We start from the raw sequence: 288358 nt of genomic DNA, 5'->3' as shown, positions 1-288358 counted from the left end.
TCTTTGGAGATGTTGGCAGAATGTATTATTTTGCAGTGATATTTGCTGTATCTGACCATATCTGAAAGACAACCACATTTTTCTGGACTTTTTTTTTCTGGACCTGTGAACAGATTTCCACTTTTTCCCAAGCCTAAATATGCTGCCCTGCACGCGGATTCTGAAACATTGTCTAGTCAGAAAAAAATTAAAACTACAGCAGGCCTACTTACAGTGGTAGCCTACGCACTTCAATGGAAAAGATCAACTTGTCTGTTCACCTGTTCAATTCTTCTGTATGTTGTAAACCGCGCTCCCTGTCAGATTCATAGAGAAAAAACTATAAATTATAATAGCCTATCTAATAGGCCCAACTAAGTGAGAGATGCACACGGTAATTTGTTTTGTTTGGTTACTTCGAGAATACGAACTCAACTCTCTCAACATGTACCGAAAAAGGGAGAAATGTATTCTGCAATGGTTATGCTATACAGTAAGCTGCAAAAGTATTTGTCTCTGTACTCTAGCACTTTAGATTTGAAAGGGTACAATGCCTATGAGGTTAAAGGGCAGACTGTCAGCTTTAATTTGATGGTGTTTTCATCCATGTTGGATGAATCGTTTAGAAATTACAGAAATGTTCTTACATGGTCCCCCCATTTTCTGGGACCAAAAGTATTGGGACAAATTACCTTATACAGTGGGGCAAAAAAGTATTTAGTCAGCCACCAATTGTGCAAGTTCTCCCACTTAAAAAGATGAGAGAGGCCTGTAATTTTCATCATAGGTACACTTCAACTATGACAGTCAAAATGAGAAAAAAATATCCAGAAAATCACATTGTAGGGTTTTTAATGAATTTATTTACAAATTATGGTGGAAAATACGTGTTTGGTCACCTACAAACAAGCAAGATTTCTGGCTCTCACAGACCTGTAACTTCTTCTTTAAGAGGCTCCTCTGTCCTCCACTCGTTACCTGTATTAATGGCACCTGTTTGAACTTGTTATCAGTATAAAAGACACCTGTCCACAACCTCAAACAGTCACACTCCAAACTCCACTATGGCCAAGACCAAAGAGCTGTCAAAGGACACCAGAAACAAAATTGTAGACCTGCACCAGGCTTGGAAGACTGAATCTGCAATAGGTAAGCAGCTTGGTTTGAAGAAATCAACTGTGGGTGCAATTATTAGGAAATGGAAGACATACAAGACCACTGATAATCTTCCTCGATCTGGGGCTCCACGCAAGAGCTCACCCCGTGGGGTCAAAATGATGACAAGAACGGTGAGCAAAAATCCCAGAACCACACGGGGGGACCTAGTGAATGACCTGCAGAGAGCTGGGACCAACGTAACAAAGCCTACCATCAGTAACACACTACGCCGCAAGGATCTCAAATCCTGCAGTGCCAGACGTGTCCCCCTGCTTAAGCCAGCACATGTCCAGGCCCGTCTGAAGTTTGCTAGAGAGCATTTGGATGATCCAGAAGAAGATTGGTAGAATGTCATATGGTCAGATGAAACCAAATATAACTTTTTGGTAAAACTCAACTCGTCGTGTTTGGAGGACAAAGAATGCTGAGTTGCATCCAAAGATCACCATACCTACTGTGAAGCATGGGGGTGGAAACATCATGGTTTGGGGCTGTTTTCTGCAAAGGGACCAGGATGACTGATCCGTGTAAAGGAAAGAATGATTGGGGCCATGTATCGTGAGATTTTGAGTGAAAACCTCCTTCCATCAGCAAGGGCATTGAAGATGAAACGTGGCTGGGTCTTTCAGCATGACAATGATCCCAAACACACCGCCTGGGCAATGAAGGAGTGGCTTCGTAAGAAGCATTTCAAGGTCCTGGAGTGGCCTTGCCAGTCTCCAGATCTCAACCCCATAGAAAATCTTTGGATGGAGTTGAAAGTCCATGTTGCCCAGCAACAGCCCCAAAACATCACTGCTCTAGAGGAGATCTGCATGGAGGAATGGGCCAAAATACCAGCAACAGTGTGTGAAAACCTTGTGAAGACTTACAGGAAACATTTGACCTCTGTCATTGCCAACAAAGGGTATATAACAAAGTATTGAGATAAACTTTTGTTATTGACCAAATATTTATTTTCCACCATACTTTGCAAATAAATTCATAAAAAATCCTACAATGTGATTTTCTGGATTTTTTTTCTCTCATTTTGTCTGTCATAGGTACACTTTAACTATGATGAACATTACAGGCCTCTCTCATCTTTTTAAGTGGGAAAACTTGCACAATTGGTGACTGACTAAATACTTTTTTGCCCCACTGTATGTTTATTAAAGGAGTCCACATTTGAGTAATGGTCCCATATTCTTAGCATGCAATGATACTCTCAAATTAAACCTCAGTCATTGTATCATTTCAAAACAACAAAACAATGCGTCATTGTCAAAATACTTCTGGAGCTCACTGTATGTATTATGTTTATAAATGAAATATTGTCTGCATGAGAAATTTGACATTACAGTATTCAGACTACAAATATCAATGAAAAAGGTGTACCGTCTTTTCTACTGTTAAACTGCGCTTCGGATTAGATCGCATAGAAAAAAATACTTGAAATAGCTTGTCTATTTAGTACTGTGACATGGGTCCAATTACATGTAAATGAGAAATGGGACAAATGGTACAGTAGCCTATACTAATTTGTTGTAGGTCTATAGGCTATTTTGTGACAAGAGTAGCCTATGAAACCATGTCAGCGCTCCCTGTCCTCGGGCACATAGCTCGATAAGCTACCCTATTCATAGTCATTTGAATAACAGCTCAAAGGCCTGGCATTTTGAATGCATATTCATTTCGAAATAACTGCAGCTAGCCTGCCTGATCTGGCAACCATTTGGATCACTTATGGGTCTTTTCTTGTCAATTTAGCCTACAAGGTCCAGGAACATTAGCAGGCCAGTAATATGGTGTGTTTTGTAAGGATGTATCGTTCAATAGAAACATGCTAAAGCAGGGATTTCTAGTGGCGCGCCTATGAATTATGATAATGCAGAAGCGCGGAGGAAGTTGTATCCACAGTTTCCCCGTTTGGCTTCCGCGTTTTAAAAACCTACGAAAACGAGGTGGACAGTGCCAAAACTCAAAAACCTTTTACCATTCCCAGTCTTCTTTTATTTGTTTTCCAAGTGCCTATGTAGAATGGATAAAGTGCACTCAGAGTGAAGGAGGAGCGCTCCCATAGGGGATGTTTCATGCTGCTTTATGTGGAGGTGGTTGATCTCTGAAAATTATAGCTTCCAGGGGACACAGAAAATACCAGCTAATTTCAATCCAAGCCACATGCGGACAAGAGAAAGCCAGCGTAAATGGTCAATTTATAGCTTTTTAATGGCTGTGTTGTATGATTCCGTCGAGGGGGTGGGTTTGGCAGATGATGCTGAGAGATGATGCTGAGGAGAGGGGTATTCAAGTCAGTACTGTGTCTCGTGAACAAATTACAATACAGGACATATATTCTTCACAATATTAGGCATACACTACATGTACACAGTAATACATAATCAAGGATGATTGACACCACCCAAAGCCAAGTTATTGACTCAATCGGTTGGGGGAAACACTGAGGAATAACATGACTAGACCATGCGGGATCAATTCTGAGAGTCATTCCAATGTTAATTTCGAAAATCTCAAACCTGAACGTGAAAGTGGCCTCTTTGAAGAGACGTGACTTTAAGAGTCATCTGACAGCATGGGATTGCTATTTGGGTAAGATGTTAGCCTTAGGCCATAGGGCGTTTGAATTTGCCAGACCACATGTGTTTACTGGTCCTATAATGTATGTAGTGAATACTGTATAAAAAAGGGAGTGCCAAGGCTTTATTTGGTAGACTATAACAGCAGAGCCACAATGATTTTGAACATTTTGGAGGAAGCATTTATTTAGAAAACAAGGAGAAACCCTGATGTACTGTAGACGAACCAGTATTGCCGTAATTCTGCTTCCATTGAATTGTACTAAGGAGGCCATAATAATCCCTAATCAACGAATCAACTAGCTTGTACTCTAAAAATGCATTTCCCCCATGGATTAAGGACTGTTAAAAGGTTAAACTGGACTCAGATACCCAGACGTCCTACTTCAATGGAATTGCTTCTTAGTTGCTCATAAAAAAATATTGACTGGGGTCATTCGTTTCTAACACGGATGAGCAACAGGATAACTCAAAGGGGTGAAGGTAATGATGTGCCAGAGACGAAGGAGGTTGGTGGCACCTTAATTGGGGAGAATGGGCTCCTGGTAATGACTGGAGAGGAATCAGTGGAATGGTATCAAATACATCAAACACATTGTTTCCAGCTGTTTGATGCCATTCCATTGGCTCCGTTCCGGCCATTATTATGAGCCAATCTCCCCTCAGCAGCCTCCTGTGGCCAGAGATACCACTTCTTATTCCTAGCTGCAGTTGGAAACAGGGAATCTTGGTGTCCACGGCTTGTTTTGAAAAAAGTGTCTCGGCTCCATTTCGGTACAGTGTCCGGCTTCCTTCCTCTCTGTGACCCTAGAGGTGAAGCCAGCATAATGAATTTCTCACTATTGCCCACTGCTCGGCTTGCAAGGCTCGTGTACTCTATAATAGCGGCTCCTCAAAGTCCTTCTGCTGCAGTTGATTTATTGTGACCTCAGCAAGATTTCCTGTCACTCTATTCAGTTTCCCAATAGCAGAGAGCAGATGTTCCGATGCTGAAAATATGTTTCTGACAGTGACTTATAGCAAGGGGAAATAGAAACGACTCCTACCCAAAGACACCCCCATGATTAGGATCAAAACAAACAGGCAAACTTGCCTTCAGCAGCTGCATCCCAGCCTCCCTGCAAAACAGCCATATATCAAAGTCTTCGTGTTAACACGTATCAAAATAATATTTGTTGTCTTGCGGTGGATGGCCTATACCCCAAGCCCGTTAGCAGTTCTACAATGTGTCTCATAATATTTTAATGATCATATTTTCTCTGAGAATGAATGAGTTTCCAGTGCGATGGGAGAACCTCATTAGCGTCTCCCAGAAAGAAAAAAACTTTTGAAAACTTAATGTGGACTGTAATGGGATGAAACCATCTCAGTGTTTACTGTTGATACAAGTAGTCTGCAGGTCTTTGTTATTGTTTTCAAGCGAGCCATTTTTAATTTACTAGAGGATACACTTTAATTGAGAAGAGGAAACCCCACTGGGCACACACTGGTTGAATCAACAACGTTTCCAAGTCATTTCAATATAATTACGTTGAACCAACATGGAAAAGATGTTGAATTGACGTCTTTGCCCAGTGGTACCGTGCTTTAAGAAACCCCCCCACCATGTGGGTAATAATAATACAAAAAATTTATATCCCTCTTTTCAATATAAGCAAATATCAGTTTCCACCAATTTGTGTGGAATATAGTGGTGCAGTACTAGCGGCACAGTACTGCAAAAAGTGTTGTTGAAAGTATGTACGGCTGAGAACTCCATACCTAACAACAGTATGAAAACAATCAGAACACAATCATATAGAGGGATGGAACCTGGAAGACTAACGTCTTCCCTAGCACTGCCTGATGTATCTCTGGAATGTATCCATCCTACTGTGCTGAGGATCTCTATTGTAAACACTACTCCATCAATAGGCAGCCCTTCTTCAGCAGACCCACTCGCTGCTATAGAGCCCCCGTTCTCTGCTAGAGACTTTATTGGCAGTATATAAAAGTTCTGGCTAAAAGCTTGACAAATCACAGGCATCCAGTTCAGGTTTGGGCCAGGTTGTGGAGTGGAGCTATAGCCTGCTGTTTGGCTGCAGTAGGCATTGTACATTATAGATCAGAGAGAGCTTTAGCTTGCTGTGGATAATGAGGGAGTGGAATGTGATCAGTTGATGGTCAGCGCATTTCACAATTTGACACAGCTGAGGTTAAACAACTGAAACGTTGGAGGAATTATAGATGCCAAAATATTACATGCTCTCTGTCTGCGCTGTGTACGTCATCAATACGCTTGACTGGAACAGACAAGTCAGGGCCAGCAACAGCAAGCATCCTGATAATGAGGAGAAAATGAGACAGGAGGAAGTCGTGAATGGAAATATCCTTTCCCAATGCCCCCTACCATATTCCCACCTCAACACCAGGCTGAGGCTCTCCACGGAGAAGCGGGAAGCTGGAGAGAGAGAAGCAAAGAACCACGTCTCCACACCAAGGCAGGCAGTAAGAGCTGTCTGCCCATGAGAGGGGCGGCAGTGGACACATTCCCAGTCCCAGAGACCATAGACTGACAGCCCGTGTTCAAGACACCCAGGGGAAATTATAGGGTCTGAAGAACCTGAGGGCACAACTCGAAAACAAGCATACAGGGGACAAGCATGAAAATACACATTGTGCTCCACAGGGAAGTCATTAGGCAAATCGTCCTCTGGCAGACAGAGTCTGGGAAATATTTAGAGGGGTGACATGTCCTTTCTGGAGTAGATAGGCCACAACTCACAGGACTTTAAAGGAACTATTGTTTTGTCATTAATCAATGCATCTTTAGCTTACCCCCTTGAATATCTTGTCATCAGTGATTTAGAATTCCTACTGCCGTTGTGGCATATAGTTCTTCTTGATTACATCCTTGGGTGCAGCCTAATTCTCAGATCCAAGCTTTTGCTTCTTTCTCAAATACATGTTTGGCTATCTAAAATACATGCTTGGGTAGTGAGACTTTCTCAAATACATGTTTTTATGAACATGCAACTTGAAATACCTATGTGGGGTAGACTGGTTGTCTGAGGCTTTTCTTCTTACAGTTCAATCAACAACAATGTGTTGCATTATATACAGTAATAATGAATGAGTCTGTAGAGAAACTTCAAAACTACTTGGCCAATAAAGTAAATAATAGATTGCAGAAATGTTACATGTTGCAAAAACAGCTTATTTCTCTCAAATGTTGTGCACACATTTGTTTACATCTTTGTTAGTGAGCAATTTATCCTTCCACCTGACAGGTGTGGCATACCAAGAAGCTGATTAAACAGCATGATCATTACACAGATGCACCTTGTGCTGGGGGACAATAAAAGGCCACTCTAAAATGTGCAGTTTTGTCACATAACACAAAGCCATCGATGTCTCAAATTCTGAGGATTTTTTTCTGTCTGTAATAAAGCCCTTTTGTGGGGAAAAACTGATTAGCTGGGTCTGCCTCCCCAGTGGGTGGGCCTGTGCCCTCCCAGGCTCACCCATGGCTCCGCCCCTGCACAGTCATGTGAAGTCCATAGATTAGGGCCTAATGAATGTATTTCAATTGACTGATTTCCTTATATGAACTGTAACTCAGTAAAATCTTTTAAATTGTTGCATGTTGCGTTTATATTTTTGTTCAGTATATATTTACCTTCCCCCTGGCTAATTTGGGCATTATTCCTCTCTTTGCTACCACTGTATGCAAGAACATGGCAGAGGAGGTTTCCAAATTCTTGTTAGCGTACCATTTTCGTCAGTTGCAAACCGCAGATATTTCCATTTTGCAAGGAGGTCGCCTCTTTTAGCTTGAATTTACAGCAATCCATATACCAGTTTGATCTTAAAATTATATACTTGTGTGTTAGCTCTCTGGTATTTTGTTACAGATTTGTATTGGAGAACCTAGGATTTGTCACGTTTTATTTCCTAATTTAAATTGTTAGCTATTGTGTGTGCATTAACATGAAAGTGTAGTGATTTACTGTGAAGAAGTGTCATTATAGGCTCCAAGACAGGCAGCCAAATGAAGGAGACTATGGTTGAGTGGGTTTTATGTAATTGAAGACATACATTTCAGTTGCGTTCTTGTGGTTGAGACAGGGCTTGTTTTCAAGAGTTTTCTCTCCCTTTTTGTCCAGCTGCATGACAGAACTGAGTTAGTATCCAAAATAAGATTAACCCTCTTCTATTCTCACCCATGAGCCCCCTTAAGATATTCTTTACCATATCAGCCCTGTGGAATGTCTAAAGCATTAACAAGATGCTGAGAAATTGTTTTGAAGGGCCTTGGAGAGTCCTTTTTTGTGTTTTCACTGAAACATGTTTTTGATTTGAGTTACAACCATCAAAGGTTGTTTCAAAAGTGAACATTAACAAACATACGTAAGTGGACTCAAGTGTCCACATTACACAGTTATTATGCATAGGCCTATTTCTGTCTGTTTTTGTTCAGTGTGTGTCCACATTTGCCTTTCCTTGTCACTAGTCTATCAGTAATCTTATTTTTGATGATAGATTATTTTAATGTTGTTAGAGAAATGATTGCTGCTCACCCAAGGGGCCCTGTTAACCGGAGGGTAACAATCCCTTTTGACTGGACACTATTTATGAGACACCAAAGATTAAGGCTGGGAGTTCATGGGCCTGACTTGTGTTATTAAAGAGATATGAAAGACATTTGTCTTAATCTACTGAATTTATGTTCGAATCGAGTCAAAGAACAATATGTGTAGGCTACTTTGTGCGATGTGAAAGGTAGAGTGCAATGACAGACGCGCATGAGGGGGTATACAGAGCACAAAGTCAGTGAAATATCTTTCAGAAAACAAACGTGTATTCCAAAATGCCACCCACAACCCAGACAGTCAACACAGTACCAAAAATAAAGCTTTATTAATACACTGTACTTCACAATTTGTTATAATGTTTGTGTAAAATGAATATATAGCACGTACAGTAACAAGCCTAAGCCATATTATCTAGGACCGTGATTACTAAGTTTAGATAGCTGGCTGCTAAACTAGTTTACCAATCTAAAAAAATGTTAGTTGATATGGACTAATTGAGTTACTGTCTGTGACAGACTTTAACAAGAGAAAAAACTGCTGATGCACAAACAGATTTCAAAAATGCACCTTGTGTATTCTACTATTCTAAAATATATATTTTGTTTTTGTTTTGTGAAATGAATCCTAGGGCCTTTAAAAGTTGCCCATTCCTGCCTTAAATTGTGAGACCCCTCTACTCTGATATGGCTACAACTACACTAGGCCTCTGATGGTATGTGCAATGAACTCATGGTACTTTTTCAGAATCAGTGGCAGCCCAGACTCATTGTGTCCATGGCAAGGTTACCGACACTGAGGGTTACGGTATAATATGTCTGTTCAGTAAAACCTGGGATTAGGCCTTTGGATATGGCCTTATCCAACGCAGTGACTGGCTGCTCTTAATGTGATACAATCCCTGTCTTAGGGCATGACTTTGCATGACAAGGTAAGGCCACGTGGAGAATGTAGAACCCACAGGATCATATTAACGATCCATTATAACATTGCCTGGAGCATATTACAAAAATTCCTAGAAAGAATTTCAAGAATGAGTTTGGTAAACAACTCATAAATCCACCTATGAGTGTTACCAAATAAAAACCGTATGTAAAATAGTACAATACAATATTGGTCTTTATGGTGATTGAATGGAAAACATGACTTCCTTGATGCAATGGGCCGAACTGTACTTCAGCTACATGTAAGAAGCGGCTTCCAAATTGACTGTAGGTTTTAGTCACAGATAAAATGACTATTTGCCCATGAACTGTAAACACAGCGTGACCCCCATGGCAAGTACTTAAGATATTATCTTTGTGCTCTTTAGTTTCACTGCAAGAGACATGTACTGCGTTTGCACTCTGGCTACTGTACATGTTTTATTGCTAGTGACCTAGCATATAAATATACAGGCAGAAATCTTTTGGTGTAATAGCAGTGTTTTAGTGAGCAGCCGTAAAGTGTGGAGTGAGCTACCATTATCACAGAGGCCCCAAACTAACCGTCTGGATAAAATAGGACTTTTGTTTTCTTCATTTTATTTTACTTTTTATAGAGTCAAAAAAATCTTAAGTTATGAGTGCAAACATATTTGGCAACATGTAAATTGACCGGAATAATTATGTCATGAAATGTCATGACCTTAGAACTGGGGTGTAACCATTACACAGATCGTTGCAAAACGTTTAGTCTGTAGCAAAACATTTAGCAACTATATGAGTTTACGTCAAACAGAAAACGCAAACGAGAATTTCTATTGGACAAATTTAGATCCTCCCTGTTTTGTTCTGTTTGCTTCAGTTTGGTTCTTAAATGGTAAACGGTTTCTGTAATGAATACACTCATTTTCTGTGTTGACTCTGTTGGCTGTAGGTCGGACATACTGTACTGTATATATAGATATACTATAGGTATACTATATATACTATACAGATATATATATATATAGTATAGGTATATATATATATAGTATACCTATATACCTATAGTATACCTATATATACCGTACAGTACAGTACAGTACAGCCAACAGAGAGCCAACAGAGAGAGAGACAACGCAGAAAATGTGTGTATTCATTACAGAAACCGTTTACCGTTGTCTCTTTTGGCTGTAGGTCGGACGTACTGTACTGTATTGTATATATAGGTATACTATACTAGGAGCATAGGAAGTTTAAAGGGTGTGTTGGTGTGTGTCTCAGTCACCAGATTCCAACCCAATTGAACAATTATGGGAGATTCTGAAGCAGTGCCTGAGACTTCTTTTTCCACCACCATCAACAAAACACCAAATTATGACATTTATTTTGGAAGAATAGTGTCACATCCCTCCAACAGAGTTGCAGACGCTTGTAAAATGTATGCCAAGATGCATTGAAGCGGTTCTGGTGGTTTGTGGTGGTCCAACGCCCTATTAAGACATTTTATGTTGGTGTTTCCTTTATTTTGGCAGTATTTTATCAGTTACCTGAATCATTTTCATAAACTGAGTGGTTTGAACCCAGAATGCTGATTGGCTGACAGCCGTGGTATGTCAGACCGTACTGTATACCAGTGGTATGACAAAACATTTATTTTCACTCTTCTCATTATCTTCGAAACAAGTTTATAATAGCAATAAGGCCCCTCAGGGGTTTGTGGTATATGGCCAATATACCATGGCTAAGGGCTGTATCCAGGCACTCCGAGCTGTGTTGTGCATAAGAACAGCCCTTAGCTGTGGTATATTGGACATATACCACACCCCCCCCGGGCCTTATTGTTTAATTTTACCACAGCATTGTTGAATACTCTGTTGGTCACAGATACCTTATAAAAAGGTAGGGCGTGGATCATGAAACCAGTGTGTACCATTTACCTCATGCAGTGCAACACATCTACTTTGCATAGAGTTGATCAGGCTGTTGATTGTGGCCTGTGGAATGTTGTCCCACTCCTCTTCAATGGCTGTGGGAAGTTGCTGGATATTGACGGGAACTGGAACACACTGTCGTACATGTCAAACCAGAGCATCCCAAACATGGTTGGCATGTCTGGTGAGTATGCAGGCCATGGAAGAACTGGGACATTTTCCACTTCAAGGAATTGTATGCAAATACTTGCGACATTGGGCCGTGCATTATCATGCTGAAACATGAGGTGATGGCGGCGGATGAATGGCACGACAATGGTCCTCAGCATCTTGTCACAGAATCTCTGTGCATTCAAATTGCTTATGCCTGCCCATACCATAACCCCACCACCACCATGGGGTACTCTGTTCACAATGTTGACATCTACTAACCGCTAGCCCACACGACGCCATATACGCTGTCTGCCCGGTACAGTTGAAACCGGGATAAATCTGTGAAGAGCACTCATCTCCAGCGTGCCAGTGGCCATCGAAGGTGCAAACCCACAGTTTCATCAGATGTCATCAGATGTTCATCAGGTGGCTGGTCTTAGACGATGCCGCAGGTAAGGAAGACAGGTGTGGAGGTCCTAGGCTGGCGTGGTTACAAGTGGTCTGCGGTCGTGAGGCTTGTTGGACGTACAGCCAAATTCTCTAAAATTACATTGGAGGCAGTTTATGGTAGAGAAATGAACATTCAATTCTCTGGCAACAGCTCTGGTGGACATTTCTGCAGTCAGCTTGCCAATTCCACGCTCCCTCAAAACTTGAAACATCTGTGGTATTGTGTTGTGTGACAAAACTGCACATTTAAGAGTGTCCTTTTATTGTCCCCCAGCATAAGGTGCACCTGTGTAACAATCTTGCTGTTTTATCAGTTTCTTGATATGCCACACCTGTCAGGATTATCTTGGCAAAAGATAAATGCTCACTAACAAGGATGTAAACAAATTTGGGACAAAAATTTGAGAGAAAAAGCTTTTTGTGCATATGGAACATTTCTGGGATCTTTTTTATTTCAATCAAATTTTAATCACATTTATTTAGAGAGAAATAAAGAGAGAAAGAGAGAGAATTAGAGAGAGCATACTTAAATTCACACAGGACACCGGATAAGACAGGATAAATACCCCAGATATAACAGACTGACCCTAGCCCCCAGACACATAAACTACTGCAGCATAAATACTGGAGGCTTAGACACTGTGGCCCAGTTCGACGATACCCCCGGACAGGGCCAAACAGGCAGGACATAACCCCACCCACTTTACCAAAGCACAACCCCCACACCACTAGAGAGATATCTTCAACCACCAACTTACCATCCTGAGACAATGCCGAGTATAGCCCACAAAGATCTCTGCCACAGCACAACCCAAGGGGGGGGAGGGTTGGGGGGGGGGCGCCAACCCGGACAGGAAGATCACGTCAGTGACTCAACCCACTCAAGTGACACACCCCTCCTAGGGTCTGCATGGAAGAGCACCAGTAAGCCAGTGACTCAGCCCCTGTAATAGGGTTAGAGGCAGAGAATCCCAGGGGAGAAAGGGGAACTGGCCAGGCAGAGACAGCAAGGGTGGTACATTGCTCCAATGCCTTTCCATTCATCTTCACATTCCTGGGCCAGACTACACTCAATCATTGGACCTACTGATGAGATGAGTCTTCAATAAAAACATAAAGATTGAGACCGAGTCTGCATCTCTCACATGGATAAGCAGACCATTCCATAAAAATGTAGCTCTATAGGAGAAAGCCCTGCATCCAGCTGTCTGCTTAGAAATTCTAGGGACAGTAATAAGGCCTGCCTCTTGTGACCGTAGCGTATGTGTAGGTATGTACGGCAGGACCAAATTGGAAAGATAGGTAGGAGCAAGCCCATGTAATGCTTTGTAGGTTCAACAGTAAAACCATGAAATCAACCATTGCCTTAACAGGAAGCCAGTGTAGAGAGGCTAGCACTAGTAATATGATATATTTTTTGGGTTCTAGTCAAGATTCTAGCAGCCTTGTTTAGCACTATCTGAAGTTTATTTAGTGCTTTATCCGGGTAGCCGGAAAGTAGAGCATTGCAGTCGTCTAATCTAGAAGTGAAAAAAGCATGGATACATTTTTCTGCATCATGAAACATGGGATTAACATTTTACATGTTGCATTTATATTTTTATTCCGTTTAATTACCAAAGCCTCAATCACACGACAGCACACGACAGCATCATCTGGATATGTGTGCAATAAAGTTTCAACATTCAACTTCTGCTACCATTTCTGTCAAGCTGTCTACTCATACAGTTTGATCCACCACACAGGACGCACTGCAACTGCCTCTGCAATGCAATGCCGCAAGGCAAATACAGTGTTCCATTCAAAATAAATCTAATTCTGGTGTACCAAAACGCAATGACGCTAACGGTGTGATCAGCACGTAAGTGTTACACATGATTTACATAGTTTCAAAAAAGTGTATATTGAGGGGTACTTACTTGTAATTATAGTGTACCTATAAAGTACATTGCCCATCCTGATTTTCTAATCGTCAGCTTCTGAAAGTGCCAGCGATGTGCTAAATAAACACATTATTACACCACAGAATACAAGTAATTTCTGCATAAGTACAATGCAATTGCTAGGTGTTACACAGGATTTAGCTAGTTAAAATGAAGTATTGCGCAGTGGTTAAGGGCGCTGTACTACCAGAGACTCTGGGTTCGCGCCCAGGCTCTGTCGTAACCGGCCGCGACCGGGAGGTCCATGGGGCGACGCACAATTGGCCTAGCGTAGTCCGGGTTAGGGAGGGCTTGGTTGGTAGGGATGTCCTTCTCTCATCGCGCACCAGTGACTCCTGTGGCGGGCCGGGCGCAGTGCGCACTAACCAAGGTTGCCAGGTGCACGGTGTTTCCTCCGACACACTCTGTTTCCTTCCTGCGGCTGGCTTCCGGGTTGGATGCGCGCTGTGTTAAGAAGCAGTGGGGCTAGGTTGGGTTGTGACTTTCAACCTTCATCTCTCCCAAGCCTGTACGGGAGTTGTAGCGATGAGACAAGATAGTAGCTACTACAACAATTGGACACCACGAAATTGGGGAGAAAAAAGGGTAAAAAAAAAAAAAAAAAGATTAGACAAAACTATAGCTGGCCGCGACCGGTTAAAATAGTTGTTTTTATGGGGCTCTATCCTCAGATAATCGCATCGTAAATCCTTTTTTAAATCTGACAACGCAGTTGGATTAGCAAGATTCTAGGCTTTCGATCCAAGTGAGACACTTGTATTTTCATGAATGTTTAATATGACTATGACGACCGTATGTTGTGGAATTTAATCCCGCTAACGGGTTCGGTGCGCAGAGAGGTTAAGGAATTATTTGAACCAAATACAATGCTCTTAGTTTTAGAGATGTTCAGGCCCAGTTTATTACTGGCCACCCATTCCAAAACAGACTGCAACTCTTTGTTAAGAGTTTCAGTGACATCATTAGCTGTGGTTGCTGATGCATATACGGTTGAATCATTAGCGTACATGGACACACATGCTTTGTTTAATGCCCGTGGCAGGTAATTGGTAAAAATAAAAAAGAGTAGAGGGCCTAGAGAGCTGCGCTGCGGTACACCACACGTTTACATGTTTGACATTAGAGAAGCTTCCATTAAAGAAAATCCCTTGAGTTCTATTAGATAGATAGCTCTGAACCCACGATATGGCAGAGGTTGAAAAGCCATAACACATATGTTTTTTCAGCAACAGGTTATGGTCAATAATATTAAAGGCTGCACTGAAATCTGACAGTACCGCTCCCACAAACTTCTTATTATCAATTTATTTCAACCAATCATCAGTCATTTGTATCAGTGCAGTACATATTGAGTGCCCTTCTCTATAAACTGCTGAAAGTCTGTTGTGGATTTGTTTACAGAGAAATAGCATTGTATTTGGTCAAACACCAACAGTTTGGTAAGAGCTGGCAGTAAGCTTTTAGGTTTGCTGTTAGAACCAGTAAAAGCCACTTTATTACTCTTGGGTAGCAGAGTTACTTTTGCTTCCCTCCAGGCCTGAGGACAAAAACTTTCCTCTAGGCTCAGATATAAAAATATGACAGATAAGAGTGACTATACCGTCAGCTACCATCCTCAGTAGCTTTCCATCTGTTGTCAATGCCAGGAGGTATGTCATTATTGATCGATAAAATCCACCTCTCCCACACTAACGTTACAAAATATTTTTATATTTTTATGCATGATTAAAATTGTTCACTGTTAATTGTTGGCATTTCCTGCCTAATTTTGCCCACTTTGCCAATGAAGTAATCATTAAAATAATTGGCAACATCAAATGGTTGGTGATGAATAAGTCATCTGATTCGATGAAAGATGGAGTTGAATTTATCTTTCTGCCCATAATTTCATTTAAAGTACGCCAAAGTTTTTCCATCCATCATCACTTTATATCATTGATCTTGACTTCAACTTTTTGTTGAGTTAGTCACATCATTTCTCAATTTGTTGTAAGTCAGCCAGTCAGATGTGCAGCCACTTATTAGCCACTCCTTTTTCCCCATCTCCTTCAACCATACAGTTTTTCAATTCCTCATCAATGCATGGAGCCTTAACAGTCAGTTTCTTAACAGGTGCATGATTATCAATAACTTGAAGAAGCAATTTCATAAATACATCCAGTGCAGTGTCTGGATGCTCCTCATTAATCACATCAGACCAACAAATATTTTAAACATCATCCACATAAGAGTCACAGCAAAATCTTTTGTATGTTCTCTTATATACTATTTTAGGCCCAGCTGTTGAAACTTTGCCTTTCCACTATAAATGTAAGGAATTCGAATGATTTATACTTAAACTTTTGATAGTTAAGAATATTTAAAATCAAGTACTTTTAGACTTTTACTCAAGTAGTATTTTACTGGGTGACTTTCACTTTTACTTGAGTCATTTTCAATTAAAGTATCTTTACATTCATTCAAGTATGACAATTGGGTACTTTTTCCACCACTGACTATCGGTACACTATAATTACAAGTAAGTACCCCTCAAGATACAGTGCCTTGCGAAAGTATTCGGCCCCCTTGAACTTTGCGACCTTTTGCCACATTTCAGGCTTCAAACAAAGATATAAAACTGTATTTTTTTGTGAAGAATCAACAACAAGTGGGACACAATCATGAAGTGGAACGACATTTATTGGATATTTCAAACTTTTTTAACAAATCAAAAACTGAAAAATTGGGCGTGCAAAATTATTCAGCCCCTTTACTATCAGTGCAGCAAACTCTCTCCAGAAGTTCAGTGAGGATCTCTGAATGATCCAATGTTGACCTAAATGACTAATGATGATAAATACAATCCACCTGTGTGTAATCAAGTCTCCGTATAAATGCACCTGCACTGTGATAGTCTCAGAGGTCTGTTAAAAGCGCAGAGAGCATCATGAAGAACAAGGAACACACCAGGCAGGTCCGAGATACTGTTGTGAAGAAGTTTAAAGCCGGATTTGGATACAAAAAGATTTCCCAAGCTTTAAACATCCCAAGGAGCACTGTGCAAGCGATAATATTGAAATGGAAGGAGTATCAGACCACTGCAAATCTACCAAGACCTGGCCGTCCCTCTAAACTTTCAGCTCATACAAGGAGAAGACTGATCAGAGATGCAGCCAAGAGGCCCATGATCACTCTGGATGAACTGCAGAGATCTACAGCTGAGGTGGGAGACTCTGTCCATAGGACAACAATCAGTCGTATATTGCACAAATCTGGCCTTTATGGAAGAGTGGCAAGAAGAAAGCCATTTCTTAAAGATATCCATAAAAAGTGTCGTTTAAAGTTTTCCACAAGGCACCTGGGAGACACACCAAACATGTGGAAGAAGGTGCTCTGGTCAGATGAAACCAAAATTGAACTTTTTGGCAACAATGCAAAACGTTATGTTTGGCGTAAAAGCAACACCCTGAACACACACCATCCCCACTGTCAAACATGGTGGTGGCAGCATCATGGTTTGGGCCTGCTTTTCTTCAGCAGGGACAGGGAAGATGGTTAAAATTGATGGGAAGAAGGATGGAGCCAAATACAGGACCATTCTGGAAGAAAACCTGATGGAGTCTGCAAAAGACCTGAGACTGGGACGGAGATTTGTCTTCCAACAAGACAATGATCCAAAACATAAAGCAAAATCTACAATGGAATGGTTCAAAAATAAACATATCCAGGTGTTAGAATGGCCAAGTCAAAGTCCAGACCTGAATCCAATCGAGAATCTGTGGAAAGAACTGAAAACTGCTGTTCACAAATGCTCTCCATCCAACCTCACTGAGCTCGAGCTGTTTTGCAAGGAGGAATGGGAAAAAATTTCAGTCTCTCGATGTGCAAAACTGATAGAGACATACCCCAAGCGACTTACAGCTGTAATCGCAGCAAAAGGTGGCGCTACAAAGTATTAACTTAAGGGGGCTGAATAATTTTGCACGCCCAATTTTTCAGTTTTTGATTTGTTAAAAAAGTTTTAAATATCCAATAAATGTCGTTCCACTTCATGATTGTGTCCCACTTGTTGTTGATTCTTCACAAAACAATACAGTTTTATATCTTTATGTTTGAAGCCTGAAATGTGGCAAAAGGTCGCAAAGTTCAAGGGGGCCGAATACTTTCGCAAGGCACTGTACACTTCATTTTAACTAGGCAAATCCTGTGTAACACCTAGTAATTACATTGTACTCATGCAGATATTACATGCACTCTGGTGTACTAGTGCATGTATTCTCTCACTTGGATCGCACTTACAGAAGCTTGAAAATGAGGTAATGTACTGTAATGTACTGTACTGTATCAAAATCAAATCAAATTGTATTTGTCACATGCGCCAAATACAACAGGTGTAGGTAGACCTTACCGTGAAATGTTTGGGGGAGTCAATGTAAATAGTCCGGGAGCCATTTGAACCTCTTTGGGCTGCAATCCCATTAACGGGATGATGTGACAACAGCCAGTGAAAGTGCAGGGCGCCAAATTCAAAACAACAGAAATCTCATAATTACAATTCCTCAAACATACATGTATCTTATACCGTTTTAAAGGTACTCTTGTTGTTAATCCCACCACAGTGTCCGATTTCAAATATGCTTTTCAGGGAAAGCACCACAAACGATTATGTTAGGTCACCACCAAACGACAATAAAAACAGCCATTTTTCCAGCCAAAGAGAGGAGTCACAAAAAGCACAAATAGAGATAAAATGAATCACTAACCTTTGATGATCTTCATCAGATGACACTCATAGGAATTCATGTTACACAATACATGTATGTTTTGTTTGATAAAGTTCATATTTATATAAAAAAATCTGAGTTTACTTTGGCGCGTTATGTTCACTAGTTCCAAAAACATCCAGTGATTTTGCATAGCCACATCGATTCAACAGAAATACTCATCATAAATGTAGATAATAATACAAGTTATACACATGGAATTATAGATATACCTCTCCTTAATGCAACCGCTGTGTCAGATTTCAAAAAAACTTTACTGAAAAAGCAAACCATGCAATAATCTTAGACGGCGCCCAGAAATATAATACATTTAGCTGCCATTTTGGAGTAAACATAAACCAGAAATTACATGCTAAATATTCCCTTACCTTTGATTATCTTCATCAGAATGCACTCCCAGGAATCCCAGGTCCACAATAAATGCTTGATTTGTTCGATAATGTCCATTATTTATGTCCAATTAGCTACTTTTGTTTGCACGTTTGGTACACCTATCCAAACGCTGGTGCTGGTTGACCATTTTTTCGGACAAAAAGTTATATAAAAGGTTGAAGAAACATTTCAAACTAAGCACAGAATCAATCAATCATTAGGATGTTTTTATCATAAATCTTCAATAAAGTTCCAACTGGAGAATTCCTTTGTGTCTTGAGGAGGAACGGAATGCAGGAAGATATCATGACCGGGAACTGGCTCACTGCCAGTAGTCTGATTCATTCCCCTCTTGGTCAGTCCCACAACACAGTATATGCCTCATTCAAATTTCTATAGACGGTTGACATCTAGTGGAAGCCCTAGGAAGTGAATCGTCATTCATATCGCAATGGGATTTCAATAGGGAATGGTTTGAAAATGTATCAACCTCAGATTTCTCACTTCCTGTTTGGATTTCTTCTCAGGTTCTTGCCTGCCATATGAGTTTTGTTATACCCACAGACATCATTCAAACAGTTTCAGAAACTTCAGAGTGTTTTCTATCCAATACTATTAATAATATGCATATATTAGCAACTGAGACTGAGGAGCAGGCCGATTACTCTGGGCACCTCTGGGCACCTTTCATCCAAGCTACTCAAAAGTGCCCCTGCAGCCATAAGAAGTTAATTGTTCAGCAGTCTTATAGCTTGGGGGTAGAAGCTGTTAAGGAGCCTTTTGGACCTAGACTTGATGTTCCAGTACCCCTTGCCGTGCGGTAGCAGAGAGAACAGTCAATGACTTGGGTGACTGGAGTCGTTGACAATTGTTTGGGCCTTCCTCTGACACGACCTGGTATATATGTCCTGGATGACAGTGTATTGGGCCATACGAACTACCCTCTGTCGGCCTGGGTCCAGAATGTCCCTGGCGGGGACCCTGCACCTCTCCCAGGGCCATAACCCTCCCAGTAAACCAGGTACTGGAACCCCCTGCCCCAAGGTCGAACCTTCAGGAGACGCATCACCGTGTATTCCGGTTGGCCATCGATGAGACGAGGGAGAGGTGGGGCCTGGAAACAGGAGACAAAGGGCTGAGAAATGAGTTTAACTCTGGACACATGAAAGGTAGGATGTATATGAAGGGTACAGGGAAACAGAAGACGAACAGCAGAGAGGCTAATGATTTTGTAGATTGGATTCCACTCAGAGGGATTCCACTCAGAGGGGCAGATCCCGGGTGGACAGCCATACCTCCTGCCTGAGACCGAGGGTCCGATTGCGATCCGCTTGTCGTCGATACCTGGAGGTGGTCTTGAGGAGGGCCGACCGGGCTCTCCTCCAGGTACGTCGACAGCGGCATGCTGACCTCTTCCTCTTGCTCAGGGAAGAGCAGGGGCGGATAGGAACACTCAAAAGGAGATAACAGGCGAGAGCCCTCCCGGACATCAGCATGAGGAGGTACGCCATTTTAGAGCGGTCCGAGGGGTCTCGCTCAGTGATGAGGGCACACTGAGCGAGAAACGCCTGACAGGTGCCCGGCTCTCCATTGAAGAGTTCGGGGGAAGGTAAGCAGGGTTCCGGAGTCGCCTCTTCACTGTTGACATTGAGACTGGGGTTTTGCGGGTACTATTTAATGAAGCTGGCAGTTGAGGACTTGGGAGGTGTCTGTTTCTCAATCTAGACACTCTAAAGTACTTGTCCTCTTGCTCAGTTGTGCACCGGGGCCTCCCACTCCTCTTTCTATTCTGGTTAGAGCCAGTTTGCACTGTTCTGTGAAGGGAGTAGTACACAGCATTGTAAGAGATCTTCAGTTTCTGGCCATTTTGAGCCTGTAATCGAACCCACAAATGCTGATGCTCCAGATACACAACTAGTCTAAAGAAGGCCAGTTTTATTGCTTCTTTAATCAGAACAACAGTTTTCAGCTGTACTAACATAATTGCAAAGGGGTTTTCTAAGGATCAATTAGCCTTTTAAAATGCTAAACTTGGATTAGCTAACACAACGTGCCATTGGAACACAGGAGTGATGATTGCTTATAATGGTCCTCTGTAGATATTCCATTAAAAATCAGCCTTTTCCAGCTACAATAGTCATTTACAACATTAACAATGTCTACACTGTATTTCTTATCAATTTTATGTTATTTTAATGGACAAAAAAATAGCTTTTCTTTCAAAAACAAGGACATTTCTAAGTGACCCCAAACGTTTGAACAGTAGTGTAAGTATTCAGACCCTTTACTCAGTACTTTGTTGAAGCACCTTTGGCAGCGATTACAGCCTTGAGTCTTCTTGGGTATGATGCTGCAAACCTGGCACACCTGTATTTGGGGAGTTCCCCCCATTCTTCTCTGCAGATCCTCTCAAGCTCTGTCAGGTTGGATGGGGAGCATTGCTGCACAACTATTCCATCTGGCCTGATTGGTGAAGTGTTATACCTTCCTGTAAGGACACCATACATGAAGGTATTACATTTGCACATTGTTATGTTAGTGCTTCTGCAGCATTATGTGAAGTATGGTGTATTCTACATGGAATTGTTACACTTGAAAGTTGTCAAAACACTTTGTTGACAATATATACATAAGTTCAGCTAATGCACTATTATTACTCTGTAGGCTACTGACCAATGCAAAGCTTCCTCCTTCCTAACTCACGTGGCCAAGAGGAAGGAAACCACTCAGGAATTTCACCATGAGGTCAAGGGTGACTTCAAAAGCAATTACAGAGTTTAATGGCAACGACAGGAGAAAATTGAGGATGGATCAACAACATTGTAGTTACTCCACAATACTAGCTTAATTGACAGTGTGAAAAAAGGAAGCCTGTACAGATTAACAATATTCCAACACATGCATCCTGTTTGCAACAAGGCACTAAAGTAATATTGTAAAAAATGTGGCAATGCAAATACTTTTTTGTCCTGAATACAGTGTTATGTTTGGAACAAATCCAATACAACACATTACTGAATACCACTCTTCATATTTTCAAGGATAGTGGTGGCTGCATTATGTTATGGATATGCTTGTAATCATTTAGGACCGGGAAATTTTTCAGGAGAAAAAAAATACGGAATGGAGCTAACCACAAGCAAAAACCTGGTTCACTTTGCTTTCCACCAGACACTGAGAGATTAATTTACCTGTCAGCAGGACAATAACTTAAAATACAAGGCAAAATGTACACTGGAGATGCTGGAGTTGCTTACCATGAAGACAGTGAATGTTACCCAAGTGGCCAAGTTTTGACATAAATCTACTTGAAAATCTATATGGCATGACCTGAAAATGATCAACAACTAATTTGACAGAGCTAGAAGAATTTTGCAAAGAATAATGGGCAAATTAAGTACAATCCAGGTGTGGAAAGCTCTTAGAGACTTATCCAGAAAGACTCACAGATGTCATGTCATGGCTGCCAAAAGTGCTTCTACAAAGTATTGTCTCAGGTGTGAAGACTGATGTACACTAAATCAGACATTTATTTTTCAATAAATTTGCAAAAAATGTTGACAGGTTTTCATTTTGACATTATGGGCTATTGTGTGTAGATGGGTGAGGATCTATTTTTATCCATTAATTTCAGGCTGTAACAACAAAATGTGGAAAAAGTCAAGGGTGTATGAATACTTTCTGTAAAAAAAGTATATATTATTCGCTCAAGCTGGGTGAAGTTTTTGCAATGACCACATGCAGCTTACACCTGTTGGAATATTAGGAGTTCTGGGATTTGTCCCCTGGGATAGATCTAACACCAGACATTTTTTATTTTACTAGGCAAGTCAGTTAAGAACAAATTCTTATTTTCAATGATGGCCTAGGAAGTGGGTTGGGAACTGCCTTGTTCAGGGGGTAGAAAGAAAGAGATATACATTGTCAGGTCAGGGATTTGATCTTGCAACCATTTTGGTTACTAGTCCAACACGCTAACCACTAGGCTACCTGCTGCCCCATAAGGAGAGACAAGAGACGAGACAAAACTAGCCAGTTATAGAATATTGTGTTGTAGGACAGCTGAACTGACCCAAAACTAGGCATTAAAATTGCAGTTGATACCATCACCACAATAAAATGTTTTTACATTAAATTAAACTTTGAAACAAACAGCATGCAAAGTGTAGAAGCACGGTGGCTAGGAAAAACTCCCTAGAAAGGCCAAAACCTAGGAAGGAACCTAGAGAGGAACCAGGCTATGAGGGGTGGCCAGTCCTCTTCTGGCTGTGCCGGGTGGAGATTATAACAGAACATGGCCAAGATGTTCAAATGTTCATAAATGACCAGCAGGGTCAAATAATAATAATAATCACAGTAGTTGTCGAGGGTGCAGCAAGTCAGCACCTCAGGAGTAAATGTCAGTTGGCTTTTCATAGCCGATCATTAAGAGTATCTCTACCACTCCTGCTGTCTCTAGAGAGTTGAAAACAGCAGGTCTGGGACAAGTAGCATGTCCGGTGAACAGGTCAGGGTTCCATAGCCGCAGGCAGAACAGTTGAAACTGGAGCAGCAGCACGAGGTGGACTGGGGACAGCAAGGAGTCATCAGGCCAGGTAGTCCTGAGGCATGGTCCTAGGGCTCAGGTCCTCCAAGAGAGAGAAAGAAAGAGAGAAAGAGAATTAGAGAGAGCATACTTAAATTCACACATGGGATAAGACAGGAGAAGTACTCCAGATATAACAAACTAACCCTAGCCCCCCGACACATAAACTACTGAAGGCTGAGACAGGAGGGGTCAGGAGACACTGTCCCTGATGATGAAGCGTCACTCCAGAGAACACATTTCCACTGCTCCAGAGTCCAATGGCGACGAGCTTTACACCACTCCAGCCGATGCTTGGTATTGCGTAGGGTGATCATAGGCTTGTGTGCGGCTGCTCAGCCATGGAAACCCATTTCATGAAGCTCCAGACGAACAGTTATTGTGCTGACGTTGCTTCCAGAGGCAGTTAGGAACTCGGTAGTGAGTGTTGCAACCGAGGACAGACAATTTTTAAAAGCTATGTGCTTCAGCACTTGGCGGTCCCGTTTTGTGAACTTGTGTGGCCTACCACTACGCGGCTGAGCCATTGTTGCTCCTAGTCATTTCCACTACACAATAACAGCAATTACAGTTGACCGGGGAAGCTCTAGCTCTGCAAGAAATTTGACGAACTGACTTGTTGAAAAGGCGGTATCCTATGATGGTGCCACGTTGAAAGTCACTGAGCTCTTCAGTATGGGCCATTCTACTGCCAGTGTTTGTCTATGGAGATTGCATGGATGTGTGCTCGATTTGATGCTGAAATAGCCGAATTCACTGATACTTTAGGCCATGTAGCTGACCACCTTGAGATGGCGAATAAGTCAGGAGGGAAAAAGTCCTTAACTCCAAAACATTGTTCTCTCCATAACAAAGCTACCTTAGCTTACCTCGCTGTACTCACTAATGCCCTTATTCGTTGTGACTGAATGGCGAAGACACACCCAAGAAACACCCACAACAAACCACACTCCCAAGACAACTCTTGTTTGGCTTCAGTCATGGCCGCTAACATTACTTAATGTCCGAGCTTCAAAACAAGGCTTAATCAGGAAGTTCAGACGCTCTTTCAAGAGAGACTGCCCCTAAAAATATATATTCTCCTTTTGAAAATGGCCTACATGGCATCTTTAGAAACATTTATTTTCGTGTCAAAATTGACTGCAAAGTGTAAATAGGATAATTTGGGTCATAAAGTCCAAAAAGGAGATTTGCAAGATGACAGGAAAAAAATGATGTCACGGATTGAAGGATACCATAACAGTTTCCTATGGGTTGGGTTTATTGTTTTTCTGCCCACATGCCCACAGCACCCAAGTAATCAGCAATTCGGAGTGCAGCTGCTGCACATGACTCAATCGTAACGCCCATTGGCAACTTGGTTTGACATTAGACATCCCTATGGGGATAGTTAGGGACCATCAGTAAATTACACAATTTACATGGGACAATATTTTTAAAAGTCCATAGCTCCAAATTTCAATGACTTAAAAACCTCAAACCAACTATAAATTGTAGAAATTCATATACAAATATTGAAAACTAAAATATGTGCAACATGAAAATATTGTCCTATTTACAATGTGTAATTTACTACTTGTCTAACTCTACCTACCTGCAAACACACACGAGAGACACCCACATCGAGGAAGATTGGTGTCGAGGAAGATTGGTGTCAAGTTCAAAAAGAGTGAGCCGGACGACAGTTCAAGTTCTGGTGAAATGGAAAGGGTAGAAGGTGATGGACATGGTTATGATAGAGATAAGTTGGGTCCAGTAGGAGTGACATTTTTGGAGAAAGTGGATCCTTGACCTTTTGGAGGATCCGTTTGTGGTTTCAGGGTCGGTGGGAAAGGAGTTGGGTGCAGTTGAATCAGTGAAGGTAACCTGTAGTGGACTTGTGATATTTGTTTGTGTTTCTTCTGACTAGAGGGAGCGGGCGCTCTGTGTCACACAACTTGGGTCAAGATCTGTTTTGCTTTGCTCTTAGGAACAAAAATGGTCACCCCAGCGTGAGGTTTTTTAATGTGCGTGATGTCAGAATGCACTCATTGTTCCAAAATGTGATTGTTACACAACAGGACAGTGAACCCGTGTTGCCCTCAAACCAAGGCACGCTGCCTCGTAATTATCTTTAGGCTATGTTTCAACTTGTCAATTTAAAATTATTTTCTAAATAGTTTTATTTTCTAACAACAGTTTGAATTGAGGTGTGTTCCACCTATTTATGTTTGAGGCTTTACTGAGCCGAACAAACTTCTCTCTTCAACGAGAGCCCAAACACTTCCCCAGTGTGTCCCCAGATCACATATGAAGACATTGCGCATCTCTAGTCAGAACAGGCCTTGCTCAAACTTTTTCCCCCTGCCACATTTTCTGCATTACCTTCATTATTGGTTTCCTTATAAATAATAACTTTGGACATGAGTGCGTTCTTCTCAAAGTAAGTGCCTTATTTTCTGTATATCGTGTTGTTTCTACTGTAGCATACTGTATGTGTGAAAGGAGCTTAACATATTTACTGTTTTATTCAGGTTTTCAAGTAGTGGTGACAAATCACACCTTCCGATTCTTACATAGATTTCAATGGACACATATGATGTGTGCAAAATACTTTGTTGAAGGTTGTACTGATTATAATGAGCTAATGCTAAACTATTTTCCAGCTACGTGTGGAGCCATGTTTGTTGACATCATAAAATGCATTCTGGTTGTCATGTAAGCGTCTGTCAGACCTAATATGTTATAACAAGGTATAGTTCACTCGACTGACTTATAGTGCTTTCAAATAACTGGGAACTTGAGGTCAAATGACGTCAGTGATCTTCAGGTCGGAAGGTCGGAGCTCTAGAAAGAGGCCCGAGTTTCAGAGTTGGAATTCTGAGTTGGATGACTGTTTAAAACGATTTTCCCCAGTCGGAGCTCGTTTTTTCCCGAGTTCCCAGTCTTTTTTTTAACGTGCCATCAGATTGCAACTATGGGTTGCCAGCTCAGACTCCCTTCTCCAGGGTTTTTATTTTTATTTTGCGTATAAACTCCTGTGTTTGCCCTCAATTTATTGATAAATCCCCCATTTATTGATAAATCCCCATAACTACCCCCCATGGACTTAAAAAAAACACAAATGAAATGAACCCCCCACAAACCCCCCTTAAATGGTTTCATCCCTATTTAGCTTTCACGCTACAGTTAGGCTAGGCTTGTAGTTGGGGTGATTATCTGTGAGGTGATAACATTTTATTTGCTTTGTGATTTGTCAAAAACGGTAAATGACTTGTCCGGTTCTTGACAGTACACTGTAACAAGTACATCAAAGATTTGTAATATGCTGAAAAGTGGCCAAACAAACTATTTTTCAGGCAATGGGTGCCGCCATCTTTGACTTTGTATCTTATAGTGAATGGCATTCTGGGATTAGTGAGTTTTTGGTTGAGTTTTGAGTCAGTCTTCACCCAACAAGGTCATGTTAGGCTATATCATTTATCCATCTAGAGCTTTTGTGGCAAATCCACTGTGCTGTTTCAGGTGCAACTTTTATGGTCAGGGGGAGATTCCAAGATGTGGGAAGTGTATGGGATAGAGGATTGTGCAGTTTCAGTGAATAAAGTTGTGTGTATCAACTGTAGGGGTGCTGATGTTGCTGGGGATCGGAAGTGTCCGGAGCGAGTGAGGCAGGTTGAGGTGGCTTGAGTCAGAGGTGTCCTAAGAAAGTCGAGGAGGGTGGGATTTTTTTTAACCTTTATTTAACTAGTCATAGATTTAGCCAGTGGTAACTTGTAGAATAGACACCGGCTGGAATGCGGTTTTAACCAATCCGTTAACAAATGCCATTATGGTATGGAAGCAGGATAAAGGGTCTTACATATCTGCTGTGTTAGATGTGTAATGAATGTGTAATGTCAAGACTAAATGAGTGTTACTTGATGAAGTCTGGAAGGTCCAGCAGCTTTATGATTAGTGTGACCATATGAGATTAATGGTATTTTAGAGCATGTTCTGGGGTTGGACTGGGACCATACATGTTGGGGGGACCTGACATTTTTTAATTGAGACAGCTGGTTTAGATCCTTCATGAGAAAGGAAGACTTCTCCAGTTATGCCTGTATTAGAATAGAGACCTCAGCACCAGCAACAAATACAGTTCCATTTCCAATATGAGAGAGAGGGGCTGTGCTGTACTGTGCTGTACGTACTGGTCTACTTGAACTACATGGCAGCTCTCTCTATTAGCTACAAACGTATTCATGGGTGATTTAGGGAACATCCAGTTCAGATGTTTGTGGCATGGTCTATGTTAGCTCTGGGAGAGGGTCATTCACTACATTTTATAGAATTAATAAGCAAAGTAGCTTTAAAGTCCAGGACCTACCCATGTAAGGTATGTATACAGTAGTGTCTACTCAGTCAGTATTAGAAATGCTTGGGTCCTGTCGTTCCCGTCCCCCCAGGTTTGGTCTGTTTGTATCCCTGCCATGTAAATGTGGCAGTAAGGGGCCAGATTCATGGAGTTCATGTGGCCCACAGCTGCAGAGAGGAGTGGCCACCGAGGAATAATTATGGGGCCGAGAACGTCAGAAGCAGCTTCCCATCAGGCCATGCAGTGTAGACATCAAACAGTTCAATTAGGGTGCTTGTGAAAGTGAAGATTCATGTGATGTTTAACTCTGTGAGTAATATGTCTGCTTTTTCCTTGTCATGTTTCTTTTTCTCCTCTATTTCCCAGGGCAAAACTTCAGAGAATATCCCTGGGACCTGTGCTCCCAGTACAGTAAAGTAAGTTCGAATGACTAATGAGCCAGACATGACAACACAGGTGGTTTACTTCACCTATTTCCACCCAGCCATTATTCCATCCATCCAGCCATTATTCCATCCATCCAGCCATTATTCCATCCATCCATCCAGCCATCCAGCCATTCATTAATTTAATTTGATCCACCCACTGCTCTCCATCCACAATCCCCAGCATCTTTCTGACCAACTTCCTTCTCTCTCCGAAGCAGAGCTGAGCGTGCCAGTCATGCAAGAATGCCCTGTGCTTTGGTTATTGTCCTAGCTGCTACTGATTTCCTCTGGCCGGAATCTGCCAGCCTCACATCCCAGTAACCCAATGGCATCCTCCTGGCTCATGGATCAGTGTCATATGGTGTGCAGTTGGCACGGAGCTGTACAGTCTAATCCACTTCAGTCACACATATTCACAGATATTTATACATGTCCAAATATAAAAAATACTCAGTATTTTACTGTCTCATGTCACTCCTCACGGGGCAGGTTGTATATGATACACTAAACACAGAAGCTGGGGTGTTGTGCGTGTTGAAAAGCTCATTAATCATGTAACTAGAGGAGGCCTTGTAAAGTCGTACGAAGGAGTGTGCGGTGAGGATGGCCCGTGGGTGACGAGGAGCAACCAGAGGAGGCAACTGGAGAAGAGATTGACACACTTACTGAAATACATGACACCTAGGAGAAGAGGGAAGAAAGTCAGAGACAGGTTGAACCCTTTCTGCCCCTTGTGGATGTTTGACAGCCGTTGGCACAGTGTGACTCTGCAGAAACCAGGGCATAGCAGTATGAGGAGTCTGCGGCGGACGGCCATATTGAGACAGATGGTGATGATTCTGTTAACATATGTCAGGCTACCCCTGCTGTAAAATAGAGTCCCCTCCCAGCTCTGAAGGATGGCATTTTGTTCAGGATCATTATGATGCAACATAGTCACGGTGTCTGGAAATGCCATTAGAACCGCCTCAGGACATAAAGAGTGGAAAGCTGTACGGCACAGGTGTGTGTGGGCCTTCATCACTTGTCAGCTACCGCAGGTTTTTGAACCTCATAACAGTACTTTATTTTACAGGGAGCAACCACAAGGTGCAAATACTAAAAATGGTGCCCTTCCTCTTCCTTATGGATGCAGTCCAAAAGAGCTGAGAACATTTTCCTCTTTAAAGAAACCTCCACTGAAGTCTTAATACAAAACCACATACAGGGTATGTAGTAGCTTGACTGGCCGTGGTATGATTCAAATTGTTATGTTACACTAATGGGGATTGAAAGAGCTGAGTACCCATATTCCACAGAGGTTTGCCTTTCATTTGTAAAAAATAATGCTGAGTTTAGCAGGACCCACACGGACAGAGCCCAACCCCTTCCTCCACCTCTTGCTGCCCGGGCAACTAAGGCTCTTTTGTACGTGTGCAGGAAAAGCCTGCTACCTGTCACCCTCAGCTCAGACTGTAAAAGTGTTTCGTATACAACCTCAAACCTTCTCATACAGCCGACGGAGAGGTGAGATGGTGTTTGCACCCTGTCCCGACGGGGCGGTGGAAAGGGCCTTTTTGCGAGCTGTCCTCTGACACGCCGCACGCCACCCACACAGTCCTAAGCAGGGTGTTATGGGTAACCATAAATCACACAGACCCCAGTAAATCCCACATCAGACACTTTACTGCCGTTTCTCATCCGCAACGTTCCCTTCGTCTTTATTCAATGGAAGATTTGAATGTCCCGTAATAAGACGACACCCAGGTAGACATTTGTTGTGGGAGACACCATGGCGGAACTGTAATGGTTATAATTTATGTAGAGGGGCATGGGCTGCTGGTATTGCAGTGGATACAATATTATAACTCATGGGATATAAGAGGATCTGAGGAAAGACACAGACCTGATTCTTGATTATTAACAGTCTTAGGTATGGCACTGCATGATGGCCGACTCCCATACCCTGATTAAGCATCAATGCAGAACAAAGAGACCTTCACAGAACAGTTAATACACGTTCCTTGATCAAGTGTGATACAATAGCCTCTTTGAATAACTGCTGCTCAGTACAATAGTGGAGCTAAACCCACAGTCCAACCTAAAACACTATCTTCTCCATCAATGCAGTTCATCCAATAGTCTTTATTAGATGAATAAATAAATATACTTTATTTCTGTTCTTTGTTATTTTCTAATTGTTTAAATGTTAACACGATGTTCAAAAAAAGTCTCCAATTAATTGATCTATTTCAGGACAAAGAATGTGTCTAATGTTTGTAAAATATTAGAACTGCCACATGAAAACTAATGTCCTTGCATTTGTATGTTTTCCCCCTGACCCCTTAGTTTATGGTTACACCTCTGGTTAGTTCCTGAGCCTGATGACATGACGGCCGAAAGCTCTGTTCCCAGAGAGCCTGTGGAAACCCTCATCACAGGATTATAATACAGTAATTATCCTTTCAACCTGGTTCAGTGTGGTTAAATGTGAAGCCAAAACAGACCTGGAGAAAAGGCTCTCTCTCAACAAAACAGTGACCAAAACCCACCAGATTTCCCTGAGGAATTAATTGGAGTTGACCTTTGCCTCATCTGTCAATCAATGAACCACAACTGAAAAAAATAAACCCTGTGTCAGAATGTATTACTCAAACAGGACTCTAATCTAAAGGTCAGTCAGTGTTGGTCTTTCCACTAAAGCTGCCCCTGAAATACAAACGAAGTGGTCAAATTTAAGTTGAAGTTGTACTGGGATTTTAAAAAAATGTACATTAACTACAGTTACAAGACAAATACATTGGCCAGAGTGTTTCTGAATGGAAGGAACATCATTTCAGTAGCAGGGAAACGTTACTGATTGTACTCCAGCTGGTAAATAAGGAATCGCAGCCAGTGTTTCCAACAAGCCCCAGGAAGGCAGTATCTGTACACACGAGATGATGACTTGAACTCGCAAAAAAAATGTAGGACTCAATAGTTTTAGCTTTAGAATATACTGTATATGTGGAGGAGGGCAAGGGCTTGTAGTGTTATGAAACAACTGGTTAACCCTGTCACATTAAAAGGGCAATAATCAACTGAGAAGATACTGACAAGATTCTGTGAGTTTTTTTGTGTGTTTGGTATGATGCACTTCATGCTGTTGGGTCGACAAATGATCTGCCGTGAAAACGATCTTCATTGAGTTTAGTAGGAGGTGACCCGTGCTGTGCCCTGTGTAGAGGAGGTACCACTGGACAATGCTTAGAGGAAATGACTGCAGGAGGGGAATTAGCTCATGTTATGTTCAGGTCAGGTTTTCCAACTATAATGAATATAACAGGCAGGCTGTTCCTGAGTGTTAGCTTCTTGTTTCAGTCACTAGATACCTTGTATTGGGCACATAGAATAATATGTAAAGAAAATGAACGAATATACGAATATAAAGAAACACTATGTCTAGGAGGAGAAATGTAAAAAATGTAGAGGATCGAGGGAAATTATCCAAATTTTTAGCAACCCCCATTTACATTTCTAATGGCATATTATCAAGTCATCACACAAAACTACCTGCTTCTAATCATTGTATTATAATGGATTTGTATAAAATATATTTAATTTGTTTAATTTTTAAAACAAAGTCATTATAACCAGTATCAGGAATGATATTTGTCACTGACTATTACCAATGTGCCATTGAAATGACTTGACCAGACCTGAAATGACTCAGCCAGTGTGTGCCCAGTGGGGTGTTCCTCTTCTCAATTAACCTTTTTCATGAGTTCCAAATATCTCAAAACGTTGCCACTGCGTGAGTTTTTTCAAACACGTGACGTCAGAATGCTCTTACTTTTCCAAAATGTGATTGTTACGCAACACGACAGTTACCCGCGCTGCCCTCAAACCAAGGCACGCTGCCTGCTAATTATCTATAGGTGTCACGCCTGCTCCCGCTCTTTCCCCCTAAAGCTTGAGGGGGCCAGGCTCCCCAGCATTGCACACTCCTGTCACCATCATTACGCACACCTGCCTTTCACCCCGTCACGTGCATCCGCAATTATTGGACTCACCTGGACTCTATCACCTCTGTTATTACCTTCCCTATATATGTCTGGTTCCCCGCTCCGTTCCCTGCTTCAGCATTGATTGTCGTATGTCCTTGTTAACCCGTGTGCCAAAGCTGTGCTTGTCTTGTAACCTGTTTGTTCCTGATTAAATGTTGACTCCACGTACCTGCTTCTCATATCCGGCGTCAGTCCTTACGGAGTGCTGAAGCCACCATATGAAGCATCTGGGAGTGCTGGCATTCATTCGGGTTGGTGTTGAAGTCAGGTCCGGGAGCTGACACCGATGGATCTGGGGGTGCCTAAGCCAGCTCGTCGGGCTGTCACGCCCTAGCTGTCTCCAGAGGTTCTTGCCCCCATTGGCTCGGAAGGCGCCCATCCCACGTTGGGCCTCAGTCGGATCGTCAGGTTTTTATGCCCAGCCAGCTCGTCAGGCTGCTACTTCATTGCCGGATCATCGGGCTCCCACGCAGGCGTCGGTCCTTACAATAGGCTATGTTTCAACTTGTCAATTTCAAATTATTTTCTAACAAGTTGTATTTTTTAACAACAGTTTGAATTGAGGTGTTTTCCACCTCCACGTTAATTCACAAATAGTAGCCTATTTCAATGCTGCTGACAATTTATGTTTGAGGCTTTACTGAGCCGGACAAACTTCTCTCTTCAAGGAGTGCCCAAGCACTTCGCTGGTGTTTCCTCAGATCAAGTATGATGACATTGCACATTGCACTGTTCTAGTTAGAACAACACACACGTTTTCCGCCCGCAACATTTTCTGGCTGGCGCCACAATGCCTTCATGGTTGTTTTCCTTACAAATTGGACTTTGGACGTGTGAGTTCCTATCAAAGTAAGTGGCTTATTTTTTGTACATCGTGTGGTATATACTGGTGACAAAACGTGCATTCCGATTCTTGCATAGATTGTAAAATACTTTTTGGAATGTTGTACTGAGCTTATTTGATATCATTTTTATAATTAATTGGGTGACACATTAACTTTAGCTATACAGAATATCTCACCACCATATGTTTCCATCTCCTCCACTCTCTCCTTTATTCCTTTCTCGAGCGGGCAAATAGGTTGTCAACAGTTTAGTGAAATATCGATGTTACTATCGATGTTCCCGAACACATTTCACTTGGTTTCCCAAATTAAGCTCTGGGTAGCTGCAAGAACAAAGATGCAGAGCCCATGGCATCAAGTTTGGGCGGGATATCACCTATCCGGCAGCAAGAGCATGCTCTTCAAACAGTGGTTGATGCCTGGATCGAAATAAGTGTTCTTATACATATTTCTCATCTGCTCAAATTATTATTAAGAACCTGCTCCGTCATAATATTGACGTAGCCTTCAACTGTCTCCTAGAGATTAATGTACTTTGGTGCGAAAAGTGCAAATCAATTCCAGAGCAACAGCAAAGGATCTTGTGAAGATGCTGGAGGAAACGGGTACAAAGTATCTATATCCACAGTAAAATGAGTCCTATATCAACATAACCTGAAAGGCTGCTTAGCAAGGAAGAAGCCACTGTTCCAAAACCGGCATAAAAAAGCAAGACTACGGTTTGCAACTGCACATGGGGACAAAGAACGTACTTTTTGGAGAAATGTCCTCTGGTCTGATAAGAAAAAAAATAGAACTGTTTGGCCATAATGACCATCGTTATGTTTGGCGGAAAATGGGGGAGACTTGCAAGCCGAAGAACACCATCCCAACCTTGAAGCACGGGGATGGCAGCATCATGTTGTGGGGGTGCTTTGCTGCAGGAGGGACTGGTGCACTTCACAAAATAGATGGCATCACGAGGAAGTAAAACTATGTGGATATATTGAAGCAACATCTCAAGACCTCAGTCAGGAAGTTAAATCTTGGTCGCAAATGGGTCTTCCAAATGGACAATGACCCCAAGCATACTTCCAAAGTTGTGGCAAAATGGCTTAAGGACAACAAAGTCAAGGTATTGGAGTGGCCATCACAAAGCCCTGACCTCAATCCTATAGAAAATGTGGGCAGAACTGAAAAAAACTTGTGTGAGCAAGGAGGCCTACAAACCTGACTCTGTTACACCATATCTGTCAGGAAGAATGGGCCAAAATTCACCCAGCTTATTGTGGGAAACTTTTTGAAGAATTAAACAATTTAAAGTCAATGCTACCAAATACTAATTGAGTGTATGAAAGAAAGAAAAGAAAAAGAAAAGAAAAATAAATAAATAAAAGCTGAAATAAATCATTCTCATTACTATTATTCTGACATTTCACATTCTTAAAATAAAGTGGTGATCCTAACTGACCTAAGACAGGGAATCTTTAAATGTCAGGAATTGTGAAAAACTGAGTTTAAATGTATTTGGCTAAGGTGTATGTAAAACGTCCGACTTCAACTGTATATAAAATAGTATAAAAATACACATTTGAAGCAATTTTCTTTTTTTGAGACTTGTTAGTGTCTTTTGAATTCAACTGCTTGTTCATTGATTAATTAGTGACAGAAAAAGTTGGCTTGACAAATGCCCATCCCTATTTCACTGCAAATAGACTATTATGCAGGTTGGGTGTAATTTGGCTAACGTGCACATTTTACATGATCTTTTAATTAGCCTAGTTAGCCAAGTTAGTCACTGACTAGGATTATTGTTATTCATGTTTTTGTTGTTATTGCATTTCAGGTGGAGAAGGAGTAACATCACCAGAAAGCAGCAAGCTGCCAGACCACCAAAGGACCCTAGAGGTATTACAGTCAATACTTATGAACTGGATATTGTATTTGAATCAATCAATCAAATGTATTTATAAAGCCCTTTTTTACATCAGCTGATGTCACAAAGTGCTATTCAGAAATCCAGCCTAAAACCCCAAACAGCAAGCAATGCAGATGTAGAAGAATTGTCCATTTATATCAATGACACTAGCAAAATGGTTGGATTGTTCAGAACCTGCAGTAAATGCTAACACGGCTTTGGTGATGAAAGGTACATCATGTATTTATTGTAATCTCATTATCAAGCCACTGCATGCTGTGACAAGGGCCTGGATGGTGATACATCTGTTTCAAGCTGCCTGCCTGAATACTGAGGCCTTCAGCGATAACTTCCCTTTGATTACAGAAAGAATATCTTAACCTCTGTCTCATAGCCATTTAATATGTAATGTATGTAACCACTCAAATTCAGAGAAACATCTACAAACACAAGAACTGACTTATATTCACTTGTCCCTGGCTGCGTTTGGACAGGCAGGGATCTTTTCACATCAGCTATTTTTCAGTGCTGATGTGATTGGTCAAAAGACCAATTTGTGGGAAAAACTCAGACTTGGGCTGTCTATTTTTATTTTATTTTTCCTATTCTTCAGTCTTGTCTGGGATAAATATTTTACACAGGCACACATGTGTGATGTCCTTCATACATTAATAAACATTTATTCACCCTGGATATGAGACTTGCATTGATTTTGACCTTTTTGAATCACAAGCTCTAAGTGTTGTCTTGAAGGATAAAGTCTGCATGTTGTCAGATGTTTAAGTTACCATAGTAATGAGCAAAAACATGAGAACAGGGTAAGAAACACTTATTGTTTTGTAATCAATTCAAAAATGACACATAGGTTTTACAAAACGTTATTGCATTTGGTGGTCATCCCCCAAATTTGACAATTTTAAAGCCTTGGTAGTTGCGTCCTTCCTCAGGGAAATGTTGATAGCCGACAACAGGGTGGCAGGTTTTTTGATGTGCTGCTCTAGAGTTCCATAGCCCAGCAGACTCACCTGGGAATAGAGGGGTGGACACGTTTGTTTTTATAGAAGTCTGGGAGACTTTTAGTGGGGGGAGAGCGCATGAGTTTTTGGAAGTGAGTACAGTAAATCCAATCCAACCAGTGGCCCTGGATAATATGCTATATGTCATCAAACAGACAGCCACAGTGAAGGAGGCTTACATAGCGCATAAAGTATATTACCACCAGCGGAGCTTACTTCTCTGTGCTCTGGCGAGATCGCAGGTACAGTAGTTGGTCAGAGGGCTCTGGAGGTCCTTGGACCAGTCTATCGAGAGATGGATAGAGGTACTGAATGCTCTTGAGAGAGCAAGCTATTCAAGCTTGCTATTCAAACCAACATGAAGGTAGCCTTATTCTGTGGTTCAAGTTGTATCTTCATGTCTAAATTCACTCTCATTCCCTCTGACCCCTAAGCCCTCACCCCTGACCTCCAATTGGCCCAGGGCCTCCGGTAAAAGCCTCTAATCAGTCACTCTGACAGGGAGTTCCTCCAGGAGTGGACAGGTTTATGATGCATAGGGCTTCAACAGTCTACATGTGAGTTGGGTATTAGCTAAATACAGTACATTTCTACATTTTGTTACGTTACAGCCTCATTCTAAAATTGATTAAACCCCTCATCAACCTACACACTACCCAATAATGACAAAGCAAAAACAGGTTTTTAGAAATATTTGCAATTTCATTTTTTTATGAAATACTCAGTACTGTGTTGAACCACCTTTGGCAGCGATTACAGACTCGAGTCTTCTCGGGTATGACGCTACAAGCTTGGCACAAGCTTCTTCTCTGCAGATCCTCAAGCTCTGTCAGGTTGGATGGGGCGCGTTGCTGCATAGCTATTTTCAGGTCTCTCCAGAGATGTTCAATCTTTTTCAAGTCTGGGCTCTGGCTGGGCCACTCAAGGACATTCAGAGACTTGTCCCAAAGCCACTCCTGTGTTGTCTTGGCTGTGTGCTTAGGGTCATTGTCCTGTTGGAAGGTGAACCTTCACCCCAGCCTGAGGTCCTGAGCGCTCTGGAGCATGTTTTCATCAAGGATCTCTCTGTACTTTGCTCCATTCATCTTTGCCTCGATCCTGACTAGACTTCCAGTCCCTACTGCTGAAAAACATCCCCACAGAATGACACTGCCACCACCATGGTGCAGGATGGTGACAGGTTTCCTTTAGACATGACGTTTGGTATTCAGGCCAAAGAGTTCAAAATTGGTTTCATCAGACAATACAATCTTGTTTCTCATGGTCTGAGAGTATTTGGCTACCTTTTGGCAAAGTGGGCTGTCATGTGCCTTTTACTGAGGAGGGTCTTACATCTGGCCACTCTACCATAAAGGCCTGATTGGTGTAGTGCTGCAGAGATGGTTGTCCTTCTGGACAATCTCCACAGAGGAACTCTAGAGCTCTGTAAGAGTGACCATCGGGTTCTTGATCACCTCATTGACCAAGGCCCTTCTCCCTGATTGCTCAGTTTGGCCGGGCAGCCAGCTCTAGGAAGAGTCTTGGTGGTTCCAAACTTCTTCCATTTAAGAATGATGGAGGCCACTGTGTTCTTGGAGACCTTCAATGATGCAGAAATGTTTTGGTACCCTTCCCCAGAGCTGTGCCTGGACACAATCCTGTCTCTGAGCTCTACAGACAATTCCTTCGACCTCATGGCTTGGTTTTTGCTCTGACAGGCACTGTCAACTGTAGGACCTTATATAGACAGGTGTGTGCCTTTCCAAATAATGTCCAATCAATTGAATTTACCACATGTGGACTCCAATCAAGTTGTAGAAACATCTCAAGGATGATTCATGGAAACAGGATGCACCTGAGCTCATAGCAAAGGGTAGCAAAGGGTCTGAATACTTATGTAAATAAGATATTTCTGTTTCTTATTTTTAATACATTTGGAAACATTTCTAAAAACCTGTTTTTGCATTTTCATTCTGGGGAATTGTGTGTAGAATGCTGAGGAAAATGTTTTATTTACTCCATTTTAGAATAAGGTTGTAATTTAACAAAATGTGGAAAAAGTCAAGGGGTCTGATTATTTTCCGAAGGCACTGTATATTGAACAAAAATATAAATTCAGCATGGTCCCATGTTTCATGAAATAAAATAAACGATCCCGGAAATGTTCAATACTCACAAAAAGTTGATTTCTCCCCCCAAAAATTGCACAAATTTGTTTACATCCCTGTTAGTGAGTATTTCTCCTTTGTCAAGATAATCCATACACTTGACAGGTGTGGCATATCAGGAAGCTGATTATACAGCATGATCATTACACAGGTGCACCTTGTGTCAGGGACAGTAAAACGCCACTCTAAAATGTGCCGTTTTGTCACATAACACAATGCCACAGAGCATGCAATTGGCATACTGACTGCAGGAATGTCCACCAGAGCTGTTGCCAGAGCATTGAATGTTAATTTGTCTACCATAAGCCGCCTCCAACATACGTCCAACCGGCCTCACAACCACAGACCACGTGTAACAATGCCAGCCATGGACCTCCACCATCCAGCTTCACCTGCGGGATCATCTGTAAACCAATCACCCGGACAAGACCAGTCACCCGGACAGCTGATGAAACCGAGGAGTATTTATGTCGTAATAAAGCCCTTTTGTGGGGAAAAACTAATTCTGATTGGCTGGGTCAGGCTCAAATTTCAATTGACTGATTTCGTTATATGAACTGTAACTCAGTAAAATCTTTGAAAGTGTTGCATGTTGCGTTAATATTTTTGTTCAGTATAAGAAATAAAATATTATCTGATGGAATTGGCATAAAACAATAATTACATCATAAAAATAATTACATTCCACTCTGATGATTATGCTCTAGAGATGCTCCAGACTGTACTTGTATTCATTCAGAATAAGGGAAGACTAACTAGAGCAAAATATTGCAATAGCTGAAGGCCAAATACTCAATTGTTTTTGCAATATGATTAATTTAAAAGCAGTTTCGACTTTGAGCAATACAGTTTAATTTCATCAATATGGTATCTATCTACATATCATGAAATCTTCTGAAAACCAGTGCTATTTCATTCAGAATATATGTATAAACTTAGAAGAGCAGTATTTTAACTTCCTACATTAGTATAGCATACAATATAACTGTGACCGAAGCATATAATGCTAACACAGGCATTGTGAGTGTTTCAATGGGCCCCGAGCTTGGTTCTTTTGTAAATTCAGAAGAAAATCCCTCTCCACCTCCAGCTTGCATCCCTGTCACCATGGCAGAGACAAGCGATGGGAAGAGGATGCTCTGTGCTCAGTGACTTGGCTGGTTGGGAGTGCTGCTTTCTCTCTGCAGTCATCTGGAAGGTGACTGACAAGACCAAACTTTGAGCCAGCCCTTGTTTCAGAGAGAAATCTCCCGGGAACCGTCAGACGAATTTCCCCTCAGTTCACAACCCTCACACATACAGGCGGAATTATCTAGTAGTAGTTATTCATTTCCCCCGATGGCAGACTTTCTGGCTCTGGGTAGCCGTTGTTGGGCCTCTATAGGATATAGTTCCTAGTACATGCCTTTAGATGCACAGCTCACTGATATTGATTGTCAGAGGTGGACTGGGCTATAGCAATGTAGCAGCCAGAGAAGTGTAATGAATGAAATATGTCTCGACAGTATCCAATGGTATCCCTCCACAGCGTTGACATTTCCAGCTATATATTATGTATGCTCTCAAACCAATAATACATTCAATGAGAGAAATGTAGCCCAGCTAGCACATAACGTTCTGAGAACCATGTAGAGATTTGTGAGAGCGTGGTTGTCCTATGGTTATTTTGCATATAACTTTACCATAAAGTTCTGGGAATGGTGCAGGATACCCAGCTAGCAGAACCATATGTTTCTTATGTGGGAATTTCAGTACTTCAGCATAACGTTTCGTACAGGTTTCTTCATGGTTCCATTTAAAGTAATGTTCTCAAATTGTTCTGAGAATGTTAAGAAACAACGTTCTCTGTGGGAATGTTAGTATTTCAAATAACATTTTCTAAAGGTTTCCTCATAGATCTATTTAAAGTCAGGTTCTCACAACGTTAAGAAAATGTTTCATAAAAACTACAAGGAAACATTAGTAACGTTCAAAGAACGTTCTAAGAATGTTATTTAAAAAAATATACATTTCGTTCTCAGTGACAACAAAACCTATATCCTCTATCTTGTTAAGTGTGTTCAGGTGTGTTGGCCGCGCCCCCTAATTGGCCACACCTGATTTTAATGAGTGCTTGTTTCCTTTGAAAGGAGGTTTGTTTGAAGAGACTAAAAACAGCTTTGTATGAAGAAAAAAAATGGCATGTCATCCTGGTGGCGTAGTAGACTAATACTATGAATAAATGACAGAAGATCATAAGTTCAAATCTCACTGACACTGCCTCAATAAAAAAGCCATGTGTTTGCATGATTAATACCTAAGCAAACACATTTCCATGTGTCCTGTCTGTGCTTGGAGTTCAAAACAGTTAACCCAAACTAAGCTAGCAGTGATACTGTTGTTCTCAGAACATTATTTAATTACCTTAAAGTAGCCGTTTTCAGAACGTTTATAAAACCTCCCAAGAAAACTTTCAGGGAACCATAGTAAAACATTCTCAGAACTTACCTCCAATATAAAAATGAACATTCCCAGAACAGGCTAAATGTTCACTTCCTTTCACAGAACGTTTAAAAAACATTAAGTTACCGATCAGGAAACGTATGGCTTCATCCCCAAAACCAATGGGAAACCAAAGACATACGTTCCCACAACTTACAAAGAACCAAATATGCTAGCTGGGAGGTTGGATGGAACAGTACAGAATATTCCCAATATTCTTTATCATGCTTTTCAATATTCAAGTGTAAAACATGTGATCATCATTACTTTCACTCAGGGGTGCCTGAGGATATTATAGCAGTAACATTACATTAAATCAGTTCATGCCCTGGAACCCCTGTCTAAGTAATTACAGAGACACACAGGTGTAATTTTGCCAGTAATTGATGCTCCTATTTTAATTAAAACCAAAGCACTCCAGAGCATCTATGAATTTATGCATATTTATTATTTACGCATGTTTACTTCCGGCGCCGACAGAGATGGCCGCCTCGCTTAGTTTTCCTCGGAAACTATGCAGTATTTTGTTTTTTTTACGTGTTATTTCTTACATTGGTACCCCAGGTAATCTTAGGTTTCATTACACACAGTCGGGAGGAACTACTGAATATAAGAGCAACGTCAACTCACCATCATTACGACCAGGAATATGACTCTCCCGAAGCGGATCCTGTGTTTTGCCTTCCACCCAGTACTAAGATCGGATCGCAGACGGCGACCCAAAACAAGAACGCCGTAAAAGGGGCAAACGAAGCGGTCTTCTGGTCAGGCTCCGGAGACGGGCTAATCGCGCACCACTCCCTAGCATACTACTCGCCAATGTCCAGTCTCTTGACAACAAGGTCGATGAAATCTGAGTTATCTACCAAGAGACTTGTCTTCGATTATAATCACAGGCGTATATATTCCCCCCCAAGCAGACACATCGATGGCCCTGAACAAACTTTATTTGACTCTATGTAAACTGCAAACCACATATCCTGAGGCTGCATTCATTGTAGCTGGATATTTTAACAAGGCTAATCTGAAAACAAGATTCCCTAAATTCTATCAGCATATCGATTGTGCTACCAGGGCTGGTAAACCCCTGGATCAATGTTATTCTAACTTCCGAAGCTGACCACGACTCTATTTTGTTGCTTCCAGCCTACAGACTGAAACTAAAACAAGAAGCTCCTACGCTCAGGTCTGTTCAACGCTGGTCCGACCAATCTGATTCCACGCTTCAAGACTGCTTCGATCACGTGGATTGGGATATGTTCCGCATTGCGTCCAACAACATTGACGAATACGCTGCTTCAGTGAGCGAGTTCATTAGAAAGTGCATCGGCGATGTTACCCCCACAGCAACAATTAAAACATTCCCAAACCAGAAACTGTGGATTGATGGCAGAATTCGCGCAAAACTGAAAGCGCAAACCACTGCTTTTAACCAGGGTAAGGTGACCGGAAACATGACCGAATACAAACAGTGTAGCTATTTCCTCTGCAAGGCAATCAAACAAGCCTAGTGTCAGTATAGAGACAAAGTAGAGTCGCAATTCAACGGCTCAGACACAAGAGGTACAGTGCCTTGCGAAAGTATTTGGCCCCCTTGAACTTTGCTACCTTTTGCCACATTTCATGCTTCAAACATAAAGATATAAAACTGTATTTTTTTGTGAAGAATCAACAACATGTGGGACACAATCATGAAGTGGAACGACATTTATTGGATATTTCAAACTTTTTCAACAAATCAAAAACTGAAAAATTGGGCGTGGATTACAGACCTCTGCCTGCCTTTGACCTGTATTTTGCCTGCCCCCTGTTTGGGTCAATAAACATATGTGACTCAGCATCTGGGTCTTATCCTGAGTTCTGATAGTAAAAACTGGCCATGACTGACCCAGCAGACTCAGACCAGCTCCACAATTCTGTCTCCCTGCAAGGAGCCACCATTGGAAGACACGAGGAGTTACTGCAATGTCTTATGGAGGGACACCACACTCTGGCAGAATGCAGAGACCAGGCGTTCGATACATTGCTAGGGCAATTCTGCGGATTCCCTACTGGGTAGTGGGTTACACTAGTAATCTCCCAGCCTACCTCAGTATCCCGAGAACCTCGCTTACCTCCTCTGGAGCGCTACGATGCAGATTTTGGAACCTGCCGAGCTTTTCTCTCCCAGTGCTCCTTCATTCTCGAGCTGCAGCCTTTTTTGTTCTCCTCAGACCGCTTGAGGATAGCGAACATCATAACGCTGATGTGGGAGCAACAGTCCTCCATCTGCCTAAGTCTGGAGGAGTTTGAGGTGGAATTTCCAAAGGTGTTTGGTACTCCGTTGTCCGAGAAAGAGGCTGCTTGTAACCTGCTCCAGCTACATGTAGTGTGGCAGACTACGAGGATGATTTATGCACGTTGGCGACTGAGAGTGCCTGGAACTCGGAAGCATTGTTCGACATGTTCCTTCACGGATTATCGGAGCTCATCAAATATGATCCTGATTGATAGGCGGCTTTGAGGCCGTAGGAGGTATAGGGAATCTGTGCCCTATCGCCTTCGTTCGCCCTTGATTCCCACCTCGCCTCCGAAGAATTCCGGAGACCACCGAAGTCTACATGTCCGAGTGAACCCAACGTCACCCAAGTTCTCTCGGGAATCACAGAGGGTTGCCGACTCGCCTCCTTCAGAGTCCATGCACACCTGGGCAGAGCTAGATTGACTCCGGCAGAGCGTTTACGCCGACTCCACACACAGAGCTGTCTATATTGTGGAGCTATGGAACATTTCGTAACTACTTGCCCATTAAAAACCCAGGCTCATCAAGAAGGGGCAAGTACTCTGGTGGGTCATACTATGAACTATTCCTCTCCCCTTACTCGCACCCTTTTCTTTGCCATCTTGCTGTGGGGGAACCATTCAAAATCCCTCCACGTACTCATCAACTCTTGGGCCGATGAGAGTTTTATTGGATTCTACCTTCTGTCCGAGCTGGGCATCCTCACTTAGCCCCTCTCTATTCTCAAGGACGTTAGAGAGCTGGATGGGCCGGGTCACTCATAATACCACTCAACCTACGAGTGTCACGGAACCACAGCGAGGCAATCCAATTTATGCTGATTAAGTCTCCTCAGGTTCCTGTGGTATTGGGATTCTCTTGGCTCCAGTGAAACAATGCCCTCAGAGACTGGACTGCTGGTGCCATTATGGGATGGAGCCCGTTCTGTCACGCCCACTGCCTGAAGTCAGCGCAGTCTGCCCTGGGACGTCTTCCTGTGGGCTCGGAAATTGCCCCGGACCTCTCTGCCATTCCCGCGGTGTACCCGCAGAGTACCGTGACCCGGGCAACTTCACTTACTCCACACCGACCCCATGACTATGGGATCGACCGTTTTCCATACACCACACTGCCCCGGGGATGACTGTATTCTCTGTAGGGTCCGGAGGCCAAGGCTATGGAGACCTACACTACCATTCAAAAGTTTGGGGTCACTTAGAAATGTCCTTGTTTTTGAAAGGAAAGCACATTTTGGTCCATTAAAATAACATCAAATTGATCAGAAATACAGTGTAAACAAGTTAATGGTGTAAATGACTATCGTAGCTGGAAACAGCAGATTTTTTAATGGAATATCTACATTTATCAGCAACCATCTTTCCTATGTTCCAGTGGCACGTTTTGCTAGCTAATCCAAGTTTATAATTTCAAAAAGGCTAATTGATCATTAGAAAACCCTTCTGAAATGATGTTAGCTTAGCTGAAAACTGCTGTGCTGATTTAAAGAAGCAATAAAACTGGCCTTCTTTAGACTATTTGAGTCTCTGCAGCATTGTGGGTTCGATTACAGTTTCTCTTCTGAAACTCGTCAGTCTCTTCTTGTTCTGAGAAATGAAGTCTATTCCATACAAGAAATTGTCAAGAAACTGAAGATCTCGTACAATGCTGTGTACTACACCCTTCACAGAACAGTGCAAATTGGCTCTAACCAGAATAAAAAGAGGAGTGGGAGGCCCCTGTGCACAACTGAGCACAGGGGCCTCCAGGAAACTGGGTGTATGTCGCACGTCACTACTTCACAGGAGCGCCATCCGAATGTAAACTTCAAATTCAAAATGCGTTGAAACTCGTTAAATATGGCCGGTGCCAGTAAATGCTGGAAAGAAAGCGTAATTAAATTGTTGCCAGCAGCACAGTTGCAGTCACCAATGCTCTGGATAACATAAAAACAGCCTAACCAGCTCTGCTAGGGCAAGGAAAATGGTCAGAGTGAGCTGTTCTCTCATTTGTGTCTGAAAGTAGCTAGCAGGCTTGGATCAACCGGACAATCTGACAACTCTGAGTTTATGAATGCCCAGAGCACACTCAGGCACTCCAGGTTAAATGTACAAACACACCTGAAGTATAAACCAGCCTTTAGTCTTGAAATCTTTGGTTGTTTTGTACATAGCCTCACATTTGAATCCTTAAAGAGATGGGAGGGGCTAAAGCTTAAGATGGCGTGAACGATGCTAAATAGGTGTAGACAAAGAAGAGCTCTCCAGTAGGTACCAAAACATTTAAGGTCATTCACCGGACTTTCTCAAAAGTGAGGGTACAAGTTTATCAACTTTCAAATCAGAATTACTTTCCCATTGTCCCATGTTTGATATACCATTTTCTAGCTCTGAGTCTCTGCTTTTATCCAATGTAAAAAAATTTAAAAAAAATGTTTTTGCTGCATAAGACTTAATAGAGCCGGTAGGTCACATATGTGTTTGAAATTCACTGCTCGACTGAGGGACCGTACAGATAATTATTTGTGTGGGGTACAGATACCAAGTAGGCATTCAACAATCATGTTAAACACTATTATTGCACACAGAGTGAGTCCATGCAACTTATTATGTGACTTGTTAAGCACATGTTTTAACTCCTGAAATATTTAGTCTTGCCATAACTGGCTCAAGACATTTCAGCTTTTCAATTTTAATGAATTAAATTAAACATAATTCCAATTTGATATTATGAGGTGTTGTGTGTAGGCCAGTAACAAAAAAATCTGAATTTAATACATTTTCAATTCAGGCTGTAACACAACAAAATGTGGAAAAAGTCAAGGGGTACTTGTTTATTTTTTTTACTTTTGGGGGGGGGGGGCAGCCCATCCACTGCTCCCCTTCTTCGGATGACAAAAATAAACATTGTTTTTACAGGGGTGTGAATACTTTCTGAAAGCACTGAATACCAGTTTCATTTCAGGACCTAGATGTTGACAGCTGCACCATACAGATTGCAAAATAGCTGGTAAGAGATGTTTTATGTACCGATTCCATGGCATTGGGTGTATGAGCTGATATACAAAATGATACAAGATTCAACACTTCGTGCTTTTCAGCTGAAATTGTTGTACAGAATTCTTGCCATACAACACTCCTTCCGTGACCTCCAACTGCTCTTAAACGCTAGTAAAACCAAATGCATGCTTTTCAACCATTCGCTGCCCGCACCCGCCCGCCTGACAAGCATCACTACCCTGGACGGTTCTGACATAGAATATGTGGACAACTACAAATACAGAGGTGTCTGGCTAGACTGTAAACTCTCCTTCCAGACTCATATTAAACATTTCCAATCCAAAATCAAATCTAGAATCAGCTTTCTATTTCACAACAAAGCCTCCTTCACTCACGCCGCCAAACTTACCCTAGTAAAACTGACTATCCTACCGATCCTCGACTTCGGCCATGTCATCTACAAAATAGCTTCCAATACTCTACTCATCAAACTGGATTCAGTCTATCACAGTGCCATCCGTTTTGTTACCAAAGCCCCTTATACCACCCACCACTGCGACCTGTATGCTCTAGTCGGCTGGCCCTCGCTACATATTCGTCGCCACTGGCTCCAGGTCATCTATAAGTCTATGCTAGGTAAAGCTCTGCCTTATCTTAGCTCACGGGTCACGATAATAACACCCACCCGTAGCACGCGCTCCAGCAGGTATATCTCACTGGTCATCCCCAAAGCCAACACCTCCTTTGGCCGCCTTTCCTTCCAGTTCTCTGCTGCCAGTGACTGGAACGAATTGCAAAAATTGCTGAAGCTCGAGACTTAAATTTCCCTCACTAACTTTAAATATCAGCTATCTGAGCAGCTAACCGTTCGCTGCAGGTGTACATAGGTCATTTGTAAATAGCCCACCCAATCTACCTACCTCATCCCCATATTGTTTTTATTTACTTTTCTGCTCTTTTGCACACCAGTATCTCTACTTGCACATCATCATCTGCCCATTTATCACTCCAGTGTTAATGTGCTAAATTGTAATTACTTCGCTACTAGGGCCTATTTATTGCCTACCTCCTCATGCCATTTGCACACACTGTATAGAGACTTTCTTTTTTTCTATTGTGTTATTGACTGTACGCTTGTTTATTCCATGTGTAACTCTGTGTTGTTGTTTCTGTCGCACTGCTTTGCTTTATCTTGGCCAGGTCGCAGTTGTAAATGAGAACTTGTTCTCAGCTAGCTTACCTGGTTAAATAAAGGTGAAATAAATTGTTTTTTTAAATAAAAAATGTTTGGAGCATACAACCATCGTCGATACTGAATCAATCAAATGACAGTCAAAAATAAACCAAAATAAACCAAAAAATTTGGTATTTTTATTGTCCTTGATGTCTTTTGTTTAACATTTTTCATTTGTTGTTGTTTTCCTTTTGTTCTTATCTCTTTTTCTTTTTTATTGGTCGTTGTTTGGTTGGCTTGGACACGGATGGTGGAGATGGGGGGGTTTGGGGAGGGGGGGTGGGGGAAGTTTTCTAGGGGGGTCTTGGATAGTTGAGCAGCTTCACTGCAGGTGGATTGTGTTTATAAATTCAATAAATATATTTTTTATTTATAATATATTAATTTTTTTGAGTGTGTCCAAACTTGTCCAAACCACTGAAACATGAGTGACAAGGTAATGGAACTGCACAGATCACTAGGTGCCCTGCAAAATAGTCAGTACAATGTACTGTGTGAACGTGGCCCAGTTGGTACGACTGTGGTGTTGACTAGGCAAAGGCGGTGGGTTCAATTCCTGTAAGGATTACATAATGTAAACATGCTAAAAATTAATGCATTCACTTTACTGAAAGTCGCTTTGGATGCCAGCATCTGTTGTTTGACAGACTAACATACGACATACTGTACATGTAATGGAATTGATACATGAGCATGTTGGTAGGTTTGTTTCATCACCACCTCTGTGACACTCTTCAGCATACTGTATACTAGATGTATTGTGTACCGAGTAGTGGGCCATATGGAGTCTATTCATTGCTGAGGCATACACTGTCTTTCAGCATTAGATTTAAGTCATTAAACTCACAAGTTATGGTAAGTTGAGTGATGAAAAGGGGAATTGTGTGGGTTCCCAGACAACTTGTCTTCCAAAACCTTTTCCTCCCCTTGAGATTCTTCTTAGCTCCTCCAGATTTGCACATTCCCTCTCAGGCCCAGATGAATGCTCGTTCCGAGGTCAAATTGGCCATCCTTTCACTTGTATACATTCCTCAATGGGACTAATACTTTGGAGGAGTGGATGAGAGCAACCAGCTCGGCAATACGATTAGCATAATTGCGTAATTAATTGTGGATTTCTTTCATTTTGAAAAATAGCAGCTGGTATGGGATGTGGCCTCCCGTCATGAGAATGGCAGCCACCCATAACACTTCAGAGCTGGCCAAAGACATGCACCCAGTCTCATTAAGGGGACTCCGACAAGCCTGCTGCTCTGAATGAGGAGACTGCTGATGCCTGTGAATGACTGGCTCCGCTGTCTTCCAGAGTGGGTGCATTCAGGTAATAATTATGATGCTTCTCTTCCCACACTCGGGAGCTGCATAAATCGGTCTAGTATTTTACCCACTTGGAGGCTTCGGTCTATTGTATCTTTGTGAGTAGCAACCAAACTTCAGTGTGTGGACAGTACAGCTGCCCACAACAACTGCAGCATTTTCCTGTATTTAGAGTGTTCTGACAAATGAACATGCGTATCTGATTTACACTTGTGCGTAAAGTACATAGAAATATCACAATGTTCGTAATATGGCAGAAAAATAGAAACACTGAAGGTGCTGTCCTGTTTTGTACACTGGGTACGTGCATATCACATTCCCAAAAGTTCAACCCAGACAAGCTCTTAGAGCATTCCAATGGAGAATTGTGAAAATAAAGTGTCAGCGAGTGTGTGAAGTGAGATGAATGAATGCGTAATCAGGGGAGTAGTACTGTTCCTGATTTAGCCCAGGAATGACAAGGGAGACCAGAGCCTCTCTGGGGATTCATATTTTGTGCCAAAGAGGGTGAATGAGTCATCATGGGCTGGGTCGATTGCATCCACAAAAGAACATAGGGTATCTTCATTTCATGGATGCCTGCTTAAGAAACTTCACTTTTTACTTTAAAAGTATAATGTCCCTGCTAAATTGTACTGTGCTCGTGATTCAGGGAAGGTCTGATTCTTGTGGTATTTTGATTGAACCTTTTAAGGTTTGCGTAAAGAGAATAATGCTCTTCTCTCTTGACATTTATTTGTGAAAGGCAAATCTTTTTTTGCCTAAAATCAGTGGAGGCAAGACTATATAGTTTAGAGAGAACATCTGGGAACAGTATGATAAGGGTTATATGCATTAAGCTGAAGCAGCATTCATCAAATTTATGAGTAATTCGCACCATGCGAGAAGTTCAAGTATCCACTGTTGTTGCATTGGGCGGTAGAAAAACACTGAGACAAGGGGAAAGAAAATAGTGAGTGGCTATTTGTCATCATGGTCAGGCTAAAGCTAAAATGGATGATCACTCCCAGATGAAAACATGCCACCAGTATTCATTTGTCTACATGTTAAATAGTGGTCTTTCATGGAATTGTAACTAGTTATTTGTTTTTTTTTCAGAGCAATTGCTGGTTGCACTTCTTGATCATGGCTTAAATTCTGATTTTACAGAAATGTAATATCATAACATATGGTATAATGTTGTTGATTGAGCAACTTCTCCTCAAAGTGCATTCACCCAAATCAGAAGGATACAATGCAAGATATTCAGCTCAGGAGAAAAATGATGTAAGAGCTGGGGGTTAAAGAGGTAAAGGGATTTTTAGAAAAATAACATTCTCAATTGACGGTATGGGTTGAAAACACTTTCAAGTTACCAATACTTTCAAGTTACCATTGGGTTGAACTACTGTAAGTGTTGCTTGTACGGTTCAGCTAGTGTTAGTTGAGATAAGGATGACAGCAAATACAGCCTGTAAAACAATAACTGCACATTTGCTCCAAGTTTGAGTGGTAAACATCGAAATCCTACCTCAAACCATCACTATTAGAAGCCAAAGAAAACTCATGTATTCCAACACTCATCTCTTCAAGGATTCCGATTCAGAATGATTAATTAAGGCTAATCTATGTATTTCTGACAATATTATTTATTGTGTGGATTATAGTTCCTGTCCAGATTCTCCTAGGCAAATTAGATTTGTTCAAAGACCCATTTATGGAAATCAAATCATTTTTGTTAAATCACATTTCATGATTTATGAGAAAGCCAAAATGTTTGTGTTCCTGTATTTTATGGGAAAGATATCAGTTGCAGAAATATCAATCATATTTAATGGAACCACATATTACTGTCCTAAAATGAACGCTTGACAAAACATTTAGAACGTACTGTAGTAGTAGTATTCAACAGGTGGAGAACAGTTTCATAACCAGACTCATGCCCTCAAACATGCATTGCAAGTATTGAATAACATACTGTACAGTAACTTAAAGCTAGAATTCTTAGTTGTTACATCCATTTTTGGACTTACACATTGATTATATATACCCATTGATTCTTAAAGAATATAACTTGTAAATGCCTCATGAGCTTAGTTCTACTGTCTTACCCCATCAGAACCCAACATATAAGCTTGTTCTTCACTAATGTTTGTAAACAAAGCAAACATAAGCAAACAAAGTAAAGCCACAAAACATGGTTAAAACTATAATTGTCCTATCATGAGTGGTCAGTCCTTGCATTCGTGGCTCTGTCTATGAATTTGAGAGTGGTTACAGCGCCATCCCTCAGCTTTAAAAAAAATCTAAACAGAGGTGGGGTGCCTGCTTTGTTATTATTTCAATGAAGGACTCTAGCTTTAACTTGGTGGTACTCAATGGGTCAAATGTGAAAGCAGTTTAGCAGAGCCTTATTCTAACGATGATATGTCACCTTGATAAAGCTCTTATACTCAAACTGTTGAAGGCCGAATAGGAATTAGATTCTCTCGCTAAAACCTTTCACCCTGACTTCTGCACAGTCTCACACAACAGAACCAAACGAGTTCCTGCTTTAAGTGCACAACACCATTTATAATGAAACAAAGTCGTCTCAAAGTTACAGAAAACCAAACACACTAAAAGCTCTTGGTTGTGCTTATGTTGGACTGTAGACTCTCTGATGTATGTGCCATGTGAATTATGATTTTTCCTGGTACGTAAACCACCCAGGTGTGGACTAGGAGACGTGTCTCTAAATTCTCCTCTACTGAAATCCTATGATGTTTTTTAAAATCTTTGCTGAACTTTTAGATCTTATTGAGCAATCATACATTTCTTGGCAATATTGTGAGTGGCACTTTGTTTTGGTCCAAGTAGTCAAGTGCAATACAGTACTCTCAGAGAAAGACCAATGTTCTTTCAATGTTAGCTTACAAAACACCAGCCCCTTAGATTAAGTTACATTATTATAATTGGATGTTCTTCCTTGTCTTCCTGGCTTGTTATCACTAAATAAATTGTTGTTGTGACAGTGTGGCTTGTTGGTTTTCTTTTGTGTTAGAACTAGCTGCCAAGTCCCATTTTCTAATAACGAAAGTGTTAATGGGTCAGGGCCACTTGGGAAACATTGTACAGTGTCAATTACCTCACCACAGCAAACTGGGATAGCAGAGCCAATGGCCGCATCTATAAACTTTTATATTGCAGAGAATGTTGCCAAGATACTGTACTTTGACGGTCACTTTTTTTTTTTTACAGTAATTTACAGTAAATATTTAAATAAATTACAAATAAAAACTTCAATAATAAGTAGGGTCAAATCCTAGTGTGACCTGACTAGTAAAATATGTGTGAGCCTGGTTATTGCACATTAATAGCCTACTTGGAGACACTCAAGTTTTTTTAATCATGTATCTCTTGACACATTCACAAAATAGTCATGGCCTCTAAACCTTCCAGCTGCCTACTGGACCTATTCCAACTAAACCATTGAAAGAGCTACTTCCTGTGCTTGGCTCTAATATGTTGAACTTAATAAACGGCTCCCTATCCTCTGGATGTGTACCAAACTTACTAAAAGTGGCAGTAATGAAGACTCTCTTGAAAAAGCCAAACCTTGACCTGGAAAATATACAAAATGATAGGCCTATATCAAATCTCCCATTCTTACAAAAAAAAAAAAAAAGATTTTACTCAGCAACTCACTGCCTTCCCGAAGACAAATAATGTATACAAAACACTCCAGTCTGGTATTAGACCCCGTCATGGTACTGAGACCAAAATCGTGAATGTGGTAAATTACTTTTAATGGCGTCAGTCCAAGGCTCTGCATCTGTCCTTGTGCTCGTAGACCTTAGTGCTGCTTACGACACAGTCAATCACCACATTCTTTTGGAGAGATTGGAAACCCAAATTTGTCTATGCAAACAAGATCTTGCCTGGTTTAGATCTTATCTGTCGGAAAGATATCAGATCCTCCCTGGTTATGGTTTGTCCTCTGACAAATATATGGTAAGCTACCATATATGCTACCTCTTGGTGATATCATATGGAAACACAATGTCAACTTTCACTGCTATGCAGGTGACACACAGCTATACATTTTGATGACACATGGTGAAGCCCCAAAATTGCCTAAACTGGAAGCCTGGGTTTCAGACATAAGTAAGTGGATGGCATAATTCTTTCAAAACAGAGATGCTAGTTCTAAGTCCCAAGAAACAAAGAGATCTCCTGTTTGATCTGACACTTCCACTTGATGGTTATCGTCATCTCAAATAAAACTAAAAGACCTCTGCGTTACTCTGGACCCAGATCTTTCTTTTGACAAACATATCAAAATATTACAAGAGCAGTTTTGTACCATTACAAAAATCTGATCATTTTTGTCTCAAAATAATGCAGAAAAGCTAATCCATGCTTTTGTCACTTCTAGATTAGACTACTGCAATGCTCTACTCTCCGGATACCTGGATAAAGCACTAAATCAGCTAATGCTAAATACGGCTGCTAGAATCTTGACTACAACCCCAAAGTTATATAATATCACTCTAGTTCTAGCCTCTGGCTTCTTGTTAAGGCCTGGGCTGATTTCAAGGTTTTACTTGTAACCTACAAAACATTACATGGACTTGCTCCTACCTATTGCTCCGATTTGGTCCTGCCGTACATACCTACATATATTCTACGGTTTCAAGACTCAGGTCTCCTTATTGTTCATAGAATTTCTAAGCAAACAGCTGTAGGCAGGTCTTTCTCCTATAGAGCTCAACTTTTATGGAATGGTCTGCTCATCCATGTGAGAGACGCAGACTCTGTCTCAACCTTTAAGTCTTTACTGAAGACTCTTCTCTTCAGTAGGTCCTATGATTGAGTGTAGTCTGGCCCAGGGGTGCAAAGGGGAACGGCAAGGCACTGGAGTGCCGAAATACCTTTGCTGTCTCTGCCTGGCCGGCTCTCCACTGTGATTCTCTGCCTCTGACCTTATTACGAGGGTTGAGTCACTGGTTTGCAAGTGCTCTCTCATAGGAGGGGTTCATCAAGTCTTGCCAGGATTTTTCCGCTATACTCGACTTGAGTGCATTGAGTCACTTATGTTAACTTCTTGTCCGGTGTTACACACCCTCGGGCTCGTGTGGTGGCAGAAATATTTGTGGGCTTTAAATCAGCCTTGTCTCATGATAGTAAGTTGGTGGTCTGTTGATATCACTCTGGTGGTGTACAGTAGGGCCTGTGTTTTGGTAAAGTGGGTGGGGTTATATCCTGCCTGGTTGGCCTTGTCCAGGGGTATCGTCGGACGAGGCCACAGTGTCCCCCGACCCTCGCTGTCTCAATCCCCAGTATCTATGCTGCAAAAGTCTATGTGCCGGGGGGCTAGGGTCAGTCTGTCCTATCTGGTGTATTTCTCCTGCCTTATCTGATGACCTGTGTGATCTTAAGTATGCTCTCTCTCTCCCCCCTCCCAGAGGACCTGAACCCTAGGACCATGCCTCAGGATGGTCTGATGACTCCTGGCAGTCCTTGTCCCCATCCCCAGTCCACCTGGTCGTGCTGCTGATCCAGTTTCTGTTGTTCTGCCTGAGGCTATGAAACCCTGACCTTTTCACTGGACCTGCTAATATATCCCGGACCGGCTGTTTCTTCTCTCTCTCTCCTTACCTCTCTACCTCTGAATGCTCGGTTATGAAAAGCTAACTGACATTTATTCCTGAGGTGCTGACCTGTTGCACCCTCTATAACCACTGTGATTATTATTTGACACTGCTGGTCATCTTTGAACGCTTGAACATCTTGAAGAACGATCTGGCCTTAATGGCCATGCACTCTTATAATCTCCACCGGCACAGACAGAAGTGGACTGGCCACCCCTCAGAGCCTGGTTCCTCTTTCGGTTTCTTCCTAGGTTCCTGCCTTTTTAGGGAGATTTTAGGCTGGGTTTCTGTATAAGCACTTTGTGATATCAGCTGATGTAAAAAGGGCTTTATAAATACATGTGGTTGATACTTATAACTCTTATAGGCCAGCAGTGAATAAGTAAAAGTTAAACAATGTTCATCACACCAGACTACAACGTTCTAGTCTAGTTCAAATGTACATGTCACTTTTTGACCGTGGCTAAGGTCCAAGCTATTTACTTCAATGAATAAGTGTCGGACACATCAAAATGTTTGGATTGGCTGTGAATTTGTGGGACCCTGGGGACTGGGGTCTCCATGGTGGACTCTTCAGACTAGTCTGACTACAGTCACAGTCCTCTCTCCAGTCCATTCCATTCCAGCCAGCTCATATCCTCATCAGCTGCATCTCTGATGGAGGACAAGAGTTCTATATGGGATTATAAATCTTATGATTAGGGCAAGGAGCTTTTCCTGCATGAGCTTGTGAACTAGGACCCGGGGCCTCATTTATCAATATGGCATAGAAACTATTCTAAAATACTACTTATGGATGGAATTTAGAATGTTTGTACGCATAGAAAAGGTGTTATTTATCAAACAATCCTATGAGCATGACATGCACACTGGTAGGAGAACCATTGATAAAATACCAATTGCTCTCAGCCTCAGTGCTCTTGCAGGAACTTGGCTATTTGCATTTTGAAACGCGCCTAATTAAGCATATATGGTCAAAAATCATCCCTTTAAAACCCGTGGGGAACCTTCAACGTCATACCATGAAATACAAAGGTGCAAACAAAAAAAGATAAGGAAGAAAAACTTTTCAGAGACTGAAATAGAGGTTCTAGTCAGTGGAGGCTGCTGAGGGGAGGATGGCTCATTATAATGTCTGTAATGGAGTCAATGGAATGGTATCAACCATATGGAAACCATGTTTGATGTGTTCGATGCCATGAAATTGACTCCATTCCAGCCATCATTAAGAGCCGTCCTCCCCTCCCCTCCCATTGATTGAGTACAACCAAAATGTTTTATTTGGATCGCTTTGTTGTGGTTTGACCAGTACAAACAAAAACATAGCTACAAAGAGAGGAACATTAGGACAATTAGGACAAGTTGCTTTAGCAATGGCAAATATACTTCAAACTCACCCATAAGCCATCCATCCTCAAGAGCTCCCTCCTGTAGGCATATACAGTGCCTTGCGAAAGTATTCGGCCCCCTTGAACTTTGCGCCCTTTTGCCACATTTCAGGCTTCAAACATAAAGCAATAAAACTGTATTTTTTTGTGAAGAATCAACAACAAGTGGGACACAATCATGAAGTGGAATGACATTTATTGGATTTTTCAAACTTTTTTAACAAATCAAAAACTGAAAAATTGGGCGTGCAAAATTATTCAGCCCCTTTACTTTCAGTGCAGCAAACTCTCTCCAGAAGTTCAGTGAGGATCTCTGAATGATCCAATGTTGACCTAAATGACTAATGATGATAAATACAATCCACCTGTGTGTAATCAAGTCTCCGTATATATGCACCTGCACTGTGATAGTCTCAGAGGTCCGTTAAAAGCACAGAGAGCATCATGAAGAACAAGGAACACACCAGGCAGGTCCGAGATACTGTTGTGAAGAAGTTTAAAGCCGGATTTGGATACAAAAAGATTTCCCAAGCTTTAAACATCCCAAGGAGCACTGTGCAAGCGATAATATTGAAATGGAAGGAGTATCAGACCACTGCAAATCTACCAAGACCTGGCCGTCCCTCTAAACTTTCAGCTCATACAAGGAGAAGACTGATCAGAGATGCAGCCAAGAGGCCCATGATCACTCTGGATGAACTGCAGAGATCTACAGCTGAGGTGGGAGACTCTGTCCATAGGACAACAATCAGTCGTATATTGCACAAATCTGGCCTTTATGGAAGAGTGGCAAGAAGAAAGCCATTTCTTAAAGATATCCATAAAAAGTGTCGTTTAAAGTTTTCCACAAGGCACCTGGGAGACACACCAAACATGTGGAAGAAGGTGCTCTGGTCAGATGAAACCAAAATTGAACTTTTTGGCAACAATGCAAAACGTTATGTTTGGTGTAAAAGCAACACAGCTCATCACCCTGAACACACCATCCCCACTGTCAAACATGGTGGTGGCAGCATCATGGTTTGGGCCTGCTTTTCTTCAACAGGGACAGGGAAGATGGTTAAAATTGATGGGAAGATGGATGGAGCCAAATACAGGACCATTCTGGAAGAAAACCTCATGGAGTCTGCAAAAGACCTGAGACTGGGACGGAGATTTGTCTTCCAACAAGACAATGATCCAAAACATAAAGCAAAATCTACAATGGAATGGTTCAATAATAAACATATCCAGGTGTTAGAATGGCCAAGTCAAAGTCCAGACCTGAATCCAATCGAGAATCTGTGGAAAGAACTGAAAACTGCTGTTCACAAATGCTCTCCATCCAACCTCACTGAGCTCGAGCTGTTTTGCAAGGAGGAATGGGAAAAAATTTCAGTCTCTCGATGTGCAAAACTGATAGAGACATACCCCAAGCGACTTACAGCTGTAATCGCAGCAAAAGGTGGCGCTACAAAGTAATAACTTAAGGGGGCTGAATAATTTTGCACGCCCAACTTTTCAGTTTTTGATTTGTTCAAAAAGTTTGAAATATCCAATAAATGTCGTTCCACTTCATGATTGTGTCCCACTTGTTGTTGATTCTTCACAAAAAAATACAGTTTTATATCTTTATGTTTGAAGCCTGAAATGTGGCAAAAGGTTGCAAAGTTCAAGGGGGCCGAATACTTTCGCAAGGCACCAACATTGTTGTTCTGCAGAATGAACTAGTTGTGTGTTCCACCTGGCCACCTTGCACCCACATTCAGCAGCGTTTTCTAAGCATACATAACCTTTCTAAGCATACATAACCTATCACCTAGCACATTAAGTGTGGAAGCCTTTTCTGTTCACATAGTTCAACTTGTTTTGGGATGGTGCTTTTATGGTGATGTGGGTGCCGTCTATTGCTCCGTTCGTATTTCAGAACCCATTGATGGCAAAGAAACCCCTCTTGACTTCAACCTGTTGTGCGATGATGTATGGAAATGGAATGTTAAGAGTTTGTTTGGCTGATGATTGCATCCAAAACACTGGCTTGTCGAGGGATGTACGATGCCAATCGGCAAGCTCCCACTGAAAAGTGCCCTTGGCCAAAAACACAAGAGTGGATAGCGCATTAGTGTACACCACAATGGCATGTGTTTGCCTTTCAAAGTAGGTTTTAAATATTTAAATATATTTAATATTTAAATATTTCATGCCGTATGTATTGAATTCAAAGTCAAATAAATCGTGAAAAATAAAGTTGAGAAAGTAAACATTATATTTTCGAGGATGAGTGAAATAATGGATGTTGAAATCACAAACCCAACAATTGAAAGCAAAATGTATAGAATTGTAAACAAAAAGAAGACATCAAAAGCAAAAGCAAAAAATATATTTCAAAACGAATGCAAAAATAGTTTCTGCTTAAACTTTCCCAGCAACCAATCCTACTGAATAGATTTTGCCTACGCTCTTGGCTGCATGTACAACATTTTGGTTACGGTACTCGTAATTTTGCTTTCATTGCCAGTCTTTTCGATTGTTGAGTTTTGGCATTATTGTCCATGAAGGGCGGGTTTAGAGGGAGGCATAGACAATGAGTCTCCATTGGTCTGCTAGTTTTGGAGTGACGGTTCGTCTTAACCCAATCAATGAACATGATAGACAGGCTTTTTTTCTATTGCGTTACTTAAGTAGACGGTCTGACGTCACCTGGTTTTAGGGGTTTAGTTAACGTACTTCAAAATTCTCAGTCACGAGTCAATAATGTACGGATATTAGAAGCATTTCTATCTAATACATTTAATGACAAACCATCTAACTACTTAGGTAAACATATTAAATACCTGTTTCACAACGTTCGGCGCAGGTGTATGGCGAACTGGTTACCAACACCTGCACTGAACATAGTGCGTCAGGTAATTCATATATTTACCTAAGTAGTTAGATGTTTTGTCAGACCGTCTAGTTAAGTAGGCAATAGAAAAAAAACCTGTCTATCATGTTCATCGATTGGGTTAAGACGAACCGTCACTCCAAAACTAGCGGACCTGTGGAGACTCATTGACTACGCCTCCCTGTAAACCCCACCCTTCACAAAAAAATAATGTCAAAACTCGCAATCAAAAAGACTGGCAGTGAAAGCAAAGAAATAGACATTGAAAGCAAAAAAAAGGTACGAGTAGCGTAACCAAAAGGTAGTACAGTACATGTAGGCAAGATCGTAGGCAAATTGTATTCAATAGGATTGGTTGCTGGGAAAGTTTAACCAAAAACAATTTTTGTTCTTTTTCATAGAGTTTTGCTCCCACTTAAAAATTATTTACTTACAAGTATTTGGGGTTAGCTTTTGATGTCTTATTTTTGTTTACAATTCTATACATTTTGCTTTAAATTGTTGGGTTTTTGATTTCCACATCCATTATTTCACCCATCCTCGGAAATATAATATTTACATTCTCAACTTTTTTTTTCATGTTCACGATTTATTTTATTTTGAATTCAATACATGTGGCTCAGTATTTTAATCCTTGCAAAGATCCGATAAAAGTGTCTTTATAGTATTTCAACAATGGTTTCACTTTCACAAGTGCCTCTAATTTAACAAATGTACTTTATATGGATTATTATCTTAACAAATGCATTGTGGTTGAATTATACATAGCCTGTCAAGACATGTTGCATGAATTCACAATTGAAAACTTAATTATTAATTATTACTCTCACAATTTCACACATTTTCAACATATATTTTCCACATTCTATGCTTGACAAGCAGTTCCCTTATTCCACCACTTTGCACTGTTTGATAAATCTCACCCTTTGCATGGAAATGATCCCACGCATGGTTTATGCACAGATTTGTGCCAACTCATGATTGATAAATGAGGCCCCTGGAGTTTATGCCTGTCAGATTGATCCTAGCCCTAATCATGAACACTTCTTGTTGACCAATGTGCTTTCAGTTCTGTAAACGTCTACCCTTGTGTGCATCATACCTTTAATCGTGATCTAGCTCAAATACAGGGAGATATTGGTGTTTGTGTGGTCTTGATATAACTTTAGCTAACTTGAATTCATGTTTCAGATTCAGCATAAATAACACACAAATAACACATGCCTCAGAATGTATTCTTTCTTCAGGCGTACACTTTCAACCCTACTTGGCAAGTGCTGAAGTCATGGAATAAAAATATCCATCATGTCCACTCAGATGGCCAGTGCTGTCTCTCAGCAATACCATGGCCTGATGAATGTCTGTTCCTATGCCATGAGACTCCTTCCAGCTATTTCATGTTTATAAGAACTGGAGCTTCCATACCACTGGGGGCCTTTAAAGTGATAAGCTGCATTTATTTCCTAAACTCTGGGCGTGTTCTGTCTATGCCCTAGACCTCTGTTAAACTTGATGGTTAAACCAGAACCTGCCTCCAGATTTTTTATCGAAAAAATTATGACTCGTGAAAGGAACTATCCAGGGAAAAGATGGGAGATGATGATAAAAAACACAGATGCACCATGTTCTCCCTTTTTTTTGATGAGGTCAGGAACTAAAATACATCTCTTGGCATCTTGCTATGAGAAAACGCATAACGTTTGATTCATGTATTATATAGCAGGCAGTAGATCACACACTGAATAAGTGTCAGGTTTAAATCATGTTTGTCTATCTGGGAAGGTGGAAACCCACGTGATTAACTAATCAGGCAATAATATTCCACATATCTTCTTAGATAATGGTTCAGAAAATTCCCAGGTGATGTAACAGCTCATCTCTCAAACATCCCAAACTAATATACTAACTAATATACTAATATAATAACAAAAATATAAACGCAACATGTAAAGTGTTGGTCCCATGTTTCATGAGCTGAAATAAAGATCCCAGAAATCTTTATAAAAAGCTTATTTCTCTCAAATTTTGTGCACAAATTTGTTTACATCCCTTTTAGTGAGGGTTTCTCCTTTGCCAAGATAATCCATCCACCTGACAGGTGTGGGATATCAATAATATGATCAAAGAGCATGATCCTTACACAGGTGCACCTTGTACTGGAGATAATAAAAGACCACCCTAAAATGTGCACTTTTGTCACCCAACACAATACCACAGATGTCTAAAATTTTGAGATGTGCAATTGGCATGCTGACTGCAGGAATCTCCACCAGAGCTGTTGCGAAATCATTTAATGTTAATTTCTCTACCGTAAGCCACCTCCAATGTCATTTTAGAGAATTTAGCAATAAATTCAACCGGCCTCACAAGCGCAGACCTCGTGTAACCACGTCGGCCCAGGACCTCCACATCTTCGTCACCTGCGGGATCGTCTGAGACCAGCCACCCGGACAGCTGATGAAACTGAGGAGTATTTCTGTCTGTAACGAAGACCTTTTGTGTAGAAAAAGTAATTCTGATTGGCTAGGCTTGGCTCCCCAGTGGGTGGGCCTATGCCCTCCCAGGCCCACCCATGGCTGCGCCCCTGCCCAGTCGTGAAAACCATAGATTCAGGCCTAATGAATCTATTTCAATTGACTGATTTCCTCATATGAACTGTAACTCAGTAAAATAGTTGAAATTGCTGCATGTTGTGTTTATATTTTTGTTCAGTATATTATTTGTCCAATACTATTTATCCTGCCTATTTCACATACTGTATGCCAAGCAGGGAGGCAGCTATAGCTGCGATTGGTTATGTTTACCCTGGTGATTTACAGTATCATTTATTCAGTATAATGGGAGGCTTTGGAATTGGATAGGGATCAGAACACGTTTCAGATCTACGTATGCTTCAGTCACACAAGTGCCAATGTAGCGTATAGATTACTTTTCATTAAAATGTTTTGTCTCCACATAATCCAATGATTATGAAAGTCCACACATACCTGAATAGATTTAACAATCCCAGCTCAGCTTTTTTATCTGCTATCCATATGGCTTCTTTCTTGTCATTCATGAATCACATAGGTACCTTTCCTTCCACATGTGTGCTCCAGCTCGTGAGCCTAATAGAGAAGTATATTCGCTATGGTACACAGATGTTTATTCTAAGGGTCATTTTTGTTGACGTCGTATTAACTCATATGTTTTAGCTAACTGACCCAACAATGATTTACGATCTCTGGGGACTTCCAGGAAGTGTGGGGCGTACATAATTACGAGGAGCATTTTTCCCACTCTTTCATCACTGATACTCACTGGACATTGTTTCTTAGGTCAGAGGTCAAGCAACTGGTATAGCACTTAAATCCCCACGCATCACTGATCCTCTGCTACAAGTTTGATCTACAACACCGGTGGGGACAAACACAAAGTCAATTGAATCATGGGAATGTTAGAATGGCCAAAACTGCAGTGGATGTGCATGTTTAGAGTATGTGAGCATGTGGGGTATGGCTGTGAATGGTGAATGGGTCTTTCACATGCATTGTTTAGGTAGAACCTGAGTAATTGGCTGTGGTTACGCATATGTGTAGAGAAACAGAGGGAGAACAGAAGCCTTTGATCTAAACAGACCAGGCCAGCCATGCTTCTGCTGCACCTCCACACTTTTCTCTGTTTCTTTCGTCCAGGTGTGGGTGTAAAGGACAAAGGCATGGTCTGTGTAAATAGCACGTTCTACCTGGGGTCATTAAAAAACATCACTCAAACAAAACACTCTTTGATGCGCTCAGTGCGATAACAAAGAACATGTTTTTCACCTCTATAAATTTGTAAATGTTTCACCTTGTAAAATTCTCTGCTTGTAACTTTTGGGGATTGATACAGTTTTTACAATGCCATTAGCTAAATTGTGTTTTGAGGTACCTATGGCTGCTGTTATTTGAAAGTTGGCAAGAATGGTCTAATGAGAGACTACTATGTATTCTAGACTTCCTAAATGTACTATCGAAATTGAATAATAGCCAGCAGCACTCTTTCTTCTGGACAAAAATGTAATAAATTCTCAGAGCAGTGATTGGGACATTGCCCTGTGTAGGGTGCTGTCTTTCGGATGGGATGTTAAACGAGTGTCCTGACTCTCTGTGGTCACTAAAGATCCCATGGCACTTATTGTAAGAGTAGGGGTGTTAACCCCGGTGTCCTGGCTAAATTCCCAATTTGGCCACCTAATCTTCCCCAGTTTCCAATTAGCTAATTGGCAAAACTAGAGTTGTGTATATTGGTAACACTTTCTTTGGATAGTCCAGATCATCCATTTGTAAATGCGCTACAGATGGCCATACTATCAACAAACTATCTGGTGATAAGCTACGGTTAAGGTTAGGTTTAGAATAAGGGTTAGTAGATAGTTGGTTGAAATGTTACTGATAGTCTATAGATAATCTAGAGATAGACTATCCAAATAAAGAGTTACCAACATGATTTACTCTTATCAAACATCCAATAGAAAGTCTGGAATCTAGAAGCAGCTGCATGAAGTGGATAGTATAGCTAGCCCATATGTAACGGCTGTTGGTGGAAGAAGGTGAGGACCAAGGTGCAGCGTGGTACGTGTTCATCTTTTATTATTGGAACTGAACACTGATTAACCAAAATAACAAAGAGAATGAACAAAAACCGAAACAGTTCTGTCTGGTGCAGAAAGACACAAAACAGAAAATGAATGCCCACCCTAGTCACACCCTGGCCTAACCAAAATAGAGAATAAAAGCCTCTCTATGGCCAGGGCGTGACACCATATCTGAAGGCAAAACACAGCTGTTTCAAAATTAGATTAAATGTAACTGTAACATAGTAATTGCTGTTATACCTCCACAGCACATCCTAGAAGTCTCTTAAATTCTGCTTTTTGTTTTAGGTTTGAAAATGTACAGTTGACATGATAAATCAGCAGGAGGGGCTCTCCTAACATTACCATACTATATTTCAGTAGATACAGTATCCACAATTTGATTTGATTCCTTATATTATCATTGATCAATTCAAACATAATTGTTATCTTCACCGGATCTTTAGTCTTTACCAGCAAAGTCATGATGTGTTTGGCCTCGTGTGCTCTTCTCCCCCTAAGGAACATGCAGGTTTTCTGGTTATTTTGCATATCTACAGGAAATCCCCTTCCATGTATCTAACCGGTAATGATTTGGTGAACCACTCCCATGGGATCCCTGACACCAAACGCCTCAATCCTTTCATTATAGATTTAATTACCAGACCGTTAATTCAATTTCCCTGACCTTACCAATTACTGTATCTGTTGTTACACATGAAGTTAAGAATGTCCACGTAACCGGCTGCATTAGAGTCTAGGCGACACTCAAATCTTTTGAATGTGGTACTCTGGCCCTATTTCCTTCTCTCACTTATCAATCATAATTATGTTCTTGAAAGGTATTACTCTGTTAAAAGTGTTACCCTGAATACTAAAAGGCAACCACCATAGCGAACTAAATAGTTGGTTCAAACTTATCCAAAAGTAAATGTGACCAATAGGACTGCATGGAATGCTTTTTAAAAAGTTATTTTATGCAGAGAAATGATTTATATCTGCTCTAATACATTCAGCACCTTAAGTGTAAAAATGTGCATCAGATTGTGTGTCGGTTTGGCAAGCTGTGTTTGTGGCCTATTCCAGAGGATGGGGAGAAGTGGAGGGATCCATTTCAATTACAATCTCAATACTATTGGTAAAATGTCAAGCCTCGGGATGTTGGAGTAAGTGGTTAGACAGAACGCCTGGAGCATCAGCTCAGATACAAACTGCATCATGAATGCACTACACAAACGAAGCAATTCAAACCTCAACAAACTCCATGAGTCCAGTTAAAAAGTGAAAAAGTCTGGAACGAGTGCAGAGGAGGGGTCCTGTAATTAAGATGTAACGTCATGGTTAGTGTGCCCCACAATCCCACGAGTAACAGAGGAATGATTCACATCACGCAAGAAGAAGAAAAGAAATACACCAAAAGCCTGATATTTTCAAGGAGGCCATTAAGCATTCACAAAGAGAAGCTGGTGGTGTATACAGGACACAGTCATTAAGGCCTGGTCTCTCATGGTGGTTAAAAGGTCTCTAAGCCCTGTAAAGCACTCTGGGTTTCTCAAGCTAATGAAGAAATATTGCCGGTTTTACACTGACAGCTTAATGGCTGGGTTAGTAAGGAGTTAACCGCCTGTTCTTATTCAGCGCCACAATGCCGTTTTAAACAGAGAGAAAAGTGAAAAATATTTTGGCAAATATGATTGCTTCCAGATCTGCTCCTTGCTCTCTCTCTAGAAAATGGAATGATACAATTAACCAGTTCAATTATCTTCTATGATGAATGGAATACACTACAGTACCTCTGATCAGTGGAGGCTCCTCAGAGGAGGAAGGGGAGGACAATAATAAAATAGGTTATCCTTTTTAGATAAAACTACACTAAATATATTCACGTCATCAAATATCAGATTAAAACACACTGTTTTGTAATGAATGTCTACAGCAGCCTCAGCAGCACTCTGTAGGGTAGTACCATGGTGTAGCCGGAGGAAAGGTATTTTCCAACCTCCTTTAGGTAAATTGACTTCAATACAAAACCTAGGAGGCTCATGGTTCTCACCCCCTTCCATAGACTTACACAGTAATTATGAAGAGTTCTGGAGGACGTCCTGCAACCTATCAGAGCTCTTGCAGTATGAACCGACATGCTGCCCATCCAATCAAAGGATCAGAGAATGAATCTAGTACTGAAAGCATAAGCTACAGCTAGATAGCACTGCAGTGCATAAAGTGTGGTGAGTAGTTGATTCAAAGAGAGACAAACAATAGTTGAAGAATTTTAAAGAAATTCATTTCTTAAAATATTAAGGAGAAGCAGTAGAGAGAGCGAGAGAGTTGGCTATATTTTATTGTAAAATGTTTCTTCTTAATTTACCTTTCACTTAGCTAATGCAGCTAATTTAGATGACTCAATAACCTGACTCAAACAATATTAGCTAGCTGGCATTTGATTGTGGGTTTGTTCTAGTTTGTTGACTATAACGTTAATATGGTGACAACTATTGTATGTAGGCTCTGTAGAGCTTAGCCGTTATGGCATGAAAGTTTGGCTTGAAGAAATGTATGCGCCTGGTCACAGAAAGCTAGCCACAAGTGAAGAAAAAAGGTGAGCGGGGGGAGAGCATGTATTTATACAATGAGCAAAGTGATGATGCTGTATGCGGCTGCTATGAAAGTGAACTGTGCGTGAGGGTGATCAGGGGTGTATTCAGTCTGCCAATTTTGTTGCAAAATGTTTGTCCAATAGAAACTCTAGTTTCAGTAGCAAAAGGGAACGTTTTAATGATTACACCCCAGATCAGCTATATGCAGGCAAGTGTGCAAAGCTGTATTGAATGTGTCACATTGTCTGTCACCCAATCCCCTCCTCCCTTATCCAGAATAGAGGTGTGGCGACATGGTCATGTTCGTATTCGTATCCGTAATATCAGTTGATAGTCGTCTCGGGTGATACTCATGATATGAAAAACCAAGTGTTTTAATATGCCTAAATAGATGTTGGCAAAATAACTCTCTGCACGTTCTCACTGCAAAAAAAGCTGCAGATTAGGAGCCGTGCGCAGAGGGGTGGGTGAGTGTGTGTCTGTGTCCTCAACTTGCAGAGGGCAGCCAAGTTTGCTGTCACTCAGTCAGAATGTGCATTAGCGTTTCTTCTTTTTTTCCCTACCCTTGCCCCACTAGATATTGTACACATTGATAGCAAACGTCCTCGCCATGTGATTATTCATAGTAGCAGGCAACAGCAATCTAAATGATCAGACCAAAAACATGTGAGGAAAGGTGATCGGATGAAATTATGAAGTGAGTGGATGGAGAAATACAGGTTCACTCTATCCAATCAGAGCAGCAGGATATTTACAGCCAGGCAAACTAGCCAATTTTGTTATTTAGACAAGCCTTTCTCAAACCCCTGTCCGGTCCACACGTGGAGGAATGCTAGACGGTCCATAGAATATTTGTCTTGAATATGTTTTTTTGCATTTGGGTCCACACAATATTTGACTTGAATAAATACATGCCGTAGGCCTACTTGCTCAATGTGCTGAACTATGCATGCTGCAGTAAAGAAATTGTGTTGCCATGATGAAGTACAGCTACACCAAACACACATGCACAAGCACACACAAACTAGCCCTGCTGCGCAACCTGCATGCTGTCTCTCCCTGTTAACTAACCAAACGACCTATAGCCATGGCCTGCTCTAAACAAAAACGACTAGATAAAAAACGTTATGCGAAAGAAGTGGACCCAACAAACTAACCTGAAGCAAAAAAGTATCATCCATTCCCTCGTAAGTACGATCCATGCTACATCAAGTTTGGATTTGTTTCAAATGACAGCTGCCAGCAAAAATCGGTCTGTGTGATATGTCAGACAAGCCTTCACAGAGATGCTATGACGCCATCAAAATTTAGAAACAAAACATCCACATCTCAAGGATAAACCAGATTTGTTTTTTATGAAAAAAATATTTGATGACCGACCAAACAAAAATGCTGCACAATAATTTCCAAGACAACGAGAGTTTACTGAAGGCTTCATACTTACTCTCACATAACATTTCCATGTACCAGGCTCCTTTCACTATAGGTGAGAAGCTGGTCATCCCCTCAGTCGTGGACGGTTGCCGAGAGGTTTTAGGCCCAACTGCTGCTACAAAGATCAGTGAAATCCCACTTTCCAATGACACTGTCATATGGCAGATGATATTGAATCACATGTTTTAGACAGACCCCGCATCAAATTGGTTTGCAATCCAATAAAGGAATAAAGGAACATGGATTACAATGGGACCATTGTTTTGGGATTTGTACCGATGGGGCTGCTGCCATGATGTCTCCCTTTGCACAGGCATGGCACTGTGTCATTCACTGCGACGTGCTGGCATCAAAGCGCTTATCTCCTGAACTCAACGAGGTCCTTAATAATGTTGTTAAGATGGTCAACTTCATAAAGGCAAACGCTACCAACTCTCACATTTTTGCTGCGAGGAAATGGGGGCTGATCACTGTCACCTGCTTTTACGTGCTGGCTCGCAAGGGGGAGAGGGATCAGGAGGGTTAATGAACTGATTTCACACCCAAAATAAATCAGATCTAGCTCTGCACCTTCAAGACAATTAATGATTTACTAAACTTGCATACCTCTCTGATATACAGTACTTGACCATTTCAACCAACTGAATTTATCCATACAGGGATGTCCAAGTGACATTTTCCAGGCAAACTATAAAATTGCCGCTTTCAAGAAATAGCAGAGTGTCTGCAGAGACCGACTGTATAGAGGAATTTTCAATATGTTCCCCCTATCTTCAACTCTGGCTGACGAGGGTGATGTGGACATAGATCACATGCTTAAATTGATGGGGTCACATCTGAGCCAAATCTGCTCAAATTCGAGGATTACTTCCCCTCACAATCTGACCCACGCCCGGAAAGCAGTGGATGCATAATCCATTCACCAGCACTGAAGAGACTCACATATTCTCACCGGTTCTTCAGGATAAACTATTGGAGATGTCCTGTGACCAAGGTCTGCACAGTCGTTTTATTGAGATGCGCCTTTCCATGTTCTGGCTGTTCAGCAGCGGAGAATACCCGCAACTCAGTGAGATGGCAGTGAAGTTGTTAATCCCCTTTCATTCTACCTACTTATATGAGACCAGCTACTCCTCTCTTGCTGCAAAAAAAATGTAAATATTGCAGCAGACTGGCTGTTGAAAACACTTTGAGACTGTCCCTCTACTCCTTCCCTCCAAGGTTTGACCTGTTGGTGTCTAAGAGACAGGCACATCCATCTCATTGATTGAGTCATCTTGTACTATTGATTTAAAAAAAATAAAAAAATGTACACTGAACAAAAATATCAACGCAACATGTAAAGTGATGGTCCCATGTTTCATGAGCTGAAATAAAATACTTCAGAAATGTTCCATATACACAAAAAGCTCATTTCTCTCACATGTTGTGCACAAATGTGTTTACATCCCTGTTAGTGAGCATTTCAATATACTCTATCCACCGGACAGGTGTGGCATATCAATAAACTGATTAAACAGAATAAGCATTACAGAGGTGCACTTTGTGCTGGGGAAAATAAAAGGCCACTCTAAAATGTGCAGTTTTGTCACACAACACAATGCCACAGATGTCTCAAGTTTTGAGGGAGCATAATTGGTATGCTGACTGCAGGAATGGCCACTAGAGCTATTGCCAGATAATTGAATGTTCATTTCCTATCATAAGCCATCTCCAATGTAATTTTAGAGAATTTGGTAGTATGTGCAACTGGCCTCACAACTGCAGACCACGTGTAACCATGCTAGCCCAGGACCTCCACACCTCCACGCTTCTTCCCCAGTGGGATCGTCTGAGACCAGTCACATTTCAGTAGATAATTGATTCATCTGGTTTAGTTGTCTCTATGAGCCAAGCTCATCGTCCTCACCGGGGTCTTGACCTGAACACAGTTCGGCGTCGTAACCGACTTCAGTGGGCAAATGCTCAGCTTCGATGGCCACTGGCACACAGGAGAAGTGTGCTCTTCACGGATGAATCTCAGTTTAAACGCTATAAACGTGTATGGCGTCATGTGGGCGAACGGTTTGTTGATGTCAGCATTGTGAAGAGAGTGCCCCATGGTGGCGGTTGCGTTATGTTATGAGCAGACATAAGCTAAGGACAATGAACTCAATTACATTTTATCGATGGCAATTTGACGGCACATAAATACCATGACGAGATGCTGAGGCCCGTTATCCGCCGCCTTCACTTCATGCTTCATTCAGCATGATAATGCACGGCCCCATGTTGCAAGGATCTGGATCTGTACACAATTCCTGGAGACTGAAAATGTCCCAGTTCTTCCATGGCCTGCATACTCAGCAGACATGTCACCAATTGAGCATGTTTGGGATGCTCTGGATTGACGTGTACAACAGCATGTTCCAGTTCCCGCCAATATCCAGAAACGTTGCAGAGCCATTGAAGAGGAGTGGGACAACATTCTACAGGCCACAATCAACTCTATGAGAAGGAGATGTGTCGTGCCGCATGAGGCAAACGGTGGTCACACCAGACAGTGACTGGTTTTCTAATCCACGCCATTACCTTTTATTTTTAAGGTATCTGTGACCAAAATATGTATATCTGTATTCCCAGACATGTGAAATCCATGGATTATCGCCTAATCAATGGTAATCACTGAATGCCATTAGGCATACTTTTTGGGTTTTTTGTAAACAGATGTCTATTTCCATTCATCAAATCACACAAGTGTACATGCATTGCGCTAGCTACTGTAGGTTTCCATCCAATTGGTGACAGATTTTCATGCAAATAAAAACAATATGCGCATTTTCCCACCAAATTGACCAGTTGCAGATCAAAGGCTGTGCGTGACGAGGTAGTGCACATAAACAATTTTGCGGTTAAATGTACTGAATAAAAAATACAAGTTAAATGGGTTTCCATCACATGTTCAACTCTACTGATGGTTTTCTAAAAAAAAAATGTTTATGGTGAGAGTGCCCACTCTGGTATTGGCATGTGCACTCTAGATAGTATCTGCTCGCTGTTGGCTATAGAGCACACATAGTCTACATGATGAGATCATTATGGACAAAAGAGGTAGATTTATCTTTATTTGTCAAACGGCAGCCAAGCGTTGATGATCATTTCACCAGAAGAAGCCCCTCGATATTTATTGGAAAGAAGTGCAAACTCATCACCTTGCACTTTCACCACCCTGTGAATCGTAATTGATGTCATCTGTAGCCTAACAGACTGGATGCATTCCCGGCTAGTCGCAGTGGGAGGACCACACGTCATTGCACAGCTCCAAATTTACTTCGATATGATGGTTACTATATCAATATTTGAGCATAAAATCATTTCCACTGACCTTTCTCGCATAATTAATTGTACCAACACAAAAATATCCCACATTGTCTAGCATATTTAGTTTTGAGGAAATGTTTTCTGTTTCCATCAGACCTGTCATGACATGTTTTATCCGACATGTACAGTATAGACTTAAAGCATAAAAAAGTTGGATGGAAACCTGGTTACTTTGGATTGTTTCCCATGGATTATGTTTTCAGTGAAAAGGTGGGAACATTGATATACAATTTCGTCAATAATATTTTCCTTTTCAGTCTGCAGCTCTTCTGCCTCAAATCAACAGCTTTTCATTTGTCTCTTTTTGCAGTAGGAGAGTTTTAACCTTTGGTGTCAGTAGAGACAGGTCTTTTCCCCTTCATGCTCCTTGATGAAGAGCAGCAGAACTAGGTTACCATCATTCCAAGTGGCGCCCTATTCCCTATATAGTTTACTGCTTCTGATTAGGGCCATTTGAGGTGCTGCCTTGTGTTTTGTTTGGTACGTTTACTCATATGAGGAAGCATCTTAGCTCCATACTGTATGGATATGCTGCTGATATCAACGCTTGATATAATCAAAAGCTCCAAAGTGATTGATTACAATCAGGCGTGTGGGGAAACTATCAGGACTGTTTGAAATTGAAATTACTTGGAAATACCGCCTCTCAGTACTTTAGCTGGAGAAAATGATTTGAGGAAAGACACGTTTGGGTGATTCGTGCAAAGACTGCAAATGTTTGTTAATATTTCGGTAACTTTTATGTTTCTTAGACAATTGGAAAATATGGCAATACTTGTCAGGAAATAAAAACAACGCTCACATGTGACTCGCCGATTAATAGTTTTTAACAGTTCCGAATCTATTTCATCCAAATAACTGCTACATCACTGTCACACAGCAAATCTGAGGGAGCTCTGCACTTCCTCAGCCAGGCTCTTGTTTTGAAGGCAAAATGGTTTGCACATGCTCTGATCTCAATAGAAACGCAGCCCCAAGCCCTATCCAGGGTTTAATATATGAGCGGTTGCCAACTGAAGCAATGTTGAGATGGTTATAGTAGAACATGAAAGAGAATAGTTGATTTCAGTTGCAATAGGCAATTTCCCACAGACCGAGTCACAGTAAAGGTTGTGAAGCGTATCATATCTTGGACAGGCACTTGGAGAGGCACTTTGAGTTAAGTCATGTCATCAAGATGGCTGTTCTTCGCACATACACTCTTCAATCCCAATTATTTGTATATATCAGCAGAAGTGGATTCTCTGACATGCTAAATATGAGAAAAACACACTGTTTATATCAGTCCAGAACTATCCCCGGAATTTCAAGTCAACTGGTCCATTTTCATATCACAACTCTAAAGGGTTTTCCATTGGAATTCATTTCAGAACTGTCAAGGGCCTCTGAAACACTGGCGCTCGACATTCTGAAGCCTATTTGCAAATTACCTCCTTCACCAGAGATGAAGATAGAATAACATAGCCTGCTCTCTATTCAAGAAGTACCTGGGTTAGCTACTGCACAGGGCAGAGGTGGGGAGCCAAGCCGGGGAATGTCAAAGCTGGGTAATAGAATCCTCACTGATTTGGGGCCTGTTGCACCTTCCCACACAGCCACCCACCAGCTGGTTTTCCATTTCCTTATTTGTGTTTTTCTATCCTGGTGTCCAGAGTTATTAGCAACACTTTGTGCTCGCTCCTGATACACTGGTGTAATAAAGCAGACTCTGGTGTACTTGCGCACGGTGTCCATGTTCCAGATTTGCATGATGAATCAGAGTGGTGTCTGGCTGCGGCAGGTCGTCTGTTCTAATGGGTCTCTGAGGAGCACAATCAGCCATTTCCACTGCACTCCGGATAAATAACTAGTGGGAGGGTTCGGCTCTGGGGGTACGGCAGGGACTGGGAGGGAAAGCACCCTGAAAAAATGCCTAAAATACCAGCTCCCTCTCAACAAGATAATAAGCCTAATGGTGAGTGAATGCATAGAACCAGAGACACACACTACCTAAAATTCATCCATATTTCCAAAATCAAGGCCTATATGTCAATTTGTGTGCATTCACAACGTTTCTAAACCCATGATGAAGGGTAGCGTAAGGTGTGCTGGCTCCCAGTCAAATCGCATATCAGAGCCCTTTGCCCTGCTCTGTGATTTTAACCCCACTGTAATGTTTATGTTCACTGGAAGCTCAAGAGGTGTTAAGTATTACACTGACAAGCGCTCTTAATAAAAATCTATTTAGGGCACAAAATCTATGTTCTATGACAAACACACATTGAGTGGCGCAGTGGTCTAAGGCTCTGCATCTCAGTGCAAGAGGCATCACTGTAGTCCCTGGTTTGAATCCAGGCTGCATCACATCTGGCTGTGAGTCCCATAGGGCGGCGCACAATTAGCCCAGCATCGTCCAGGTTTGGCTGGGGTTAGGTCGTCATTGTAAATAAGAATTTGTTCTTAACTGACTTGCCTAGTTAAATAAAGGTTAAAAACAATTTGAACATTTGAAAATTAAACTATATTATAGCAGTGCATAAAAGTGCATACAAATTATAGATAAACAATAAATACCCCAAAAAGCTAAGATTCAGAGCTTTCTAACAATAAGGCATTACTAGAAAACGATAATAAGATTCAGAGCTTTCTAACAGTATAAGGCATTACTAGATAACGATAATAAGATTCAGAGCTTTCTAACAGTATAAGGCATTACTAGATAACGATAATAAGATTCAGAGCTTTCTAACAGTATAAGGCATTACTAGATAACGATAATAAGATTCAGAGCGTTCTAACAGTATAAGGCATTACTAGATAACGATACTAAGATTCAGAGCTTTCTAACAGTATAAGGCATTACTAGATAACGATAATAAGATTCAGAGCTTTCTAACAGTACAAGGCATTACTAGATAACGTTTTTTGACTCAACTGGACGACCTTTCAATTTTCCGTATGAATCGAACGGCGGTTTGTGGTAACAGTAGGGGGAGGTGTATGCTTCCTCATCGAGCGTTTGTGGTAACAGTAGGGGGAGGTGTATGCTTCCTCATCAACAACTCCTGGTGGACCGAAGTTGAAAACATCTGTTCATCCGACCTGGAGTTGTTGATGCTAAAATGTGTGTTATTATCACAGCTGTGGACATACCACCACAAGCAAACAAGCAAAACCTAGCGAACTGTACAAGAACATTAGTCAGCAAGAATCCTCTTACCCAGATGCAGTCTTTATTGTCGCAGGGGATTTTAACAAAGTACGTTTTAAAACAAATTCTTCCAAAATATCCCCAACATGTATCATGCCCAACGAGAGGAAACAACGTGTTGTTTTCATATTCGCTATGACAGTCATTAGTGTATAGTATGTACAGGAGAGGAGAGAGCACACAACCTTGTGGAGATCCAGAGGAAGAGCAGAGCTGCTTTGACATGACGCCATTTACTTGCACTTGGCACTTTGCCCAAGGAAGCGACGGTAACCTGCCTAAATGACTACCGCCCTGTACAACTCATGTCGGTAGCCGTGGAGTGCTTTGAAAGGCTGGTCATGCCTCACATCAACACCATCATCCCGGAAACACTAGACCAACTCCAAATCGCATACAGCCCCAACAGATCCACAGATGACGCAATCTCAATCGCACTCCACACTGTCCTTTCCCACCTGGACAAAAGGAACACCTACAGTATGTGAGAATGCTGTTCATTGTCAACAGCTCTGCGTTCAAAATCATAGTGCCCACAAAGCCCATCACTATGCTAAGGACCTTGGGACTAAACACCTCCCTCTGCAACTGGATCCTAGACTTCCTGATGGGCCGTCCCCAGGTGGTAATAGTCGGCAACAACACATCTGCCACGCAGATCCTCAACACTGGGGCCCCTCAGGGGTACGTGCCTAGTCCCCTCCTGTAATTCCTGTTCACCCACGACTGCATGGCCAAGTACGACGCCAACACCATCATTATGTTTTCTGATAACACATCTGTGGTAAGCCTGGTCACCGACAACAACGAGACAGCCAATAGGGAGGAGGTCAGAGACCAGGACAATAACCTCTCCCTCAATGTGAGCAAGACAAAGGAGCTTATCGTGGACTACAGGAAAAGGAAGGCCGAACAGGCCCCCATTAACATTGACAGGGCTGTAGTGGAGCGGGTCGAGAGTTTCAAGTTCATTGGTGTCCACATCACCAACAAACTATCATGGTCCAAACAGACAGTTGTGAAGTGGGCACGACAACATCTTTCCCCCCTCAGGAGACTGAAAAGATTTGGCATGGGTCCCCAGATCCTCAAAAAGGTCTACAGCTGTACCGGTTGTACCACTGCCTGGTATGGTAACTGCTCTGCATCTGACCGTAAGGCGCTGCAGAGGGAAGTGCGTACGGCCCAGTACATCACTGGGACCAAGCTTCCTGCAATCGAGGACCTATATACTAGGCGGTGTTAGAGGAAGGCCCAAAAAAATTGTCAAAGACTCCAGTCACCCAAGTCATCGACTGTTCTCTCTGCTTCCGCATGGCAAGCGTTACCGGAGTGCCAAGTTTAGGACCAAAACGCACCGTAACAGATTAGACAGTTAATCAACTGTTCAGCACTCCGCTCCATATCCTGTTGTTCTTTCCCACCCTAGCATTGAAGTCACCCAGCAGAAAGATCCTGTCTTTCCTGGGGATGCGGTGAAGGGCGTCATCTAGTGACTTGTAGCCCCATTTTTAGATGGTAACATTGGTGGGTATGCACTGAGAAGAGTAGCATAACGCATCTTGGCTAGGGGGATATGGAGAGACATGAGTCTTTCACTTATGCTGACAGGTGTTTCGGTGAGGCTGGGTAGAAGGCTGTTCTTAATTGCCAGTCCCACACCGTGCTTCAGGTGAAGGTGTAACCTTCTCCCTCCCCTGTCAGGGAACCTTCATCCAGAAACCTGGTCTCACTCAGGGCAGCAATGTCAATGTTGAGCACCTGGTACAAACATTATTGGGCACAGACAACACTAATCCTTAGTTCTGCAGAAATCAAAGCTGTTCTCCGATGGGGTCTATAGCTACTATCATCAGTGTCCAACGAGTTCTGATGTTCCATGTCGCCAGTATCAGGGGAATTATTTTCTTTAGTATTTTTTGAGCGCTGAGTGGAACTCCCAATAGGAGATGTAACCTATCCAAGATGGAGAGAGTGGGCAATTTTTAGGCCACCTTTTCTAGGCCTCTCACCAGCTGCGGTGAGCAGTGTGGCTCCTAAATAGGGCTGCTCAGTCACACAGGGGTCTGTCGAGAGCAGCTGTCACTCAAGTCCCAGCTGCTGGCAACCATAATAGCCCTGTACCGCTGGCGTGCAGGGGTCTGATTAAGGGCTACTGGTGCATTCACTACTGCCTCTGTCAATAGACACCCCAACGCCGCCAGACTTTAGTCCAGTTTCCGGTTGATGGCTTCACAGAGGTCAGAAGTAGATACCTGGCAAAGGACGTTATTTAAAGTGCCGCTGAGGGTGCACAATCCCCAACAGCCCTACTTCACTGTAGGAAGGTGAAATTCCAGTGACAAGGGGGGGGAAACCAGGACGACTAGTATCTTCCACAGCTGCAGGAGGCTGCCGGAACACCAGTCTGTCGGCGTCCACCTACTGCGCACCGCCAGCTTTGTCGTATCAGACCAACCCACAAGGCAGTGGGGCAGTGGTTGGTGGCTGTCAGGGCGTGTTCACATAGAGGTGGGCCTGTATAGACGCACCTCTGGGGCCCACTGCTGCTCCGAGATCCCTGCCGGTTAGCCTGGAGTTTCAAGACAACCAGTTAATTAACGTGTGTCGCCGCGAGGAGGTCCGACAGGAGTCTTAGTCATGGAGAGGCTTTGTACCGAATTGGGGAGCAGCATCACGCACAAGGGCTAGCCGGCGGCAGCGAACTGTAAGTGAGAGTAAGCAAGCACGTGGTAAGTGGGCATGCAAATAACCTCTACCTGTGCACTACTGCACTAGACGAGTCACATGTACCCTGCGGTTGTCTGTCGACACACACCTTAGCACACATGCACTCACACACACACACACACACCCCCACTCAGATATACACTTATCCACACACATACCACATGACGATATGTTTTATACGGCCATCCGCTAAACATTAACGTTCAACAGGTGGCTAACTCAGCTTGGAGAAATAGAGGGGGCAGCTAATCACCATGTTCAAAACTTTGGTCACACAATATTTATTTATTTATTTTTAACCTTTATATAGTATGTAGACAAGTCAGGTAAAAACAAATTCTTATTTACAATGACGGCCTACCAAAAGGCAAAAGGCCTCCTGCGGGGACGGGGGCTGGGATTAAAAAAAGATATATAGGACAAAACACACATCATGACAAGAGAGACACGACAACACTACATAAAGAGAGACCTAAGACAGTAACATAGCATGGCAGCAACACAACATGACAACAACATGGTAGGAACACAACATGGCAGCAGCACAACATGGTAGCAGCACAAAACATGGTACAAACATTATTGGGCACAGACAACAGCACAAAGGGCAAGAAGGTAGAGACAACAATACAATCACGCGAAGCAGCCACAACTGTCAGTAAGAGTGTCCATGATTGAGACTTTGAATGAAGAGATGGAGATAAAGCTGTCCAGTTTGAGTGTTATTTGCAGCTCGTTCCAGTCGCTAGCTGCAGCAAACTGGAAAGTGGAGCGACCTAGGGATCTTTGTGCTTTGGGGACCTTTAAGAGAATGTGACTGGCGGAATGTTGTATGTGGAGGTTGAGGGCTGCAGTTGGTATCTCAGATAGGGGGGAGTGAGGCCTAAGAGGGTTATATAAATTAGCATCAATCAGTGGGTCTTGATACGGTTATACAGAGATGACCAACAAGATGGCGCCGATAGAGATGGCAGCTTCACTTCCAGTCCTTAGGAAACCATGCAGTATTTTCTTTTAATGTATTATTCTTACATTGTTAGCCCAGAAAACCTTAAGTGTTATTACATACAGCCGGGAAGAACTATTGGATATCAGAGAGATGTCAACTTACCAGCATAACCAGCACTACGACCAGGAATATGACTTTCCCAAAGAGGATCCTTTGTCTGCACCTACCATCATAGCACTGAGACTGCACTCGTGAAAGTGGTAAATTACCTTTAAATGGCATCAGATCAAGGCTCTGCATCTGTCCTCGTGTCCTAGACCTTAGTGCTGCTTTTGATTCCATTGATCACCACATTAGTTTAGAGGGATTGGAAACACACATTGGTCTACACGGACAAGTTCTGGCCTGGTTTAGATCTTATCTGTCGGAAAGATATCAGTTTGTCTCTGTGGATGGTTCCGTTTTAGGACCACTATTGTTTTCACTATATATTTTACCTCTTGGTGATGTCATTTGATACACAGCTGTACATTTCAATGAAACATGGTGAAGCCCCAACATTGCCCTCCCTGGAAGCCTATGTTTCAGACATAAGTAAGTGGATGGCGGCAAATGTTTTACTTTTAAACTCGGACAAAACAGAGATGCTAGTTCTAGGTCCCAAAAAACAAAGATATCTTCTGTTGGATCTGACAATTCATCTTGATGGTTGTACAGTCATCTCAAATAAAACTATGAAGGACCTTGGTGTTACTCTGGACCCTGATCTCTCTTTTGACGAACATATCAATAATATTTCAAGGACACCTTTTTACCATCTTCATAACATTGCAGAAATCAGAAACTTTCTGTCAAAATATGATGAAGAAAAATGTGTCCATACTTTTGTCACTTCTAGATTAGACTACTGCAATGCTCTACTTTCCGGCTACCCAGGTAAAAGCACTAAATAAACTTCAGTGAGTGCTAAACACGGCTGCTACAATCTTGACTAGAACCCAAAAATGTGATCACATTACTCCAGTGCTAGCCTCTCTACACTGGCTTCCTGTTAAGGTAAGGGCTGATTTCAAGGTTTTACTGCTAACCTACAAAGCATGACATGGGCTTGCTCCTACCTATCTTTCCAATTTGGTCCTGCCGTACATACCTACACGTACACTACGGTCACAAGACGCAGGCCTCCTTAGTGTCCCTAGAATTTCTAAGCAAACAGCTGGAGGCTTTCTCCTATAGAGCTCCATTTTTTATGGAATGGTCTGCCTATCCATGTGAGAGACGCAGACTCGGTCTCGACCTTCAAGTCTTTATTGAAGACTCATCTCTTCAATAGGTCCAATGATTGAGTGTGTCTGGCCCAGGCGTGTGAAGGTGAACAGAAAGGCACTGGAGCGACGAACTGCCCTTGCTCTCTCTGCCTGGACGGGTCCCCTCTCTCCACTGTGATTCTCTGCCTCTAACCCTATTACGGGAGCTGAGTCACTGGCTTACTGGTGCTCTTCCATGCTGTCCCAAGGAGGGGTGCATCACTTGAGTGGGTTGAGTCACTGACGTGATCTTCCTGTCCGGGTTGGCGCCCCCCTCGGGTTTGTGCCGTGGGGGAGATCTTTGTGGGCTATACTCAAATCAAATGTATTTATATAGCCCTTCGTACATCAGCTGATATCTCAAAGCGCTGTACAGAAACCCAGCCTAAAACCCCAAACAGCAAGCAATGCAGGTGTAGAAGCACGGTGGCTAGGAAAAACTCCCTAGAAAGGCCAAAACCTAGGAAGAAACCTAGAGAGGAACCAGGCTATGTGGGGTGGCCAGTCCTCTTCTGGCTGTGCCAGGTGGAGATTATAACAGAACATGGCCAAGATGTTCAAATGTTCATAAATGACCAGCATGGTCCAATAATAATAAGGCAGAACAGTTGAAACTGGAGCAGCAGCACGGCCAGGTGGACTGGGTACAGCATGTCAGGTAGTCATCATGTCAGGTAGTCCTGAGGCATGGTCCTAGGGCTCAGGTCCTCCGAGAGAGAGAAAGAGAGAGAGAAAGAGAGAATTAGAGAGAGCACACTTAAATTCACACCGAATAGGACAGGAGAAGTACTCCAGAAATAACAAACTGACCCTAGCCCCCCGACACATAAACTACTGCAGCATAAATACTGGAGGCTGAGACAGGAGGGGTCAGGAGACACTGTGGCCCCATCCGAGGACACCCCCAGACAGGGTCAAACAGGAAGGATATAACCCCACCCACTTTGCCAAAGCACAGCCCCCACACCACTAGAGGGATATCTTCAACCACCAACTTACCATCCTGAGACAAGGCTGAGTATAGCCCACAAAGATCTCCGCCACGGCACAACCCAAGGGGAAGGCGCCAACCCAGACAGGATGACCGCAGCAGTGAATCAACCCACTCAGTTGACGCACCCCCTCCAGGGACGGTATGAGAGAGCTCCAGTAAGCCAGTGAATCAGCCCCTGTAATAGGGTTAGAGGCAGAGAATCCCAGTGGAAAGAGGGGAACTGGCCAGGCAGAGACAGCAAGGGCGGTTCGTTGCTCCAGAGCCTTTCCGTTCACCTTCCCACTCCTGGGCCAGACTACACTCAATCATATGACCCACTGAATATATGAGTCTTCAGTAAGGACTTCTCAGCCTTGTCTCAGGGTAGTAGGTTGGTGGTTGGCAAAGTGGGTGGGGTTATATACTGCCTGTTTGGCCCTGTCCGGGGATATCGTCGGACAGGGCCACAGTGTCTCCCTGACCCCTCCTGTCTCAGCCTCCAGTATTTATTCTGCAATAGTTTGTGTCGACGGTCTAGGGTTAGTCTGTTATATCTGGAGTATTTCTCCTGTCTTATCCGGTGTCCTGTGTGAATTTAAGTATGTTCCCACTAATTTTCTCTCTCTCTTTATTTCTCGTTCTCCCTCTCTCTCTGATGACTCCTTGCTGTCCCCAGTCCACCTGGTCATGCTGCTGCTCCAGTTTCAACTGTTCTGTCTGCAGCTATGGAACCCTGACATGTTCATTGGACGTGCTACCTTGTCCCAGGCCTGCTGTTTTGGACTCTCTCTCTACCGCACCTGCTATCTCTAACTCTGAATGATCGGGTATGAAAAGCAAACTCTGGCTTTACTCAAAGTTAAAATTGAAAAAGCAAGGGGCCTGAACAGCCACCCTGGGGAATTCCTCATTCTAACTGAATTATATTTGATAGGCTTCCATTAAAGTACACCCTCTGTGTTCTGTTAGACAAGTAACTCTTTATCCACATTTTCTTATTTTTTTAATTTCACCTTTATTTAACAAGGTAGGCCAGTTGAGAACAAGTTCTCATTTAAACTGCAACCTGGCCAAAATAAAGTAAAGCAGTGTGACAAAAACAACAGTGTTACACACGGGATAAACAATCGTACAGTCAATAACACAATAGAAAAATCTGTGTACAGTGTGTGCAAATGAAGTAAGCAGGTAAGGCAATAAATAGGCCAATAATGGTGAGTAATTACAATTTAGCAATTTACACTGGAGTGATATGTGTGCAGGTGAGGATATGCAAGTAGAAATACTGGTGTGAAAAAGAGCAGAAAAAAATCCAACAGCCTTGGTGCATTCAACACCTCTCATAAATACCTCTCATAAATTATAGCAGGGGGTGTAAAGCCATCATAAAACATGTTTTTCCAGCAGCAGACTATGATCAATAATGTCAAAAGCTGCACTGAAGTCTAACAATCATTTTATCATAAATTTGTCTCAGCCAATCATCAGTCATTTGTGTAAGTGCTGTGCTTGTTGAGTGTCCTTCCCTATAAGCATGCTGAAATTCTGTCAATTTGTTTACTATAAAATAGCATTGTATCTGTTGAAACACATTTTTTCCAGAAGTTTACTAAGGGTTGGTAATAGGCTGATTGGTCGGCTATTTGAGCCAGTATAGGGGGCTTTACTATTCTTGGGTAGCGGAATGACTTTAGCTTCCCTCCAGGCCTATCTAGTAGGCTTAAATAGAAGATGTGGCAAATAAGAGTGGCAATATCTTATGCTATTATCCTCAGTAATTTTCCATCTAGATTGTCAGACCCTGGTGGCTTGTCATTGTTGATAGACAACAATACTTTTTCACCTCTTCCACACTGACTTTATGGAATTCAAAAGTACAATCTTTGTCTTTCATAATTTGGTCCGATATACTTGGATGTGTAGTGTCAGCATTTGTTGCTGGCATGTCATCCCTAAGTTTGCTTATCTTGTCAATGAAAAAGTAATTAAAGTAGTTTGCAATATCAGTGGGCTTTGTGATGAATGAGCCATCTGATTCAATGAATGAAGGAGCTGAGTTGGCTTTTTTCCCGAAAATTTCATTTATGCTGCCCCAAAGCTTTTTACTATCATTCTTTATATAATTTATCTTAGTTTCATAGTGTAGTTTCTTTATATTTTGATTTAGTTTAGTCACATGATTTCTTAATTTGCAGTACATTTGCCAATCACTTGGGCGTATTATCTCCCATGAGAATTCTCCTCGGTTATCGTCACAGCCGTGTATATCCCTCCCACAAGCGGATACCAAGACGGACATCTAGGAACTTGACTGGACTTTATGCAAACTGAAAACCATATATCCTGAGGCTCCATTTATTGTAGCTGGGGATTTCAACAAAGCTAATTTGAGAACAAGGCTACATAAATTCTGTCAGCATATCGATTACGATAAACTAAAGGGAGAGATCCTGACTAGACTGGGAGTGACTGATACCGTGAGGGCACACCGCTTCCACCAGTGGTCCTACCGACCGGGACAACCCCCACGAACACAGATGTTCGACTTGATTCACCTGGCACGGAAATGGTTGCGACCAGAGACCCGGTCATCCGCCGAGATCGTCGAGACCATCGTACTCAACCAGTTTCGGCGAGGTCAAGGATAGCAGGGTTCGGTACACGAATCGGGTTCTCGGTAGGTCCAGGTCCAAACGCCAACAGGTAAGTCCAAAACAATCCAGCTCATACACGGTAAATCCAGCCAATCTCTATTGTCTCTTTCTCTATTGTTCATAGATCCTTCCAGCACTCTCTCTTCCTCTTCCTGGTTTTTCTTGACCCTTTATCTGTGGGTCGGCTCCACCTTCTGAGGGTTCCCCTTGCTTCTGGGACTTGTAGTTTTGGCGGTCGGCCATTTTGTGATCTGTAGTTCTGACAGGGGTGGCCATTTTAGTGATCGGGCAGAGCCCGTTTATTAGTTCTGCTCTCACATATCTGCCATTTATCACTCGACCCCCTTCTTTGCCACAATATATTAAATTAAACAGGTTCGTTGGCTTAATCCAATCAAATGACTAATTAATACAGTAGGCACAGTATAATTCCCTGAGAGGTGTTCTGTTGTAGGCAAGCTGCTTTCTTGTTCTGAAGTTGAAGCTTGGATCAAGGTCTAAAAAAACGAAGAGTTGTCAGGCAATATCCGGGGTTCCATTGGAATGTGAAACTGTAGCTCTATCCTGAACAGAGTTTGGGTTGTCTCTGAATAATCTTGAGGTAAAGAAAGGGCCTCTTGAGTTTCCCAACGAAAGTGGTGCTGTGAATAACAGTGCTTTGAGTTGTTTTGTGGTGCTTTGTGAATCTGATGTGCTGTGTCACACTCAAGCTGTATTTAGGATGTCAGATGAGCAACCAGGAGGCACTTAACACTGTGCAATTACATCACATAAACAGTAATTATTCTCTATTTAAACTTTGTATCGGATATAATTATCATTCTCTTTGCACTTTTTTTTAATTCAGTTTAGGCTAGTTGCTATCTGTGATGGGTAGTCAAGTGTTTTATTTTTGGCAGTCATGCAACTGTGCAAAGTAACATTATCGATCTGGTTACCGGAAAGACAACAGATAGCTTGCAATACCTTTTCTGTAATACAGCTCTCCATAATATACAACATTTGATCATTTTGTATATTGTATGTGTTTGATATATTTATGCAGGGCTCATCTGTAAAAGAGACCCTAGTCTCAGTATGACTTCCCTGTCAAAATAAAGGTTGAATATGTCGTGTTCATGCTCTATTTCTGTCATCACAGACATGCTCCATAGCCATTGATGTTCTTCTCTAATCCACCTGAGTAGGAGTGGATAGACGTCCACTCCAATCCCAATGACCACAGTCACCCCTGAGAGAAGGACAGACAAGTGGGAAACCTGCCCAGATGCAGCCCAGATGCTTAATAGCCCACTATTATTGTATGTGGAACGTATGTCTCCTGCTGGGCAATAACAAGTGCTGTCCCTCGGATAGCTCCCTCCTCCCATATTCCCTGGTCCATCTTCCCTGTTCTTGAATGGAACTCCAGCTGTCTAGGAATCTGGAGAAGTGCCTTGTTTTGATATACGCTGCTGGATCCTCCACATCTGTCTCTCTCCCTGGAACGAATCAATCCTGACGCCTCGCTGCGGCCGCACCTGCTGCTCTCACATTATACAGTAATGCACAGACTGCATAAACAGACTCAACGTAGGCTGGGAACAACTATGGGAATGGCTACCCAGTGTTGAGGAGTGAGGACAGACGGAAGACAAACTGTGTTCTGTCCTCACCGAGAGAGAGAGAAAGGGTGTCATTTCCTCAGCGAAGGACTCAGATGCTGCCAAATGATAGGGAGTTTATGAGGCTCCTGGGCCTCGGCTGTAACAGTGCTCTGTAAATCCTCCCAGGCTGCCATTTTGACATGACAGGATTCTGGGTTCCATCACTGGCTCCTCTTTTCACACATGCTGTGTGTGATTACACCCTGTAAAGGCATGGCAGGCTGGGCCCAGGGCACTAGGAGGTGAAGCGCTGGAGGTGATCTGAGGCCAGGCTCAAGAGGGGTTACCCTGAGGTTGAATATGGTGGTGTCTGTACAACGTGGCAGTATGGTTCAGAAGTTTAACATTATTTTTTTTCTCTTTTTTTTCTTTTACTCTCTCTCAGTATGATCTCTCTTCTCTCTCAGGAGCTAGAGTTTTGTAAGTTAGCTAAATGGATACTGCTGATATTCAGCTTCCTATTGTTTTGTTGTCATATAGCAAAATGTCTTAGTAGTACATGTATGAACTATGAATGGCGGCAGCTTGTTCAATGCTGCCGTGAGTGTCCCAAGCTAAAATTGGAACACACCAGGGTTGATACAGTACAAGAAGATAAGGCCATGAGGACATGCAGAGGAAACTTTACACCATGGATGATGGAGGACCACCCAATTTAATTACATTACCTGGGCAGTATCAGTGACACACACCCACACCTACAGTACACACACATACAACATTACTATTATCACACAGTCACATCAGTGGGGCATTTTTACACCGCCGCTTGTCTACATGGTGCAACATAAATTAATAAGGCAACAGTAAACATGTCATCCCCCACGAATGATGCAGCGCCCAAACTTATGTTGCGTCAATTAGAGAGAGAGAAAGAGAGCGAGAATGAGAACGAGAGAGAGAGAGAGAGTATGAGAGAGAGAGAGATAGAGTGTATGAGAGAGAGAGAGAGTGTATGAGAGAGAGAGAGAGAGAGAGAGAGAGAGAGAGAGAGTGAGAAAACATGGAAAATATTATGGGTCAGGCTTATAGGTCCTTGTGGTAAAAACTTGTTGCTCATGAGGAGATACATATATGTACAACATGTCATGACTGTAGTTAAAATGGGACAGGAGATATGTTTGTTCAATGTCTGGAATTTCAGTTGATTACTACAGCTCCCGCCCTGGGCCAATCAGTGTAATTTTGTAAATGCTGGATCACTATGGCAAGACGCATCATTCAACCAAGTTTGGTGAAAATTGGGCCAGTTGGTGTTTGAGATATTTCCTGTGACTAACTAACGTGTGCACGTACGAATGTATGGAGACAGATCCATAGTCCCCCCCTCGATTTCATTGTGGGGGACAGTTACTGAAGGAATATCCATGTGCCACATTGATGAATGTATTGTCTTTTGAGTGGGCTCTACCTCTCCTACATACTGTATAGGAGTCATGACTGGGGAGGATGAGGAATATTTACTCTTTATGGCTCTCTAAAGCTGTCTCGTTAGAGTTATGAAGTGATAAAAGGATGCTGGCAGAGAGGAGATGAGTGTAATATTTCTCCATGATAACAGTGCCAGTTGTGTTTGCTTTTTGAAATAGAAATGTAACATTTGCAGTTAATAGTATCTGAAATTGCGGTCTTTTATTGTAACTATGAAGCACATTTCCTCTGCAACAATGATGAATCGCTAAGATTGCTTTGGTTTAATGGAATCAAAAATGCCCAATCTCTTCTTTCCGACAACTTAGTGTAGACATCTCTCTCGTTATTAATGAGGTTTGAACACAGAAAAAAAAATGTTATGACAGTACAACACTTCCCATAAATATGAATGGAATTTGTTTAAAATGTTCTTTGCACAATGTTGTAGATTCATCTTTAGAAATGAGTATGCTGGTTGCTATTAGATTGCATCTGGTATTTTCAATTTCCACTGTTATGAAAATATCAATCACCTTGAAATTGTGAATATCAGAAAGTTAGGTTGGAATTTTGCAATGATACAACTGTTTACACGTTTTACTTGTGTTATGATGAAATAAATGCCACGTATCGCACGACTATGTGAAAAATGGATCTGAATATTTTCACAATTGATGAATCTTTTAATTGCCATGACTGGTATAATTAATGTGTTCAATCTGATTACAGTAATATATTGGGTTCCTAAATTACACAGAAAACATTAACATTCATTGTTCTCTTTGATGATACTAGATCTTCCTCTATTCAGGAGCTTCATCTTGTACAATGACTATTGTTGAAATGTGTGACTCAACGGGATCCATTTTTACATTTCTTCATAGAAGACTAAGTTCAGAATGAATTTTAGTCATATAACATTGTCTGTTTATGCATGTCAGCAGGTGACAAATCAGCAAATATTCTGTTTGATTCACTGTCACTCACACCCTCCTGTTGTGAACTAACAATGCCTCTTGTTAACACGGTGCCACAATGACAAGAGAGCTGTTTTCTATGCAGGATTCAGGTTCAGGCTAGGCCTACTCTGGCTTTTATATGCAAGCCAATTTGCCATCTAAAGCTCTGTGTCTCATTATCAAGCAGACAGGAGGCCTAGTGGTCTGGTCAAAAAGCTCCCCATAATATTTTTGTTTCATAGATGTTATAAAGAGTTTGTATTAGCTGTTATTCCAGCTAATTGAAGAGGTGAATTGTTATTTTTGTTGTTGTTGCTGTGCTCGGCTGTCAAACAGAGCTCTTCTTCATTGGGGTTTATTGGCAAGCTTTCTTCACCTTCCTTGAGATGACAAACAGATCTCTCAAGAACATATTTTCATCTAAAAAAACACATTCCAACCCGAAACAAGGCATTAACAGACCTAGACTTGTCTTCCACTAAAATGTTAGACATTTTTGTATAATTGTTTGGACTGCATTCTCTACAACTTCATTTGACACACCTTCAGCTTCATAGCCTACTAAACTTCCGTTGCCTCCATCTTCCACTGTCGTCAATCGAGCCGTTAAACAGAGGTGCATTCAGGAGCGCCAAACATCCTGTGGTTTTGGATAATGCAATGTTGCCAATTCCCAAGGAGGCTATTTTAATGCTTTAGGTATGGGTCTGCACTTATTATTGAATTGTGTATTGATGGTAATTATATGTTTGTATTACCTGATTGTGTTTATGTGCATTTCATGCCTTTATTTCATGACATTGATATTTGATGGTTGTAAAATACAAAGTGAGGCCTTGATGAAAGTGTATTTAAATTCTTGTCATTCCTGTCAGGACCAGACATAGAACAGGTTTATGGGTGAATGGCAGGAACCGTGTTGGTTTCAAGTTTTAATGTCACATGGATTTTTGCATGGTGTTGATGATGGTGTTGGAGTCGTGCATGGCCACGCAGTCGTGGATAGTCATTGTGTCATTAAGCCTAAGAGTTCTTGGGGACAGGAATGATGGTGTTCATCTTAAAACATGTGAGGATAACAGACTGGGACAAGGACCGAAAATGACTGTGAATATGCTCTGAGAATGTGCCATGCAGTACTGTCGGGCCCCGCAGCCTTGCGGGTGTTGACCTGATTGAACATCTTTTTCACGTCAGAGAGCAAGATCACCCAATCCTCTGGGTCGGTGATGGCCCTCACACCTGGCACAATGTTGTTGTTATCAAAGCTTGCATAAAATTTTAAATTCATTGAGTTTGTCCGGTACAGAGGAATCGTTGGGCAGATCACAGTTGGATCGTCCTTTGTAATCTGTAATGGACTGTAGCCCCTGCCACATGCGGCGGGCGTCGGAGCCTGTATAGTAGGATTCAACCTTATTCCTATATTATCCGTTTGCTCGATTGATTACTCTGAGGAGGTCATATAGAGACTTCTTGTACTTATTCCTGTCCTCGGATGTAGCCTCAGGTTTGTCTACGATAGCTCTGTGTGTGGTGGCCCTGTCCTTTAGTTTAGCTCCAACCTCGGTGTTAATCCAGGGCTTTTGATCCAGGGGAAGCAGCGAACCCACACCGAGGGGACAACGTCGCTGATAAATGTTCTAATGAAGCCGGTGACGGAGGTGGTTATCTCTTCATGTTATTTGCGTTCCAATCAGCGCTAGCAAAGCAGTCCTGTAGCACAATCTCTGATTCTTATATCTTAACGGAGCGAGTCATGGGTACATCCTGTTTGAGTTTCTGCTTGTAAATAGGAAGAAATTAGCCCAGATTTCCCCCAAAACACACTGTCAAGAAATCTGTCAATTATAAGAAATGATTTCTATGAACAGCGTGACGTGAAATGGAACTGTTAAATGATATGCAATGTCTAAATCTGTCTTCTTCGGCCTTCTCTGCTCTGCTATCTGCATGCTGAATAACACTCAGGGTGCATTACCGTAGCTTTCCGTATTTACTTACACAAAGTCGCCATAAATTCGAAGCGAACGCATTGTTTATGCGAAAACTGCAGATGCGTCACTGAAAGGTAGTTAACGCGGTAATTAAAATGGCTGCTACTGTTGGGCCAACCTGCTTCCAACCCACTGGGAACACCACGTCATTTCAATGTGGATAATTGGGTAATATTTGGTTGAGACGCTGATCAATGAGATTACAACTTGTATTCACCCATTCAAAAAAACAGGCAAAAGTTAGTTGAATATGCTTTCAACCATTCTAAAAGCACAACCAAATTCCAATGGAAAAACAATGGCGGAGTTTTGGGCTTAGCTTTCACCTAAATGTCTTTCACCGCCCTTTCAACCATTTAATAGCACAGCAATGTTCAAATGGGAATACAGCGTCAGCTAACAGATGAACGTGTTATCACTGTCCTAATAGCAGAACCAAATGACCTGGATTGCAGTTGAAATTCCATTAAAAGCACATGGCGCAAGAGATCAAAGCCGTTCTCCGTTCGAGATTCTGCGCAGATTATTATATCAATTGTGAAGATTTCTGGAGACCTGCGATGACCTATGCATGCTATCTTGAACAAGCAAGCTTTATATCATTACATAAGAAGACATTAATATTTACAGTAACCTCCAAATGTGGCCATGGATGTCTTACACATTTTAAGGTTGAATGTTACATTAGTTTGCAGGATAAACTTTACTTTAGGATATTTACTGTACTACAAAGGTAATATTGAATTGTGTTTAGTTGACAATGCAACCAAATATCAACATATCAACATTTAAAGGAGATGTATCTACTGCTTGGACAGTTCCGTCTGAGCCACTGACTTAAATTTAAAGTCTGGCTTTGATTCCAGTTGGTTTACAAATGAGTTAATAATTGATATGTTGAATACATCTCAACCAGAAATATAAATCAAATAATAGGACTAAATCAAATCAAACGTTTAATCAACTTTAAATTAACTTTGATATGATTGAGTCCTATTCTTTCACTTAGATTTTTGGTTGAGATGTGAATCCAACTATTTAACTTTATTTAACATTTATTTAACTATTTAATTAATTTATAGATACACTGGATATCAGTAAATATCAGTATATATAATTGGAGATCAAATCCAATGAATTTTCCACCTCGAGTCCATGTCACAATACGTTGAGACAACGTTGATTCAACCACTTTGTGCCCAGTGGGAAATAATAATCACTTGGACATATCACAACTGGTGGGAGGATGTGCCGAGAAAGAGAAGAGCAGATTAGCCGACAAGTTCCAGGCCATGGTGAGGAAAGACATCCGTTTCTCACTAACCATAAATGAGTACACCTCCAGCCAGAAGAAAACGATTGATGAATATAAATATACATACCTTCCAAGAGTACTGGTCCCCGGGGATGGTTAAACTCCCAGGTAGCCTGCCAGGTCAAAGGGTGAAGGAGATGTTGGTTGCGCAATTGGCCTCATACAACCTCACAATGCAAGACCACATTGTGTGCAACACTACAGATGGTGCATCAGTTAAGGTGAAGTATGGGAAACTTGTTGTTCCAGAGCTACAGCTGTGCTACTGTGACAGACTGTAATATACTGCCCTCAAGCTCAACCCCTGGCCCCAAGTAACAGTGATGATAAGAATGATGCTGATTATGAAGAGGAAGATGGGGAGTGTAAGGAACATACGAGCTCAGAGGGGAGCTGCCCAGCACAGTGGAGAAAGTTAGGAGGATTGCACGTCACTTTCGCAAATAAGGGGGTTAGCGATGACAAGCTACAGGGGAACGTGAAGGAAGAAATCGAGAAAAGAGCCAAAAAAATTCAACTGGATTGCCGGAACAGTCCGGCAGATATGGTGGAGATGTATGTGAGGTGGCACAGGGCTGTGAACAAGCCCTGACCGACGCACAACTGAAGCTGCTGATCGAACTCTGTACTTGCCTTAAACTGGTGAAGATGGGTGTGGAGTCACTGTGCCAGCTGGACTGCACCATCATCAAAGGTGCCATCGAGGCCAGGTTCGTGGAGAGGAAGCAGAAGAACTTAATGTCCTTCTTTAGGTATGCTGACATACTATTTCTCTTTTATTATAAGGTATGCCTATTAGGCTAATGAAATAAATGAAATTGTCTTTTATGTTTTTTTGCAAAATGGGTTAAGCTACGTGGCTGTTTTTGAAACATTTTATTAATTTATCTTTTCATTTTCATACCCATAGGTACTGTACCTCCTGAATCCCGGAGCGCTGAGGCGAGGGAGAGAACAAAAAAGGAAACCGATTTGCTGAAGATCTTGTCTAAGGAATTCTCCCTGCTCGAAGCAAACCATCAACAGGTCAAAATACATCCAGCTCCTGTTTGAGAGAATCACTACAACCCAGGTCACCTCTGTGGAGGCCGTGAGAATTAAGGCTCACGTTATTCTACATTTGTTTGTTTTTATTTGTGGTCTTGAGAATCAGTCAGCTACAGTTACATTTAATTTGATTACGTTGTGTAGCCAGAAGGCTTATGTTACATTTATTTTATGCTATTATGATGTGGTTCTCTTGGCGGTGGAGGTTTCAGTGAGGAGGCAGCAAGATGGTGACTGTGCAATGCCCAAGGTGAGATGTTTATTTACAGTGAAGTAGGGAAATAAGTCATAGCAAAACAATAAACAAGACAATGGACAGACCGGAACATAGACAAGATACCTCTCTCATCGTTGTATCTGTAAAGACCTGCAGTGCCACTTTTAGTTTCTGGTCCAAGCTACGAGATCGACCGCCCAAGTTCAAATACAGTATACCCTGCCAGATGATTCTGCAGGCCCTATTAAGGAAAGACTTAGTCCTCCTCTACTCTCAGCTAAGATGATTCATTTTACATAAGGGAAGTATTGTACAGAAGTTATTAAGCAGATGGTGGCCTGTGAAATGTCAAAAGTAGGCTGCATTTAGCTATAGGTACAGAAAGCTACTCTGAAAATATAGTTGACCAAGCTACCAATTACTTCACACTGGAAGAAGTTAACCTACACTACAGCTACCCTTAAGAAAGTTACTTTGAAAAGTAGTTCACTACATTCACACTACTTTTTGATAAATGATCATATCTAAATCTGAAATGACATAGACTTCAAATTGTAAGTCAGATGTTAATTTATCCTATTAAACCAAAACAATGTTTTAAGTGAGAATTACACAGGTCTGATACTGAAAAAGAAAGGAAAATATTGCCTACTTCACCAGTAATTTAATTTAGCAAAAAACTAGCGTGTAATTCCAATAGTTAGCTACACTGCTACATGGCAAAGAGGTAATTAACTACTGAAAACACTACCAAGATTTGAATTTGGTTAAACTACCACCAAGCTACTGCAAAACGCTGTTAAATTACTAGTTGAACAATACTGTTACAGGTATAACTGCACAGATTCATGTGACTTCAGCAAAGACTATATTCACATGCATTTAAGACAATAACTACTATTTATGTTAATAGCCAATTGTTCAAAACGTGTCTTTCTTTCAGTTGGTTTCCTTGTACTTTGCTGGTTCTGACAAAGCAGAGGAAGAAAGGGCCACACTATCCTCCCATCATTCCAGCACCTTTCATCCGCAGGGCCTGACTTTTTTGTTGTTGTTGATCTGTGGTACAGATAGCATTGAGAGAAGCATTCAATTGAAATGCAAAAGAAATGCAATTTCCTGAAGCTAAAAAAGCCCCTTCAATAATATGAAGCAGTGAAGCAGTGTCTTGGAGATGCACATTACTGTTAAGGCAAGCATTTCGTGCCTAATCCTCGTTCTAATGCTTCTTCTGTCAAGCAATTACAATGGCTGTTGAGTACAAAGGGAAAGACTTCCCTGCGTCACGCACAGCGATCCGCTCTGAAGACAGCGAATGTTCACTCCGAGTGCCTGGCCCACACCACTCAGATCAAAGCCCCGATAGGTCGCTGGCACATTCTGGAAAATATTTGCTTGATAAAAGCTGGCAGATTTGCCATATAACAACATAATAAGAAAAATACCCACATAAGGACGTGGTAAGACCCTCTCTTCCAGCTCGGACTCCTCTGGATGCAAAAGGCAATATCGTAACATGATGAAGTAGGTCATGAAAATGGAAGACAGATGTGATATATTTCCTTGAGTCCTGGACACAGGGAATCCACGACTTAATGTTTAATGCCATGATAAAAATGTGCATTTATTGATCTAGAAGCAGGAAATCAGATCGCATGAGATGTGCTCTTCGGTGATGGAAGTTCAGACCTTTTTTATTTGAAAGTTTAAAGTGTCGTTGTGGTCCTCTTGCATGGCTAGAATTGAAGGCTAACATATTGGTATGCATACAAAAGGTCCCGTTTGGCAGCAGCGAACAGTCAATTTATTCTTAAAAATGTCTAAAGAGAATCAGTACCTGTTGAGCACTCATAGTAAGTGGCTTATACTGTATTTACTCTTATTGGCTATTGACCATAACATCCTTATGTCATTACCGAATGCAATCTGTCATCCTCTGTCCTCAACTTGTAATGCTTTGCTAATAATCCCTGGATTAATAATGGAGTTATCAGTGGTACATAAACACCTGTTGTAACGATTCTCGTCGTAGGTGGAAGAAGGAGAGGACCAAAGCGCAGCGGGGTTAGTGTTCATCTTATTTAATAATAATCAAAACTGAACAAAAACACAACCGAAACAGTTCTGTCTGGTGCAGCCACACAAAGACTGAAAATAACCACCCACAAAACACAATAGAAAACAGGCTAACTAAATATGGTTCTCAATCAGGGACAATGATTGACAGCTGCCTGAAATAGAAAATCATAGAAAAACTAACATAGACAACCCACCCAACTCACACCCTGACCATACTAAAACAAAAGACATAACAAAGGAACTAAGGTCAGAACGTGACACCTGTAGTGTAGTTAGGTAGGCTATGGAGGCAATGAGGACATATTATGATGTGGAGATATTGTGTGTGAATACCTTTTTCATGTGTGCCTGTTCCTCTCATCTCAGAACTATTACCTCACTTTTTGGCAGCGAGGAAATGGATTAACATGGTTGAATTCATTTAGAGCATTAGCTACAATAGAACTGGCATAGCGCAGCGTAGGCTTCCACTCCAACTGCAGTCACCACACATGCACATAATGTATTTTAACTGCCTGTGCATTTATAGAATGGTGTCGAAGTCAACCAGATCATATGGTTAGCATCGCAAAGGGGCAGGAACAACCATGCTTGTTAAACCAAATGGTAAGAAATAAGAGCACTTCATTGAGTTGGTGCGTGCTTCCACGGCCCAGCTATCTGACATGTTTGATCATGATTTGCCAAGATAAGAGAAGCACACCTGTGTTGGTAGAATATGATCCAAAATGGAATGGACAATGGCAATGGGCTTCGCACATCACATTCTGAATCAATAAGGAACCCTGGACACCATGGGGTGTTCACATCATGGGAGCGGACCAGACGCACATGTGTGGGAAACATCACAAGGGTTACTGGGTAGGGCCTTCTGCTTGTCAGGTCAGAGGTATGGGGAGGGGGAGGAGCGTGCGAGACATGCAGGCCAGATGTAGACACTGTGTTACCCTTCCCTTCCATATGGGAATATTTACATCCCCTTTGTGTTGTACATAGATGAAAGCAGGAGGTCCATTTGAGTAGATTTTATGACACATTTTCAGCAAATTTGCAGCGGAACTTTAAATGCCTTGTAAAACCCGTTCCATAGTCTGCAAGACCACCCCATTAAGTCTGATACCCTTTGTGAATGAGGCAAATATGAGTATGGACTGTATATACTGTATCAGTATATTCAGTAGAAGGAAGTCATGGGATATGTGTTTCTGAGGCTAAGTATTACATGCTAAAGTAAATGTAAAATAAACCCTTCAAAACGGCCCCCCCAAAACACTCAGGCAGATGATGAAAGCAGAACACCATTATTTTATTGTGGAAAAAAAGAAACATTGGGAAAGTCTATTCTGGCACGTTTTTTTTTTATATTACAAAAAAAGCAAAGGCTACAAATCTTGATAATTTATACAAATACAACTTTCCAAAAATATAACTTTAGAAACTCTGAGTGCTCTGTGAGCATGAGTCTGCAATACAACCCACCGCTTGAAATCCCTGAGCAGAGACACAGAATGAAACACTTATTTCCATCTTCAGACACACACTCTCGTTTGCTCATCAACACTTTATACACAAGACAAATTAGCACAACTTGTGATGGGGGATGGTGGTGTTGGGGAGAAGGTGTGAGGGTAGAATACTTCATGGTGATTACCGAGCTCAACACTTCATTATATCAGACAGATAGACATGGTGATCATAGCAAAATACACCACAGTGTTGATGCAGTCGAGACAAACACAACCGTTACGACAGTAAGAACCAGTAGAGCTATCGAGCTCCAGCCGGACAGACAGACTGCCGTGCTGTGCTTTCAAAAGACTGACAGACAGACATGAGAACAGAGGTTACGTACAGAGTGGAACAGGGCTCATACATGCATAATGTTCAAAAAGAACAAGGCAACTATCATACTACTAACTCCATAAAGCACTGGATATGACCTCTGAGGATGGGGTCACTGTGTAGGGAAGTGGACAGCACAAGAAAATGCTATGTTTAAATACTTTTGGCGTTTTGCTAGTCATTTCAATTATCATGAACTTTGTTTTCTTTGTGTCAAGTGCAATATTTGAGCGAAATTAAGTTACTTCTGTTCGAAATTTGGAGTCAAATGGTTGTATTTTTTCAGCCAGAATCGCAAGGAAAAGTCTTCTAGACAAACGTGTACAGGTATATCACATTTCATAAAGTGAAATGGATCAATACTTATCTTACTTATCTTATCTTCAACATACACTTGGAAATGTAACACAGTGCCAGCTGGTTTATATGCCAAGATAACACAAAGAAATAACTTACAAATATTAAACCGCCCGGTGGCTGTGGGCTTCTTTACAATAAACATAAATGTCATAGCGGGATTATCTGTTTCTCCAAAATAAAGTTTATTCCAAGTTGGAGATACAGTCAATAAACGGTGGTAAAAATATTTTTATGACAACAACCAAGTAGATGTAAATTACACAGAATATATACAATATTGACATTTAAGACTGAAAAGAGTGAGAGAACATGATGTTTTGATGCTAGGAAAAATGATTCATATCTTACAGATACTGAACTTGCTGGGTGGGCACTGACCTTCCCTTGCAAGTCAGACTATTGTCTATTATACTGTATGTAGGTTTTTACTGTATATATTCAAATCCATATATACATACAAGTAAAAGAAAAGGAACATTTTCAAACAAAGCAATATTGCATTAAAAGATTCCCTCAGACAAACTATGGCTGTGCATTGTTACGTAATGGAGTGCATCGGTTTGACGGCTACTTGGTTATAAGATTTCAGACATCAACGATGACTTCCAACTGTCCTCTTATCATGTCTTGTATTGCGAAGGGAGGGGAAGCCTTCAGTTCTCTGCTGCTGTCCAAACCTCCAACTAGCATGTCAGCTGATGGGGGGGCTAATGTTAGTACCATGGGAAGGTCATTTTCCATTTCCTTTCAAAACACATTAGCTACCTTCCTCAAAGTAAATTATCCAAGGAGACATGAGTAGCCTACACCAGAGCCATATATTCATCTTAAGATATGGCTCTGACCTACACAGGAGCCATGTTATGTCACTCTATGAAACAACAAGCCTAGAGAAGCAATTTGAAATTCACTGCTACATTTACATGGAATAGTTTTGCTCCTTCAGATAGTAAGGCATAATAGAGTTAGCAAATAATGACAAACTCCAGCTCAAATTCATTTCACCTTTCCTTCAAACTATCTTATTGGTATTTTCTTTCACAACTAACACTGTGTCTTTTGGCAAATTATATTCTATGGATTCATATGTTTCAGGGTGGGAAACCCTGAGGGCACATGTTCCATTTATACGGTATCTGTTTTCTCTTGTGGAGGTGTTTTTAAAAAAAACAATCTTTAACTTTTTGAATCACTCAACGATGCTCAACAATCTGCTACATCTCTTTGCAGGAGCTGTAGGTCTCAATGTCCAACAACATGTTAAATCAGTGAAATCTCATAAACAATCGCAATGAATGATTCGTCAGTCCTGGCCACCACTAGTTGTGTTCAATTTGAGAATGTATTGTTAAAGCTGTTATCTCCTATATCATGCCATGAGTTTCACTGATGTGCACAGAAGCCAATGAACACAACTTTCATTAGACCAGAAACTTAATTCCACGGTGAGAAAAAAACGTAACTTCTACTGCAGTGTTCCTGCTTCGGAGGGCAGCGCCTTGGGACTCTGCCCCAGGACAAACGTTGTCCTACATGATCCTATAAGCATCTATAACTAATTCAATTCCTAATTAATCACAAGACTTCAAGTATGAACCTATGGCCCACTTCAAATTAAGTGCTCTGGTAGAGATTCACCGACCCTGGGAGAGCACACATTTTGGACAAAGTTCCAGGAAGACATTATTCAAAGGTAGTGCTCCTCACAACGGACAGCCTCCCAGGGAAGCTACTCCTGGCCTGAGGAGTAGTGAAGAGTCACAAGGAGCGTTCTGCAGTCTTGTGGCTTTTTCTGCTGTCCTCCTCCATCCTCACTACCCCAGTTTCTCCTCCAAGGGAGCAGCGGGCCACTTCTTCCCCAGGCCTGCTGCACAGATGGCTGACTGGCTGGTGAGTTAACTCACGGCCCCATTGTCCTCAGGCCCTGTTTCTCCATTATGTTCCACAGTTTACGCAGATTAGACTGGGTGATGGTGTCGTCTGGCTTCAGCTGCAACGCTCGCAGGTAGTTGGTCTCCGCCTCCTGCAGCTTCCCGTTGAGATGGAGAATGGCCCCCAGGTTCATCAGGGCTGCTGGATACTGGAACACAAGAGCAGGACAGAACAGTTCAGTCATTCTCAGAAGCACGTCTCACAGAAGGCTACACTGCTAAAAAAGTATGGTGCCTTTTGGTTCTTTACAGCACCATTTCATCTAGCAGTATAGCAAAATCATTGGTTAGACATCACTCTGAATGGTCTCTTCAGTAATAGCAGACACTGTAACAGTCAGAGATGGATATGCAAGAGAATGAATGGAGAGTGGAGTAGAGTGTCGAGAGCAGAGTCAGGCCTAGTGAGACAGTAGCAGAAGAGGCAGGAGAGTAACCGTCTCATACAGTACCACTCAGTCAGAGTGCCAGAGCTGTTAGCACATTAAAACACTTATGTCCTCTGGTTAGACTGAGGAATAAATTGCAAAGCACAGCTAGAACATTACGTCATCCCGAGGCTGAGAACCATAAAAAGAATAATACAAAAATAAAATTAGACAAGTTATGTCATTCTCTACACTGAACAAAAACGCAACATGCAACAATTTCTAAGATTATACTGAGTTACAGTTCATATAAGGAAATCAGTCCATTTAAATAAATAAATTAGGCCTCAGTCTACAGATTTCACGACTGGGATTAAAGATATGCATCTGTTGGTCACAGATACCTTAAAAAAAGGTGGATCAGAAAACCAGTCAGTGTCTGGTGTGACAATCATTTGACTCATGCAGCGCGACAGATATCCTTCACATAGAGTTGATCAGGCTGTTGATTGTGGCCTGTGGAATGTTGTCCCACTCCTCTTCAATGGCTGTGCAAATTTGCTGGATATTGGCGAGAGCTAGAACATATTATTGTACACTTCAATCCACAGCATCCCAAACATGCTCAATGGGTGACATGTCTGGTGAGTATGCAGGCCATGGAAGAACTGGGCCATTTTTAAGCTTCCAGAAATTGTATACAGATCCATGCATGGGACCGTGTATTATCATGCTGAAACATTTTTTTTTTTTTCAACCTTTATTTAAAAACAATGCTTTTTTCTGAATGACACAGCTTCCATAGAAAGCTATTTTGGGTATATATGGACCGATTTAAACGAAAAAAAGACCCAATAGTGATGTTTATGGGGCATATAGGAGTGCCAAGAAAGAAGCTCGTCAAAGGTAATGAATGTTTTATATTTTATTTCTGCGTTTTGTGTAGCGCCGGATAAGCAAAGTCTTTGTTTACGTCGCATTCAGGCATTTTGAGGTGTTGCATGCTATCAGATAATAGCTTCTCATGCTTTCGCCGAAAAGCATTTTAAAAATCTGACTTGTTGGCTAGGTTCACAACGAGTGTAGCTTTAATTCAATACCCTGCATGTGAATTTTGATTAAGGTTTGAGTTTTAACGAGTACATTTAGCATTTAGCATAGCGCATTTGCATTTCCAGGTGTCTACTTGAGACATCTGCGTCTCAAGTAGGAGCAAGAAGTTAAAGGAAAGTACTTCTCAAAAGAGATGGCATGACAGTCTAACACTAACAAGTTCAGAGAATATTGATAGGACATTGATTAAAGTTGAAAAAAGTAGCAGGACATTTTTAATCACATTGAAGCTTGTTTGACTAGAATGGAGTCATTCTATTGCCGGAAACCAAGCTCTACTTCTATTCACACACTGAGAAGAAATTAAGGCTTTTATAAACTTTTCTGGAAATTTGTGAAAATGTCAAACCTTGACATAAACACATGGCGTTTCATGAGGCAAAGACCTATGGGTCATAATTACTTCTTTTTTATTATTATTTCAAAAATAAATATTTATAGAATATCGGAAACATACAATATACTTGCAGTGAAGCCGCTCAACAACTACGCCATACCAGTCATCCAACAGACTCCCATTCAGAGCGATACACAAGCATCCAGGGTCAATGCCCTGCTCAAGGCCAAAAAAACATGAACCCGCACCCTCCGAGATCCCCCCACAGTTCTCCAATAGCTGACCCTCAACCATTCGAGACCCCTCTCACAGTCCCCACCAAGAAGATAAATATAAATAAAAAATACAATTAATTCCATTCCCCACCCCCAAGAACCTCCTAATGCACCAACAACCAAGAGAATGAACTAAAGAGAAAAAAGGAAAAGACAGAAGAAAACAGTGAACAACAATTACTTTCTCTTTATCGCAAACCCAACACAACATACTTTCTATTGACCGATTACAATAATGTCTGATTTAAAAAAATATATATATTTTACCTTTATTTAACTAGGCAAGTCAATTAAGAACAAATTCTTATTTTCAATGACAGCCTAGTGGGTTAACTGCCTGTTCAGGGGCAGAATGACAGATTTGTACCATGTCAGCTTGGGGATTTGAACTTGCAACCTTTTGGTTACTAGTCCAACACTCTAAACACTAGGCTATCCTGCCACCCCTGATTACCAAAACTGAGGACAAATGTCATGATAGGTTAATTCAACCAAGGGCTTTAACCTCTTTAATGAGTCAGTCAATAGGAATAAGTAGTCATTTTTCAGACCTTCAACTAAAACAGTCCCACTTAACAGGGACATCGTTTCATCTTGGAAGCCATATTGTGACAGTAGTGATGCTGTTGGACCAGCAATCCGGACTGCCCAGTCCGTAGTGCCATTCTGAGGGGAGTTTTGTGTCAGGACTTCTCCATGTCTCTGTGGCCTGTTTGGGACAGTATATCCACAATTCAACCCAGCTCTTTGAAGTGGGCCACATGATTAACATATTATAATGTTTTTTCCTGCTGATGCCATGAGGCAAATACCAGAACCAGTCCAAGGGATGTGTCAACCGGGATAGTAGAATAGTAGTGCAAGTGTTCAGTGCACCATCTAAATAATCCCTGGGAGTTTAAATAGAGACCATGGGAGTGTATCACATCTCACATCTGATCTCCATTTTATCTGAAGGAGTAGAGCAGAAGTGTACTTAAGCGACTGTTACTGAGTAATAGCACATTTTGCTAATTCATTACTGTTTGGAATGTAAAGTTGACTCGACAGCATGTTGTGGAAGAAATAACACTAGTTGTATTCATGAGCATCATGACACGTATTACCGTACACGTGATTCCTAAAGTAGGCATTGATGATTTCTGTTTGTTTTTATTATTTACCATTTGTAAAAATAAAAAAAAGAAGAAAAAAAAAGACAGGAGTATGAAAATGAAGTCATATAGAATAACTCATAAGTAATCATGATCCATATGTCTTTGTCTCATGAAACGCCACGTGTTTGTCAAGGTTTGACATTTTCACAAATTTCCCCCGAAAGTTTATAAAAGCCTTAGACCGTAAAACAATGTGGGGTGATGCTGCTGCCAACACTGTAGCACGGCAGGGAAAAAGTGACTATATACGGAATGGGAAATGCTGCAAGGTTTACAGATTTCTAAACATACCCCACTATGCACATTTGTATAAACAACAGGGGCTTTGTGAAATATTTGAAGTTGATACTAATCTCTGGAAATAAAACTAAATGCATGTCTTGACTGTAAAACTAAAATAATTTTCAACTTGTATGTTGTAATCGATTAAATAACATACATTGTGTGGAACAAATAGAAGCTTGACTAGTAATTTGGGCTGTCTGCTAGCAAATAATACATCTCTTATCCTAGTAGCCCCAGGACCTAGAAGCATTAGTCCGAAGGTACAGGACCAAAAATACTTCTTATGTCATGGAGACTAAAGACATTTTTGGTCATCCAGTCATGAATGAGTTCCTGGAGGCGTGGACATTAAAACCACAGACACTCTCCCATTGTCTGGCCATTTGTCTTGCTTTGTCCACACTAGTCTGAGCTGTGCTAGCTGCAGTAACAATCATTTTCAGCTCTGCTCTGGGCTGTTCTGCTCCAGTCTAGAAAACTTATCATCTCTGTTTTTCCAGTGTCAAGGTTGGATGAGTGATGATACGTTGCATGATCATTTATATGGGAACAATATGTCCAGTAGTGCCTCTCCTCTCATAAGAGGAGTTAAATTGATAAATACATCAAACTTGCCTTTGAATTAATCGCATTGTCCCTTAGACAGCCCCACGTGTCCCTTAACAGACGTACAGAGAAAGTATTCAGACCCCTTGACTTTTTCCACGTTTTGTTAGGTTACATACTTATTCCAAAATTGATTACATTTCCCCCCCCCCGCATCATTTTACACACAATATCCCATAACTACATAGCAAAAACAGGTTTTAGAAATGTTTGTTAATTTATAAAAACAAAAAACTGATATATGACTTTTACATAAGTATTCAGACCCTTTACTCAGTACTTTGTTGAAGCAACTTTGGCAGCGACTACAGTCTCGAGTCTTCTTCGAAATGACGCTACAAACTCTGTCAGGTTAGATGGGGAGCATTGCTGCACAGCTATTTTCAGGTCTCTCTAGATATGTTCAATCGGGTTCAAGTCCGAGCTCTGGTTGGACCACTCAAGTATATTCAGAGACTTGTCCCGAAGCCACTCCTGCGTTGTCTTGGCTGTGTGTTTTGGGTCATTGTCCTGTTGGAAGATGAACCTTCGCCCCAGTCTGAGGTCCTGAGCGCTCTGGAGCAGGTTTTCATCAAGGATCTCTCTGTACTTTGCTCCGTTCATCTTTGCCTTGATCCTGACTAGTCTCCCAGTCCTTAGAGCCCTGTCAGAGTGACCATTGGGTTCTTGATCACCTCCTTGACCAAGGCCCTTCTCCCTCGATTGCTCAGTTTAGTGGACGGCCAGCTCTAGGAAGAGTCCGTTGAAGAATGATGGAGGCCACTGTTATTGGGGACCTGCAATGCTGCAGACAGTTTTTGGTCCCCTTCCCCAGATCTGTGCCTCGACACACAATCCTGTCTCGGAGCTCTACAGACAATTCCTTCAACCTCAAGGCTTGGTTTTTGCTCAAACATATTCACTACAGTGGCTGGGGCCAAAGTAAAGGCTGGCATGACCAGGACTTCCCACTCCTGCTGACTCCAGTGTGTTAAAGCAGTTAATTGTCAGACAAAAATTCATTTGTGATTTCATCTTAGAAGTGCTTTGGTAACCACGGACTGCAGGACTGGTACTTTTGTAGCTATAGCAATATTCCCAGCAGAAGAAGTCAAATATTTTCTCTACGTTTAGATCACATGAGCAGCCAGATTTCATGGCTAAATGGTTATGGTAATGTTGACCCTGAAATTGATGGGTCAAACCCCAGAAAAATGGTAACCAAAAACTGACCACACCAGCAAAAAAACACTCAACTTTTTAATCGAAAGGGCAACACATCGGTAGTGGTGATACCATGTGTGTTACTGTTCATCTGTGGTGTTGGAGTGGTTCCACTGTGTGTGAGGTGGAATTCCCAGCATCACCAATGGAGATGCCGACTGTACTACTTACTGTTGGCCTGACTGATACACTCAGAGGAGAGGTGGAGGAGTCACCCAAACCACAGTAAGAGGACTCACAGTAGGTGGCTCTAGTTTCAGCCATATGCCATTCAATCAGGGGTGGAAGTAACAAATTACAGATACTCTCATTACTGTAATTGAGTAGCTTTTCTGAGTACTTGTACTTTTTTGAGTATTTAATTATGTTTGAATGAGGTATTGTACTTCGCTACCTTTTTAAAACCAACCATTACAGAGTACAATTTTGTAGGCTATCCAAGGAAAGTTTGCGAGAGCTCATCATTGCTTAGTCAGTGACCAATCAAATCAAATTTCTCAGTTAATTTAGTTCAAGACGTATCGTGAAAGAAGGGAAAGGTTTCTATGGAGACGGAGGAGACTGTGACGGTGACCAGTTCTCCTTCAAGCACAGGAAAGGCCATGCAATGCAAGTTTTGCTTATCCAGGATGGCGGAGGTGGCAGCCTAAAAAAACTCTGCTTCAAACTTCAGGAAACATTGTAGAGGTAAGATTGTAGCGGTATTTAACAAACAAAACTGAAAACAAACAAAACTTCTGCAGCACAGCACACGCAATCAAACTGTCGCGCCACCAAAGAGCCCCTCCCCAAAGAGCTGAACGAGCTCTCTTTATTTTCTCCTTCCTTACTGCTCATGCGCTCTTGCAGCCACTGCATCAGCCATTGCTCTAATTCTGCGAAGGGAGGTTTTAGTTAAAAGGGAGGTTGCTTGCAAGTTGTGTATTGTTATGTGAACTGTATTGAGGTGTACTAATGACATGTGGCCGAGAAGACTGTGGACATTTTTAAGGCCTTTGTTGTGTCGATGAACACCCCCCACATTCATACCCTTTGCACTCATCCACTAGAAAATAATACAGATTATTGCAAATCTTATGTTGATGACTGGGTTCGTTCTTGTATGAAGTTGCTGTTGAATTGCTATGCCATTATTAGTATTAGTATTATTGTATGAGATATTCTTGTTTGGGTTACCCCTGTGCTGTGATGTGGGTTTTATATGGTGTGTATTCTTTTTTTCTCTCCACTGGCTATCTGGTAAACAGGCTACACTCTAGGCAGTCTCTTCTGCTGATGTGTGTGGGTCTGGTAGTGGTTCTCTCTAGTCTACTCTTTTCCTTTCGGCATGGTTAATACCTGCCTGGCGCCCGAACAAAATCTTTCTTTACCCCTCTCTAATAAATACTGCTTGTTTGATGTAGAAATCAGCATCAGGTTTGCTTTTGCTCTCGGATAGAAGGGGGGGTACGGCAGTAATCAGGGTGATAGTTGGGTTCTCAGACTTCACTGGTGGAACATGTTTTTGTCTTTGTCTCTTTATATTTTCTCTGTTTCTGACTTGACCTTGTCCAGACTCTGCATAATGTAGCAGGCTCCAACCTGAAATCAGTGCATTACCAGGTTGAAATGGATGAGGCTGAGAATAGTCAGAGTGCAGCCGATAGGAGGGTTCGGACATCGAGATGGTCAGTCCAATGAAGAACTAGAAGTCTAGGCCAAGGACTACAGCAAATGCAAGGCTTGAATCTGCAAGAATAGCCACAGGAAGGTTAATAGTCTCACCATGCAGTTTTATTATTATGCGATCCATAACGGGCGCGGTCCCAAACGAAAACAACCACGACCTAGAGCGATTACACCGATGATTGAGTTAAACACTCTATAAACTACACACGCTGAAAACAAACAAAACTTCTGCAGCACAGCACACACAATCAAACTGTCGCGCCACCAAAGAGCCCCTCCCCAAAGAGCTGAACGAGCTCTCTTTATTTTCTCCTTCCTTACTGCTCATGCGCTCTTAAAGTGGCAGTGCACGGTGAAGGCTCCGTGCAGATTTCGCCACAAGATAACTAGCTAGTTTTTTATGAATGAGCAAAATCAAACATTTCCCTATGGATGGCTTTATCAGCTAGTATAGCTAGTTATCTAATAGTCTAACTTACGGACGTTAACTAGCTTAGTTGTCTAGCATGCTAATGTCAGCAAGCTATTCTTGCAGCTAAGTTAGCTACATGGCTAACCACCACCTGATGATGAAATACGGCTAGCATGTCAATGTCAATATTAGTGGTGGTGGCAAGCTAGCTAGCTATGAAAGTTATCTGGGTTAGCTAACAACATTAGGCTAAGGTCAGCAAGTGAGCGAGCTAGCTACTGTAAATGAGCTAGCTAGCTAGCCAATATTAGCCTGCTTGGTCATGACATACAGTATTTAGACCTAGGATTTTTAGCTATGTACTGTACTTTGTGTAAATTAGGATAACCTTCATATAAAAGCCAGAGACTCAGTAAGTCTAACTGTGCATATAACTGTGTGAGTCTACACAGTAAGTACAACTAGACATGGACTCATTTCAACATTAGACACGTTTTTAGGTCTGAGAACATCTGACAAACTCACTTCAGTCTGATTATCTGAGAATAATAAGTATGGAAAGTAGAGGTCGACCGATTAATCGGAATGGCCGATTAATTAGGGCCGATTTCAAGTTTTCATAACAATCGGAAATCGGTATTTTTGGTTGCCGATTTTGCCGATTTGTATTTAATTTTTTTACACCTTTATTTAACTAGGCAAGTCAGTTAAGAACACATTCTTATTTTCAATGACGGCCTAGGAATGGTGGGTTAACTTCCTTGTTCAGGGGCAGAACGACAGATTTTTTACCTTGTCAGCTCAGGGATTCAATCTTGCAACCTTACGGTTAACTAGTCCAACCCTCTAACCACCTGACTCAGGAGGATCCTGCCTGTTACGTGAATGCAGTAAGAAGTCAAGGTAAGTTGCTAGCTAGCATTAAACTTATCTTATAAAAAAAATATATCATTCAATCATAATCACTAGTTATAAATACACATGGTTGATGATATTACTAGTTTATCTAGCGTGTCCTGCGTTGCATATAATCAATGCAGTGCGCATTCGCGAAAAAGGACTGTCGTTGCTCCAACGTGTACCTAACCATAAACATCAATGCCTTTCTTAAAATCAATACACAGAAGTAAATATTTTGAAACCTGCATATTTAGCTGAAAAAAATCCAGGTTAGCAGGCAATATTAACCAGGTGAAATTGTGTCACTTCTCTTGCGTTCATTGCACGCAGAGTCAGGGTATATGCAACAGTTTGGGCCGCCTGGCTCATTGCGAACTAATTTGCCAGAATTTTACGTAATTATGACATAACATTGAAGGTTGTGCAATGTAACAGGAATATTTAGACTTATGGATGCCATCCGTTAGATAAAATACGTAGCGGCTCCGTATTTCACTGAAAGAATAAATGTTTTGTTTTCGAAATGATAGTTTCCGGATTCAACCATATTAATGGCTCGTATTTCTGTGTGTTATTATGTTATAATTAAGTCTATGATTTGATATTTGATAGAGCAGTCTGACTGAGCGATGGTAGGCACCAGCAGGCTCGTAAGCATTCATTCAAACAGCACTTTCGTGCTTTTTGCCAGCAGCTCTTCACTATGCTTCAAGCATTGCACTGCATCAACTCCCGAGATGAGGCTGGTGTAACCGATGTGAAATGGCTAGCTAGTTAGCGGGGTGAGCGCTAATAGCGTTTCAAACGTCACTCGCTCTGAGACTTGGAGTGGTTGTTCCCCTTGCTCTACATGGGTAACGCTGCTTTGAGGGTGACTGTTGTCGATGTGTTCCTGGTTCGAGCCCAGGTAGAGGGATGGAACCTATACTGTTACTCTGGCAATACTAAAGTGCCTATAAGAACATCCAATAGTCAAAGGTATATGAAATACAAATCGTATAGAGAGAAATAGTCCTATAATTCCTATAATAACTACAACCTAAACTTCTTACCTGGGAATATTGAAGACTCATGTTAAAAGGAACCACCAGCTTTCATATGTTCTCATGTTCTGAGCAAGGAACTTAAAAGTTAGCTTTCTGACATGGCACATATTGCACTTTTACTTTCTTCTCCAACACTTTGTTTTTGCATTCTTTAAACCAAATTGAACATGTTTCATTATTTATTTGAGGCTAAATTTATTTAATTGATGTATTATATTAAGTTAAAATAAGTGTTCATTCAGTATTGTTGTAATTGTCATTATTACAAAAAAACATCAGCCGATTAATTGGTATCGGCTTTTTTTTGGGTCCTCCAATAATCGGTATCGGCGTTGAAAAATCATAATCGGTTGACCTCTAATGGAAAGTCTGTGTTTGGGCTATTGTAATGTCAGTGATATGATTAACTAAGTTACCACATAAAGCAGAATTTGTTGAAATATTCATAATGTGTATGTTGTGTATTTGCCCCTATAGAGGTTTGGTCTACCTGAAGCATCCTCTTGACACAATGACATAGGACGGGACAGAGCAACAGAGACAGCGTTCATCAGATGAAGATGAATTCCTGTCATCACTGATGCCCAAAAGGCCACAAGGGAGCTGGATGGGTACTTTGCCTGTGTGTTAGACAAGACGAACTGGCTTCATTCCTTTCCATACATAAATGAACATAGGCCTGAACACGGCAGCATAAAAATGATATTCTCTAGTTCATCGGACTCTGGAGAAGTAGATAAATGGCCTCGTTGTTAAAATCCCGAAGTATGCCTTTAAATGTACATGGAGGGCTAATATCAACAACATGCATATCAATATCTCCTGGCTCAAAGTAGAGGAGAGAACACTACAGGTCTTTGAGAGAGGTATTGACGTGTTAAAAGTCCCGAATTGTCTGTTCAATCGGATAACACACAGCTCAGACACTCATATATACCCCACAAGACATACCACCAGAGGTCTCTTCACAGTCCCCAAGTCCAGAACAGAGGCTAGGAAATGCGCAGTACTATACACTGAGTGTACAAAACATTAGAAGCAAGTGCTCTTTCCATGACATAGACTGACCAGGTAAATTCAGCTGAAAGCTATGATCCCTTACTGTCATTTGTTCAATTCACTTCAATCAGTGTAGATGAAGGGGAGGAGACAGGTTAAAGAATGATTTTTAAGCCTTGAGACAATTGAGACATGGATTGTGTATGTGTGCCATTCAGAGGGTGAATGGGCAGGACAGGGATTTTAGTGACTTTGAACGGGGTATGGTAGTAGGTGCCTGGCGCACCGGTTTGAGTTTGTCAAGAACTGCAACACTGCTGGGTTTTTCACGCTCAACAGTTTCCTGTGTGTATCAAGGATGGTACACCATCCAAAGAATGGTACACCATCCAACTTGACACAACTGTGGGAAGCATTGGAGTCAACATGGGTCAGCATCCCTGTGGAAGCTCCGTTGAATTGAGGCTGTTCTGGGGGTAAAAGGGCGATGCAACTCAATATTAGGAAGGTGCTCCTAATGTTTTGTACACTCAGTGACTACATGGAATGATCTTTCACCTCAGGTAACTCAAGCTAGCAGTGAAATCAGATTTAAAAAACAGATTGAACAACACCTCATTCTTAGTAATGTAATATTGGAGCAATGTAAATTTGTATAATGCACAATGTTTTGTAGATCTGTTTGGACCCCAGGAAGAGTAGCTGCTGCCTTGCCAACAGCTAATGGGGATCCTAATAAAATACTAAAATTCTAAATACTAACTTTCTTGAGGAAGACAAATTGAAACCAGCTGTCTGGGAGTGAATAATCAGGTGAAGTTAAAGCTGTGACCCCTGGAGGAGAAGATCTGGCTGAACACAATGAAATAGCATCACAGGCCTTCACACAAGACACTTCCACATTAGAGAGAATGGTGTGCAAGGACTCCTGGGTACAGAATGGTGTGCAAGGACTCCTGGGTAGGGATTCTACTGCTCTTCCTGCTTTTCCTTTTAGTCCTGCTCCAGCCAAGCTTCAAAAGAACCCCCTTCCTGCCCCAATGACCCTCCGCCCACCCAGCCCTACCCTTTCCTCTGGCATGTAGTCGTGACAGAAGCACCACCAGATGTGCAACATATTCGCCGGACCTCAGAAGAAACAGCTGCTTAAAGCCATGGGAGTATGATGAGGAGGGAGCAACGACCGGCCATAAACCCCCTTAATTCCACTGTAAATAGAAAGCATAGGGACCATATCTAATTGGTCTGACAAATGTAAAGGCTGCAGATGCTGTCATTTTATGGTGCCCTACGTAGGCCTCTAATAGGCTGGTCTCTGGACAGGAGGAGACAGGGGAGGGTTGAGGCACCAAAGCCCTCGAGTTAAGCCAATCGTCCAGTCCTACTCAAAGTGAATGGACACACGGATATCATTTGAAAAGCAGTCAAGCAATACAGAGGCTGAAGCATAGCACCGAATGACAAATGAAGATAGACAGGAACATGGTCCAAGTCAAGTCGCATCAGAGAGAACAGAGGGTAATACTGGGGAAGCTGGATGAACATCCTCAATAATTATCTAGCCTCCACTGTAAGCAGGCCAAATGGCAAAGGTGGCGTCCCAACTATTTGACCCCATTGGGCTGAAACTGCCTCTGTTTTTGCATCAAATGCATGTTTACATACATTATTTGTGGATGCTGAGAGATGAAAATGTGAAAATGATGACGATCTGTTCCTGAAATAGACAACCACATAGGAAAGAAGATACAGATGATCGTGCTGCTCTGCGTCTCAGCCAATGTTCTGACATTTTACTTTACACTTCAAGCATCACACACAATAAACTTCTCACGGCTTTACACATCTCAGTGTGAAAGATTCTAATTTTAGATATGACTTCTACAGGAACACTTGGATGGATCGCACAGCTTCAGCTTCACGCTCTATATTCTTCTCATATTTACTGCTGAGCACCAGAAGAATGAAGCTCCTATACAATAATAAGATGTCTTCACAGCAGGGACTGCCTGTGTGTGCATGCAAGTCATTAATTTATTGGACAAAATGCTTGCCTTAACTCCATCTATGATAGCCTAATCATGGAGACTCACCTGAGTGTATCAATGTTCACATTTGTACTTTCTACTGGTCTTCTAACAAAATGGGGGATTAAACAGCGGAATAAGTATTCTAATAACTGCACAGGGAATAGGGGAGACCGGGGTTCTGTGTTACATAGGTTGCTTTTCACAGTATAGTTTAGTCTGTTACTCCCAATCTAGAGGGTGCTGTGTAGTCTAGTCATTTTAAGGTTAAAATGTGTGACTACTTTGAGGTGAAGGGAATTTGTGTGTTTTTATGGGAGGTGAAAGTATAGTCTTGGTATTTTCATTGTTTGAACTATGGGAGTCAGATATTCATGAACAATTGTTTGTTGGAATGAGGAAAGGGATAGCGATATTTCAAACTTATTTTCAAAGTTGCTAGGTCAAGACATGTGGAAATTAGCATAATCTTGTTTTTATGCTCAGTTGGAGAGAGTTATATAATAAGTTATACTTACAAAGTATAAACTGCGTAATTTTGTAAACAATATTGTTCAATCAAAATAACCTGGCTATTTCTAAGACTGTAGGCTACATTAATTTCTTTATTTCAAAGCCTTGATAGGTAAGATCTCCCATTTTGGAATAAGCTATAAGGACTAAAGGCCATTTCAACCCAAGACCTTGGTCTTTCTAATAATGTTGAAAAGAGTCTCATCTTATAGGCCTACAGGTGAAAAAAAAAGTCAAAAGTGTGACACACAGCCCCGGACTCCCCTAATCTGATGCATTGCACTGTTACTGACAACATTTTATGGAGGAGAAATCAAATGATGATTTCGTCTGCATTTCATCAAATTCAACACTGCATTCACTTTCTGTCCACGTGGGTACCAAAAAGTATGCTTTGGGAACACCCTGCATTCTGTGGTGATTGGCTTATGATTTGCTTGTGGCAAAGGAGATCGAACCGATGAGACCTTTAAGATTCTCAAACAATGGCCTCTAACACACTCCCGACATGCTCCGAATTTTAATTCACATGTAAACCACGGCCAGGGGTTGAATTGTTCAAATGTCATGGTATATCAAAAATGCTAAAATGCTGACTGGAGCCTGCATTTGTTCCTTGAGATTAATAAAATACACCACCAAAAGTTTAATTTAGGGGCTTTAGGATTTTGTATGTTATTTTGAAGCTAATTTCCTGCAATTCTACATTGGGAGGGGTGTAGTTGTCCTTTAATTCACCATATGTTTGGTTAGTTGTCATGAACGTCGTCAGGGAAATGACCGGACTAAGGTGCAGCGTGGTGAGCGTACATTTCTTTTTATTTTGAATGTCGTCAACAAAAACAAGAAACAACAAAAACAAGACACAACCATGACGCTTACTAGGGCTACATGCCATTAACAAAGTCAACCACCTACAACTAAGGTGGAAAAACAGGCTGCCTAAGTATGATTCCCAATCAGAGACAACAATAGACAGCTGTCCCTGATTGAGAAACATACCCGGCCAAAACATAGAAACAGAAAACATAGAAACTAGAATTCCCACCCTCGTCACACCCTGGCCTAACCAAAAATAGAGAATAAAAGCCTCTCTATGGCCAGGGCATGACACTAGTGGTGTTTCTGTACTGTACAATGTACAGTAGGCCTAGTGTACATGTGATGGCTGAGTTTGCAAGAACAAATTACCACCCGATTGATAGGTTACAAATCATCATGATATCATTCTGCCAGGTAGGCCTACTTTGGAGTCAACATTTAATTAGAAAGGGTTTTGGGGAAAGCCTTAGAAATTACTGTTTCGGTATGCTGACTGGCAACACAACACATGGGAGCTCACAAACAGGCGTTACTTCTTCAGAAAGTTGCAGGAAATACGAATCACTGAGGAATTATTTTAATTAATTATGAGAAACTAGTTCAATTGAACTACCCTACCGCTGTAAACTAGTCTAGGGACAACCAGTTATTTGAGCTGCGTGCTCTTGCTGCCCGACAGATGATATTCTGCTCAAACTAGGCTACGAGTGTGGCGTGTGTGTGTATGTGCGCAGCACACATCGTGAGGTGTATGTTGATAGGCTACTGATGTTACGATTGTCCATTTTATCCCTCCCTCATCACCTCCTCTCCATTTGGCCAGACTGTCGTTTTTGTCTACAGAGTGCCTCTACTAAGGGTCGTACACTTTTTGACTTTTTTTTTTCCTAACAAGGGTTATCTAAATTCACCTTTAGTAGCACTGAATTATAGAAATGAGCTCCACACTTCACCTTCCACTCGTTGGTGTCCTATCTCTATTAATGCATTGCTTTGAACTACATTATGACAATAATGAGGATCTTGAGACTCACAAATACAAGATAGTCCATTGAAAGCACACAACTATTTGCACATTTTTTTACACTCTATATTACATAAACACGGTGGGCAAATTGTGTAAATTGTGTATGTTGTACGTTTACATCTACAGGAAACTTTTCTGTTGGCTGAATCAAACATCACGACGGGTGACACTGTCCAGACAAACTCGGATTGCTCCTTGACAAGTGATTTCTTCTAATCAGGATGGAACTAACATTAAGACCACAGAGGCCAAACATTATGTCCTCCACTGTAGTTCAAACAAAGTCAAATCTGTGTCGTCAAATGATACTCAACTACTTGAGTCTATTCATTATCCACACAGCAAAGCCCTGTGACTAAGTGTTATTATCATTATTCCTTTCAATCTGACCACCCTTAAATTGCCCTGGCCCCTCCTTTGAAGCCCCTGATTGATGCTACACAAACAAACCTTAGAGCTCCGATGACTTGACAATGCAGGCCTTTGTGAGGAAACAGTCAGAGCAGTGATTGGTCAGAGAGCCACACAGCCAGTGATTGCAGACAGAGTGTCCATCATGTTGAGTAATAATAGGTCAACAGAGGTTGATGTACTCACGTTAGGTCTTATGCTGGCTGCCTGTCCGTAATACTTCTCGGCTGCGTCGTTGAGACTGGCTTGTCTGCAAAGGAAAGCACAAAAAGCAATCATCCCTCATCTTTATTGCTTCGAACTTCAGAGGGTTCCATAAGAGACCTTGAACTCTGTCTGTTTAATGCTGCTACGGGGTCAGTAAGGTTAGGCCACGGCGGAGAATGCCGTGTAGCAACGAGAGGAGTCAATGAAACAGGCAATTTGTTGCAGGCCTTTCAGCAGACAGCCCTCCATGCTGAGTGGTGTACAGCATGGCCTGATTGTTTTCATTATATCCTGGGTCGCAACCTTTGTGTCATGATCTTTGACCTGCGTGTCATTACAATAGGCCTCTCATCAACCATTGCCTTAGTAAGAACAAACATCACTTCAAAGGCCTGTCCCCTGTCTTCTATGTAAACCCATCTATTGTTTTTGGTACTGTCGCTGGGGTTGAAAACTAGGAAGGAGGCCTTGGAAGGAGATTTTTACAGAAACCCATGTGAAAATGTGTTGCAGGTTTATGTACTTTACAAAAATTGGGAGCATCATATCATGATTTTTAATTGTACTGTACAAACACAACAACAAAACGTGCAGTGCAAACAATATAGTAATGTAAGGTAAAGGCACCTCTAGACAGATGGGTAGCCTGCAAATCCCAGAAGACTAGAAGTACTTAGAGTCTGTAGATTCTCCAATAAAAGTTACAGTCAAAACAAGAACGTTCTCCATATGCTCATCATCTCCATCCACAATATGCTACGCTAGTAAACTTAGATTACTGTCCTACCTGACTGTGTGACTCTTTCCCTTTGGCCAAGAGTTTTTCCGTTTATTCATATTCCTATAAATCAGAAATCATTTTTACAACCCGCAGCTGCATTTCACTGATGGTAGCAATTGTCTCACTGCAAACAGTTTAACTTTGACAGAGTCAAGGACGGAGTCAACGACTGCTGGCTCCGGAGTCCCGAGTCGTAATGATGAAAGCAAGACCATCTGAACTGAACAGGGCTTTCATTAAGCCTGTCTGGCTATATTAAGGAATCCTCCTCCATATTGCAGCGCTATACAGCCACTTTCACATTCCACGACTAGCACGACAACATCCCGAAGATATCCATACCTGAGTTATCTCTGAACCCAGAACAAAATCTCATAGTCTGTCAAAAGAGACTAATACCTGACCTACAGGTTATTCTGCAGAGAATGAGTGCTGTCATATTCTTGTTGAACTTGAATCAGAACACGTTATGATTTCAAGTTTCAAGTTTTATAAGACGTATGTACGGGATATGCATGGTATACATCGTCTAACAAAATCCTTACTTGCAGGTCCTTTATCGATAACGAAACAACAATGAGAAATAATAAAAGATTAGAATATGAACATAACGTTTGATAGGTCAAGAGGTAAGAGAAGCAGTTCTGATAAATGTGCAGTACTCATCTTCTCATGTCAGTCTGCGTTATTGAAAGCAGCATACATCGTGCAATTCTAATAATAGCAAAAACCCAAGTTCTCTCTAGAATCCAATATTTCAATCACCACAATATCCAGCGGTAGGGAGGAGTTTACCTCATTCAATTTTCATTTTGCCAAATCAGAATGTCACATTTGAGATGCTAAAACAAAAAATGCACACAAAAAAACTAATGATACACAACACCATTAAGCTTCCTTTGAGACCAATGTTGTTAAGCAACAGTGGTAATGGCTGGTCAACAGACATGGGTGGATGCTTTCACCGTGAGGTGACACCAGTAGTGGTATGAGGGACTGGGATGGAGTCTGTGGTGTGAAATGATATGGTGAAGATGTTTTGTACGGACATGCGATTAAACTCAAGAAAAGAACACAGCTTGGCTTCGGCATCTGTCATACTATATCCAGCAATGAGGATTGAGAATCATTGAGAATCCTTACTCAGTGCAGAGAGCCCTGCCTCCCTCCAATAACTGCTGATACAGTTCAGTCCAAGGCCTTTGTGTAGGAGGTGTGGATACTGGCATGTGTCACTGTTTTTCACAAGTTATCACTATGAAAACTCAAACACACACATAGTTTCTATTTTCGACTTGTGACAAAATGCACCTTAGTTTGCAATTTCGTCATGTAAAAACTGGGGCACTGGCATTTTCCAGCCCTAATGCCTGGTTCTGCAATTTACCTGTCTAACATCAGCTTTCTTGCGCTGTGGTTGGAGGAGTGGCAATATTTAAAAACAAGGGCAAAAGTGACAATTTCACACAGCTTTAAGGGGTGGGTCGAAATGTACGGAATGGGTACCCGGAGGAAAATGGGAGAGGGTCATGCTTTTTCAATTTCACTCAAGGTGAGGTTTTTAAATTTAGTCCAGGGTAGGGACATTCAATTTGCAATTGACAAAGTCAAAATCTCTGTGTTTTAGAATGAGTTGCTTATTAGGCTATATGTCGATGTGTGCCTGACGCCACCCCTCATCTCTGATTCTCCGCTGGGTGCACAATATCAAGTGTGCTATAGGTTATTTAGTGTGGTCTCAATCAAATGAACAATAGCCTATACAGTAGGCTATAGGCTATGGATGTGCATGCTTGGAGAAGCACAGATCAAAGTTATATTTCTAAGTTAGCTGCTGGGATGGTGTAAATAAAACTAGGCTGCATTACACACTGCAATGGATATTCCAACCCTGAGCCCTGGCCTGCTCTGCTCTTGCTGATCAAAACCTTTTTCATGTGTGCTGCCCAACCAATGGCTGTGCTGTGTAGGCCTACAGTGGCAGTTCAGGAGGAGAGTCAAAGGCTTCTTCTAAAAAAATTTTTTTTGCAATGTCTTGTGTGCTTACTAGGCTATAGCCTATGTTCTGTTCAGTTTGAGAAGGAGAGAAGGAGCACAAAGATGAGAAGGAGGACCGGAGGTCAACTTTGATAGCTTGTTACAACTATAATTGATTTAAATTATTAGAGTTATTGACCTCACAATAAGCCAGATTCTAGTAACTTACATTGCGGTGCTGAAACAATCAATAGGAAATGGGCAGCTTATGGTGCTGAAAGTAGGCCATGTTGAATAGGCATCATTTATTTCAACCCTTCATTTTAATTACACTTTATTAACAACAAGAGGGCTTTGTGTTGGAGCCTATTTCTTCCTATTTAAGAAATAAGAGTTAGGCCTACCTGTTTGACAGACAAAATGAGTCTAATAGCTGCTATATACATAGATTTGTCAGCCAATTCTTCCACCCACTATGCACTCTTTGAAAAGCCTACCTTCGTGTCAGTTGAAGGGCTGTTAAGTTTAAACCAGGACTGGAATTGAGGGGGTATGAGAGGGTATGCCATAGGCTTACCTTTATTAAAGAAAATGGAAAACAAGCATAGGCCCACCCCTTGTTAGCTTAAGATTGAGATTTTTTGTTGTTGTACGGATCGTTTATATAAAGTGATCTGCAACAGTGCTTTGGACCGCGGTGCTTTATGCTACGAAACAAGCTGTCAAATACCCAGGAAATACGTGATGCATATGGGTATATCATTGTTTCGTTTCCTTGACATTCAGAGGCTGAGCTACAATCTTCTATAGCCGAAGACACAAAACATGTACTTTGCTTGGGAAGTAATCTAATTCTGTCACTATAAACTAATTAAGCTATTCACTTTCTATACAATAGAAGATGTTTAAACCCAAGACAGCTTTTAGGGAAACACTTGTGACTTTCTCTAGTTGGGTTAAGCCACGGAAGAAGAGCAGCCACCAATTAAAGCTGACATTTTGCTGCGTCGGTAGGCGTACTCTGTCTGGGGTGGAATGGTCGGGCCTAACTTTTGAAAGTACCATGCTCAGATTCCTAATGTCGTCTTAGATTTAATTATTTGCAAACAAGACATACTGATTTGACATTAGAGAAATATGATAAGATGAACACATAGGCATATCTCTGTCTATTCTTAGCCTGTAATTTCGGAATTTTGTGTGGTATTAAAACATGTTCTGCTAATACTAAAATGACAGAATTGCATATTCAGAATCATAAAAAACATGATTGGTTTCCCCCCATTTCGTTTAAAAACAAAGCAAAGCACAGCCTTAATCAAGGCTGGTTAACCAAAATGTGTCTTCCCTCTGAATCAGAGAGGTGTGGGGGGCTGCATTAATCAAAGTCTTCGGCGCCCAGGGAGCAGTTGTTGTTGGGGGTTAACTGCCCTGCTCAAGGGCAGAACAGCAGATTTTTCAACCTGCTGGCTCGGGAATTAGAAACAATTACCTTTCGGTTTCTGGCCCAATGCTCTTAACCGCTAGGCTACCTGCCGCCGTCAGGTTTACAGCATCACATAGGCACATCTTTTTTTATCCTGGCCATTTGCCAAGTAGCCTAAGAATAAAGGGGTTTTAAATGGTCTACTGAGAGTGCTGTGAAATATAATAGAGATTTTTACCCCGATGCTTTTTCATTATTCACAATTCACATACCCGCATACTTCATTATGCTTGTTCAAGTAGACTACCCATTTCCATTTTAAAGAGCACCCCTCGTCCGATTACCAAAGACACGCTACTCCAAACTATTCAGTTCTCCTATAATGCCATATCAACAGCATTTTGTTTGAGAATCTGCCTCGCACAACAATACAAATAACAGGAGCCTATTATTTTTATAGATGTGTGAATGCTACGCATAAAGACATTTAGGTCGACATGTGCACATTTTGTACAAGTGCCATTGTACGAAAGAAGCGATTTATGATATCATGCTTCTGACCACACACTATTTAGAGATGTTGTTTTAAAAAAAAAACTGATTGCTTGTTTTCTGTTTCATATCAAGCCCTCTGCTACCCTTACCCTAGGCCTAGGCTGGTTCCACAGCAATGTACTGTATTTTTGATCCTGGCCTTGCAAAGTAGCTATCCATAAAATCTGTTTAAATGGTCTATTTCAATTTCAGTGCCTTGAATTGAAAATATACTGCACATTCTTAAACATACACACACATATGCCTACCTGCATACTTAATTTAGCTTGTTCAAGTATCCATCCCCATCTCCAAAGACCGTATCTCATCCGGTTACCAAATCTGCGCTCCTCCGAACGTATTTAAATGATTCAGTTCTATAATACAGTACCAATGGTAGGCCTAGGCTATATTTTTCTTATTTTCTTATTGCCTCATACACACAATACAATTTTACAGGAGCCTAGTATTTTTTATTTTAGGAGAAGAGTGATGCGTAAAGACATGTAGGCTAAGCTAGGCTCATTGAAGCCAATTACAACAATGTTATGTTGACTGCCAACTCTCCAAACATAGTAGGCTATTGAGCAAACACTGGATGTTGATTGGCCAGTGAGTGGCCAAGCCCTCGTCACACCTATAACTTGTTATTCCTCAAAACCCAGCCTTTCACGCTACTGTGAGCTATTGTGCTCATAATTCCGGCTGTGAAAATAGCAAAACATATTTCTGACACACTACAGGACCTATAGCGCTACTGCCAACTCTTATATTTAAGCGTTGGCAGTTAAAATAGAGCGCCCTGTGTTTGTGCAACTCGAGAAAGCAGAGCCCAAGCTAACACCGCAATTGAGCAGCATGGATCATCATTTATCAACTAAGAGTTGAATAAACAAATACTTCACACAAAATGACCATCATTCAAAGCAGTATTACTTATTTTCTCAACAATAACTTATTGCGTAACCTCATTCAACTGTTTAACAAATAGTCTTTCAAAAGTAACTTAAATAGTGTCCCATACCAGAAATTGTGCAGCGATGACAAATATGGGTTTGGTGTCTAACCGTGACCGTAACCATGTGTTGCGATAACCGCAATCATATTCAGAATAGAATTTCTTCTCGAGAATTAATCTAATTCTATATAATTTTCAAGTCTATAAACATATCATTATCAGACTGGCGAACTGGAGAGCCGCCAAACCATTGTCACCAGACAAACAAGATCTTTCATACGAGTGGCAAAGGATTGCCAGGGGGTAGTGGCTTGTGAGAGCACAGCGAGCACAATGAGAGAAGACGACAAACTTCTGCCGTCGGTTAGACCCAAGTCCTCTGAGATAAAGCTGCTGGGAAGAGAGGCAAGAGAGGAGAACTAGAAGAGGATGGAGTGGAAGAGAGGGAGGGAAAATAGGGATCATGAGTGAATGAAAATAAAGAACTCCCTGGATGAAACAATGTTGGAACATATTTCACATCAGCAACACGACCGCCGAGCTCTCTGTCGTCGAGCCCTGACAGTTGGTCATCTAACGATGCTTTATTAACCCCAGTGCAGACGCACAGACACACAAGTCAAACAGCCGGCAGCACAGTACATCTAACGCAGTTTCAAAAAACGAACTTAATGAACAAATTGCTTCAGCAACAACAGACAGTGTACGATATGTGTACTAACTACGGCGAGCCCATCTGTCTCGAGCAACAACACACACAAACGTTACACAAATGTTCCTTGTTCCTTCTGTCAAACAAGTCTGGCTTCCCGGAAGTGTGTTGTGACATCACACAGCTAGTGAACGGTGGGTCTGGCATGCAGAGGGATTTGAGCACTTAAAGGGCAGCATTAGCACATTCCCCTGGGAGACAGCACTCAGCCAGCCTTCCCTTCCCTTCGCCTGCCAGCTGATGCCGCTGCTCCGTAGCCCTACGAAGGTTTGGAATAACGTGCTGATTGTTTAAAGAAGGCCGGGGGAAATGGATAGTGAGGAAGTAAACTTGTCAAAGACCAAGGGCCCCAGAGAGCAATAAGAGAAGGTTTTCACATCTGAAAGCCCAGTCCCCCACCCTCCCTATTCAGATTCACTAGTATCCCCCACCAACCGAGGGCCTTTCACGTCTTGGTTCCAAGACAAACACATAAAGAACATGAGTTCCAGAGGAGCGAGACCCCATGCCAGCGCGGTGGTGGGGAGCCCCTTGCTGAGCCCAGCCTGAGACCCTCTTTATCAGCCAGGGTCCGGACCCTGGAAGAGGCTCTGTAAAGCATGGCCAGCTGAGCTGGTGGTGCTGCACATCCCCCTGGATCAGAGTGCTGTGCAGTGGGCCACCATGTGAAAACCAGCTGGATAAAGACATTATATAGCACTGCATGACACAGCCTCTTTCTGTCTTTGGTAAAGAAAGTGAACTTCAAAAACTACCTCAGTGAAGCACAATGATTCAAGACATCGCATTAACGATTTTAGTAGTTGTAATTTCCCACAGCCAGCAGTAGTAATTCTCACACAGATAAACCCTGATTTACCCTAATAAGTCTAAACAAGGGACATCTCTAAACTAGTATATATAATATTGTTGGCTCTAAGCTGAGCTCCCTCAGTCTGTGTGGCATACTGTAAATTGGCACGTTCCTCTATTTACACATTTCCACTTGCGGCTTGCGCCTCAAACACAACAACTTGCGGCTTCCAGGAGAACTGTGAGTCAGACGCCGCGCTGCTGAACTTTGCTCTGATTTGAAACGGGCTTTTCATGAATGAGCCAGAAACAGCAGAGGGAGTGCAGAGGGAGGCACGTAGCTGCGTGGCGTTCTAAGACAAGATGGCAGCTCCCTGGCTACCGCTGCAGCAACAGAGAAGGGGATTACAGCAGCCGGCAAAGTAAATCACACTGGCAGTAGAGCGCTGTAATCCCTGGGATGAAGTGTACAGACCGTAGACGCTCTCCCTCCCTCCCCCAGCTCTTGTCCCCTCCCCTCCCTCACAGTGTGTCCGTCCCATCCAACACTCACCTGAGCATGTGGGCTGCACTGAAGACAACATCAAACTCCCCGCTGTCCAGACGCGCCGCCTTCTCCGCCATCTCAGCCGCTTCCAGAAGACGAGACTCCTCCAACAAAAACTGACCTGGGAGCAGCCAGAGAGAACAGAAACACCAAGTTAAAATGCTGTATGTGGATGTATTCCTAGAGTGGGATGAATACTTGCTGGGAATATTGTGTTTGGCCCGTGGAGATAGGGCGGACAGCGGCCGGCCTACGAATGATTTGCTGAAACACAAGATACAAGCAGAGCGTACCATCGCTCTTTGGCCATCGCTCTTTGGGTATCGCTCAGGTCCATTTGTCCAATTAGGAGGATCTTGATAGATATTTTTCTCTGACATGTGCGTCGGGCCTGGCTGGAGTTCTGCATGTCTGAGGTGCAGCTGAAATTATAGAGCAGGGCCTTTGTAGCCCATCCTATTGAGGCTAGAGTGTGGATCCCTGATGGGGGCATGAACTGGGGTCGGACCTCTCGGAGAGGGTCAGGTTTGTGGAGGAATTAATAGCCTGTTGGTTTTGGTGAGCTCCACTACTGTACAATGCTCCCAGACCACTGGTGGAAACCAAGCATATTTTCCTAAATAGCTGCGGATGAAATGTAGACCTTGCTGCTACAGGTCTTAGGTAAAGGAGAGACCACTTCGGCACTGACTGATTTCCAATGTATTGCAGAGCACCTCCATGTTAGAAACACTGCTATGGCAGGGGATAGATTTCAATATGTCAACGCTTGTTTTATTGGAGTGGTTAAGAATACGTGAAAGCTGTTCCTTAAAATATCAAGACATTTTTTACGAAAGATTGATCACACGGTACATTACCACAAATTCTTCTGCTGGCACTAGCTCTCAAACCCACATTTCAAAGAGGACACTTGAAGTGACCTTAGTAGAGATCAAATTGGTTGTTTCTCGTAAGATCAAATGGTGTTCAGCAGAAAAGGCATGTCAACTGTCACGTTCCTTCTTTCCACGTCTGTGCACATCTTCATTGGTCAATAGTGTGAATATTCCCTCACGCTATCCTCCCCAACCAGCCACGTACACAACCTTAATACAGGAAGAGAGGTCAGCCAGCATTGCTAACTACCTGGAAGGGATCCAGTCAAGATGTGTGTCTTTGTGTGTGTGTGTGTGTGTGTGTGTGTGTGTGTGCGTCTCTGTGGATAGGCTTTGGTTCAAAAACCCACAAGAGAGAGTGGTCCTGAGAAATGACTTGTTCTCGGGGTTGGGCTCAATTCAGATTTTTTTTTTTAATATATTTTTTATAAATCCAATTCAAGTAGTAAACAGGATACAGAATTGCAATTTTGAATTAGAATTAAAGGAAATACCTCTTCTATTCTACCTCAAATATCGTTTCTATTCTATATTAGGTCTAGTCTATAAAAATATGCATCTTGTACATAAAACATCAAACATGTCGTTATATACATACAGTATTGTTGAAAAAAACTATTTTCAGGACAAACTCTTAAACTGAATAATGAAGGAAAACAAAACCTGTAAGCAAATATTCTAAGTTATTATATTTCAATAATCACTTAGATTTTGTTCAATATGGAGGGAAAAATACTTAATTAACCCTCAAGTTGACCCCGATGCTTTCAAAAAGAAGCCAAACAACTGAAATGGTTGGTGGAAATATAATTGTCTATTCTAAGCACTAAGGTTAAAAGAGTATATGAACATTGTTTCCAGAGAAAATGTATTTATTCTTTGGTATCTGGAAGTGTGACCTGTCAGATTTAATGAAACTCTCATGTTTTATGATTGAGTGGAATTTCTTTGAATTGCACTGAATTCAATTCTACTTCCTGCCACTCAAACTCAAATAAAAATTCTACATCCTGTGGGGTTTGGCCAATTCAATTTGAATTTCAACTCATGAGTTGAATGAGGTCAGAACAGTGTAACATACAGATATTATTTGTTGTAGTGCAAAAGTACACTATTTGGTTGATTCAATGTGGCCAATGGCATGTCAGAAGATTAACCTTAGTATACAGTATAACCTTTATATCATTTTGGTAAATCAAAAGAAACCCAAAAACCCCAAACTGTACCACTTACCATAGTGCATATAGCAATTTCCTTTAGTGGGGTCTAGTTGGATGGCCTTCAGAAAGTACCTCTCTGCTCCGGTCTTCTGACCCTAAGAAGGGAGATTAATTAGATGCATTGTTACTATTTTTTGCCGTTGCTATGCCGTCAATTTCAATATAAAAACATAATTTTACGTGTAAAAGCTGATTTTGCCAAGCCACAAACTAACTGTAACATTAAATCTTAATAAGAAGACATAAAACACATGTAACTACATTATTCTTTTAACACCTTCTGTCATCCTACGAAAGATTTAATCTCAAAGTACACAGTGTCATGCTTGGCACAGTTGACTGCCTGGTCTGAGCATTTAATCATAACACACTTCTATCTGTACAAATAACACTTGTATGACCGCAAAAGCGGTGTGTGTGGCCAAACTACTGCAGCTGAGAGAGCGAGACCCAACAGACACGCACACACACGCATACAAATGCACACACACACACACAGTACGACATAGAGACATAGATCTTGAGAGAGGGCATGGAGAGGCATGCTGGGTTACTCAAGCTTGATGAGGGGCAGCAGCAGCAGTGACAGATTGGGGCCCAGAGGAGCCAGCCCCCCGGGGGCCTCAGAGAGCTGGACCAAATCACTGCTAACACACAGAGGCTCCAGCCAGCACAGCTGCCTCTCTGTCTCACGCACACAACACTGGTCTCATCTGTGTATCAGCTGCACTCTGATCAACAATACATCTATATTCTATAAACATAATGCCAGTTATCAATCATTGCCTATAGAAATCTAAATGTAAGAAATGCCAAAGCATTTTAAATTATGTAAAAAAAAAGCAAGGACTCCCTTAATTTTACAGTACATATGCCAGTAACTATAATAAATTATGTTTACACATTCCATTATATAGAATGAAAGAAGACAATTCCTACATTTGAATTGCAAAGTCTTAAAAAAAAGCCATTTATCTAAACACTGCAATCCGATATGGATTTTATTTCACCTTTACTTTATCAGGGAATCATACTGAGACCAAGGTCTCTTTTACAGATGAGCCCTAAATTACAGAAAATACACACATCAAAATACTGTATAAATACATGCCTCCATTTTTTCACTGTGCTGACCTTCAATAACTCAAGAAGTATCCACAAGTGTAAATGTTTGAGTGTAATATTCATTGATGTGATGGAACATTTTACGAGCAATAAGTATATGTTTAATGCAGCTCAAGGCGTGAAAGTGACAGTAACAGAGCCAGTGCGAAAAGCATTATTTCTGTATGCTTTCACACTCAAATTCACAAATAATACAAAGCACTCAGTTGAGGAGCAGCTGGAATAGTCATAACATCAGCATATTTCTGTTTACTCAAGTTCAGACAAAATGTCTGGCAGGAAACCACGTTATGACAATTTAATGCACTGGCTCTCATTGTGCGTGTGGTTTTGAATGGACTCGGATAGTCTAATGTTCATTTCACAATATTGATAGAGAATATACAGTGTATGAGGTACATACATTGCAGGTTTGACTGAGAAGTGAGGAACTCTCTTTACTGATAAAAAAGTTGTCAGGCAATGTGTGGAAAATGACTCCATTGATGTTCTCATGTTTTGAATCCATGCTTTGCCTTATCAGTCTTAGGAGTTCTCTGAGCAGATTGTTGAATGAAATCCAGCTGCATAATTTCAACACATAGAGCCCATCAGCTTTCCCTCTCACAACTGTCAGGTATCCAGATCAAAACTATATTTAGTGTGGTGGATTGCATGTAGTTGTCACGATCATTTAGAGATGGATTGGACCAAGGTGCAGCGTCGTAGGCGAACATCTTACTTTATTTAAAATGAACACCCACAATACAAAACAAACGTAAAGTTCTGCAGGCTACACAGCACCTATACAAAAGCAAGGTCCCACAAACAAAAGGTGGAAAAAAGATTGCCTAAGTATGATCCCCAATCAGAGACAACGATAGACAGCTGCCTCTGATTGGGAACCATACCCGGCCAACAAAGAAATAGGAAAACTAGACTGCCCACCCTAATCACACCCCGACCTAACCAAATAGAGAAATAAAAAGGCTTTCTAAGGTGAGGGCGTGACAGTAATAGAGGTCATCACGGATCCACCTGTACCCAAATACCCGACACCCGATGCTTTCGATATACGTTGTATCCCTCATTTACTCAAGTGTTTCCTTTATTTTGGAAGTGACCTGTAATATGGACGAAGAGGTATTGAAACAAAATGGAATATAACGTTGCGAATGAAGTTCGGAATGACACAATTTCATGTGTACAACATCTGAAGACCTGCATCACTATAGTGAGAGCTTATAGTGCAATTTCTAAAATTATGTATTTGAATGTTTTTGGAGCATTTTTTAATGTATTTTTTCTTCGGGGGCCCCATACTACACAACGAGGATGAGGAACTGATTTGCTGTTTGGGGTAAGTTTCTATAAAACATGTGAAATCACTAAAAAGGTTTCTGGACCCATCTATAATATGTAATTTACATAAAAAATTGAGATTTGGTTGTAAAAATAAAACTTCTCCTTTAACTGACTTTAACTGAAGGAAGGGCCAGTACAGATTCAAATGTGAAATCTGCAGTAGAGAGAAAGATGGAAATGTTATAATCTATGCTGCTGCTCTTGCTTTTTAAGAGAGTGGAGCATGGCACCTGTATCTTGTTGTTGTTGTTGGCCAATCATAAGTCATCAAAGCAGCAATAATCATAGAGCCTCTAGATATCTAATCAATGGAAGACGGAATTAAAAGTTAAAGGAAAAGGATAGGCTACAACGACCAAGAGCCAACAGGTAGGCTGCTACTTAATATTCTTAATGGAGTTGTTGTTATTTGTAACTGTAGAATGAGAAAGGTCATGCACTGCAGCCTCAATTAGCATAGCTACGGAACGTTAGCTAGCTTAACTAGCTTCTCCCGGCCTCCCGGGTGGCGCAGTGGTTAAGGGCGCTGTACAGCGCCAGCTGTGCCATCAGAGTCCCTGGGTTCGCGCCCAGGCTCTGTCGTAACCGGCCGCGACCGGGAGGTCCGTAGGGCGACGCACAATTGGCCTAGCGTCGTCCGGGTTAGGGAGGGATTGGTCGGTAGGGATCTCCTTGTCTCATCGCGCACCAGCGACTCCTGTGGCGGGCCGGGCGCAGTGCGCGCTAGCCAAGGTTGCCAGGTGCACGGTGTAGCCTCCGACACATTGGTGCGGCTGGCTTCCGGGTTGGATGCGCGCTGTGTTAAGAAGCAGTACGGCTGGTTGGGTTGTGTATCGGAGGACGCATGACTTTCAACCTTCGTCTCTCCCAAGCCCGTACGGGAGTTGTAGCAATGAGACAAGATAGTAGCTACAATTGGATACCATGAAATTGGGGAGAAAAAGGGGTAAAATTAAAAATAATATTTAAAAAATAATAATATTCTCCCGGTTTGATGCAGTCAAGACAGGTAATCATTTTTGATGATAAATAAACTAGCTATGGCAGCTAAACTACTATAGCGTGAGTCGGCTTGGTTGGTTGCTGTCTCTCGTCTCTCCTTCCCTGTTCCCCATGTCACTCGCTCACAATACAACCCCTCCTCCGTCTGCCAGAGCGGCACCTCTCTCTCCCTCCTCTCCCCCTTTATCAGCTCTGGTTAATTTAGTAGGTTAAAAAATGACTTTTCTGCTGTTTCCCTCACGCGGATCGGGTCTGGATCCGACTAGGTCTTTACAGAATGGATCTAGTTGTCATCGGGTCCGTTCAGAAAGGGTCTCTATATAAAATCAATGAATTCATGCATATTGTTTCTGGGTGGGAAAGCCCAAGAACCATTTCAGAACGAGTCCAACTTTCTGGACCCGTGAAGTCCTCTAATATGTAGCCAATGCTCTAAACCTGTCTGTGCAGCAAACACAGTAACAGCAGTAGAGAGAAAGCATCATAATAATTATGTTTGATGGATGGCCTGACAGCATGCAGTGTTTGGAAGAATCTCTCTCTCTCTCTCTCTCTCTCTGTGTGTTTGGAGAAGGGGCTGTTTGGTAAGGTGGAGAAATAATATGAAAAAAATCCCTTCCACCCATATCCACTTCCTATTCAGTATCAACTCATTATAGAGGTGCAATATCCTGTTTTCACACATACTGTATTTATTGTTAGTGTTGACCCCCTAATCTCCCGGTGACATTAGACGCGGAACAGATGTGTATTGCCGCTCTGGCAGCCACCAAGGTAATTATGAATGGAGCCTGCATCACACTAGGCCCGGAAATGACTTGTGAATGACTGAGTTCAATAACACACACCACCACGGTGCATATCTCCGAATGACACCATCCTCCACCATAATCGAGCGAATCCCATCCCCCAATGCACCACTAACCCTCTCCATACCCACAAACCCCTGCCAGGATCTGAACCTAGGACCTCTGACTGGACAGCACAGACTTACACAGATTTGCAGATGTTATCACAGGTGCAGAAAAATGCTTATGTTTCTAGCTCCAACAGTGCAGTAATAATATCTAGCAATACAATAACCAATAATCAAATAACCGAATAAATAAACATACAGTGCCTTGCGAAAGTATTCGGCCCCCTTGAACTTTGCGACCTTTTGCCACATTTCAGGCTTCAAACATAAAGATATAAAACTGTATTTTTTTGTGAAGAATCAACAACAAGTGGGACACAATCATGAAGTGGAACGACATTTATTGGATATTTCAAACTTTTTTAACAAATCAAAAACTGAAAAATTGGGCGTGCAAAATTATTCAGCCCCCTTAAGTTAATACTTTGTAGCGCCACCTTTTGCTGCGATTACAGCTGTAAGTCGCTTGGGGTATGTCTCTATCAGTTTTGCACATCGAGAGACTGACATTTTTTCCCATTCCTCCTTGCAAAACAGCTCAAGCTCAGTGAGGTTGGATGGAGAGCATTTGTGAACAGCAGTTTTCAGTTCTTTCCACAGATTCTCGATTGGATTCAGGTCTGGACTTTGACTTGGCCATTCTAACACCTGGATATGTTTATTTTTGAACCATTCCATTGTATATTTTGCTTTATGTTTTGGATCATTGTCTTGTTGGAAGACAAATCTCCGTCCCAGTCTCAGGTCTTTTGCAGACTCCATCAGGTTTTCTTCCAGAATGGTCCTGTATTTGGCTCCATCCACCTTCCCATCAATTTTAACCATCTTCCCTGTCCCTGCTGAAGAAAAGCAGGCCCAAACCATGATGCTGCCACCACCATGTTTGACAGTGGGGATGGTGTGTTCAGCTGTGTTGCTTTTACGCCAAACATAACGTTTTGCATTGTTGCCAAAAAGTTCAATTTTGGTTTCATATGACCAGAGCACCTTCTTCCACATGTTTGGTGTGTCTCCCAGGTGGCTTGTGGCAAATTTAAACAACACTTTTTATGGATATCTTTAAGAAATGGCTTTCTTCTTGCCACTCATAAAGGCCAGATTTGTGCAATATACGACTGATTGTTGTCCTATGGACAGAGTCTCCCACCTCAGCTGTAGATCTCTGCAATTCATCCAGAGTGATCATGGGCCTCTTGGCTGCATCTCTGATCAGTCTTCTCCTTGTATGAGCTGAAAGTTTAGAGGGACGGCCAGGTCTTGGTAGATTTGCAGTGGTCTGATACTCCTTCCATTTCAATATTATCGCTTGCACAGTGCTCCTTGGGATGTTTAAAGCTTGGGAAATCTTTTTGTATCCAACAGTATCTCGGACCTGCCTGGTGTGTTCCTTGTTCTTCATGATGCTCTCTGCGCTTTTAACGGACCTCTGAGACTATCACAGTGCAGGTGCATTTATACGGAGACTTGATTACACACAGGTGGATTGTATTTATCATCATTAGTCATTTAGGTCAACATTGGATCATTCAGAGATCCTCACTGAACTTCTGGAGAGAGTTTGCTGCACTGAAAGTAAAGGGGCTGAATCATTTTGCACGCCCAATTTTTCAGTTTTTGATTTGTTAAAAAAGTTTGAAATATCCAATAAATGTCGTTCCACTTCATGATTGTGTCCCACTTGTTGTTGATTCTTCACAAAAAAATACAGTTTTATATCTTTATGTTTGAAGCCTGAAATGTGGCAAAAGGTCGCAAAGTTCAAGGGGGCCGAATACTTTCGCAAGGCACTGTACATACCTGGGCCGTTTTAGATACAAATGTGTGCTGGGGCTGGTTCAGCCACTGCATTTTACAATATGCTCTGTTCTTTCAAAATCATCTCAAGGTTAGCTAGCCTGTAAGTCTGACAGCGCTCTCCTCTCCTCATCCCATAATTTACACCCAGAGGAGAAAGGAGGCCATTGTCTATCTTTGCCTGAGATCCAGGCACACGGCCCCGAGCTCTGAACTCCCCACTTTCCTCTAAATCAATAGCCCTTTCTTAACTAAAACATCTACTTCTCACTCCTTATCAAATCAAATCAAATGTAATTGGTCCATACACATATTTAGCAGATGTTATTGCGGGTGTAGCGCATTGGTTGTGTTCCTAACTCCAACAGTGCAGTAGTATCTAGCAATTCACAACAATACATACACACACCTAAAAGAATGGAATTAAGAAATATAAAAATATTAAATCGAGCAATGTCGGACTGGCATTAACTAAAATACAGTAGAATATAATACAATAGATACATATGAATGAGTAAGGCACAAAGTAAACATTGTTTAAACATTATTAAAGTGACTAGTGTTCCATTATTTAAGTGACTAGTGTTCCATTATTAAAGTGGCCAGTGATTCAGTGAGTTTTACCCTGCCTGACATTTTTCTGCTTCTTTTAGATAGTGTTTTTCACCCAGTGTATGCTGTGACAGATGTACATTTCAGAGATTGTGTCTAGTGGCTTCTGTTAATCCTTACCAATTAGTGTCAGCTAACGGTCACCCCAGCACAAGTTTTTTTTATGCATGTGATGTCAGAATGCATTCACTGTTCCAAAATGTGATAGGCTTTACTGAGCCGGACAAACTTCTCTCTTCGATGAGAGCCCAAGCACATCCCCAGAGTTTCCCCAGATCAAGTACGCAGACAATTGCGCAGTCTTGCACAAACTTTTTCCCCCTGGCACATTTTCTGGCCGGTGCTCGCATTGCCTTCATTGGTGTTCTCCTTACAAATAATAACTTTGGACATGTGTGCGTTCCTATCAAAGTAAGTGCCTTATTTTCTGTATATAGTGTTGTCGTTTCTACTGTAGCATACAGTATGAATGGAGAATAATGTATTTACAGTTTTATTCACATTTTCAAGTACTGGTGACAAATCATGCATTCTGATTATTGCATATATTGTAATGGACACCTATGATGTTGTCACGACTTCCTCCGAAGTCGGTTCCTCTCCGTGTTCGGGCTGCATTCGACGGTCGATGTCGCCGGTCTTCTAGCCATCGCCGATCCACCTTTCATTTTCCATTTTTTTTGTCTTGTCTTGTCTTCCTGCACACCTGGTTTACATCACCTACTATTAACGTGTATTTAACCATCTGTTCCCTCCATGTCTGTGTGGGGTATTGTTTACTGTCAAGGTTTATTGTCAAGGTTTGCACGCTTCTGGCTGGTTTGCTCCGGGTTTTGTTTTACCAGTGCTTTGTGGCAGCCGGTACTTTGTTCTTGGGTTTTGTACTTTTGCTGCATCACTTGTTCTGTGGGCATTTGTTTTGTGACACGGTTGCGTTCTGTATTATGATTGCCTAAGTAAAGTGCTTTGTCCATTCATCTCTGATCTCCTGCGCCTGACTTCCATGCACCAGCTACACCAACCATTGACAGATGTGTGTAAAATAGTTTTTTGAAGTTTGTATGATGAGCTAAGCTATTTGCAATCTATGTTTTGCACCATGTTTGTTGACATTATACAATGCATTCTGGGTGTCACGTAAACGTCTGTCAGACCAAACATGTTATAACAAAATGAGGTAAAGGAATGTTTCACTCATCTTTCAAGTAAACTTCCAGAAGTGAATGAAGGGAAGTGAATGATGGTAGACGACACATCCCCTTCAATATAATTACATACTGCAAACTAATTTTGTCTCCTCTTCTTATCTTTGGTTTACGCAAAAAAACAAACTACCCATCGTCGGATTACTTTTGATATTTTTAGAAAGTGTTTTACTCAATTATTATAAGAGTTAGCTAAACATGACTGCTTGTGTTACATCATTTTTCCCACAGTTAGCGCTAGGACCAATGTAACCTACATTTTCCGGGTTTGGAGGATTTTGTTATGCTGTCACTACTTCTATATATGTCTGAATAGTGCCATCAAAAACAAACTGGCCACATTCAGGACATAGCTTTGTAAGGGCTGTGTTTGTGCAAAATGTTTCTGTGAAAAAACAGTGTGGCCAGCTCAAACGATCATGGATACATTTAGGGTTAAATGCTGAATACTCTAGCTTCTCCTTAATACATTATTTTTCTAATAAAATGTAATCAGAACTGGCATACAGTTGAAGTCGGAAGTTTACATATATTTAAGTTGGAGTTATTAAAACTCATTTTTCAACCACTACACAAATTTCTTGTTAACAAACTATAGTTTTTGCAAGTTGGATAGGACATCTACTTTGTGTATGACACAAGTAATTTTTCCAACAATTGTTTACAGACAGATTATTTCACTTATAATTCACTGAATCACAATTCCAGTGGATCAGAAGTTCACAAACACTAAGTTGACTGTGCCTTTAAACAACTTGGAAAATTCATGGCTTTAGAAGCTTCTGATGGGCTAATTGACATAATTTGAGTCAATTGGAGGTGTACCTGTGGATGTATTTCAAGGCCTACCTTAAAACTCAGAAAGATCACATCACGTCAGGGGATGGCTGGTTGCCAGCAGCGTTTTGCATGCACAACAGAGTGGAACAGCCATTTTCTCTCTCTCTGCTATTGAAGAAGCTACTGTCCAGTTGAAATATTATCGATTATATATTTTAAAAACAACCTGAGGATTGGTTATAAAAAACATTTGACATGTTTGCGCCAACCAAATGGAAGTATTTTGGATATAAAAATAATCTTTATGGAAGAAAAGGAACATTTATTGTGTAACTGGGAGTCTCGTGAGTGCAAACATCCAAAGATCATCAAAGGTAAGCGATTAATTTTATTGCGTTTCTGACTTTCGTGACTTTGCTGCTAGCTGTTTGTAATGTTTTGTCTGCTGAGAGAGATGTCCTTACATAAACACTTGGTATGCTTTCGCCGAAAAGCTTTTTTGAAATCTGACACGCCAGGTGGATTAAGCTGTGTTTTGCTATATTGCACTTGTGATATCATGAAAATTAAATATTTTTAGCAATTTAATTTGAATTTGGCACTCTGCAATTCAGCGGATGTTGACGAAAATGATCCTGCTAACGGGATGGGTGCATCAAGAAGTTAACCACTCCAGAGGGCTCATCCCCATCCCAGGACCTTTGAACACATTCATGTCCCTCCCTCAGGGGCCAGACGCTGGGTTGCTGCCTGGAAGAGAGTGGCATCAGCCTGGGGAGAGGGGGGGCACCTTCACCATCCATGGCCCGATCTGTCACTGCTCACTGTGTGCACCACACGACCCCTTCCCTGTGAACTCTGTAACCCTGTGGAGTGAACTACCCACAGCACACAAACCAGCTTTTCTCCTTTTAGTCAAACACGGGTCAACCACGTGACCTTGGTCAATATCATCTGAGTGCACAGAGGCACAGAATGAGGCACAAAAGGCAGCACGGTCTGGAGTTAGAGGATTCACATCAGATCAGCCACTCCACAGAGATTCCTCAGGGCTAATGGGTTTCAGACGCTGGTTAGTTAGCTCGAGCCATTTGCAACCTCTGTTGCTGAAATTGATTAGGGTTCAATATGGAGTGCCTGTTAAGAATTAGTCTGGGGATTTGGTAAAAGATCTTAAAAACACACAGGGCGGTCATGACATGGGTTTCAATCAGGAAGCTATCGCCACAGGATGATGGGGCACCTTGAGAAATTCAATGTTATCCTCACACAAGCCCGCACACATGCACAAGCCATTGATTAACTGCATACAGACTCTCGGGCTACTTGCGAAGCTGAAGAACGATAAGAAAGAAGAGGAAGATGCTAACAATGATAAAGAACAACTTACCGTGAGGGCGAGGAGTTTGCCGTAGGTCAGGTGTGCTGGGATGTGGTCTGGCTTCACTCTCAGGGACTCTTTGTACCAGTGCTCGGCATCGGTCAGCTTGTTCAGTCTCATGTAGGCCTCTCCTGCGAGGGGAAGTGAGGGGTTGGGTCAAGGGTCAGAAGTTAAGGAGCAACACGTCTTCCCATTGTCTCACACATTCAATGACAGCTAGGGCAGTCATCCAGAAAGGCCCGCCATGACTCCAGTGCTCTTTGAAACCCGATACCAAACTCGGGTTTTATTAGCTAATGGAGCTATTACTAGGACTAGGTTCAGGGACACACCCATTATAACATTGCTCAGTGACAATCCTGTAAAAACAATAATCGAACCTAAAGGTGGATTTTCAGATCCCCCCCATGTGTTTGTTAGCTGGAGTTCTGTGGGAGGCCTAATATACTTCAGGCCTAACGTACTTTGCTAAGACTGGCCTGAGCTGATCGGATGACATAACGCTGATGACATGAGTAAAAACACCCTCCCTGATCCTTCAGACATCATCTGATACCTCATCCAGCCCTTCACACGTGTTATAAGAACGCTGACGACACAGTTGGGTAAATGGGGAAAACACAAGCCAAAACAATGTTTTAAATGTAATTATCTCAGGAATAATACAGGGACAGGGGATGTGACAGTGATAGGTTTCACATGAACTTGTAACATGGTTCGTTTTTCAATCCACACCCATGTCTCGGCGAGGAGTGCCAATTATGGGATGTGTAATCTAAACTAGAGGACTGAAGCTAGATAATACACTGGGGATTATGGCTAATCATTTCCATTGATAAGAAACTGGAGAGAAAAAAACAGGTGGCCAGGGGTGGACTGGAACAAAAATCCATCCCTGGCATTTTAGCCACACCAGCCCACAACACTGCATGTGTGTTATGTGTGTCAGGACACCTGAGTGACTAAACAAAATCAAATGGGGTACCCCTGGAGGTCGAGGCCCCTGGGCATGTAATCTGGCCAGCTAGCTAACATGGCCAGTAGTTGACCAACTTGACATTTCTGTCAGGTTAAAAATAGCTCTCTAGGGTCTGTCAGTGAATTACATAAGAGGAAAACTGCCCATATCGAAATTGAACTTTGTGCATTGTAATATTACAATTCTCAACAGCAGTAAGTTAAAAGCCTGACTGCGGAAGGGACCCGTGGTCAGTATTTACACCGTTCTGGGTCCAGATCCGGAGCGTGGTCCACCAGTTGAGTATGGCTGCAGTACACTATAGTACAGCAATTCTCAGCTGTTACTGTACCAGCGAATGGTGAAACAAAGTCCTCCTCCTTTTTTAACCAGCTCATGTTTAAAACCAGAACAACATGTAAAAGCACCACCGGAGATACAACTCACTCACTATAACTTTGCCGCTGTTGTCACTCTGTTGTGCAGTCTGTCTCTGCATCTTCTCTGCTGTCACTCTGTCTGTCCTGTCTGTCACTCTGTCCGTCTGTGCTTCTCCTTGTTCTCCTCTGTTGCCGCTCTGTTGTGCAGTCTGTCTCTGCATCTTCTCTGCTGTCACTCTGTCTGTCCTGTCTGTCTGTCACTCTGTCCGTCCTGTCTGTCTGTCACTCTGTCCGTCTGTGCTTCTCCTTGTTCTCCTCTGTTGTCACTCTGTCTGTCTGTCACTTCTAAGTGTTAATTGCTATTACATAGAGAGCCAACATATTAAGGAACATCTGTGTCTCTCTTTTCTTCCTACTTCCAATGCACTCACCTCTGAGCTGTCTCTGCTAAGCCTAGCATCCTTTCCCATAGTACTGTGCTGGGCACAGCAACATCCTAGTTGTGAATGAATAAACACATTTATTAGATAAAGAAGAACAATTACTGCCTAACAGATGACCATTGGCTCGTAATACCTTATGAAAGCCTAACTACACTGAACAAAAATATAAACGCAATATGCAACAATTTCAAAGATTTCACTGAGTTACAGTTCATATAAGGAAATCAGTCAATTGAAATAAATGCAATATGCCCTAATCTACGGATCTCAAATGACTGGGAATACAGATATGCATCTGCTGGTCACAGATACCTTAAACAAGAAGGTAGGGTGTGGATCAGAAAACCAGTCTGTATCTGGTGTGACCACCATTTGCCTCATGTAGCGCAACACATCTCATTCGCATAGAGCTGATCAGGCTGTTGATTGTGGCCTGTGGAATGTTGTCCCACTCCTCTTCAATGACTGTACGAAGTTGCTGGATATTGGTGGGAACTGGAACAGGCTGTCGTACACGTCGATCCAGAGCATCCCAAACATGCTCAGCTTCCAGGAATTGTGTACAGATCCTGGCGACATGGGGCCGTGCATTATCATGCTGAAACATGAGGTGATTGCAGTGGATGAATGGCACGACAATGGGCCTCAGCATCTCGTCATGGTATCTATGTGCGTTCAAATTGCCATTGATAAAATGCAATTGTGTTCGTTGTTCATAGCTTATGCCTGCCCATACCATAACTCCATGGGGCACTCTGTTCACAATGTTGACATCAGCAAACTGCTCGCCCACACAGCTCCATACACGCTGTCTGCCATCTGAAACCGGGATTCATCTGTGAAGAGCACACTTCTCCAGCGTGCCAGTGGCCATCGAAAGTGAGCCTTTGTCCACTGAAGTCGGTTACAATGTCGAACTGCAGTGCAAGGCCAAAATTAATATTAAATGATTTGGCAACAGCTCTGGTGTCACACCCTGACCATAGAGAGCTGTTTATTCTCTGTTGGTTGGGGAGTGATCGTGACTAGGGTGGGTCATCTAGGTGATTCATGGTTTATGTTGACGTGGTATGGTTCCCAATCAGAGACAGCTGTTTATCGTTGTCTCTGATTTGGGGGATCATATTTAGGCAGCCATTTCCTCATTGTGCTTTGTGGGATCTTGTCTACAGTTACTTGCTTGTGTGCACACCAGTAGCGTCACGTTTTGTTTGTGCTTGTTTGTTTTGTTGGGTGTTTTTCTATTAATTAAAATATGTGGAACTCTCCACACGCTGCGCCTTGGTCCAATCATTATAACGATCGTGACATCTGGTGAACTTTTCTGCAGTCATTGTGCCAATTGCATGCTCCCTCAACTTGAGACATCTGTGGCATTGTGTTGTGTGACAACAACTTAACATTTTAGAGTGGCATTTAACTGTCTCCAGTACAAGGTGCACCTGCGTAATGATCATGCTGTTTAATCAGCTTCTTGATATGCCACACCTGTCAGGTGGATTAATTACATTGGCAAAGGAGAAATGCTCACTAACAGGGATGTAAACAAATTTGTGCAAAATGTTTTAGAGAAATAAGCATTTTGTGGGTATGGAACATTTCTAGGATCTTTCAAATTGTAGCTCATTAAATGTTTTTACATGTTGCATTTATATTTTTGTTCAGTGTACTTACATTACAAATACAAGTGCCTGGCTGCCATACTCTCCCGTTGTCTGGTGAATGCAGACTGAACCAGGTTTTCCTCTAGGAATTTGCCTGTGCTTAGCTGTATTCTGTTTCTTTTTATCCTGAAAAACTCCCCAATCCTTAGCGATTACAACTATACCCATAACATGATGCAGACACCACTATGTTTGAAAATGTGGAGAGTGCAACTCAGTAATGTGTTGTACTGGATTTGCCCCAAACATAAAAATCTAATCAAATCAAATGTTATTTGTCACATGCGCCGAATACAACAGGTGTAGACCTTACCGTGAAATGCTTGCATACAAGCCCTTCATTTTATTTATTGAACTGCATTGTTGGTTAAGAAAATGTTTACTAAATAAATAAAAAAGTAACACATTAAAATAGCAATAATGAGGCTATATACAGGGGCTACTGGTACCAAGTCAATGTGTGGGGGTACATGTTAGTCAAGGTCATTTGTACATGTAAGTAGGAACACTTTGTATTCAGGACCAAAAGTGAATTGCTGGTACCTCCCGAGTGGCGCAGCGGTCTAAGGCACAGCACTGATCTAGGCCGCGACCGGGAGACCCATGAGGCAGCGCACAATTAGCTCAGCTTCGTCTGGGTTAGGGGAAGGTTTGGCCAGCCGGGATGTCCTTGTCCGATCGTGCTCTAGCGACTCCTGTGGCGGGCCGGGAACATGCATGCTGATACGGTCGCCAGTTGTACGGTGTTTCCTCCAACACATTGTGGCTGGCTTGTATGTTAGGTTAGTATTGTGTAAGGCGGCGCACAATTGGCCCAGCGTCATGCGGGTTAGGGTTTGGCCGGGGTAGGTCGTCATTGTAAATAAGAATTTGTTATTTATTTAACTAGGCAAGTCAGTTAAGTTTAAATAAATAAATCAAATAAATAAATAAAACTACAATGCTGTTGATCCATCCTCCTATCACCGCCATTCAACTCTGTAACTATTTTACAGTCAGCATTGGCCTCATGGTGAAATCCCTGAGAGGTTTTGTTCCTCTCAGGCAAGTGATTTAGGAAGGATGCCTGTATATTTGTAGTGACTGGGTTTATTGACACACCATCCAGTGTAATGAATAACTTCACCCTGCTCAAAAGGATTGTCATTGTCTGCTGATTTTTTTTACCCATCTACCAATACAGTGGGGCAAAAAAGTATTTAGTCAGCCACCAATTGTGCAAGTTCTCCCACTTAAAAAGATGAGAGAGGCCTGTAATTTTCATCACACTGTTGCTAAATACTTTTTTGCCCCACTGTATGTGCTCTTCTATGCGAGGCATTGGAAAACCTCTCTGGTCTTTGTGGTTGAATCTGTGTTTTGAAATTTGAAATTCACTGCTCGAATGATGGACCTTACAATTATCTGTAAGTGTGGGGTAAAGAGAATTGGGTCGTCATTCAAAAATAATGTTAAACACTATTAATGCACAAAGAGTGAGTCCGTTCAACTTATTATGTGACTGACTTGTTAAGATCATTTTTACTCCTGAATTTATTTAAGTTAATTAAGGCTTGCAATTAATCTGTAAACATTTTGAAAAACATAATTTCACTTTGACATTATGTGGTTTAAATCTCAATTTAATACATGTTAAATGCAGGCTGTAACACAACAAAATTAGGAAAAAGTCAGCGGGTTTGAATACTTTCTGAAGGCACTGTATATAATATAGAGCCAAAATATAAATAAACTGGCAGTACATGTGTCTAGCATCACTAGGACCAGAAGACCAGGGACCACACTTCCTGTGCTGGGCCCAGCAACATCCTAGGGTAACATTTTATTTCAAGGGTCCATAATTAACACTTTATAAGGTATTTACAAACTCTTTGCACACCATTTATGAACTATTACTCCCACATTTGTCAATGTAAGTTAGCTAGTTATTCACACATGCACACAGTACATATATTTCCTTGAACATCCTGTTTTGTGTGCTTGTTCTTTTACCAGGTACTGCAGGAATGTCTACCAATGGCATGGCCATCTTTTTGTGATATTAAACTGGTTACTCAGAACACTTATAAAGTATTTAGAAAGTATAAATAGCACTCACTTTAGATTGGGGAATGCAAAAATAATTTTCTAATGATTAATGTGGGAGAAATTATAAATAAATGCTAAACACAATTTATAAATGCCTTTTAAATGGTTTATTATGGATCCTTAAAATACATGCCTTATAGATAGATGACCATTGTCTTATTTACTACCTTATAACAGCATAACTACATATTTAAGCAATAAGGCACGAGGGGGTGTGGTATATGGCCAATATACCACGGCTAAGAGCTGTTCTTCACACGATGCAACGCGGAGTACCTGGATACAGCCCTTAGCCATAGTATACAAACCCCTGAGGTGCCTTATTGCTATTAGAAACTGGTTCCCAACATAATTAGAACAGTAAAAATACATGTTTTGTCATACCCGTGGTATACGGTCGGATATACCTCGGCTGTCAGTCAATCAGCATTCAGGGCTCGAACCACCCAGTTTATAATTAAAATTTGAGAATGTAATGTGTCATACCCTGCCCACTTAGCTAAGTGTTTAAATATTAGGCTACATATAATTCAATAGAAGAAAATAGGGAGCGAGAAGGAGAGAGAGAGACTGCCAGTTCCTTAATATTTTGGCTGTATAATACTGCTAACAAGTGACCGGCCTTTCAGCGAACGAAATAGGCGGGACTTTCTAGCTATGTAATGCAATCCGAAAGTGGAGTCACTCGTTACTACGAGATCAATAACCCACTCGCTGGGCTGAAGAGACTGAGATTCAGAAGCAAATAAACATTTACCCTCTGTGGATAAACCAAGTACCCCTAACATCCCCCAGGGGGTCTTAGTACCCCTGGTTGGGAACCACTGCACTACATGACCAAAAGTATGTGAACACCTGCTCGAACAGCTTCTGGAGTGTTTCCACTGCTTCAGAGTCCAATGACAGCGAGCTTTACACCACTCCAGCCGACACTTGGCATTGCGCATGGGGATGTTAGGCTTGTGTGCAACTGCTCGGTCATGGAAACCCATTTCATGAAGCTCCCGACGAACAGTTCTTGTGCTGACGTTGCTTCCAGAGACAGTTTGGAACTCGATAGTGAGTGCTGCAACCGAGGATAGACTGTTTTTACGCGCTACGTGCTTCAGGACTCGTCAGTTCGTTTTGTGAGCTTGTGCGGCTGATCCGTTGTTGCTCCTAGATGTTTCCACTTCACAATAACATCACTTACAGTTGACCGGGGCAGCTAAAGCAGGGCAGAAATTTGACGAACTGACTTGTTGGAAAGTTGGCATCCTATGACGGTGCCACGTTGAAAGTCACTGAGCTCTTCAGTACGGGCCACTCTACTTCCAATGTTTGTCTATGGAGATTACATGGCTGTGTGCTCGATTTTATACACCTTTCAGCAACGGATGTGGCTGAAATAGCCAAATCTACTAATTTGAAGGTGTGTCCACATACTTTTGTATATATATCGCATTTTGTGGTCAATTTCGACCAGCCCACCCCAATTAAAGATGATCCGGCCCTTCTGGCATTTGCCAGAATTGCCATTCGGCCAATCCGCCTATGCAGGTGGCTGGTGAGGAATGCTAACCTGCTGACCTCTGAGACGATCAACAGACATATCCATGTTCTTCATTAGCAATGGCCTGTAATGTACCCTTAATATACCCTTAAATACAGGATACTCAAGCATGTACATGGTATCAAATATAAGACCCCATTTTAAGTTTTGCTCATGATAAGGATCAGAGTTTGGGAAGTCTTTTGTAAGCCAGTATATAAAGTATCCAAAGAAAGTCTGTTAGAAGAGATATCTTTAAAACTGTTCTCCATCAGCACAAACCTTTTTTCCTTTCAGATCAGATGTGAGATATTGTATGAAATAGTTGGGTTACAGAATCCCCAGACTTAATAAATGTCCTTATCAGCAGCTAATATAATACTGATACTAATACTATCTTGACTGTTATGATTATGAATCGGGCAATATGAATAGCTTAATCTATATACACATTTGTCAGACATGGTGTAATGTAGAGCTGGTAACAGCAACCGACTTTGTGCCTTTCTAGCCAACTATCAGCTTCAGATGGGGCTCTGTGAGGGAGCACAGACACGGACATAACATTTGAAGTGAAACAAATCTCAAGGACTTGAAAACCACATATAGTGGAACATTCCATTGCACCTTTGAGAGGAGGGGGGGGGGGGGTGGCAGATTAAGACCCAACTTTGACCCAGACAGCCAAGTAAACTGCCAAAATTTGCCAGAAATATGGGAAAACGCTGAACCACCCAACCTCCCACAGCTCTTACAGCTTTCAAACTGTTAGAGATGATTTGGACATCATCTCAGCACCTCTGTCAAGCTGAATTGGACTCCACTGGTAAATGTACTGTATTAGGGGGGCTTGTTGGAATTCAGCAAGAGAGTGAGAGGGCGAGGGAGTGAAAGAGAGAGACCTAGAAGAAGAAAAAGAGAGAGGGAGAGAAATAGAGAGTGAGAGAGAGAACGATAGAAAGGAACAACATGGGGGAGCCACAGAGGGAGCAAAGGCAGATTGAGACTTCTCAGCAGGGCTGAGAATGGCCATTGAGTGACAAGGGTGTGAGTGGAATTGGGGGTCACTTGAAATTAAATATTATTGTTTTTTGCAATCAAAAGTCACAACTCAGTCTGCAGCTGCTTTCACATGACTGTAACTTGAGGAGTGCGGTTATTATTGCAGTGGAAAGCAAATTAACTGCGTTAACGCACAGTGGAAACCTCAACATTGGGGCCTCAATGGGTGCGTTGAGCTGCTGCCACACACCCCGACTTTGATGCCGGTTTACGTATCTTAGAAAAAAAACAGATGAAGATTTATAAGACGTTGTGAAAACAGAGCACCTTTAAAAAGAACAACCCTAGGCAGAGTCTACCCTCCGAAACCATGCTAATTTGTCATGCTTACTGTAAGTCTAGCTCAGCTGACGAGCTCAAGACCCTGGCCACAAGCAATACAATTCAATCCTGAGACCCTTCAGGTGGAATAAAGTTCAACAAACAGCCAACAGCTGACACAATGGTTGCAAATGTACCCCCACACCTCCAAATGAAACACACATTAACTTGCAATCCAATCTACCAATCTTCTATTCAATTTGAATATGATTTTTTCTCACAAAAAAAACAACAGCTTCTGTGTTTGGTTCGAGAGAAAGAGAATTGCCGCTTACCCATCATGTTATAGAGGCTCTGAGGTGCAAACTGTCTTGGCATTTTCCGCATTGCTTCTTTATACATCGTGAGGGCCTCCTATGAATTAATAAAACAAAAAGAACCATCCATTAGGCACGAGGGAAACTACGTGTTTGATACCACTCCATTGACTCCATTCCAGCCATTATTGTGAGCCTTCCTCCTCTCAGCAGCCTCCACTGGTGTGTGTTTCTGTGTGTATGTTTGGTGTGCGTTTGTGTCCCTGTGAGTGTGTATGTGTGTGTGCACCCTCCATCTGCCCCTCTATCCTACCTCCTGATGCCCCTGCTCATGGAGCAGCTTGCCCAGGTTGTATAGGCAGCTGGTAACGGAGCTCTTGTGGGCGTGGGGGTCTTTCAGGTTCTCGTCGGGGATATCGGCGCAGGTCAGGAAGGTCCTCTTGGCTTCATCCAGTCTCCCCTGGTTCATCAGGATGATCCCTGTGTTCAAGTAGGCTGCTGCAGGGGGGAACGAGAGATCAAATACACGATCAACATGCAGGCAGAGAGTAATTAGGCTCTATGGGGCTGAAACTAGTCATTATCAAGCGTCTTTCTGAAATAAATTGGCCACCCACTGTGGATCAATTGGCTGCCACATCCATGGGGTGCCAATACATGTTCAAGACTCAGAGGGGATGGAATGTGTGTATGGGAGTCTGCGGGGTGGAACTGGCTCTATTAATAATGTATAATAATGTATGAAACGTAGACTACACTAGTGTCCTACCTAGCCCCTCTCCTCAGTTCTCTCTGTCCTTTGTCCATCCAAAGTGAACTGGCCAAGTTCCAAATTCTACTCAACAATCCCATTCTAGGAATAAATTGCATATATTCCCTTGGCTAGAGTGTTGGTGAAGACTGTTTCCATTAGGGATGTGTGCCTGAAAGGGATATGAGAAGAGTGAATAGAACTGTCTATCACTAGAGCTTTTCAATCGTCATGGAGATGGCACTTTGGAATCGTTACTTGACCAGATTCCAAGTTGAACCAGCTGTCAGTTAAATGCAGTGAAGAATGGTAAGACCTTGACAAATGACATCTATTATCTGACTTGCTCTCATTCTTTCACTTCCATCACCTCGACCACCGCTTTAGGTAACTCCTTCATTTAGCTATCGCCAGTAAAATATGGGGTAATTGCATAAGGAATGAGGACTATGATCATCATCTTGATTATATTCATCATTATTAATTACACTTTGGGAGACAATGGAAGGGAAATCAAGGACTCTGTTTATCTGTCATCGGTTGATAGGAAAAACAATGGGGAATAATTGAGCACGCGAGAGTGACTTCTGCTAACCAGGCAGTGTGACAGTTGAACAATGCTGATAACGAGCTAGCAGGAAGCGTGCATGAAAGAGTTAAGGTAAGACTCAAGGAAAACTAGCACCATTAAGGGAGAAGGAGAGAGAAAGAGGGGCATATTGAACTAACAGAAAACATGCATGCAACTTTCCTCAAGGTAAGAGAGGAAAATAATCAACATTGAGCGAGAGAGGAGAGAGGAGAGAGAGAGAGACTTTGACCACGATTCATATTAAATTAAATTATGCAATAGTTTAATCTGTCGGCTTGTGGTCCTTGAAAGCTAATCTACAGGTTGTATTCAATCATTCATTTAGCAATGTAGCAGGCCTGCCTGTGCCCTCCCTCACCCTCAGTCCCATTGGCAGTTGCCTGGACATTGGCACTGTGCAATACCAAGAGCTGGAAATTGTTAACAAAAAAAGGAGCTGTACTTACTAGCCAGAGTTGGCCTGCTCCCAATGGCCAGTTTATAGTAGTGGAGCGCCTCAGAGAATTTGTTGTTTTCTTGTAGCAGCAAACCGCTATAACAGAGAGAATTAACAGAGAAAGTTAGGGACTCTCACGTCTACAAATCTCAACGGAAGTGACTAATTAACGTCCAATGTGTCTGATAAGACTGAATAACATAAGGCAACAAGGTAATACAGCTTCCCAGTAATTACTAGATAAATATAATTGGAAACAGTGCCGTAAAATAAAATGCTACTGTACCTAATCTCTACATCTGATCTAAACAATCTAAACGTGGACAATAATCTAAGGTTCTGTTGAGTAACACCTAAAGCCCTTGGGGCTAATGTTGAGTATTGGCTGTCTGCTGGCTGTTGTCCTACCCTCATGCTGACATAGCATGATTAACAACCTACTGTCACAGAGACAGCAGGAACACAAAACACAATTTCCTCTCTGTGAAGAACACTGATCAATAGACAGACGTGTGTGTGTGTGTGTGTGTGTGTGTGTGTGTGTGCGTGTGTGTGTGTGTGTGTGTGTGTGTGTGTAAGGGGATATGGTGATGCTCATGTATGCAAACAGAGTGTATGCTGAAGTAAAAAGGGCTTTATAAATACATTTGATTTGATAAAGACACTCACAGGTTATACAGCATGTCTGCCATGTTCCGGCGGTAGTAGAGGGCGTTCCTGTACGCCTGCTCCGCCTCCGCCATCTTGCCCTGGTTCTTTAGGACGTTTCCAAGATTGCCCCATGCTGATAGAGGGAGAAAATAAGGTTAACAGGGTCAATCAACATGGCCGCCAGCCTCTTTCGAACACCCTCTCTCCCTGCCTTAGGTTTTTATTTGCGTATCTGAAAAAGTATGAGCTATTGTTAATCACTCCCTATTCACAGGCACTTTCCTCGCTGCACTAAAAACTGCTATGGTGAAACCTCTTCTGAATAAAAGTAATCTAGATTATTCAGCTCTTAGCAATTTTTGGCCAATCTCCAACCTTACGGAAAATTCTGGAGAAATAGTTTCAAACAGCAAAATTATTTTTTAAGTGCCAACTGCATATTTGTTTATTCCAATCTGGCTTTTGGGCCCAGCACAGTAAAGCACGTCTCTGTGCCTTAGTTAAAGTGGTAAATTATTTTAGAGCCAACACAGATGCCAAACAGGTCTCTGTCCTTGTACTCTTGGATTTAAGTGCTGCATTTGACACTGTTGACCATGATGTCCTTCTGGACAGACTGGAGAGATCCAAAATGGCGTAGCAGTCAGACGTGTGTTTTTCTTGTTGCGTGTTAATTAGTCTGTAAATAGTCTGTTTTTTGTATTTTTTTGTATATATTTTAATCTCAATTTCCATCTACGAATGAAACATACTTTCCTGCAACCAGCCTCATCCAATGTGGTACGGATCTGCTATTTTTTTATACCTTATAACTGGAACCTCCATCAGAAGCTAGCCAGCAAACTAGCTACTAGCTACTAATCATTGTTTGCCACTGCTAGCGGTCTTCACCTTTAGCTCGGACACTAGCCAGCTTTAGCTCGGACAATTACCTGCCAGTCGGCACAGCGCGATATCAACCCAGAGCATATCAGACTGCTTTTCTCCACCACATCACCACATTCCTGACGCAAGCTCTGGACCATTACACCGGATCATCGCAGCTACCTAGCTGCAACCGAGTGGCTCCTGTTAGCTAAGGCCTCTGTCCCGAAGCAAGCACCAGTTAGCCTTGAGGTAGCCTCGAGCTAGGCACATCTCCCGGCCAGCCGAAAGAGTATACTAGCTAGCTGTTTATTCCATGTGTAACTCTGTGTTGTTGTTTTTGTCGCACTGCTTTGCTTTATCTTGGCCAGAATATGTGGACAACTACAAATACCTAGGTGTCTGGTTAGACTGTAAACTCTCCTTCCAGAGTCACATTAAGCATCTCCAATCCAAAATGAAATCTAGAATCGGCTTCCTATTTCGCAACAAAGCCTCCTTCACTCATGCTGCCAAACATACCCTCGTAAAACTGTGTTGTTGTTTTTGTCGCACTGCTTTGCTTTATCTTGGCCAGGTCGCAGTTGTCAATGAGAACTTGTTCTCAACTGGCCTACCTGCTTAAATAAAGGTGAAAAAAAAGGAGGTGGATTGGCCTCTGGTCCGGTTCTAAAATTAGATATTACATGTGGTGTTTTGGGTCCGGTACTGTTCAGTTTATGTGTTACCCCTTGGCAGCGTTAATAGAAAGCCCAGCATTGGTTTCCACTGCTATGCAGACGATACACAACTTTACATTTCTGTGTCACCAGAGGATTTTAGCTCCACAGATAAATTATTAGACCGTATTAGTGATTTAAATACTTGGATGGCTCACAACTTCCTCCATCTAAATCAAGACAAGACCGAGGTCCTTGTTATTGGAGCCAAAGCACAGAGAAAGAATCTGGCCGCACATTTGAATAAAGATAAAACACCAGGTAACAATCCTAGGTGTTGTTTTAGATTCTGAACTCAATATCGTACCACACATTAGGAATGGGACCAAAATAGCTTTTTTACCACCTGAGGAACATTGCCAAGTTGAGGCCGTTTCTATCTTAGGCTGTACAGAGAAACTCATCCATGCTTATATTACAAGCAGGCTTGACCACTGTAATGCTCTCATGTCTGGTCTACCCAAGGAAGCCATTGGTCAACTGCAAAACATACAGAATGATGCAGCACGGTTACTGACCAAGACCAGACAGGGAGCACACATTACACCGATTTTCAAGTCTGCACTAGCTGCCTGTGAGGTTTTAAAGATGATTTTATTGGTTTTAAATCAATCCATCATTGTGCACCCCAATGCATGTCAGACATGCTTTTGAGTTATGTACCTCAGGTCCTATGGCACTGGCCTTTTAGTCATTTTTAACTCTAGGATTAAGAGGCATGGATAGGCAGCCTTTAGTTACTATGCCCCCAGCCTCTGGAATAGCCTGCCAGAGAACCTGAGGGGTTTCGAAACTATGGACATATTTAAAACAGATCTTATAGCACACCTTCGCTTTTCCTTACAGTGCTTTTTTTAGACTTTCAGTTTTTGTTGTTACTCTTTTATTTTTTATCCTCTTATGTTTGTTGTGTAGTAAATATTTCATTGTTTTTTATTATTTTTTCCCTGTGAAGCGCATTGCGTTGCATTCATGTCTAAAATGTGCTATATAAATAAAGCCTGATCCCAGATCTGTATTGTCTTGCCACATCATGTCAAATGTCACGTCAAACAATGACCATAGGGGTTGGCAAGACAGCGCAAACTGATATGGGAACAGGCTGGTTTTAACCCTCCTTAGAGGGCATTGTGCAGGCTGGGACAGAGGGCATATCCACAGCTGGTACTGAGCTACTGGGACCAGAGGCTAAGGAAAGAAAGACTCCCCAGGGAGTCAGTGTGTCAAAGAGCCCAATTATTTCCAAACAGAAAATGAATCAAATAACGGTTCCATACGACTGCTCTATAGTATATTAATATAGAGGGAAAATTTAGTCTGGCAGACTGGACAATGGTGCAATCTCAGGGGTGTGAATGGAGTAGGTATATTAGCTACATTTCTGTTGTCAAGTGGTATTTGTATTTTCCTATGAAAAATATGTATATATTGATTACTGCTTTACAAGAAAATGCACATACACAACATGATTAAAAGTATGTGGACACCTGCTCGTCGAACATATCATTCCAAAATCATGGACATGAATACGGAGTTGGTCCCCCCATTTGCTGCTATAACAGCCTCCACTCTTCTGGGAAGGCTTTCCACTAGATGTTGGAACATTGGTGAGGTGACTTGCATTCATTCAGCCAAGAGCATTAGTGAGGTTGGGCGCTGATGTTGGGTGATTAGCCTGGCTCGCAGTCGGCGTTCCAATTCATCCCAAAAGGTGTTTGATGGGGTTGAGGGGCCTAGCCCTAACCATGAAAAACAGCCCCAGACCATTATTCCTCCTCCACCAAACTTTACAGTGCATTGAGGCAGGTAGCGTTCTCCTGGCATCCGCCAAACCCAGATTCGTCCGTCGGACTGCCAGATGGTGAAGAGTGATTCATCACTACAGGGAACGCATTTCCACTGCTCCAGAGTCCAATAGCGGCAAGCTTTAAACCACTCCAGCAGACGCTTGTCATTGCACATGGTAATCTTAGGCTTGTGTGCGGCTGCTCGGCCATTGAAACTTATTTCATGAAGTTTCTGCCGAACATTTCTTGTGCTGACGTTGCTTCCAGAGGCGGTTTGAAACTCGGTAGTGAGTGTTGCAACCAAGGAAAGATGGTTTTATGCGCTACGTGCTTTAGAACTCGGCGGTCCCCTTCTGTGAGCCTGTGTGGCCTACCACTTTGCAGCTGAGCCGTTGTTGCTCCTAGACATTTACACTTCACAATAACAGCACTTACAGTTGACCGGGGCAGCTCCAGCAGGGCAGAAATTTGACCAACTGACTTGTTGGAAAGACGACATCCTATGACTGTGCCACGATAAACGTCACTGAGCTCTTCAGTAAGGCCATTGTAGTGCCAATGTTTGTCTATGGAGACTGCATGGCTATGTGCTCAATTTTATACACCTGTCAGCAACGGGTGTGGCTGAAATAGCCAAATCCACTCATTTGATGGGGTGTCCACATACTTTTGTATATATAGTGTAGCTTGACAAACAAATCGACTGAATAGTGTTACTCTTCAATATTTTTGCTTGACAACTAAATCAATACTGCAGCTAAGTATGGACAGTTGGGATCCATCATGTATACATATGGGCTTATGTATGCACTTATGCACTATTTAACTGGGTCTACATACTGCCGAAGGCAGTAAGAGAACTGTGAACATGAATGACAGTGAACAATCTGTCCCTTAGATGCTCTCCCGATGGCTGTATAGGACAGGAAAGACAAAGAGTGAGTCATTCGGGTTGCATTTCATAAAAATGTATCAAGTGCTCAGTTATGCCAAAGGCTCCTTTTGAGCTATGCATTTATATATTAGTTAAGGTGTCCGAGAGAGATATCGCCGAAGTCTAAATAACAACAATAGGAAAGCTGAGCAGAGCAACAAAAAAAACAAGTCAATAACTTCACCCTCTAAAATGCGACTGTAAATACAACAAGACATTTTAAAGAGAATATACTACAACAGAAACCTTGCCATGTGAATTTGTTCCGCCTCTTTAACTGTGCTTTCTCACAGAACTTATTCTCAATGCTTAACGGAGTGTGTCACTATTTCAGACGCGGCCCATTGCGTCTCATCACACATCGTATGAGGACAGTGAGCCAGGGAAGGAACGTAGCTGCTGCTCTGAGTTGCGTTGCCAGGATAAACACCTGTCATGTATCGGCCCTGCCACAGAATCTGAAAGGGAAATGAGCTAACACAACATGTCCTGCCGTTACCTTTGTCCTTAGCCCGGGCTCACTATCTCAGGAGTAACACTATTAGCTATGCAGTACTCTTTGGATGACCGTGAGCCTAAATTTAAATGTTTGAATATTCTAGTAATGTAGTTTCCCCTCATTGCCAATCAAGCAGCGATGTCAGTGAAGATGTCCTCCAAAAGTAAGAAGGAGAGAGACTCTAGTCTGCCATAGTGGGATATTTAGTAGGTTTACAATGAAGGCTTTGTGTTGAAAGGTCCTTCAGCCATGATATACTGCCTGGAGAGGATAAACTGTCTGGAAGCAGATATACTGTAAACAATTTAACAAGGAGCTCTGAACACTTATGCTCACATCTCAGAGTACATTTTAAAAATCACCCTTTCTATCACTCCCACATTAACAGGGAGTAGCTATCGCGCTATCACTTCACGTGATGTTACATTAGGCCATACAGAGTCAACCTATATTATGTGAGAATGTTAAAGTGTGTGTGTGTAAGCTTGTCTGTGTGCGTTACCTTTAGCAGGATTCACGTATATTCCTGACTTGTAGAGCATCTCCTCGTTCTGCCAGTCCTGGTTCCTCAGCACCGTTTTAACCCCAAACAGCAGGACCATGGCAGCGCTACAGTACACCACCACAGTCCTGGACGACCTCCGCCTCAGCCGCACGTACAGGGACCTCAGCCCCACCGCCAGCAGCAGACAGAAGCCCATACTGGGGATGTACAGTACTCTCTCTGCTATCACAAAGCCCACGTAGAAGAACAGGTTGGTGGCAGGGAGGAAAGGGATGGCCAGTAGGCCCAAGGAGAACGCCACTACATTCTCAGTGGTGGGCAGTCGAGTCCTCGTGACGTAATGCTTTTTGGTACCGTTTTGTGCACTGGCAGGGTGAGGCTCTGTTTCAGAGTTTGTGTGGTCGGGAAGGTCAGGGTGGTAATAGCTGTGTCCATTGGTGTTGGACTTCCCGTTGCCGTTGGTTACATGATGGGCTTTTCCGTTGGTCTCCTTGCCCTTGACCCGGCGGGTGCAAAGCCCAAACCAAGTCAGGAGGAGCAGTCCCACATAGAAGGCCACGGTATGAAGGTTCCTCCATTCGACAATGCCTCTGATCAGAGGCAAGGCGTCCATGGACCAATCGAAGCTCAGCGTGTCCGGGCAGAGGAGGAGCCACATGTTGACAGCGGGCAGGTAGAGGAAGGTGAGTGCTCGGGTGAGAAGGGACGGGGAGTCCCCCGCTGGGTTGTCTGAGTTGGAGAAGTTGGGTGGTTTGTTACCCATCCAGTAAAGGCGGCAGACCAGCAGAACAGCCCCCCAGGCAGCCAACAGCAACACACTCAACAGCAGGTGGACGTTCCTCCTCTGGAAGAGAGAGAAAACAACAACAGAGCTGAAACTAGGAGGAACGGCAATCGACTGGAAAGCTAGCAGCAACAGCAAGAAAATATCATGAGAAGCTAGAGCCAAAGTCGTTTTCTGGTTGATTGGTGATTTTCTAACTCTTGGAGTCTTTGCATTTGATTTTGGTCCAGGCCATGTCGGTCAATTGAGCATAAGATTGAATGTAATAACTGGAAAAACAACACAAAGTATAACGGTTTGTTAACGGAAAAGGAAAAACACAAGTGTGTTAAGTAACGTTATCTGAAACAAAAGCTGTTTTCATGCACAATTTTCTCAGCCAAGTGTTAGACTGCATCTTTAGAATGTGTTGCAAAAGTCAACTACAATGGATTTTATTGTTATGTTTTGGCTGTGATGTGGGTTTTTAAACACCCATGAACAGGAAGATATTGGTTAACAGTTGCTTGGGCTTATAAACCAACAGAAAAAAATGAAGGGAAAAACTGCCCTGTGACTTTATCTTTGACTTCAGCCAAAATAATCACGGCTACACTGAATTCATTGCCTGTTGCTGAGCAAATGTGGTCTAACATCATAGCATTCACTTATTCCGTGTTGTCTTTCTCTTCACAGACCTGGCTCTTGCGGACATGTCAAAATAAACGCCAGAATACGGGCCCATAGACGGTCTTAACAGTCATATTGCAAGCTTGATATGAAATACTTTGTGAAACTTTTACACGGAAATGATTGTGAAGTATTTATAAAGCGTTTGAATCTTTTACACTTTGGTGGGAGCGCAGATAAAAAAGCTGGCCTATATTGATCCCAATAGAGCAGTTCCCGCAGTAGGATCAACTGGCCATTCTTACTGTGTTTATTTTGGAAAGAACACTCCCGCTTAAAAAAATCTTTAAGGCTTCCCTTTCACAATAACGCCAACTAGTATATGCAGGGAAACATTCATGTCCCCTGCAACAGTGCTCTGTGGTCATGAGAGGTTGATCTCATACTGGCACACCATCCAATCACGAGGCTATAATACATAACATATAATATCTTACCAATTTAGATGTATTGTAATTGACTCATTTCCCCATAGAGATTGAATGAAAAGGATCAGATCTGACTGCCTATCACAAAGAGACATTACACAGACAAAGCCCTGGAGTTATGCAATGGACTTTAATTCGTATCAGTCCTTAGAGATCTCAAGATAATAGACCTCCCTCACAGACATACACACAATAGAGTATTGGCTTTTATTCCCCATGTGCTGTACAGTATTCCTTTGGTACGTACACCCCTCTTTACCATTTAAATAGAAAGCCATTGCTGGTGTCGAGCTGAAATCCCTTTAAGTCCATTTGATGTGCCCTCTTCCATCTCAGCATGTCAAATGGATTACATGTAGCATCTACTGTATGATCAAATACTGGGTCATTCCGTGAAATGAGTGCCTTTTGCGTCCCTTTGATATTCCATGTAGAAATGTTGCACCAATATTGCACTTTAAAAGCCTGTTGCATTAATTGACTTGCCCTTTAATAGACACCACATGGAGAATTCAACAAATCTCAACTTTAAAAAAAATGTTTTCCTTCTAGGAAGATTTTAACCCATTTAATCCCCCAAAATGTTACCATCATTGTAAATCTCTACTTATTTTGTTTCATTGACAAAGTCATTTCTGAAGATTATTATTTATTTAATGTGATTATTTATTTCATTTATGTCTGTCGCTTATTTTAAGGTCAACCCTGTTACGTGAAATGAACTTTTCATGAGGTGAAACAATACCTTTTAAAATATTTTTTTCTAAAGAAGCATTGAACATCTAATAGTCAACCCATAGTGTAAAAGCAGGTGAGCAGGATATACTCTTTTTGGGAATTTCCAGGTGTTTTGTGCTGGAAAAGTGGGCGAGTCGAACAAAACGTATACAGTACACACCTACTCACTCAAGGGTTTTTCTTAAGTTTTACTATTTTCTACATTGTAGAATAATAGTGAAGGCATCACAACTATGACGTAACACATATGTAATCATGTAGTAACCAAAAAAGTATTAAACAAATCAAAATATATTTTATATTTGAGATTCTTCTAAGTAGCAACCCTTTTCCTTGATGACAGCTTTGCACACTTTTGGCATTCTCTCAACCAGCTTCATGAGGTAGGGGTGGTATTCAGAAGACTGCCCTATTTGGTAAAATACCAAGTCCATGGCAAGAACATATGGCAAGAACAGCTCAAATGAGCAAAGAGAATTGACCGTCCATCATTACTTTAAGACATGAAAGTTAGTCAATGCGGAAAACTTCAAGAATTTTGGAAGTTTCTTCAAGTGCAGTTGCAAAAACCTTCAAGCGCTATGATGAAACTGGCTCTCATGAGGACTGTTACAGGAAAGGAAGACCCAGAGTTACCTCTGCTGCAGAGGATAAGTCCATTAGAGTTACCAGCTTCAGAAACCAGCAATTAACTGCACCTCCAATTGCACCTCACAGAGTTCAAGTAACAGACACATCTCAACATGAACTGTTCAGAGGAGACTGTGTGAAAAAGGCCTTCGTGGTCGAATTGCTGCAAAGAAACCACTACTAAATGACATCATTAATAAGAAGAGTTGCTTGGGGCAAGAAACGCAAGCAATGGACATTAGACCAGTGGAAATCTGTCCTTTGGTCCAAATGTAAGATTTTTGGTTCCAACCGTTGTGTCTTTGTGAGACGCAGAGTAGGTGAACGGATGATCTCCACATAGGTGGTTCCCACCGTGAAGCATGGATGACGCAATCTGATGGTGTGGGGGTGCTTGCTGGTGACACTGCCTGTGATTTATTTAGAATTCAAGGCACACTTAACCAGCATGGCTACCACAGCATTCTGTAGCGATATGCCATCTCATCTGGTCTGGCCTTAGTGGGACTACAATTTGTTTTTCAACAGGACAAGACCCAAAACACACCTCCAGTCTGTGTAAGGGCTATTTGACCAAGGAGAGTGATGTAGTGCTGCATCAGATGACCTGGCCTCCACAATCACTCGACCTCAACCCAATTGAGATGGTTTGGGATGAGTTGGTCCGCAGAGTGAAGGAAAAGCACCAACAAGTGCTCTGCTTATGTGGGAACTCCTTTAAGACTGTTGGAAAAGCATTCCAGGTGACTACCTCATGAAGCTCGTTGAGAGAATGCAAAGCTGTCATCAAGGCAAAGGGTGGCTACAATGAAGAATCTCAAATATAAAATATATTTTGATTTGTTTAACACAAATGTTGGTTTCATGATTGTAGCTGGGCCACTCAAATACATTCAGAGACTTGTCCCGAAGCCACTCCTGTGTTGTCTTGTGTGCTTAGGGTCAATGTCCTGTTGGAAGGTGAACCTTTGCCCCAGTCTGAGGTCCTGAGCACTCTGGAGCAGGTTATCATCAAGGATCTCTCTATATATTGCTCTGTTCATCATTGACTCGATCCTGCCTAGTCTCCCAGTCCCTGCCACAGAAAAACATCCCCACAGCATGATGCTGCCACCACTATGCTTCACCATAGGGATGGTGCCAGGTTTCCTCCAGACGCGACGCTTGGCATTCAGGCCAAAAAGTTCAATCTTAGTTTAATCAGAACAGAGATTCTGGTTTCGCATGGTCTGAGAGTCTTTAGGTGCCTTTTGGCAAACTCCAAGTGGGCTTTCATGTGCATTTTACTGAGGACTGGCTTCCGTCTGGCCACTCTAATATAAATCAAATCAAATGTATTTGTCACATACACATGGTTAGCAGATGTTAATGCGAGCGTAGCGAAATGCTTGTGCTTCTAGTTCCGACAATGCAGTAACAACCAACGAGTAATCTAACGAAACAATTCCAAACCTACTACCTTATACACACAAGTGTAAAGGGATAAAGAATATGTACATAAAGATATATGAATGAGTGATGGTACAGAACGGCATAGGCAAGATGCAGTAGATGGTATCGAAGGGCCTTCTTGTTGGAGTGTTGCAGAGATGGTTGTCCTTCTGGAAGGTTCTCCCATCTCCACAGAGGAACTCTGGAGCTCAGGTCAGAGTGACCATCAGGTTCTTGGTCACCTCCCTGGCCAAGGCCCTTTTCCCCAGATTGCTCAGTTCTGCCGGGTGGCCAGCTCTAGAAAGAGGCTTGGTGGTTCCACACTTCTTGATGGAGGCCATTGTGTTCTTGGGGACCTTCAATGTAGACATTTTTTGCTACCCTTCCCCAAATCTGTGCCTCGACACAATCCTGTCTTGTAGATCTACAGACAATTCCTTCAACCTCATGGTTTGGTTTTTGCTCTGATATGCACTGTCAACTGTGGGACCTTATATATACAGGTGTGTGCTTTCCCAAATCATGTCCAATCAATAGAACTTACCACAGGTGGACTCCAATGAAGTTGTAGAAACATCTCAGGATGCACCTGAGCTCAATTTCAAGTCTCATAGCAAAGGGTTTAAATAATTATGGAAATAAGGTATTATTATTATTTTATACATTTGCAAAAATGTCCAAAAATGTATTTTCACTTTGTTATTATGGGGGTATTGTGTGTAGATTGCTGAGGATAATTTTTTAAAATCCATTTTAGAATAAGGCTGTAACGTAACAAAATGTGGAAAAAGTCTAGGGGTATGAATACTTTCTGAAGGAACTGTATATGCTACTTCTCGACCAACAGCCTATTGACCAAACAATCGACCAGTCGACTAATTGGGGTCAACCCTAGATGGCAGAGAGCGTGTAAAGTGGTGAGCGGTTTGCTGATGTCAATGTTGTGAACAGAGTGCCGCATGGTAGAGGTGGGGTTATGGTATGGGCAGACATAAGCTACAGACAACGAACACAATTGCATTTTTATCGAAGGCAATTTGAATGCACAGAGTTACTGTGATGAGATCGTGAGGCCCATTGTCGTGCCATTCATCCGCCGCCATCACCTCATGTTTCAACATGATAATGCACGGCCCCATGTCACAAGGATCTGTACACAATTCCTGGAAACTGAAAATGTCCCATTTTTTCCATAGCCTGCATACTCACCCGACATGTCACCCATTCAGGATGTTTAGAATGCTCTGAATCGTCGTGTACAACAGCGTGTTCCAGTTCCCGCCAAGGTACAGCAACTTCACACAGCCATTGAAGAGCAGTGGGACAATGTTCTACAGGCCATAGAGTTGATCAGGCTGTTGACTATGTGAGAGGGACGTGTCACGCAGCATGGGGCAAATGGTGGTCACACCAGATATTGACTGGTTTTCTGATCCACGCCTCTTCTTTATTTTTTTAAGGTATCTCTGACCAACAGTTGCATATCTGTATTCCCAGTCATGTGAAATCCCTCGATTTCAATTGACTGATTTACTTATATGAACCCTAACTCAGTACAAATCTTTGTTTCTTTTATATTTTTGTTCCGTGTAATAGTCGTTTTTTGATGTGGGAAAATGTGTTTTTCATGAAAATGAACACGTGCTCATTATTACAGAATGTTAAAATTAGGTGGTTTTTTTATGACCAAGTTAAACTACTCAAAAGGCACCGAAATGGTGGAACGACCCTACTGCATATCGCAGCTGTGACAGTGGCTGCGACCGTGGCTGTGTTATTGATCTTCCCCTCTGTCTTTTGACATTGCAGATTGATTCAGTGAGGAGATGTGCGTATCCTCAGGGGAAATGGGACTAAAGGGGCAGACTCTCCTCTCATCTGCCGCTGATGACTAGCAGTGATGTACAGAGTCATTCTCCCCACAGATAGTGACAGTGGTGAACACAGACAGGCCTTCAGCTAGGCTACTACCACAGTACAATAGAGAGACTTGTACTGTTAATGAATTGCTCACAAACCCACACGTCATGCTACTCACTGAAAGAGATATCAAGAGAGTGATTCAGTCATTCCATATTAAAAATCATAGAGATGCTCTTTAAGGAAACCATAACCCAATTGGTTCATGGATGGGGTATAGCTTAATACAATAATAGTATAGCCACTTGATTTAATTACTCTATCTAGTAATTTACAGACATAACATTGTCAATGGAACATCCAGTCTGTTAATCAGTTCAATATGTCAAATATGTTGTAAATCTACATGTTGAAGACATCAAAATTCTTCATAACTGTTCGTTCGTTTGACATCTGTTTTAGTTCATTGATCAAAGTTTTGCTTCGAACAAACATTGAAATTCGAGATTCTGCTATGCCGTACAATCCATCACAATCGCTCCTTACAAACTATGAACTGGTGTGTTGTCAGAGTAACTACGGAATTATCATCAGATCATTAGATGCAGGACTAATTGACAGAGATCAAATCTGAATTGATTCCAGCATTGAGGCTCTTCTGTTTACCCCTGGTATGGTTTTGTGGGCCGTCTAGGCCCACATGAAGTTAGTCAAAATGGCCCAGTTGTATAACTGTGTCCCCATCTAGTTTAATCTTTAAGCGGCAGGCTACAGAGGCGGAGAGGAACAGCATGACTGAAGAGAAAGACCGAGGCAGCCGGAGACTCAATCTTCCTATCTCCGGCTATTGAGATTAAGTAAGACATTCATTAAATATGTATTCAGCCATGCTGTACTAATTTGTAAGTGGGCCTGTTGATGTAGGCTATGCTACCATACAGCTCCAGAGCAAGATTCCTTAACATTACCAAGCTAGCACAATTGGAAGTTATGGGAACTTGTGTTTTATAGTTTCACATTGGTTGTGGGAACTAAGCCACACGTTTCCTGACCGGTAAAAGTGAAAGTGTTCGATTTTAACTTCTGAGAACATAAGTGGAAATTTCTCCTGCTCTGTGAATGTTTACATTAAGGTTACAGGAGGCTCTGATAATGTTTTACACTGGTTCCTTAAAAGTCAACCTGGGAGGTTTTATAATGGAAATTATAGGTTATTTTGATTTAAAAAAATATATATATTCTTGAAAACTTTCATTGAATGTTTCAATAAGACTTTTAATGACACTGTTAGCTTATTTTGGATTTCACTTTTTTGAACTCCAAGAACAGATAGGACACATGGAAATTAATTTCCTTAGCCTTTAACCAGGAAAAAATATTTCTGTACTGAAACTCCCACAGAAGAATGTTGTTTCTTAAGGTTCTCTGAACTATTTGAGAACATTCCCCAATGTCAAACCAGTTGGAGAATGTTCCTAGAACATTCCCAAAATTGAAATGAAATGTAACGGTGTTTGAACTTTTAGTAAATGCTCTGTTAAAGTGACAAAACACCAAGAACATAAATGTTTTTTGTCAAGTTCCTTAAATGTGCTGAGAATGTTCCAAAGCCAAGCAACTACCGTGCACCATTCCCAGAAGGTTATGGGAAGCTTGTATGCAAAATAACCATAGAACAACCAAACTCTCACAAAGCTCTGAGATACATATGGTTCTCAGAGCGTTATGTGCAAGTTGAGTAGACTCTCGTTGGATACCATCCCAATTACAAAACAATGTGTAAGGGCAACACTGTCAAAATGTATGACAAATCAGGACATTATTTTCAAAGGATGAGGATCCACTGTTCAAATCAAATCTAATTGTATTGGTCACATACACATATTTAGCAGATGTTATTGCGGGTGTAGCGAAAGGCTTGTGTTCCTAGCTCCAACAGTGCAGTAGTATCTATCAATTCACAACAATACAAACAAATCTAAAAGTAAAGTAATGGAATTAACAAATACATAAATATTAGGACGAGCAATGTCGGAGTAGCATTGACTAAAATACAGCAGAATAGAATACAGTATATACGTACATATGAAATGAGTAAAGCAGTATGTAAACATTAAAGTGACCAGTGCTCCATTATTAAAGTGACCAGTGATTCCATATCTATGTACATAGGGAAACAGACTCTAATGTGCAGGGTTGAGTAACCAGATGGTAGCCGGCTAGTGATGGCTGTTTAACAGTCTGATGGCTTTGAGATAGAAGCTGTTTTTCAGTCTCTCGGTCCCAGCTTTGATGCACCTGTACTGACCTCGCCTTCTGGATGGTAGCGGGGTGAACAGGCAGTGCCTCCGGTGGTTGATGTCCTTTTTGGCCTCCCTGTGACATCGGTGCTGTAGGTGTCCTATAGGGCAGGCAGTGTACCCCCGGTGATGCGTTGGGCCGACCGCACCACCCTCTGGAGAGACCTGCGGTTGCAGGGTGGTGCAGTTGCCATACCAGGTAGTGATACAGTCCGTTCCAGAGGTTAATATGTTGCTTGGCAACAGAAAGGTCACCAGTTCAAATCTTCATATCCCATGTTTCTTGCTAATTCAAGAACAACTATCAAAAGTCTCAGGTCGGGTCCCAATGGAAGATGAAGAGGAGGGACAGTTTCACCTACTCAGCATTACTTCAGGTAAACAGCATACAATGGCTATGCTTCCCGAAATTAAAGCATTAAAGCTGTAACTTTTTGGGTGACCCGACCAAATTCACATATAAATGTGTGTTATAGATCTGCCAGTCTTATTGAAAGCAAGTCAAAGAAGCGGTAGATCTGTTCCATGTGCGCTATTTCTATGCTTCCAGCTCTTAAGTTTTGTCTTTGCGTCTTTTACGCTTTTTGTTTTTTACACCAGCGTCAAACAACTGAAAATATCATATCGTTGGCTATGGAAAATATATTTCACAGCGGTTAAAATGGTACACTGATTCTCTACAATATACTTGCTTGTTTTGTCACATAAACTGAAAATAGGCTAACTATTTGAATTTTAGAAACCAGGAAATGGACGGAGCAATTTCTGCATAGTGCATCTTTTAAGAAATCCTTGGCTTTCATGTTATAAAATTCATTTTTAATCTTATAGGAGCACACATAAAGAACTTGCTCTAACGGTTTAAACCTATTACAACCACAGAACCATGACTTTTATAAACTTAGCCTAACTCACCATGAACTTAGTGGCTCTGCTCAAGGGAAGCGAACGGACGACTACAGCACTGCTGACTACAGTATTACACATCTTGATGAACACCACACCAATATCACAATGTCATTTGCTGTGGTGTATGGTATCTGTGTCAGGAGTACGTGAAAGGACAAGCTGCAAGACAGGGGAGCTGATGTGTAAGTACGGCCATAGAGACTAAGGGAAAGTAGGTTAGCAGCCCTATAGGGCAGGAAGACATAAGGGCTCACTTCCCCTGGAACAGAGGTTAATATCATATCTATGTATCATAGGACTCCACTAGGAGGCGTGATGGACACAGAGGAACGTGACATTTAAAGCTGACCGCAGTAGGATTAGCCATTGTGTCAGTTCAAAGGACATGTCATGGCTATTACTAAAATAAACACATGAACAAAGGGGATTATGGTCAATGTCATCACCCCTTCACCTCGGGCTTGTCCTCCGCAAATAATAGATTTTACTGTGCAGATTTTAGTTGAAAGATGATCTGACCCTGGGATAGCCTTGTCCCAGATCTGTTTGTGCTGCCTTGCCAACTGACCATAGGAGTTGGCAAAAAAGCACAAACGGATCTGGGACCAGGATAACTGTGGGACGCTCTTATGACATTATTAATTTATGCGAGGAGCTGAAATTAGGCAATGGAGAGAACATGTAGGGATATTGTGACCATTCCACGTCACATCTGATGATGACAGAGCCGTACCCCATTTCAATTCTTCATTCTGAATCTTTCAACAACAAAAAAGCAAGATACGAGACGTCAACAGCTGTATGAGTCGCTGCTATGTTCGAGTGACGTTAAAAGCAGAGCCAAAAATATGTTGATGTGGTTTAGGTTGTGAATTAAGTAACAGCGAGGAAGCACAGCTTTGGGTTGACAAACATAAAAATAGAGGATAGCGGCAACGGGACATTTCATGCTTTTCTACAGATATAAATCAGCATTGTTCTTGGTGGCCGTGAAATCCACCCTACATCCCAGATCCCCCTGCCATTAGGTCCCACAGTTCTGTCCTCTGAACTTCACGTGAACCTGTCGGTTGTCCGTTTAAAAAAACTCCACAAATCTGGCTTTACACACACTAAATCCAACTAAAAAAAAAAGATTATAGTGCAAAGTAGCTCCGCCACTTCTCAATCTAAACAAGAAGGAGAAACTGTAAATAAGAAGATGTGGATTTGGAAGGGGACCAGGATCTGCAGCTGTTGTAGGATGCTGCCAGGGAGGTCAGAGTGCTGTGGTGTTAATAACACCTGCTGCTGGGGTTCTGGACAGGATTTACTGAGCGCCGCGTCACAGTGCTTTCACACCATCCCCCGGGCCTGGGCAGGGGCTTAAGACACCACCTCTGTGTTTAGCCAAGGCGCACCAGGGGGGAGGGATTTGAAGAGGGGCTCCGCGTGTTGGATGTGGAGCTGGGACTGGAACGGCAGTCTGAGTGGGCTGGGAGCCAGAGGCAGCTCACGGAGTGCCACGTAACAAATGTGACGCCACCACCCCACTCTGCAGGGCTGAACTCGCTGCGCATGGCTGCCTCTGACTCTGGCTTGGGCTCTGCCAGGCAGATTTATCCCTGTTGTGATGGGACCACCTTCCAGCAGGGCAGAAGGGTATTTGAGTCTCCTGCTGACTGTGTGCTGCTGATGACTCTCTGGCCCAGGGCGTACGCATACCCAGTACCTGGCTCTGGGACAAACAAGTATGTCATGCTAACTCTCTAACTCACTTCCCAGCCTCATGGGCACAGTCAAACACCACCATGCAAACCACATGTCTGTTGGAGTTTTCTGTGTATGCCATGCTATTTCCTGTGTCTCTGTTAGGTACAGGCTAATACCTTAGGCAGAATGGCAAACATGAAAAGAGCCTTTAATGACATTTCAACACACACCATTTGTTAATTCTACACTCTTTCATATATGGACTCCCTTTACTGCCTGGTTTAGACTAGCTGTGGAAAATTGACTGCAAAACAGAACAGGATATCAGTTGAACAAACAGGAAATGCATTGTGTCTGCTAAAGAAAACCTTTTGAGGGTTCACTGGCCGGTGTTGGAGAACTTGATGCGCATCACTATTATCTCATAATTAAACAAACATGTGCCTCTCCCTAATATGCCTCCAGTTAAAATGTCCTCCTGTCAAAAGCACAAGTTCAATTACGGGCCCAGCAAGGGGTCCCCGAGTGCCACAAATCCATTATGCTGTGAGCCAAGGAATTCCAACTTTGTCTATTTTGTCTATAATCCCGTTTAGCTTGAAATAAGTGGTTTAGCACTTCCCGGTAGGAGGCATAAGGGATATTTCTCCCCCTTTTTTCTTTTTGTATTTCAACTTTATGAGGAAGGCAGGTGAAGAAAATATCCTTGGAGATGATGAACAATTACAGAAAGTATTGGTGCTTTGAATGCCTTTTTTTCTCAACACTTGGGGTGGAAACGAGCGGAAAGAAAGTTTGATCCAAAAATGGTTATTGAGAGCTGCCACTGAATTGTAAGAGAGGTGCTCTGCCATTGATTAGGCTTGAGAACTGGAATTGGCAGCGTTCCAAAAAACAAAACATGTTTGTGGCAAACCGGTTTTCAATACCAAAGCCTATATGTTCACTGGCTTAGACCTTGCTGTTCACTTTGTGCCCGTTTCCTGAAAACTGATATATTCACACCCTCCACTGGCTAACATGATAACCAGCTTCATGCTGGCCTGTCTTGTACCATAGCATATTCTGTGTTCTCTCTCCTTATCTGCAGAGTTTGTTCAGTAAGTAAGCAGTGAATCCTGGTGAGTAAAACATGCTGATTGTTTGCAGGAATGACAAGATAAGAGTCTCTGTGTACTACTTCCCAAAAATGTGTGATGGATAACTAACGTCTGGCCAAGGTTTCCTAGATGGTTTAGAAAACTCATCTCTCTGGGAAACCAAATAGTGCCTTAGATAAGCTTCTCTGGTTAGTGGGGAAATTGGGAAGGAGCATGAGGCTGTACAATGTAGAATGGACATTTTCCATTTTATGATCTTGTCCTCAATATTAGTCAAATAAACCCGTTGATCCGTTTGTCAGAAGAACGACCAAGTAAAAACACACATTAAATTCAACTGAACTGTTGACCAATTAAACAAACATCCAAAGATCTACCCGTCACACACACACTATAACAAGTTAAAATAAGGCATAGGTGGTGTCATAACCTTGACAGTGTTCACCTCTAACGACCACAGAGCGTGACCAGGACTCATGTGGGTCAAACCTTCAGTGGGTCAGCCACAGCAGTGGCCTGTATCAAAGCATTTAACCTGGGTAAACATCCTCACAGCCTGGACACAACCCACAGAGTCAGCTGGTCCTGGTATGGAAGTTATGGAACCCCCTCAGTCAAGAGACAGTCATGGAGAAACCCACAGGAGACTTTGGGAACGGGCCAGAGATGAGGCAGGAATCTGGTTGAGATAAAAAACTGACGTTAATTGACTGTGAGAAATTTAAGATAAGGGAAATAAAAACACAGGGGCTTCCGCCAGAGTGGCAAAGGCCAAGAAGAGGGGAAGATGAGAGAGGATGGCACACCATCACTTCGCATGAGAGGAAATTACTTTCAAAGAGCATAGCTCATGGGACTGACAACATTAATCCACAATGGCTATCTGGGTGCTCACTGCTGTACTTTCAAAGCACTTTCTTTGCTTTCCAAACTGACATGGATTAGATGTTCAATGACAGCCTATATACAAAACCCAGGACTATAGCCTTGAAACTGTTGAAACTTAAATGCCTTGAGTTACGCCAGCCTTTATTAACCATAATCACAATCAGCAGATGACCCCTTTCAGAACGATACATTCAACACCTCTCTGTGTCTGTCTGTCTGTCTGTCTGTCTGTCTGTCTGTCTGTCTCTCTGTCTCTCTGTCTCTCTCTCTCTCTCTCTCTCTCTCTCTCTCTCTCTCTCTCTCTCTCTCTCTCTCTCTCTCTCTCTCTCTCTCTCTCTCTCTCTCTCTCTCTCTCTCTCTCTCTCTCTCTCTCTCTCTCTCTCTCTCTCTCTCTCTCTCTCTCTCTGTCTCTCTGTCTCTCTGTCTCTCTGTCTCTCTGTCTCTGTCTCTCTGTCTCTCTGTGTCTCTCTCTCTCTCTGTGTCTCACAAACCATTTAGCACACTCATTTGACGTTCCAATCATCCCCTCTGCTCATTCCGATGGAAAGCACAATCATACACACTCCTGTTGAAGCGGTTCCTTTCTCACCAAAGACGGGTGACCCTGGTGTGAGGGTCAGAGAGGTTCCCCTTCCCCCTGTGTCTTAATCAGAGCCCATTCATGTCCCTCATAAGTAGCAATCAGTAGTGCCGAAACTGAAGAGCCTCATTCAAAGTGTAAAAACGACACGTTTCCCTCTCCTCAACCTGAGGGAGCCTCCTAACTGGAGGAAATATAAAAAAGAGCGCCCCTTGGTAGGGAATGTGCTGCATTAGCAGGAACGTTACAGTCTCTCCCTGAAGTATGATTGGGGTGATCTAACACCAACCTAAAGCCTTAGGAAACATAAACAGTCAATCAATGTGAGATCCTACAATTGTTAAGTTTGAGTGAATATCGTAACTTGAGTTGATAGGGTGTCTGAAATGGAAACCAAACTTCACAGCATATTCCAAAGTCCTGCTTGGCTGTGTGATAACTACATGACAATTTGGCTGAGACAAGATGCTGATTCAAGTTTGCTTGCAGGAGGGACGGAGGGAAGACTGAGGAAAGACGGAGGAAAGAGGTCCTGGAGTTTGATGTTAATTCAGCACGATCCATGAAAACTGCATGGATTTGGGATTTCTAAAGAGCTTCATGCTGTACGTTCCCAGTCGCCTGTTGGTTGGCAACACTGTTTGAAAATGTAAAGAGCTCAGCTCTCTGCTTTGGTTTCTCACTCATTACCACGCCATTTGGCAGATCAGACCTCCTGCATGTAGGCTTTAGACTGGGTTTAGAGGCAATGTAAGCCTCTTCACAGAACATGCATGAAATGAAGGAGGCAGACAGGAGATCCAAGCCAAGATCTGCTGTCAGAGCGCTGCCAGAAGCCAATCACTTTCACTTCTCTCAGAGAGGGGTCATTTCGCAGGGTGCCTTTCTCTGGATGTTGTTGTGATGTTTTGTCTTGATGAGGTCCACTGCATTTCAGTGACAAGGTAACAGTAGCGCTCTTTGTATTGGCCACACTTGACCGGAGAGCACTTCAATAAAGACAAAGTGAGGACTTGCGGTTTGACAATGAATCGCTGACGCAGGTTTATAGGGAGCATTTAGAGAGTAATATTGTTTTTAAGGTCAAATACCACCCGATAATAAGCTATTTGACATTCACCCTGGATCTAATCATAATGGCTATTTCGGTCATAAATATGAGCGTGAATTATAGTGTCTACAAAAAAGTCAAATATTACATTTAGTGTGTGTGCTTGTGTGTGTGTCGTGAGGAGGAGAGAGGCGGGGCAAAGTGAACGCCTCTTTTACTCAAACAGAATAATTAAATCTCATCACCTCCCGTCCCCAACCCACCCCAGCCCAGTCTCTCCTCCCAACCACAATCAACTCTCCTTCCCTTCCACCCAACTCTCCACACGCCCACCTTACATAACGTTATCAATGTTGGATGGAAATATAACATGAGGATAGCACGAGAGCCTTGAAAGAAATGTAACTTTTTCCTTCTTCCCTCTCTTCGTCAGCATATGATGCACATGTAGTTGACACCAGGCCCTCGCCTCTGGAGTCTGATTTTAAAAGCCAGACGGGGAGAGGATGGGGTGAGCTGACAGTGTGTGTGTGTATGTCTGTGTGTGTGTGTGTGTGTGTGTGTGTGTGTATATATGTGTGTGTGTCTGTGTGGTGGAATATCGGAGCCATCCTCTCCATTGAGTACAAAATGAGTACTGTCAACTCCTACACTTTAATTACAGAGCCCTCAGTGGAAATCCTGAAAAAATATCATATCCTACGCTAGAGTGCCATACGGTCGCGCTAAAGATATTGACTAAAAACAGATTAAAAAAAATATTATACTGGTGACGATTACTAATCAATCACAATATTTTACTCAAATTATCGGACACTTAATCTGAACATTTCCAGGAGACATTTAGAACTGACTAGATCTTGCCCTTTCGTTTTTATTTTCTTTCTTTTTACAGCTATCTAAAAAGCATTGAACAAAAAGCATTTGCTGAATACAAAATGTTCATTGTTGTGGACTAGTGTCTGTGCTGAAGAAGTATTGAGTCACCGTCCTAGCCTACATGATATGGCATACAGTATATATTAATGGAAAGGCTGGTGACACTGAAGGACACAAGGAGACAAAGATGTGTTATGCCCTTGCAGGAAGCATTCTGTCCAAAAAAATGAAGCGAGAAAAAAAATCAGGCAAGAGAGAAAAAAACTTCTGCTAGAAGTGTGGGAATATTCTAGGAGGCATGACTGACTCCTTCCTTTTGGTCTCCCGACCTTCCCTTGTCTCTCCCTGTAGCCTTGGATTCCAACCAGAGCATGATAGCTCAATTCTGGCTCCACACAGCAGAGTGGGAGAGAGGAGACATTCCCAGCTGTGCTAGCACAGGAGGTTGGCACCTCAGGTGATTGGTTCCCATTTTGTTCTTCTGTCATATTATGGCATCACAGTTTCAGTGTTTGGGAAACAGTGTTTTCGATGCACTGGAGTTGATGATGAATCTGGGAAAGAGTAGTTTATCTGCAATATTCTTATATAATATATTATTTATTGTGAATGGTGAATCTCAATGGTGATTGCTTGGGTTAGAACATACAAAGGACGACTCACTTGCTCTATGCAAATATTTTTCTGTAGAGTAAAATGTCAAATAAATCAGCAAATATGAAACATCAGCCCACAATTCATTATATGGTTGTCGTGGACTTCCGATCTGGTTTTTGTTGATTCCTTTGTGGTGTGTAGACATCTTGTTGCATACAAAACAAACCTTTGATCACTCAGAACGAGAGGGAGTTTCATCAAAGTGGGTCTTAATTCTGCTCAAGTGGCATTGTTTTGAGAATGATTTTCCACAATTTGTATTCATGTTTACAGGCAGATTGTCCAATGTGGCTTCGCTACGCCGCTGTGATAATCGTTCCAGTGTGTCACAATGGTGAAATTCAAATTTAGTCTGAGCCAAGACAGTTAATCACAAATTACAAACTTAATGTTTCAGGATAAGAACTCTGTGGCTCAGCAATAAAACTAGAGCTGTGGGGAAAATACTGCTGTGGAACATCATTCAATCACTCAATCTTTCATGTCTGCACAAGCTAATTCAGCAAAATACATGTGTCTAATCACAAGGACCTGGTTTGGAGTGAGATAAATGACCTAAGAGCTAACTCACTGGTCATAATAATTGGTCTTACAGTGCATTCGGAAAGTATTCAGACCCTTTGACTTTTTCCACATTTTGTTACGTTACTGCCATCAATTTACACACAATACCACATAATGACAAATCAAAAACAGGTTTTTAGAAATGTTTGCAAATGTATTAAAAATAAAAAAAGAAACATGACATTTACATAAGTATTCAGACACTTTACTCAGTATTTTGTTGAAGCACCTTTGGCAACGATTACAGCCTCGAGTCTTCTTGGGCATGACGCTACAAGCTTGGCACCCCTGTATTTGGGGAGTTTCTACAATTGTTCTCTGTAGATCCTCTCCAAGCTCTCTTCCTCTCTGTCAGATTGGACAGGGAGCATTGCTGCAAAGCTATTTTCAGGTCTCTCCAGATATGTTAGATCGGCTTCAAGTCCGAACTCTGGCTGGGCCACTCAAGGACATTCATAGACTTGTCCCGAAGACACTCCTGTGTTGTCTTGGCTGTGTGCTTAGGGTTGTTATCCTGTTAGAAGGTGAACCTTCGCCCAGTCTGAGGTCCTGAGTGCTCTGGAGAAGGTTTTCATAAAAAATCTCTCTGTACTTTGCTGCATTCATCTTTCCCTTGATTCTGACCAGTCTCCCAGTCCCTGCCACTTAAAATATCCCCACAGCATGATGCCGCCACTGAAAACATCCCCGCAACATGATGCTGCCACCACCATGCTTCACTGTAGGGATGGTGCCAGGTTTCCTCCAGACGTGACGCTTGGCATTCAGGCCAAAGAGTTCAATCTTGGTTTCATCAGACCAGAGAATCTTGTTTCTCATGGTCTGAGAGTCTTTAGGTGCCTTTTGGCAAACTCCAAGTGGGATTTCATGTGCCTTTTACTGAGGAGTGGCTTCCGTCTGGCCACTCTAACATAAGGGCCTTCTTGTTGGAGTGCGGCAGAGATAGTTGTCCTTCACCCATCTCCACAGAAGAACTCTGGAGCTCTGTCAGAGTGACCATCAGGTTCTTGGTCACCTCCCTGACAAAGGCCCTTCTCCCCCGATTGCTCAGTTTGGCTAGGCAGCCAGCTCTAGGAAGAGTCTTGGTGGTTCCAAACTTCTTCCACTTAAGAATGATGGAGGCCATTCTGTTCTTGGGGACCTTCAATGCTGCAGACATTTTATTTGTTTACTGTTGCAGACATCTGTACCTCGACACGATCCTGTCTAAGAGCTCTACGTACATTTTCTTCGACCTCATGGCTTGGTTTTTTCTCTGACATGCACTTCCAACTGTGGGACCGTATATAGACAGGTGTGTGCCTTTCCAAATCATATCCAATCATTTGAATTTACCACAGGTGGACTCCAATCAAGTTGTAGAAACATCTCAAGGATGATCAATGGAAACAGAACGCACCTGAGCTCAATTTCGAGTCTTATATCAAAGGGTCTGAATAGTTATGTAAATACGATATTTAAGTTTTTTAATATGTAAATGTGGATAAATTTCAGCATACCTGTTTCCGCTTTGTCATTATGGGGTATTGTGTGTAGATTCATGAGGGAAAATAATAATTTAATCCATTCTAGAATAAGGCTGTAACGTAACAAAATGTGGAAACGGTCAAGGGGTCTGAATACTTCCGAATACACAGAGGCTGGGTGGGGACTCTGCGAGGCCTCCAAGGCATGCACCTACCTGGTTGGCGATAAAAATGTTGCGTTGTTGTCCTTTTTTAAAAACTCGCTATATTATATTACTGTAAGAGCGAGAGGAAGTTAGTGGTTGATGCAATGCAGAATCTTAAAGGTCAGTGGAGGACCTGGATGTCCTGCATGAAATCAACAGAGAGAGAGAGAGGTTATGTGAACATTCCAGTGCATCTGCAACTCTGCATGTCCTAAAATACCCAAATAGACCAAGGGATGTCAGATGGAACATTGCCCTTTGAGAATGTTTTCGTCCAGAGCCTGCCTCTTTCTCTTTCTCTCCATCCTTCTCTCTACAGTATGTATTTATTTTTGTCCCTCTCTCTATCTCTCTCTACCTCTCTCTCTCTCTCTCTCTCTCTCTACCTCGCTCTACCTCGCTCTTCCTCTCTCTACCTCACACCCCTCTCTCTCCGCCATTTCCACCCTATCTCCTTCCTCCCTCTCTTCTCTTTTCTTTCTCTCCTCATCTCCAGAAGCTTCGGCAGCAGGGTGATGTGGGTGGATAGTGGTCTGCTAGCTTTGGCTGCTGCACTCAGAGAGGGAACACAGCCCAGACACATAACCATAGCAGACAGCTTGCCAATCACTTCAGGTAAAAATGGGACCACTGGTCCGCTCTGGGTGAGATCAGTATAGACTCTATTGATGTTATAGGACAACATACTGGAGAGCTCTCAAAAATACACCTTCCTATTTGCTGTGCCTTTCTTGGGTTCAGATGTAAAATAGCAGAAAAACAAGCAATATTAGAGTATATTACTGACCACTCCATAATACAAAATGTAGTGAAGGGATTTAAAAGTAAAACATTTGATCGAAGAGGAACAGGAGGACCATTCAGGTCCTCCTCTTCCTCCAAGACAGTCGTGAAGAGGCCACGACAACACCATTTCCCCCTCAAGAGACTGAAAAGATTGTCAGAGGAAAGCCCATAAAATTGCCAGACTCCAGTCTCCCAAGTCATAGACTGTTTTCTCTGCTACCGCACGGCAAGCGGTACCGGAGCGCCAAGACTAGGACCAAAAGGCTCCTTAACAGCTTCTACTTAACAGCTTCTTCTTCTATAGCCTCGTTATTGTGTTACTTTTTATATTTTTCTTTTTTTTTACTGTTGTTTATTTGGTAAATATTTTCTTAACTCTTCTTGAAATGCACTGTTGGTTAAGGGCTTGTAAGTAAGCATTTCACGGTGAGGTCTACACCTGTTGTATTCGGCCCATGTCACAAATGAAGTCTGATTTGATGTGATTTGAGATAACACATTGTGGTTAATAATGCAGTATTATCTGGCTGCATTGGGAACATCACAGTGACTACAGTGCCCTCCTCCTTTCTACTCCAAAATGAGCTGGTTCTGGTTGAGGACTTCACATGTCTCTTTATTGTCTCTTCACTAGAAAAATATGAATTGCTTTGAGTTCCAAAACAGTAGTTTGCGACAGCGCAATCACAGTTAGATTAATATCAATTAACCCGAGGGTGTTTGCAAAGCATACAAATCATGTTATTCATCAGCCGTCAAAACAAACCACTGAGTGTTCTCATAAAATACTAATTAAAACGGGGAACAGGAGTAATAAGTAAAACATAATATAATATACATTCTTTGTTCTGAATCTCTGGTGCATGGAACTAATCTCACTGAAAATCTGAATTCCAAGACACTGCACAGACGAAGGCATGAGCTCCAGATTTTTTTGACTACTGTAATTGTGACCATGGTTATTTCCAGCCCAGCGTATAAATCAAACATGCTCAGTGAAAGCCTTAAAGATCATGAAACAGACAGCCTCAACAACCACAGAATCTATATTGAACCTAAAGCATGACAGTTCCCTGGATCGGGTGTGTACGACACTTCCCACTCTGTAGCATGCAGGTCTGGGGGAAAGCGAACAGAGAATCAATGGAAGAAGTTTGAATAGAAGATGGCGCCGACAGACATGGCAGCTCTGCTTCTAGCTCCTGAGCTACTTTTCAGTATACTTATTTTATTGTGTGTTATTTCTTACATTATCAGGCAATAACTGTTTTGGTGTTATTACATACAGCAGGAAATAACTTTTGGATATGAAGGCGGCGGTAACTCACCAGCATTACGACCAGAAATACGACTTTCGCGAATTGGATCCTTTGTTTGTACCCCCTAAGGCAATTGAACATATCCCAGAAGCTGCTCCAAGTCCCCGCCGGCTGAGAAGAGGTATTCGGAGTGGACTTCTAGTCCGATTCGGGTGGAGTGTACACAATTTACAGCTTCCTAGTATATTACTCGCTAATGTTCAGTCCCTTGACAATAAAGTAGATGAGCTCAGGGCGAGGATCTCCTTCCAGAGAGACATCAGGGACTGGCTCTCTCTGGATATACGGTCCCTGTCCATACAGTCAGCTGGGTTCTCAGTGCATCGTACAGACAGAAATAAAGAACTCTACAGGAAGAAGAAAGGCAGTTGTGTGTTTCACAATTAACTACTCATGGTGTGATTGTGATAACGTAAAGGAACTTGGGGTCCTTTTGTTCACCCAACCTATAATACCTCACAATTAAATGCAGACCATATTACCTCCCAAGAGAGTTCTCTTCGGTTATAGTCACAGCCGTGTATATTCCCCGTCAAGCCGATAACACGACGGCCCTCAAGGAACTACACTGGACTTTGTGTCACATCTGTCCTGCAACGCCCTCTACTGCTCATCCTGTGTCTCCTTGACCTGCTGCCATTCCCCCAGTACTCTCTCCCTCTCCCTCTCTGTGTGGGTGATTGTGTGGGCAGAGACAAGTGTGCTGGAGCTAGAGCAGATCCCCACCAGCTGCAACCTGTTCCATAATCAAGACCTCTACAAATACTCAGCCCTGCCACTTCCATGCTGCCAGATTGTAATCTCTGCTCAGTCATTCCACGTTTCTAGCCGTTTGTTACTATTCAGATCCTGTTATTCTGTTGTGCCTGTTTTCCTTGCCTGATGCTGTTTTCCTCTCCGCTACAGTTCTGCCCGTCCTGACTATGGTCCCTGTCTCCAGTCCCATGTCTTGCCATCCTGCTACTCTGTCCTGGATTCCCCACTCTACTACTCTCTTGGATTCTCCTCTGGACCTGCTTACCCTGTCTCAACCCCTCTCGCTCCAGCCTCAGACTCCGTACCTGGTTTCCAGCAACCCACCCGAGCTTCCCCTGACCTGCACTCCATCTCCCCCTGTGCCATCTGGACAAGAGGAATACCTATGTAAGAATGCTGTTCATTGACTATAGCTCAGCTTTCAAAACCATAGTACCCTCCAAGCTCATCATTAAGCTTGTGGCCCTGGGTCTGCAACTGGGTCCTGGATTTCCTGATGGGCCGCCCCCAGGTGGTGAAGGTAGGAAACAACACCTATTGGCTGATCCTCAACACTGGGGCCCCATAAGGGTGCGTGCCAAGCCCCCTCTTGCACTCCCTGTTCACCCATGACTGCGCGGCCACGCACGCCTCCAACTCAATCATCAAGTTTGCAGACGACACAACAGAAGTAGGCCTAATTACCAACAATGGCGAGACAGGTAGGAGGTGAGGGCCCTGGCGGAGTGGTGCCAGGAAAATAACCTCTCCCTCAACGTCAACAAAATGAAGGCGCTGATCGTGGACTTCGGAAGACAGCAGAGGGAGTATGCCCCCATCCACATCAATGTGACCCCAGTGGAGAAGGTGAAAAGCTTCAAGTTCCTCGGCGCTGAAATGGTCCACCCACAGAGACAGTGAGGTGAAGAAGCCACACCAGAGCCTCTTCAACCTCAGGAGTCTGAATAAATTTGGCTTGCCCCCTAAGACTCTCACAAACCTTTACAGATGCACAATCGAGAGCATCCTGTCGGGCAGTATCACCGCCTGGTATGGCAACTGCACCGCCCGCAACCGCAGGTCTCTCCAGAGGCTGGTGCGGTCTGCCCAACACATCCCCGGGAGCATACTGCCTGCCCTCCAGGACACCTACAGCACCCGATGTCACAGGAAGGCCAACTAGATAATCAAGGATATCAACCACCCGAGCCACGGCCTGTTCACCCCGCTATCATCCAGAAGGCGAGGTCAGTACATGTGCATCAAAGCTGGGACTGAAAGACTGAAAAACAGCTTCTATCTCAAGGCCATCAAACTGTTAAATAGCCATCATTAGCCGGCTACCATCTGCTTACTCAACCCTGCACCTTACACTATTGCCTCAACCCTGCACCATCTGGTTACTCAACCCTGCACCTTACACCATTGCCTCAACCCTGCACCATCTGGTTACTCAACCCTGCACCTTACACCATTGCCTCAACCCTGCACCATCTGGTTACTCAACTCTGCACCTTACACCATTGCCTCAACCCTGCACCATCTGGTTACTCAACTCTGCACCTTACACCATTGCCTCAACCCTGCACCATCTGGTTACTCAACTCTGCACCTTACACCATTGCCTCAACCTTGCACCATCTGGTTACTCAACCCTGCACCTTACACCATTGCCTCAACCCTGCACCATCTGGTTACTCAACCCTGCTGCTGCCCTATGTACATAGACATGGAATCGCTGGTCACTTTAATAATGGATCACTGGTCACTTTAATAATGTTCACATACTGTTTTACTCATTTCATATGTACATATTGTATTCTACTATATTTTAGTCAATGCCACTCTGACATTGCTCGTCTTAATATTTATATATTCCTTAATTATATTATTTTACTTTTAGATGTGTGTGTATTGCTGTGAATTGTTATATATTACTGCACTGTTGGAGCTAGGAAGACAGGACTTTCGCTACACCCGCAACAACATATGCTAAACATGTGTATGTGACCAATAACATTTGATTTGAAACTGCTTGTGAGCAGACTGGTTCTAAATAAAGGAAAGAGACGATAAGAAACGGAGAGAGAGGGAAATTGAGAAAGGGGCTGTAAGATATTTGGAGCGGCCAGCGAGCGGATCTTTGTTTTCAAAGAGATGTCATGTTCCTTTCTGCTACTTAGTGAGTGTGCTCTGTTTCTCTCTCTCTCTCTCTTCTCTTTTGCTCACTCTCGCAAAGGGGAGAGCCAGGGTCAGAGCCTTGGCTGTCTCCGACACGATGCGTGTCAGCTCCTCTTATCCCTGATGAGGGGTAGGCCAGTGAAAGAAAGATCTCGAGCTCCCAACTCCCGTCACTTTCCATCAACGCAGGTCCACCACTATAGCCAGTAGCTGTAGAGCTGGAGGATGGAACAGTAGAGACCTGTTCATTCAGCATCAGTGGAATTTCTACACATTATAGCGTTACTTGATATTAGCTTCTGCAGAATGAGGAAAAACACTGAAAACAAAGCCTTACTGTTGACCGTGTTCCCCATTTCAATAGACTGCACTGCGTCTACTCTTCGGAGGAAACTACTGCATCTGCTTCATTTCTAAATAGACAGAGCATTAGAAGGATGCATTTTACCTGAACAGTCTGCGTCTGGGTCTCCTCACCCAGGCAAGGCCCAGTGGAGTGTATCAATTCACAGGTGGGTGAGGGCAGGGGACACTGGCTACCTCCACTATGCCCACTCCATCACACAGTGACAGCAGCCATTTAGAACATCAGACATCTGTGGACCCCTAAGTATAAGACTCTGGAGGGTCTCACATGGCAAGAACATGTCACGTCTACATACAGGGAACACAACTCACATGCACCTCGCACACCCTTACATATACTCACACACACCTGGCCTCTCCCATGAAGGGAGACACACTACCAACATCTTAGACAGAGCAACGCCAGAGGTCTGCCTGCCTCTTCTCAGACAGAGAGTCTGCAGCACCTGAGCCAGGCTGGTTACACTGGGCATGCTCAGTCCACTGCCAGAAACATAACTGATAACAGCAGTTTGAGGAGAGTACATCGACAGACAATATATGAGGTGGTTCTATATCTAAATAAAATAAAATCTAAATAAAATAAAATAAAATTTTATTGGTCACATTCATATATTTAGAAGATGTTAATGCGGGTGTAGCGAAAGGCTTGTGTTCCTAGCTCCAATAGTGTAGTAGTATCTAACAAATCACAACAATACACACAAATCTAAAAGTAAAAGAATGGAATGAAGAAATCATTTCAGCCTCATGAGGGAGAAGAGGCACTACCGAGCCTTCTTCACGTCTGTACTGGTGTGAGCGGACCATGTTAAGTCCTCAGTGATGTAGACACAGAGGAACCTGAAGCTCTTGACACTCTCCACTGCGGCCCCGTCGATGTGGATGGGGGTGTGCACCCGTCTCTGTTTCCTGTAGGCCACGATCAGTGCCTTGGTCTTGCTGACGTTGAGGGAGAGATTGTTGTCCTGGCAACATACTGCCAGGTATCTGACCTCCTCCACTCATCGCAGTTGGTGCTCAGGCTTACCATCAGCAAACTTGATAATGGAGTTGTGTGAGGCCACATAGTCGTGGGAGCACAGGGAGTACAGGAGGCATGCAAATTGAAGCAAACATGATGCAAGTGCTGCTCTGTTTTCTCCCCTGTTTGAGATGTTATGGCAGAATGTACTATTATGTGGGCACAACTGTCCACAGTCACAAACAGAGGAACTATGGGCCTTCACTCCCTTTATACAAAATCTAGACTGCACATCAAACGGGAACTATTTTAATTTCAGTCATCATAAAATGTTTACCCAAAATCGCGGGGGGAAAAACATTTAGTTCTCTTCTCTCTTTTCTAATTTTTAAAGCTCCCGAGTAGACAAAACTCTTTGTCACACAGTTGTCGAAACGTTTACTTTAATAGCCAACAAACAAAGCAATTTGCTTGATGGAAAAACATTGCATACGCCAAGTCCTCAGGAAATACTTTTTTACTGCACATTGCTAATGAAGAAACATTCTGAGCTCATATTGAAAAGCAATGCTAACGTTGGCCAAGCTAGGTGTACTAATTGTATCTTACTTCAGTATCTGTTATCGGAAATGAGCCTATGAACCAGTTCCACGTACAACAATAGCTAATAAAACATAGTTTTTTTTCCACATAAAGATAAATCAGTTACACCACAAATGTGAGCGCTGCCAGCCATGTTATATTTAGTAGGCTCAATACAGGCTAGCATGCTATTCTTCCATAAATGCTACAACACTACATGATGAATATCCACGTTTTAAAGGGGGGCTTGAATAAACACAATCTGACAGTGTAGAAAATGATTCCCATCCCTATTGACTACATGTCTTGGCTGTAGTCTAGGATTGGAATAGAGTCTAATCCTGACCTGATGAAAATAGTGCAGAATGTGATATCCCTAGTGTAAACATTAGGCCAGACTCCAATACACATGTACCAGTGTAACTATAGCTAGCTAGAGCAAACGGGACAGTCCTAATCTTTGTGGCAGGATATATCATAGTTTGTTTGTTGGTCAAAAAGACGTTGACTCTTAGAAAAAAAAAAGTGGTATCTAGAACCTTTTAGGATTCTTCGGCTGTCCCCATAGGAGGACCCTTTGAATAATATTTTTTTTTGGTTCCAGGTATAACCTTTTTGGGTTACATGTAGAACCCTTTCTACAGAGGGTTCTATATGGAACCCAAAAGGGTTATACCTGGAACCAAAAATGGTTCTACATGGAACCAAAAAGGGTTCTCCTATGGGGACAGCCAAAGAACCCTTTTAGAACCCTTTTTTCCAAGAGTGTACTAGATGTACAAAATGTCTAAGTCTGTATGGTAATTAAAAACAGCTGTTTAATTGTAGTGACGGGTGACTGGCTGGAGGAACACTGTGTTTTTATTTTTTTTATATAAAGGGGGTAAGAAGCAACCAAGAGCATCCAAGAGCTCTACCAGGTTTCTCAATAAAACTCTCCCCAGAGAACTAGGAAGAAGAGGCTGCCAAGAGCTCAGAGACCTAGCCTCCAGCCTCTCTCTCTCTCTCTCTCTCTCTCTCTCTCTCTCTGTTAACCCAACATGTGCTCATTCACTTACTCTCATCCTCTCTTTCTTTTTTCAATGCACACACACACATACAATTGCCTCTCACACACGCACACCTCTTTGTTGCTTGACTATGTCAGGAAAGGGAAATACTGAACACCAGCATATTTGATGCTGATGATATTTCATGCTGACGAGATGAAATCTATCATTCCAACAAGCACATTATATATAAATAAAATGGAACACAATACTAAGCATATGATGATGATTTAAGTTTATCATTAGTCTTGCGCTCAAACTGCTGCTTCAGCATATCTACAGTATCTAAAATCCACATGCCTGCAATGTGTCTAACAATCATTGAAACCAATGACATTTTAAATATTAAGGAACTTTCTTTTAGCATGCCTAAACACAAATCCAAATGGTGGCCGTTTCAGGTTGACAGCAGCGACACATTTGATGTGACCTCACTGAAAAGAGGGTAAAATAATATTCTGTCCTTTCGAAGAAAGGCATAGAAAAAACAAATTATATTCATGTCTTCTCAGTGCTAACAGTAGCTTGCATACAAAAATGGTCTGGGAAAAAATCATGTCATTTCCCAGGAAATAGCACATGCTAAATTAGGAGTGATGGACCTCTCGGTCTTCAGTTCAATAACATGCGTTTTTCTCCCCTGCATCTGTGTGACAGGGCTTCATAACTGACCAATCAGCGGCAAGCCGTTCGAGGTGTAAATAGACATGGACAGCAGCCACTTAATGCTGGCAGAGACAAACGCACATTAGCATGTGAATAACAGCTCCAACAAATTAGGCTCGAATAAAGCAGTGTTTTCGGAGGTGCCAAGACTCATACATGTGGAATGGAAGGGGTGCAACAACAACAACACTCCAATAAAACGTGGTGAAATATGTAGGGATTTTCACATGGCTGATTACTGTGTACACCAGTGGTTTGTGTTCTTGGAGGGTGGGCCAGCTAAAACTGGGCTACACAGAAAGAGCGAGCCATTCACATTAGTCATGCACATTCTCTCTTTAAAAGTCACTTCTCGTATTTCTTAAAAAATATTTATTTATTTCTCTCTGTCTCTCTCTCCTCATCACCCACTAGTAATAGCAATGTGTTGGCAGTTTCGTTGGCTGGTTTTATAGACAGAAAACCCTGCACTATGAATCTGTCAAGAAGAAACCACAACTAGAAAAGTTGACCAGTGGCCAGCCACTGGCATAGACTAGAGTGGACAATGATTTAGCAAGACAGAAATGGCAACAAATGAAACCTGCTGACTGGTCAGTCCGGCTTTTCAGAGTATACAGAGCTGATGGAGAGCGGGGACTGAATGTCAACGCTGAATGTGTAGAATCCGCACTATACAGTACATAGTGTGCCAATAGCACCTCTGCTGCAGGCATTTGAGTTTGGCTGGCAGGCAATGGCTGGAAAAGGTCCAGGTTCTAGTTTTGTCCAGGTTCCATTGACTCAGAGGAAATGACTGGAGACACACACACATGCACTCGCACACGCACACAATGCTGGCCTCGAGCAGCTGAGATTATTCCCATGTGGCATTCCATGTTGTAACAAATGGACGCCGGTTATAGCCTGGTCATCCTCTATTAGTGGCACAATAAATACACACTGAAATCAAGGGATATTTTTTTAGCAGTTAGTATAAATCTTATTTAAACCTTTGGCTTAGCTACTCAGCAAAAAAGTTATGCACAGAGATCACATTCCAAAATATCCATGCCATAGATACCACAGTAGACATGAAAGTAGGGCTGGGCAATATGGCCTAAAAATAATATCTTGATTTGAAAAAAAATGTATGGTCGATTCACAATATAGTGTATATCTAGATGAAATAAGCTTTGTTGTACATTTAAATGTTCTTTTTATTTTTTACATTTACCTAGACAAGTCAGTTAAGAACAAATTCTTATTTACAACGATGGCCTACACCAGCCAAACCCAGACGACGATGGGCCAATTGTGCACCGCCCTATGGGACTCCCAATCACAGCCGCTTGTGATACAGCCTGGATTTGAACTAGGGTGTCTGTAGTGACACCTCTAGCACCGAGATGCAGTGCCTTAGACCGCTGTGCCACTCGGTTATATACACTGCATTTCAAACAGTCAGCAATAATCTAATGAATTCAGGGCTTGTGAAGTTATACCTAGGCTAAATATAAGCCTTCCACAACCATAATTGTATTATTTTAACAAAATAGTTTAACCTGCTTTGTTGCAAAAATCACTGTTCTGGCTTTCAAGTCTATCTATGAAAATTCCCTTTTTGTTACAAGTTTAACCAGAACCATGCATAATGCACATTCACTTATAATGACTAACTTCTTGTAGCAGGCGTTATAGAAAATGAACACAGGTCTCATGAACAATCTCTCAAACGCAAGCCCATGTGCTAGTGAGTAGCCAACTAATCTTGATATTTTATTTGAAAGTTGCTAGCTTACAAGGTAGAACAGTTGAACGGTTATGAACACACCCTTATGTCCATCTCCAACTGTTTGAGCAGCATGTCAGCTTGTCCACTTTGTACAGATGTTGAAATTGAGTGGCCTACCTTATTTCTCAGAATGAGAAAACGAGTTGCCAATTCCTTACACAATTGTGTTTTATGCTTATTGCACATTTATAGAACTCAGACTAGACAACTAGTAGAACAGTCTTTGGCTAAAATGCTGCTAGAGGTACCGCAATGTCGTGCGTGACAAACTGAGCATTCATTTTCCAGAATCAATGTTCATTGATCCTCCCGTTTTAGTGGTGTCTGCTCTGTGTGCAATTTGAGGAGTTGAGACATAAAAAGGGTATCATTAAAAAGATGACAGTAAAATGATGCCTCAATGTATTTCAGTGTCAACATGACCGGTTCTGATGGACCAAACCTCAAATGCAAATAGCGAGTTGAAACCGCTTGTCAGAGAGGAAGAAGTGATCTCTCATCTTTGTTGTTGTGAGTGATGGGGGGAGGGGCTTGGTGTGTGTGTGAAAATGGGAAGGTGCACACGGCACAGAAGGAGCGAAAGAGATGAGACCAAAAAGACAACATGAGAACAAGTGGACATAAATACTCAGAAAAACATTTCTGTATTTTTTGACTGATTCTTGCAATACAAGCATTTGGAATATCGTGCAAAAACATACATCCTAATTAATCTAAATAATTTGATATATATCATCCTACATGGAAGGTGAATCCGGGTGAAAGCTATGATCTAGCCTGGCGGATACGAGTCACAAACGGTCGCGGCATAAGCCCAAAACTTTTAAAGAAAGAACCACTGTACATCGCACAGTTTGGGCTTGATCTGATTTATCTCTAGAGAAACTGGGCATTGCGCTCACAGAAAAAAAAAACGAACAAAATGGAATTAAAATAATTGAACAGATGTCGGTCAATTGGTTGTTTAAAACTGAAACCGCACACAGAACACATAATGAAACAATGGGAGATTTACAGTGCATATAAAACGTTAATGTAATTGACTGAAAGCCACAATCAGATAAGGATCCCATTTCATGATCCTATAACGTTCTCGAAATGTCAACCTACTTCAGCTGAGAGTATACAGGAAGATGTAAAATACCATGTTAACATGTTATCTAGAGATGAGGTGAGAGAGAATGAGTGATTTACAGTGTCCATATTATGACAGCCTCAGCCTCAAAAGGAGTTGGTGTCAGTCTCATCTGTTTGAGGCAGAGGCTGTCCTAATATGGACACTGTAATAGTTAGATGTTAAACAGTGGAACACAGTGGCAGACTGAGCTTTAACACCTTAGTTAATTTCTCTCCAATCTCCAAGCCTCACTTCCTAAACGTTGTATCCCTCCACAACGGCCTGTTCTCACACTTCCTAAACTTTGTATTCCTCCACAACGGCCTGTTCTCACACTTCCTAAAAGTTGTATCCCTCCACAATGGCCTGTTCTCACACTTCCTAAAAGTTGTATACCTCCACAACGGCCTGTTCTCACACTTCCTAAAAGTTGTATCCCTCCACAACGGCCTGTTCTCACACTTCCTAAAAGTTGTATCTAGGGTTGCACGTTTTGGGGAATATTCAGAGGTGGAAACTTTCTGTGAGAATCCAGGGGGAATGATAGTCTAGAAACTAAAGCTTTGATTGTCTTCCTCTCAGGCTTCCATGTATTCTCCCTGGACCTCCTCAATGTCCACCTCTTGAACATCAGACTCTGAGGCCTTATCTTCACTGTCACTTTCCAACCTTGTTGAGGATGGCTCATTGTCAGGCTCAAAAAGCCTCACATTTGCCCAGATGGCCACCAAATTTTTCAACCCTTGTATTGGTTAGCCTGTTGTGTGCTTTGGTGTGTGTGTTCTCAAACAAGGACCAGTTGCGCTCTAAGACGGCTGATGTTGGAGGGATTTGGAGGATGAAGGCAACAGGGGTAAGAGCCTCAGACCCACAAAGCCCCTTCCACCAGGTGGCTGATGAGATATGTTGGCACGACTGCTGTATTGCATCTCCATTCCAAAGCCATTGCTTGGAAGTGTACTTTGCCAGACTGCCAAGAACCTTGCCCTCATCCAGGCCAAGGTTGCGAGTCACAGTAGTGATGACACCATAGGCCTTGTTGATCTCTGCACCAGACAGGATGCTCTTGCCAGCATACGTGGGGTCCAACATGTACGCTGCGGTGTGTATGGGCTTCAGGCAGAAGTCTTCACGCTTTTTGATGTATTTCAGAACTGCAGTTTCCTCTGCTTGGAGCAACAGTGAAGTGTCAGTATGGATTTCTTCTCTTACATCTGCAAGCAGAGTCTGAACATCAGACAGGATGGCATTGTCTCCCTCAATCCGTGCAATGGTTACTGCTATAGGTTCCAGGCTGCTTACAACTCTCTTTCAAAATCATCCAGGAGGATCCTCTTGATGGGACTGACCATAACTGCAGACTGTGATATGGTAATTTCTTGGAGAGACTCCTTCCCCTCCAGGAGACTGTCAAACATGATGACAACACCACCCCAATGGGTGTTGCTGGGCAGCTTCAATGTGGTGCTCTTATTCTTCTCACTTTGCTTGGTGAGGTAGATTGCTGCTATAACGTGATGACCCTTCACATACCTAACCATTTCCTTGGCTCTCTTGTAGAGTGTATCCATTGTTTTCAGTGCCATGATGTCCTTGAGGAGCAGATTCAATGCATGAGCAGCACAGCCAATGGGTGTGATTTGAGGGTAGGACTCCTCCACTTTAGACCAAGCAGCCTTCATGTTCGCAGCATTGTCTGTCACCAGTGCAAATAACTTCTGTGGTCCAAGGTGATTGATGACTGCCTTCAGCTCATCTGCAATGTAGAGACCGGTGTGTCTGTTGTCCCTTGTGTCTGTGCTCTTGTAGAATACTGGTGGGGGGTGGAGATGATGTAGTTAATTATTCCTTGCCCACGAACATTCGACCACCCATCAGAGATGATTGCAATACAGTCTGATTTCTCTGTGATTTGCTTGACCTTCACTTGAACTCTGTTGAACTCTGCATCCAGCAAATGAGTAGATAAAGAATTTCTGGTTGGAAGGGTGTATGCTGGGCGAAGAACATTCAGAAATCTATTTCCAATACACATTGCCTGTGGGCATCAGAGGTGAACCAATTGCATACACAGCTCGAGCAAGACGTTCACCAGCATTTCTCTGACTACATTCCTCCATTGAGTCAAAAACACTTCTGATTCCAGGAGGACCATGAGCTGTTGCTATCATGGAGGACCATGAGCTGTTGCTATATAAAGATTTTTTTTTTTTTTTAATAAAAAAATCAATACAATTTGATGTACAGATAAATAGTTAGGCAGTTAGATTAAACAACTCCTTTGTAAGAAAACTGTTTTAAAATGAAACATGTACGGAAACAGGTGAATTAACACTCTTTAGTTAGCAGTCTCAAGCAAGCTAAACCCCACATGGTAGCAAAAACTAGCTCGCAGAAATTGTTAACAAGTTAGAAATTATTTAAACACACTTCGCTGTAGACTACTATTTACTAGTTAACAAAAAAATAATGTGTGTCATATAGAATATATTCACCCCCCCCAGTATTGTAATCAAAACTGACCAGAAAGCATGTAGTCCTTGGCTCAGACAATGTAGTAGTGTGGGCTCAATAGCATCTCATTAGTGTGCAAGATCTTGAGAATCAACTGTATATGTGATGGAAGAGTGCACTGGGCATGTGATGGCAGAATGCACTGTGCATGCAGAGGGTTGCAATTCCATAGTTTAACCAAAATATGTCACAAGACCTAGAATTGCCTTATGTGTATAGCTAACTTTTTTAATGAATTTAAACAAAGTTCCCAAAATTCCCGGGCTTAACTTCCCATGGAAAATTTCTGAAAAAAATCTGGAAATTTACCGGAAAGTTTCCGGCCCTTTGCAACCCTAGTTGTATCCCTCCACAACGGCCTGCTCTCACACTTAACGATGGGAAGTTCTTCATCACAAAGCTCAACGGCTCAACTGTCATCACCTGATATATCTCTGGGCCAGACTGTGAAGAAGTATATTTATTTCTGTTGTGTCCATTCCAGATCTTTACATATACACAGGCTGATAGGTTCATAAGGCGGCCATTGGCCTAATGACAGCGGCCTGTCCCATTCATACCAACAAAGTAGACAGCTGAAATCAGGTTTCAACATTCATACAGATGACTTGGCGTCGTTATCACAGAAAAATACATAATATAACCGTCCACACTGTAAACGCATGAGACCTGCCAGCCTTAACGACACTCAAGTGATGGGAGTGATCTGTCAACTTTCCCTGCTTGTTTCCTCTGTGCTGGGGTTCAAAGATATGCAGTGAGTCTGTGATACTGCACTAGAAATGAACACCAAATAAGCCCAACTTATTTCTAAAGCATACTATCCTTTATTCCTTATTTCACCTGAAACAGCACAGGGAGAGAACACAGCCTCACAATGTTTGCTGTCCTATATTGATCTAAATACAGACTTTTCCTTCCTATTCCCCCCTCGGAGTAAGTGTTGAGTAGGTGCAGGTAGACCCCATGACTCCATCATGGCCAATTCAAAGATGGCACTGCAGACAAAACATCCGTTACAAGCCTCTGATGTATTCAACTGATTTGACAGTAAAATGGGATCTACTTGTCATATGCATAGAATATGGCGCACAGGTGTTTTCCCAGACCATTCATCAACACCATGGCATAGGATAAGATAATCCATAGGCTCTGGCCCATCCATGACAGCATTGTGCAAGTAGATCGGCCTGTATTGGCAGGGGAGGTGTGTTTGTGTGTTGGGTTTCTAATCAAATATTTAGAAGCTGTCAGATATGAAGTATCCTCTCCTGTAGCCCTCCTAGCACTGCGTTCTCCCGGCAATGCCACGCCTGACACACTATTAGCAGGCCTGTCTGCCTCAGTCAATGTATGGGCCATACTCCAGAGGACACCAAGGCTCAGTTAAGGCTTAAATCATGAGAGAGGCCCGTGTAGAGACGAAGACAGCAAGGGGCCTCGCTCACTTTTTCACACTATGATGAGCACTAAAACAGAAAGGATAGATTTTCTTACTTTCTCTCTCTTTCTCTATTTTTTTGTCTCTGTCATTCCCTCTCCCCCGTCCCCACCAACTCTCCCCCTCCCAGAAATGTGCTTCGTACATCGTCTGTATGAGTCAGCATCCTGTGGTGCCATCGGCCCTTCTTGGATCCCTTTTGTCACATTTGTGCACATGTCTTGTTCAATTTGGCCTGATGTGCAGAGACTTGTGGAAGTCACATTGATTCGACAGCAGACGGTAAGCATTTGTGACAGGGAGCAGTAGAGGAAAAGGCTACTTGATGATGGCTTTGTGCTAAGAAAGAAACAAGGAAATTGTAAGACTAGGCTAGATTCTCATTCCTGTTTATCTTTGATTTGTGTAGGTATAAAGGCTTTACTTGGTGTATTTTTCTCTCCCTGTAATATTATTAGGGCTGTCAAATTTGTTATTTACAGTTAACGTTTGAGATTTGTAATGCCCTAAAAAAAGTTCACACATTTCATCTCCATTTCTTCAACCAAAAGTTAACGTTTCCGCACTGACCCTTTTAAGCGCAGCACAACTGTGCTGCGTGCTCTCAGTCTCAGCAGCTATAGATAAAGGCTCCTAGTTAAAAAGGCTTCTGAAGTTTAATTATATACGCAACAATTATAATCTATATAATCACATGTCCTGTTAGCTACACTGCACTAACTCGGCAGCTAACGCAGGCAGCCGTTTCATGGAAACGAATCCATTGTGATTTAATTATAATGTCAATACTAGCGACAGTGGTTAGCTAGCTTGGAGGAAGTATTTAATGTGGTGTGCAATGCGTCTGTGCACTTAGCTAGCTACCATCCCAAAGCCTACATTGCATATGAAGTGTGACTGGCTCATGACATTTAATGTACAGAGAAAATGCCCTCTTTTTTTCCTTTTTGTTGTCACCCCTATTGGCTCCCCCAAGTGTTGGTTCGTGCTCTCTGATTGGCTCAAAGTCAAGTTGTTGGCCACTGATAAGCATTACGAATTTACAAGTTGAAACGGCATGTCCATCACTACCAGGTCGACCTACCACTGTGATAAGTATCTGTCGGCAGTGAGATTCTCTGTGCGTTTCATGCTTCAGATCTGACATCTGTAGCAGCTCCTGTAGAGCGGTCTGTGGTGCTTAAACATCCACCATGCATGCAGCTTTGAGCAACAATAAAGCTAGCCGTCTAGTTATGCACAGTTTTGCACAGAAGTCGCTAGCAAATGCTAACGTTAGCTAGCTAGCTAACCAAACGAGAATGTTTACAATGCCATGGATGAATGCCTCTTGTTTAAAATAATTTCCCACAATGATTTTAAAATCGGAACAGGACATCCATTCAATTTAGCTACTGTTTTTGTTGTAGTTCACAGGTTAAAAGATTTAAGCAAATTATCCCAATTCTAGTAGTAGCAGCTTGGGATCTAGTTGAAGAACATGGATAAGTAGCCTAGGCTAAATCTAATAGCTGTATGATATTTTACATGATCTCCGACCTGTCTGATCTGTTATTTATGTAGTGTTTACTCCTATAACCAAAATATATTATACCTACAACCCAATGTGATGTTCTTTTAAATGGAAACATCTTTAACTACGCTAAAATTTAAACAATATATATTTGTTTCAATTAATCAAATTAATCGCACAGAAAACCATGTGATTAACTCAATAAAATGATTTAATCGTTTGACAAGCCCTAAGTGCTACACAAACACACGCTAAAAACACGTGATGAAGATTAATTCCAATGATAACGCCTTGCATGTAAACGTACCACCTCATCATCATTATGTCACATTAAAGTATCATTCATCTCAATAACATGCACTACATTATAGTGACAGACGATGAATGAACAAATCCTGAAACTGTGATCGTTTCGATTGTTTACTTATTACTAAAGCGAGATCTAATTGGTGTTTGGTAACAAATGGTGTCACAGGGGGAGTTAACGATGGATAATGATAATGACACTGTTCAAGGATAATGTAGGATTTGTACACAAGACGACACACAGCAAGGCACCATGGGAATTCAAATTCAACTGACAAAAGTCCTTATCAGCTTCCCATGACCCCATTTCCATAATAATACGATTCCCTAACTCACGTCACTGCTCTGACAGTCACTTACGGATGTGTATCTTTGTGATTTGTATCCAAATACACAAACAGTATATAAACAGAAGAAATAGCCTACTTTCCCTTTGCTTTTCTTCCCCACGTGTATATTTTCTTGCATTCAAAGGACAAAACAACAGCTCTTTCCGGATCACACAGCTGCACATACATGGCAAAATGTTTCGCAAATTACATCCTAATGAAAAGCAAACATAACACAGGCATACTTCCACACAACAACACCCATGTGAATAGATGGACTTTCCACTTTGCAGTTTGCCGGGGTTTTGCCAAAGGGAGAGAGCGAGAGGAGGAAATCAGATACATGGGAAAAAACAAACTGTTTACCTTGTAGAAGAGCATGATGACCTGACGCAACTTGAGCCGGTGGAACACACAGACGTCATAGAGTGCCGACACGGCCAATACAGTCACCCCCTGCTCTTTCCACAGCATGCTGCAGGCAGCACAACCCAGGCTGCCCAGGAGCCAGGCCCCCAGCCTGCAGGGCCCCGCAGGGCCCCCTCGCAGGGCGCAGTGACGCACGTAGCACAGCAGAGACAGCAGGAAGAAGAGGGCGGCGCCCACGTCGGCACGGCCTACCACGCCCGCCACTGCCTCTGTGTGGATGGGATGCGAGGCGAACAATAACCCAGCCAGGAGGCTCCACATGCCCTCTCCTAGCAGCAAGCGGGCCAGCCAGGTGAAGAGGGCCGTGACGGCCCCATGGAGGCCCACGTTGACCAGGTGGTAGCCCCAGGGCTCCAGGCCACCCAGGGCATGGTTGAGGCGGAAGGAGAGGGTACACAGGGGCCGGTAGGACTTGTGGCTGCCGCTGTGGGTGAGCAGGGTGCCCCAGAAGTCATCGTAGAAGATGTTGATCCACGGAGTCTCTGGTAGCAGATCCTGGTTGGTTTTGATCGCACGGCTGTGGGCAGATGGAAAACAGAGGGGTTAGAAGATGAATGTGCAATGATCCTCATGCTTATGGATTACCTGATCAAGGGCAATGCCACCACAGCGCTTGGGACTGGCGTGTCAGTCAATTCAATCAATATGACACAGTATTTCTTCACTGTACCATCACATTCAGTAGAATTGCAAGGACTGAAAGAAATGCCTGGATTTCAGCAGTGGTCATTTATCATGCCCCAAAGATAGGAGCCTTAGACAGAAATCAAATCACCTTGAAACCTGCTCATGCTTGACAGGGACACAACTCATCACAGAGAAGGCTGATGTACATGTAAAAATGTGTGATCCCCCCTCGGAGTGTGATACATTGCTGTATATAAGTACTGTAGCTTGAAACTTGCGTAAACCTTCTTTGAGAGTGGTATTGTGGCCTTCACCGACGTCAAGTCTCAGAATAAGCAAAGAGAGAGGAGTGCTCACCAAGGCTCTTACTGTGTGGACTCAGGGACTGCAGAGGCGCATGTACCACACCCTTGACCGAAAACGAATAAAGCAACAAAGAGAGAGAGAGAGGGGGGATGCCACGTTGGCATAAAGGAGCATGGGGAGCCAGGGACCAAAGACGTGTCAATCACAGCTAGCCCTGTGTTTACCAACCGTTGAGTGCTGGGTATCTCACACACAGACACGCCACACTGTGTCAAGAGAGAGAGGCAAGGGAGGAAGGATGAACAAATATGTTTGTGGAAGGGATTACAAAGCAGGAGGGACTAGAGAGAGCAAACTAGAGAGCAGTGTTAAGGCCATGCATAAGAAGTGTTGAGGGGCCATGGACACTCATGGAGAGACCATGCTGTGCATGTACAGTAGCTACCCCAGCACGGGGCAACCCTGGCCTGTGTACTGTACTGTCCCCCCTCCCCATGGCTGGTGTCCGGGGTTGCGCCTGAGTGTTTGACCCTGACGGCCATACATCAGGCCTAAGCTCTGTGAGGTGTGAGCGTTGGAAGATGTGCAATTAGCCCCCTACCGGAGCACACAATGTCCGCGTCTTTGTTACCTAGCTGTGAGGTGGCTCTGGCACTGACACAAGACCTTGAACCCAGTATGTCTGGGAAGTAGGCGGGAGACAGGGGGAGGCAGGGGGAGGCAGGTGGAGCAGGCGGGGAGATGATGGCTATGTAATGAGTCTCCTTGGAGAGGAGGAGGTGCATGATAACACAGAATGCCACCGCATAATTAAAAAGCCTGATGGATGGGACGTGTGATAACATACTGAGAACGACAGGTTGTAATGAGTCCCCACGGCAGGCACAATTAGCACACGCAATTAGACGTGGAGCGAGGAGAGGGAGAAAACAGGCACACACTGCACAACACACAATAACAGACTGAGATAAACAAGGAATTCAAAGAAATGCGCCAAGGCGGCAGATGAATCAAGGTGAATCATTTATCTATGGATCATTTTTTGGGGGAAACCTCTGCATTTGTGTAGCTCTTAAACCTAGAACTTTTACCCGGCATTGTCCTACATAGCCGCAAATAGCAACCAGCTTGCCCTGCTTCTCAATATGGCTATGCCAGAAAGCAGATGAGGTTGTTGAAAATGGGAAAGGTATGGAGATTGCAACCCACAACAAATAGCTAAATAAACTACCTCTGACAGGGCGAGGACAAATACAGTGCCTTGCGAAAGTATTCGGCCCCCTTGAACTTTGCAACCTTTTGCCACATTTCAGGCTTCAAACATAAAGATATAAAACTGTATTTTTTGTGAAGAATCAACAACAAGTGGGACACAATCATGAAGTGGAACGACATTTATTGGATATTTCAAACTTTTTTAACAAATCAAAAACTGAAAAATTGGGCGTGCAAAATTATTCAGCCCCCTTAAGTTAATACTTTGTAGCGCCACCTTTTGCTGCGATTACAGCTGTAAGTCGCTTGGGGTATGTCTCTATCAGTTTTGCACATCGAGAGACTGAAATTTTTTCCCATTCCTCCTTGCAAAACAGCTCGAGCTCAGTGAGGTTGGATGGAGAGCATTTGTGAACAGCAGTTTTCAGTTCTTTCCACAGATTCTCGATTGGATTCAGGTCTGGACTTGGCCATTCTAACACCTGGATATGTTTATTTTTGAACCATTCCATTGTAGATTTTGCTTTATGTTTTGGATCATTGTCTTGTTGGAAGACAAATCTCCGTCCCAGTCTCAGGTCTTTTGCAGACTCCATCAGGTTTTCTTCCAGAATGGTCCTTTATTTGGCTCCATCCATCTTCCCATCAATTTTAACCATCTTCCCTGTCCCTGCTGAAGAAAAGCAGGCCCAAACCATGATGCTGCCACCACCATGTTTGACAGTGGGGATGGTGTGTTCAAGGTGATGAGCTGTGTTGCTTTTACGCCAAACATAACGTCTTGCATTGTTGCCAAAAAGTTACATTTTGGTTTCATCTGACCAGAGCACCTTCTTCCACATGTTTGGTGTGTCTCCCAGGTGGCTTGTGGCAAACTTTCAACAACACTTTTTATGGATATCTTTAAGAAATGGCTTTCTTCTTGCCACTCTTCCATAAAGGCCAGATTTGTGCAATATACAACTGATTGTTGTCCTATGGACAGAGTCTCCCACCTCAGCTGTAGATCTCTGCAGTTCATCCAGAGTGATCATGGGCCTCTTGGCTGCATCTCTGATCAGTCTTCTCCTTGTATGAGCTGAAAGTTTAGAGGGACGGCCAGGTCTTGGTAGATTTGCAGTGGTCTGATACTCCTTCCATTTCAATATTATCGCTTGCACAGTGCTCCTTGGGATGTTTAAAGCTTGGGAAATCTTTTTGTATCCAAATCCGGCTTTAAACTTCTTCACAACAGTATCTCGGACCTGCCTGGTGTGTTCCTTGTTCTTCATGATGCTCTCTGCGCTTTTAACGGACCTCTGAGACTATCACAGTGCAGGTGCATTTATACGGAGACTTGATTACACACAGGTGGATTGTATTTATCATCATTAGTCATTTAGGTCAACATTGGATCATTCAGAGATCCTCACTGAACTTCTGGAGAGAGTTTGCTGCACTGAAAGTAAAGGGGCTGAATAATTTTGCACGCCCATTTTTTCAGTTTTTGATTTGTTAAAAAAGTTTTAAATATCCAATAAATGTCGTTCCACTTCATGATTGTGTCCCACTTGTTGTTGATTCTTCACAAAAAAATACAGTTTTCTATCTTTATGTTTGAAGCCTGAAATGTGGCAAAAGGTCGCAAAGTTCAAGGGGGCCGAATACTTTCGCAAGGCACTGTAGCCCTCCTTATGATAGATCTGGGGGGAAATTAATACAACCAACCTGGCCTATATGGAAGCTGAGAGGCAAAGATGATCAGTTGGAGATATTTCTATGAAATGAAAATGTCTGACATGTCAGTGAGCAGATCATTGGGTTTCAGACCTGGTTTCAAAAAATCATTTCATATACAGTACATGACATGGGATTGATAGAACTTGCCTGGCGCAATCGAACCAATAGAATAGTCACAAAAGTGCCAACCCCACCCATCTGGCTCTACAGACAGGGTAAAGCAAATGCTGAAAGTATGTGATAGATTTCTAATAGTATTTGAACCCAGACCGGATGGGTTTCTCTGGACCTCCAGGTAGCTCACCGCTGACAGAGTAAGATCTCTCTTTGGTTCATGGCTCTGATATACAAGTTTATTTTCTCTAGCCCATTTGTCAAGTGAGATCTTCACTCCAGCACAAGGCGCTCACATCAGAGGCATTATGGTTCAACTACAACTTTAATCCATTTGGAAGACAAGTGTGCCTTTTTTCCATTGTACATTGAAGTGGTGGCAGAAAGGACAGATACATTATATATTGTTTGAAACCTCACCAGCTCTGGCACCAAAATAAAATACCAAAACCCAATGCCAATCCTTCAAACCCATAGTCTCTGTGAAGTAGCCATGGATGCCTGAATCACAATGCATACATTGCATTCAGAAAGTATTCAAGCCCCTTCACTTTTTCCACATTTTGTCACGTGACAGCCTTATTCTAAAATGGATTAAATTCGATGTTTTTCCTCATCAATCTAAACACAATACCCCATAATGACTAAGCAAAACCAGATCTTAAGAAATGTGTGTAAATGTATTAAAAATTAAAAATAAACAGAAATACATTATTTACATAATTATTCAGACCCTTTGCTATGAGACTCGAAATTGAGCTCAGGAGCATCCTGTTTCCATTGATTATCCTTGATGTTTCTACAACTTGATTAGAGTCCACCTGTGGTAAATTCAATTGATTGGACATGATTTGGAAAGACACACACCTGTCTATATAAGGTCCCACAGTTGACAGTGTATGTCAGAGCAAAAACTAAGCCATGAGGTCAAAAGGAATTGTCCATAGAGCTCAGAGACAGGATTGTGTCGAGACACAGATCTGGGGAAGGGTACCAAAAATGTCTGCAGCATTGAAGGTCCCCAAGAACACAGTGGCCTCCATTCTTAAATGGAAGAAGTTTGGAACGACCAAGACTTTTCCTAGGGCTGGCCGCCCGGCCAAACTGAGCAATCCGGGGAGAAGGGTCTTGGTTAGGGAGATGAACAAGAACCCAATGGCTTCTCTGACAGAGCTCCAGATTTTCTCTGTGGAGATAGGAGAACCTCTCAGAAGGACAACCATCTCTGCGGTACTCCACCAATCAGGCCTCTATGGTAGAGAGGCCAGATGGAAGCCACTCCTCAGTACAAGGCACAAGATAACCGCTTGGAGTTTGTCACCTAAAGGAGTCTCAGACCATGAGAAACAAGATTCTCTGGTCTGATGAAACCAAGATTAAACTCTTTGGCCTGAATGGCAAGCATCACATCTGGAGGAAACCTGGCACCGCTCATCACCTGGCAAATTACTATCCCTACGGTGAAGCATGGTGGTGGCAGCTGTGGGGATGTTTTTTAGCGACAGGGACTGGGAGACTAGTCAGGATCGAGGGAAAGGTGAACAGAGCAAAGTGCAGGGAGATCCTTGATGAAAACCTGCTCCAGAGTGCTCAGGACCTCAGACTGGGGTGAAGGTTCACCTTCCAACAGGACAACAGCACAAAGCTGGAGTGACTTCGGGACAAGTCCCTGAATGTCCTTGAGTGGGACAGCCAGAGCCCGGACTTCAACCCAAACTAACATTTCTGGAGAGGCCTGAAAATAGCTGTGCAGCGACGTGTGCGGATTGATGAGGGATTTTTTTTTTCCATTTTAGAATAAGGCTGTAAAGTAACAAAATATGGAAAAAGTTAAGGGGTCTGAATACTTTCAAATGCACCGTATGTTCAGCTCTCCGATTGTCTGCTTCTTGAATGTCACGTCAGAGAGGCAGGCGAGCACCTACACCACTGCAGTTGACAGGCACTCTCAGGGGGAGAGGATGAAAGACTGTGGAAGAGAGCGAGGGGAATAAGAGAAGGGGTCGTATAACCCACATCATCTTAGCCACCGCTGTTCCAAGTGGATGTCTACAGAGGAATTACGACATTTGTATGATGACGAGTCTAATCATAGCCATTTTCTCAATGCAATCCAAGGCCATTCATTAATTAGTCCTGTTTAGCATGGTTGCGTGGGTCCTGATCACCGCAGCACATCCAGCCCCATTCAGCTCTGGCTGAAGGGCCTGCCGGTCCTGCCTGGCAGAGTGGAAGATTGGGTTTATGTGGCTGGGCCCGTCTTTCTGGGAAGCTGGCAGCAGCAGGACCTCTCTGTGCACTGCAAATCTTTTCCAGCCGTGAGTGCATTCCTTTGCCACCCGCACGCTTTCTGCGCCTGCCTGGCGACTCCCAGAGGACCGGCGGGATCATGTGACCGCTAACAAGCGAAACCCGAAAAAGCACCACCTCCCACTTCCTCACACCCCACCCAGGCTTCCACCCTTTCCCACCCAAGTTATGTCTGCTCCCCAATTTCTAGGATGAGTATTGTGTGACTCAATCAGTCAGATATTTTTTTCCTCATCACTCTGGCTTGCCAAAGTTTTTGCACCGATTCTGGTGCACTTTTTATGTACTAAGTATTTCAATGTTCACTTTTAACAGGAGGGTTCATCCAAAGCTCAAGAAAAGATAGGCCTACAGAGCAGGCTAGTCAGAAAAACATATAAACGATGCAAGGTCATAGAGGAAACATTATCAACTGTATGTAGGCCTAGTATGTAGATAACTTAATACACCAGGCAAGATGGTACTCATAGTGATCGTTGTGGTGGATCTAGACAAAACTCAAATGCAGCAGTGTTGACAGCAGCTCATGACTTCAAATGTTGAGGCCAGAGTAGTGCATGACTTCATCAAAACAAAGGCGTGTGATTCACCCAGAAAGGAAAACAAACTCAGTAAAGTGTCTGGTGCTTATATCAAAGCCGTGATTAAGAGCCAATCCATGCTTGATCCGAAAATAAGGTCGGAGGCGCCGTATTGATGGTGTGACGCAATTGCGGAGCCTCCAGAGGCAAGCAGAGGTCAAATTGAATTTCATAGGGCTTTGCCGTGCGCCTCTCAAATTTTGTAAAAATGCAGAGGGCTCCGTATAGCTCCGCATTGATTGGTTGACGGTACCGTAGGCGAGGGCAGGAAGTCCTGTAAAAACACTAACTCACTGCCTTGACAACTTCCTTCACAAAAGCTCTGCACTGCTCGGCAAAGTGCAAGAAGAATGAATGCCCTGACTTCTGCAGAGGCCGTATCACCGTAAATGTTGCAAGGTTAATGCAGACTTCGGATTGACCACGCAGCGCTTTTAACTGCCCTCACAAGGTCCAAATCTTCTCAATGAAGAGGATCACTTTCCCTTCAAAAAGGCTCAACATTAAAAAGAGATAGCAACAGAAAACATGGATAACCTTTTTGCAAAGAAGTCTCAAAGTTATTTAGTTTGATCAGTGCTAGTTTGAAAACGCAATGGTTAAAAGCTCAATTGAAATGATACATGTATTTTCATTTTAATAGCAGTGCGTATGATTCATGCCACAATGAAATTGCAATGTATGGACCCCCAAAAATATTTTCAACGTACCGATTCCATGGCACATGGTTTATGAACTGATACACAAAAATGTAATTTCAATTTAAATGATTATACAAAATTATTGCATTCAATAGAATTTTAAATATATGGGGGATACAAACTTCCCAGCTCTGCAGATTTTGCTGTGTCATTACATCATTTGTCATTAGATCATTTATTTTGGTGCTGTCCATATGTAGCTTGTTTTTGGTCACAGGTCCAGGAATGGCTGAAGAATTGCAACATTTACATGTAGCTAACTCTGCAGATAGCACTACTAGGTGATTTAAAAAGTCATCGTCAATCAATCTATAATATAATAACACTTTTAGCAAAAATGTTTTTCTTTAATTTACAATCAGAATAGAAAGGTTCAGAACCTATGTGAAACATCACAGTTGAAAAATATAGAATTCCAATATGAATGGTGTTAAGCGATAGATGGGAGGGGTTGAATCGTGGGAATAAAAACAACAAGATAACTATTGTAAAATACACTGTCTGTAATATGTATACAGTACGAATAAGCTGAAAGTAGAAGCCTAAGTGTTGTTGTTCATTAGTTTACTCCAATTAGGGGAGGGGTGGCAGGGTTAGTGGAAAACAATAAAGGAAAAGATATGTTATGTTCTGTTAATTACTGATGTCCCCTTTAAGGATGGAGCACCCTTGGTTTAGGGTTTGCACAAAGCGTTCTGCCAGCCCATTGGTGGCAGGGTGGTACGGAGCTCCATCCTTGGTCATGCGCAGTGTTGTTCTATGTTATTCTGGTACTAACTAGTTTGAGTAAATGTGAAGCTCCAGTTCAATTGCTTGTATTCCGAGTCTTTCTTATTACATAAATAAGTACTAAGTGTTAAGACACTACAAGATATTTAAAAAATATATGTATATATATATATATATATATATACACACACAGTGCATTCTGTAAGTATTCAGACCCCTTGACTTTTTCCTAATTTTGTTGCATTACAGCCTTATTCTACAATTGATTTAATTGTTTTTTTTCCTCATCAATCTTCACACAATAGGTCCTCTGTAGGTCCTCTCAAGCTCTTGTCAGGTTGGATGGAGAGCATTGCTGCACAGCTATTTTCAGGTCTCTCCAGAGATGTTCGATCGGATTCAAGTCCAGGCTCTGGCTGGATCACTCAAGGACATTCAGAGACTTGACCCGAAGCCACTCCTGCATTGTCTTGGCTGAGTACTTAGGGTTGTTGTCCTATTGGAAGGAGAACCTTCGCCCCAGTCTGAAGTTCTGAGCGCTTTGGAGCATGCTTTCATCGTGGCTCTCTCTCTGTACTTTGCTCTGTTAATATTTCCCTTGATCCTGATAAGTCTCCCAGTCCCTGTCGCTAAAAAACATCCCCAAAGCATGATGCTGCCACCACCATGCTTCACTGTAGGGATGGTGCCAGGTTTCCTCCAGAAACCATGCTTGGCATTCAGGCCAAAGAACTACAATCTTGGTTTCTCATGGTCTGAGAGTCCTTTAGGTGCCTTTTGGCAAATTTCAAGCAGCTGTCATGTGCCTTTTACTGAGGAGTGGCTTCCCTCTGGCGACTCTACCATTAAGGACTGATTGGTGGAGTGCTGCAGAGATGCTTGTCCTTCTGCAAGGTTCTCCCATTTCCACATAGGAACTCTGGAGCTCTGTCAGAGTGACCATCGGGTTCCTGGTCACCTCCCTGACCAAGGTCCTTCTCCCCTGAATGCTCATATAATTCCTTTGACCTCATTGCTTGGTTTTAGCTCTGCCAACTGTTGGACCACACATAGACAAGTGTGTGCCTTTCCAAATCATGTCCAATCAATTGAATTTACAACAGGTGGACAACAATCAAGTTGTAGAAGCATCTCAATAATTATCAATGGAAACAGGATGCACCTGAGCTCAATTACGATTCTCATAGCAAAGGGTCTGTATACTTATGTAAATAAGGTATTTCTGTTTTATTAAAATGTGGAAAAGGGGAAGGGGTCTGAATACTTTCCAGATGCACTGTGTATATATAGCATATATATATATATATATTATATATATATATATATTTATATATATTTATATATATATATATATATATATATATATATATATATATATATATATATATATATACACAGTGCATCTGGAAAGTATTCAGACCCCTGCTTACCTTTACGTTTGACTGTTACATATATATAGATAGTAACAGTCAAACGTTTGGACACACCTACTCATTCCAGGGTTTTTATTTATTTGTACTATTTTCTACATTGTAGAATAATAGTGAAGACATCAAAACTATGAAATAACACATATGGAATCATGTAGTAACCAAAAAAGTGTTAAACAAATCAAAATATATATGATTCTTCAAAGCCACAATTTGCCTTGATGACAGCTTTGCACACTCATGGCATTCTCTGAACATGTTTCTTGGAAGCCATTTCAGTTAATTTGTGGAATTTCTTTCCTTCTTGATGCATTTGAGCCAATCAGTTGTGTTGTGACAAGTTAGACGTGGTATGCAGAAGATAGTCCTATTTGGTAAAAGACCAAGTGCATATTACGGCAAGAACAGCTCAAATAAGGAAGGCAGTTCGCCACTGATTCACTCCAAACCACTCATTGTTGAATGTGTGATTTCCAACTTCTTATGTAATGTTTATGTCCAATGGCCAATAAGCACCGTTATGTTTTATCTGTCATTTATCTTCATATGACAAGGATTGAAAAGGGTTTGCCAGTAGATTGCCGACTTGATTCATTTATATATTCTTTTTTTTTTGTTGACCTTCTATCTTGGCCAGGTAGGCCAGTTGAGAACAAGTTCTCATTTACAACTGCGACCTGGCCAAGATAGAGCAAAGAGACACAGAGTTACACATGGGATAAACAAAAGTACAGTCAATAACACAATAGAAAAGTCTATATACAGTGTGTACAAATGTAGTAAGATTAGGGAGGTAAGGCAGTAAATAGGCTATAGTGGCGAAATAATTTAAATTGAGCAATTAAACACTGGAGTGATAGATGTGCAGAAGATGAATGTGCAAGTAGAGATACTGGGATGCAAAGGAGAGAGAACTGGAAGGAAAGGCAGCCAAAGTAGGTGTTGGCTTTGGGGATGACCAGTGAAATATACCTGCTCGAGCGCGTGCTTCGGGTGGGTGCTGCTATGGTGACCAGTGAGCTGAGATAAGGCGGGCTTTACCTAGCAAAGATGACCTGGAGCCAGTGTGTGTGTCGACAAATACGAAGCGAGGGCCAGTCAACGAGAGCATAGAGGTCGCAGTGTAGCACTGTGGTAGACTACATCCAATTTGCTGAGTAGAGTGTTGGAGGCTATTTTGTAAATTACATCGCCAAAGTCAAGGATCGATAGGATAGTCAGTTTTACGAGGGTATGTTTGTCAGCATGAGTGAAGGATGCTTTGTTGCGAAATAGGAAGCTGATTCTAGATTTCATTTTAGATTGGGGATGCTTAATGTGAGTCTGGAAGGAGAGTTTACAGTCTAACCAGACACCTAGGTATTTGTAGTTATCATGATCTAAATCAGAACCGTCCAGAGTAGTGATGCTAGATGGGCAGGCGGGTGTGGGCAGCGATCAGTTGAAAGCATGCATTTAGTTTTACTTGCATTTAAGAGCAGTTGAAGGCCACGGAAGGAGTGTTGTACGGCATTGAAGCTCGTCTGGAGGTTAGTTAACACAGTGTCCAAAGAAGGGCCAGAAGTATACAGAATGGTGTCATCTGCGTAGAGGTGGATCAGAGAATCACCAGCAGCACGAGCGACATCATTGATGTATACAGAGAAAAGAGTCGGCCCGAGAATTGAACCCTGTGACACCCCCATAGAGACTGCCAGAGGTCCGGATAACAGGCCCTCCGATTTGACACACTGAACTCTATCTGAGAAGTAGTTGTTGAACCAGGCAAGGCAGTCATTTGAGAAACCAAGACTGTTGAGTCTGCCGATAAGAATGTGGTGATTGAGAGTCGAAAGCCTTGGCCAGGTCGACGAATACGTCTGCACAGTATAGTCTTTTATCGATGGCGGTTATGATATCGTTTAGGACCTTGAGCATGGCTGAGGTGCACCCATGACCAGCTCGGAAGGTACGGTGGGATTCAAAATGGTCGGTGATCTGTTTGTTAACTTGGCTTTAGAAGACATTAGAAAGGCAGGGTAGGACAGATATAGGTCTGTAACCGTTTGGGTCTAGAGTGTCTCCCCCTTTGAAGAGGGGGATGACCGTTGCAGCTTTCCAATCTTTAGGGATCTCAGATGATATGTAAGAGAGGTTGAACAGGCTAGTAATAGGGGTTGCAACAATTGCGGTGGATCATTTTAGAAAGAGAGGGTCCAGATTGTCTAGCCCAGCTGATTAAAAGGGATCCAGATTTTGCAGCTCTTTCAGAACATCAGCTATCTGGATTTGGGTGAAGGAGAATTGGGAGAGAAATTGAGAAGTTACTGTGGGGGGTGCAGAGCTGTTGACCAGGTTAGGGATAGCCAGGTGGAAAGCATGGCCAGCCGTAGAAAAATTATTATTGAAATTCTCGATTATCGTAGATTTATCGGTGGTGACAGTGTTTCCTAGCCTCAGTGCAGTGGGAGGCTGGGAGGAGGTGCTCTTATTCTCCATGGACTTTCATGATGATGACCACTTGTCTAGCTTGCTAGCTAGGATTTTGAAAGGACGATGTTGACATCATACTTTCAAAACATCAGTCCAATCAAAGCTACTGTAGATATAATGTGATTTCACGTAATTTTAACTATGGCCAATGACCTTGAGCCTTCTTGGATGGGCACTTCTAATGTAAATCTATGGCAGCACCCAAGGGGCTTGAACTTTCTAGCTCTCCCTGTAGATTTTGCGGTGACATAGTGTCCCCATGAGTGACAGAACACTGTGCCAATCACGGCGCAACTAGAGAACATTACCAACCCCTACTCTCTGTATTTTCCGCTGGCTGCCCCACCACCACAGAAATCACTGAGCTAGTCTGAAACACCTGCATTTTGGAGATTAACGGTACCATTAACTATTTGGAATGGGATGATGAATCAGATGAATCAGAGAGCAGAAGCCAGATACGAGTACAGATACCTTCCAAAGACTGCAGAAGAAACTGGCAGAATAATGACTATGCTAATTCTGTCAGTGTGGTTCCTTCCTTCCGCCAATAAAATACAGCTGAGATGGAGAGTTTCACATAAAAACAGCTGTACTCACACATCCTCTTTGACAGGAATATGTAAGATTTAAAGAACGTAAAGTTGACAAGCAAACATTTTGAAAAACGTTTAAACAGCCTACTTACTTTTATCATACAGCATGCTATCAGAGAGCATTTTAGAGAGGGAGAGCAAGGACTGTAAAAAGTGGTCTTCTCAGAACAATACACAATCGTTTCCACTTTATGCCAGCATATAAAACAGGGGGAAACTACACTGGCAGTTGGGAAAAGTGATGTCGTCTCTGCCAAGTATGTGTCATCACCCTGCTTTAATATCTGAAAGGAGCACAGCCGTATTTTGCGAATGCCCTCTGAGGCCTTTGTGTTCTCCTCTCAGGTTTTCCACCATCTCCTTTGTGTAATGTTTCTTTCCATGGGCATGCTAACAGGTCAACAATAGAACAGTATAAAACCTTAATGCCTCTCATGGTGCCATTTTGAATGATTTCTCAAGGTTGGCGATCTGACTCTTTCATTTTGTGCTCAAGTGCTTATGAGGACTGCTTCTGTTTGTAAAATCCTGACAGTACATGCTGTATCTGTGAAGGAAGTGTAACATAAACATTTGTATATTTCTTATACAAGAACACCACAGATCATGAGTACTACTGTAAAAGTCATCTTTATGATTGACTTTTACTCTCACTCATGGAAGAAAGGGTGTCTTATCAATTGTAGTACTATATTCTTTTGAATTTCAACATACTCAAAACCCCCCAAAATATAATTTGAATACATTAATTATTAATATAAGTAAGAGATTATAATAAAAAGCTCAGTCAGTCACAGAAGTAATTTGCCTAAAGAGAGAAAACAACATAGTCCTTTGTGTCATCGTTACAAATCAGGTATTAGAGAAACACACTATTAATGGGACATGTCTGGATAAGAATGTGCCAAACGTACCAAAACATGATCAAGTCTCAGTGCTATTGCATACTCATACAGAAGTATGCCTGTTCTGAGTAAATGCTGATTTGCTTCAATTCATATTCAGACAACAATCATATTAGATATATTTGTCAACAGACACCTTGATCACAAACAATGGTTCCTGAGTTATCACTACAATTCATTTCTGCACCGCCCAGCTAAACATCAATTATTATATATTTTTTTAAATTCTATATGACCTGCTGGCGGCCGATTACAATACGTCAGCAATTTTGCTAATTGAGTTTAGTAGGCCTATAAGTAGCCTGGTCTAAGATCTGTGCTGTCAGTTTGTGTAGTTTTGACAATGGCGTGACAATTCATAGGAGTTGGCAAGACTGGGACCACAAGCTATACAGTCAGTGGAGGAGAGAGTTTAGTGACCCGCCAGTCAGCCAGGACAAACAGGGAAAGTAATTGTGATTTGTTTCAGGAAACTAGGCGTATGTCGCACGTCACTACTTCACAGGAGAGGCATTTGAAAGTAAACTTTGGCAGAAATGCCTTCTGGAACATGTGAACTTTCATGTGCCATAACAAACATGTACGCCATCTGTAAATACGAATAAAATTGTTAAATAACGAGCCTAGATGGTTTAGCCACGGAAAAAATTGGGAACCTTCCCATGATTGGCTGAGATAATGGATGGGCTGGACATGCCGAGAGATGAGTTCGGATTGGTCTGCCATGTAGCAGGCTTCTGTCTATAACATGAGCTGGTCAGTATGGCTCGCTTCGAGACAAGCAACACTGAAGCTTGCATGAGAGCACCAGCAGTTCCGGACGACTGTGTGATCATGCTCCCCATATCTGATGTGAGCAAGACCTTTAACCTTTTCACACGTGCGTTCCAAATATCTCTAACAGTCGCCCCAGCGTGAGTTGTTTCATGCACGTGATGTCAGAAAGAACTCACTGTTCCAAAATGTGATTTTTACACAACAAGACAGTTAACACGCACTGCCTGCTAATTATCTATAGGCTATGTTTCAATTTGTCAATTTAAAACTATTTTCGAACAAGTTGTGTTTTCTAACAACAGTTTAAATTGAGGTGTTTTCTGCCTCCTCATTAATTCACATAGAAGTAGCCCATTTCAGAGACAATTTATGTTAGAGGCTTTACTGAGCTGGATAAACTTCTCTATTTGAGGAGAGCCCACCGTACTTCACTCATGTTTGCGCAAATCAGGTATTCATATATTTGCGCAGTCTTGCAAGAATTTGAACATTTTCTTGCTGGTGCTCGCTTTGCCTTCCTTCTTGTTTTCCTTACAAATAATAACGTTGGACAGTAAGTTCCTTATTTTCTGTATATCGTGATGTCGTTTCTACTATGGGCGCATACAGTATGTATGTACGGTGGGGCAAAAAAGTATTTAGTCAGCCACCAATTGTGCAATTTCTCCCACTTAAAAAGATGAGAGAGGCCTGTAATTTTCATCATAGGTACACTTCAACTATGACAGACAAAATGAGAAAAAAAATCCAGAAAATCACATTGTAGGATTTTTAATGAATTTATTTGCAAATGATGGTGGAAAATAAGTATTTGGTCACCTACAAACAAGCAAGATTTCTGGCTCTCACAGACCTGTAACTTCTTCTTTAAGAGGTTCCTCTGTCCTCCACTCGTTTCCTGTATTAATGGCACCTGTTTGAACTTGTTATCAGTATAAAAGACACCTGTCCACAACCTCAAACAGTCACACTCCAAACTCCACTACAAACATAAGCAATTTTCTGTAATTGGCTCGCCATTAACTTGTAAATAATTATCTTGTTGTCAGTTTATTTTCCTGTAATAATGAAGACAAATGAGCTAAAGGGAAGATGTTGTCAGCTATATGATATGGTCATTATTTGAACTGGCTAGCAAGTTAACTTAACATTAGCTAGCTAGCTAACAAGGTAGAAACAAACCAAAACATTGTTTAGAAAGTTGTTTTTAGTTGCCTGGTTTGCTAGATTGACATTTACTAAATGTATTTTTAAAGGGTGGGTTTATTGGTGGTAAAATAATCTAATTATGCTATTTTGGGCAGCCTGTCATTTTTGTGTTTATACTTTTTCATAACGACAATGACAAGGTTGATGTCAGACTGTCACGCCCTGACCATAGAGAATAAAAAAGCTCTCTATGTTGGTTAGGTCGGGGTGTGACTAGGGAGGGTAATCTAGGTTGTTTTATTTCTATGTTGGCCTGGTATGGTTCCCAATCAGAGGCAGCTGTTTAGCGTTGTCTCTGATTGAGGATCATATTTAGGCAGCCATTTCCCCACTGGGTTTGTGGGATCTTGTTTATGTGTAGTTGCCTATGAGCACTCCATAGCTTCATGTGTCATTTGCTCTTTATTGTTTTTTGTGCGGTTCACTTCAAATAGAATATTTCGAATCGATATCACACTGCACGTTGGTCCGAATGTTATTACGACGATCGTGACACAGACGACAATAGAATGTTCATGATGTCACTGCGACAACTGTCGATAGACGTAATATAAACCAGTCTTTAGTCTTGAAATATTTGGCTGTTTTGTACATGGCCTCACATATGAATCCTTAAAGAGATGGGTGGTGCTAAAGCTTAAGAGGTTGTGAACGATGCTGAATGGGTGTAGACAAAGAAGAACTCTCCAGTAAGTGTACCAAAACATTCAAGAGCCATTTTCTCAAAAGTGAGATTACAAGTTTCTCAACTTTCAAAGCATAATTACTTTCCCATTGTTCCTCAACTGTAGTGTATGACATACCGTTTTCTAGAGTCTCTACTTTTATCCAATGTAAAAATTGGTCGGTCACAATTGTGGTGTAGATCATTGTAGCCAGTACACGATCACCGTAGTCACTGAAAATCCCCATTTGTCAGGGATGAATAGTTCCTCCACTCTGTTTGACATGTATGATAAGTGAGATTATAATAGAAGCCTCAGACAATATCAGCCTTGAGGAATGTGAGTGTTATACAAGATTGGATCACTTGTTTAAAAGCATCTGTTGTTTGTTAAGTCATAGGTTGAAATAGTATAACTAGCTAACCTATTTGATTGCTATGCACATGAAAACCTACTTGCATTTGACATAAATTACTAAAATGCAGGTAAAAGAAGAAAGACAGATTTTGTATACAATATCTTCCCACAAACATCTCTTCAGATCTGACTGGCATTTCTTTGTTGGTTCGAGATCAGAATGATTGACACAAGCCCAACCCAGGCACTTTCTCATTAAAATATTTAATTGTCCTACGAACTACACAAAATAAGTGTTGGGTGTTACGCATCTCTCCTTCAACAAGGATAAATTACTCCTGTGCAATCCCACATTAAAAGTTGTTAATGGAGGAGTAGATACTGGGGGTTTAAGATGCAGGTGACACTGGGTCAAAGTCAATAAGAGTAGTGCTCAACCTCCTCTAGGGGTTTGCTTTTATATAAAAATGTATATGCTCATATTATTTTACCTTTATTTAACTAGGCAAGTCAGTTAAGAACAAATTCTTATTTCAATGACGGCCTAGGAACAGTGGGTTAACCGCCTGTTCAGGGGCAGAATGACAGATTTGTACCTTTTCAACTCAGGGGTTTGAACTTGCAACCTTGCGGTTCCTAGTCCAACGCTCTAACCACTAGGCTACCCTTACCCTCATTATACAGTAATTTGTCTTTTATTTGCATAAATGACTCATTAAATTTCCCCTATGAGGGACAATAACGTTGTATCAGATTTAATATAATAGAATTCCATAGTCTGAGGTCAAGAAAACTGAAGGATGAACAATTATAATTAGAAACCTCCAAAATTATTTTAGCATATTAGCATTTTCTAACACAGCAGAATGAGTCCATCCCTGCGAGGTTTTTTTTGCAATGCTCCGTCAGTACAAATGCAAAGGCTCACTCCATTTCACACCACAGTAGATAAGCAAACAGTGGGACACTGTGACAGATCATGGAGCGGAGCTGGGCAGTGATGAAGTACTGTTTTAGCTCAATGGACGACACCGCCTGCTCCCTAGCATCCTGATCAGTCCTTTGTACTAGACTGGGATGGTCCTATTGGAGTGTGCTCTGCATACTGATCACCATGGAGAAATGAGCACCGGGCAGCCCTGGTTAGGCAGCTATGGTGGAAGGTTGCTTTGGGCGAGGTGTTTGTTGCATCATTAGCTGTACTGTAACAGAGCAGAGCCACAGCAGGGCTGTGATTAATAGGGCTGTCGGAGTGCCCCTCCCACTCAGACGGAACCATGTCTGGCTGCACTGCCCAGGATTGGACAGAGTAATAAAGGCAATTTTCCGCACTCAGCACTGTTTAGTCAAACAGGAGCCACGGATGGAGGTAAATGCTCTGCAAGAAATTAAACTTCTTACAGATGGAAATATTGCCTTTCATAACTGCATAGCATAGTTTGGCATCCTCTAAAGGCCACGAAGACCCTCGTAGTGCATAGTAGCAGTTCCTCTGCAAAATGAGAGTTATAGCTAAAACACGTTTTCTTCCATTGAGCCAAGTTAGGGCGTTCTTCAGTACAACAATCCCTTTTCTGCAGTGCCTCTTTCCAAGGCTAACTTTCAAGTTGTATGTAGGTTATAGCATTGCCTAGCCAATCTCAGCCAGGTGTGAGAGCCAATTACAAACCTGCCTGTGCAGAGCAGGCTGTGTGATATACACTCTGATTATTACATCCCATAAACCTGTCAACAAGCTCCTGACTCCTGGGTAGACAGCAGAGGGCTGCCGTGACAACACCACGCCATGCACTTTCTATCCATCTCTCTCTCTTTCTCTCTACCTCCATTTTTCTCTGCCCCTTTTCCTCTACCACCCTCTCCCGCTAGCACCCAATCTTCCCTCCCCTTCTCCTCTGTCTTTGGTTAACACAATAGGGGTAAGGGGTTAACAGATTCATACATGGAAAACAGATAAATCAAAAGGAAGCTTGTTTTTAATATTTTTTTTCTCCACAAAAGGGCTTTATTACAGACAGAAATAAACCTCAGTTTCATCATCTATCCGGGTGGCTGGTCTCAGACAATCCCACAGGTAAAGAAGAGGGATACAGAGGTTCTGGGCTGGCATTGTAACACGTGGTCTGTGGTTGTGAGGCCGGTTGGACGTACTGCCAAATTCTCTAAAACAACATTGAAGGTGGCTTATGGTAGAGAAATTAACATTAAATTCTCTGGCAACAGCTCTGGCGGACATTCCAGCAGTCAGCATGCCAATTGCACACTCCTTCAAAACTTGAGACATCTGTGGCATTGTGTTGTGTGACAAAACTGCACATTTTAGAGTGACCTTTTATTGTCCTCAGTACAAGGTGCACCTGTGTAATGATCATGCTGTTTAATCAGCTTCTTGATACTCCACACCTGTCAGGTGGATGGATTATCTTGGCAAAGGAGAAATGCTCACTAACAGGGATGTAAACACATTTTTGCACATAATTTCATATAAGCTTTTTGTGCATATGGAACATTTCTGAGATCTTTTATAGATACTCATGAAACACGGGACACACACTTCACATGTTGCGTTTATATTTTTGATCAGTTTATATATAAACAAAAGAGTAACCCCTTTGTTTTGGCACTAAAACTAAACTTCCATATATAATGTGCCTTCAGAAAGTATTCCCCTTTACATTTTGTGTTACAACCTGAATAAAACATGTATTCAATTTAGATTTTGTGTCAATGATGTACACACAATCCCCCATAATGTCAAAGTGGAATTTTTTGTTTGTGGAAATGTTGTTTATCAATAATAATAAAAATAAGCCAAAATGTCTTGAGTCAATAAGCATTCAACCCCTTTGTTATGTCAAGCTTAAATAAGTTCAGGAGTTAAAATGTCCTTAACAAATCACATAGGTTGCATGGACTCATTCCGTGTTCAATAATAGGGGTTAACATGCTTTTTGAATGACTAACCCATCTCTGTACCCCAAACATACACTTATCTGTAAGATCAGGGAGCTTTTTCAATGCCTCGCAAAAAAATGGCAACTATTGGTAGACGTGTAAAAAGAAAAAGCAGACGCTGAATATCCCTTTAAGCATGGTGACATTATAAATTACACTTTGGATGGTGTATCAATACACCAAGTCATTATGAAGACACAGGCATCCTCCCTTAACTCTGTTGCCGGAGAGGCAGGAAATTGCTCAGGGAATTCACCATGAGGCCGATGGTGATTTTAAAACAAGAGTTTAATTGTTGTGATAGGAGAAAACTAAGGCTGGATCAACACAATTGTAGTTACTCCACAATACTAACCTTAAATGACAGAGTGAAAAGAAGGAAGCCAGCACAGAAAACAAATATTCCAAAACATGCATCCTGTTTGCAACAAGGCACTAAAGTAATTCACTTTTTGCCCTGAATACAAATAATTATGTCACTTGAGTACCCCTTTTCATATTTTCAAGCATGGTTGTGGCATCATGTCATGGTATGCTTGTCATGGCAAGGACTAGGGAGTTTTTAAGGATGAAAAGAAATGGAATACAGCTATAAGCACAGGCAAAATCCTAGAGGAAAACCTGGTTCAGTCTGCTGTCCAACAAACACAGGGAGACAAATTCACCTTTCAGCAGGAAAATAACCTAAAACACAAGGCCAAATCTACACTGGAGTTGCTTACCAAGATACTTTGAATGTTCCTGAGTGGTGCTTCTGTAAAGTATTGACTTTGTAGAAGGGGGCGTGAATATTTAAGTAAATCAGATATTTCTGTATTTAATTTTCAACTATGTCGAAAAACACGTTTTTACTTTGTCATAATGAGATATTGTGTGAAGACGGATGCTAACTTTTTTTTATTCATCCATTTTGAATTCAGGCTGCAACATAACAAAATGTGGCATAAATAAAGGGGAATATATACTTGTTTTAAAGGCACTTCGATACATTTTTTAATCTAATACCGGGCTATCTTCAGACAAGGCTTGAGGGCATCCTAAAGCAGAACAACCGCCGTGTTCGTGAGAGTCTCATTTTCATATTAGTTTGTAGGTCAAACTGGTCAGACGCTACAGACAGAAGTTGGCAGATCGGCGGTACTGACTTCAGACGAGTCTTGTGAGGATTGTGGGGGTCCTAGAGAAAAACAACCGACATGTACGTGTTTGTGAGAGTCTCAAATGTCCATATTAGTTTGTAGGTCAAACTTTTCGGACACAACAGACTTTTTGTGAGAACACAGATTTTCGGGATGTCTGCTGGTCTGACAAACACAGATGTAGCTCTGCCACCTTCCACCACAGATGCGTAAGGCTGACATCACCGGATGCGGTGTACTGAGACGCAGCCCATGCAAAAAAAATCCCCAGATATCTCTAGCTTAAACAGACGGATTTTGATGAGGGATTTTTGATTACGCTAATTACATTTCTACAGGGGCACAGACATCGACTCTTGGTTAAGGTTTGTGGGTAGACATAGGTCAGTGGTTTCCACTGTTGTATCTCAGGTGTTTTCCTTCCTGAGGGTTTAATTCAACATGCCATCCAGTCATCCAGTCAGATGATGTTCTGAAAGAGCTGCAAAATCTGGACCCCTACAAATCAGCCGGGCTAGACAATCTGAACCCTTTCTTTCTAAAATTATTTGCCGAAATTGTTGCAACCCCTATTACTAGCCTGTTCAACCTCTCTTTCGTGTCGTCTGATATTCCCAAAGATTGGAACTCTTGACCCAAACTGCTACAGACCTATATCTATCCTACCCTGCCTTTCTAAGGTCTTCGAAAGCCAAGTCAACAAACAGATTACCGACCATTTCGAATGCCACCATACCTTCTCCGCTATGCAATCTGGTTTCCGAGCTGGTCATGGGTGCACCTCAGCCACACTCAAGGTCCTAAACAATATCTTAACCGCCATCGATAAGAAATAACACTGTGCAGCTGTATTCATTGACCTGGCCAAGGCTTTCAATTCTGTCAATCACCACATCCTCATCGGCAGACTCGATAGCCTTGGTTTCTCAAATGATTGCCTCGCCTGGTTCACCAACTACTTCTCCGATAGAGTTCAGTGTGTCAAATCGGAGGGCATGTTGTCCGGTCCCCTGGCAGTCTCTATGGGGGTGCCACAGGGTTCAATTCTTAAACCAACTCTCTTCTCTGTATACATCAATGATGTCGCTCTTGCTGCTGGTGAGTCTTTGATCCACCTCTACGCAGACGACACCATTCTGTATACTTCTGGCCCTTCTTTGGACACTGTGTTAACAACCCTCCAGACGAGCTTCAATGCCATACAACTTAAATACAAGTAAAACTAAATGCATGCATTTCAACCGATCGCTGCCTGCACCTGCCCGCCCGTTCAACATCACTACTCTGGATGGTTCTGACTTAGGTATTTGTAGTTGTCCACATATTCTATGTGTCTGTATAGACTGTAAACTCTCCTTCCAGACCCATATCAAACATCTCCAATCCAAAGTTAAATCTAGAATTGTCTTCCTATTTCGCAACAAAGCATCCTGCACTCATGCTGCCAAACATACCCTTGTAAATCTGACCATCCTACCAATCCTCGACTTCGGCGATGTAATTTACAAAATAGCCTCCAATACCCTACTTAATAAATTGGATGCAGTCTATCACAGTGCCATCCGTTTTGTCACCAAAGCCCCATATACTAACCACCACTACAACCTGTACGCTCTCGTTGGCTGGCCCTCGCTTCATACTGGTCGCCAAACCCACTGGCTCCAGGTCATCTACAAGACCCAGCTCGCTGGTCACCATAGCAGCACCCACCTGTAGCACACGCTGAAGCAGGTACAGTATATCTCTCGGGTCACCCCCAAAATCAATTCTTCCTTTGGCCGCCACTCCTTCCAGTTCTCTGCTGCCAATGACTGGAATGAACTACAAAAATCTCTGAAACTGGAAACACTTATTTCCCTCACTAGCTTTAAGCACCAGCTGTCAGAGCAGCTCACAGATTACTGCACCTGTACATAGCCCATCTATAATTTAGCCCAAACAACTACCTCTTTCCCTACTGTATGTATTTATTTATTTATTTTGCTCCCTTGCACCCCATTATTTATATCTCTACTTTGCACATTGTTCCACTGCAAATCAACCATTCCAGTGTATTACTTGCTATATTGTATTTACTTCGCCACCATGGCCTTTTTTTGCCTTTACCTCCCTTATCTCACCTCATTTGCTCACATTGTATAGACTTCTTTTTCTACTGTATTATTGACTGTATGTTTGTTTTACTCCATGTGTAACTCTGTGTTGTTGTATGTGTCGAACTGCTTTGCTCTATCTTGGCCAGGTCGCAATTGTAAATGAGAACTTGTTCTCAACTTGCCTACCTGGTTAAATAAAGGTGAAATTAAAAAATTAAAAAATAAATAAAAATGCAGGCCCTCCTGAGAGAAAGTCTACTCAGAGACCCAAACACCTGTCTACTCCCTGTTGACATACTGTATGATGAGACAGGCTTCAAGACGGTTGTGTAGGGAGACATGAACACGGGTCTATTGTATGGCCATGCCAGACAGGGAAAATAAATTAACTCAGTCATACATGTGCTCATTGTGCTGCTGGGTTGAACATCTGTGGCAGGATTAGGAAATCAGAGGAATAGACATTTACACAAAACAGTTTTAAGCCAATTAAATGCATTTAACTGCTTATCTCTTAAGAATCTTACTGTCAGGCAGCTCCGGCAGACAAATACGCTTTATCCAATGCCTCTTATACTATGCTCTGGAGGAAGGATGTTATCCATCTTATCACTTAGTCATGGCCAGTCTGTCTGTCTCTCGCTCTCTCTGACCCATGTCTAAACAGTCTACTAGACAGTCCAGACAGTTTTAGTGGGACTCATCCTGCTCCTCCACAGCCTTATTCACAACAGGATAGGTTTTGTCACGCCATTACCTTTTTGGCCAGGGTATAATAAATTAATTCAACTTTGTTCCCCTTGTGTTTTGGAGAGCTCTCCTGTCTCTCGTGGACAGGGACATCAATACGGGGGCCAATTTTCTCATCTGCTCGTGCTCTGTTTGCATGCTGGGTCCCATCCTGCCCACCTTGGGGCATTTTTATCATTTGGGCTGGGGGGTTGTTGACCCAGATGAGCGAGAGCGGGCCTGTAGAATGTCGGGCCCTAGACTCCCATGCAGGCAGGACATGTGGCAGGGAAGAGGGGTGGGTGGTGGGCCTGTGCCCTGCCATCTCTCTTTCCCTGCCCCCCCAGCGCTGAGGGACTTTAAGAGGCACCCCTACATTCAGGATGGGCCAGGTCGTGGCACGGCACTGCTGAGCCTTCCTCTTTCCTCTGTCCACTGAAGTTTATAGCCGGAGCATAAGTGCAGGAAGAGCAACTGAGAAAGAATGCCAGCGGACCAAGAAGGAGCGGATGCTTTTAGTGCTCTGATCTCCGCTAGCACGAGTCTTATTTCAGTCGGTGGCATTCAAAAGAGCTGTAGGAGTAACATTACAGTCTATTCATTGTGCTGCTATGGCCAATCGTCCTGCATCTGCTGGTGCCTAAGGACACAATGAGGCCATGGCTTACCACTCTACTGATCACTCCGGGAGGGATTGTGATTACCTAGTGTTTTCTGAGAGCTCAGTGCAACCTATCACTGCATCTCAGAGCAGGAGGCGTCACTACAGTCCCTGGTTCGAATCCAGGCTGTATCACATCCGGCCGTGATTGGAAGTCCCATAGGGCGGAGCACAACTGGCCCAGCGTCGTCCGGGTTTGGCCGGGTTAGGCCGTCATTGTAAATAAGAATGTGTTCTTAACTGACTTGCCTAGTTAGATAAAAAGGTTAAATAAAGGTTAAATAAAAAATAAATAAAATGTGAATAGGCCAAGGAGCAATGCGAGAGGGAGAGCTAACTAGGGGTTTAAACTAATCATACCTAGCCGTCACCATGTCTTGAGACACGTCAGTGAAGACGTCTTGAGACGTCTTCAAATATACTACTTTTTAAGAAGCTGTAAGTGATATCACTAAGGTTTCATTTTTTACTTATTGATTCAAAATGGCAATGTCTCAAAATGTCTTGAGACACAGGTGATGGCTGGGTATGTCGTATTCCCAATATCCTGTTTATGTAGATGAGCAAGAGGTGAAAAACACTGCCATCCTTTTAAACTTCAGGGCGGGCACATTGTGATGATTAGTGTAATGTGGATGCCATTACCAAATTAAAATAAACCCTGTTTACATTATGTAAACAAAAACTGCTACGACACACTAACACATTTGCTCATTTAATACAACTGTACCCTCTGAAATCGGATACTGTTGTTTTTCCCGAGACAACAACACCACAGACCGGTGGCATACGTGGCGTATCCACATCCGCAAATCAGGGAGGTTTCAAGCGGGATGCGGCTCTGTGTGATCTCATTAGATAGTCACTACAGGCCTGTGTTGACATATGCCTCCCACCATACACCTTATTATTTCCCCATTAGGGTTCCGGGCTTAATTGAAGGCACATGGAGCCCCCATTGGAGAAGACCATATTGAGCGAAGGCTCCCAGTGCAACAGTGGAGGGCCTCGCTGCTTAACATTGAGTCGTTCCCCACTGCGTAGTTGGTAGCTCTCAAATGTTATCCATTGCGTCCTACCTCTGATAATGCTGCCTTTAACTCAGTGTTTGTTCTCAGATAGCCAAGGCCATGATCCAGCTAGGCCAGATAGCCAAGGACTGTGATCTGGAAAAACAAACACGCTAGGCTAGGACAAGTATAATCTGGTCAAGGTCTAGTAATCGGGTATCAAACAGATAATGGGGTATTTACTGGTGAGCCAGAGTAGACTCCAAACCGGACAACAGCTTCCTTATTCCATATCATGTTTAACATGGAATATACAGTATATTTGTTCAGGTTTGTAAACACAAATATTTGTATATAGAGTTGAATGTATTGGAAAGAGATTTTGAAAAATGTATATAAATCTAAGTATAAAACAAATGAGGAAAGGAAGACATCTGGTCCATCTCCTCGCCCTTCAGGCCTTCATTAATGCAAAGCAACCCGAGGAGCACCGCTCTCGCGTGAGACTGCAGAGTCTAGTAATCCTATAAACATGTCTAAAAGGGATCCAAATAGCCACTTAAGTGTTTTTAAATGCTTTGTCTTCCACATGGTGTCAATTTGCATTTTTGTGAAGGAGCTCATTTATTTTAAATTTTACAGCCACCAAATCACAAAAACCACACATCCTTCCTGGTAAAGCAGTTGTACTTTTACTGCCTTTTGACTTCACCATTTACTTTTCCATTTACATAATGCTGAATTCCTGAATGTAGAAATTAAAACAAATGAACAACATGTTGGTCAGACAGTTGATGGCGTGACGGGTTATTTAAGCCCTGCCGTGAGCTTAGTTTAAAAAAAAAAAAACGGTGTTGGCCAATAAAAACAAGCTGTTTAAATACAATTCATGGAAATAACCTATCGGTGAGAAGCTATAACAAAGCGGGCTTAATCGTCACACAGTCTGACAGCGTCGGGTCACCATGAAAAACCACTAAATCAGAAAGATATCTGGGGGAGGGGGGAGACGCTTTCAGCAGGCTTGCAGCTAGCAAACAGGCTAAAGAAGTCATGTGGTTTCATTTGACATTTGAGTCATTTAGCAGATGCTCTTATCCAGAGTGATTTTCAGTAGTGAGGGCATACATTTTTGTACTTTTTCATAATGGTCCCACAAGGGAATTAAACCCACAACCCTGCCATTGCAAGTGCCATACTCTACCAACTGAGCCACACGGAAACCTACGGCTTCAATGCAACAACGCAGCCAGTGCGGTTAACTGTACGTATAGTTCACCAGACCAGGGGGCAAACCATGCCAACCCCTCCGACTTCCGTTTCCTGATCCCATTCACATGGTCTTCACTGCATTATTATCTCAATGTGTTATGAAATAGTTACTTTCCTTGAGTCAATACAATACTTGGATCATTTTCCTCACTCCAATCAGCCGGCTTAATTGAATTACAGACCTAGATGTACTGCAACAGTCAGCATAATCCATTCAGTAAAAACATTTGAGGGGTTTTAAATGGGGAGAGCTGAAAACTGATTTTGCAATATCAATAGCATTGAACCTTCCTAGGCAAAACTAAGCAGAATCAATTGTCTATGATTGATGTGCTTTGCCTGACCACATTATACCTGCGATTATGAAGAAAGAAGGATTGCATTACCGGAAACCGACCCTGTTTCGATGGCAGGCCTGTCGGCAGAACAGCTAGCTGATTGTCTTGATTAGCTAGACAGAACAGTGTGGTGGGATTTAGCTCGGAGCTTTTCTTCAGCTCAATCTTTACCAGGTTGTACAAGTTTGATTAAGTTTGATCTAAATAAGATTCAGTGTGTATTTCTCCTCAATAGTCCAAACTGTGAATTAGCTCAAATCAGGAGGCAAAAGCCACTGGTCTGATCTGAGAGGAAACCAACAGAAATACAGATGCCTTCTATTTTATTACTAACCCTAAGCCTGCGGAAGTAAGGGTAGCACATAACCACGCACGATTGGTCTGGGCTGGTTTCCTGGTCTTCGTACTCTTATTTTCTTGATGATGGGTTATAAAAGTTTACCAGAAGTCAGATCTAATGCAGCAGAAAATAAAAACGTATTAAAAAAGGCCAAATAAAGTAGCAGCAATTTCACATGGGTCAGGTAATCAAATCCATTCCTTTCATAATATGACTTTTCTGCCCACTGATACCTCAAAGTATCCACTCTGAATGTATAAAACTATGCCATATGCCATTGCCAGCAAACGTCCCTGAGCTAGCCTAGCAAAAATGAAAACATTTGAGTGCTTTTTTAAGGAAACTTGCCCTGCACAGCCAGCCCCAGGAAGTGGCCATTTCCCATTGTCAAATATGCTCCTTTGATGTTCTCACAAAGTGTAATTCCTGATGAGCACCAGAACAACAGGGGACCATATGGCTAAGTTGTACCGTTAGCATGGGCAAACCCAAGCCACAGAGAGAACACTTCAGTTTATTTCTATGGCTCGGGTTCAGCCGGCAAGGCAGTTTTGATAAATCATGGGATTAGCGGAGAAATCTTCCACCACATCCGACTGACTCTTCTCGGTCTTGCTGGTCATGACGGTTATATTGACGAGAGTGAACAAGTTATAAAACATTTCACAAGGGATGTTTACAGTATTTTAACTATGAACTGTAGTTAATCAAGCCTGGGGTTGTCATTAAGGTTACATCATATTTCTACTAAACATGCCTCATGTGAATTTAACAGAGTGGGTAAGGCTCAACCGGAGGGGTCAACAGAAGTTTTAGAAATTAACATGCTCTCCGGCATCATGAAAGAGGGGGGAAAAAAAGACTCCAACATGTGGGTGACACATCAAACGGCTTCCCTTCCTTAAAGAAAGGCCCCATAATAAGCCTTTCTCATGTAGAGGGATTTATGGGTGCAATGTCAGCCATGTTAGAACTAAAAGACAGAGGGCATATACCGTATTACGTTGCAGACGTGTTTATTATGATATCCAGACTTCTGAGGAACATTTTTGGCGCTCTCTTTCAACAGAGCCACGGTATAAAATGTCTCCAGATCTGAGCTCGATCAAAACCCAAAGCACTCATTTCTAGCCACACTCCCTAACATTTTTGTGGTCAGTGATGCAGGGGATTCAACAATATATAGCAGTGATGTGGTTGTGATGTCTGTTCAGTATTGTTAACCCTATCAGTCCCGAGACCCCAGCAAAAAAAAAGCCTTTTCATTTATCTGACTTTCATTTATCTGCATGTCCAGCCCTTATATTTAGCCTCACAATAAAGTGTTTTACCATGTTCCTTTCAGGACAACCAGGGCTACAAGTAGAACACAAAACTATTTGACATGAACAGTTGCATTCATGAGTTTCATTGAAAGCTTGTGAGTGTCATAGAGCAAAACATGCTATAGGTGTGTGTTAGTGAGAGTCTCTGTTTTTTTAGATAGCTTTTAGTAGTTTGTAGCTCAAACCATTCGGACTCTACAGACATTTATGTATAATAAACGACCCGGCCCCTTCGGGATCTGTCCTTGTCTCACAGACACCGCTCTAGCTCAGCTCCCGTTAATCACACAGACAAATGGTTGGTATCTACAGATCCTAAAGAAATAGACTAATCCAATTGGTACCACCCGGAAGTCTGTAGCTCAAATGCACACTGTTTAAAAGGGGTTAAAAGTCCAAAACAGGCTGGCGATACGGTTGGACTCATTGGGTTAAGGCGTCTGCAATACACAGGGTTTCAATTTTTTTTGTTGCAACATGCTGCCTTTAATTCAAATCAACTTAACAAAATGAAACAATTACTTGTGAAGCATACAGCAAAATACCCTCCGTAAATAAACATCTACAAGAGCAAGACCAATTTACCCCTGTAAAGGACCCTTTTATAAGAAAGAAAAGGAATTCTGGAATTTCGTTTATCCTTACACCCGAATGAATTCACGGGCCTACCTACTCAACACTGCCCATAATTGTCAGCACAATATCACAATACCCCCAAACAGCAACATTAAATAAAGCACCTCCCTTTCCCCTTCTACCTCTTCACACATTCACAACCACAAAGGGACTGGCATTCATTGCATTTCTGGAATACTTGCTGGTGGCATATTGTAGGTGGACTGAACACAAAGCAGAGGGAGGGAACACAGTGGGACAAGCCCCCAGCAAGTGGGACAAAGAGACAAGCGGAGCGCTGCCCAGAAGCTGGCTCTGTGAACAAAGAGCTGAGTGGAGCTCTCCATCGGCCAGGGAGGGATAAGGAAAGCCGGTCCTGTTGCGCACGCACTGAGGCCTTAGAAAGCTACTGAAGCAGGACCATGTGTGGTCCATTATCAATGTGAAGACGGATGGTCCCTTGTTGTTCTCCCCAAACCTGGTAAGAAAGGGCCAGGAAACAAAGGACCAGTGGCAACTGAGTGTGAGAGAGAAGCAGAGCCATAGATTAGGGGCCATAAGAGCATGCCTGCGTGGGCTTCATCTCCTTCAGGGGAAGACAATGGGACTGACAGGTGCTTGAGAAGGACAGAGAGGACACAGAAAGGGGTCAGAGACTGGAGGTAGCTGGGCAGCAAACGGAACAGACAAACTCCTGCGAAACAAGTGTCTCCGCAGGAATTGATGTCTTGCATTTTGTGTACCTCGTTTAGAAACGACACACACAATGGAACCCTACCAGGTAAACACAGCAGCATTAAACTCTCTTCAAACACGTTTCTATTGTCTACACATACATCTGGGAATGAAGGGTGTTTATTCAGTCATGTGCCATGAACCATAAAAACACTTCCTTTAACTCCACTCAGCATAATCTGAACCAATGTTCCACGCTCACACTCAAGCACTCACTCGTGTGTCACCGTGAATATATGACCTCATCTCTTCCACATTCATCTGTCTCACTTCTTGGTCTGAAGGCTGCAAGAAGAACATCAGGAAACAGATGCAACCATGTCCTTCTCACATCAAAAGATGGAAGTGGCCAAACAGACCCGTCCGTGCCTCTTAAAACGCACTGACCTATCTGCGTCAGCTCTCTCACGGTTTCCAGGTCAGCCTGCCAAGACGTATAACAGCCTAACAGTTCATAGGATCAGAGATCATGGGAACACAGGAAAGAACAGGAGGACACTGACGTCATTCCACTGCCCTGCCGTGACCAGTCAGCCAGGTCTTACGCAACAGGCTTTGTGCTATTTTATCTGCTGCTTACACACAACCCCAGCCTGCGGTACGTGCTTCATGACGTACCTCAAACTGTCAGAGAGGATCCTGCTACACTGGGCACATAAGCACAAATTCTTTGAACATCAGTCAACAGCTCGTTGCGGCCGATGACGGAGGGACGACATGTTATTTGAATGCACATGGAGTAAGTGTGGGGTGCTTAGTGTGGACATCTCCCAGTATTGCCAGGTCCATGGAACATGGGGTTGTCCAGGAAAGGTTCAGAGAAGGGTAGAGAAGCAACTCAACACTACCAGAAGAGAAGAATTTCCAACTGTAGCCGTGTGCATCTCCCAAAGGCGTGGCGGCGAGTGGATCTCCCAAGATGAGGAAGTAAATGCAAGGTGACTGGGAACAAAATACACTGTAAATGAATCCAAATCAAGACAACGGCCATGCTCTCACTGGACCCTTTAACCCCATGTAAAATCAACAGGTCTAAGAATAGGGGTGGTGCGTTGACCATTAGAACATCTGGAAATATCCCCGTCACGGTCTGTCTCCCACGGCCGTAAAGTGCGCTGCGTGTGTACTGAGAGGTAAACCAGCAAAGGAGCCCGTAGTAAAATGGTCCTACTGTGTACACACTTTGATTCCTTGTAATTGTAAAGAGGAAAAAGTGTAAAGCCGGTTTGCGACGGAAGGACAGTAAACCGCGTAGTGTAATGTTATGGGGAGGGTGACTACCCAGGTATACAGCATCTAGGGGCGTTGTGGGGGGAAAAAAGTACAACAAACAATATCTCACAGAGTAACAGCCCACATGTTCTCCCTCCGTGCTACGTCAAACACATCCCATGTGAGACAGAGACGCATCAGACATCAATGCAACATAATCTGACCAATTAGGACTGTGATAAACACAATAAAGGATTGTGTGATGGATTTATCAGTCATAATGTTTTGTTAATCCCAATTGACCATATTAATGAAGACCATTAAACGATCACAGTACATTAAAACAGTCATGTAATTATCATTATCATGATAATCATTTCACTTAATGTCTTTTCCGCTGTAAAACTAACCTCTGTGATACATAGCCACATCGATCGCCTGACTCATTCTTCTGCTCATACAAAAACGGATAAACCCGGGACATGCCTTATCACACCATTAAGGCAAGAGTCTTTAAAATAAGACAACTAGAGCCAGCCATGAAACACAGCCCTAGTCCATCTGTGTGACTTGTGATGATTACTACAGCCTTATTCAATCTCTCCAACTCATGATCATTTGTCCGGGAATCACATCTCTATCTCTACAGAGATAAAGATGGGACACCAAGAATGCAAACAAAGTGGAGATCAAAGTTATTTTAGTTTAGCTGGCTCCAATATATTACAGGCAGCCGAGAACATCTGTCCAGGAATTTATCCAATTAGGGAGTAACAATATATTAGGTACGGTATATGAAAAGATATATTTGGCTGTGCACCCTATTCACAAAGAAGCAGTGCATTTAAAGAGAGCAATACTGCATGCAACACCATGAGTAATATTTCATGAGAAAAATGGTAAACTACTGAACAATCTATATTGTGCACAAAATAAACTGCATGCAAGGCGCAATTCTTGTTTTCCTCTCTAATCACTCGCGGGAAAATCATTTGTTATTGAAGGTGGCCACATTGGACCTCATCATTACTCCTTTAAAATACCTTCTAAAGAATACACAACTTCAAATATATAAATAATATAAGGATTTTATTCTTTGTCTAATGTTACCACAGAGGCGGCTTCTCATGATGAAAACGTTGTATTTGTAAACCTGCATGCATTGTCATATCAGGAATAAATCAGTTGCACGTGTTACAAATGCTGTGAATAAATACATTCATGGAAGTACAGTGCCTTCAGAAAGTATTCACACCCCTTGACTTTTTCAAAATGTTGTTGTGTTACAGCCCGATTGCATTTCGATATTTTAGCACTGGCCCCTAATGCCAAAGGGGAATTGTGTTTTTCAAAATAAAACAAACCATTTTAAAGGAAAAGCTCAACTGTCTCGAGTCAGTAAGTATTCAACCCCTTTGTTATGGAAAGCCTAAATGAGTTCAGGAGTAAAACTTTGCTTAACAAGTCACATAATAAGTTGCATGGACTCACTCTGTGTGCAATAATAGTGTTAAACATGATTTTTGAATGACTACCTCAACTCTGTACCCCGCACATACAATTATCTGTAAGGTCCCTCAGTTGAGCAGTGAATTTCAAACACAGATTCCACCATAAAGACCTGGGAGGTTTTCCAATGACCCTATTGGTAGATAGTTATTTTAACCTAACACTATAATCCCGGACAGTTAAATTCACTGATTCATTTGATTGAGGGCCACACAAGAAGTAGTCGTGCTAAATTGACACATTTGTGTGACTTCAATGTTTATTTCATTTATGAGTGCACAAAACTTGAACAGCATATTATGTTTGAAGTTAAGGAGGCTTGTGATAATCATTTTTGCAAGTAATGAACCCAATGAGTTTGCAGCCGTTTGGCGATAAACGTTAACAGACGTCATCAACGTGGGTAACGTGCTGTACGTCACTAGTAAAACATTTCATTCAACATGGCGGTCTTCAGTTGTCAAAGTTGATAGCTAACTTTTATCAAGAACAGTCGACTGACGTGTTGGAGAATCTTAAAACGTAGAAAGAAGAAACACATTGTGGAATGTATTTATTGTTAAGTATAATTGTAGATTTCCCAATTAGTTGGTTTTCAAGTCAACAGCTGTGAATCATTCAAATATCTTGGCGCTTGGCAAGTGAGCCAATCAGATGCCAGCTGAGCGCAAGAGTATAGAGAAATGTTCCACTGTAAATAATAGTGTATGCGTATTTAAAAATAGGAATTCTTTCACATTTAGCTATTATTTTATGATTTCTAGTAACTCATCCCTTGTGTTATTATTACAGTGCCAGTGAAGAAGGGTTGGAACTGTAAGCCGTGTGCTGCCTCATCTCACTCAGGACAGGATTGCTGAAACACATTTGTTTGCAGCACAGTCATTATTCTAGGGTCAGTCCACGTCTGTGTCTCTAAAATGATTGTATCTGCACATTCCAGTCAACCAATGCCCTCAAAATGAATCTGTCACGGTTTCACACTAAGCAGACCAGGGTTGGTGCAGGTGTGAAGCAGGTGTCTTTTATTTGTCCCTTGTGGGCTTTCAAGCAACCATATTCAAATTCAACTCTCCAGTCACTTAAAGGGGCACTTAAATGAACCATGAGACAGTATAATGTCAGTTTAAGAGATGCGATTATTACACCAACGTGTACTCGTCCTTTAACACCCATGAGTCTAGGACACACCCAGCTCATGTTCAGTCAGCAGACATCAGTGATGTAGATGCTGTGCTAGAGGAATGTCCTGGCCCGAGCTCAGATACACTTGGTGCTCCTGAGAATCAGAGTGACACTGGTCAATTGACGACCCAGCTCAGTATTTCTTAAGATGCCTTCTATTCTACATGTATCACAGCAGGAGATCGTCAACAGCCCACCTGTTTCCCAGACACTGTTTAAGCCTTGTCTAGAACTAAGAAGCATTTTCCATGGATAATCTCCATTCACATCCTGTTTTAGTCTGGACTAGGCTGGACTAGGCTTATTAATCTGTGTCCGGGAAACCGAAATCAAATGTACCCGGTCAGATTAGACTGCGGTGTCACAAAAATGTATAGCGCTTATTCATACAGTAGACGAACCACTGTTCTCTGCGTCCTTCCTGTGTTTCTGCGTGAAGATGCCTCAGGGTTTTTCAAGACTTGCTGGCTACAATTGCTTATCTGTACATGTCTGTCTTTCCCATGAAGCATCTTGTCTTACATCCTAGACACATAAGGAGACCTGTGATTGTAGGATGAAAACATTCATTGATTCGTTAGGTATGATCTACACCCTACATTTGAGTTACCCTAAAAGGAACTCACCAACACATTCGAATTCATCCAGAAAGTGACGGGGGTGTAGATGGTAGGAAGCTGAAGGCACAGCTCCAGTTATTGAAGAATTATCTATTGATGCATGTGTAGTGATGCAGTGAGAAGCCTGTGGGGTGTTGTGCTCTCTCTCACACACTCCCTCTCATTTTGCGGCACACTATCTACTGAATATGTGAGGTCACTATTAATGGCACAGTCCATGCTATCCAATTATAGTGATGTAAACAGTCAGTGGGGTGATTGACACGTGCACACACTTTCCCTCTCGTTTACACTCACACAGGTATGTTGAGCTCTCAATTTTGGTTTGGACCTACTATGAACCTCTAAACGAAAGTGTAGAAACTTGCCGTGACCCCATATGAGGAGACGATAACAATTGCAATCGCGCACATCAACATCAAGATGAGGAATGTGTTGTACTATGTTCTTCTGCGTTCATGTGTAGTGACAAATGTCAATTTATCCATGTTATTAGTTGTAGTTGGATTTTACAGGGGTCAAAGTTACTTTGTACTTCATCTTTCTTAAGCTCGCACATTTGTTTCCAGTTGAACTCGGCACAAACGACTTGTGTGCACATTTATGGATAGATTGCTTCCCTTTATTTCACATCTTCAGCCCTGAGTCGATTTTGAAAATATTCCCCATAAATCTGTTTGGAATAAGCTATAAAAGACTATTCCTTCTGATCTCTTGTGTTCTCCTGTGCTGCCTGCACAGGCCTAAGGCCCAAGCAGAGATTTGGATCAAATGACGAGATGGTTATGTCTCCACCCTAACAATGGAACTCGTTGTCCACAGAGCAGAACGGCAGGCAGCCAAGCTCTCGCCTATTCCTCTCTCTGGATTGGTGGCCACAGCTTGTGATTTTAAAACTTTTTTGAATTTTCGATGAGTGGTGTTGACATCAACCACCTGTATTTAATGGAGAGAGATGCTATGCTATTAGCCTCATTTCATTAATATGCATAGCCGTGTTTTTTTCTCAAAGTTGCAGGGTGTCACTACTTATCAGTACACTCAAAACAACCTAAGCATTATGAAACTTTTATTAGATCAAATGAACCTCACATAGCAAATAAGCCATTACAATTTTTGTTGACCAAATCCATCGCTCTCTCATTGACCTCGTTTGGCCCATATCCCTCTCGCTTTGCCTCTTCTTCTCTGGCCCTAGGTAACCAGCTCACCCTTTATGGAACAGGGGCAGCTCCGGAGGGTTGAATATGTTGTTTCACACCTGCAATTTGAAGTTGACCATGTGTAATTGCTTAAGGTGCAATACTGTTTTTTTTGCTAAACTCTTCTGCACCTGAACTTTTGCTTTTTGAGTGTAGTTAACTCTTTTTTTATTTACTGTTTATATATATGAGTGAAGGCTAATTGAAACATTTTAGGTAATCAGTTAGGTAATCAATCCTAAAATGTTTTAAGTAAACTTAGATAGAAATTGTAATTTACCATTACTCAAGTAAGTAAGGTGGACTCTCCTAAACACAAGCATTTAAAGTATTGCAACTATATACTTAAGTGACCTTGACTTAAAAAGATTGTATGTTCACTTCACCATATTTAATCAATTTAACTAGTGATTTTTATGTAGCGAGAAATCAAAAATAACTGTTGATTTACATATACATTTTAAGTCTACCTTAGTCAAAAAACAACATTTGCATTGCTCATATGAAGATAGTACTGCTTGCTTCAGATATTAAAGTTTCTTAAATTATTTTTTGTTGTTGTAAAAAAAAACAAAGACATTGAATATCCCTTTGAGCATGGTGAAGTTATTAATCACACTTTGGATGGTGTATCAACACCGCATCTCAGTGCTAGAGCCGTCACTACAGACCCTGTATCACAACCGGCCGTGATTGGGAGGCCCATCGTCGTCCGGGTTAAGGTTTGGCCGGGGTAGGCCGTCATTGTAAAGAAGAACTTGTTCTTAACTGACTTGCCTAGTTACATAAAGGTTAAATAAACATTTAAATATAAAGATGGCGCTGACAGATAGGACAGCTCCCAAGTAACTTTGCAGTATTTCGTTTTTGTGGTATTTCTTACATTATTAGTCCAGGGAATTGTTTGTGTTATTACATACAGCCGGAAAGACATTTTAGATATCAGAGCGGCAGTACCTCACCAGCATTACGATCGGGAATATGAACTGATTCCAGAGGCTGATCCAAAACACCGCCGGAGTAGAAAAGTTATTCGGAATGGACTTCCGGTCCGACTCAGGAGGCGCGCACACCATCCACCGCTTCCGAGTATATTACTCGCTAATGTTCAGTCTCTGGATAAAAATGTAGACAAGCTCAGGGCGAGAATCTCCTTCCAGGGATTGTAGCATATTCTATTTCATGAAAAGTGACTACAAAGTTACAGGCGTCCTTCCTCCGTTTCTCAGGGATTTCACCATGGAGGCCAATGGAAGCCTGAACAGAATACAAATATTCCAAAACATGCACCCTGTTTGCAACAAGGCACTTGCAAAGCAATTCACTTTTTGTGCTGAATACAAAGTGTTATATTTGGGGCAAGTCCAATACAACACATTACTGAGTACCACTCTCCATATTTTTAAGCATAGTGGTGGCTGCATCATATTATGTGTATGCTTGTAATTATTAAGGACTGGGAAGTTTTTCAGGATAAAAAGCAAGCTCAAGCAAAATCTTAGAGGAAAACCTGGTTCAGTCGGCTTTCCAACAGACACTGGGAGATTAATTCACCTTTAGCAGGACGATAACCTAACACATAAGGCCAAATGTTATCCTAGAGTTGCTTACCAAGAAGACAGTAAATGTTCCTGAGTGGCCGAGTTAGTTTTTCTTTGTCATTATGGTATATTGTGTGTAGATGGTTGTAAATATATGTATTTAATACATTTTGAATTGATGCTGTAACACAACACAATGTGGAATAAATCAAGGTGTACAAATACATTCTGAAGGCACTAAATTATATTATAAATTATATTTGGACTCGAATCCCGTTGTTGCTGTGAAGAGGGGAATTCTGGGTCAAGCAGGCTTGGGAATACTTTCCTGTACCCCTACAGCAGCACAGTGCAAGAGGGGCTGAGATTTTTCAACTAGACAAGCGAGCTCCTTCTCCCCCACAGCCATTGCCCCTCCCCAATCCACTTCACTCCTCCTCAGACAGACCAGGAACAAATGATGGCACAGTGACCTATAAACCCCCCCCCCCCCCCCCCAAAGGAATTATTCACCATCCTTCAAATCAGATTTCTATTGAGAGTCATCTGCAGCCAGGAGCAATCCTGTGGAGTAACATTGTACTACAGAGGAATGTTCTGAGCAGCCAGCTTCAACTAATGAGCTATATTTCTGAGACAAAGACATGGGCACGCCAGACAGGCCTGCTTTGTTCCATCACTCTGGTCAGCCGGCACTGACCAAGAATTGCAAACCCAGACGTGTAAGAACAAATGGTCCCCATGGGGCCCAGATGGAAAAAGAAACACAGCTTGATCTAATTCACCATAATCTTTTCTTGATCTAATACACCACAATGTCCATGGCAGCTTAATTTTCACCTTTCTTCCCGGATATTGCTAAAGAGAGGTGCATTTATGTGGAATCACATGCACATGGCAGTCAGTGTAGGCCTAAGCAACCAGCTGTCCAACATTCTAGGTTGCCAAGGAAACAACTACCCAGGTACACTGCTTTTCTGCTTATTCATCATCTGAAAGGACCAAATGGATTAGTGCAACATTTATCAGCCATTTGTTCCAAAATACTATAATACCATTATTTTCTTCTGATATTGGGACTGCTTTAAGAATAGAGGGAGATGACTGATCAATAAAGAACATAGTTACTGTGTGTTTCAGATGTAGCAGGTATCGTTCCACATTTGTTTTTCACATTTGTTCCTTTGAAACTGACATGAAAGCGTATCTCAAATAAGACACCAGTAATGTTTTGTCCTGTGTGACTCATTTGTTTTCTGAAGAGAACAGCCGGGGAGCCACGGTGCATGCTCTTACGGTCTTGTGAGAAATGACCTTAGTTTGTTCCTTGCAAGTGTCAAACTTTTATTCTGTAATCAAATGAAAGCCGAGTTACTGCCAGCAACTAAAGAGGAACGTTGGTTTATTTGATTCCCAGGGAGGGACTGCACTTCCACATTTTGTACATGGAAGTAATAGATGTTGAACGGTGCTGCAGACTAGGTTTCCTCAGCGTGACTCATTATACCACTTACCAATGTAGCAGTGACGACTACAGGTTTCACGTGGATAGCTTTAACAAGTTCTAAATCACACTGGCAAGTGAGGTTTGAGTTGAAAGTGAAAAGAACATAGGAGCAGTTCTCTCCTCACCTGAATAAATGGCAAAGAATCACAGAACGAATCGGATCCGGATGATGAATTGAAACAAAGAAACAAATTTGACTCAGCCCTAAGCATATGTAAAACACAAAGACAGTATAATGGGAGCAACATTTGCCGATTATAGGAAAAAAGTAGGAAAGTGTGAAAATAACAGAAGGCAACATGGCAAGTAGTATATGATGCATGAAACTGTTTGGATATAGGCCTTTATACATACAGATACATTTTCACAAAAGATCTAATGACTACATGCTGTGCACCAGCAGAATGCTGGACAGGCAACGACTGGAAACAATTAATAGCCTGTTTTATGTCGTTTTTTCATTCCAGCTGTGCTGTAACATGGAGCCGCCATTATATTTGGATTGCAAAACAGCCCCACTCGTTGTGCAATGCAGCATGTGTAGGAAATGCCAGCAGCCTTATATTGGAGTTTTTACAGCTTTATTAAATGTCATGGTAAACAATAATGTATTTCAATTAGGGATGATTAGTTACTCACTTTAAGATCTTGCATTCTCTGGTTTAGGCATGGGGTATACAGTATATTGAGATTTCAACATTATGGATCACTATGGTATTTGCAGCATAGAGAAGACGACGCTGGAATCACAAGAGTACAGCCTATAATCTATAGTAAGGCAAATAAACATTACACATGCAAGCATCCTTCCTCACATGCCTACCCGGATCACCTGTTAGGAGTGACGCTCCACCAGAGACTGGGAGGTCTGGTGGTCGACTGGGCCAGTGAAACAGTCAAACTCATGCTAGAGGAATCTAGCAGTAAAACTCTCTCCGGGATATTACTGATACGAGCTCATAAAAACAGGGCATTCTGAGTGACTGACCAATCATCATCAATTCACAGGGATTTATCACTCTTTGTCCCTGGAGTGGGATTTGATTTTTGTTTGGGTGGATTGCTGGTGGCTTTGGCATGTCAGTCGAGGCTTCCGGGCGTCGATATAAAAATCTTTCTGTCATGCGGACACGGCCGTTTTGAAAACATTCCTTAAAGCCAAGACCTTTTGAAACAGTCAGACATCGGGGTTTATTGGTTAACGGTGCTGAAATTACAGCTGCTTAGACTTGTACTCACTCCTGGTTTCATCTGTAACCACCGCAGGCCCGTCCTCTGAAGGGGTAGAGGACCATCGGTCCGTAGTGTCCAGGGCCGCATTCACAAAAAATAGTTCTGACCCAAGATCATTTTTTCTCTTTGAATAAGGTTATATGGACAGGGAGGACCCGATCCTAGATCAGGACTCCTACTCCGAGATGCTTTTTGAATACAGCCACAGAGTATACGTAAAATCAAGAGATCGGTCAGTCGCCTCTCTTCACTGTAATCACACAGATTACTGGGAAGAAAGCCTCGAGCTGGTCACATCACCATCCAAATCCCCTTGTCTCCCTGGATTACCCACAACGCCTCTTGTTAGCCCGAGAAGAGGTAATGTTTTCAAACACTGAGCTCATGCTGTTTTGCTACGCTTTCCTGAACTTCTTTGCAGCCAAAAACGACACGTATTCCAGCTTTTCCACCTATTCCAGGGTATGACACCTACTGCTGGATCCTTGGCAGAATTAACTCTACTGCTTTTTTCAGAAGGGAACAATGGGTTATATCTGTCTGTACTGATGCAGCCAAGACCTCCCATCTGTTTACGCTGTACAGACATAAGCACTCTGGGAGGAATGTTACAGCTTTCTCAAAATGCAATTTTCTCTCTCCCAAGCAAACCAAAGAAAGGGGACCACTGCAAGTCATCGAGGGTCAGGGTGGTGACACGCTTCCCACAAACGTCCGGATAATTCTGCCTACCCCCACACGTCCCGCCAGACACACGCCCCTGTCCCCTTCAGCGTACTAACAAGCTCAGGAGCACTCCTACTCATGTACATAATCAAATTATGCCAGAGTAGAGTTCCTCCATGGTTGAATCAACGTCTCGTGTCTCTATACAATCACTAAAACCTCTGTCATTCCTAACGTCTGTCTCCACATCCCACACTGGCGGCCAACTGACTGACAGCGTATACCATCAACGCAGACTTTGTGGCTTTTGCTCATGTACTCCTGAAACTTCAGCTGATACTCAGTTCCATTAGGTTTTGTGTGTGTGTGTGTGTGTGTGTGTGTGTGTGTGTGTGTGTGTGTGTGTGTGTGTGTGTGTGGTCAATTTCAGTGTGCCACCTGAGCGAGCCAGTCTGAGAGTCTTTAATTCACTGATGTACTAAATTACATTTACATTTGAGTAATTTAGCAGACGCTCTTATCCAGAGCGACTTACAGGAGCAAAAGTAGGGCAGTGTACAGATCTATTGGGAGCAACAAAAAAAACTGCATCTGCGGTCACAGACTCCTTGAGCAATTACTACAAGATGAGGGGAAAGCAGCACAACCTGATGAGTATAGTATTTTGAAGTGGAATAAATGCTGCACTTATTAACAATGACAAACACAATTTCAGTCAAAATAGAATATTGTCAGAAATACTGTAGGCTACCATGACTATATCCAACCCAACTCCATTTGTTGCCACTATCATGTATCCCTGTGGTTTTCAAACTTTTTGACCCTTGACCCCAAAAAGGAGTAGTAGCGTTAGCCCACAAAGCTTGCGACCCCAGCGCACGCACATGCACAAATGTTTAAAAAATAAAGAACTGAAATATCACATTTACATAAGTATTCAGACCCTTTGTTGAAGCACCTTTAGCAGCGAATACAGCCTTGAGTCTTCTTGGGTATGACGCTACAAGCTTGACACACCTGTATTTGGGGAGTTTCTCCCATTCTTCTCTGCAGATCCTATCAAGCTCTGTCAGGTTGGATGGGGAGCGTCACTTCACAGCTATCTTCAGGCCTCTCCAGAGATGTTCGAACAGGTTCAAGTCCGAGCCCTCGCTGGGCCACTCAAGGACATTCAGAGCCTTGTCCCGAAGCTACTCCTTGGCAGTGTACTTAGGGTCATTGTCCTGTTGGAAGGTGAACATTCGCACAGTCTGAATTTTCATCAAGGATCTCTCTGCACTTTGCTCCGTTCATCTTTCCTTCGAACCTGATTTGTCTCCCAGTCCGTGACGCTGAAAAACATCACCACAGCATGATGCTGCCCCCACCATGCTTCACCGTATGGATGGTACCTGGTTCTCTCTAGACGTGATGCTTGGCATTCAAGCCAAAGAGTTCCATCTTGGTTTCATCAAACCAGAGAATCTTGTTTCTCATGGTCTGCGAGTCTTTAGGTGCCTTTAGGCAAACTCCAAGCAAGCTGTCATGTGCCTTTTACTGAGGGGCTTCTGTCTGGCCACTCTACCATAATGGCGTGATTGGTGGATTGCTACAGAGATGGTTGTCCTTCTGGAAGGTTCTCCCATCTCCACAGAGGAACTGGATCTCTGTCAGAGTGACCATTGGGTTCTAGGAAGAGTCTTGGTGGTTCCAAACGTCTTTAATTTAAGAATGAAAATGAGTCCACTGTGTTCTTGGGGACCTTCAATGCTGCAGAAATGTTTGGGGCTTCTTCCCCAGATCTGTGCCTTGACACAACCCTGTCTCGGAGCTCAATGGAAACAGGATGCACCTGAGCTCAATTTCAGTTTTTTAATTTGGAATAAATTAGCAAACATTTCTAAAAACCTGTTTTCGCTTTGTCATTATTAGGTATTGTATGTAGATTGATGAAGATTTTTATTTGTAACCGATTTTAGAACAAGGCTATAACGTAACAAAATGTGGAAGAAGTCAAGGGGTCTGAATACTTTCCGAATGCACTATATACAAAAGTATGTAGACACTCTTCCAATTAGTGGAATCGGCCATTTCTGCCACACCCTTTGCTGACAGGTGTATACAATCGAGCACACAGCCATGCAATCTCCACAGACAAACACTGGCAGTAAAATGGCCTTACTGAAGAGCTCAGTGACTTTTAACGTGGCACCGTCATAGGATTCCACCTTCCCAACAAGTCAGTTCATCACATTTCTGCCCTACTAGATCTGCCCCGGTCAACTATAAGTGCTGGTATCGTGAAGTGGAAACGTCTGGGAGCAACAACTCCTCAGCCTCGAAATGGTCACAGAACCGGACTGCCGAGTGCTGAACAGCATAAAAATCAGCTGTCCTCGGTTGCAACACTCCCTACCTAATTTCAAACTGCCTCTGGAAGCAACGTCAGCACAATAACTGTTCGTCGGGAGCTTATTGAATGCACAATGCCAAGCGTCGGCTGGAGTGGTGTAAAGCTCGCCGCCATTGGATTCTGGAGCGGTGGAAATGCGTTCCCTGGAGTGATGAATCACACTTAACCATCCGACGGACGGATCTGGGTTTGGCAGATTCCAGGAGAACCCATCCTACCCCAATGCATAGTGCCAGCTGTAAAGTTTGGTTGGTTTCCCACTGAAGGGAAATCTTAACGCTACATCATAAATTGACATTCGAGAGGATTCTGTGCTTCCAACTTTGTGGCAACAGTTTGACTGTCCTGCACAGCCCTGACGTCAACCCCATCAAAAATCTTTGGGATGAATTGGTACGCTGACTGCAAGCCAGTCCTTATCGCCCTACGTCAGTGCCCGACCTCACTAATGCTTGTGGCTGAATGAAAGCAAGTCCTCACAGCAATGTTCCAACATATAGTGGAAAGCCTTCCCAGAAGAGTGGAGGCTGTTATAGCAGCAGAGGGGGGGACCAACTCCATATTAATGGCTATAATTTTGGAACGAGATGTTCGGCGAGCAGGTGTCATGTCACTTCTCTGGAGTCCAGGGAAATCATACGACATACTTGTAGCAGAGGTTGCAGGATCAGATGGAAAGCGTGTTCTGTCTGCACCGCGCCACCACTTGCAGTCTACCTGCAGAGTGCTCGTTGCCTGCTGGGTTGCCCTGTTCTTCCTCACAAATATCTTAACAAATGCACCAGTGTTACATTTTTTAACCCATAATATTGAAGGCAGTCAAGTGTTACAGCTGCTTGTCTTTAGACATGTAGCTAGTCGCCATCCAAACTAGGCCTATCTGAAATATGAAAATGATCAATCAAATCGCCAGGTAGACTATTGTTCTGGCAAAGATGAGTCAGCAGTAGATTTCTAAACTGCATTTTATATGGATGATAAACATAAGCTTATTCTCTTTTTTTCCAGGCAATAATGGAGGAGAATAAACAAGTTCTTTCTGGTCACTAATCTGGATATGGTCATTGGCCAACGATCAAAACACAACTTTTTGGTTCTGAAGCATAGGTGCCATATAAAGAGAGAGAGAGAGAGAGAGAGAGAGAGAGCTCCCCATTAAAACATTAAGTTGAACTATATTCATGGTTGGGCTCAACCTGCCTGTAAGAGATCTGATCCCTGATAACAGAGTTCACGTGTGGTCACTACACTTCATTGTGAGGTTTAGGTCTCATTGTCTGGGATAAGTCAGTGAATGAACAGATTCATTTTAATGTCCTATCAAGTCACACACAGTACTGAACATTCTTATTTGTATGATATTCCAACCCAGTCTGATAATTAACATAATCCACTAACATGAGGACCACATCCATCTGGACAACAGAGTGGCATACTATAATTTATTACTTCTGAGAAGAGCAGGGGAAGCCCCCCCCCCCCCCCCAGACAATCAATTTGACTCTGATTGTCCTAATCTCTCTGGTCTGATCAATTATAGCAGCTACAAAATAACTCCTGTTCTGGCATTGTCTGATATAAGCTACACATCACAATCACAAGCAGAGCACAAAGTGGTTTGATAAGCTCTGGTGACATCTCTGTGACGATAATATCCCTCACAACAAGGTCAATCATTCCTCAGTCACTTACCCATCTCCCAATGGAAGGTCTATAACCACATTACATGGATAATGACCCAGTCTGTCATTATAAACCACTATGAGTATGAGCATGCCTCATGTCCCCCCCTCTTAGTTTTACATTGACTACATTGGAATCTGAATGTTATATTGCATTTTCCAAATACGGAGACTATACGGCATTCAAACCAACAACACTTTCAAGAGGGCTTGATCTTATACGAGGATACTGGCTTTTTCGTCTATCTGTGGCAATACTCCATTTTTAGCTTAAAATGTATTTAAAAAAACACTTCCTCAATTGTTCCACCTCACTGAATTGTCATAGCACTTTAACAGTGGTGGGTGTTCGTGAACTGTAGCAGAATAATTGAATCACTTAGGGGGAGAGTTTCCCCCCCCCCATCCTGCTACTTCAGTGCCACTGAGCATTCCTAGAGCTTAACAGATATAAAAAATTGAAGTCACACAAACTGGGCTAAAAGACCACAGCGAACACATTCTATTCAGCTCAGTTGGCACAGGCTCAGCCCTGACTCCTGGATTTGTGGCAAAAAGGGGGATAATCTCAGTACACAGTTTACCGCTCGGCAGTGTCGACTGGCCACCGCGTCGGTAGAGGAGTCAGCAGGGTCAAAGTGGAAGCCAGTCACAGGCCCCTCCTTTATCCTATCAACTTCCACTCCCAACTCTCAGACATAGGCAGAGGGTCCCAACTCTCAGACATAGGCAGAGGGAAAGGAGCAGAGACAAAGAAAGAAATTGTGCTAACCTTTTTCAGACTTGCCCTCTTTAGGAGACTCTTGTGTTTTTATCAGTCCAAATAACTGCCTATTCTCACAGGGGAAGAGGGAGAAATAGCAGAGGCATTCCTGAATACTTGCCATACCTCTCCATTCCCAGGTGAAGGAGATCAGATCCACATGACAGTGTGAGGACAGTTAGTGCCCTCCCTCACCACTTCAAATTACTCTCCTCTGGGACGCCCCCTTGGAGGGGTGCAACTGAGGCCCCTTCAGAGAGGGAGAGAGAGGGAGAGAGCACTCTGCTGAAAAACGCTCGTGTTTTATGAGGTGCAAAGTGGGGTATTATTCTCTTCCCCTCTCCTCCCCACAGTATGGAATTCTGAACTTAAAGAAAAATATGTACAGTATATGGAATGTTACGATTTGGGAAGTGTCAGTGCAATTGACCAAGCTAGTCTGTTGGCTGCAAAAGGCTGTGCTGGAAGGCAAAGCTGTCAGGTACTGTATTGTGTGGTAGGATTCAGTTGCATGAAAACAGATGAATGAAACTCTATGGGTACAGCTGGTTTTGGAGTTTATACGTACTGCAAGGCATTCAAAATATTACGTTTTTCATTCATGTTCCCCTGTGAAATGCATATTGTACTCACAAACATCCAAATCCCAACAAGAGCTTTTGTTAAGTCATTAAAGGCAGAACTATTCCATTCAATGCCTCGCAGCAATTACACTGCAATCTCAATGTTGCACATCAACTCTTGTATATCACCACATTTTCCAATCAAAAATAATTGTGGTTATTGCCCTTCATTAAGACTTCTAGGGGATATTAAACCACACTTGAGTTCAGTAAAAGGGGGAATAACGTATACATCCCCTCATAGCAGGACCATGTCATGACATATTAACAGATTTTGGTTGGGAGTCATATTGAATTTATGACCTTGATATCTCTTAAAATGCGTGGAAGTTAAAAATATTTCTGGCCTGTGGTACTATGGAAAACCACATGGTCTAATACACGGCCGTAAAAACCAATGGGCTGTGCAGAAACATGGTCCTTTTGTAATCTCACCACTGAGAGTGGCAGTTGGTAAGAGACGCCCATCTGAGAGGCCATTTCCTCTGTATCCACAGCATTGATCGCCCTCATGCGCTCTCATCTCCCATCGTCCCCCTCTGGGCTTGTCATCTCATTCACCACCTCAGTGGGGGGAGCTCCATCAAATCAATTACCAGCCACACGCTGTGGGAAGCTGCCCTGGCTCTAGCCTGTCGAGTTAGATCAGATGCTGCCCCCTCCACTTAATAGGAATGAACTGGATTGATCCAGTGCTGCCTGCCTTTGGAGACATGCGACCAAAGGCCTGTTTTCCCTCAAATCACAAAGAAGAACTGGAATTATTTTGTATGAAATGTGAAAGTATTGAGAGGAGAGAGCAGTTTGGGTCTGATCTAGTATGGGTGGAATTTCAACTTAAAAGACATCATTGATGTTCACAACAAAGCAGAGCACAGCATTCCATACAGAAATCAACATGATTGCATTGCCTTTGATAAAGAGCCAGCAGCACAGAGTCAGGGAGAGGTTGAGGACCATAGGAGGATTTATTTTTATTTTTAAAGAACACGATTAGTACATGATTAACAACAACAAAAAAACTAGCTTAATGGGATCTTCCACGTAGTGATGGAGGGGGGGGTCATGTCTCCAAGTATTTTTTGCTACTTTACGGTAGCATTAGCTAGCGCTTCTCAGCTCTACCTGTGCCAAAACTGTGGTATTTTTCATCCTATAGTTGTTCTCCATCTATTTTTAAATAGAGCCAACATGTTTTCAGCACTGGGTAAACTAAAAAGAAACGTGCTTTCTAATGTTCTCTCGACTTTCTGCAGCAGACGTATAGTGAGCATAATGTTTGGAACATGAAATCGCAATAGAAATCGCAATATCGAATCGCAATACATATAGAAGCGTGAGTGAATACGTATTGGCACCTAAGTATTGCGATAATGTTGTATCGTGAGGTCCCTGGGAATTCCATCCCGACTTCCACAGCAGTAAGCAGTGAATTATCACCATTGTGTTGCCATAGTACACAATGAAGGTTATTGTATACAAATCTACAGCAGTATCTCTCGTCTGAAGGCGGCACTGTCTATTTTTGGATCATTTGTGGCTACATTTTTTAGGCAGCCCACTCAATCCTTAAAGTGGGGTAGAACACAGACAATGTTTTAATTATTTAGCCCTAGTGGACTGCCTGTGGTACACCCTATGCCTCTCACAATCAGAGGGCTCATTCTGCCCATTCCACACCAGGTGCTATTGATTAAATGCTGCCAATTAGGAAACGGTGGATGATGGACAAAAACCTGAGGTGAGCGAGTGTGTTGAGGTCAGGGGCAGAGGCCACGTTTTTCTTTAAATCAATGTAAAGGCCACAGCAGACCTTCCAACACTGGTAACCAAAACCGTTGGCCTTTTATGGAATTAATTATCCGCATTATCTAATTACTCTGCATTATCTAACTACCACTACTACACAATGAGCCTGGGCTCTGATCCTAATCAAATCTCCCTTAAATCTCTAAAAAATAAAACACAGGCATATCCACACATCCATCTAATAACTCAACTGCTGTTGAAATGGAAATAAACACTGTCAAACTTCCTTGACATGTTTTGGGAAAACAGCAATTAATGATTTTTAAATAAAGTTCTCAGCACATAGCCAACAACACTGTTGCGTGCTGCCGGCCAGGGCATTCAGCCTCGATGCAAACAACGTGTAAGTAGAGTGGCCAAGTAAAGCTTGTTTTATCGGTCCTAGTGTCTTGTTCTTTAAGCGTCTCACAGTGCAGGAACACTTCCTGGCTGCTGCTATAGCTCAGTCATAAAAGAAAGGAACAATTCGACATTCAAAGTAAATACTGGCTTTTACCGTCCAGCCAATAGCCTTGTGCTGGTTGCTGAAATGTAGTACTCAACGTGAAATCAGTAAAACAGTCAAATATGCATTGGAATAAAATGGCAAAGGTCACACAGCTTCGTTTTTCTTTGGAATTCTGTTAAAAGAAATAGGTGAGTACATGCTTATGCTAATAAAGACTGGTTAGACCTCAAAAATACTCTTAATGAGGCCATCTTAATGAGGCTGGCTAGGCATGAGACGAGGGCTACCCCTCATCCCACTACACTTGCATCATCATCACTGGTTCATTCGATTGACAGCGCAGGAGCTCTAGGAGGTGCCTATATTTGAGTATTTTTGCCGTTAGCTTGAATACCCTGGCCTTTAGGCGTACCCTTTAAACAGCTGTTCACTTTTCCGCAGCATGACAGCATCTGCAATCCCCTGAACATTTTAATTGATTGGAGGCCTGCCCTGATAAATGGTTCTTGCAAGTCCCCAGCAATCATGTGTACAGCCAAACTTGCTTTTGTGTGATTTCAATAACTCTCACTACCATTTTTCCAACAACGATGGATGAACCTGTCAGAGCTGCCCTTTCCTGCTGGCGTCAAAGAACCTTGTACACCTCCCTGTGCAAGGTCAATCTTCCAAGGGCTTATTAAATGCAAGAGTTGAGAGCGGTGTCTCCAGGTGTCAGGAGGTGTAGCAGGATTTTTACTCTGCTTTTTACTCTGATCTGATGCTTGATTCTTTGACCCTTGAGATTCATCCTCAGTTTTGAGCCATGGCAGCAGAACAGACTTGTTGTCATGAATTTGGACATGTTCCTGCAGATTGAATTGGATTCTAAACCAGAGTTGAATGATAATGAGGATCTGTGATGCAATTACTGTACCGTTGTTCTCCCATGTACTGTATAAGCCTTTGTAAAGAATAGATGCACACCACAGGAGAGTTTTAAAGAGCTTCCCAACCCCTGCCTCTAAAAGGTTTTAACCCCTAATCTGGTTTAGTGGGGTCTAGTATTGTAACAGCTGCCTCATCCCCTGTGAAGTCAGACAAATCTGCAAATAATTAAAGCGTCGGTGGGTTGTCCGCTGTTTTATTTGTAATACCTTCAGAGCTTGCAAACAAAACAAATGCCTTAATGAGAAAACAATTCAGGGCGCCAAATTGTCTGTGTGCCGGGATCTTTACTTTGACAGAAGAAAAGATCAGCGCAAAGGGAAGAGGCAAACGTCTCATATGTGAGGCGACGTCCACCACAGCACTTCAGCGTTACCAGCAGGGTTCTGGAGGGGACTTGCATAACCACACATAAAATGTGCTTTTGATTAGGGGTGGCTGCATCGTCGCTGAGACACACACTGTGGTGAGCGCACGCTGCAGTGCAGTTGACCTACGGCTCATCTCAAACCCAGCTCCGATTACCCAGTGCAGATGCAGCCTACCTAGCCCTCACTGGCTTTGTCCCACGCAAGAGATGATCCTGCCCAAGATGATGACTAACGGGAATTTAATGTTGATATTAAACAATGACAACCATTCCACAAGGGGGAAAAATGTTACACCGTGAACCACCATGAGCTCTGAGGGCTTCTGAGCATATATATATATTTCAAGAGAAATTGTTCTTTCTAACAGCTCTTTCCACTATAAATCAAAGCGGGACATGGGAATAAAGCAGCACACTACTCCTGAAGCAAGGCAGAAGCAAGGCAGAAGCCCTTTTCACTGACACCAGATCCTTCACCATGATTATAGCAGAGCTGAATATGCTCTCCAAAGATGCTTGAGCATTAAACACTACTGCTGTATTGTCCACAAGGTCACCAACTACAATCTGCATTGTGGTGTTTGCGCAGAGGTTTTTTGTTTTTTAATAAAGTGAGTTTTAGGCTAATGCAATAGCTGGGCTTGACTAGGATAGGATGAACGTTAATGTCCCAAGGGGGAAATTGTCTTCGACAAACAGTGCTGCTGTGTACAAAACAGACACGGTACATTACACACTCAACATAATACACACCCTGCACATTACCCTTATCATCTAGCTACACACTTAGTCATTCAGCAGACACTCTCATCCAGAGCGACATACAGTAATGGTTGCATACATTTTCATGTTTTGTTTGTACTGGTCCCGCATGGGAATCAAACCCACAACCCTGGTGTTGTAAGTGTCATACTCTACCAACTGAGCCACGGTGCTGTCCTAACACAGCTCAGCTTTACTTATTGCTGTTTTGGTACAGTATTTGATGAATGAGTGCTTATTTATATCTTACTGACTTTATTGTCCCCATAGAGACATTTTGTTGCAGTGTCATGTACACATTTAAAGTGGCATTTAAATACAAAACAAATTTGACAATATAACTTTCATAACGGTTACATACCAATAAAAAGAGACTAGCCTGCTGGCCTTACTGGGTGGATAGGAACATTAGCCTGAGCTATTTAGGAGGGATATCACACCTGGCACAAATTATTGTCTAATTCTGTTTTTCCTGCTGAGGTGTGCCCTATACCTGCACCCAGAGGGGAGTAGTTCAAAGTCTGTGTACAGGGCGTGGCTTGGGTCTAAAATGATTTTGTGAGCCTTGCGGAGAACCCCGACCATAAAGATCTCATCCAGGCCTGTCTGTTTGACTCCACGTACCTTGTTTGCTGTGGTGATAATCCTTCTCAGCATATTTCTCTGGCTGACAGTGGCATCGCCAAACCAACAAACAATACAAAAAGTTAAAATACTCCCAATGAAAGATTTGTAAAACTGAGTCAGTATAGTACAGTCTACATGAAAAGATCCCAGCTTTTTCAGAAAGTACAGTCTCTGATGACTCTTTTTGTAGATCAGGTCTGTACATTTACTCCACTGAAGCTTATTGTCCAAGAGGACACACAGATATTTGTATTCCTCTATAACCTCTATGTTCTGACCTCTGATAGATGTTGCAGAGGTTGGTGTTGTACACTTCCTGAAGTCTATGCACATCTCTTTGGTCTTATTGGTATTGAGGCCCAAGTGTGATTCCTCACACCCCTTTACAAAGTAATCTAGGACCGGGCCACGGTGTTCCTCGTCATCATGCAACAGGCTGATCAAGGCAGTGTCATCAGCGAACTTAACGAGGTGTCTGTCAGGTTGGGAACTAGTACAACTATTTAGTGTACAAGGTGTACAGGATTGGGGACAAAACACATCCCTGAGGAGAGCCTGTGATGGTATTGCGTATGTCCGACGAGTGGGGACCTATTTTGACTCGCTGTGAGCGTTGGTTCAGGAAGTCCAACAGCCACAAAACCAGCCCCCAATCTAAGGAGAAGTCGCGAATGAGTCTCTGATGGGAGGAGGGAACCTATAGTCTGTCTGAGGAGAGGAGAGGAGCTGATACTCAGAGTAAAGTACATGGGAGGGATCTGATCTGGTCTGATCTGACCTGAAATGACTTTCTGTGCTTGTCTGATAAAGGTCTGTTCAGAAATACTATGCAGGGAAGGATGTTGCCTCACACCCATGACCTTCATGGCAGTTTGTATCAGGCAGCAAACTTGGGATTTTAATTGGACTGATAAATTGTCAAACTAGACTGAGGTCGTATCTCAGGATACTCTCTATGACCGCATGGTAGAACAGGAGCATTTTTTTGGTCAACTCCAAAAACCCTACGTAGGAAGTAGAGGCGTTGTTGGACTCTGCAGCAGACACTCTACTTGTACCTTCCAGCTCAGCGCATTTTGTCAATGTGGACACCCAGGAACTTATATGGTTAAATAAATAAATAACCTGTCTATGTTGGTATTGTGGACAACCACAGGCAGGTGGTCGCCGACAGATTTGGGGTCAAACACCATCTCCCCCGTTTTGTTTACATTAAGGATGAGATGGTGCTCATCACACCACTTGAAAAAATCTTTGAATCGCTGACCTGTACATATCATCATCTTTATACATCAGACCAAGAATGGCAGTATAATCAGAAAATGTGACAATATAGTTATCAGGATGTTTATTCTACTAGGCAAGTCAGTTAAGAACAAATTCTTATTTACAATGACAGCTTACCCTTGGCCAAACCCTAACGACACTGGGCCAATTGTGTCCCGCCCTAAGGGACATCCAATCACGGCCGGTTGTGATACAGCCTGGGATAGAACCAGGGTCTGTAGTGGCACCTCTAGCACTGAGATGCAGTGCCTTAAACCGCAGCTCCACTCGGGAGTCCAATTACTGCTTGTGCATTCATTTGTGTACAGTGTGAATAAGATGGGTAAACTCAAACAAACCTACGGGGCCTCAGTGCTAATGTCTCTAGCCTCAGAGTGGACACTGTTAAAACTCTAATATGTACGGCTATTCAGGAATGAGTGCTACCACCTTACGGTATAGGTGACTAGTGTTGAGTGTGTCATGGAGAGCAAGAACAGCTAATCACGGCAGTCAACTGAGGGATTGTAATTGTTCAGGGTGAGGGCCAAGATCTTAAATTGTGTAACTGAAAACTCGCAAGGAACCAACTGCCAATTGGCCTAAAATAAGCCTAAGGCACAACACCATTGGCCAGAATGAAAGGGGAGGATAATTTCACCGACTAATGTTTCATGTCTAACTGCTCTTTCCCAGATTCTGCTAAATCAAGTTACTTTCAGGTCGTTCTTGCAAAACAGAATGTGTTCTCAATGGTTAAATAAGTAAATAAATAAGCTTCCAAACGTAATGCTCGTCTCGTATTTTTTTGTAACCTTTATTTAAACTAGGCGAGCAAATGGGACATCAAATTCTTATTGACAATGACGTCCTACCGGGGAACAGCCTTGTTCAGGGGCAGAACGACAGATTTTTACGGTGTCAGCTCAGGGATTCGATCCAGCAACCTTTCAGATTTATTTTCCTGCTATAGAAAACCAGATCAAATTAAGCTTTATTGAGCCTCATTGTATTTCACATCAGGCCAGATTCTGCATACAGATGTAGTATCTTAATTGCAGCAACAGGAAATTTGAATTATTATGTGGATTGTAATTAATGGACATTTTTGTAGTGATTGATACGTTTTTTGTTAGGGAAAAACAAGTCGGATTTTTAAAAAAAACTCAAATACACTACAAGCTTGTATTTCACTCAAACACAGGCTCCCAAAGACAGGCCTGGCTGCCCATCAGTTGCTGCAAGATTCCTGGTCAAATACCAGGAAATATTTTGAGCCTGACAATAGGTGACATAAGTGTACCGCAATTAATCTGAAGATTTGTATGGAAAGCATGACACAAAGTGGTGGGCTAAAATATAGACCAGCTTTTGTAGAGGACTGAGGACTTAAGATGCTCTTCTCACACCAAAACAGCCATGAAGAAGGCACGGCAACGCCTATTCTCCCTCAGGAGGGTGAAACGATTTGGCATGGCCTCTCAGATCTCCAGGAACTAGTACAGCTGCACCATTGAGAGCATCCTGATTGGTTGTGTCACCGTCTGGTATGGCAACGTTTCCAAACGCGACAGGACTGGCCCAGTGCATCATTGGGGACGAGCTCCCAGTCATCCAGGACATACATGAAGGTTATCATTCCTTTTTAGGTGTACAGTATACAGCATTACCATTAGTATATCACCATAAGTATTTATATATTCCTGCTAGTACTGTATGTCACTTTCCACTTTTAATGTATAAACCCACCTCAACCACTCCAGTACCCCTGCACTTTGAATAAGGTACCAAGATCTTAAACTGACATGTATATACAGTGCATTCGGAAAGTATTCAGACCCCTTGACTTTTTCCACATTTTGTTAAGTTACAAACTTATTCTAAAATGGATTACATTTTTTTTTAAATACTTAGCAATCAACACACCATAATGACAAAGCAAAAACAGGTTTAGACTTTTTTGCAAATTTATAAAAAATAAAACACAGAAATACCTTATTTACATAACTACTTAGACCCTTTGCTATGAGACTCAAAATTGAGTCTCCTATTTCCATTGATCATCCTTGAGATGTTTCACCTGAGAGTTCACCTGTGGTAAATTCAATTGATTGGATATGATTTGGAAAGGCACACACCTGTCTATATAAGGTCCCACAGTTGACAGTGCATGTCCGAGCAAAAACCAAGCCATGAGGTCGAAGGAATTGTCCGAAGAGCTCCGAGATAGGATTGTCGAGGCAGAGATCTGGGGAAGGGGACCAAAACATTTCTGCAGCATTGCAGGTCCACAAGAACACAGTGGCCTTCATCAATCTTAAATGGAAGAAGTTTGGAACCACAAAGACTCTTCCTAGAGCTGGCCGCCCAGCCAAACTGAGCAATCAGGGGAGAAGGGCCTTTGTCAGGGAGGTGACCAAGACTCTGATGGTCACTCAGACAGAGCTCTAAAGTTCCTCTGTGGAAATAACAGAACCTTCCAGAAGGACAACCATCTCTGCAAGCCACTCTTCAGTAAAAGGCACATGACAGCATGCTTGGAGTTTGCCAAAAGGCACCTAAAGACTCTCAGACCATGAGGAACAAGATTCTCTAGTCTGATGAAACCAAGATTGAACTGTTCGGCTTGAATGCCAAGCGTCATGTCTGGAGGAAACCTAGCACCATCCCTACAGTGAAGCATGGTGGTGGCAGCATCATGCTGTGGGGATGTTATTCAGTGGCAGGGACTGGGAGACTAGGTTCGAGGCAAAGATGAAAACCTGCTCCAGGGCGCTCAGGACCTCAGACTGGGGCGAAGATTCACCTTCCAATAGGACAGTGACAATAAGCACACAACCAAGATAATGCATGAGTGACTCGGGACAAGTCTCTGAATGTCCTTTAGTGGCCCAGCCAGAGCCCGGACTTGAACCTGATCTAACATCTCTGGAGAGATCTGAAAATAGCAGTGCAGCGACGTTTCCCATCCAACCTGACAGAGCTTGAGAGGATCTGCAGAGAAGAATGTGAGAAACTCCTCCTCTGTAATCTCTGCCAAAGGTGCTTCAACAAAGTACTGAGTAAAGGGTCTGAATACTTATGTAAATGTGATATTTCAGTTTAAATTTTTTATAAATGTGCAAAAAAATCTAAAAACCCATTTTTGTTTTGTCTTTATGGGGTATTGTGTGTCGTTTGATGAGGGGGGAAAAACTATTTAATCCATTGTAGAATAAGGCCGTAAAATAACAAAATATGGAAAAAGTCAAGGGGTCTGAATACTTTCCGAATGCACTGTGCTTGCATTCTTGTGTTTCTTTAACTCACATCGTATTTCTGTTTTATTCTATTCTATTTTGTAAGGTATTGTTTTACACCTGTTCTATCCTGTGCACATGGCAAATAAACGTTGACATTTGAAAGATTTTGATCAATCCAAATGTTGCGCAGAGTAACAACAATTCACAGCAACCATGGATACTTCTGTTTGATTTCGGAGGGAACATGTCTTACGTGTAGTTTAGGTACTTTCAGACGAGATGTCTCCTAGTGTTCAGTTTCTGCTAGCTTTTGACCAGAACAAGCGTTCTGGGAGCACAGCTTGCAATCACTTTGGTGCAGCAGGACATCAAAATTAAACAACTGAAACTTGAAACCTCTAAGGTCACCGGATTGTCTTTTTGATATGACTTCTTTGGGTCACCCTTGTCCAACAGACATCTTTACAACTCTTCTCACCGCAAGATCCGTCGATCAGACACAGCTGCCATGTGTTACCACACTGCATCCTGAGAAATGGAAATATAACCTGGTAGTATTCTTTCCCAAGGCTTCTGATTACTAGAGACCCCCATCTTTGTTCATGTCGAGTAATTACCACACAATTAAAGGCTCATGAAACACACAAACACATCTGTTTCTCATGACACCCAGTATCAATCACTCCCAAGGTTTACTCCCAGACGCCCTTCCCAATACAGCACCCAGCGGGTGAGATACACTACGTCTCCAGACACAACTCCAATCTCTGAGTGTCAGCAGGCCCCACATGCTATGGATCACACGTTAAGAAGATATGAAAGAGTCATTTTAGTGCATTTTCATTTCCTTGTGCTAGCCAAAAAAAATGGGCTTTGCGGGCACCATTCATCAATATGTAGGCTAAGTGCACAAACCATTTTGAGACGGAATCCAGGCCCAGGGTGTATATATAATGCATAAAAACACATACCCCTGTGACATTTGCAGGCAAGAGACACTAAAACCCTTTATTGTCAAACTGGGGTTGAATAGAAATTGAAAAAAGTATTCCGATGAGGACCAGACATCTGTGACTCAGTGCCGACCTACGACCCACACTTTAATTCATCGACAGAAATCAACCCCCATAATGTCAGTCTTTAATGCCTCTATGGCGAATGACAATAGCTGTGGAGCGTTCCTGAAGAAGATCACAGATAACGTTGTCAATCTATTCTGTTCTAATAAACAGCCTGGGTCCAGTGAGCACACAATACACCAACCTGAGGATTACTGGGCTGTGCTAGCTAGCTGCCATTCAGTACTCAGACACATCAATCAGAGAGAGTGACAAGCGCACCACATTACCAATCCTGTAATGTGGGTCCAAATGAGCCGTGATGAGTGACAATTTGTTGCAAAGAGTTCCCGCTCAGACGTGAATGGCTTTAAGAAGACGCCAGGCTATATCAGCAGTCGCTCACCCTGAAGAAAATCAGAGCTTAAAACACCAATCAATACTGGGATGGATTGACTTAAACGGCTCCTTATTAGACAGACTGATAATTGTACAGTGTGTCTGAATTGACTAAGCTAAATATGGAGGTGGTGCCGATGCCTAAAGAATAACCATGCAAAGCCTCTGATGTGGCGATGGCGTCGCTAACAGCTCCTCGGGTAAAAGTCCTTTAAGTCTAGTCCTTAGGCTGCAGGAGTTCATGGTCAGTACTAATGCTGTTCTGTACAGACTGAGAACAGAGAGCCCAAGGTCTTCTCAGCAGCATGAGCCAACAGACAGCAGATCAGTTCATGTTCTCTTTCTCTCCTCCTCCAGATTGAATACTTCATTATTTTTCTTGCGAGCACGTTTAGGAAGTCTCATTAGTCTGGCAGATGAGCTGACAGCACACCACTACAGCTTCTCCAACCTCAAGGGCCAAGAAGTAAAAATTAAATCATTTGCACACACTCTCTCAGAACCCCAAACTTCCTCACCGACCAAAAATAAACCTCTGTCACTCGCCATGTGTATCCTCCTCACATCGGAGAGGAAGACCTCACTTGGCTGGATCACTAGAGGGGGAAAAAACATTTACAGTATGCCAATAATATGGTTTGCGATCCTGAGGGTAAATGCATAGCCAAAATAAACTATGGGAATCAAATGTGTTCACGTTTCAGAGAGAGAGAGAGAGAGAGAGAGAGAGAGAGAGAGAGAGAGAGAGAGAGAGAGAGAGAGAGAGAGAGAGAGAGAGAGAGAGAGAGAGAGAGAGAGAGAGAGAGAGAGAGAGAGAGAGAGAGAGAGAGAGAGAGAGAGAGAGAGAGAGAGAGAGAGAGAGAGAGAGAGAGAGAGAGAGAGAGAGAGAGAGAGAGAGAGAGAGAGAAATGCAATATAACATGAGTCTTTCTCCATCTGGAGAAATGTCAGACTTGTCTTCCTCTGGAATTAGAATAAAATCTATTACACACTAAACTTCATTACCATAGTTGTTACTTGATGTGCAAATAATGTCATTTGTATGCAACTGTCCAACACAAACAAGCAGACATTAAAATAACAGCCAGCCTGGGTTAGACTGAGATCAGGGGAAAAAAGGTGGGATGAAGTTAGCCCCAGCTCCACTAGCGATGACTTAACATTGCAACAGCTCTGGTTTCATTCTTTCATATCCCACACAAGCACTTGGTGAAAAGCTCAGAGAGCTTAGATTACAGTGCTGGAGTGGATTCAACTCTTGCCCTCTCTCAATGTAGCAATTTGATGAAATGCTGGGGGTCCCACTTCCAAGCTGTTTTTTCACTCACTTAAGAGAAACGATATACAGTAAAGACAGTACAGTCTGGATGTTCATATGTGCCAATGTCCCAAAGGTTGTCTGACAGTGCAGAGTGACGTGAATTCAAAGGTACGCTGGGAGGACTTGTGCTTTTACATTAGCAATTAGAGACAGACCGTGACAACCTGAGATGAGTTCTCCATCACACAGACCTGGAAAACATAAAGCACTGTACTGGGCAGGGCCATCACTGGGACTAGTATTCTGGTCCTCAGTGCAGGCACCTCCCACACAGCCTACCCACAAATCCTCATCAAAACACTTTTTGACAACACACTATGGCCTAATCCTTATCCTATCTTTCTGCTGTAACAAACCCATCTGTGGCATCAAAATGACCTCAGCAGTGAAGGACAGTAGCAGTAGGCCTACCACGTCCCTCTGGGGGCCGACCTGAGAGGATTGCCCGTTCGCCAACAGTACAGTAGCTAAATCGAACGAACCGCATGTCCTTGTGTCCTACATCTGACCCACTCTCCAAAAACAGGATGCTGCAATCATATTTGAAACCCCTTTTGACCACAATAATAATAGAACCTCAAAAGAAATCCAACACTTGTATTTTGCAGCACTGGATACAATATTACACTTTTATCACTGGTCCGTTTAGTTTGTTCTTTCCCAGCTCTTCCGACATCCTTCCATCCCATAGCCATGCCACCTACTGCGGAGTGGACACAACCAAACAGCTTGGGTTGGCCATCGCAGAACGGTGCTCCCCTCCCTTTGAGTAGGCTACATTAACCCAGGCACGTACACCCACAAAGAGCGGACCCGGTTGGTTCTGACAAATTGGCCCACAAAGGTGCCACAACAGTGAGGTCTTATTTCATTATCTGCCCAAAACAACAGCCGACATAACCAGGGTCTTAATTCGCCCATCTGTGACAAATGAGGACCTTCATTGGGTCCAGGGAGAATAGTGAGAGTCCCTTCACAATGCACACAGTCCATGCACAATGCACAAAGGCCCAGGCCCGGGCCAGGCTGTCAATAGTCTTATCACAACTTGCCAATGTCCCATGTTACAGGAAAACATGGCCACCGATGAACTATAGCATCCTTGTTTGATATTGGCAACAAGGGAGTTCTTGTTTCTAATGGATTGGGTTCTCTGCTTACAGTCGCCCTCTCATCCAAAACCCTTGTTAATCCCATTAATATGAAGAGAGCTCGGCAACCCGGGCCTGGACACGGCACTAGATCCATCAGCCAACATTGGCCCTCTGAATCCAAGGCCTTGTCTAGACCCATTACCGACTCACCCACATGAAATCAAATGATTTAAAACCCATGTCTAATGATGGGAGGAAACACTATACCAAACCTTTACAGAGGGGGGCCTCCCTTTAGCCATTGTGGAGAGTGCAGTATCGTGTTGCTGCAAGGGTTTTATTCTTTGACCAAGCAGCTTTTTCCAAAAAGATGATTTTTGCCCAGACAAGCTTCAAGTCTTCTTCTGGCAGCTTAAGTACTTACAGTACGCCTCATTACTTTGTTGCGCTGTAAAATGTTTCACAATGCACTGCTGCCCATGTGAAGGATTTTAATGCTGGATAAATCAATCTGCCTTTATATGTACGTCTAAGGTGATTATGATTAGTTTCTGTGTGGGTGTGTATAAACGTGTGTGTGTGTGTGTGTGTGTGTGTGTGTGTGTGTGTGTGTGTGTCAAGAGGGCTGGTAGGCGCACCACATGATACATTTGGAAAGATAATCTGTTGGCTTTAACTAAATAGTCAACAAAGAGATTGTGAAAAGGCAAAGAGGGCGCTGATTAAACTCTTGTGTAGCGTGGTTCAAGTTCATCTTTAATGCTGTCCACCACAAAGCAGTAAAGCCGACAACTGCTCATGGCCCGTTCCTCATCTCTGTGGGTTCCAGTGGGATGATTACAAAGCATCCAGGGCTGCTGAATTTGGGAGGACTGACTGTGAGGCTGTCTGTCTGTGCACAGGGTCTTTTATGAACCGGTGGGCAGGGCCTGATCAGGGCAACCCACAATCACCCTGTTCCAACTGCACCTCACACATGACAATCATCTGCCCAGGCAATCACAGAGGCAATTTACTCCCCTACTACAGCAGCAGAATGGGCCAGGCCTATCCAATTTCTCCCATGGAGAGAGGGTAAAACCCGATGGATGGATGTCACCTATCTTAAGTCCCCTGTCTTAAGTCTAGACACCATCTGGACAACGGCGGTTATGGCTATCTGGTGGCATCGCCAGAACACGTTTATCATGTTAAATGCTATCGATAAGGAATGTAAATCAAAAGTTGATTGACTTGCACTTGACATTTTACACTACTGTTTTGAATCAACCTATAGTGAGTGACGTGTTACAGAGGATTTATCACTTTGAAATTACGTTAAAACATATATATAGTATGTTACTACACAGTAGATACCTATCCAAAAGGTTATTACTCTCCACAAATCCACATGATTTAAAAAAAAATCCCAAATCCAGGTTTGATCACCTGAAGCAGTGCTCAGACAGTGAGAGCTGAGCGGGATAATGACTGAGAAAGTTCACCTCAGCACGGCAGGGTCACACCAGCTGACACACAGATCACCCAGTGGGAGCTGCCATCACACACCGTGCCGCAGATGGGGTTAAATAGCAATAGTGTTGACAGTCACTGGGTGAGGCAGTGACCCAGAAGGAAAGGGGAGTAAAATATACCCCAGAGTTGTTGCTGCTACGTAACATGTAGCCCCAATCCATCCCTCACTTCCTACTCACTTCCTGATTATGTGCTGTACCTTGCATCGACAACATCATTTATTGTTCAAACTTGGAAGATTGAGCACATTTTGTCCAAATTTGATACGACACGATTGTTAATTTCAATGGAAATTGCGATGGAAAAATGTGCATCGTATCTGGTCAATGGTTTCCCACGGCCTAAAGGTGAACTGATCGAATCCAAGGCTAAAATGCTTCAAGTAATTCTGTGGGTTTATGCAAAACTGAAGCAATGCACAACATACTGACAACCCTCATTAATAGTATTTCTAGCAACAAATACTGAAAGCTTCCCTTACTCTATGTCACAATAACATTTGCAATTTGACCTCTTTATCGGCTGGAAAATACAGTTATGAAAGGAAGTCAACCCATACATCTGTGACTGGACATGTGCTGATCTTGTTGGCCTACAACCCATACGTCTGTGACTGGACATGTGCTGATCTTGTTGGCCTACAACCCATACGTCTGTGACTGGACATGTGCTGATCTTGTTGGCCTACAACCCATACATCTGTGACTGGACATGTGCTGATCTTGTTGGCCTACAACCCATACATCTGTGACTGGACATGTGCTGATCTTGTTGGCCTACAACCCATACATCTGTGACTGGACATGTGCTGATCTTGTTGGCCTACAACCCATACATCTGTGACTGGACATGTGCTGATCTTGTTGGCCTACAACCCATACATCTGTGACTGGACATGTGCTGATCTTGTTGGCCTACAACCCATACATCTGTGACTGGACATGTGCTGATCTTGTTGGCCTACAACCCATACGTCTGTGACTGGACATGTGCTGATCTTGTTGGCCTATAGGTAGATGAGAAATTGTCTGTCTGGTCACAATAGAAGCCAACTTCCAAGCATTCGCACAGAGAGAACAATAACTGCATGACTCAATAAGTGGAAATGATTGCTTGACTTGAAAATGCATCCCTGATTTACGCTGTTTCAGTGACAGGCCAGAAAAGCGTGGGATGACCTTGTATTGTATTGTAAACCACTGAAATAAGAGAACACATCAGTCTCAATGACATTCAAATCAATCACAAGGCACATCAACAACTACAAAAAAGAACAAACGTCAATGTGTGAACGATACCAAAGGACCCCTCTCACACAGACCTCCTAGATTGCTTCATCATTCAGTCTGAAAAACACTGACGTCTCCATCCGGGCTGCAATGAACATGTTGCTCTTGACTCCACCTCAGACTCGAGAGCACAGGCGAGAAAAACCCTCACTGCTTCGCAAAAACACGACCATCTGGCTGCAGCCGTCATACGATTAGAGCGAGAGGCTTTGCACGCCTGTTGAGAGTCTGCCGTCCGTGCCTCCACGCCACTCTGGAGGCTTCCACTAATTACAGGGCACTGGGAGAGACTGTGGGAGAGATACTCAGACTGTTGGGTTGACGCCCTTGGGCTCGCTACATTACCACAGTGCTGGGCCCGGACTGGAGTGGGCTGGCCCATCCTATTCCACTGGGTGGACACTACAGCCAGAGCCGGAGCAAAGCAGAGCAGAGCCAGCTCAGACAGCAGTACCATCGAAACCCAATCAGGGGCAGGCCAGCCAGGGCTATTTACAGAGCAGTCAGCCTCACACAGACAGACAACCCAGATACGTTCAGGCCCTCAGCACAGGCAGGAAAGAATAAAGAAGCAATGCCTAAGACGTTTGAAGGACTACATATTTATTGTCTGTATTTCCTTCATCCTGGTAGGTACGTGGGATGTTTTGTCATTGATGACGATTTCGCACACACACACAGACACACAGCACTCTGGGCATATTATACGAGGCTGAGGGTGTTAGTGAACAGAAAGCTACTTAGAGGCGTGTGTCATCAAACCAAGTGATTCATTATAGTTTGAGCCACTCAGCCACTCCTTAATGTGATCCGTGGGAAAATACATAATGTCAAGGCTATTTATGAACAAAAGATTACTGGTAGACAGGCAGGAGAGAACTAAGGACCATAATCTGTTCCGAACACTAAGTAATAACTCATGTTGGAAATAAAATATTCATCCTACCTCTAAGCAGTGCTTTATATCGGTTGAAAATATTATTCCCACTATTTTCCACATATCCCCATTTCATCATACAGAAAATATGTACAATCCGAGTCAGACACAAACAGGTCAATTCCCAAATGCTGAGTCTAGGAGATGATAGTGGACTACAGAAAAAGGAGGACAGAGCACGCCCTGAGAGCTTCAAGTTCCTTGGTGGCCACATCACCAACAATCTATCATGGTTCAAACACACCAAGACAGTCATAAAGAGGACACAACAAAGCCTATTCCCCCTAAGGAAACAAAAAATATTTGGCATGGGTCCTCAGATCCTCAAAAGGCTCTACAGCTGCAACATCGAGAGCATCCTGACTGGCTGCATCACTGCCTGGTACGGCAACTGCTCAGCGTCCGACCGCAAGGCACTACAGAGGGTAGTGCATATGGCCCAGTACATCACCGGGGCCAAGCTTCCTGCCCTCCAGGACCTCTACACCAGGATGTGTCAGAGGAAGGCCCTACAAATTGTCAAAAGACCCCAGCCATAGACTGTTCTCTCTACTACCGCATGGCAAGCGATACCGGAGTGCCAAATCTAGGACAAAAAGGCTTCTCAACAGTTTTTACCCCCAAGCCATAAGACTCCTGAACAGGTAATCAAATGGCTACCTGTACTATTTGCACCCCCCCCCTTCTTACCCCTCTTTACACTGCTGCTACTCTCTGTTAATCAAATATGCATAGTCACTTTAACCATACCTACATCTACATACTACCTCAATTACCCCTACTAACCAGTGCCTGTATATAGCCTCACTGCTGTTATAGCCTCACTGCTGTTAAAGCCTCGCTACAGTTATAGCCTCGCTACTTAGTATATAGCCTCACTACTGTATATAGCCTCACTGCTGTAATAGCCTCACTGCTGTTATAGCCTCACTACTGTATATAGCCTCACAACTGTATATAGCCTCACAACTGTATATAGCCTCACTAGTGTACAGTATATAGCCTCGCTACTGTATATAGCCTCACTAGTGTACGGTATATAGCCTCGCTACTGTATATATCCTCACTAGTGTACAGTATATAGCCTCGCTACTGTATATCGCCTCGCTAATGTATATCGCCTCACTGCTGTTATAGCCTCACTACTGTATATAGCCTCGCTACAGTTATAGCCTCGCTACTTAGTATATAGACTCACTACTGTATATAGCCTCGCTGCTGTTATAGCCTCACTACTGTATATAGCCTCACTACTGTATATAGCCTCACAACTGTATATAGCCTCACGACTGTATATAGCCTCACTAGTGTACAGTATATAGCCTCGCTACTGTATATAGCCTCACTAGTGTACGGTATATAGCCTCGCTACTGTATATATCCTCACTAGTGTACAGTATATAGCCTCGCTACTGTATATCGCCTCGCTACTGTATATCGCCTCGCTACTGTATATCGCCTCACTAGTGTATATCTCCTCACTAGTGTATATAGCCTCACTACTGTATATATCCTCACTAGTGTATATAGCCTCACTACTGTATATAGCCTCACTACTGTATATAGCCTCACTAGTGTATATAGCCTCGCTACTGTATATAGCCTCACTAGTGTATATAGCCTCACTAGTGTATATAGCCTCACTAGTGTATATATCCTCACTACTGTATAGCCTCACTAGTGTATATAGCCTCACTAGTGTATATAGCCTCACTACTGTGTATAGCCTCACTACTGTATATATCCTCACTAGTGTATATAGCCTCACTACAGTTATAGCCTCGCTACTTAGTATATAGCCTCACTACTGTATATAGCCTCACTGCTGTAATAGCCTCACTGCTGTTATAGCCTCACTACTGTATATAGCCTCACAACTGTATATAGCCTCACGACTGTATATAGCCTCACTAGTGTACAGTATATAGCCTCGCTACTGTATATAGCCTCACTAGTGTACGGTATATAGCCTCGCTACTGTATATATCCTCACTAGTGTACAGTATATAGCCTCGCTACTGTATATCGCCTCGCTACTGTATATCGCCTCACTGCTGTTATAGCCTCACTACTGTATATAGCCTCGCTACAGTTATAGCCTCGCTACTTAGTATATAGACTCACTACTGTATATAGCCTCGCTGCTGTTATAGCCTCACTACTGTATATAGCCTCACTACTGTATATAGCCTCACAACTGTATATAGCCTCACAACTGTATATAGCCTCACTAGTGTACAGTATATAGCCTCACTAGTGTACAGTATATAGCCTCGCTACTGTATATAGCCTCACTAGTGTACGGTATATAGCCTCGCTACTGTACATAGCCTCACTAGTGTACAGTATATAGCCTCGCTACTGTATATCGCCTCGCTACTGTATATCGCCTCACTAGTGTATATATCCTCACTAGTGTATATATCCTCACTAGTGTATATAGCCTCACTACTGTATATAGCCTCACTACTGTATATAGCCTCACTACTGTATATAGCCTCACTACTGTATATAGCCTCACTACTGTATATATCCTCACTACTGTATATAGCCTCACTACTGTATATATCCTCACTACTGTATATAGCCTCACTACTGTATATAGCCTCACTAGTGTATATAGCCTCGCTACTGTATATAGCCTCACTAGTGTATATAGCCTCACTAGTGTATATATCCTCACTAGTGTATATATCCTCACTACTGTATAGCCTCACTAGTGTATATATCCTCACTAGTGTATATATCCTCACTACTGTATAGCCTCACTAGTGTATATATCCTCACTAGTGTATATATCCTCACTACTGTATATAGCCTCACTAGTGTATATAGCCTCACTAGTGTATATAGCCTCACTACTGTGTATAGCCTCACTACTGTATATATCCTCACTAGTGTATATAGCCTCACTACTGTATAGCCTCACTAGTGTATAGCCTCACTAGTGTATATAGCCTCACTAGTGTATATAGCCTCACTAGTGTATATAGCCTCACTACTGTATATAGCCTCACTACTGTATAGCCTCACTACTGTATATAGCCTCACTAGTGTATATAGCCTCACTACTGTATATAGCCTCACTACTGTATATAGCCTCACTAGTGTATATAGCCTCACTAGTGTATAAAGCCTCACTAGTGTACAGTATATAGCCGCGCTACTGTTATTATTCACTGTCTTTCACTGTTGTTTTTTAAAAATATCCTTACTTATCTATTGTTCAACTACCTATTTCTTACTTAAAAATTGCACTATTGGTTAGAGCCTGTAAGTAAACATTTCACTGTAAGGTCTACCTACACCGTGGTATTCAGAGCACGTGGCAAATACACTTTGATATGATTTAGTAATTTTGGCATTCCACTGTCTCTCCCCAACTGATGAACTTTAGAATGACTAATCTAGTGTGTCATTGACCTGAAACGTTTAGCGCTCTGGCCACCAAGTGCCACCCCACATCATCAGACTGCAGTGCTACATGCTTTGACTGCCTCCCCTCCCTGACCGAGCCGCTGTCAGGCCACAGCTATGTTCAGGGAGGCTCTGTCCTCAATAACGATGTCTTTCACACTTTCATACCCCCATTCTAACAACATCACAATCAGAGTCGAGTGCAGAGCAGCATTGATGAAGTAGGGCAGGGAACTTAATAGTCTAACCATGACAAGAGATAATCAAAACAAACCATCCAATATAGTGCTACTGTAACTCTTATGTACCATGAAGGGTACTTTGAGATCAAAGCTCTCATTTCATCACGAAATTGTCAACATTATTTTAGAAAACAGAGTGTAGTCCTAGGCTTTCTGAAAAGATTCTGCTCTGTTGCAGTTTTTCTACAAAAAGACATTCAGCTTGATCAATTCTCAAGGGTGACCCAGGAGAACAGCTTTATTTTTCCTTCTCCTATCCTCCCCATCAACCTTTGATTCAGTTCAGTACCATTCGAAACAAAGTCACGGATGTTTTTGCAACTTAAATCCAATCACCAACAATACCGCTGACGATGCAGCTAATGCCTTAACCAGGTTGACACAACCTGCAGAGTGCCAGTAGAGGTGCCTAGGTAAAACCACTGGAGAAGCCAGGAAAATAATTGCCATATTACAACCTAAGTGTTGTCATAATTCTGTTGTTAGTTCATATGCCTTGCGGACGTGATATATAGGCCTAAGGCTGAGACAATTAGAAGACTCAGTGGCAGAATCAATTTAACCACACCTTTGTTCCATCACAAAACCGGACAAGTCCACAAAGCATATTGCATGTAACAAACAGTTACAGTACATGACCTACAGCGTGGTCAAGCAAGTTAATTAATGTTCCAACATTTTCACACCACTAAACAACTTTTGATTTAGAACCACGGAGAGATACCACAAGTCGGAATGAAAACAGGAGCTGCCTCCACTATTCCAGCACCATTCAACTTCAACATTTCAACATCATCAAATCACCTCTGCTTAGTCTAATACAGTGACAACTAAAATATACCAAAACAATTTAGTTCAATTAACGTAAGATAAATATGATGTGGCTGTCCATGGTTCTGATTTCTGTGTGCGTTCCTGCAAGTAGAAAAACATGTTGACTCACCCTACTTTTAGAGAAACGCCAATGCCATCCTCCTCTCTTCATGTTGACGAAACGGTCTATCACTCTGACATACAGTACACACTTTTAGTTTTTGTTGTCCTGGGATGCCTGGCTTAAATGCCTGCTCGCTAGCTTAACTTCCTTTCATGGGTAATGATGAGCCAGCTAGTTAACATTAGCCTACTACATCTAGCTACATATATGGCCAAGATGGCGTCGCTGTGAGAGGGAGTGTTCTCTCGCTTGTCCAAGCAACTTTGAGGGTTAGGTGGTTAACAGTCTAATATGGGCTATCAATGTAGCAAGAAACTAACTAGAAGTTGTTTTAGCTACATTTGGCAAGTTTAGAGTTAAATTTTTGTCAATTTGAATGGGAAGTACATGACGGAATATCCAAGCTGCACAGAAGATGGCAGGCATGCCACCTAGTTATGACGAGAGCCAGAGCAGCATGGATACACAAGATGCCATGAGCTCAAGCAATAGAAAGAACAAGATGGACCAGGATGAGATCCTTGCAACCTCTTTACCTCAGACCCCAATTAAAAATCCACCTGGAGGAAAAAAGTGAGAGGACATTTCCATGTCTGAACTTCTCTCTGTAATCCAGACCCTGACTACTAAACAAGACGCCACGGTCTCCAAAGTCTCCACCATAGAGTGGGCTACCAAAGAAACATCAAAGAAGATTGATAAATTGTCAGAAACTGTCCGTCAGCTTCTCACAGTTGTGAGTGAGAACAAGGAAAATATAATGTTCCTGGAGAACGAGCTGAAGAAACTGCAATCCCAAAATAATGAGCTGTATGAGAATGTAGCTGAACTTCAATGGTATTCTCGCAGGTGGAATCTGAAAATCCAAAGTATAAGAGAGGAAGAGGGAGAGGACATTAGGGAAGCAGTCATTAATATCCTGGGAAAGGTGGATCTGTGCATCAAAGACAAGCTAAGAGACGTGATTGACGTGGTACATCGACTAGGGAAACGAAGATCTGATGGACCCTACGCGCCACCACAGGGACATGATCTGGAAAATGGCCAAGGGGAACAAGTTTCTGGACGAGAAGAAGCTCTGCATCAAAGAGGCTCTGATACCGCAGGATCAGACTGCCAGGGAGAAACTGTGGCCGCTTATACAGAAGGCTCGACAATAAGGAAAGAAGACTGGGTTCAAGGGCCAACGCGCGTTCATCGAAAGAAGAAAGATTACTGCGTAACTCTGGTGACATGACATGAACCACACTTGAACTGTGAGCACTGCCAAGAGTACATTTACTGTACTGCCACAAGTAATGGTACCATTCAAACTACAATTCATGAACACTTGCCAACCAAAAAATTTTTAAAAAAGGATTTGTTATACTGTTAACCACCTCTACCTCAGATGAGCGTAGTTTTCCGTCGGAGTAACCCTCTCAAGGTTTACTGTTTGTTTTATTGTTCACATTACTAGTTTTGCTGTCTAGTTTGTGTCTTTCTGTTTTATGCAGGAGTTTGTTTTCAACTCACTCAATATCGTTAGCCTGAATGCTAGGAGAGATCTTGCAAAAAGGAAAGGCTTAGTTTTATATTGTAAACACAGATTTTGTCCTTCTTCAGGAAACTCATTCTTGTGAAAGTGACTTGATATTTTGAAAGTCACAGTGGGGAAACATGGTCTATCTCAGTCATGGATCAAACCATTATGCTGGTGTTTTGACACTTATTCACAAGTTTAAAAGGTGACATTCTAGAATCCACATCTTCACAGTAAAGGAGATGGGTCATAGTAACTGTTAACTTGACGATGCTATCTTCATCATCTGTAATGTGTATGGACATTACTCACATGCTCCAAATAAGACCCTTTTTGTAAAATTTACCAGAAAATTACAGGATTTAGGCAACAAATATGCTTTTCTAATTCTCTCAAGCGATTTTAATGAAACACCTGATGACTCTGCTGATCGTTTTCGGTTCAATTGTTATCAAAGTCATTTGCGTGTTTTACAAAGATATGAATAGTTCTGTGGTACTGAATCTTTTGGATGTATTAAGGTTTAGTATCAACAGAAGTGTACGACATGGATGCCCAGTTTCGCCCTTTTTATTAATTTTGGTAGTGGAACTAGATATTCTGAATAATGTAAATCTGCATGGCTTATCCATTTTTAACAGAGAAATCAACATTTCCCAACTGACTGACGATACTACTCTTTTTTTTAAAGACAAATACCAGGTCGCCCATGACCTTAATGCTATCACTGCATTCTCTATTACATCTGGATTCAAACTGAACATTTCTAAATGTGAAATCTTATGTTTATATGACTCCGATGATAAATAAATATAAAATATTCCAGTAAAGGACTATATTAAATATTTAGGAATGCGTCTATCAAAAAACAACTTAGACAACATATGAATTGCTCCCGTAAAATTAATAAATATATTTAATAATTGGCTAGAAAGGGATATATCTATACTTAGGAGAGTGCTTCTGTCCAAGGCAGAGGGACTGTCTCACTTTGTGTAAACCTCATTATCTTTATTTATAAATCCCCCGACCTGTAAAAAGATCAACAAGACCTTTCTTGACTTGGAAAAATAAGTCTCACCAACTAATAAAAGTCAGTCCTCTCAAATAAAAGAGCTGAACGAGGTCTGGAAGTGTTGGATTTTGTTGACATAAATAACACTTTCAAGATCAGCAGGTTGAAAAGATGTTTGGCAATACAGAATCAATTTGGTATTTCCTTCCAAACAATGTTGGGAGATCTTCAATTTTTACCAGATTGCAATTATATTCCTGAAAGATTACATGCTGAATTGGCTGTATTTCACCAACACACTTTAATGTCATGGAAAAAACGTTTCCTGCACAACTTTTCCCATAATAAAGCTCTTTTGTTGAAAAATTCAGACTTAACTGTAAGGAATAAGTCATTGTTCTACCCTACAGTACCTGGCATGAGAGGAATATTGACTTTGTTCTTGATGTTTTCGACAACATGGGTAATATTTTTTCATATGAACAATTTATTACATTGAATGAATTTATAACATTCCAATACCTTTCAGACATATTCTGTGATCTAAACCATTTACAGTGGTCTGACTACACCAATGAAAACTCATCTTAGCTTTGGTGATAATCACAGAGTTTATCCAGAACTCAGCTTGGAAGGCGTGGCCTTCCTTTACAAATCTTGCTGTAACAAATACATAAGACAAATTTTCCATTCACGGAACAAACTTACGCAGAGAGGAAACATTTTCCGGAAAATGCTTATTCCTGACATTGTCTGGAAAAAAAGCTTGGTTGATGCCTTACAAATATTGTATATTAAGATTCTACATAAGATACAGTGCCTTGCGAAAGTATTCGGCCCCCTTGAACTTTGCGACCTTTTACCACATTTCAGGCTTCAAACATAAAGATATAAAACTGTATTTTTTTGTGAAGAATCAACAACAAGTGGGACACAATCATGAAGTGGAACGACATTTATTGGATATTTCAAACTTTTTTAACAAATCAAAAACTGAAAAATTGGGCGTGCAAAATTATTCAGCCCCTTTACTTTCAGTGCAGCAAACTCTCTCCAGAAGTTCAGTGAGGATCTCTGAATGATCCAATGTAGACCTAAATGACTAATGATGATAAATACAATCCACCTGTGTGTAATCAAGTCTCCGTATAAATGCACCTGCACTGTGATAGTCTCAGAGGTCCGTTAAAAGCGCAGAGAGCATCATGAAGAACAAGGAACACACCAGGCAGGTCCGAGATACTGTTGAGAAGAAGTTTAAAGCCGGATTTGGATACAAAAATATTTCCCAAGCTTTAAACATCCCAAGGAGCACTGTGCAAGTGATAATATTGAAATGGAAAGAGTATCAGACCATTGCAAATCTACCAAGACCTGGCCGTCCCTCTAAACTTTCAGCTCATACAAGGAGAAGACTGATCAGAGATGCAGCCAAGAGGTCCATGATCACTCTGGATGAACTGCAGAGATCTACAGCTGAGGTGGGAGACTCTGTCCATAGGACAACAATCAGTCGTATATTGCACAAATCTGGCCTTTATGGAAGAGTGGCAAGAAGAAAGCCATTTCTTAAAGATATCCATAAAAAGTGTCGTTTAAAGTTTGCCACAAGCCACCTGGGAGACACACCAAACATGTGGAAGAAGGTGCTCTGGTCAGATGAAACCAAAATTGAACTTTTTGGCAACAATGCAAAACGTTATGTTTGGCGTAAAAGCAACACAGCTCTTCACCCTGAACACACCATCCCCACTGTCAAACATGGTGGTGGCAGCATCATGGTTTGGGCCTGCTTTTCTTCAGCAGGGACAGGGAAGATGGTTAAAATTGATGGGAAGATGGATGGAGCCAAATACAGGACCATTCTGGAAGAAAACCTGATGGAGTCTGCAAAAGACCTGAGACTGGGACGGAGATTTGTCTTCCAACAAGACAATGATCCAAAACATAAAGCAAAATCTACAATGGAATGGTTCAAAAATAAACATATCCAGGTGTTAGAATGGCCAAGTCAAAGTCCAGACCTGAATCCAATCGAGAATCTGTGGAAAGAACTGAAAACTGCTGTTCACAAATGCTCTCCATCCAACCTCACTGAGCTCGAGCTGTTTTTCAAGGAGGAATGGGAAAAAAATTCAGTCTCTCGATGTGCAAAACTGATAGAGACATACCCCAAGCGACTTACAGCTGTAATCGCAGCAAAAGGTGGCGCTACAAAGTATTAACTTAAGGGGGCTGAATAATTTTGCACGCCCAATTTTTCAGTTTTTGATTTGTTAAAAAAGTTTGAAATATCCAATAAATGTCGTTCCACTTCATGATTGTGTCCCACTTGTTGTTGATTCTTCACAAAAAAATACAGTTTTATATCTTTATGTTTGAAGCCTGAAATGTGGCAAAAGGTCGCAAAGTTCAAGGGGGGCGAATACTTTCGCAAGGCACTGTACATCCATGTAATTGTTGTCGAAATTTGTTGATATTGATGATATCTGCATTTTCTGCGGGGGAAAAAAAGGTGAAAATATGAATCACTTGTTCTGTGAATGTGGTATTTTTTTGGAAAAACCTTGCAGAATACTCATTTACCTTTTTGAACACTACCCATGTTTTTGACATGAAGAATATAATTTGATACTATTGCAATGATAACAAGACCATTGAAATTATTGTGGTTTTTTTTGTTATGTTGCCAAAATTCCAGAATTCTACACAAAAACTACAAATATTTTTGATTGAATTTAATCATCTTGTTAAGACATTAAGCATGTTTAATAAAAAATTAAAATTCCAAAATCATTATAATAAGAGGGAATACAATTGTACTAGAATTTTGTCATATTTGTTTAAAAAATGCACAGTATATATTTTTATTTTATTTACATATATATGCTTTTTGTATGTATTTTGTATTTTATTTTTTAAAGATGTGTTTTGTTAAACATGTTTGATGTAGGGATGTGATTTTTTAAAATTATTGTTCTAAACTGGCTTGCCTAGTTAAATAAAGGTGTATTCATGGCATCCATGGATACACAACATTGCAGAGTACATACCATTTATTTTCATACAGGATTTTAGCAATAGGCTGAGATATGAACTATACATACGACTCACTATGTTCTAGTGCAGGTGTCAAGGTGTGATAATGATGACCATGGCCAGATGGAGAACCAACTTCCAGGGGTGATTCTGGCACCACATTGTGGACGACTCTTCAAGGCTGGGTTGTTTGTGCAGGGAGGTGGTGGTGCTGAGAGCATTGACAGTGGAAAGCCTTGTGAGGCCCCTAGATTCCTCCATATAAAATAGTTGTTTTGTGCTAGGCTAGCAAACACATCACACAAAACGTGTAGTTAAGGTGTTGTTAACTTTAACCATGATCAACTGGTAAGTGGAAGGTGACTTAAATCAACCCGTAAAACCAGTGATCTTTGAACAGGGTTGTCCTATAGAGATCAGACTCAGCAAACCCTACATTAATTAAAGCAAGCAGAGCACTCAATTTCTTGTAGGATATATTTTCTCGAGACCACAACTGAATGTAACGAGAGCAGTGTAATTACTTATTCCTGAGCAGCAAGACTCCACAACCAGATCGATGAGAAATCCTCAGGTAGTGTTCTCAGCCACCCTTGGTGCTTCTGGCTATGCTCGACACAGTGCCACACTGGATTTAAACTCATTAGCTGGGTTAAGTCAAGGCACTTGACTTGAGGTTTCTCTACTAGTGTACAGATTTGCTTTCTGAATTTCGAGAGGAGGATTTACTAAACATTGTGATTAAATATCCATATTTGATTCCTTGCTATTTAACAACATGGGTTGTTAAGTGCACAACTTGGCCTACATGTAGCTAAAAGGTGTAGACAACAGAGACTAACATATGACACTATACACTGAATATACAAAACATTAGGAACACCTTCCTAATATTGAGTTTCACCCCTCCCTTTTGCCCTCAGAACAGCCTCAGTTAGTTGGGGAATGGACTCTACAAGGTGTCGAAAGCGTTCCGCAGGGATGCCGGCCCGTGTTGACGCCAACGCTTCCCACCGTAGTGTCATGTTGGCTGGATGTCCTTTGGGCGATGGACCATTCTTGAAACACAAAGGAAACTGTTGAGCGTTAAAAACCCAGTAGCGTTGCAATTCTTGACTCAAACCGGTGCTCCTGGCACTTCCAACAACTAAGCAAGTTCAAGTCCAGCAGTCATTTGAAAAAGTAAGTACATTTCAGCGAGACAACTCAAAGGCGAAATCCATTAACGCCAAGATAATGGAATTCATTGCCCTTGACAAGCAACCGTTCTCTGTTGTGGATGATGTTGGCTCTCCTCGAGCCCCGGTACACACTACCAAGTAGGTGCTATTTTTCAGATGTTGCCCTATCGGAGATACACAGTATTGTTGAATCGCACATCCATCCACAAGCTACTTGCTATGGGCGTCACTGCTATTAGCTTCATGACTGACATTTGGACCAGCGATGTCAGCCCCATGAGCATGCTGAGTCTGACAGCACAGTGGGTCGACGAGGATTTCGTACTGAGGAAAGCCATATTGCATGCTCAAGAATGTGCTGGTTCTCATACCGCTGCTGCCACTTAAATGGCATTTGAGAACATGTTTAAAACTCGGAAAATCTCCAAGAACAATGTACACGCTGTGCTACGTGACAATGCACGTAACATGACAAAGGCTTTGGAAGAATGCGGAGTTGCCAGTTTGCCATGCATGGCACACATGCTGCAACTGGCTGTGAACTAAGGTGTTTTGGCCCAATGCAGCATATTTGACACAGTGGCAACTGGTAGGAAGATAGTGGGTCATTTTAAACACTCACAGCTCGCATACAGCCGCCTGCAAGCAATACAGGAGCAGCTTGGAGTGAAAATGAAAAGGCTTTTGCAAGGCCAGATGGAACAGTACTTTCTACATGATGGAGAGCCTGCTGGAACAAAAATGCGTGCTTGGCGTGTACGCAGCCGACTATGCATTACCTGCAACAATCAGTACAAACCAGTGGACGCTCATTGAAAACATGAACACACTCCTAGCTCCATTCGACCAAATGACTCGAGAAATAAGCTCTTCAACTGCGTCTGCAGCAGATGTGATAGCCTCTGTCATGGCATTGAAGCGTCTGCTCAACAAAACTGCCGACACAGACCGTGGGGTTAAAACTTACAAAAGTACTCTACTAGAGGCTGTGAACAAGCGATTCGGTGGCATTCTCTCTGAGCCTCTTTACTGTGTCGCCACCATGCTTGACGCTAGGTACAATGACCACTACTTCGATGCAGACAAAATCAGGGTTTATGTGAAATGTTTCAAACACAGCTAGACAATATGGAAATGGACACAGTGACAGTTCGCACCGAAGAAGGGGACCCATGACAGAAGAGGCCACAAACAGACAGGGATGAAATTTCACTGCTTGACATGTATGATGAAATCCTGGTTGAGAATGAAACGACTGAACAAATGAACAACGAAAAAGCACAGCGAGTAAGTGAAAAAACTAGGTTGTGATTATGTTTTACTGGTAATGGGGACATACGTAAATGCCAACAAAATAACCTTTTGGTCAGTATGTATCTCTGTGAGAGAGAGACACGTTTTATTTTCATTTTCTGTTACTACATCGGCCAACATTTGCCATTGTTGATCTATGCCTAATGATCCTTTGGAATGCAAGAATAACGCAATATGTTGTATTAAATGTACTAACCCCCCCCCCTTCCCCATTATTTGCAGATATTAGCATACCTGACAGAACCTACTATTTCTAGGAATGAAGATGCACTTGGATATTGGAGAAGTAACAAGTCCCGTTTCCCTTCCTTAGCTAAAGCTGTGTGCAAGTATCTTGGTGCTCCCTGTAGTAGTGTGGACAGTGGGAGGCTTTTCAGAGCAGCTTCACACATTGTAGACAAAAAAAGAAACAGACTCGTGACAAAGCCGAGCAGGTCCTCTTTGTGAAGAAAAACCTCCCCCAAATGTTAAAATTGAAAATGGGCAGTCATATTTTAACAAAGCAATGTAGAGTCACTGTGGGAAAAAAATGTACTAGGCTTTTCTGTTGTTCATTCATGGCTGGTATAGGTCAAGACTTTAGTTTAATTTGAAACAAAGCAGTTGTGTTTTTTTGTTTATTTTTTTCATTTCATAAATGAAAGATGAGATGACGTGTTGGAAATTCTCTCTCATTTCACTAGTCAAGTCAGTTGAGCACATTTGAAAAGTTGAAGTTGTGCCATTTATAGCAGTTTATGACAGCCTAGAGACAGTACTAATTTTCAAGCAGTTATAGCTCAAATTATTAACTGAATTATAGTTTCAACCTATATTTCCTTCAAATCATTTTTACGTTTCTTCAAACAGTCAAGATTGGATAGTAAGAAAAGCCACCAAGAACTTAACCATCTTTGTAATGCGGGGCAGATAAAATATTTGTGTCATGAATATCTGTTGTGGAATAAAATACATTCATGGATGTGTCATTTACAAGTTATTGAACAATCTGTTCTTAACTGAACAAATGAACATACGACACTTTGTTTAAACTAGTTAACTGTACTAGAATGCTTAAAAGGCTGCTAAAGTGTTAAATATCGGTTATCAGTATCAGGTTTTTTGGCAAGGAAAATATTGGATATCAGTATCGGCCCAAAAAGTAATATCTGTGCATCCCTATTAAATATCCTTCTTTAGCTTGTCTCCTCCCCTTCATCTACAATGACCGAAGTCATTGAACAAGTGACACCAATAAGGGACCATAGCTTTCACCTGGATTCACCTGGTCAGTCTACAGTATCTCAAGGAAAGAGCAGGTGTTCTTAATGTTTTGTACACTCAGTGTATGCCCTCTAAATTGTAGGATATTTTACAACCTCTATTCCAATCATAATGTAACCGAATGTAACTTATCATTCTAAATGGAGTGTCACAGAATAATACAAATTGCCCTGAGACCACCCTCCAATTCTGCATGTATCAAACCAGTAATAAAATATTGAAATGTAATATAGTGTGATTTGCACTACACTATCACTCGTTAAATCAATCAACCAAGCTATTACACTGAAGCCATTATGTTTAACTGTCCAAAAGTATTGCAGCCGTTGGTAAAATAAAACTGGGAAGGTGTTGTGTTAAGATCTTCAGCCTTTACAGGTACTTAAATCTGTTTGGCACAATAAATTATCAGCCGGCGGCAGACTGCACTGAACGCATTTCCACTTTTTAGGCAGTTCCTTTTTTAATGGAGAATTAAGCCACATTAAAATGTATCAATATGTTTTAGCCTGCCTAATGAAGCGCACTGGTCTTATTTGATGTCGGTCCTATCGCCTATTTAAAACAGGGTTGTTTTATTTCCTTCGTTTGGGATCATCATTCACCATTGTCTGTTAGAATAATAATATTCAGAAAATATTATTCGCCCGTTTCTGTTTCCTAACAAATATGACCGTGTCATACATAGTATCGCTGTTTAAGACGAGACGTGGCCGTGATAATGGTTTTAATGCAGTGCAGTGTGCATGGTGCTGCCTCATGCAACTATTAGCATGGCATTATGGAGTTACAATGTATCAAATTACTCCCCTAATCATGTTGTAGCGTTCGGTTCATATCGCCTGCAACTATGTATCATTGGATCCTCTCAGGACTCAAAACTTTGTGCAGTGACACTGTACTGGCAAGCAAGTGCCTGCTGTTTACCGAGACCTTGCAGCCAACAGAGAGAACTGACAGAAGTCACCCTCCCTCTGCCCGCCATTCCGTACGCTACCGCAAAATGTGGTCTAGAGATGTTAAGACATATTTTACAATGTCAAGCAATTCTCTACCGCTATTAAAAACCACTGTATTCGTTGACAGTAGGCCTACGGGCAGCACAGCAATGTCATTCATTCATGTACCTGTCATCGTAGCAGAAATCGGCGCCCAGAGTGTTGACATAGAGGACCAAAGCCACGGCGCTGCACACGAATTCTGCAATCATTTCTCAAAAAAATAAACAAGGAAAGAAAACGAAGAACAGTGGAGATATATTTCAAATGCTATCTATATTATCTCTCTCCGTCTTTGTCAAGATGCCTCTGCAAAAACAGATATTCCAATTCCACATCCTCGCAAAGTGTTGAAAGTGGATAATCCAGGCAGGCATCCTCCCTCTAACCCATTTTGAACTAGAGGAGGACAGCTATGATCCGACACGAAATAGAGCAAACGGCCAGCATTTACAGTGTCTCTGACTGCATTTGCACGCCTTTCCTACAAGACTGCTCGTGTGATTCATAGTGGTCCGGTGGATAAACGTCGTGATTGAGCCGCGTGTGGCTTAAAGGATCTTCTGCGCATGTGCGATGTCCCTCCTCCTCGCAGTAAAGAGAAGAAATGATGCTGATGATTTGAGGATTAGGCTAGCGCTGCATGATGGGACACCTCTTTATTGCCAACTGCTGCCAATTTCTGTATCCACATTGCCTTTCTATAGGTAATCTAGCCATAATTACAGTATATAGCCCCTTATGAGTGTGAATATGTCAATCTTGGTGGAGCAGTGACACCAGTCCCACCAGTGTTTTCCAATCTTCCCTATCGGGAGAGCTCTTTGTATAGGCCTATACAGCATAGTGCCATAATCTGGATTTAATACAAGCAGTAGGCTATAGCAGGGTTTCCCAAACGCAGTCCTGGGGTGCACATTTTGGTTTTTGTCCTAGCACCACACAGCTGATTCAAATAATCTATGATGAGTTGGTTATTTGAATCAGCTGTGTAGTGCTAGGGCAAAAAAACAAAACGTGCACCCAGGGGGGGGGGCCCCAGGACTGAGTTTGGGAGCATCCAGGGGGTGCCCCAGGACCGAGTTTCACTCTCCAGGCATACAAAACACTAGGTTTCATCTGTGCTCTGCTGCAACCAATTTTATATATACATATAATGTAACCTAATTCAATAGAACTACAGGCCCAAAATGATGCAAAATATAATTTATTTAGGCTTCAAATGTCTGTTGATTATTGGATTATACAATCTGAAATGGCATAATGTCAGTCAAAACATAATTACGAATCAACCAAAACTAGATTTTTAGATATACAGTTGAAGTCGGAAAGTTACATACACTTAGGTTGGAGTCATTAAAACTTGTTTTTCAACCACTACACACATTTCTTGTTAACAAACTACAGTTTTGGCAAGTTGGTTACGACATCCAGTTTGTGCATGACACAAGTAATTTTTAGAACTATTGTTTACAGACAGATTATTTCACTTATTATTCCCTGTATCACAATTCCAGTGGGCCAGAAGTTTACATACACTAAATTGACTGTGCCTTTAAACAGCTTGGATAATTCCAGAAAATGGTGTCATGGCTTTAGAAGCTTCTGATAGGCTAATAGACATCATTTGAGTCCATTGGAGTTGTACCTGTGAATGTATTTCAAGGCCTACCTAGTGCGAAAGTGCAAATCAATCCCAGAGCAACAGCAAAGGATCTTGTGAAGATTCTGGAGGAAACAGGTATAAAAGTATCTACATCCACAGTAAAATGAGTCCTATATCGACATAACCTGAAAGGCCACTCAGCAAGGAAGAAGCCACTGTTACAAAACCGCCATAAAAAAAGCAAGACTACGGTTTGCAACTGCACATGGGGACAAAGATCGTACTTTTTGGAGAAATGTCCTCTGGTCTGATGAAACAAAAATAGAACTGTTTGGCCATAATGACCAATGTTTTTTTAGGAGGAAAATGGGGGAGGCTTGCAAGCCGAATAATACCATCCCAACTGTGAAGCACGGGGATGGCAGCATCATGTTGTGGGGGTGCTTTGCTGCAGGAGGGACTGGTGCACTTCACAAAATAGATGGCATCATAAGGAAAGAAAATTATGTGGATATATTGAAGCAACATCTCAAGACATCAGCCAGGAAGTTAAAGCTTGGTCGCAAATGGGTCTTCCAAATGGACAATGACCCCAAGCATACTTCCAAAGTTGTGGCAAAATAGCTTAAGGACAACAAAGTCAAGGTATTGGAATGGCTATCACAAAGCCCTGACCTCAACCTTATAGAACATTTGTGGGCAGAACTGAAAAAGCGTGTGCAAGCAAGGAGGCCTACAAACCCGACTCAGTTACACCAGCTCTGTCAGGAGGAATAGGCCAAAATTCACCCAATTTATTGTGAGAAGCATGTGGAAGGCTACCTGAAACATTTGACCCAAATTAAACAATTTAAAGGCAATGCTACCAAATACTAATTGAGTGTATGTAAACTTCTGACCCACTGGGAATGTGATGAAAGTAATAAAAGATGAAATAAATCACTCTCTCTGCTATTATTCTGACATTTCACATTCTTAAAATAAAGTGGTGATCCTAAATGACCTAAGACGGGGTATTTTTACTATTATTAAATGTCAGGAATTGTGAAAAACTGAGTTTAAATGTATTTGGCTAAGGTGTACGTAAACGTCCGACTTCAACTGTATATTGAACTAGTTAGTATTTATAAGAGACTTAGGATTATATGTCAGAAATGATCATGTGAAAATACAGTAGTCTGCTCTAGAGCATTTCCACATGTTAACCCTGTAGATAATATTCCATGGGTGCCTGCCTTCCGAGTCAAAACACTCCACGGTGCAATAAACCTGAGGCAGGAAAGACAATCCAATGAAAAAAAGTAATTAACAATATTTTATGAAGCCTCAGTAGAGAACTTAACAACTAACGATGATTAAAGAGGTAAACAAGGGAGAGTTTATTATTTGTTTAAAATAACATTTACTAAGACTTATTGTGTGAAACAAATGTATGGCAGAATGGAATATGAACAGTTGGGGGAAACCGTGATTTCTAGGGGACGTAGGCCTGATATGTATATGCCCTATTACTATCCATAATGTATAACATGGTTATTACACATTCATAGCAGGTCCATTGCTTTAGTATGAATCAAACCAGGAGGGTTGTTTTTACTTCTTCTTGACTTGTGGCCATTGCAGGCTACTACGAGTGCTTCCATTGGCCTTTCAAAACGTCCAGTAGAGGGCTCACCCAGCAAGAAGAGCAACACTGAGCGTACTCAGCTACACAGTCTGAACACTGAAGCAAAGCTGCACAGTCATGCTTCCAACTGTAGCAAATGTTTTACACTAAAGCAAGTGTTTTAAACATCCACTATTGGAATATAACCATTTGAGTATTTTGAGATTGCACACTATAAAAGGAGAACGTTTGGAAGCAGGGGAAAAGATGAGACGAAAAACTAAATCAATCTTTGTGCTCCATAGTGTTCTCCATGGACAAAGAGGCCAGTATGGTCCACTGCATATTGATGCAATGGTATTTCAATAGAGGGACCCCAGTCTATCGAGGAAGGCATCAATGTGGCCATTCACTGAACAGCAGGACATGATGATGTAATAGATTTCAAGAATTAATTAAACTGATCGGAGCGACTGACCCAGTGTTTTTATGTGCATTTAACCCATCTGCTAGTAAATGTTTGCGATCAGGCAATGTTTTTCTGAATTATAATAGTGGAGGCAATATAGTTAAAGGTCCAAAGCAGCCATTTGATCTAAATATCAAATCATTTCTGGGTAACAATTAAGTACTTTACTGTGATTGTTTTCAACTTAAATTGTCTTCCTAGCGAAGAGAAATTTCTCAAGCAAGAATTTAGCTATGACTCTCTGGGAGTGGTCTGAGTGGGGAGAGGAAAACGTCAAATGAACTGTTATTGGCAGTTTGGAACTCTTTCTTATTGGTCTATTAACTCATTTGGCCTGGTGAAATCACCAGACAGGCCAAAACTCATTTTCATTATTTTCACAATTTCCCAGTATTATTCCAACCATCATAGTGTGTCAATACACTAAGTATACAAACATTAAGAACACCTACTCTTTCCATGACATAGACTGACCTGGTGAATACAGGTAAAAGCTACAATCCCTTATTGATGTCACTTGTTAAATCTACTTCAAGCAGTGTAGATGAAGGGGAGGAGACAGGTTAAAGAAGGTTTTGAGACAATTGAGACATGGATTGTGTATGTGTGCCATTCAGAGGGCGAATGGGCAAGACACAATATTTAAGGGCCTTTGAACATGGTATGGTGGCAGGTGGCTGGCGCTGTGGAAGCATTGGAATCAGTATTGACTGAGGGCAAAATGTCAGGTGGTGGGGGGTTGCAACTCAATACTAGGAAGGTGTTCTTAATGTTTTGTACACTCAGATAAAAATGGCTGCAATGGACTTTTAACAATGGTTTATTGACAACTGCTATTGAATGATGTAAATTGTGCGAAATATTAAGAACATTTGTGTGTGTGGGCATGTGCCATTCTCCCACATCTAGTTCGGAGTACCAATCCACCAAATAAACAGTCTTCAGACATAAGATTAGACGGGTAATATTGATAGGACAGAGAGGTCCTTTGGAAATTGGGCCAAATTGAAATGTAAAACTATAAAAAGCATATGCATCACCATGGTAGCCATTGAAAGAGAACACTTCCGAGATTAAGGGGAAATTATCCGACTAAAAGGTGAGGACACAACAGTTCACTCGACACAAGACTGAATCCAAACATTACACTGTTGATTTTATGTGCATTGTTAATTTATTGTACTTTTCAAAGCATTTTATCAATAACACAATCTGAAAATGCTCTGGACACGTTCACACAGCGTAACAAGAATATTCATTGACATTTTAGAGTAGGTTCAATATAAGAAAAATGATTACAAGAGTGTCTAACTGGTGTCTTCAAGTGGCCACACACCTCTCCAAACTATGTCATTTCAATGCACTATTAGGAAACAGCCTTTAACAATAAAGGGCTTTGTTTCATCTCTCCTAGCTTTGCCACTGAGGAACTGAAGCAAGCACACTTGTAGTTTTTTTTTTTGTAACACAGGCCTGCGTCCCACAATTGCTGTTGTTCTTTACGTAATCCAAAAACGTTCCATTATACATTGTAATCTGGGCCAGGTAGGCATCATTTTAAATCTTATTCTATTGCCAACATGTCTAGCTAGCTAAGTTATAAAATATGATCTTACAGTGTTAGGCTCTCCAGACAAACAGATTTTCTTCTAAAATGGTATACAAACGCCACACAGTCTTGCTCTGTTCCTTTCCAGCTATTAGGCTAGTGATTTTCAAAGGCGGGGTCGCGACCCCTAGTGGGGGAATTGCAGTGGGGAAGCCAAAATATGTATATATGAGTATAAATTAAGAGTACATATTATGAGTATAAATTCAGAGTACATATTATTATATGGAACAATATACACATGCTTTTGGGAAAGATAACTTGATAAGAGATATGAAAATAAAATGAATTGAAATTTACAGATTTTAAAGTTGCATCATGAGATTTGTGGTCAACGGAAATTTGGAGCAAAAAACAAAATGGGGTTCCCAGAAACTCTGGCAAAAACATTTTATTAGGCTGTCCATCCTGCCAATATCTGCAGTAGAAACAACACATGCTGTAGATTCAAAACAGACCACTCTCTGAGATCCTACTATAGATCCTACGATTTCTTAGTGACACAGAACTTTTCATGTCTTATGTTGTGGTCTGTGATGTGCCATCCACCCGTTTCCAGGGAATTGAGTCAGTCAGACCAATCTAGATTGTTTTCACTCCGTATAAGCAATTAATAAATGTCTGTTATTTTGGCACAGAAAAAAACATTGTTTGTACATAGCCTCTCTGCCCCCCCATTCACTCTCTCTCTCTCTCACCTGTTCCTTTCTGTTGTTTATGATCACAAGGTGTGCTTCGCTCCCTAGACAATCCTGTCTGCTTTCCTCCAAGGTTTAAGCAGACAGGAGAGGAAGTAAAAATTGAATTCAACACTCCATCCTTCTTGACAAGGTCTCCCTAGAAGTTGTTCATGTTATTATTTTAGTTACATGATTGATACCACTCACATTGAATGAAGTAACCAGAAGAAAACTTGGCATAGAGACAGCACTTCTGATAAACTCATTAGTTGACTCACCTTTGAGCTTCTTGTTCAGCGTTTCTGTATCCCTCTGTAGCTGGTCTCGCTCTTCAGTCAGGTGTCTATAACGAATCTGTAGCTGGTCTCTCTCATGCTATAAGTGGTCTGCAGCTGGTGTCTCTCTTTAGTCATGTTGTTGTAGCTGGTCTGTATCTGGTCTCTCTTTGCACAAGAATTCCAACTGGGCACAGATGCAAATTCAACGTCTATTCCACATTGGTTCAACAAAATGTAATTGAAATGATGCGGAAACAACGTTGATTCAATCAGTGTGTATGTACCCAGTGGGTTTTGACCAGTGTGACTAAGGGAGCAGTGGAAAAGTTAATCAATGATTACATCACTGATGATTAAGAATATTTCAGGGAAAACATACTAAACTTACAGTGGACACAGGCCTATGATCCCAGCCAGTAGGAGAACATACACAGCCCAGGACACAACGAAGCAACTCCGGGCATGGCATATGTGTCGTCATCAATATCTAAGATCGTCATTGTGCTGGATTCAACGTCTTATATCTGTGTTTGTGTAGATCTCCTCAGGTATCCTTACACGCATATGGTCAAATACTGTGTTTGCACCTTGCACTGTCTGTTTAAGGTCTAAATTCAGAAAATCATTAGACTCAAATATTTCTTTAAACACCCCATTCAAAGATGGTCGAAAACATGAGCAAAACCAAACATCAATTACCCCACTTTTTCTTGAACTAATTGTGTATAAAATGGGAAATGACAAAGTTGTAAAATGTTGTTGACCTCTAAAACATAATTTAAGAATGATTAAATTACTAATATGTTGTTCTTTTACTATTATAAGAACTCTTGAAAAAAATGCTATACCAGGCGGATGAGTTGCCTATTAAAGGAATGCTATTAAGTCAAAGCTAGTGATAATGGACAATAGAGAAATATTGTTACGTTGTTTTTTTTGCCTGTGCAAATACAAAACTTGTTTCAAATCCATATCATTATTTACAGTCTGGCTGTTATCTTCTATATGTTTCACAATATAATTCAGTACATGTACTTTTACTGGTATTCTAAGCACATAAACTATAGAACGCATTCACATTGGTGGCCGCACATGACTCCAACACCACCATGAAGTTTGACAACGACACGACAGTGGTAGGCCTGATCAGCGACAATGATGAGACAGCCTACAGGGAGGAGGTCAGAGACCTAAGCAGTGCCATGACAACAACATCTCCCTCAGGAGCTGATCGTGGACTACAGGAAATGGAGGGCCAAGCACGCCCCCATTATCATCGACGGGGCTGTAGTGGAGATGGTCGAGAGCTGTATATTCCTCGGTGTCCACATCACTAAGGAGCCATCATGGTCCAAACCCACCAACACAGTCATGAAGAGGGCACAACAACGCCTCTTCTCATTCAGGAGGCTGAAAAGATCTGGCATGGGCTCTCAGATTCTCAAAAAGTTCTACAGCTGCACCATTGAGAGCATCTTGACTGGCTGCATCACCGCTTGTTATGGCAACTGCTCGGCATCTGACCGCAAGGCGCTACAGATGGCTCTAAAGGCGCTAAAGACTCCAGCCACCCAATACACAATCTGTTCTCTTTGCTACTGCACAGCAAGCGGTATCGGAGCGCCAAGTCTGGGACCAAAAGGCTCCTGAACAGCTTCTACCCCAAAGCCATAAGATTGCTGAACAGTTAATCAAATGGCTACCCAGACTTTCGGCTTTTCACCCCTAGCTACATGTACATAGTACTTCAATCAATCACCTAACCAAACCTGCATGTACATATTACCTCAATCAATCACCCCAACTACCTTGTATCCCAGTACACTGTTACATACAGCCTGAATTCAAAATGGATTAGATATACATGTTTTATTTAAACATAGTACTTTTTTTCCCACACAATACCCCACAATGACAAAGTGAAAAAATGTTATACATTGTGAATGCATTGAAAATGAAATACAGAAATATCCAATTTAAATAAGAATTCATACCCCTGGGTCAATACTTGTAGAAGCACATTTGACAGCTATTACAGCTGTGAATATTTCTGGGTAAGCCTCTAAGAGCTTTCCACGCCTAGAATATGAAACATTTGCCGATTATTGTGTGTAGGCCAGTGACAAAAATATCTATTTTTAAACCATTTTAAATTCAGGATGTAACACAACAAAATGTGGAAAAACTCAAGGGGTGTGAATACATTGATTCTATTGCCATTATTGCTTTTGTGTCAATTTTCACAATTTATCAAGGCCACTTGGCGTTTATTATGAGGTTTAGGCTACTGATGTTTTCATCATTTGACCTCGCATCTTATGACTGTGCTTCTTGGTGGTTGGGGTATTTTTATATTTATTTTGTTGTTATAAAAATAAGCTGCTACCTTATTCCAACTTTCTGTTTCATAGTTGTAACAAAGGCATTCCACAAATAAAATTGATTGAATATTTTTTTTTAACATATAGCCTAGAGTAACATAAACTAATGAAAATGCTATTGTTTTACTTCAAATTAAAATTAAATCGTATTCTAATGTTACACTAGCACTAAACACAACTAAATTATTATTTTTGTGATAGCATACAGTGCATTTGGAAAGTATTCAGACCCCTTGACTTTTTCTACATTTTGTAACATTACAGCCTTATTCTGAAATTGTTAAATCGTTATTCCCCTCATCAATCTACAAACAACACCCCAACACCCCAAGTGAAAACAGGTTTTTAGAAATGTTTGCAAACAGAAAAACCTTATTTACAAGCATTCAGACCGTTTACTCAGTACTTTGTTGATGCACCTTTAACAGTGATTGGAGCCTTGAGTCTTCTTGGGTATGACGCTACAAGCTTAGGTTTGTATTGTTTCTGATAACTTATACCAAATTTTTATATATATATATATATACACACACACACGCAGTTGAAGTCGGAAGTTTACATGCACCTTAGCTAAATACATTTAAACTCAGTTTCTCACAATTCCTGACATTTAATCAGAGTAAAAAATCCCTGTTTTAGGTCAGTTAGGATCACCACTTTATTTTAAGAATGTGAAATGTCAGAATAATAGCAGAGAGAATGATTTATTTCAGCTTTTATTTCTTCCATCACATACCCGGTGGGTGAGAAGTTTACATACACTCAATTAGTATTTGGTAGCATTGCCTTTAAATTGTTTAACTTGGGTCAAAGTTCTCAGGTAGCCTTCCACAAGCTTCCCACAATAAGTTGGGTGAATTTTGGCCCATTCCTCCTGACAGAGCTGGTGTAAAGGAGTCGGGTTTGTAGGCCACTCCAATACCTTGACTTTGTTGTCCTTAAGCCATTTTGCCACAACTTTGGAAGTATGCTTGGGGTCATTGTCCATTTGGAAGACCCATATGCGACCAAGCTTTAACTTCTTGACTAATGTCTTGATGTTGCTTCAATATATCCACATAATTTTACATCCTCATGATGCCATCTATTTTGTGAAGTGCACCAGTCCCTCCTGCAGCAAAGCACCCCCACAACATGATGCTGCTACCCCCGTGGCTCACGGTTGGGATGGTGTTCTCCGGCTTGCAAGCCTCCCCCTTTTTCCTCCAAACATGACAATGGTCATTATGGCCAAACAGTTCTATTTTTGTTTCATCAGACCACAGGACATTTCTCCAAAAAGTAAGTGCAGTTGCAAATCATAGTCTGGCTTTTTTTATGGCAGTTTAGGAGCAGTGACTTCTTCCTTGCTGAGCAGCCTTTCAGGTTATGTCGATATAGGACTCGTTTTACTGTGGATATAGATTCTTTTGTACCTGTTCCCTCCAGCATCTTCATAAGGTTCTTTACTGTTTTTCTGGTATTGATTTGCACTTTTTGCACCAAAGTACGTTCATCTCTAGGAGACAGAACGCGTCTCCTTCCTGAGCGGTATGACGGCTGCATGGTCCCATGGTGTTTATACTTGCATACTATTGTTTGTACAGATGAACGTGGTACCTTCAGGCGTTTGGGAATTGCTCCTAAGGATGAACCAGACTTGTGGAGGTCTACAATGTTTTTTTCTGAGGTCTTGGCTGATTTGTTTTGATTTCCCCATGATGTCAAGCAAAGAGGCACTGAGTTTAGGTAGGCCTTGAAATACATCCACAGGTACACCTCCAATTGACTCAAATTATGTCAATTAGCCTTAGAAGCTTCTAAAGCCATGACATTTTCTTGAATTTTCCAAGCTGTTTAAAGGCAGTCAACTTAGTGTATGTTAACTTCTGACCCACTGGAATTGTGTCCCAGGGAATTAGAAGTGAAATAGTCTGTCTGTAAACAATAGTTGTAAAAATGACTTGTGTCATGCACAAAGTAGATGTCCTAACCGACTTGCCAAGAGTATAGTTCGTTATCAAAACATTTGTGGAGTGGTTAAAAAACAAGTGTTAATGACTCCAACCTAAGTGTATGTAAACTTCCAACTTCAACTTAATGTTGTATTCAGACCCTTTACTCAGTACTTAGTTGAAGCCACCTTTGGCAGCGATTACAGCCTCGAGTCTTCTTGTGTATCACGCTACAAGCTTGGCAGACCTGCATTTGGGGAGTTTCTCCTATTCTTCTCTGCAGATCCTCTCAAGCGCTATCAGGTTGGATGGAGAGGGTTGCTGCACAGCTATTTTCAGGTCTCTTCAGAGATGTTGATTGGGTTCAAGTCCGGGCTCTGGCTGGGCCACTCAAGACATAATACAAATATTCCTAAACATGCAACAAGGCACTAAAGCAGTACTGCAAAAAAACATGGCAAAGAAGTACATTTTGACCTAAATCCAAAGCCCTATGTTTGGGGCAAATCCAACACATCACATCACTAAGTAACTGCCTCCTTATTTTCAGGCATGGTGGTGGCTGCATCATGGGTATGCTTGACATCGGAAAAGAGTGGGGAGTTCTTCAGGATAAAAATAAAACAGGAAATGGCTAAGCACAGGCAAAGTCCTAGAGAAAAACCTGCTTCAGGTTTAATTTAATCAACTTGCTTTTGCCAGCAGCATACCACCCTGCATCCCACTGCTGGCTTGCTTCTGAAGCTAAGCAGGGTTGGTCCCTGGATGGGAGACCAGATGCTTCTGGAAGTGATGTTGGAGGGCCAGAAGGAAGCACCCTTTCCACTGTCAACTTACCTGGTAAAATAAAAAAAATGCATAATAATATTTCAGTCTGCTTTATACGAGACGATTTTAGCATGTAAATCTTGGTGTGTAAAAAAATATGGGATGCAAGCCACTGCACTAAACAATGCATTAACTGCACTATATCGGTGACAAACGGTGCCCACAAATTGATTGGGCCTACATAAAGCTGTTCCACCAACAGCAGTACCAATACCTTAACACAACTACACCTGGCTATTGGGGCGGCAGGGTGGTTAGTGTTGGACTAGTAACCGAAAGGTTGCAAGTTCATATCCCAGAGCTGACAAGGTACAAATCTGTCGTTCTGCCCCCTAACCCACTGTTCCTAGGCCGTCACCGAATTTTTCTTAACTGACTTGCCTAGTTAAATAAAGGTAAAATAAAATAAATATCAGCTGGACAGCGAAACAGTTCATTCAGTCTCATTTACCGCCTTTAAAAAAAACATAGCTGATATGGCTGACTTGCTTAAACAAATGTGGTTTCCACTGACAATTGAGATGTACAAACTATGGCACAAGGGGACGACAAGCGGATAAGACCATACGTAAATTTCGATTAACACATTAATGAGCAAGCTAGGACGGACGTAGTCAATATAACTAACTATATGTTCAGCATTTTTGATATGTACAGCAACAGAATTCAGAACATGAGCTGTTCTTACAGTGTTTTCCCTGTGCACCAAGTCAGAACTGTATGATAAATAAAGGGGGCATATAAGCAGACACTGAAAGCTCTCACAATATTCAATCATTACATTTCTAAAAAATAGGTTATAGGCTACATATGCACCACCAAGTCAGAACAGTAGGTGAAATTAAGAGGTGAAAATAGACCAAATTATTAGGGTGAGGCTTATGGGCTACTGACAGCTTACTACACAACATACACTTAGTATTACTTTCTTAGCAACAGTATACATATCTCCCTGGCATACTTTTCGACTCACCTTGTTGTGTTGTGCTCACTTGAACAGGAAGGTGGCGCGGCGGTCCTTTGTGGGAGAATTTTGTCATTAAAGTCTGGCATTCTCTGGAATTATGGTGCTGTCAAGACAACTGGGAAGTCAGAAAAAAAGGTTGAATCATGATGACATCAGTGATTGTCAGGTCGTAGCTCTAGAAAGAGCCCCGAGTTCCCGATTTCCTATACCGAGTTGGAGGAAAGTTCAAAATGTACTTTCTCAGTCGTAGCTCGTTTTTCCAGAGGTCCCAGTTGTCTTGAACTCACTAAAGTCAGATTTTACCGTTCCGAGTTAACAGTTGTTTTGAGCGCGGGACAAATCATGCTTCATTGACAGCATGGCCAAAGTTGAATGTTTATCATTTTAAACTAGGAAAAGAGAGTATTAATCTTAGACTTAGGACCACACAGCCACAGCCACTCCATTGAATAGCAGGCTAGTGATTGCTTTACAGTGCTTGCAGTTAGCCACTTTATGTACAATGACCAATGAGCATTGAGACGTTTTATCTATAATTTCTCTTCATATGACAAGGATTAAAATGATTTGCCAGTAGATTGACGACTTGATTCATGATGATGACTGCTAGCTAAGATTTTGAAAGTATGATGTTGACATGATCAGTCCAATCAAAGCTACTGTAGATATAACATGATTTGACGTCATTTTATCTGTGGCCAATGACCTTGAGCCTTTTTGGAAGGGCACTTCTAATGTAACTCTATGGCAGCACCCAAGGGGCTAGAATTTTTGAGGTCTACCCTTAGACTTGGTGGTGACGTAGTGTCCTAAAAATGGACAGAACAAGCTAAATGTTCACTCCAGTTCTCAGAACGTTTAAAAAAAACTGTTGCACCCTCTTGACAATAGTGGTGGTGTTGCTGGTCCATGACAAGTCCTCTGTGATGTGGGTGCCGAGGAACATTACACTGCTTACTCTCTCTACTGCAGTCCCATTGATGTGGATCAGTGTGTGTTCCTCCTCTGCTTCCTGAAGACAGTAATCAACTCCTTTGTTTTGATGATGTTTAGGGAGAGGTTGTTGTCCTGGCATCATAATGCCAGTTCACTTACCTCCTCCCTATAGGCTGACTCGTCGTTGTTGGTTATCAGGCCTACAACTGTGGTGTCGTCAGCGAACTTAATGAGGGAGTTGGTGTCGTGCAAAACCACCTAGTCGTGCGTGAACAGGGAGTACAGCAGAGGGCTGAGGACATAGCCTTTTGGGACCCCTGTGTTAAGAGTCAGTGTGGAGGAGGTGTTGTTGCCAATCCTCACAATCTATGGTCTGCCGTCAGGAAGTCCAGGATCCAGTTGCAGAGGGTACTATGAGTGTCCAGATCCAGGGTTCTGAGCATGGTGACAAGCTTGGAGGGAACAATAGTGTTGAATGCTGAACTGTAGTCAATGAACAGCATTCTCACATAGGCGTTCCTCTTGTCCAACTGTGTTCGGGCCATGTGAATAGCTATGGGAATTGAATCTTCCGTTGATGTGTTGGAGCGGTAGGAAGATTGGAGTGGGTCCAGTGTGCCTGTTATGCTGGCCTTGATGTGGGCCATGACCAGACTCTCAAAACACTTCATGATGACTGGAATGAATGTGATGGGGTGATAACCAAGGTGACATGCCCAAATGCCTTTCTTGGGCACTGGGACGATGGTGGTCTCCTTGAAGCAAGTGGGGACTACAACCTGGGACAGGGACAGGTTGAAAAGGTCAGAGGAGACGCCTGGCAGCTGGTCAGCGCAAATTCTGAGCTTGCAGCCAGGGATACTATCTGGGCTGGTCGCTTTGTGAGTTGGTTGGGATAGTTACGGATTGTTATTGTGGGTACAACATCATCAATACATTTCCTAATGAAGCCTGTGCCTGACGATGTATATTCCCTCAATGTTGATGGATGAGTCTGGGGTGGATGACTCTTTGAACATATTTCAATCAATATTCTCAAAACAGTCCTGCAGCATTGAGTCAGCCTCCTCTGTCCATTTGTTGTTGGTGGCTCCCTCTTGAATTGCTGCTTGCCGGCGGAGAGTAGGAACAGAAATACATGACCTGATAGGCCAAAGAGGGGGCAGGGATGGCTTTGTACATATCAAAGATGTTGGCGTTATTTTCTCTTGTGGGGCAGGATACATGTTGGTGATACTTTGGAAGAGTTTGTTTTAAATGTGCTTGTTTAAAATCTCTCTCTTTGCAATAAAAACTGCTTACGGGTGAGATGATTCTTGCTGGCTAATTTTCTTGTACAATTTGCGGAGTGCCGCCAAGAATGTTTGCTTGTGGCGGTAAGTACACAGCTGTGATAATAACACATGTGAATTCCCTTGGCACATAGTGGAGTTGGCATTTTAGCATCACAAACTCGGTCAGGTGAACAGGAGCTCGAGAAGTTTTCAATTTCGGTACAAGTTACCGTTCAATCAATGCATAACATTGAAAAGCCTTCTGATGGAATAGCAGAGTGGAGTGAATTGTCCGCAAGCCATATTTGTAAAAACAAAGACACAGCATTCACTGATGTCCCTCTGCGATTGAGGCCTTCTTCTGAGTTCAAAGTTTATTTTCCAGAGTTTGGAGATTAGACATCAGGAACATAGTATCCTGATGTCTAATCTCCAAACTCTGGAAAATAAACTTTGAACTCAGAAGAAGGCCTCAGCCTAGCTTGGAGTGCTTCCTTTCTTTTCTCCTGCTTTGCTTTATGCCATTTCGGCCAGGCGCAACAGGAAGCCTGCTGTGTGGGGAGCATAGGAGCAAATGTAGTATACTACATGACCAAAAGTATGTGGACACCTGCTCCTCGAACGTCTCATTCCAAAATCATGGGCATTAATATGGAGCTGATGCTACTATAACAGCCTCCACTCTTTTGGGAAGGCTTTCCACTAGATGTTGGAACATTGCTGCGGGGACTTGCTTCCATTCAGCCACAAGAGCATTTGGGAGGTTGGGCGCTGATGTTGGGCGATTAGGCCTGGATAGCACTCAGCGTTCCAATTCATCCCAAAGGTGTACGATGGGGTTGAGATCAGGGCTCTGTAGATGCTGAAACAGGAAAGGGCCTTCCCCAACTGTTGCCACAAAGTTCAAAGCACAGAATCATCTAGAATGTCATTGTATGCTGTAGCATTAAGATTTCCCTTCACTGGAACTAAGGGGCCAAGCCCGAACCATGAAAAACAGCCCAGACCATTATTCCTCCTCCACCAAACTTTACAATTGCCACTATGCATTCGGGCAGGTAGCGTTCTCTTGGCATCCACCAAACCCAGATTCGTCCGTCGGACTGCCAGATGCTGAAGCGTGATTCATCACTCCAGAGAACTTCTAGAGGTCTAATGGTGGCGAGATTTACACCACTCCAGTTGACGCTTGGCATTGCACATTGTGATCTTAGGCTTGTGTGCAGCTGCTCGACCATGGAAACCCATTTCATGAAGCTCCAGACTAAGAGTTTTTGTGCTGACGCTGCCTCCAGAGGCAGTTTGGAACTCGGTAGTGAGTGTTGCAACGGAGGACAGACGATGTTTACGCTCTACACGCTTCAGCACTCAGGTCCCATTATATGAGCTTGTGTGGCCTGCCATGTATTACAAAGGACTGATGGACAGTAAGGTCACAAGTGCTAAACAGCTGTAGGCCAATAATCAGGGTGAGAGGTTGTATTGTCAGATCGCAAGCCCATTTCAACTCAAGATATTGCATCATCTCCTGCTGCTGCCCTTTCAGAGCGCTCTCATACTGTGGTACTGTTGATAAATCCTGTCCTGTTGATTCCATAAACCCTTAGTCCCGACACATGTGAGGTGTCCACCTAAGCGAAAACATGTGTGCAGCCTGAGATCCAGTATGTGACAGACCATCTAGCTGTATCTTCCGATCTTACATGTTCAAGGAATTACAGGGACGTTGCTCTGGGCTTGTGAGATAATAACAGGTTCAGGACCACATCTGGGGGTAAAGCAAGTACTGTCTGGAAAGAAAGTGGAAAAAATGAAAATGGTACTTACAGTAACTGAAGTTGGCTATGGAGAGTAACATCGTATGAACTCTAATGGGAGCATCTACAGTACAGGGCCTTTTTGGAGGGATACATGTGTAATACGGTTTGACTGACACATAAAATATAATGAGGGTGTTGAACGGAAATATATACACGGCTAACCAGCCAGTTGCTCTATAATGTTTTAATGCAGCAACTCAATGAAGCCCACCTGAATATGTATATTCATTCATCCATTAGAACGGAAACAGAAAAATACAAAAAGCTGGAAACAGAAGACAGATTCTCATTCTGTAGGTGATGCACGAGGTAACGTGGGATTATCTCCTATAAATGCGTTCTCTGGCAACGGTAACATTATTGTAGCACCTTTAGCAGTCCCCTGTACTTCATTTCCTCTACCTCCTCATGCGTATTGTTGGTCATAATGTTCTTCCCTGTTGTGACATCGAACCTCTCCCTTCTGCTGTGCAATCTGCTCCAATCGCAGACAGTCTTGCCCCATAATGGGCAGCCTCACAGCCCTAAGGGAAAACATGAGATCATTTGCTTTATGTCATTGCTCAAAATACTCCTCCTCTCACATGGCTTGCTCAGCCGCAAAATAGAGAGCTTTAAAATAAATAATGTTGTCACTTCAGGTTTGATGGCCTATCGGAGAGGGACAGGCTGTTTATGGCTAGATGGAGCTGGAAAGCGAGGAGGATCTATTCAGCATAGGTCTGGAATCTGTTACATGGTCATTCATATAATTTCTTTCCCTCCCCATTAGACTGAAGAGAGTTTTACTACAGTAGCAGGCCTGTTAATAATGAGGAGATTGGAGGAAGTGGAGGTCTGTCGGACCACCTTCCAGCTCCAATTCTGACATGGGTGGTACTGTTACGGGTGGTACTGTTACTGTACATGTACAGACTCTAACATTGCTAAAGAGGAGTAGGCTCTTGAGACTCTTGAGTTGTATGATAATATAAAATGAGGGAACCATTATTGGCGATGACGTCAGCTCTCCCCAAGTGTAATGATAAAGAGAGAGACAATCCAATTGCGTGGGAACATGAGTAGAAAGCTCACTGTATAATCAGGGGAGTCCTTCAGGACTGAACTTGACTAAGTCATAGGTACTTAATACAGAGGGGCATTGACTCCAATTACTGACTCCTTTTGACTCCCATTATGTCAACACACTCTGTTCACTTCCTGTTCTACAGTCAGATTACCAGTAGTCTAACCTCACTCCTCTCAGTTCATCAGCGAGCTGTGTGCTGACCCGTCAGTGCTCTCAATGCCTTCTCCTTTGAACTGTGACAGATTATAAGACACTGGTTACATTATTGTGTTTTTCACATGTCTAAAGTGAGCAGGCCTGTCTTGATCTCCTGCTAGGAGGGTAAAACAAAAAAACAGGGTAGTTCTGAGTTTAATTCTCATTATTCCCTGGGTAGAATTTGAGCAAGCTGGATTGAACGAGTCACGGATAAATAACTTTAATATTTCCGCTCCTGCGCCGGCCTCTTTGGGGAATCTTAGTTATTTAAAAAAAAATCTTGTATCAGTTCTCGTGGCCATTCAAGTGTGTGCACTTGTGATGTCAAGTGGGAGAGAACTCTGTTTGGGCAATATCCACTAGTCACTTCCTATTATGGGACCGGGGCCAATGTTTTTCATGCCCATACGGCTCAAAGCATCAGTATTTTCACTCCGGTACCTGCACACATTTGCAACGCATCAGAAGAGGTCAAGGTTATTTCCGGACAAGATGGAGCACTCGGTTTATTCAAACAGCAGAGAAAGGGACTAGAGAAGACCGGGAACAATGAAACTAACTGCAAGAAGGACAAGCATCTATTTATTTAGAAACTATTTATATGACGAATGAATAATTATCAGCACATATTGCTGACACTGCACATTACCTGATTGAATGATTCCTTGGCAGAATTAGCTCGCTAACTCTACTGCTTTTTAGAAGTGAACAATGGGTTATATCTGTCTGGACTGATGCAGCCAAGACCTCCCATCTGTTTATGCTATACATTCCCGGGAGGAATGTTGCGGCTTTCTCATAATGCCATTTTCTCTCTCAAGCAAATCAAAGAAAGGGGATCACTGCAAGTCATCAAGGGTCAGGGTGGTGGCACGCTTCCCGCAAAATGTCTGGATAATTCTGCCAGCCTCCATACGTCCCGCCAGACACATGCCCTTGTCCCTTTCGGCATACTCACAAGCTCAGGAGCACTCTTACTCATTTACATAATCAAATTACATCAGAGCAGAGTTCCTCCTTGGTTGAATCAAAGTCTCTCTAAACAATCACTAAAACCTCTGTCATTCCTAAAGTCTGTCTCCACATCCCACACTGGTGGCCAACTGACTGACAGCGTATACCATCAACGCAGACTTTGTGGCTTTTTGTAATGGCTTTCATCGGAAGAAGAGGAATCATCGGACCAAAATGCAGCAGGGTACATGTTCATCTTTAATAAATTGCACTGAACACTGAATAAACAAAACAACAAAAAGGAAAACCGAAACAGTCCTGCAAGGTGAATAACACTTAACATAAATTAACTACCCGCAACCTAAGGTGGCAAAACTGGCTACCTAAGTAGGATTCCCAATTAGAGACAACGAAAGACAGCTGTCCCTGATTGAGAACCTGACCAAACAAAAATAGAAACATACAAAGCAATCTACGGTCAGGGCGTGACAATATCCCCTCCCCCCAAAGGTGCGGACTCACGCCGCAAAACCTGAACCTATAGGGGAGGGTCTGGGTGGGCATTACTCCGTGGTGGCGGCTTAGGTGATGCCTCTAGAGCGGGGACCCTCACCACCGACACTTTTGCTCATATCCTCCTGAATCTCATCATCGTGGACAGGTATAATGGACATTGTGCTGCTTGCTTAGCCGTACCACTTCCTCCTGCTCTAGTTCACACTGAGAGTAGATAGCAGGAACTCTGCCGGGCAAACTCACATGACCGCCCTCCTAAAACGTTCTTACCCAGTCGTGCCACACAAAAGATACGTATTCGGCAACGCAAGTGGAGACATTTCAGGCTTAGGAGTAAGTTAACAAATCTCCATCTGTTACACAAGCAGCGTTTCACTGGATCACTACAGCCCATAGTTGGGGCATAGTGCCATTAGGCCATCTGCCCCAATTGGCATTGTTCACGCTGGTGAATGCCCTCTGGTGATTGGATGAGGCTGAGCTTGGTAGCTCCTCAGAAGAGGGTCAAAAGGCACACACTCTGGCAGTGACCCCAGTACAGGACCAAATCCAACATGGCCACCACAAACAATGTTCCCTCTGACTCGAATAAGAAATATCAGCGTGCGCTGAGAAGCAGGAGATTGAACTTCACTCAACTTTCTAGAGTTTTCCCTGTTAGTTAACACTATCAACTTTTCCCTTTACTGTGGCAATTGTGATGGAATCAACACAATATTAACCACTTGCAATGTACCATACCGAAAAAAAACAAAACTATGCAAAACTAACTCTACAATATATTTTGTTATAGGCAGAACGCATCGGAGTAGGATTCAATTGCTTTAACAGGCATAACTCAGGCCCATACTCTACACATCGATGCGCCATAACCAATCAGAGCTGCAGCAGGCCAATATGTAAATAGACCATATATGGCTCTGTGCCATGAGTAGATGCACTTGTTTTGTGCACATTTGTTCATATCCTTTGCTAGTTAGTGAGGTATTAGCCCAGTTATAGATCATTTGTAGTCAGCAATGGGGGAGTGGATTGCTTCTTACAAGAGCACAAAACAGGCATTTTTAGACATCTTTGAAAAGCAAGTCAGGTAAAGAGCTTTTTATGTCGTAAAGGGGCAGTGTTGCATTTGAGACAGGCTTGAATAAGCTAAGTAGCAAATAGGCTGAGGGTAGCATAATTTGTCTGATTCTGTTATAATGGTATGGGAATAATTGTGCATTTTATTTTGTAAAGTGGTGTCTTGCATCAAACAACACAACAACATTTTCAGTCACCTCCTTGTCTGAAGGACAAGTGGATTAAAAGGTTCATGTCAAGCCCTGCATGTTTTTTTTCAAAAGTCTCATGGAATGCAGGCCTACATTGAACACCACACATTGACTGCTACTGTAGGCTGAATGATAGAACAGCTATTTCTATGTCAAAATGTTATGGGATGTATTTTCTGCATTGTTTGATGGTCGGCCACTCTGGTAGGCCTGCATCATGATCAAATACCACAGTAGACCTACTTGGCCAGTGTTAAAACTAACTCAAAGTGGGTCCAGCCTCAGTGTTCACAGTAAATGCGAGCCGAAAGTTGCACCTATATTACAAAACATTCAGGTTTGTGCTCAGCAGACCTGAAATTTGCTCAGTGAGGAAATTAGAGGGAACATTGACCACAACATACTTTCACAATCAGCTCACATGGCCGGGGTTGGCTTTTAATGGACAACGAGAAGAGGGGAATGAGAAGCAAGAACAATAAGGAGGGTAAAGTGGAAAGAAATAGTAGGGAGGAATAGAGACCTTAAGAGATAGACGGAACGTTTGGTTGCACAAAAGGTGTATGTGTTAAGACAATGGTTGATTAATAAAGTATAAAATAAAACCCAAAGCCCAAAAACCCATGCTAATACTTAGGGGGATTTCTGAGCACCTGCATTAATTCAACACCCTTGAAGTGTTTTAATGATCTCATTCAAAATAACTCCAATAACTTTGTCAGATTGAATATTTCCACGCCATGGAAATGGGAGTCACATGTGATAGGAATGGGGATTAGAGTGATGAGTGAACACTGTCGCGCTCCACCCTAGCAGTCAGTGAAGACTGTGAATCACAATGCTGTGTCTGTGTGTGTTTATGCCTCAGCACCACTGGGCCTGATGTGTAGCATGTGGTAATAATCCTGATCGCTTTTGATGAGAATCCCAGATGATCTGTGTTAAAGCTTCCGACAGAGGAGCCCGAGGAAGAGTCCTCCTACTCATCCAACTTGGCCCGCTCTTCCTCCCTTCCCCTGGTAGAGGGAAGGTGGAGGATTTGGACAGTCAGGGATTTTGTTTCGTGGTGATGTCATTATATCAGAGTGAGTTTGAGGGAGCTGCTATGCTAACAGTGAATATGTGTTATCAGGCCTACTGGAGTCAGGCATTCAAGGACAAAAAGGCAACGTGTTTCCAAATTGTAGATTTTTTGGTGAATCAAAGATGCACAAAAGGTATTTGTGGTCAATTCCACGGTAAAAGAAGTGCACTGAGATTGATTTTTCACTTAAAAAGGTATGCCAAACAAAAACAATTGATTTAACATTTTAACAAACCATACAACTCTACCCGCAATGACTACTTTTAACAATTTTCATTGAACATTTTATAAAACACATTAACTGGAAGAAAAAAGTTTGGTTGCAGAATTGAGGTAAAATCTACATTCATGTGTCCACGTTTTCCAAACACTCTGTTAATATCTGCTCCAAATTAAGATTATACATTGTCTGCAAAAACAATGAAATAGATGTTTTATTGTCACATCCACCGGATAGGTGCAGTGGAATGATTTATTTTACAGGTTCAGCCATAATAATACAGCGCCCCTGGAGAAAATTAGGGTCAAGTGCTTTTCTCCAGGGCACTTCAAGAGATTTTCACCTTGTCAGCCCAGGTATTTCAGTTACGGGCCCAACGCTCTAAATGCTAGACTACCTGCCACCCTACAAAAAATGTAGGGCACATAATGAAGAACCCCTAGAAAGAATGGAATGTCCGCTATGACATATTGACTTTGAAAACAATCTCTGTTGGTTATTGAACTACAGTAAGTTAATTAAGTAGATTTCCACCCTGTGACGGAATTGCAGTAATTTCATCAGTCTACTCCCGCTCTCCTGCTCCCGACGTCACCGGTCTACTAACCACCGGTCCTGGCAACCCATCTTTACGCACACCTGGCAACCATCATTACACACACCTGTGCCCTATCATCAGTCACACCTGGACTTCATTACGACCTTCATGACTTACCATTTATATAGCAATGTTTTGTCAGTCATCAGGTAGTATTGTTTGTGATTCCAAGTCAGACGCTTCTCTTGTTTTGTATCTGTCACGACTTCCACCGAAGGTGGCTCCTCTCCCTGTTCAGGCGGCACTCAGCGGTTGTCGTCGCTGGTCTACTAGCTAGTACTGATCCCTTTTCTTTTTTGTTTGGTTTTGTCTGTCTTGCGTTCACCTGTGTCTAGTTTAGGCTAATCAGTGGGGTTTGTAATCTCGCCATACCTGCTAGGTTTTGTGCGGGATTGTTTGTGTTACTGTCATTGGTTTGTCCTGTTTAGCAGGTGTATTTCATGGAATTGTTTTCCCGCACGGTAGTTTAGTCAGAGGAGTGTGTTCCTCCGTTTTCGACTGGACTGCGTTCCTGTTTCTTAGTGGCTGCTGTTGTGGTCCTGTGCCTGTTCTGTTGATGAACTTGTAATAAAACGCCCTACTTGAAATTCTTACTCTCCTGCGCTTGACTCCACACCCACCTCTCCTAGGGAGAATCTGACAGTATCGTTCCATGTTTGTTATTATTAAACTCAATAACTGCACCTGCGTCTACATTACAATGTCATTCTCTTCGTGGTGTTGTATCCTAAATAGGTACACAAAGATATAAATATGCAATATCCTACTTTGCAAATGTAGGTATTATTCAACACTGGCTATAATTAATAAAGTATAAAACAAAACCCAAAGCCCAAAAACGCATGCTAATACTTAGGGGGATGTCTGAGCACCTGCATTAATTCACCACCCTTGAAGTGTTTTAATGATCTCATTCAAAATAAACTCAAATAACTTTGTCAGATTGAATATTTCCACGCCATGGAAATGGGAGTCACATGTGATAGGAGTGGGGATTAGAGTGATGAGTGAACACTGTCGCGCTCCACCCTAGCAGTCAGTGAAGACTGTGAATCACAATGCTGTGTCTGAGTGTTTATGCCTCAGCACCACTGGGCCTGATGTGTAGCATGTGGTAATAATCCTGAACGCTTCTGATGAGAATCCCAGATGATCTGTGTACCTATCCTAAATACACTACAGTTCAAAAGTTTGGGGTCACTTAGAAATGTCCTTGTTTCTGAAAGAAAAGCAAATGTTTTGTCCATTAAAATAACATCAAATGTATCAGAAATACAGTGTAGACATTGTTAATTGTTAGCTGGATATGTCACGTTCTGACCTTAGTTCTGTTGTTATGTCTTTGTTTTAGTATGGTCAGGGCGTGAGTTGGGTGGGTTGTCTATGTTCCTTTTTCTATGTTTTGGGATTTCTGTGTTTGGCCTGGTATGGTTCTCAATCAGAGGCAGCTGTCAATCGTTGTCCCTGATTGAGAACCATACTTAGGTAGCCTTGTTTCACTTTTGAGTTGTGGATTATTATTTTCCGTGTCAGTGTTTGTGCCACACGGGACTGTTTCATTTGTTTCGGTATTTTACGTTGTTATTTTGTAGTTTAGTGTTCATGTAAATAAAGTATTGTTACGGACACTTACTACGCTGCACATTGGTCCGACCTCTCTTACTCCTCTCCTTCATTCGACGACCGTTACAGGAATTTTTACATTGTTAGCTGGAAAAGGCTGATTTTTAATGGAATATCTACATAGGCGTACATTGGCCCTTTATCAGCAACCATCACTTCTGTGTTCCAATGACATGCTGTGTTAGCTAATCCAAGTTTATCATTTTAAAAGGCTAATTGATCATTAGAAAACGCTTTTGCAATTATGTTAGCATAGCTGAAAACTGTTATGATTAAAGAAGCAATAAAACTGGCCTTCTTTAGACTGGTTGAGTATCTGGAGCATTAGCATTTGTGGGTTTGATTACAGGCTCAAAATGTCCAGAAGTACTTTCTTCTGAAACTCGTCAGTCTATTCTTGTTCTGAGAAATGAAGGCTATTCCATGCGGGAAATTGCCAAGAAACTTAAGATCTCGTACAACGCTGTGTACCACTCCCTTCACAGAGCAATGCAAACTGGCTCTTAGCAGAATAGAAAGAGGAGTAGGAGGCCCCGGTGCACAACTGAGCAAGAGGACAAGTACATTAGAGTGTCTAGTTTGAGAAAGACACCTCACAAGTCCTTATTTGGCAGCTTCATTAAATAGTACCCGCAAAACACCAGTCTCAACATCAACATTGAAGAGGCAACTCCGGGATGCTGGCCTTCTAGGCAGAGTTGCTAAGAAAAAGCCATATCTCAGACTGGCTACTATAAAGAAAAAAAATAAAGAAAAAAATAACACAGACACTGGCCAGAGGAACTCTGATTTGGAAAAGCACAGTACTGTCTATATAAGGTCCCACAGTTGACAGTGCATGTCATAACAAAA

General features: G+C 42.1%; 1 protein-coding gene across 1 annotated transcript; it reads right to left on the bottom strand.

Annotated features, from left to right (window-relative positions):
* Positions 1-96069: 96069 nt before the first annotated feature.
* On the bottom strand, positions 96070-263948 carry LOC139407243 (transmembrane O-mannosyltransferase targeting cadherins 2b). The gene is made up of 12 exons (XM_071150848.1): positions 263715-263948; positions 185468-186047; positions 148625-149471; positions 143338-143452; positions 142679-142764; positions 141203-141387; positions 140908-140986; positions 132195-132316; positions 122040-122121; positions 119935-120049; positions 112181-112244; positions 96070-96974 (listed from the first exon to the last, which is right to left on the bottom strand). The coding sequence occupies exons 1-12, from the start codon at positions 263795-263797 to the stop codon at positions 96795-96797; spliced, it is 2538 nt and encodes an 845-aa protein (XP_071006949.1). The 5' UTR covers positions 263798-263948; the 3' UTR covers positions 96070-96794.
* Positions 263949-288358: the final 24410 nt, after the last annotated feature.

The sequence above is a fragment of the Oncorhynchus clarkii genome, chromosome 1 (genome assembly GCF_045791955.1).
Source record: "Oncorhynchus clarkii lewisi isolate Uvic-CL-2024 chromosome 1, UVic_Ocla_1.0, whole genome shotgun sequence".
Taxonomy (NCBI): Eukaryota; Metazoa; Chordata; class Actinopteri; order Salmoniformes; family Salmonidae; genus Oncorhynchus; species Oncorhynchus clarkii.
This window is presented reverse-complemented; position numbering and strand designations above follow the sequence as displayed.

Excerpts from the sequence above, each read along its gene's own strand:
- LOC139407243 (XM_071150848.1), bottom strand. The coding sequence starts at position 263,797 with ATGATTGCAGAATTCGTGTGCAGCGCCGTGGCTTTGGTCCTCTATGTC. Across the intron at positions 186,048-263,714 it reads GATTTCTGCTACGATGACAG|CCGTGCGATCAAAACCAACC; the intron begins GTACATGAATGA and ends ATCTGCCCACAG. Across the intron at positions 120,050-122,039 it reads AAATTGCTATATGCACTATG|GTCAGTTTTTGTTGGAGGAG; the intron begins GTAAGTGGTACA and ends GGCTGCTCCCAG.